The sequence below is a fragment of the Xenopus laevis genome, chromosome 7L, assembly GCF_017654675.1.
Source record: "Xenopus laevis strain J_2021 chromosome 7L, Xenopus_laevis_v10.1, whole genome shotgun sequence".
Classification (NCBI taxonomy): domain Eukaryota; kingdom Metazoa; phylum Chordata; class Amphibia; order Anura; family Pipidae; genus Xenopus; species Xenopus laevis.
The window spans coordinates 135,003,742-135,255,994 of NC_054383.1; the positions used below are offsets into that span (position 1 = coordinate 135,003,742).

At 43.2% G+C, this 252,253-nt stretch overlaps 10 protein-coding genes across 17 annotated transcripts; 3 read left to right on the forward strand and 7 right to left on the reverse strand.

The window, feature by feature from the left end:
• Nucleotides 1–1,357: 1,357 nt before the first annotated feature.
• kirrel2.L (kirre like nephrin family adhesion molecule 2 L homeolog) lies at nt 1,358–19,141 on the forward strand (the record flags this gene model as incomplete). The annotated part of the gene is given in 15 exon segments (NM_001086488.1): nt 1,358–1,575; nt 12,791–12,940; nt 13,091–13,240; nt 13,408–13,565; nt 13,703–13,853; nt 14,010–14,115; nt 14,364–14,509; nt 14,735–14,862; nt 14,992–15,118; nt 15,239–15,339; nt 15,506–15,704; nt 16,116–16,220; nt 16,584–16,681; nt 16,935–17,000; nt 17,344–19,141. Coding segments are annotated over 15 exon segments (2,328 nt in total). The 3' UTR covers nt 17,932–19,141.
• A 5,583-nt stretch (nt 19,142–24,724) lies between these two features.
• On the forward strand, nt 24,725–58,441 carry aplp1.L (amyloid beta precursor like protein 1 L homeolog). Of its 2 annotated transcripts, NM_001095950.1 has the most exon segments (17): nt 24,805–25,040; nt 40,641–40,793; nt 41,376–41,505; nt 42,008–42,120; nt 42,910–43,082; nt 43,551–43,726; nt 47,153–47,274; nt 48,355–48,429; nt 49,218–49,376; nt 51,327–51,455; nt 52,106–52,205; nt 53,629–53,763; nt 53,956–53,979; nt 54,376–54,446; nt 54,890–54,949; nt 55,045–55,188; nt 56,050–58,437. In NM_001095950.1, coding segments are annotated over 17 exon segments (1,932 nt in total). In that variant the 5' UTR covers nt 24,805–24,971; the 3' UTR covers nt 56,149–58,437.
• Nucleotides 58,442–60,493: 2,052 nt separating this feature from the next.
• On the reverse strand, nt 60,494–70,422 carry upk1a.L (uroplakin 1A L homeolog). 3 transcript variants are annotated; one of them, XM_018224510.2, is made up of 8 exons: nt 69,973–70,422; nt 67,334–67,410; nt 65,127–65,327; nt 63,970–64,044; nt 63,502–63,609; nt 63,208–63,387; nt 61,690–61,773; nt 60,494–61,213 (listed from the first exon to the last, which is right to left on the reverse strand). In XM_018224510.2, exons 2-8 carry the CDS (start codon nt 67,394–67,396, stop codon nt 61,166–61,168), a joined length of 759 nt encoding a protein of 252 aa, XP_018079999.1. In that variant the 5' UTR covers nt 67,397–67,410; nt 69,973–70,422; the 3' UTR covers nt 60,494–61,165.
• Nucleotides 70,423–77,722: 7,300 nt separating this feature from the next.
• On the reverse strand, nt 77,723–129,547 carry arhgap33.L (Rho GTPase activating protein 33 L homeolog). 3 transcript variants are annotated; one of them, XM_041569834.1, is made up of 23 exons: nt 129,398–129,547; nt 124,235–124,307; nt 104,926–105,017; nt 104,192–104,270; nt 100,440–100,520; nt 97,109–97,246; nt 96,472–96,564; nt 96,076–96,198; nt 95,769–95,846; nt 95,524–95,590; nt 94,576–94,632; nt 94,025–94,174; nt 93,764–93,866; nt 92,662–92,806; nt 92,498–92,580; nt 91,487–91,594; nt 90,430–90,560; nt 85,878–86,055; nt 85,597–85,727; nt 85,450–85,518; nt 84,355–84,900; nt 83,141–83,499; nt 77,723–82,906 (listed from the first exon to the last, which is right to left on the reverse strand). In XM_041569834.1, exons 2-23 carry the CDS (start codon nt 124,298–124,300, stop codon nt 81,911–81,913), a joined length of 3,873 nt encoding a protein of 1,290 aa, XP_041425768.1. In that variant the 5' UTR covers nt 124,301–124,307; nt 129,398–129,547; the 3' UTR covers nt 77,723–81,910. The 3 variants fall into 3 exon arrangements, with proteins under 3 accessions (XP_041425768.1, XP_041425767.1, XP_041425769.1); XM_041569833.1 differs by having other exon boundaries at nt 124,235–124,421; nt 129,398–129,543; XM_041569835.1 differs by lacking the exons at nt 124,235–124,307; nt 129,398–129,547 and adding an exon at nt 121,615–122,104.
• A 5,279-nt stretch (nt 129,548–134,826) lies between these two features.
• LOC108696882 (proline and serine-rich protein 3) lies at nt 134,827–150,576 on the reverse strand. Of its 2 annotated transcripts, none has more exons than XM_041569836.1 (13): nt 150,239–150,576; nt 149,845–149,927; nt 146,338–146,446; nt 145,117–145,382; nt 142,972–143,108; nt 142,367–142,425; nt 142,188–142,276; nt 140,908–141,032; nt 138,250–138,440; nt 136,657–137,178; nt 135,342–135,522; nt 135,137–135,218; nt 134,827–135,008 (listed from the first exon to the last, which is right to left on the reverse strand). In XM_041569836.1, exons 2-13 carry the CDS (start codon nt 149,853–149,855, stop codon nt 134,942–134,944), a joined length of 1,839 nt encoding a protein of 612 aa, XP_041425770.1. In that variant the 5' UTR covers nt 149,856–149,927; nt 150,239–150,576; the 3' UTR covers nt 134,827–134,941. The 2 variants fall into 2 exon arrangements, with proteins under 2 accessions (XP_041425770.1, XP_018082062.1); XM_018226573.2 differs by having other exon boundaries at nt 150,235–150,576.
• An 85-nt stretch (nt 150,577–150,661) lies between these two features.
• Nucleotides 150,662–160,047, forward strand: LOC108695961 (protein lin-37 homolog). 2 transcript variants are annotated; one of them, XM_041569837.1, is made up of 11 exons: nt 150,662–150,797; nt 153,561–153,651; nt 153,829–153,935; nt 154,132–154,207; nt 154,497–154,547; nt 155,338–155,391; nt 155,542–155,624; nt 156,803–156,960; nt 158,973–159,116; nt 159,206–159,279; nt 159,394–160,047. In XM_041569837.1, exons 3-11 carry the CDS (start codon nt 153,902–153,904, stop codon nt 159,473–159,475), a joined length of 756 nt encoding a protein of 251 aa, XP_041425771.1. In that variant the 5' UTR covers nt 150,662–150,797; nt 153,561–153,651; nt 153,829–153,901; the 3' UTR covers nt 159,476–160,047. The 2 variants fall into 2 exon arrangements, with proteins under 2 accessions (XP_041425771.1, XP_041425772.1); XM_041569838.1 differs by having other exon boundaries at nt 155,338–155,367; nt 159,394–160,045.
• Nucleotides 160,048–162,382: 2,335 nt separating this feature from the next.
• Nucleotides 162,383–165,597, reverse strand: hspb6.L (heat shock protein family B (small) member 6 L homeolog; the record flags this gene model as incomplete). The annotated part of the gene is given in 3 exon segments (NM_001093010.1): nt 162,383–162,897; nt 163,804–163,926; nt 165,374–165,597. Coding segments are annotated over 3 exon segments (507 nt in total). The 3' UTR covers nt 162,383–162,717.
• A 6,389-nt stretch (nt 165,598–171,986) lies between these two features.
• On the reverse strand, nt 171,987–179,839 carry psenen.L (presenilin enhancer, gamma-secretase subunit L homeolog; the record flags this gene model as incomplete). Its single annotated transcript, NM_001095205.1, is given in 5 exon segments — nt 171,987–172,411; nt 173,573–173,677; nt 175,098–175,222; nt 177,583–177,594; nt 179,798–179,839. Coding segments are annotated over 3 exon segments (306 nt in total).
• An 8,375-nt stretch (nt 179,840–188,214) lies between these two features.
• On the reverse strand, nt 188,215–232,397 carry LOC108696880 (histone-lysine N-methyltransferase 2B). Its single transcript, XM_018226570.2, has 36 exons — nt 231,923–232,397; nt 222,622–222,697; nt 218,414–220,869; nt 216,944–217,112; nt 216,577–216,793; nt 215,015–215,070; nt 207,861–208,094; nt 207,642–207,733; nt 207,464–207,538; nt 207,255–207,368; nt 206,715–206,861; nt 206,539–206,634; nt 206,267–206,384; nt 206,072–206,185; nt 205,790–205,974; nt 204,511–204,606; nt 204,265–204,369; nt 202,245–202,321; nt 201,947–202,068; nt 201,778–201,866; nt 201,476–201,613; nt 200,317–200,475; nt 199,635–199,752; nt 199,431–199,509; nt 198,335–198,495; nt 197,461–197,655; nt 194,836–196,405; nt 193,705–193,785; nt 193,498–193,586; nt 193,287–193,421; nt 193,093–193,167; nt 192,637–192,817; nt 190,881–190,988; nt 190,695–190,778; nt 190,443–190,572; nt 188,215–188,978 (listed from the first exon to the last, which is right to left on the reverse strand). Exons 1-36 carry the CDS (start codon nt 232,163–232,165, stop codon nt 188,703–188,705), a joined length of 8,460 nt encoding a protein of 2,819 aa, XP_018082059.1. The 5' UTR covers nt 232,166–232,397; the 3' UTR covers nt 188,215–188,702.
• Nucleotides 232,398–233,408: 1,011 nt separating this feature from the next.
• Nucleotides 233,409–241,500, reverse strand: LOC108696881 (zinc finger protein 22). Its single transcript, XM_041569839.1, has 5 exons — nt 240,907–241,500; nt 236,770–236,813; nt 236,585–236,656; nt 235,712–235,879; nt 233,409–233,840 (listed from the first exon to the last, which is right to left on the reverse strand). The coding sequence occupies exons 1-5, from the start codon at nt 241,344–241,346 to the stop codon at nt 233,611–233,613; spliced, it is 954 nt and encodes a 317-aa protein (XP_041425773.1). The 5' UTR covers nt 241,347–241,500; the 3' UTR covers nt 233,409–233,610.
• Between the last annotated feature and the right edge of the window lie 10,753 nt (nt 241,501–252,253).

Consider the following 252,253-nt stretch of genomic DNA (forward strand, 5'->3'; position numbering starts at 1 on the left):
AACGGCTTCGCAGGCAGCGCAACACTTCGCCAGGCGAAAATTCGGTCAGACAACGCTAATTCACTAACGTGCGAAGTTGCATCCAGGGCACCGAACGCTGGCGAAGTTTCTCCAGCGTTAATTCGGCAAACAGAGCGAAAGGGCAGTTCACCTTTAAGTTAACTTTTAGTATGTTATAGAATGGTTGATTCTTAGCAACTTTTCAATTGGTCTTCTTTATTTTTTATAATTTTTCTTAAAAATTTAGCCTTTTTATTCTGATTCTTTCCAGCTTTCAAATGGGGGTCGCTGACCCCATCTAAAAACAAATACTCTGTAAGGGCAGAGACACACGCTAAAATTGGGGAGATTTAGTCGTCCGGCGGCAAATCGCCTCTTCTTCGGGCGAGTAATCTCCCTGAACTGCCTTCCCGCCGGCTAGAATCTAAATTACCGGGGGATGGCACTTGGAGCGCTTTGATTTCTGAAGGCGCCCGAAGTTGCTTCACGAGGAAACTTCGGGCGACTTCGGAAAACGAAGCCCTCCAAGTGCCATACCAATGGCGATTTAGATTCTAGTCGGTGGGAAGGCTAGATTAGAAGAGGTGATTTGTTGCTGGGTGACTAATCTCCCCGAATCTGAGTGTGTGTCTCTGCCCTAAAAATGTATTGTTATGACTAATTATTACTCATCTTTCTATTCAGGCCTCTCTTATTCATATTCCAGTCTCTTATTCAAATCAGTGCATGGTTGCTAGGGGAATTTGGATCCTAGCAACCAGATGGCTGAAATTACAAACTGGAGAACTGCTGAATAAAAAGCTAAATAACTCAAAAACCAGAAATCATTAAAAAATAAAAACCAACCGCAGATTGTCTCAGAATATCCCTCTCTGTTTCATACTAACAGTTCATTTAAAGGTGAACAACCCCTTTAGGTGCATTACAAGAGGAGGGCTGGTGCAGCATTAAAGGGTTGCCCACATCAAATAAAGAGGAAGTCAATGCAATAATTGGTATTTCTATAGACACACTGATATGCACACATTACATGGAAATTCTGCTGTTTGCACCTTGATAAATACAAATCACCAGTCAGGTCTGCTCCCACAGAGCTTACAATCTATATACCTAAAAAAAAAAGCAAATTGCAGTGTATTTATGGCAGGGGCTGATGTGTATCTTTCCTCTGTTTGCTCATGATGAGATAAGTTTGTAAAAGAGATAAAAGGAGGGGGGTGAGACAGGGGAGGGAGGAGACTCTTTCTTTCATTCTCTAACAGGGTGAACTTTTTGTCCAATGGGGAGAGAGCAGAGGAGGGACAGGGACTCGCTAAACCCACTGCAGAGAGGGAATTGGAGGCAGAGAGAGAGCAGCAGGCAGGGGAGGCGGTGGAGAAGAGGAAAGCGCAGCAGAGAAGGCGTATTGAGTGCAGCAAAATCTATCGGGGACACTTACCTCCATCACTGGGCATCCCATCCCTGCCCTGACTACCCCACACCTCTGCTACAAACCCACTCAGGAGAGGAGACAAGTGGAAATGAAGAATCTCTGGCTGTTACTTTGTATCCATGTGGGGCTCCTGCTGGGCAAAAGTAAGTGACTCTGTCATTGTCTGCTGTCAGTCTGTGGGGCCCCATCTGAGCAGGAATTGTCTGGGACTGACATTCTGTCTATTGGGGGCTTCTTGAGCTGTAGGAGTAAATGTGGATATAATATGTGGAATTTATGTGCAGTGGATTCTGTGGATTTATTATCCCCCCCTGCACTGGAAATGGCTTCCAGTTGGGGGGTGTCTTTGGGGGGACACCAGTCACCTGTTTATCATGTTTCATAAAGAATCTGCAGCATGAGCAGAATAGCACCCCCTCCGCTGAGAATGGCTTATTCCCGGACCCACTGTGGATCTGAGATGCAGCGAGGGTCTGTTTGACTGGTGGGGGGGGGGATCCTATTGTGATGTGTGTGTTGCATTAATAGTGTTGTAACCCCCCTCCGTGGGGAATGAGATGATCTGGGAAACTGTGTCGGGTGGGGGGATTAGGGGCATTTTGGGGCAAATGTGAATTTTTATTTATTTGGGGTACCTGCTATAGAATGATTCACTGTCTGTGGTCTGGGTAGAGTCTGAGTAATGTTTAGTAATACCCCACACCCCCTTACTTAATAATCTGGAACCCCCATCTATTATATCTACAAAGGGGAAGTAAAATCAAGAAATATACATTTTACCATATGGTGAGAGTCACTTCGTTTTTATGAAGATATAAGTTGGGCTGTTACTTTTTGTGGAGCGTGTAAGTACCAATTTGCACTTATGTCCCCCTCCACCACCACCGCCCCCCCTCTCTCAGGAGCTTGGTAACATTGTAGCAATGAGGGAGCTTGATGGACAGGGGTGACCAAACAGCTCAATCCCATTACTAATGACTTTAATGTTCCGCTGCCAAGTTTTACTGCAGTAATTAAAGCATGTGTCGGAGTATTGCAGCATGTGCACTTTAATTCTTCGGTTATCGACTGGGGCTCTCGCAAGAGGTTGTGGGTCCCAGGTAAAAAAAAAAAAAAACCTGGTGGGGGGTTTAGTATTCACATGCTGATGCTGGGAGTTGCAGTTTACCCACAACCATAGGCTCCATATTGTACAGCCCTGATGAATGAATACTGACAGATTGTTGACTTGCTGTACTTGCTGGTCTGCAGTCCCCTGACACTTGAAACACTATATTACAGTCTCATTATATCAAAATTTTCAACTGGGCCCCCTCCAACAAAATGTGTTCTGCTAGACTGCACCATGGTGCTAGGGCCTTTAGGGTGGTAGGCCAGAGAGCAGGCTACCCCACATTTACACCACCCCTTATTATACACACACTCCCTCCCACATTTACACCAAACTTACAATACACCCACTCCCCTCCCAAATTTACACCACACTTACTATACACACACTCCCTCCCACATTTACACCTCACTTAGAATACACACATTCCCCTCCCACATTTACACCACTCTTACTATACACCCACTCCCCTCCCACATTTACACCACACTTACTATACACACACTCCCCTCCAACATTTACACCACACTTACTATACACACACTCCCCTCCAACATTTACACCACACTTACTATACACCCACTCCCCTCCCACATTTACACCACACTTACTATACACACACACTCCCCTTCCGCATTTACACCACACTTACTATACACACACTCCCCTCCCACATTTACACCACACTTACTATACACCCACTCCCCTCCCACATTTACACCACACTTGCTATATACCCACTCCCCTCTCACATTTACACCACACTTGCTATACACACACTCCCCTCCCACATTTACACCACACTTACTACACACACACACTCCCCTCCCTCATTTACACCACACTTACTATACACATACCCCTCCCACATTTACACCACACTTACTATACACACACTCCCCTCCCACATTTACACCACACTTACTATACACACACACCCCTCCCACATTTACACCACTCTTACTATACACCCACTCCCCTCCCACATGTACACCACACTTACTATACACACACACTCCCCTCCCGCATTTACACCACACTTACTATACACACACTCCCCTCCCACATTTACACCACACTTACTATACACACACTCCCCTCCCACATTTACACCACACTTACTATACACACACACCCCTCCCACATTTACACCACACTTACAATACACACACTCCCCTCCTTGGCCCCCTGTTCTGCATAGAATTAAACAAAGGCCTCTCTGTATTTCATCATGTTGGGGGCTTGTGCTGCACTGGGGGTGCAGCGTTGAATGTTGGGGTTCAGTTCATAGAGATACAGGATCAGTTTGTCACTTGGTATTTATAAAGTTGCCACAATTGTCATGGGGGCAGTTATTTCAACTGTCATCTGGGGGATAGTGTTGGTTCTGTGTAATTTCCGTCAGCGAGAATAATAATAGCGGGGAGCTGTTTATGGAACGCAGACGCGCAGAGCACCCAGTTACGTATTTGGAAAATTACGGATAGAGTTTCTATTAAAGTTCTATCCCTAGCTGCTGTCACTCTGAATATTTCCTATATATGCCCCAATTATAGTTTACTCTTATTGTTGGGCTATAATCGACCCCATGTACTTAATTGCTGGGTAGTTGATATGTGTTTCATTTTGATGGTGTGGCTGTTGGAGCATGCTGGGAGTTGTAGTGCAGCAATAGAGAACTACAGGCAGAGAGGAGAGATCCATATCCCTTTCTAGAGTGAAAGTTATTGTGTTCACCCGCAGGCATTGTGCTGTTACTCTATAGCCCTATGGAGATGTGTTAGTACTAACCCCTCATTGATCCTCAGTAATGGGCCAAAAAACGCCCAGTTTCAATGTAAATATGGGGGGGGGCCACCTCCTCACCGCCTTGAAACCAGTCGCATGAAATCCACATCCTACACGGCTGATTTGCAATTAATTTCACAACGCCTGCTGCACAGAAACCAGTGCAGTCTGCAGCGTGCCTCTACATTGACTGCTAATTAGCCATGCGAGAGGCTGGTATTGTTTGTGCCGCCCAACAGATACTGATGTGGGAAAGGTGTTAAGCCCTGTCACTCAAAGGGTGTGTTAGTGGGACAGCCAGGTTGAACTATAGGCCCATGTTATTATGGCTTTGGTCATTGAGGGACCACAATTTGGACAGAAATGATGGTGTGTTGTATTGGTGTAGGACCTAAACTGAGGACTCCAGAGTGCTAGTGTTTGTTATAAGGCTCAGGGTCTCCATAGAATGACTGATACATGGGTCCTGTCCTTATATTGCGGTATAAATCTCCCCACAGTGGACCAGAACCTCCTATCACTGAAGAAGAGAGAACCTTCTCCAGCTTGTTGGCCAATGTTCTTCTCCTTTCTGAACATTCTAGAACACACTGGGCATCACTGGAGACTATTGCTATGGCAGCCATGGGTCCAGGGTGGGAGCATATCGTTTCGGAAATGGCTGACACCCCCCCCCCCCCCATCTCCTTTACAAATGATGTGCTAATGTTTGCTGGGTCAACTCAATTTGAAGATAAAATAAGGACTTTATGGATCCCTGTCAGTCCCTATCTCCCTCTGGCTGGAGATTTCCTTGTGCCGTTGGCAGTGATGAATTGCTCTGTCTAATTGCAGCTTTTAATTTAGTGCCCACGCATTGCTGGCATCTCATCTCAAAGGAGAATTGATGGGTAGAGCCAAGAGGTCACATAGCACGAATTGATGTCTGTCATCTTGGCATGGACATCTCAGGAGGAGATAACCAGGTCTCACTGCTTGGCCAACTGAGGTGATGATGTCTTTATCTCAGGGGAGCGAGAGGAAGGGGGTGGGTGGCATTGTACAGGGCGGGGTTGCTAATATTAGACGGGTCAGGTGGGTGTGCGCTGATAGGACAAGGTCTGGATGGAGACAACAGGTATGTGAGACAAAGAACAGGCCACACTTATCACCTCGGCTCCCACCAGACTAAGGTGGCACCAACAATGAGCCTGTTGTACTCGGACAGTTTGGGACCATGAGAAAAGTCCTTGTCACTCGCAGACCTGGAGCCCAACTGCACCCCATTGTCCTCCCTGTGGAACTCTCTGAAATATGAGCCCACCAGCTGCCATTCTGAGCATAACAACCTGTTTTGTAGAATTTTATGCTCATATACATATAAGAAATATCATTTTATGGAACCATCTCCCACCATTTATGCTTACCCCCCCCCCCCCAAAGATCTAAATATAAAATCACCTGGAACAGCAGTAGAACTTGGACAGTAGAGACCATAAGGGTTATTATATACATGAAATTAAAGAGTAGGATTAGGGGGGCTGTACAGAAGAGCTTACAGTCTAAAATGGAATTTTAGGGAACCTGCCCATTTATGCTTGGCCCTTGAACATCCAAATACGAATTCACCTGGCACAGCAGTGTCACTTGGTTAGTTCAGATCATAAGGGTTTTTATATACAAGGAATATGGAATGAAAGAGTAGGGTTAGGGGAGCTGTACAGAAGAGCTTACGGTCTAAAATGTTATTTTAGGTAACCCTCCTATTTATTCTTGGCCCTTTAACATCCAAATATGAATTTACATGGCACAGCAGTATAACTTGGCTAGTCAAAATCATAAGGGTTGTTATATAAAAGGAATATGGAATGAAAGAGTAGGGTTAGAGGGCTGCACAGAAGAGCTTACAATCTAAAGGCAAGCCCACCTTTAATTATTAGAATTGATTTATGAAGAACGTCCATGTCTGGAAAGGTTGGGTGCCTGGGGAGGGATCAAACAAGGATCTAGCAGTTCGGTGACACTGGGGTTCCAGTTTTATAGAAATTCTATATTTCAGCATTTGCAGTTGCTATTGGGGTGCAAGTCTGGACTCTGTGGTACGTTCCCAGGACTGGACTGGGATTTAAAATAGGCCCTGCCAATTCCTAGTACACAGAGGCCCAAACAGCCCACTAAATAGTCACTTTCTATGGCAATTTACAGCAGCCCCTCTGGCATTTGCCAGAACCCACAGATTGCCAGTCCGGGCCTGTATGTTCCCCCAAACACATTATGTAGGAGTTTCTTTTCTTAGGTCCTTCCAAAGTCAATCTACCAGCGCTCTGGATAAACCTGACCGTGGCGGTGTCAGTAGCAGCCATGTAGATTGCAAGCTCCTCTGCACCGGCAATATAAATAGACTACCCCAATACCAGAGAGCTTACACTCTAGACACCCGGAGAGTAATGCTTTTTGGAATGCCGGTCACACACAACAATATATAAAACATACTCCAATACTAGTAATCGCAAGCTCTGTGGGGCGTCGAGCATTGAAATGAAACATGTTGGAGGTGTCAGATGGGGGAGAAGCAATTACACACAGGAGCCGAGTATCTCTCTGGTATATTCACAGGACTGTGGATGTGAACAGAAAAATCTCCCCTTTATTACTGTTAATGAGGGGATTGTTCCACTGAAGGGCCAGGACGGGGGTCTCGGGCTCAGCATAGGCCCCTAAAATCCCATTGAGCCGGTGCAATAATTTCAGGCTCTCTTCATTCCTCTTCTCTTCAAGTGTAACCACTCAGCTCCACATTGAGCAAACAGCTAATCCCCTGACAGGATCACAGCTCTGAGTGGAATGATAAGGATGAAAGCGAAGGGGGGGGGTGCATCTCTCGGTGCCGCAGTCCTAATGAGAGGCTCAGCCACAGACACAACTGCAGCCTTTCTGCTGCACTCCCAACACTGAGGATGCTGGGAAATGTTGTTTTTGGGGAAGAAGTTGTCATTTTTAGCATTATGTTGTGTGTGTGTATATATATATATATATATATATATATATATATATATATATATAGTGGTTTTGTTTGCTCTGTCTCTTGCCTAGCTTTCATATCTCCCCACGCTTTTCATTCAACAGAGGTGTAAACAATAGACACCTCGAGTAATCCAACTGCATGACTAATAAACTTCCGGCAGGCTTTTATCAGAGATAATCAGGAGGTCTCTGTGCATCATGGGTAAAAAAGCAAAGTTTAAAGGGATACTGTCATGGAAAAACATGTTTTTTTTTCAAAATGAATCAGTTAATAGAGCTGCTCCAGCAGAAATCTGAACTGAAATCCAGTTCTCAAAAGAGCAAACAGATTTTTTTATATTCAATTTTGAAATCTGACATGGGGCTAGACATATTGTCAGTTTCCCAGCTGCCCCCAGTCATGTGACTTGTGCCTGAACTTTAGGATGGAACTACTTTCTGGTTTCTCCTACTCAATGTAACTGAAGAAGTTGCAGTGGGACCTGTATTTTACTATTGAGTGCTGTTCTTAGGTCTACCAGGCAGCTGTTATCTTGTGTTAGGGAGCTGCTATCTGGTTACCTTCCCATTGCTCTGTTGTTAGGCTGCTGGGGGGGGGGGGGGTGATATCAATCCAACTTGCAGTACAGCAGTAAAGAGTGACTGAAGTTTATCAGAGCACAAGTCATATGACTGGGGGCAGCTGGGAAACTGACAATAATGTCTAGCCCCATGTCAGATTTCAAAATTAAATATAAAAAAATCTGTTTGCTCTTTTGAGAATTGGATTTCAGTGCAGAATTCTGCTGGAGCAGCACTATTAACTGGTGCATTTTGAAAAAAATATGTTCTCCCATGACAGTTTCCCTTTAAGCATGATGTTTTATTTATATATATATATATATATATATATATATATATATATATATATATATATATATATATATATATATATATATATATATATATATATATATATATATATATATATAGTGTGTGTGGTTTTGTTTGCTCATATCTCCCCACGCTTTTCATTCAACAGAGGTGTAAACTATAGATACCTCGAGTAATCCAACTGCATGACTAATATACTTCCGGCAGGCTTTAATCAGAGACAACCAGGGGTCTCAGTGCATCATGGGTAAAAAAAATCAAAGTTTTAATTCCTTATCTGCACTAGCCCAGGAGTCGGAATCTGAACTGGAGGCAGCATGTGGGGAATGGGCAGGGGATTATAGAGGGCAATGGGAAGATAATGTGAGCCCCTATTATTTTCAGTCTATCATTCCATTCTCACAGAGCCTTTCTTTTATTTGTCCGTCCCGGACTGTGAGCACTGAAAGAACGTGCATGACCCCAGCAGAATTCGGCTGAATAGAAGGCACCACGCTCCAATAAACGGCCACAAAGAGCACAAGCAGAAAACAAGGCAAACTGTCTCTTAAACACACCATATGGCGCATTAACTTCCACTTAACACTCTTCAGCCCCCTACAGGCGGGAATGGGGGGGTGGGAACAATGGCATTCATGAAAAGTGCTGAAGAGCTTGCACTCTACTGCAGCTCAGTGGGCTGGGGGATCATTAGGTCGCTGACTTTGGAGTTAAATCCGTGAGATAATGGACATCGGAACTTTGCAACCAGGGGTCGGCAGGTCTGTACTTTCAGCACAATTAGGGACAGATCTAACAAGTAGGGACTGGTTTTTGGACAAGAGCTGACAATCAGAGACTGGCACATAAAAGGGAGTAGGTGGGGGCAGACAGAGGCACAGTCGGGGGGGGAGTTATCAACAGCTGCTGCAGTAGGGCCCCCTGAGTGTAGAGGTAGGGGTTGTAATAATGCTCATCATTATTGGGGAGTCGCATATAGCAGTGCATCATGGGGCAAAGTAAGACCTTGTTTACAAATGACATCATCAGCAGCAGCAGCACCTGTAGCTCCTAAAGGGTTAAAACCTGCTCTTTTTCCCCCTTGTGTTTTTAAAACAATTGTTTGCCTTTCCCTCCAGTGCAGTTTGTTTCACCCCCTTTCTGTGCCCCCCCCCCATGGGTCCTTTCTTTTGCATCTATAAGATTAGGGCCCCTCGTTACCTCTCTCAGTAGAAGACCCCCTTCATCACTGCTTATTCTCCCCCACGGAGTTTCGCGCTGTCAGTTTACACAATGGCACAGAAAGCATGAAAAGGGGGAAAGTGGATTAACTGCAGAAAAACAGCTTTTAAAAATCTGTTAAAGCCACTCAGGGGAGAGGAAGGGACTTAACAGACAGTCAGCGACACAATGGGGGAGAGACTCACACAAAGGGCCCCGGAGCTGCACAAAGGCACATTCTTTCCATAGACACATGAGCCACTGCAACATTAATCACATGGGGACATATGGTTTTTGATGACCCTTTAGATTTCCGTGTAAATCCCCAAACTTTCCCTTATTATCCTGAAACTGTCAGATATTGGGAACAGGCAGCAAGTTTCTTCCTTTCTGGGTTCCACTCCGGCACCGGGGAATCCGCACTTTATTTATAAACTTGTTATCTTATGTGAGTGCATGGAGTATAATAACCAGGAGACCTGGATACTGTGTATTGAAATCAGTGCCATAGAATTAAAGGATAAGCAAACCTTAAAAATAAGTGAATGTAAAATGGATGAGGGGAGCTATTCTAAGCACTTTTGTAATTTACATTCATTATTTATTTATTTTTAATTCCAAGATATTAAGGGATACATGTACTGTTAATATGAATGAAGTTTGTTACAACAGCGCCACCTGCTGGTCATTTTCCCACCAGTCTGACCAGCAAGTAGTCAAGGAAGTTGTCAGGAGAAAGAAAGAGGCTGATGTTCTTCTGCTTAGGAAAGATGTGAGAAAGGTTTCTAATTTTATTCCTAAGCAGAAGAACATCAGCCTCTTTCTTTCTCCTAACAACTTCCTTGACTACTTGCTGGTCAGACTGGTGGGAAAATGACCAGCAGGTGGCGCTGTTGTAACAAAATTCATTCATAGTAACAGTACATGTATCCCTTAATACCTTGGAATAAAAACAAAATAAATAACGAATGTAAATTACAAAAGGTTACTTATCCTTTAAACACATGGCAAAATATTGGCTATATTTTGTACACAGTCATGTCACTCGGGGTCAGTGTGTAGCAATGTCAGCACCCATCTGTCGGCAGGATGACTTACCCTTTATTCACATTAACAGCACATCCAGCAGAAGATGCCTAGTGATCAATAGAACAGGGAGGATAAGAAAGCTAAGCTGGGGTAGAACAACCAAAACCACTCGACTTTTGGATATAAACATATCAGAGATAACTTCTATATGGCGGCACTTATAGGAGCAGGATTCTTGGCTCACACTGAATCATGGGAAACTTGATGGGAAGGGGATAATAATAATTAAAACAAATTTGGGAATATATATCGGCCTGTCACATGGTTTGGTTGAGCCTGCAGTGTGTCCCCTTTTCAATCTCGAATACAAAGGCCTTTCCCTTTAACAGATTGTGCAAACACCATTATGCAAATGGGGCTTCCAAGAGAGAAATGGAATCATTGTGTATGATGCTCTGCACCCACAATACCAGCTCTGGTTTCACACGGCCTGTTTATTTGGGGGGCCTCCCGAAAACCCAAGTCAGTGTCGCAGAAGTCATCCTGGAATACTTCTTTGTTTTTACTACATTGTTTCAGGAGTCAGAACCAGCAGAGAGCAGACACAACCAGGCACATTGCATAACACTGATTGTATATTGGGGAAGTTTCATTTCCCTTCATTTGACAACATTGTGTTTGTGGGTTTACATCCCCTTTAACAATGACTTTTGTAGAAACTGTCAGCTTTCAGATCTTTAGGGCAGAATGTAAACAGCCCAAAACCTTGACTGAATCTAATGGCCTTTATTATGTACCTGTGCAGCCGCCCGAAACTGTTTCCCAGACATTTCATTGTTTTCCCTTTCCCCTCAGTCTCCAGATTTTCCTCTAATGATGGTTTCCTGGTTCCTGGCACCTGACTGCTAACGGCTGCTCAATGGCTCTGCAAACAGAGTAAAATGCCCCCCTCCTCCTCATCCACATACAATACATTAGATACAGTCAAAAGAAAAAATAAACTCCCCCCCGTTGAGTTAATTTGGAGTCATATTTGGACCCATTGCCTTGAGTTTATCTCGGGGGTCCTGTTTGGGCTCAATGCAGAGATATTATCTAGGGGTCCTGCTTGAACCCATTGCAGAGAGTTTATCTTGAGGTCCAGTTTGATTTCAGTGTAGAAATATTATCTAGGGGTCCTGCTTGAACCTGTTATAATGATATGATCTTGGGGGTCCTGTTTGGTCTCAATGCAGAGATATTATCTAGGGGTTCTGCTTTAACCCATTGTAATGATTTGATCTTGGAGTCTTTTCTGACCCTTCCTTTATTTTTACCCCATTTCAGAGATATTATCTAGGGATCCTGCTTGAACCCATTGTAATGATTTGATATTGGGGTTCTGCTTGGTCTCCATGCAGAGATATGATCTAGGGGTCCTGCTTGAACCAATTGTAATGATTAGATCTTGGAGTCTTTTCTGACCCCATTGCACCAATTTTATTTTGGGGTCCTTTACTTTTACCCCATTTCAGAGATATTATCTAGGGGTCCTGCTTGAACCCATTGTAATGATTTGATCTTGGAGTCTTTTCTGACCCCTTCGCACCAATTTTATCTTGGGGTCCTTTATTTTTACCCCATTTCAGAGATATCTAGGGGTCCTACTTGAACCCATTGCAGTGAGTTTATCTTGGGGTTGAGTTTGGTTTCAGTGCAGAGATATTATCTAGGGGTCCTTTTTTAACCCCATTTCAGAGATTTTATCTTGGGGTCCTGTTTGTATCTATTGCAGTGACATTTTCATGGGTTCCAGCTTGACCCTGATCTTGGGGGGGTCCTGTTTGACCCCCATTGCAAATATTTTATCCATAGGGCTTTTGCCGACATAAGTTTGTGTGATCCTCCTTTTTATTAGCTGATAGGAGATAATGACGTCCGCCATTGTCCCCCAAACCTGGTTCTGACAAGGGAACCAAGGCCCACATCTGGGTGGAACCAATCTGGGGGGGAGTTGTTACTGTTCTAACCTGACTGTGCATCACCAAATCTACTTGCAATTCATCCATTGATAATGATTTATAAATATGTTTCTATAGTGCATTAAATATAGAGACTTTATTTCACGCCGTCCACAGAAATCCGTAATCCCCTAAATCCGCATGATGGGAGCAGATAAGAGCGCGGCATTAACGTAATTATGGTATAGAGGAGCAGACAATGGATTAGCAGGGGGTTTCAGGCAATATGCATTAAGCAACCGCCTAGTGATGGGAGAATCCTGGTGTTTGACTCCCAAGTGTCTCCTTCAACCATTGACCTCCATGTACCTCCAATGGGAGCCATGCTCAATATGCCCCTTCCTTTTTTGACAGGTTTTGGGGCCCATTTCTCTCAGCAACCCTCAGACAAGGTCATAGTTGCTGGCAAATCGGTGACTCTTCCCTGCGTAGTGATTGGCTACAGAGGCGTGGTCCAATGGACGATGGACGGGCTGGCACTGGGAGCAGAAAGAGACCTTCCAGGTTAGTGGAACAATGTCTTGAAGAAAAGGGAATGACCATTTGAGTGTCAGTTGTGTCATTGTTCAATTGTGACATCAGTTTTGCTCAGTGCTAAAGATCTGAAGAAGATATTTTTGAAAAAAGATACTCATTTTTGGTGTTATTTTGTAGGTTGGTCCCGTTATTCTGTTGTTGGAGACCCTTCTTTAGGAGAACATAACCTGCACATTGAAGGGGTTGAGCTTAGTGATGATGCCATCTACGAGTGCCAAGCAACACAGGCAGCACTGAGGTCACAGCGGGCACGTCTCACGGTGCTACGTAAGTACCAGTCCTGGGATCAACCCATCAAGTCATCCTTTCCTCCTTTCTTCTGCTCTTCAAGTGGTGGGACCTATAAAGGTCACCTTCTCACCCTACCTCTTCTCCCTCTCTGTATCAGGAGTATGTAGTAGCAGAATATACAGCTGACTCCATCTCTTTTACAGTTCCCCCAGGAGACCCAATGATACCAGGATCCCCAGTCGCCAATGTCCTGCTTGATGTACCCTACAATCTCACCTGTCTTGCTTCCGTCGCTAAGCCTGCTGCAGAGATTACCTGGTTCCGTGATGGAAAGAAGCTGGATTGGGCCATCTACACCAAGGTGAGGCCCTGAATTTAGAATTTGCCACATACGGGTGCCATGTTGTTTCCTTCAAACAGTAGGCGATGCTTAATGTGTTCCCAGACCATTCCCAGCCTTGTCTAATTCCTCACGTGTCTCTTTTGGGTCTATTGTAGGAACTGCTGTCCGATGGCAAGAGTGAGGGTTCGGCGAGCAGTCTGTTAATCACCCCTAGTCTGGCGGATACAGGATCCAGTTACACCTGCCGAGTGAGGAATGAGGCCCTGCCAGAGGGCAGAGAGAAGTCTGTGACATTGAGTGTGCAGTGTGAGTATCCCCCACTTTGGCTAAACTATGAGTAAACTATGACCCACCACACCCTGCAGCCTTGCAATGCACCCCAAAATTATATTCCATGATAAATGACTTTCTGTTAGTATCACCCCAAGCTTCATCTAACCCTCTCTTTCTCAACTCCCTCAGATCCCCCCAAAGTAACGCTGTCGGTAGAACCCCCTACTATCACCGAGGGTGGCTCCGTCACATTTTTGTGCAGTGCAGTTTCCAACCCAGAAGTAACTGGGTACAGGTAAGAATTAGGGGTTCATCTGGAAACACTGGGTGTATGGCACCTGTCCTGTCGCTTGCATTTAACTGTGCAGTTGCAATAGCTCTTTATGACCACTAGGGGTTCTTTTGAGACTGTGCTGATAATATCAACTGGGCGATTTGCTATATGGCAGCTTCCAGCAACCCATATTTGTACATAGAAGTATACGATGCTGATTACCATTACATTTCCTTGACTATTTACCTCTCCTGTTCATGGTACTGTAGGTGGGCAAAGGGGGGTGTCCCTCTGGCCGTGTCAGGAGACAAATACACTGTGGAGGTGGATCACACTTTCTTCACCGCTCCAGTCTCGTGCGAGGTGTCCAACAGCGTGGGAGCCAGTAACGTCAGCACGGCCGTCAATGTGCTATGTGAGTATTTGCCACTGGCCCTTACCCCTTTCTGCTTTGGAGTTAAATTGCTGTGATCCTACTGAAAAAAATTAGAAATTTAGCAACAGCGCCCCCTTATAAATGAAAGGCCATTAAAAACATTGCAGGTAATATCCTAAAGTAACAATGGCCACTCATCAAATTTTTCAAAATTTATACAGTTTTATTAAAACACTCTGATCTGTGAATTTTAATCTGTTATAGTTGGGCCACGCCTTCTCACTGAGCCACGCCCTATGACAGTGGACATTGGCGATGACGCCTCTTTCTTTTGTGGCTGGACTGGAAATCCAACGCCTACGCAATTTTGGAGCAAGAAAGGAACGGGAGAGGTGAGCTTGTTGGGATAAATGGGACCTTAATGGGACCAAGGATGACCTCATAGCCGTATGTCATCTCTTGTCTTGATGTCATAAGTTTACCTGCCAGAAAACTCAATGGCCACCTTTTTTGCACCCTAGGTTCTCAGCAATGGAAACACACTGTTACTGACAAAAGTAACCCGCGAAGATGCCGGAGTATATGTCTGTAAAGCCATTGTGCCGCGCATGGGGACTACAGAGAAAGAAGTGACCCTCATGGTGAGAGGTAAGCATAACAGTCAGCCAATAACACATAGTACTCTCACACTAAGGAAACCAGTATTAGGGCACATGGGGGGGGGTCAAGGTCTCCAAAACACTCAACCAAACCTGTTGTCTTTTTTAGGGCCACCCATCATCACTAGTGAAGCTCACTATGAGAGCATACTGGGAGAAAAGGCACGGATGGAGTGTGTCATTGAGTCCACCCCTACCCCGGACAGAATTGTAAGTCTTTAAGGTGTATACAAATCTCATTTATTGGTATGGTCCATAATAACCTCCATACTCTTATTTGCTCATTTACCACATCCCTCTCTCTATCTCCCTCTCTACTTTACTCATTGTATTGTATCTCTTGGCTCTTTGCTAACACCTGATGATCTCCTTGTAGGTCTGGGCGTGGGATAAGCAAAGCCTGGAAGAAGGTTCATGGGGCCGTTTCTCAGTGGAGACACAAGTCACTGAAGTGGGGGCTGTCTCCTTCCTGGTCATTGATGGAACGGAGAGGTCGGATTTCCACACTGAGTTCAACTGCAGTGCTATCAATCAGTATGGGGAGGATTCAGTTATCGTGTCTCTGCGGCAGCAAGGTAGGATCATTGGTAGATCATCTTTGGGTCATTAAGTCTAGAGCAGGGTGGTTTGGCGTGGGTAATATGATGAAGAGATGATGAAGAAGACACCAGCTCTTCAATATCTCACTGGGACCTTCCTCTGTTAGGAGCATAGTCTTCCCCTAGAACAGTGATTCTTTGGTTAAAACTGTGGGGTTACCTAGAGCTGTGATAGAGCGGTTCAGCCTGAAGACCAGTTAGGGTGGAATTGGAGAAGTCTTCTTAACCTAAAAGTCCATCTTGAAGGTTACGTAGAGTCACGGGTGTATTGCTGTCCTAGATTTTATAACTATGTCATGAGTTAAATGGAGCCCTGACCAAAGGTTGGCCCTCCATGGAGATCTTGAATCAAAAAAGACATCTCATCTGTTACTCTCTCTCTTGCAGCTACTCTTCCTCTGACATTCTTGCTGATTGCCGTTGGCTTGGGGACCCTGTGCATCTTTGTACTCGTCATCACCTCCATCCTATGTTGCCGACGACCAAAAAAAGGTCAGTGTAGGATCCATCATCTGGTGGCTCCATATATCAGTGGTTCTACTAGAACTTTGGTTCTACTATTTTGGCTAACTCGCTGGTAGTTTTTGACCTGCTCTTCCACTATATTCTGTTGAGGCATTTCCTTGTTTCAGTGCTGATAAACTTGAATTATAAAGGTATCACCCTATTTTAGTGAGTGTTACTCATTCAGTCACAAATAAATAGTGGTTTCAGAATCAATCGCGCCTTGAAGAAGTGCTAACGCTCTCAATATTTGTACTGTTACATCCTCTTTGTCAAGGATATTTTTGGTTGGCATTCACACTTTCTTCTTGAGAGCCGCCTACTTATCACTCTCGTTGTATCTCTATCTAGCCGTGAAGGACACGCAGATTCTAGCCGTAGACATGTCGGGGAGCGAGCCCAGCGAGAGGCACCCCAGTGACTCTGAGGAGGATCTCAAGGAGCCATTGGTAAGGGCCTACAATGGAGATAGAAGGGTAGCATGTGGTAGAGGGGGAGGGGCAGAGGAGATGGCATTTTGGCATTAAGAGGGGGGCATTGTGTTGTGTAAGGAATAATAAAGATGTGACCCGTGGGACAGACTTATTTGGGAATTAGAAGAAAAAGCTGCAAAGAGCAAGAAGCAGGACACAGAACTGGGGTACTGGTGCATATAAAAATATGGTAAAGTAATACAATCAAATTTATGTGTTTGCTCCACAGCACACAGACACGGAATCCCAGAGAACATCCCAGACGGAGCACAGTGACATCCCAGACGAACCCCAGGTACAACGATTGTCTCTGTGCATGGAGTGTATCTTCATTACTTGTTTGTATTGATGTGGAAGAGTCACGGCTGCCATACTGCTTGCACTGGCCTTGCTGTGCCTTATGGATGACTCACCAGCTCCATCTAGTGGGATAACACATTCTCAAACTTACTCTGCAAGACCAGTTGCTTTAGACTGATCGCTACTCGATACTGTGATTGTACACTTAGATATTGCAGTTGGTCTCCTTTTGGAGATCTTATGTCCCAACTAAATCGATGACTGTTCAGTGCACCCATAAATATATATCTGTCTCTAAATGTCCCCAGATCTAATTGTCATGTTGTGTTTATTTTCAGGACCCAACCAACGGTTATTATAAAGTCCGAGCTCATGAAGACACCAGGCCTACAACCATAATGTACCCGGAGTTCTCCTCTCCGCCACGCCCCCTCTACTCCACCACTTCCTCTCTTTCGCCGTTGTGCCCCACCCCTTCTGGGCCCCCTAAAATCTACGATTATGCTCATCGGTATGCCACCACTCCCAGATCTGGAGGTGAGCGCCATCACATGCCACAGGGGTCATCATCTCATTTGCCGCAAGGCCCCACGCATTTCCCACCTGGCCCAAGTCATGTGTCTCAAGGTCCCACTTATTTGCCACAAGGCCCAACTCATTTACCACAAGGCCCAACTCATTTACCGCAAGGCCCAACTCATTTACCGCAAGGTCCAACTCATTTACAGCAAGGACTCACTCACCTACCACCGGGCCCCAGTCAGCACCCAGCACCTTACGCCAGGGCTTTCTGTAGCTACGTCCGCCCGGACAGGTTCGACTCAATGGACCAAGGCCCCACTCTGTCTCGGCTCTCCTATGCCTCCCTAACCAGCCACAGTGATTTTGGCCGGCCTTCACAGCAACGGATGCAGACCCATGTGTGACCTCATTGCCCATCAGATGACCTCATACCAGACTGTGATACTATGGATTCTATGGTATAGGAAACTAGAGACTTTGACATGGCAGAGATTGCCAGGCTGGTGGTCAAAAGTGGCCCAGATAAGGCCATGACCTGCTTCTTCATGAAGACAAGCACCTACCACATCATGGCCCCAAAATGTGAGGCACATACAATACCCAATCAACCGGCAGCACAAAATAATGAAAGGGAACTATTTGGATTTTATTTATTGGTGGAATTGGGCCCTAATGGGGGTGGCGTTACCTCCCCGGTGGATATAAAATATAGTATTATTACAACTCCTCTCTAGGATCTTTCTGGAAATTCTGGAATCACTTGCTGCCACCTACTGGCCAAACAGAATGGCATCACTTTGTAAGTGGAGGGGAAACGCTGCCCCTAGTGGAAACCAGATGAACTGCAATATAATTTATATTGAACCAGACTTCTATAATAATATAAATGATCAAACGTCGCGATCTGAAAAAAATATATGGAAAAGGATTACATGGGACGTAGCATGGACATTTTATTTTCATTATTTGAGTAAAATCAGGGGCATTTGTTTCAATCCCCGAGATATAGTTTCACGGTTCCCTCCAGAGCAGTTGCGCTGTTATTTATTACTTCCCCTTTGCACTTCACAGCCGCAGGAATTACAGGCCCCTGAGCGCTCGCAAGCACTGGAGTTACACTCTGTATTTGTGTTTATTGAAATAAATAGTTAATGGCGTGAGTACGTTTATTGCTAATAAAATCCTGTGGAATTCTATGTAGAGCCCTGGGGCAGCTCTCACCGCTGGAAAGTCGGCAGCTTATATGGATTGTTTCAACTTTCCCTTTTATTTTCTTTTTGGTTTCATGCCTGCGGTTTCCCTACAATTTTATATTTTATTTCATTGTTCCGGAGGCTAAAATCCTTTGCTTCCCACCTGACTCCGTTCCGCACAATAACTCGTCACTTTTCCACGTTTTTATGTTCCTGCCTTAATTGTCTGCGCTCCTGTATTTGTATAGGGAGAAATCCAGGCTGCAACTGTCACATTATATATCTTTATATATATTTTATTTCTGCATCCTCTCATACTGTCCTATGCCTGGATTTGTAAGGCACAGACAATATAATTTGTTTTTTTTTTAATTTGTAAAGAATCTGAGAATATTTATATTTAATTAAAAAAATGTAAAAACATGTGATTTCTGTGTGAGTCAATCAGTGCATGAAATATCTGTTCAGAAAGTACAGAGAAGAGCGACTAAGCTGATAAAGGGAATGGAAGGGATCAGTTATGGGGAAAGACAAGTTGGGATTGGTTACACTGGAGAAGAGACAGTTAAGGCGGATATGATCACTATATATAAATATATAAGGGGGATATGATCACTATATATAAATATATAAGGGGATATGATCACTATATATAAATATATAAGGGGATATGATCACTATATATAAATATATAAGGGGATATGATCACTATATATAAATATATAAGGGGATATGATCACTATATATAAACATATAAGGGGGATATGATCACTATATATAAATATATAAGGGGATATGATCACTATATATAAATATATAAGGGGATATGATCACTATATATAAACATATAAGGGGGATATGATCACTATATATAAATATATAAGGGGATATGATCACTATATATAAATATATAAGGGGGATATGATCACTATATATAAACATATAAGGGGGATATGATCACTATATATAAATATATAAGGGGATATGATCACTATATATAAATATATAAGGGGGATATGATCACTATATATAAATATATAAGGGGGATATGATCACTATATATAAATATATAAGGGGGATATGATCACTATATATAAATATATAAGGGGATATGATCACTATATATAAATATATAAGGGGATATGATCACTATATATAAATACTGTATATAAGGGGGATATGATCACTTTATACAAGGAACACACCAATATGCATCTGTTAGGGTTTGAGTGAGTTGTAGTTCAGTGCAAATCTGAAAACCTTCCATCCTTAGTATTTGTTCTTGCCCACCAATCAGAATGCTGCCTGAAAGCCGTTCAGCAACCACTAATATGATGATGGGGGCCGCTGGGCTGAGGCTCTGTGTGATGCTGATCAGCTCGGCCCATAATGCTCTGGAATAAAGCTGCCGCATGAGATAATGATGGAGCTGCCCATTAGTCACTCATTGGCCTGGCTGATACACATCTCCAAATGGCATCCCCCCTCCTGCCTGTCACTTAGCCTGGCCCACAATCATTAGGAACAAATCCCTCCTCACTCCCCCCATGTAATCCAGACATCAGTACTGTCATACACATCCGTCCAGGCTGTGCCACAGAGCTTACAATCTCTCAGACACCAAACAACTTGGCTTTGAAACTAATACGGACTTGAAAGAGGGATCCCCTCTCAGCGGGAGAGTTAGAGGATCATTATATCACCCCATGTCTACTGCTCTCATGGAAATGCTTGGAAAGAAAAAGCACATGTTCTACTATATTTGTCCAGCAGAGGTCACTGTTCCATTAGAATCTTTGAATGTGTCTTACTCACAAGAGCAATCACGGCAGCTCTGAATCAAAACAAACACAAATATCTAGATAAAAAAAGTGATAAAATGATTCCCAGTCACTCCCTGGAGCGGTTCAGTATGGCAGCTCTGGGTTCAATCACCGACAGGGAGTCTCCTCATTCTGATTGAATTTCGTCCGGATAATTCTGTTCTCTCACACACCCCAAATACATACAGACAGGTTCAATGGCTCCTAATAAATCTGCCCCTAATGAATGTGACTGTGCCCTTAGATTGTAAGCTCCACGGCATATGTCAGCACATCCTGGGTAAATAAAGTCATTTGGGTCCTACAGAATCTCACTCTTAGGGCTAATCTGAATCTGGGATCAGTCCCTTTATTAAGTGTCCACCACGTGAGTGTGAATGGGGTTGGGATGTTAGATTGTAAGCTCCTCCGTGGCAGGGACTGATGTATAATCTCTATACAGCTCTGCAGAAATGTGTTGCACTATATAAATAAAGAACCATAATGGTAAATATCTTTTTGCCCTTTGGGAATCTGATTTACAGACCAATGGTAACATAAGCGCTACACAGATACCCCTGTTATGTCCTATTTCCCCTTTAATTCCAGCCCATCCTCCCTGTATTAACAGGTTTCCTTGACATCATCTATCAGTTTATGATCAAAGAGGTTTCAGCGAGTCCCGCCGCTGCCTGCATCTCATTAATCCCGTGACACATTGTTTCAGCGTTGCTAGGATTATGCACTGGCATAGTAACACTATGGATCTGTGCTGCATCTGGCGCTGGGAAACAGCTTCCTAATGAAACATATACACTCAGTTTATGTTATTTAACTCACATAGCCAGGGATCAGCCTTCATTGATAAAATCATCACTTGAAATTGTACAGAAAGAAATGTCACTGCTATTGAAAGCAATATGTGCCTGGCTTTTTATATTATCTGCACTGCTGGTTCTGCTTCCTGGATGAATGTAGCAGAAGCCAATTGATTAACAGACCCGGAGGGGAACTGAGAGGCCATTTATAATGTGTGGCCTACCAGTCCTGATTTCTGTAGGGAAATGAGAGTAGAGTGGTACTTGCCATAGAGGAGAGCTCTGAGAGAGGGTTTGGCCATGCTCTGGGTAGAGGACAAGATATTATACATTTACTTCCATATACATCACCATGGAACTCTGGGGGGGGGGGAGATCCTGGTCACATTTTGCAAGGACATGGCCACCAAATTATGGCTGTCAACAGTGGCCATCTTGCAGGTGGCAAGCAGGAAAGGCCTACTGGCAGCCATCTTGGTGCTCCCAAGTCGGGAGATGACCACCTTGATACTCCCAAGTTAGGAAATGGTTGTCTTGATGCCCCCAAGTGGGAAAATGGAATCTTGGTGCTTCCAAGTCAGGAGATGACCATCTTGATGCTCCCAAAGCAGGATGTGGTCACCTTGGTGCTTCCAAGTCAGTAGGTGACCATATTGATGCTCCCAAAGCAGGAGGTGGTCACCTTGATGCTCCCAAGTCGGGAAATGGGTATCTTGTTGCTCCCAAGTCAGGAAATGGCCATCGTGGTGCTCCCAAGTCAGGAGGTGGCCATCTCGATGCTCCCAAGTCAGGAGGTGTCCGTCGTGATGCTCCCAAGTCGGGAAACAGCCACCTTGGGGTGCTCCCATGTTGGGAGGTGACCATCTTGATGCTCCCAAGTTGGGGAAATGGCCATATTGGTGCTCCTAAGTCAGGAGATGGCCACCTTAATGCTCCCAAGTCAGGAGATGGCCATCTTGATGCTCCCAAGTTGGGAGGTGGCCATATTGGTGGTCCCAGCCTCAGTGACTCTGAAATTTACTTACATGATTGGGACAATATTAACAGTGACCAGCCAGCCAATAAGACTGAAGGATGAATTAGAAACACAAAGAAAAAAAAACAAATATTGACCTCAAGGCTGCCTTTAATTGGTGCTCTCTTGCAAAGTAGGTGCTCATAATAGGAGACTCTTTCAAACATCTACAAAATCCTGAATGGGCCATTAGCGTGCAGATCTCCTGAGTACGTTTCATCAGGAAGTGACCAGGAGGGGAAAAAGCCAGGAACACTGTTGTAGCCCAATTATATGACTCAGATTTTGTCTTTACCAAGGAGTTAAGTAGGAGTAATTAGGCACCTGGAAAGGAAGATGAAGAAGGGCAACCTGCCGTTCATAGAATGAGAGGATGATTGCAGAATCATTTCCATGGTGAAGAGAAACCCCTTCACAACAGCCAAACAAGTGAACAACAGTCTCCAGGAGGTAGAGTATCCATATCCAAGTCTACATAAAGAGAAGACTGCATGAAAGTAAATACAGAGGCTGCACTGCAAGGTACAAGCCACTCATAAGCATCAAGACTAGAAAGGCTACATTGGACTAAAAAACATCTAAAAAAACCAGCACAGTTCTGGAAAAACATTCTTTGGACAGATGAAACCAAGATCAACCTCTACCAGAATGATGGCAAGAAAAAAGTCTGGAGAAGGTGTGGAACAACTCATGATCCAAAGCATAGCACAGTTGTGTATAAAACATTTGGGAGGCAGTGTGATGGCTTGGGGTGCATGGCTGCCAGTGGCACTGGGACACTAGTGTTTATCCATCATGTGACACAGGACAGAAGCACAAGAATGAATTGTGAGCTCTTCAGAGACACTGTCTGCTCAAATCCAGCTAAATGCACTCACATTGATTGGGAGGTGTTTCATAATGACCCAAAAGATACAGCCAAAGCAACCCGGGAGTTTATTAAAGCAAAGAAGTGGAATATTGTTGAATGGCCAAGTCACCTGATCTGAACCCAATTGAGCTGCATTTCACATGTTGAAGACTGAACTTGGGACAGAAAGGCCACAAACAAACAGCAAGTGAAAGTCACTGCAGTTAAGGCCTGGCAGAGCATTAAACAGGAGCAAACCCAGAATCTGGTGATGTCCATGAGTTCAAGACTTCAGCCTGTCATTGGCAGCAAAGGCTTTTCAACCACATTTTATTTTCACTTTTTTAATTTGTCCAATTGCTTTTGAGCCCCAGAAATGAAGGGATTGTGTTAAAAAAAAGGCTTTAGTTCCTCACATTTTCATGCAATCTTTTTGTTCAACCCACTGAATTAAAGCTGAACGTCTGCAGTTCAACTGCATCTGACTTGTTTTATTTAAAATTCATTTTGGTTACGTACAGAACCAAAATTAGACAAAAGTTGTCTCTGTCCAAAGATTTATGGGCCTAACTGTATATTAGGCAACCTGGACAGGGCCGGACTGAGAATTAAAATAGGCCCTGCCATTTCAGGTACACAGGGGCCCAAACAGCCCCCACCAGCCCACTAAATACTGACTTTGTATTGGACCTTATAGCAGCCCCTCTGGCATTTGCCAGAACCCACAGATTGCCAGTCCGGGCCTGGGCACCCATATAATACTACCAATCCCTATTTCTGTAGGGAAATGAGAGAGAGCAGACAGTAACCCTTCCAACACTTTCCTCTTGTCTCTATATATTAGGTACCTATCTAGTGTTACCAATCCCTATTTCTGTAGGGAAAAGAGAGAGAGCAGACAGTAACCCTTCCAACACTTTCCTCTTGTCTCTATATATTAGGTACCTATCTAGTGCTACCAATCCCTATTTCTGTAGGGAAATGAGAGAGAGAGCAGACAGTAACCCTTCCAACACTTTCCTCTTGTCTCTATATATTAGGTACCTATCTAGTGTTACCAATCCCTATTTCTGTAGGGAAATGAGAGAGAGCAGACAGTAACCCTTCCAACACTTTCCTCTTGTCTCTATATATTAGGTACCTATCTAGTGCTACCAATCCCTATTTCTGGCTGCTTGCACAGATGTGTTATTGTCAGGAATCAATAGGAAGGAAACTGTGGAGGGGTCTCCAACAGCCGCACAATAAATATTTTTGCTTTTCCTTAATCTGCCTTCTTATTTGTGCCCCACTTTTGCATTTTAGGGGTCAGCCTCCAGAGCAGAACCCAGGATGAGGCTTCGTCTGTCACTCGGCTCCTGAATATTTCATGCCATTTCCTCCTGGTTTGGTGGAGAATGATAGAAATGTCCGTAGAAGGAGATTGGGTGCTGGGAGGAGAGGGAGGAGGAGAAAGGGATAGAGAGACAGAGGGGAGGAGAGATAGAAAAAGACAGAGGGGAGGAGAGAGAGAGAGAGAAAGAGAGACAGATGAGGAGGGGGATGGGACACGTCTTTGTATAGCAGAACGAGGCTTGTGCAGGAACAGACCCAATATCTGTACCACTGGCAGCCGCACACACACATGTACCCACAGCATCTGTGACACAGAGAGAAAGAGGCTGAGATTCCCAAAAACAGGGTGACCCACCCAAGGGTGCCACAGGCACAAGACGCTGGTCCTCCCTGCTCCATCAGCATCACTCAGCACCCCCGGGAGAAGGAACATGGGTGCATCGGAGAGATTAAAGACCAGCCTTCTGCATGTCAGCTGTCTCCTTCTGTTGGGTGCACAGGTGAGGGGGGTACTGGTAACGCCACATCTGGGGGTGGAGGGTGGGCGGCTTCGCCTAAAAGCAAGGGCAGGGGTGAAAAGAAAGGTGCAGACAGTGGGCACAGCTGGACTGGGTGGAGCCCCTCTCTATAGTTGCAGGGGGGACGCAGCATGGAACGATCCAGGGCATGTTTTTATTAGCTTGTATTTATGGGTGGGCACCAGTGGGGGCTTTTATCTTCATGCATTACCCCCGCACTCAACCTAACACGGCAACAGAGGGGTTAATTCGCTTGTGATGGGTGCGCAGGGAGTCGATATTGATCTGGTAGAAGGGGTGGAGGGGACACGGATCATCAGCAGGGACAGAAATACTACGGCAGGGGCAACTAATCTAATTAGTAATCTAGTCTAATGTGTCCTGCACTGATTACTGTTGTCTCCTTTATATGACACCAATCTATTCCATAGTGTTGTACAGCAGGCTTCTAGCCATACAAGCTACATTCAGAAGAATTGTCTCATGAGCTTACAGCCTAGAGGAACACCCTGTCTTAGTGAGTGGTGTTCAGTATTCAGATCCCCTGCCAAGAAATGATTGTTTATATATTCTGTAGTCATGTATGTAGTGTATAGGCTACAATAAAAGCCACATGCCAAGTACTTGACTCAGGAGCTTACAATCCAGACTGCCATGGCAGTAAAATATATATTTAGAGACCCCCCAATGTGGGAATTGAAATCTTAAATTAAGGAAAATCAATGAGTGGCCCTTCTGCTGCTGCACTAACAGTGGCATACATATATATATATATATATATATATATGTATATATATATATATATATATATGTATATATATATATATATCAAATAATACATGGCGGGGGCAAAACTGCACCAATGCAGTAACCCATAGCAACCAATTAGAGATGTCAGCCTGCAGTAGACAGAAAAAATACAAATTGCTGATTGGTTGGTACAGGTTGCTGCAGGGGTGCCAATTTACCTGTTGATCCCCATATTGTATGAACAATGATCTAGTGAGGGGCCCCTTTCTAAAGCTAAGGGTGAGGGGTCAGTATCGACACTGGCACAAAAGAGGGCACAGGCATGAGGTTGATGCACTGGGGGTGTCGGGGTGTCAGGTTCTACTGCACAATCGATCTCCCCTATTTTTTATATACAGTAAGACTGTCCAACCTTGGGCTCATCCGCTGATGTTGAACTACAAGGCTGTTGGTGGGTGTTGCAACTTTAACAACAACTGAAGGGCTACAGGTTGGAATAACAACTGCTGTTACACAGTGTGGCTGCCCCCATCTTGCCCTACAGTTACTACTATCATTTCTCCATTCTTCTATTCTTTTGCCATCTTGTCCTACTACTTCCTTCCTCTCCTACTGTCTCCATCTTGTTCTACTGTCTCCATCTTGCCCTACTGTCCTTATCTTACCTTACTGTCTCCATTTTGTCCTACTGTCACCAACATGCTCTTGTGTCTCCATCTTGCCATTATATCTCCATCTTATCCTACTTTCTCCATCTTGTCCTACTGTATCCATCTTGCCCTGCCATCTCCATCTTGCGCTACTGTTTCCATCTTGCCCTACTGTCTTGACTTACTGTCTCTATCTTGCCCTACTGTCTCCATCTTGACCTACTGTATCCATCTTGTCCTATTGCCTCCATCTTGCCCTGCCATCTCCATCTTGCCCTACTGTCTCCATCTTGACCTACTGTCTCCATCTTGCCCTACTGTCTCCATCTTGTCATATTGTCTACATCTTATCCTACTGTCTCCATCTTGTCCTACTGTCTCCATCTTGTCCTACTGTCTCCATCTTGCCCTACTGTCTCCATCTTGTCCTACTGTCTCCATCTTGTCCTACTGTCTCCATCTTGTCATACTGTCTCCATCTTATCCTACTGTCTCCATCTTGCCATACTGTCTCCATCTTGCCCTGCTATCTCCATTTTGTCCTACCATTTTCATCTCGGCCCTCAGTCTAAATAATTCCAACCTGTCTCTGTCTTGTCCTACTTTCTCCATCCTCTCATAGTGTCTAAATTCTCCCCATATGTATCCATCTTGCCTAACTAACCCATCTTACCATACTATCTCAATCTTGCCCTTCCAGCAGTATGTTGCTTTATGGTGACCACTTTGCTCAGTTGTCTCCATGTCCTGCCACTATCCCTGGTTTTACTCCCTTCAGTCGCTGCTCTACTGAGCTCCACTATAAATTCAGTAGCCTGTGCAACTGCCCCTATTGGGAACCGCTAAAGATATTGCTGGCCTGGGGCATTTTGATGGCATTTCTGGCAGGAGGACTTTCATTCTAGTCATGGTTAATAACAGGAGGAGCAGCAGAGAATGGTGCAGTGACACATGCCGGGACTGAGATTAATGGCACAGCTAATTGTAAGTAATGGACATGGAGCTGGTTGGTGCGACAGGGCGGTGTTTGGTTCTGCACTGCTGCTCTTGACCCCGAGTGATAGAGAAGCTGAATACAGAGGCTGCACTGCTCTGCTTAAATATAGCAGGGGGCCTGTATGGGAAGACATATATATATATATAGTCCATTATTTACAATACCTGCAGTGGGGGGATAAAATGATTCAGGGATGCCAAGCTCGCTGTCAGAAGATGCTGGAAGATGTAGTTCAACTATAGTATGTTGGAGATTCCTGACAGATTTAATAAGAATCTTGCAAGAATGATGGGGGACCTAAAAAGATTTTTAGTGTGTGGCCCCAGGGACCTTCTGAAATGATCTCAAGTGAGGGACGAGGCAGATTTATCATCTTATGGATTCTTGTGTGTTAGTGACAGATATACGGTAGCACACAGTGCCGCAAAATATGTTGTAGCTATATAAATACATGTTATTATTATTAATAATAATAATAATAATATGGAGGTGGAGCAGTGTTATTGCTTGCTCCACCTCTGCCACTATTTGCTTTAACTGTTCCATTTGTTGCTTCACTTGTCTTTGCTCCACCTGTTCTACTGATTGTTCCTTGTGTGCTGCTGCCTGTTCCACCTGTGCTACAGATTATTTTATCTGCGCTATGGACTGCTCCACCTGTGCTGATGATTATACCACTCGTGTAATAACACCGACACGCCACCTGTTCCAGTGGCACATAATAATAATCATCATAATAATAATAATATATACTGTCATGGGAAAATATGCTTTTTTTTTCACAATGCATCAGCTAATAGAGCTGCTGCAGAATTCTGCACTGAAATCCATACAGATTTTTTTATATTTAATTTTGAAATCTTACATGGGGCTAAAAATATTGTCAGTTTCCCAGCTGCCCCCAGTCATGGCACTTTGCTCTGATAAACTTCAATCACTCTTTACTGCTGTACTGCAAGTTGGAGTGATTTCACCCCTCCCTTTCCCCCCAGCAGCCAAACAACAGAACAATGGGAAGGTAACCAGATAGCAGCTCCCTAACACAAGATAACAGCTGCCTGGTAGATCTAAGAACAGCGCTCAATAGTAAAATCCAGGTCCCACTGAGACACATTCAGTTACATTGAGTAGGAGAAACAACAGCCTGCCAGAAAGCAGTTCCATCCTAAAGTGCTGGCTCTTTCTGAAATCACATGACCAGGCAAAATGACCTGAGATGCACCTACACACCAATATTACAACTAAATACACTTGCTGGTTCAGGAATGACATTTTATATTGTAGAGTGAATTATTTGCAGTGTAAACAGTGTCATTTAGAAACAAAAACAATATCATAAAAATAATGGCAGAATCCCTTTAATAATAATAAAATGGTGAGCCCATAAAATGTAATATGAGGCCCTTGAGAGGGCTCTGGAGCCACATGGAGTGAAGCACTTTGATTGGTGCCTTATAGACAGACGCTGGTTCTGGGGACGTGAGTGTAAATGGAAGGAATTGTAACGGGGGCAGTTACACAGGGAAGTGAAGGGCATGTGGGCCAGGTGGCCGGCTATTGTTTTGCCACATCCCAGGGAACATCTTCTGTCTCCCCCTGGCACTGCCCTTCTCTCTCTGCTCAGCACACAGGGGCACTGTTATACACGAACAAGAGGGCACTGTCCCAGCTGTCATGTGAAACTGTCACTCACACTAACAATAGCCATATAGGGGTCACCAGCTACATCTCTGATTGGTTCTCATCTCATTCTCTTAGTGACATAATCACCCTATCTGCTCCCCCTATCTGCTATACTGTCCATGTATCTGTCTGTCTGTCCAACTGTCCCTCTTTTATCTGTACCTTTTGGTTCAAATCTATCTGTCCATGTATCTGTCTCTCTGTCCATCTATTATCCATCTATCTATATACCTATTTATCAATCAATCGTTTCTCTATCTCTCTATCCAACCATCTGTCTGTTTATCTATCATCTATCTATCTATCGATGTCTATGTATCTATCCTATTATCTATCTATCTATCTATCTGTCTGTCTGTCTGTCTGTCTGTCTGTCTGTCTATCTATCTATCTATCTATCTATCTCTCTATCGATGTCTATGAATCTATGCTATTATCTATCTATCTATCTATCTATCCATCTATCTATCTATCTATCTATCTATCATCTATCTATCTATCTATCATCTACTGTATCTATCTATCTATCTATCTATCTATCTATCTATCTATCTATCTATCTATCTATCATCTATCTATCTACCATCTATCTATCTATCTATCTATCTATCCATCTATCTATCTATCTATCATCTATCTATCTATCTATCTATCTATCTATCTATCTATCTATCTATTATCTATCTATCTATCTATCATCTATCTATCTACCATCTATCTATCTATCTGTCTGTCTGTCTGTCTGTCTGTCTGTCTGTCTATCTATCTATCTATCTATCTCTCTATCGATGTCTATGAATCTATGCTATTATCTATCTATCTATCTATCTATCCATCTATCTATCTATCTATCTATCTATCTATCATCTATCTATCTATCTATCTATCATCTACTGTATCTATCTATCTATCTATCATCTATCTATCTACCATCTATCTATCTATCTATCTATCTATCTATCTATCTATCTATCATCTATCTACCATCTATCTATCTATCTATCTATCTATCTATCTATCTATCTATCTATCTATCTATCTATCATCTATCTATCTACCATCTATCTATCTATCTATCTATCTATCTATCTATCTATCTATCTATCTATCTATCTATCTATCTATCATCTATCTATCTACCATCTATCTATCTATCTATCTATCTATCATCTATCTATCTATCTATCTATCTATCATCTACTGTATCTATCTATCTATCTATCTATCTATCTATCTATCTATCTATCTATCTATCTATCTATCATCTATCTATCTATCTATCTATCTATCTATCTATCTATCTATCTATCATCTATCTATCTACCATCTATCTATCTATCTATCTATCTATCATCTATCTATCTATCTATCTATCTATCTATCTATCTATCTATCTATCTATCTATCATCTATCTATCTATCTATCTATCTATCTATCTATCTATCTATCTATCTATCTATCTATCTATCTATCTATTATCTATCTATCATCTATCTATCTATCATCTATCTATCTATCTATCTATCTATCTATCTATCTATCTATCTATCTATCTATCTATCTATCTATCTATCTATGAATCATCTCTCTATGTATGTATTCTATCATCTATATACCTGTCTTTCTATCTATTGACCGAATCGATATATATATATATATATATATAGATACATCTCGTTACCATCTCTTTCTGCCGTTCTATCCAATCAGATCTATTTGCTACAGAGAGTGTGTGTGTGTGTTTGTCTGTATGTGTGTGTGTTAGTGTGTGTGCGAGTCACATGTGTAACATAGAGCTGTAACAAACCTTTATAGAGCCTCATATAATAAACCTACAATCAATAGACCACACTCCTTAACTTGAATACGACCAGACATTCCCTTCAGTCCCATAAACTCCCCTAATAGCAAAAAATCCGGAGGCAAGAGCCGTTCTAAATACTGATGTGTCCGTGTGGCTTCTCTGTCCGTAGGTCTGTCTGTCCTTACAGACTAATACCCATCATTGTATTTGTATGTGTCACATGGTATAACTGAATCAGTGAAAGTAAACACACACCTGGATAGAAGGGACAACTCACTTACCCTACTTGTTACAGGCTCCGCCCTCTTACCCATCATTCTCTGTGATTATTTTAAATAAGACCCCAATTTGTTTCTTCATACAGACACAGGTACTTATAGTTACTGTAGCGTCTGAAAGACACAGCATGGCAGCTCCTACTTCCAAACACAAAAGCACAGGGAGCTTCACCCTCATACTGTACCGATTAAGGGGAAACAAATGATAATCCTGCATATAATCAGGGGGCATATTCCTCTAGATATGAAGACACATTTATCTGACAATGTAACATATGGTTTGATCCACTGATACACACGTGATACTCGCTCTCTACTCAAGGTATTTGGTGAGTCATAGGGGCTTGTGATAATGCAGTGAAATCATATACTGGAGTGTGAATATAAAGGGAAGCTGTACCCTCACATGTCCTGCTGAACATTTCCTATTGTAAATATAATGTACCCCCTACTGTAAATGATAAGGATATTAGAAGTTACTGAGGGGTTGTTCTGTGACCATATAAAGGCACAAGGCTGCAGGCTGAGTTATACAGGGAACTCTGAGTATCACTCATATTATAAGGGATAATGTACCCCCTACTGTAAATGATAAGGATATTAGAAGTCACTGAGGGGTTGTTCTGTGACCATATAAAGGTACAAGGCTGCAGGCTGAGTTATACAGGGAACTCTGAGTATCACTCATGTATTATAAGGGATAATGTACCCCCTACTGTAAATGATAAGGATATTAGAAGTCACTGAGGGGTTGTTCTGTGACCATATAAAGGCACAAGGCTGCAGGCTGAGTTATACAGGGAACTCTGAGTATCACTCATGTATTATAAGGGATAATGTACCCCCTACTGTAAATGATAAGGATATTAGAAGTCACTGAGGGGTTGTTCTGTGACCATATAAAGGCACAAGGCTGCAGGCTGAGTTATACAGGGAACTCTGAGTATCACTCATGTATTATAAGGGTTAATTTAAAGGGTCATGTGATTTAGCTGAGATTACAGCATGAATTATAATTGATGACATCACTAGTAGGCTATATATAGTGAATAATATATCTCCTATTGTAAATTATTACAAAATAAGTCAAAGAGGACTTCTATGACCTGTAAGTTTTTATACAGGTCATGGAACTCCGAGGTGACTTCTAATATCCTTATATTTTGCAACAGGGGGTACTTTATTTATTATGATGCACAAGTTTCAGTGAGTCATGTGACATCACTGAGCACCTTTTTAGGGATGTAACTTACAGGATATTTATGATTCTTGTGTATAATATATATATATATATATATATATATATATATATTAAATGCTATTCAGGTGTATGTACTATACAATGTATAAAATAAATATATGTGGTTCCTGCTGCTCAGACGCATTTCCCACAGATGCCAAAAACGCATTAGAATTTCAGGTCTGAGACTGTGAAAAAACTGATTGTTTTTCCATCATATGATATAATTTTATCAATTCTGGCAATCGCTACTTTCCATTTTAAATAATTTTCTCCCCACTGGGGAGTTGCACATAAACTTGAATCTAGACAGATATATTGGCCCAATTTATTTTCAGATCCATATATTTATTTTGGGTTTAATCCGACTGAATCATGTTTTATCATTACTTTCATATTTAAAGTGACCCCGGGGCCTCGGGAAACAATGAGGTTACAGATATGTCTCACTCAACTTTTATTTTGACAGAGGACAGCGGAATTCCTATGCTGCCATAGTTTTATGGGATCTCTCTGTACAGACTATGAGCAAACTTAGGGACTGTTCCTGCTGAATTGTGCTTAGTACAGGGAATACCTATGTACCATAGTTTTATGGGATCTCTCTGTACAGACTATGAGCAAACTTAGGGACTGTTCCTGCTGAATTGTGCTTAGTACAGGGAATACCTATGCTGCCATAGTTTTATGGGATCTCTCTGTACAGACTATGAGCAAACTTAAGGTGGCCATACACGGGCCGATAAAAGCTGCCGACAGACTGTGTCGGCAGCTTATTGGCCCGTGTATGGGGGCCCCCGACGGGCTTCCCCGATCGAGATCTGGCCGAAAGTCGGCCAGATCTCGATCGGATGGGATTAAAAATCCCGTCGGATCGCGGCCGCATCTGTTAGTTGATGCGGTCCCGCGATCCGACTGCCCGTTTGGCGAACGCTAGGATCCGATCGTTGGGCCCTAGGGCCCACGATCGGATCAGCCCGATATTGCCCACCTCAAGGTGGGCATATTGGAGGGAGATCCGCTCGTTTGGCGACATCGCCAAACGAGCGGATCTATCCGTGTATGGCCACCTTTAGGGACTGTTCCTGCTGAATTGTGCTTAGTACAGGGAATACCTATGCTGCCATAGTTTTATGGGATCTCTCTGTACAGACTATGAGCAAACTTAGGGACTGTTCCTGCTGAATTGTGCTTAGTACAGGGGAATACCTATGCTGCCATAGTTTTATGGGATCTCTCTGTACAGACTATGAGCAAACTTAGGGACTGTTCCTGCTGAATTGTGCTTAGTACAGGGGAATACCTATGCTGCCATAGTTTTATGGGATCTCTCTGTACAGACTATGAGCAAACTTTGGGTCTGTTCCTGCTGAATTGTGCTTAGTACAGGGAATACCTATGCTGCCATAGTTTTATGGGATCTCTCTGTACAGACTATGAGCAAACTTAGCGGCTGTTCCTGCTAAATAGTGCATGCTCTAATATTAGCAAATTCTGGAAATGTTTTTTTTTTGTTCACCTTTATTCGTCACGTACTTTCAACAGGCCATGACCCAAATGGTGTCACAGGAGATATCGGGCCAGGCCCAAACTGTAGCCTTGTGCCAGGGCCTGTCAGCAGGGGGAGGTTGGAATGAGTGAATAAGGAGATGGGGACGAGGAAGAGAACAATGGTGCTGCTCATACAAAGCAGAATCTTCAAGCAGAACTAGAGCTTCTTTTCTATTTAGAAAATGAAGGTTTAGTGATTTTTTTAAATCTCAGTTGAATCTGCGCACGGCTGGGTCTTTATTGTCTGAGGGTCGGGCTGCGCTGCAGAAAGTGTTGAGACCCTTAAATAATAGATACGGACATGACAGAACAACAGACGCTTCTCCTGTATAATTCATCAGGTACAGTGGGGGGCACTGAATAAAGGGATCGATCCGAGATTCTGCTCAGCCCCAAGATTCTGTAGGAGCCAAATGACTTTATTACCCACGATGAGCTGACATATTCTGTGGAGCTTGCACTTTAAGGGCCCAGTCACACTCACTCGGGGCAGATTTATCAGCCAATGAATGAGCCTGTTTATATTTGGGGTAGGGGCGGGACTAGAGGAAACCCACCTAGATATTTTGTAGGGAATAACATTTAAATAAACAAACTGAGATACAATGTTGCACTGTTGCTTCCTATTCACCAATATAAGGTTTCCACCTTAATAACTAATACCAGCATCGGACCTGCTTGGCTTTCTGGATAAGGGGTCTCACGCTAATGTGGATCCTGATATCATAAGGCTTATTAAAACTCAGTAAAGGGCCATCGTCAGAGGTTAAAAGGCACCGTATTATTATCATAGAGCCAGACGTTTACCAGCAAAGGATTAAGCGCGTAAATAGGAGCCTACGGGAAACTGCACCTTTGTAGTTGAGAGTTTACTGGATAACGGATCTTATAGGCTGTATATATGTAACAAAATACAAGGCAGACGAGGGCTCAGAGATGTATCAGCTGCTCAGTGGACGTCAGTTGCAGAATTATCAGGCACATTAATCCATCGTCCCGGGTGGAATATGACCCAAATCCCATGCTCTTAAAGTGCCTTATGTAACAAACCTTACAATATATTATTTATAAATCCATGTGACCCTTCTTCTTCTTTCCCATCTTTTCCCTGACACTTTACCTTTGCTTTTAATTCCCTGCGTATTTGCCAAATGAATGTTTAATATCTGCCCCCTGGCTTTGTTATTCTGATGGAAAGGTGTTTGTGACTCTGTTACCAACAATTCTTGTTCATCATTTGAGTCTAGTTTAAAGGAAAAGTAAACCTTAAAAATAAGCGAATGTAAAACTGATGAGGGGGGCTATTCTTTTGCAATGTACATTCATTATTTATTTATTTATTTTTAATTCCAAGATATTAAGGGATACATGTGCTGTTACTATGAATGAATGTTGTTACAACAGCGCCACCTGCTGGTCATTTTCCCACCAGTCTGACCAGCAAGTAGTCAAGGAAGTTGTCAGGAGAAAGAAAGAGGCTGATGTTCTTCTGCTTAGGAATAAAATTAGAAACCTTTCTCACATCTTTCCTAAGCAGAAGAACATCAGCCTCTTTCTTTCTCCTGACAACTTCCTTGACTACTTGCTGGTCAGACTGGTGGGAAAATGACCAGCAGGTGGTGCTGTTGTAACAAAATTCATTCATAGTAACAGTACGGGGCACATTTACTAAGGGTTGAAGTGAATTCGAAGTGAATTTTCTAATTTAAAAACTTCAAATTTCAAAGTAATTTTTGGGTACTTCGACCATCGAATAGGCCAAATTCGACTTTGATTCGAATTGAAAATACTTCGAATATCTGACCATTCAAAAATCAAAGTACTGTCTCTTTAAAAACGTCGACTTCGACACTTCGCCACCTTAAACCTGCCGAATTGCAATGTTAGCCTATATGGACCGCCTACCACCTATAGCCAACATTTGCCTAAGTTTTTAGAAGTCAAAGGTTTTTTTTGAAAATCGTTCGATCGATCGATTAAAATGTTCGAATCTTTCGATTCAAACGATTTCTACGATCAATCGAACAATTTTAATTCGATCGAAAACACCTAAATTTAAACAAAAAAAACCATTGACTATCAAATTTTTCAATTCGATGGTCGAATTTCGAAGTTTTAGCACTTCGAAATTCGACCCTTAGTAAATGTGCCCCTAAATGTATCCTTTAGGGTAAGTCCACACAGGGCTTTTGGGGAGATTTGGTGACTAATCGGCTGGTTTATGCAGCGACCAATCTCCCCAAACGCTTTCCCTCACTCTCTGCCGGCTAAAATGAAAAAACGCCGGCGCTAATCACACGTGGCAAATAGTTTTCCAAAGTCACCCGAAGATGCCTCACAAAAAAACTCCGGGCGACTTTGGAAAACGAATCGCCACATGTGATTAGCGCCGGCGTTTTTTTAATTTTAACCGGCGCAGAGTGAGGGAAAGCGTTTGGGTAGATTGGTCGCCGCAAAAACGAGGCTATTAGTCGCCAGACGACCAAATCTCCCCAAAACGCCCAGTGTGGCCTGACCCTTAATATCTTGGAAATAAAAACAAAATAAATAATGAAAGTACATTACAAAAGTGCTTGGAATAGCCCCCTTGTCAATTTCACATTCACTTATTTTTAAGGCTTACTTATCCTTTAAAGGGGTTGTTCACCTTCAAATGAACTGTTAGTATGATGTAGAGAGGGATATTCTGAGACTATTTCTAATTGGTTTTCATTTTTTATTTTTTGTCGTTTTTGAGTTATTTATGTTTTTATTCAGCAGCTCTCCTATTTGCAATTTCAGCCATATGGTTGCTAGGTCCAAATTCCCCTAGCAACCTTGCACTGATGTGAATAAGAGACTGGAATATGAATAGGAGAGGCCTGAATAGAAAGATTCAGTATAGATTTTGGTTTACTACATCAAGGCTAATGACCCTTTTTAAGTGAACAGATAATTTGGTCTTGGGTTTTCATCGTTTTTTTCATTCTTCTTCTTTGCCTTTTGCTTGTTCCCAGAGGTCGCTGACCCTGGCATCCAAAAGCATTGCTCTAACATGCAATGTTATTGTTACCTTCTATTTCTTATCTTTGCATTCAGACCTCTTCTGTTCATCTCCAGTGGCTCTACCTGCCTGGTTGCTATGGTAAATTGGACCCTAGCAACCAGATAGCGTCTGAAATTCTAAACTGGAGATCTGTTCAACCAAAAGCTAAATAAATAAAAATAAAACACTGCTGTGAGACACTCTGCAACGCTCGCTATGACTGATTGGATGATACAGATCTGGGTTCCCTGGGGGTTGTAGCTTTAAGCAGAGATACAAAGTAGTAGCCAATGGCATTTGCCACTGTCTCTGATATGAAGCCAAGTTACTGGTGTGAGTTTGGCCTCTTTGGCCTCTGTAGTGTAAGAGGGGAACCTGCCTCGGGTGCAACAATGGGGGGTGCTGGGCAGGGACCTTTTGTAGGGTCTCCCTCTTGGGAGGGGCACGGTGGTTGGCTGGGTTGTCTAGATCACCCAATTGGCTTGTCCTACCCCTGTCCTACATACACTATAAATACTTACACTCTAAATACTTGCACTCTAAATACTTACACTCTAAATACATACACTATAAATACTTACACTCTAAATACTTACACCATAAATACTTACACCATAAATACTTACACTCTAGTGATGTTCTGTTCAGGCTTTACACTCTGGAATATGTTGGCCCATCTAATTAAATAAATGCTGAATGACAGTACGGGGGCTCTGCCAGGAGGGAAAGGGTTAATGTGCGGAGGAAGGAGAGAGAGAGGGAGAAACAGAGAGAGAGGAAATGAGCGGATTAGAGAATTGAGTTAGAGGGAAGATGGTACATATGATAAAGCCATAAAATGATAATGGATCGGGGCACATGGGACACAGGACAGAGAAGGAGTCAGGGAAATGAGAAGAGTGGGGGGGGGGGTATATTATATGTCAGAGGTCCTGTAACCCAAGAGGCTAGAGGTGACACAGGGAGCCAGGGTCTATATGGGGAATAAGGTGCAGATGGGGAATATATGGGGAATATATGGGGAATAAGGTGCAGATGGGGAATATATGGGGAATATATGGGGAATATATGGGGAATAAGGTGCAGATGGGGAATATATGGGGAATATATGGGGAATAAGGTGCAGATGGGGAATATATGGGGAATATATGGGGAATAAGGTGCAGATGGGGAATATATGGGGAATATATGGGGAATATATGGGGAATATATGGGGAATATATGGGGAATAAAGTGCAGATGGGGAATATATGGGGAATATATGGGGAATAAGGTGCAGATGGGGAATATATGGGGAATATATTGGGAATAAGGTGCAGATGGGGAATATATGGGGAATATATGGGGAATAAGGTGCAGATGGGGAATATATGGGGAATATATGGGGAATATATGGGGAATAAGGTGCAGATGGAGAATATATGGGGAATAAGATGCAGATAGGGAATATATGGGGAATATATGGGAAATATATGGGGAATAAGGTGCAGATAGGGGATATATGGGGAATATATGGGGAATAAGGTGCAGATGGGGAATATATGGGGAATATATGGGGAATATATGGGGAATAAGGTGCAGATGGGGAATATATGGGGAATATATGGGGAATATATGGGGAATAAGGTGCAGATGGGGAATATATGGGGAATATATGGGGAATAAGGTGCAGATGGGGAATATATGGGGAATATATGGGGAATAAGGTGCAGATGGGGAATATATGGGGAACATATGGGGAATATATGGGGAACAGAGAAAGCCAAGTGCAGGGGCTGAGCTACAACAAGGAGAGAGAGGTGAGGGGGTGAGAGATGGATCACAGGGAAGATAAGAGAGAGCCGCTGTTGCATTCTTTTGGGAAACTGTCGTCATGGCAACAGAGAAAGATAGAACATCTCCATCGGGAGCGGTTACCATAGCAACCCATCTCAGAGAGCGAGAGAGAGGGGAGAATAAACAGAGGCAGAGGGGCTTTAAGCGAAATAACAGGCGGAAAAAGTTATTTGAGAAATATGAGACAAACAGGAGTAGAGAAGCGATAATTAGGCCCAGAGAGGGTCGGGTGGCCATGTGTAGCCAGCTCAGGTCTCGGAGGAGTCTGGGGAGTGCGGTGCCGGCTGCTGTCAACCTTGATCTGGTCCTTTCTGAAGGCGCCCCCCCCCCCAGCATCAGAATTGACTTATTAACTGCTCAGCCCTCATGTCTGACTTTTGTCTTTTAAAGGGGTTGTTCACCTTAATATTAACTGTTAGTATGATGTAGAGAGGGATATTCTGAGACAATTTGCAATTGGTTTTCATTTTTTATTATTTGTGGTTTTTTAGTTATTTAGCTTTTTATTCAGCAGCTCTCCAGTTTGTAATTTCAGCCATCTGGTTGCTAGGGTCCAAATTACCATAACAACCATACACTGATTTGAATAAGAGACTGGAATATGAATAGGAGAGGCCTTAATAGAAAGAGGAGTAATAAAAAGTAACAATAACAATACATTTGTAGCCTTACAGAGTATTTGTTTTTTAGATGGGGTCAGTGAGTCCCATTTGAAAGCTGGAAAGAGTCAGAAGAAGAAGGCGAATAATTAAAAAGCTATAATAAAAATAAATAGAAAATGAAGACAAACTGAAAAGTTGCTTCGATTTGGCCATTCTATAACATACTAAATGTTGTAGTAAATAATAAGTAAAGCTTAAAAATAAGTGAATGTAAAATGGATGAGGGGGCTATTCTAAGCACTTTTGTAATGTACATTCATTATTTATTTATTTTTAATTCCAAGATATTAAGGGATACATGTGCTGTTACTATGAATGAATTTTGTTATAACAGCGCCACCTGCTGGTCATTTTCCCACCAGTCTGACCAGCAAGTAGTCAAGGAAGTTGTCAGGAGAAAGAAAGAGACTGATTTTCTTCTGCTCTTCAATTTGCATTTTAAGCAATCTGGTAACTAGGGTCCAAATCCCCCTAGCAACCATGCATTGATTTGAATAAGAGACTGGAATATGAATAGGAGAGAGTCTGAAGAGAAGGATCAAGAATAAAAAGTAGCAATCACAATACATTTGTAGCCTTACAGAGCATTTGTTTTTTTTAGAAGGGGTCAGCGACGCCCATTTGAAAGCTGCAAAGAGTCAGAAGAAAAAGACAAATAACTGTAAAACTATAAAAAAGAAATAATGAAACCCAATTGAAAAGTTGCTTAGAATTGGTCGTTCTATGACATACTAAAAGTATGCCCACAATTTATCTAGGAGGCAGGAGGGGTAAAGGGAACGTCTGACCTATGGGTACACCATTTAGAAATCTGTGGCTGCCTATACACAGTGATGGGCGAATTTGTCCCGCTTCGCCCGCGTCAATCCGAATGATGTTGATGTGCGACGGTTTTGACGCGAGCGACTATTCCGATGCGTGTCCAAATTTTTCGACGCAGTTTCAGGAAGTCTGGCAAATTTATTCGCCCATCACTACCTATACAGCTATATGGGGGGTCACTATGCAGACGTATCTATATGGTGATGCTCTGTACAGGCTTTCTGCACTTTCATTCAAAAATATATTTCTATCTGCCTGATGTTCACTATTCTCCTTCTTACAGTGTCTCTCAGCATGGCGACCCCAGCTGGCTTTATTCTGTGGCCGAGTTCCACTTCATATGGATCTGACCAACGGGCAGTGGCTGTCGGACTCCCGGGGGATTCCCAGCTGTATTGGGAGCAGCAAAGATGAGATTCTCAAATACTGCCGAGAGGTAAGGGCTGAATTTATTTGTCTTATCCTGTGTGCCGGGACTTTATACCAATTCCAATCTGTGTGGGGTGTAGTGAGGGGAAGTATCACTCATGTATTATAAGGGATAATGTACCCCCTACTGTAAATGATAAGGATATTAGAAGTCACTGAGGGGTTGTTCTGTGACCATATAAAGGCACAAGGCTGCAGGCTGAGTTATACAGGGAACTCTGAGTATCACTCATGTATTATAAGGGATAATGTACCCCCTACTGTAAATGATAAGGATATTAGAAGTCACTGAGGGGTTGTTCTGTGACTATATAAAGGCACAAGACATGTTGAGTTATTGTGCTTCTATAATACATCAGTTTGTTGGTGTAGAATTGCCACCTTTTCTGGGAAAACATACTGACTTCTCTATCTTTATGATCTATTTCCCCTATGAATACAATGAGTATCGGGTATCATTGTTACAGTGAGTGTATAATGAAGTCAAGTCACGAGCATCAGGGATTGGCTGGAGTGCACAATGTGGATTATTGCAGTCGCGCTACAAAATATTTCCCAGCGTCACCATTGGGTTTTTTCTCTCCCTCAGATTTACCCTGAGCTACAAATCACAGGAGTCGCTGAAGCTGCTCAACCGGTGACAGTGACAAACTGGTGTCAGAACCAGAGGTCGGAGTGCAAAGGTCACCAGCATATAGTGGTTCCGTATCACTGCCTGGGTGAGTGTCTAAATGGATTCCTGTCTCTAGCGGCCTATTGAGTCAGCACCAGAGCATAATGATGATGTATGGGGCCAATTACTATGGTGTCCAAATCTATGATGGACATTTTATCAGGTTCATTGGCTCCTGCTAAAACTGACCCTAGTGTGAATGTTATAGGGACCTTAGATTGCAAGCTCCACTGGGCACTGATGGGAATCATGAACAATCGCTGTAAAGCTCTATAGAGTATGTCAGCTTTATATAAAAATGGATAATAAATAACTAGTTTATCTAGAGGGGAGTGACAAGAACGACGAGAAGGTTGGTTTCCTTCATGCCTGAAACGTTTGCAGCAGTGCCATATTCCAAGGATCCAGAGAGTTTTTACTGCTCGTTGCACCACCTAGTGGCTGAGGAAAGAATCTATTACTAAATGAAATAAACAGTAAGGCGTCCTGTTTACAGTTGGTCCTTATGGGCTGTTATTGTTTTCTATTAGTCTCCATTATTGTTGCAGTGGGGGAGTTCATTAGCGATGCCCTCCTGGTGCCCGACAAATGCCGCTTCCTTCACCGCGAGCAGATGGATGTGTGTGAGAGTTACCAGCACTGGCATGAGACTGCCCGAACGGTAAGGAATCCTATTTACAGTGTCGGGGGGTGATACTGCAGGTGGGGTGCTCCTCTCCCAATGTCACTTGGGGGCCCCTAACCTTCTGGGCATTACACTCTTTATTCTGCCACCTTGTCTTCATGACTGGTTTTAAGGCTGGGCAGAGAGGGCACTGCCCCCGATCCGAGTAATCAAGAGCTCCCCGTGGAGGGATGGGATGTAGATTTAAAGGATAAGTAAACCTTAAAAATAAGTGAATGTGAAATTGACGAGGGGGCTATTCTAAGCACTTTTGCAATGTACATTCATTATTTATTTATTTTTAATTAAGATATTAAAGGATACATGTACTGTTACTATGAATGAATTGTTGTGTTACAACAGCGCCACCTGCTGGTCAGTTTCCCACCAGTCTGACCAGCAAGTAGTCAAGGAAGTTGTCAGGAGAAAGAAAGAGGCTGATGTTCTTCTGCTTAGGAAAGATGTGAGAAAGGTTTCTAATTATATTCCTAAGCAGAAGAACATCAGACTACTTGACTACTTGGTGGTCAGACTGGTGGGAAAATGACCAGCAGGTGGCGCTGTTTTAACAAAATTAATTCATAATAATCACAGTACATGTATCCCTTAATATCTTGGAATTAAAAACAAAATAAATAATGAATGTACATTGCAAAATTGTTTAGAATAGCCCCCACATCAAGTTTACATTCACTTATTTTTAAGGTTTACTTATCCTTTAATTGTCCACCAATGTCCCAAGTGTTGTGGCCTGTAATAACAAAGTGCTTATCTGCCCTTATACAGGCATGTGCGGCCGAGGACTTAGATCTGCACAGTTATGGAATGCTGCTCCCATGCCGTCTTGACCGTTTCCGAGGGGTGGAATATGTATGCTGCCCCACCCGCAACCCCCCGCAGGTGGAACCTACCCAAGTCCTCCCCAGCTCCACACCTGAAACAGAAGAACTAGAGAAAGAGTAAGTGTTCTTCTAAGTGGTCCATGTTTGGAGTGAGGTGTTACACTATGGTGGCTTTCAGTTAAGGGTAGGATGGCATGTTACTACAGGTACAGAGGGATAAGGCACCACATAAACCAGTGATCCCCAACCAGTAGCTCGTGAGGAACATGTTACTCACCATCCCCTTGAATGTTGCTCTCAGTGGCCTTAAACCAGGTGTTTTTTTTAATTCTAGGCTTGGAAGCAAGTTTTAATTGCATAAAAACTAAGTATACTGCCAAGTAGAGTCTCCTGTAGGCTGTCAGTCCACATAGGGGCCACCAGATGGCCAATTACAGCCCTTATTTGGCTTTTCCATGCTTGTGTTGCTCCCCAACTCTTTTTACATTTGAATGTGACTCATGGGTAAAAAAAGGTTGGGGACCTATGATGTAAACAAAGGGTTATGCTGGAGTAAGGTCTGAGTCTATGTCCCCTCTGTGCCAGGGATGAAGTGGAGATTGAAGAGGACAATGTGGAAGTGGTGGAGGAAGGTGAAGAAGACATCGCTGGGGTGGAGACTGACGAGCACACTCCCGCCATATGGGATGACTATTTTGTGGGACCTGGAGATGAGGAGGAGACTACGAGTGCTGCCCCCACTGTACCCCCTGAGGTTAAAGGTCTGTCACCCCCTATACATAGCTGTACATACCTGTGCCCGGATCCCTTTCAAATAATTTATCAAAGAGTGAAGTTAGAGATCACCACCATCCTCCAGTGAAATTCCGACACTCTCCATTTATTTCTATTGGATTTTTAAAAGAGTATTTATCAATGGGTGAAAGTGAAAGTTCATCCTTTGATAAATGCGCCTTTCAAAATGCCATAGAAATGAATGGAGAGTGGCGGAGTTTCACTCTAGAGGACGGTGGCGACCTCTTACTTCACTCTTTGATAAATATACCCCTTAAGGTGGCCATAAACTAAACAGAGAATATGGTACAAAACTCATTTTCGTACGATATTCGGTGCGTGTATGGTGGGAAACGTGCCGACTAATATCGGCAGAAGACTTTGATATCGGTCGATCGGAAAATTTTGATCGGGTGCCTTTGAAGGGACCCAAACATCGGCCATTGTTAGCGCTGAATCATCAGATATATAGTGAATAAAGTACCCCCTTTTGTAAAATATAGGGATATTATAAGTTACCGAGGAGTTTCATGACCATATAAAGACACGAGGCCGAAGGTAACTTCTAATATCCTCATATTTTACAACTGGGGGTACTTTATTTATTATAATACACAAATTTCAATGAGTCATGTGACAGAAATGACATCAGAACTCACCGTTTATAACTGATGACATCAGAACTCACCGTTTATAAGGATATAATTTACAGGATATTCATGGCTTTTGTGTATTATATGTTTCTATATGTATATGTATGTTTGACTGTTACCTTCAAACCTACTAGCAGGGTATTTAGGTTTTTAGCCAGAATTCTTGTGTTGCACCTCCGCCGCGGATGCTGGAGTAGTATCCAAAATATTAAAGTTCCCAAGAAAAGTCAATGCTGCAGGATTAACCGCTCAAACTTCTGGGTTTATTGCCAACACAACATGTTTCGAGACCTGTGAGGCTCTTTGTCAAGACAAGGTCACACTTGCCTCACAGGGCTTGAAACATGTTGTGTTGGCAATAAACCCAGAAGTTTGAGCGGTTAATCCTGCAGCATTGACTTTTCTTGGGAACTTTATTATTTTGGATGTTTCTATAATGTATATCTGACGATTCAGCTCCACACGTGTGTATTGAAACGAATGATCTTTTTTGGAAACATCTTTTCCAAGAAAGATCGTAATTGTTACGTCTATGGCCAGATTTAGACTCTCCTCGGGGTTGTGTGCTGAGTCCCCTCCTGTTTATTCTACTAACGCATGACTGTGTGGCTCCGTATAGTTCAAAGCACATAGTAAGGTTTGCAGATGATACAACGGTGTTAGGTCTCATTAATGATAGTGAGGAGTCTCTATACACGAAGGAGGTTGAAGAATTGGCGAAATGGTGCCAGAATAACAACTTCATTTTAAATTGTGGGAAAGACCAAAGACATGGTGATTGATTTTAGGAAGAAAAACAGAGAGAAGGATGGTTGAGATAGTCAGGAAAATGTGACGTTTTTCGGAGTAAACCTGGCGGATGATCTCTCATGGGATTTGAATACTGCCTCGATTACTAAGAAAGGTAATCAACGGTTATACTTTTTACAGGAGTTAAAGGGATACTGTCATGGGGAAAAAAAAATTTTTTCAAAATGAATCAGTTAATAGTGCTGCTCCAGCAGAATTCTGCACTGAAATCCATTTCTCAAAGGAGCAAACAGATTTTTTTATATTCAATTTTGAAATCTGACATGGGGCTAGACATATTGTCAATTTCCCAGCTGCCCCAAGTCATGTGACTTGTGCTCTGATAAACTTCAATCACTCTTTACTGCTGTACTGCAAGTTGGAGTGATATCACCCCCTCCCTCCCCCCCCAGCAGCCAAACAAAAGCACAATGGGAAGGTAACCAGATAGCAGCTCCCTAACACAAGATAACAGCTGCCTGGTAGATCTAAGAACAACACTCAATAGTAAAAACCCATGTCTCACTGAGACACATTCAGTTACATTGAGAAGGAAAAACAGCAGCCTGCCATAAAGCATTTCTCTACTAAAGTGAAGGCACAAGTCACATGACTGGGGGCAGCTGGGAAATTGACAATATGTCTAGCCCCATGTCAGATTTCAAAATTGAATATAAAAAGATTTGTTTGCTCTTTTGAGAAATGGATTTCAGTGCAGAATTCTGTTGGAGCAGCACTATTAACTGATGTGTTTTGGGAAAAAAATGTTTTCCCATGACAGTATCCCTTTAAGGAAAGCAAATCTTCCTCCTTCCATTTTTGCTTTTTTTTTTTTTTTATCATGGCACTACCGAGAGTCTTTTATGCTGTTATATTACATATTACACAGTTGCAAAGCAAAAATCTTTGCGGAGAATAATAAGAACAGCAGAGGGAATCAAAGGCAATTCTCTTCTGTCAATCTCACAACTGTAGAAATAACATGTTATTCGACGTGCAAAGGGTATAGTCAGGGATATTTTTTATCCATCCCATGCACAGTTCCCTCTCTTACCATCTGCTAGAAGATTTGGTGGTATTACAGGTATAGGACCTGTTATCCACAATGCTCAGGATCTAGGGTTTTCCAGATAAAGGATCTTTCCATAATTTGGATCTTCATACCTTAAAGGAGAAGGAAAGTTCTGAAGCAGTTTATTGGCAATAGATTAGCCACAATAGTGCAAGCTATAACACTATATTTATTCTGCGGAATGCTTTACCATACCTGAGTAAACAGCTCTAGAAGCTCTTTCTGTTTGTTTAGGATAGCAGCTGCCATATTAGCTTGGTGTGACATCACTTCCAGCCTGTCTCTCCCTGCTCACTCATAGCTCTGGGCTCAGATTACAGCAGGAAGGGGAGGAGGGAGGGGGGAAAAGAGAGGGGAGGAGGGAGAGAGGAACAAACTGAGCATGCTCAAGCCCTAGCCCTGGAGGTTTAGTCTGATACAGAAGCCCATGAGTACACAATAGAAGGAAAGAAATGTGCTGTTTCTTTTGACAGAGGACTCAGAGAAACATTACTTTGAGGGTTTACTGGTGTATTTATATAGACCTTTCTGATAAAACTTACTTAGTTCTAAACTTTCCTTCTCCTTTAAGTCTACTAGAAAATCATATAAGCATTAAATAAAGCCAATAGGCTGGTTTTGCTTCCAATAAGGATTAATTATATCTTAGTTGGGATCAAGTACAAGCGACTGTTTTATTATTACACAGAAAAAGGAATTCAGTTTTAAAAATATAGATTATTTGTATAAAATGGAGTCTGTGGGAAGCTACCATCCAGTAATTCTGAGCTTTCTGTATAATGGGTTTCCGTATAATGGATCCCATACCTGTATACAAACTGCAACATTCAGACACCATAAAAATTGACTATAAAGCTTTATTGAACCTTATGTATCATCCCTCTCTCTCTCATCCCCAGTCTCCCGCCCCACAGACGGAGTGGATATCTACTTTGAGTCACCCCGGGAGGGATCAGAACACGCCAATTTCCTCCGAGCCAAAATGGAGCTGGAAGAACGTCGCATGAAGCAAATCAATGAGGTGACTGGTGGGCGGCCATGTCCTTGGGAGGGGGGCAAGCGGGTACCTTTCGTGTGATTGTGGGTGGTGTGGGCCATTACTAATCCTCCTGGCTACGTCCCGGCATTGAACAAAAACAACCATTAGTCAGAGAGAGAAAATAAATACATCACTATGGCTTCTCAGGATGATTCAATAGCTTTTGTCTGAATATTCAATGGGAAATGGAACCTGGTGCTCCTAAAATCCTTCTCCCTCCATCCAGGTTTGATGCCCAGTTTTCAGCCACCAATAGGGCACCGGGCACTGCCAGTTTGGCATCTTTAGCCTAAACAATTAAAGGAAAACTATACCCCCAAAATGAACACTTAAGCAACAGCAAAAGAAACAACTCTGTCGGTTAATTGGCTCATGTGACCTAACATGTATGGTTTGTTGGTATGTTTGTGAGTACAGTGAATCCTACGATCCCAGGGGGCGGCCCTTATTTTTTAAAATGGCAATTTTCTATTTATGATTACCCAATGGCACATACTACTAGAAAAGTATATTATTATGAAAATGGTTTATTTACATGAAGCAGGATTTTACATATGAGCTGTTTTATGCAATATCTTTTTATAGAGACCTACATTGTTTGGGGGGTATAGTTTTCCTTTAATAGCGATTGGCTACTATTCAGCTTTAAATCCCCACAACAATAATATTTATGAATTCAGTTGACTAAGCAAATAATTCCTCTAGGGAAAGTTTTTTCTGAACTCCATAACCACACCCCTATGGATATCCCCACCCATGCTCCCCACCCATGCTCAAAAACCCCCACCCATGCTCATAACCACACCCATGCTCATAGAATCAATGGCATTGTTCAGCCACTCAATCTGTCCCAGTCACTAAGACAGGTCCAACTTCTTCCATGTTGCGGGTCCATAATGAAGGTAGAGACGACTGTACTGGATAATGGAGGAGCCACAGACTGGTGTGTTTATTGGCTTGGCTTCTGGGTACAATTAGTCACTTTATTGCCCCTTTTGGAACCACAGATTGGACCGAACCATCATACCGTGAGGGGAGACTGATGGATCTTTTCTTTTGCAGGTGATGAAGGAATGGGCTGAGGCAGATTATCAAGCAAAAAATCTTCCCAAATCTGATCGGCAGGCAATAAATGAGGTAAGTATGGGGGAAAAACTTAACATGAGATCTCCCAAAGGGCCAAAGCTTTTGTTGGTTCCCTAGTCTACTGGATTCAACCAGCTCCAGGATTCTCCTCCCATAGTTGTGTACTGACCAATCATGGCATCGGGTGCTCCTGTCCAATCAACTAATGTGCTGTTATAGTGTTATAGTGTCCAAATGCAGCACAGCATTCTCTACTAGTGTTGTCTTATCCAGTCTCAGCTTAGGTGGGGGTTAGGGAGTAGAGAGACAAATGGGGGAGAGGAGAAATATAGAAGGGGAGAGAAGAGGGAGGATGGGGGAGAGTAAGGCCAAACAGTTGGGGAGAAAAGGAAAGGAGAGGGGATGAGAGACAGAAGGAGAGAAGGGAAAGGGTGTTAGGGAGTAGAGAGATAAATGGGGAAGAGGAGAAATATAGAAGGGGAGAGAAGAGGGAGGATGGGGGAGAGTAAGGCCAAACAGTTGGGGGAGGAAAGAAGATGATTTGGGATAGAAAAGGAAAGGGAGAGAGAAGAGGAGGCATAAAATGAGCAGTAACAAGAAGATAAAATTATAGCACAACAATGAAAGTAAAAAGTAAAAGAAGAGAAGAGAAGAAAGGAGAGATTAGAGATCTGATTGTAAGGTTTGCTGGAGGGCCCCTCTCGCCAGTCTCTCATCTAATAACCTTCACTCTTGTGTCTAATACTCACTCCATGCCGCTGCCCAGACTTAATTACCACATCACATTAATTACACCCCTTGTTCATAACCAGCCAATGGCTTCTCTCCCTTCACTGTAGCACTTTCAGACCATCCTGCAGACCCTGGAGGGACAAATCTCTGCTCAGCGACAGCGACTGGTTGAGACCCATCTGGGCCGTGTTGTTGCCTCTTTAAATGACAACCGCCGGGGGGCTCTGGAGAATTACCTGGCCAGTGTTCAGGCTACACCCCTAGATGTGAGTAACTGCTGTTGGACTACAGCTCCCATATTTCTTAGCCAGAGAGAATGTGAGTGTGGAATCAGCCAATCTGAGGCCTCATTGGTTCAGCAGTAACTGTCAGTTTATAGGTGGGGTCTCCCTGATGTGCTTATTCCTGACAGTCTAAATAAGAAGGATCATTTACAGCCACAGTCGCAATTGAGCAAAAGTCGCATTGTGTGCTCTGACTCCTCCCATTACTTGCATTTCTGCATAGTTGCATCTTGTGCCTCCATCCCACCTCCTGTTCCAAACTGAACCCAAATGCGCCTATGGACGCAGGGAACTCTGGAATTATGGGAGATAAAACTGCCGTCCTGTCTAAATGAATCGTCAGTGTATAACTTTTTGTGGTCCAAGATGTTCCAGTATTTGTTCTTTGGCATGCTCTTGCACCCCCATACTGCTCTTGCACCCCTTACTGCTCTTGCACCCCCTTACTGCTCTTGCACCCCCTTACTGCTCTTGCACCCCCTTACTAATCTTGCACCCCCTTACTGCTCTTGTACCCCCTCTTGTACCCCCTTACTGCTCTTGCACCCCCTTACTGCTCTTGTATCCCCTGACTGCTCTTGCACCCCCTTACTGCTCTTGCACCCCCTTACTGCTCTTGCACCCCCTTACTGCTTTTGCACCCCTTTACTGCTCTTGTATCCACTTACTGCTCTTGTATCCCCTGACTGCTCTTGCACCCCCTTACTGCTCTTGTATCCCCTGACTGCTCTTGCCCCCCCTTACTGCTCTTGTATCCCCTGACTGCTCTTGCACCCCTTACTAATCTTGCACCCCCTTACTGCTCTTGTATCCCCTGACTGCTCTTGCACCCCTTACTAATCTTGCACCCCCTTACTGCTCTTGTACCCCCTTACTGCTCTTGTACCCCCTTACTGCTCTTGCATCCCCTTACTGCTCTTGCACCCCTTACTGATCTTGCACCCCCTTACTGCTCTTGCACCCCTTTACTGCTCTTGTATCCACTTACTGCTCTTGTACCCCCTTACTGCTCTTGTACCCCCTTACTGCTATTGCACCCCTTTCTAATCTTGCACCCCTTACTGATCTTGCACCACCTTACTGCTCTTGCACCCCCTTACTGCTCTTGTACCCCCTTACTGATCCTGTATCCACCTAACTGCTCTTGCACCCCTTACTGCTCTTGCACCCCCTTACTGCTCTTGCACCCCCTTACTGCTCTTGCACCCCCATTACTGCTCTTGTATCCCCTTACTGCTCTTGTACCCCCTTACTGATCTTGTATCCACGTGACTGCTCTTGCACCCCTTACTGATCTTGTACCCCCTTACTGCTCTTGCACTTCTGCCTGGGAACATTATAATAAGCCCTATTGAGTGTAGCAGATAGAAGTCCTACTGTGCCATCTGCTGGTTAAATGTGGCTTTGCATCATATTCACACTCCATGATTTTTAATGAGGGTCATTAACTTCCACAAGTACAAAGTGCAATCTGATTGTAATTTGCCATATTTTTTTTACCCAGAATGCACCTCATGGAGATATAGAAAAGCAGCTTCTTTGGAAACAAGTACCTTCAATTACCCGTGTCCATTGAATTCCCTGTGTCCCCCCTTAGAATTGGGGAGAAGGAGATTTATTTCTATACTGCAGTTTCGCGTGGCCGTTCCTGTTCTCAGAATAATTAAATTACATGAAATGATCCATCAGCAGCTCCAGCCCTGACACTGCAATTAAAGTGATTCATAATAATGCACCAAGCGCAGCTGTAAATATCCTGCATGGAGGTGCAGGGGGGGGGTATATTCATGAGGCTGATAAATACAATATGTGTGTATGTAGATATAGATTTATTAAAACAATGCAGCAAAAGTCTGTTTGGGTGAAGTTCCCCTTTAATTGAGATCACTATATTGGGGTACACTGAGATAAAGGACACTCTTTCTTTTGCAGCCGGAGCGAGTTCTGCTGGCGTTGAAGCGATACATCCGGGCCGAGCAGCGAGACCAGCGACACACGGTCAGACACTACCAACATGTGAGCAGCGCCGAGCCCGACCGAGCAGAGACCATTCAGTTCCAGGTACTGGAAATTATTGTATGTAATATTCTACCTTTAGTCTTATCATCCCCCACCAAACTGCAAATTAAAAGGCAACTACCAACTTAGGGGCTGTTCCTGCTGAATTGTGCTTAGTACAGGGAATACCTATGCTGCCATAGTTTTATGGGATCTCTCTGTACAGACTATGAGCAAAATTAGGGACTGTTCCTGCTGAATTGTGCTTAGTACAGGGAATACCTATGCTGCCATAGTTTTATGGGATCTCTCTGTACAGACTATGAGCAAAATTAGGGGACTGTTCCTGCTGAATTGTGCTTAGTACAGGGAATACCTATGCTGCCATAGTTTTATGGGATCTCTCTGTACAGACAATGAGCAAACTTAGGGACTGTTCCTGCTGAATTGTGCTTAGTACAGGGGAATACCTATGCTGCCATAGTTTTATGGGATCTCTCTGTACAGACTATGAGCAAACTTAGGGGCTGTTCCTGCTGAATTGTGCTTAGTACAGAGGAATACCTATGTGCCATAGTTTTATGGGATCTCTCTGTACAGACTATGAGCAAACTTAGGGACTGTTCCTGCTGAATTGTGCTTAGTACACACTAACACTGTAACTCTCTCTGTCTCAGATTTAACTGAATGTTCTCCCCTTCCTCCTCATTCAGGTTCTCACTCACCTGAGGGTCATTGAGGAACGAGTCAACCAATCTTTGTCTCTTCTGTACCGAAACCCCCAACTGACTCCTGAGCTCCGGGATCAGATCGGTTTGTATCTTCTCCTATCACAAGACTGTTATTGAAATTAAAACTGGAAGGTTGTTATAGCCAGAAGTCATAGCAACTAGTAATCAGTTTAAATACCATACCAGTGAGCAGTAGAAAAAGCTTAAGGGGAACTCAACCCAAATTAATAATGTAACATATATAAAAATGTAATTCTAAGAAAACTGTACTGAAAGCAGTAAATGCCTAACTGTTTATATTCTCTGCACTGCTGGTTTTGACTCCAAGCATCTGTGAGTTATACCAGTGAGCATTGCTAGCAGCTCATGTATAGAAAGTAATCAGTCATTTAGATTTGACCCCATTATTATGTGGTTCCATAACATATCAGTGAGTCTGTGCCTAACTGTCAGACAGAGCACTCAGTGCCGCCCTCTCTCATTTAATAACAGCAGCTAATCCCTCTGCACTCAGCAAATTGCTTTGTGTCCCTGTATCTCTGCATGAGGCTCTTAGTCTCTGTGCCCAGGCTTTTCTGACATTTTCTGCCCACTCTCTGTCCACTATCCACCCATTCTCTGCCCACTCTCTGCCCATTCTCTTTCCATTCTCTGTCCACTATCCACCCATTCTCTGCCCACTCTCTGCCCATTCTCTTTCCATTCTCTGTCCACTTTCTGCCCACTCTCTGTCCATTCTCTGCCCATTTTCTGCCCATTCTCTGCCTACTTTCTTCCCACTCTCTGCCCACTCTATGCCCATTATCCGCCCACTCTCTGCCCATTCCCATTCTCTGCCCACTCTCTTCCCACACTCTGCCCATTCTCTGCCCACTCTCCTCCCACTCACTGCCCACTCTCTGCCCACTCTCCTCCCACTCTCTGCCCACTCTCTGCCCACTCTCCTCCTACTCACTGCCCAGTCTCTGCTCATTCTCTGCCCACTCTCTGTCCATTCTCTTCCCACTCTCCTCCTACTCACTGCCCATTCTCTGCCCATTCTCTGCCCACTCTCTGCCCATACTCTGCCCACTCTCCTCACACTCACTGCCCACTCTCTGCCCATTCTCTGCCCACTCTCTGCCCATTCTCTGCCCACTCTCCTCCTACTCACTGCCCACTCTCTGCTCACTCTCTGCCCACTCTCTGCCCATTCTCTGCCCACTCTCTGCCCATTCTCTGCCCACTCTCCTCCCACTCACTGCCCACTCTCTGCTCATTCTCTGCCCACTCTCTGCCCACTCCCCTGGTTTCCATTATCCTGTACAGACCTGACCGCTGTGCCCATTAATGCCAGGGAATGAGCAGCATTACTGGTGCCCAGTGTTCAGATTATTATTATTATTATTATTATTATTATTATTATTATTTATGTTGGTTTACTATATAAAGCCCTTAGTGCCAATATCTTTCATTGGCATCACCCCTGCACCTCTCCCTAAAATCCTGTCGCCCCCTCCTGGCAGAGAGTTGGCTGCGCACAGAGTGGATGGGGGCAGGAGATCTCCTCAGTTCGACGCAGAAGAAGATGAATGAGGACAGTGACTACCCTGAGATTCGAGTGCCCCCCCAGAACTCGGCAGAGTCATCGCAGGGAGAGGGTGAGTGTCCCCCCGTACCCCCCCCCCCCGGTTACTTGGTTCCCTCCTGCCCCTCTCAGTTCTCCCTTCTCTGTTATTTCGGTTTGTTCCTATCTGTGCTCTCTCTCTGATTGGTCCCTTTTTACTCTCTCTCTCTCCCTGTCCCCCTTTCCTTGTCCTTCACTCGCCGCTGACACTCGGATCCCTGAGCAGATTCGCAGCAGATCGAGAGGAAAGGTCAGTGTGTGGGTTTGGGGCACTGAATGGCCTGAAATAATCTTTCCTTCTACTTTCCCTCATCAGTGTCTCATGTAGATCTGGAAACAACGTGGGGCTCATTTATAAATGGGGAGTCAGGGGTGCAGGGAGTTGCGCTTCAAAAACCGCTGATATAATGACCTATATATATATTAGACCTTATCTACTGGGGGGGGAAGAATCTGATTAAATCTGATTAAATATCCTCCCTCCAGGAAGTAATAAAGCAACAAAATCCAAGTGAAGGGGTCACAGTTTTGTGTTTCACTCGCCCTCATAAATGAGCCTCACTGTCTCATAAACTACTGATGTCTCTACTGATGTCTCTACTGATGTCTCTTCTCTTTTCCCTGTTCCATTCTGTGCCCCCCACAGGCTCTGCAGTTTGGGATCTCTACTCAGATTTCCCCCCAAGTGAGCGAACACTCACTTTCCCTGGACCCAAGGTAAGAAGGACAAGGTGCAAGTAGGAGATTTTATACACCCACATATGCAGAGTGCTATATAAAGAGAGAGAGTATGCAGAGTACTACAGAAAGCATGGTATTCAGCATACTAGAGAGAGAGTACAATATGCAGAGTACAATAGAGATAGAGAGACTGTACAGTATTTAGCATACTAGAGAGAGAGAGTACAATATGTAAAGTGTGAGGGAGAGAGAGAGAGAGAGAGAGAGAGATATGCAGAGTGATAGAGCGTGAGAGAGGGTACAGTATGCAGAGAGAACTACAGTGAGAGTACAGAGTTCAGAATATAAAGAGAGTACATAGAGTACAGTATACAGAGAACTATAGAATAGAGAATAGAATATAGAAGTAAATCTCATACATTGTTGTACTGACATTACTGGGGGAATATTTCCTATAGAATCAATGTTTCTGTTCCCAGGATAATGGATCCGTGAAGCAAGTTCACTACCAGTCTGAGGATATTCAGAGAGACCAGCTGGTAAGTGTTACCCCAGTGTTGCCCCAGTGTTACCCCAGTGTTACCCCCTGCTCGTCACTCAGAATTACCCCTAATTATTCTCATTCACTTGGCAGGAGCCAGATACGCTGGTCACGTTCAACCGCGGCGCTTTGATTGGTCTGTTGGTGGTGGCAGTGGCCGTGGCTATGGTGATCATTATTAGCCTTCTCCTGATACGACGCAAGCCCTACGGCACCATAAGCCACGGAATCATCGAGGTGAAGCCCTGTCTTATACACAGACAACTGCTATCAGCACAGACGCAGGCTACACTCATATCTAAGCAGCCATGCAGCATTGGCATTTTATATAAAGTGGCAGCACTATTCTTAGTATGTTACAGAATGGCTCTGTCCAGCTTTCACATGGGGGTCACTGACCCCATCTAAAATGCTCTGTAAGGCTACACATTTATTGTTATTGCTACTTTTTATTACTCATCTTTCTATTCAGGCCTCTCCTATTCATATTCCAGTCTCTCATTCAGATCAATACATTGTTGCTAGGGTAATTTGGACCCTAGCAACCAGATGGCTGAAATTACAAACTGGAGAGCTGCTGAATAAAAAGCTAAATAAGTCAAAAACCCCAAATAATAAAAAATGAAAACCAATTGCAAATTGTCTCGGAATATCCCTCTCTACATCATACTAAAAGTTCATTTAAAGGTGAACACACCCTTTAAGTGTAAAGCTGTAGTTGTATAAATTCGGGATTCACTGAATTCAGGATTCGGTTCGACATTCGGCCTCTTTCAGTAGGGTTCGGATTCGGCCACATCCTTCTGCCCAGCCGAACCGAATCCGAATTTGCATATGCAAATTAGGGGTGGGAGGGAAATTGTGTGACCTTTTTGTCAGAAAACAAGGAAGTAAATGATTTCCCCTTCCCATCCCTAATTTGCATATGCAAATTAGGGTTCGGATTTGGTTCAATATTTGCCCGAATCTTTTGTGAAGGATTCAGGGGCTTGGCCGAATCCAAAATAGTGGATTTGGTGCATCCCTAGTATAAATCCCCATGAGCGCTAACAGACAGTTTTGTTCTATTGATCAAATGAATCCCCCCTATTTTTGCAGGTGGAAGCTTCCAGGAGCCCCGAGGACAAGCACTTGAGTAAGATGCAGAACCAGGGCTACGAGAACCCAACCTACAGATACCTGGAGGAGAATAACTGAGCATGAGTGTGGGGGGGTGGGCTGGGTTATACTATCTGGGGCACAGGGGTGGGACTTAACTTTGGGGGAGGTGCGGTGGGAGGGGTTTGTGGGACTACAGGGATATTTTAATATTAGGGGAGTGGCCACATGAATTTATGTCGCCGTTACGAGGCAGAGTTTTGCCCCCTTTTGAGGATAAATGATGGGGGCTTTAGGACCGAGGGGGCGACGGAGTGGGTTAAAGTGTTAGTCTCTCTCCCCTGTAAATGCACTTAAATTATTTATAACTCAGAGGGGAAGAGAATGACCACATGGTAACCTTCTGCTGTGACCCGACCCCCAGGTTCTGACCAGCGACGCCATAGAAACCAGCATCGCAGAGCCAAAAAAACGCCAGTTCCCGTATCATCCGATCTCTGCACCGAATCATCAGTCCTATATATATTAATGGCCTTAGGCCTAGATTTACTAAATAGTGACCAAAAAATTCCCTTTTTTTATTTTTTTCAGCTCCCCACCCTATGAGTTCAGCTGCGGCACTTTAGTCTCAGTCATTACGTATGTAGTCGCCCCGAAAACGCTGACCGCCACCTGGGGCTCTAGGAACGATTCGATTGGGTTGTATATAAGTGTACAGAAGTGCTGTAGTACCCTGTAGTCCAGAGAACGTCTTACGCTTCTCCAGATTTCCTAAGATACAACTCCCAGCATCCCTTTATAGCTGCGTGTTGTAGTTCACGTCCGTTTGTAGGGTTGTCACCTTTGCTGATGGCTAAACCCAAACATGTGAGGCGGGGCAGATAACATGGGGGGTGGGGCAGTGATGTAGGAACAGGCATGATGACATCAGAGGTGGGCACAATGATGTTATTGCATCACTTAGATACGACTGGCTGGATTTTTTTGTCTGTGTAATAATAAGAAATGAAACTGTACTTGATGGGTATCTTAGTATTTAAATGCTTTTCATGTATTGGCCAGTAGTGATGGGCGAATTTTGTCCCGAAATATTAGCGAAAGAGCATCCAAAAAACGCTGATGCCGACGTCAAAACTTTTTCGACGCCGGTGAAATTTCGCAGCAAATTCGCGATTCGCCGCCGGCAAATAAATTCGCGGATTTGCAGCTAAAATTCACAGGCATCGAAAAAGACCTGAAAAAACTGAACTGTTCAGGTCAAAATCAAACAGGTGACAACCCTACATAAGCATCGTTCCTATGTAATAACTACCTTATTTTTTTTTTTTTTGATCCAAAGAAAATACCTCCCCTCAGGTCAGATTTCCACAACACTCCCTTATGATCAGTGCAGCGCAATGGCCCCGATTTAGAGGGGGGCAATTAAAACTTACAGGGGCCCCTCTCAGCCAATGAATGTTGCCTTATCCAGGCATAGAACTAAGAATGTTCCCATGACAACATGTGTATCCTTTGCCTGTGGATACTTTTGGCCCCTGTTTGTAGAAACTAGAAGGCACCAGGAAGGAAGCCATTTTTGAAGCCTGACAGAGCAGTGGGCGGAGCTCAGCTCCAAACAGGAAGCTGTGCAGAGCTGATAATGGAAACTTCTGAAGCCAGGATTTTTTTTTTTAATTCTCCATAAGAATATTTTTTCAGCTAACGATAATTATAGTAAGATTTCCCAACCTCGCATTATCATGTCATACCCCTTTAATGGCACCCTTTAAGTCATAGAAATTTTATAGGGACACATTTCCTCTTGGATTTCAATTGGCCATCTAATAAGTTTGGCTTAATAAAAACACCATCCTGTAACTATCTTTAACTTCCGGCCATTCCATTTTTTTTTTCTTTTGCAGAGGCCACATCTCCCCTTTAAAACAGGATACCTGTGATATTAAAATGCTGAACGACTAATTAGCAATTAACCAAGATTCAAACCGCTTGGCAGTACAACATCCAGTACAGCCTGCATCAGAATACATTTTTCTAACAAGCCATAAATGATGTGGATTTCATCTCTGCACCAGTTTTAAAGGGGCGTGGCTTCACATTTGTGCTCAGAGCAGCTCCGTGACTCAGTTGGGATATTGGTGCAATTGTTTGATCTCAAGCTCTTGGCTGATTGTAACAAAACCGCAATTATTTTGTTTTCCTTCATAATTTGCAGTGAACAAAAAACCATTTGATATCGGTGCGCAGGGCGGGGAAACGCCACATTGGTTACTGTACATTTTGTACTTGTAATGAAATGAGTTTCCTTCCCTCGTGTTTGTTTCACTCCCACCTCCTAATGACTGAAATGTAACGTTTTATTCAGCGATCAATAAAGAGATATCAAGCGGGTAAATGTGGCCTTGTCATTGAGTAGCTATGTCCCCGAGTCTACTATCCCCAATGTTACTATAGCGACCATCTCTCCCTACTATACCTGCTATCTCACAGTCCCACTCCCTTCCCAGAGACTATTATCCACTGTTACTATAGACACAATCTCTCCCTACTATACCTGCTATCCCACAGTCACACTCCCTTCCCAGAGACTATTATCCACTGTTACTATAGACACCATCTCTCCCTACTATACCTGCTATCCCACAGTCACACTCCCTTCCCAGAGACTATTATCCACTGTTACTATAGACACCATCTCTCCCTACTATACCTGTTATCCCACAGTCACACTCCCTTCCCAGAGACTATTATCCACTGTTACTATAGGCACCATCTCTCCCTACTATACCTGCTATCCCACAGTCACACTCCCTTCCCAGAGATTATTATCCACTGTTACTATAGGCACCATCTCTCCCTACTATACCTGCTATCCCACAGTCACACTCCCTTCCCAGAGACTATTATCCACTGTTACTATAGGCACCATCTCTCCCTACTATACCTGCTATCCCACAGTCACACTCCCTTCCCAGAGACTATTATCCACGGTTACTATAGACACCATCTCTCCCTACTATACCTGCTATCCCACAGTCACACTCCCTTCCCAGAGACTATTATCCCACTGTTACTATAGACACCATCTCTCCCTACTATACCTGCTATCCCACAGTCACACTCCCTTCCCAGAGACTATTATCCACTGTTACTATAGGCACCATCTCTCCCTACTATACCTGCTATCCCACAGTCACACTCCCTTCCCAGAGACTATTATCCACTGTTACTATAGACACCATCTCTCCCTACTATACCTGCTATCCCACAGTCACACTCCCTTCCCAGAGACTATTATCCCACTGTTACTATAGACACCATCTCTCCCTACTATACCTGCTATCCCACAGTCACACTCCCTTCCCAGAGACTATTATCCACTGTTACTATAGACACCATCTCTCCCTACTATACCTGCTATCCCACAGTCACACTCCCTTCCCAGAGACTATTATCCACTGTTACTATAGGCACCATCTCTCCCTACTATACCTGCTATCCCACAGTCACACTCCCTTCCCAGAGACTATTATCCCACTGTTACTATAGGCACCATCTCTCCCTACTATACCTGCTATCCCACAGTCACACTCCCTTCCCAGAGACTATTATCCACTGTTACTATAGACACCATCTCTCACTACTATACCTGCTATCCCAGTCACACTCCCTTCCCAGAAACTATTATCCACTGTTACTATAGACACCACCTATCCCTACTATACCTGCTATCCCACAGTCACACTCCCTTCCCAGAGACTATTATCCCACTGTTACTATAGACACCATCTCTCCCTACTATACCTGCTATCCCAGTCACACTCCCTTCCCAGAGACTATTATCCACTGTTACTATAGGCACCATCTCTCCCTACTATACCTGCTATCCCACAGTCACACTCCCTTCCCAGAGACTATTATCCACTGTTACTATAGGCACCATCTCTCCCTACTATACCTGCTATCCCACAGTCACACTCCCTTCCCAGAGACTATTATCCCACTGTTACTATAGGCACCATCTCTCCCTACTATACCTGCTATCCCACAGTCACACTCCCTTCCCAGAGACTATTATCCACTGTTACTATAGACACCATCTCTCCCTACTATACCTGCTATCCCACAGTCACACTCCCTTCCCAGAGACTATTATCCACTGTTACTATAGGCACCATCTCTCCCTACTATACCTGCTATCCCACAGTCACACTCCCTTCCCAGAGACTATTATCCACTGTTACTATAGACACCATCTCTCCCTACTATACCTGCTATCCCACAGTCACACTCCCTTCCCAGAGACTATTATCCACTGTTACTATAGACACCATCTCTCCCTACTATACCTGCTATCCCACAGTCACACTCCCTTCCCAGAGACTATTATCCCACTGTTACTATAGGAACCTTACAATATATAGATATAAATCTGACACTTATTCAGTTTAAGAAACACATAATACCTTTATTTTTTCCATAAGGCAAAACACTGTACTATACAAATGGAAATATCTATATATTCTACATGGAAGTTTAAAGTGAGGGTATAAATGGCTTGTGGCTTCATTGAAGCAAATGCTCTCAGCCAGTTATAAAAAAAAAAAAAAAAAAAAAAAAACTATCTTTGGAATCAAAGGCTATAGCCACAGCCACTGAACTAGGACTCCCAGCAGCCCCTGTTAGACATGAGAATGTAAAAGAAGCTGCAGTTCAGGCTTACAGAGCTCACCAATGGTACTAATCATCAAATCATTTTGTAACAGAAATAACTGAGTGGAAGAACACGTGTCTCTGGGGAATTAGAGCGTCACAGTCACAATGATCAAGTAAAATACATACATGGCATTAGGAATAGACATACAATTCTCTCTGGCTGCTCTAATGTACAGTAACCCTGCTCTATAGAAGGGGGTGCAGGGGAGGCCGGGGGTTCTTTTCTCATATCCCCAGAGAATGAAGTGATATTATTTGAGTGACAGCGCCCCCAGGAGGTGACAAAGGAAACAGCCGGCAGTTCATCTCATCAGAAAAAAGAAAGTCGATTCCAGTTTGAGTTCTGGGGAGGCTTGAGGCTCTCTGATTGGGCCTCCCCTGGCAACCAATGGGAGACGTGGTGTCAGTTCATCTTGGTGTAATTATACATCGTTACCAACATGACAATCATCTGTGGGGAGGAGAGGATCAGGCATTAGAATAATCATCCATTCCTTAGACTAAACAGAGGATCCCAAGAGCTCACAATCACCAACGTACTTCTTACAGTGTGCTTTGCTGGGGTGCAACACCTATGTATCCCCAGGACAAGCTTCTCTAGGCAACAAATATATATATTAGGGATGCACCAAATCCACTATTTTGGATTCGGCTGAACCCCCTGAATCCTTCACGAAAGATTAGTCCGAATACCGAACCCAGATCCTAATTTGCATATGCAAATTAGGGGTGGGGAGGGGAAAACATTTACTTCCCTGTTTTGTGACAAAAAGTCACGCGATTTCCCTTCCCGCCCCTAATTTGCATATGCAAATTAGGATTTGCTTTGGTCAGGCAGAAGGATTCGGCTGAATCCTAAACCAAATCCTGGATTCGGTGCACCCCTCCCAGTACAGATAGACGGCTCCCAGGCTCCAGGTAACTCACCGTCCACATAAGGATGGCAAATCCAAACCAGGAGATGCCCCAGGTGTAGCTGTTGATGGCATTGGATATGTGATCAAAGCAGCCCTGTAACATGGAACAAAAAGAGATCAGTTTTACTAAAGGTAAGTGAATCTCATCTCCCCTATGTCCAAAGCTGCTCTCTTCCCCATGGGCACGCAGAGGGGCGAGACATTGACCAATCATGATGTCCCACCCATAACCACTGGAGAGAAAGCAGCCCAGAAGCAGGTAGTACATAATATAAGCAGTCTGTACCTGGCTAAATACTGGGGAATTACTTACCTTGAGGAAGGTTCCTGTCTGACCATGGGAAGAGAACAACCCAGAAGCAGGAAGTACATTAGAATAAACATTTTGGGTAAAGTACTGGGGAATAGTTTACATAGAGGAAAGTTCCTGTCTGACCATGGGAAGAGAACAACTCAGGAGTAGTCACAACAACTAATTGAAAAGAGTAGTACAGTTTTAAATTAATTTTTAGTATGTTATAGAAAAGCCAGTTAGCAACTTTTCAGTTGGACTTTATTTTTTTTTATTCATATTGTTTTTTAATTAATCGTCCGACTCGGCTTTCAAACGGGGAAGGGGGTCACTGGCCAAAAAGATCTATTGCTTTGTGACATTACAGTGTTATGGTGATTGTAACTTTTTATTACTGATCAACCAGACTAGGTGCTGAAACTCCAGACTGGAGGAACTAAAAGCTAAATCATTTAAAGGGAGACTTTGTTGGGAAAATGTGTTTTGCTCCAGCTCCAGCAGAATTCTGCGCTGAAATCAGTTTCTCAAAAAAGCAAACAGTTTTTTTAGATTTCATTTTGAAATCTGACATAGGGCTAGACATATTGTCAGTTTCCCAGGTGCCCCCAGACATGTGAATTGTGCTCTGATAAACTTCAGTCACTCTTTACTGCTGTACTGCAAGTTGGAGTGATATCACCCCCTCCCTTTTCCCCCCAGCAGCCTAACAACAGAACAATGGGAAGGTAACCAGATAGCAGCTCCCTAACACAAGATAACAGCTGCCTGGTAGATCTAAGAACAACACTCAATAGTAAAATCCAGGTCCCACTGAGACACATTCAGTTACATTGAGTAGGAGAAACAACAGCCTGCCAGAAAGCAGTTCCATCCTAAAGTGCTGGCCCTTTCTGAAATCACATGACCAGGCAAAATGACCTGAGATGCACCTACACACCAATATTACAACTAAATACACTTGTTGGTTCAGGAATGACATTTTATATTGTAGAGTGAATTAAACAGTCTAATTTAGAAATAAAAACTACATCATAAAATCATGACATGAACCCCTTAATGAAGACCAATTGCAAATAATCTCAGAATGTCACTCTCTGAATCATTTTAAAAGTAAATTTGAAGGTGAAAAATCCCCTTAACTGGTTAAGAAGAGATGGAACCCCAATGGTTCCTAATAGGGCTTTGTACTGACCAATGTAACCACACAAAGAAAACCCATAGCAGTGTGTCCCTTACCTGCTGATAAACATAAGACTTGAGTCCAACTACACATCCCTGCTGATTGATGATCTGGAAGTTACTGTCTCTCTGGCAGCACCACAAGGGCCAGGGGGCCGTCGTTTCATTGTACGACTTGCGGAAAGTGGAGTAATAATCCACCCAATCCAGCGGCCCGTCCACACCGCAGCAGTTTTTCTATCAAAAGAAAAAAAAAAACCTATAAATCCAATTTTTTTGTTCCTTGTTACCCTTTAAACTGTGCAGGAGAATGGCTCCCCTTATTGTGATACAGATTCGAACCCTAATTACCTCCAGCATCATCCTGAGCCACACGCCGGTGATGTCCCGACCCTGCGGGGTGCTGCTGTCCGAGTAGTAAGTCAACATCTGACCCTTAATCACATTGGAGTTTATCATCTGAAAGGGACAGAGGGGAAGCGTTAAAATACAGAATTCTGAGGGGAGTCTCCATCCCAATACAGGGGTGTTATTTAGTCAGGGATGTCCAATCTGTTGCTCCTTCAGGTTGAACATCCCTGACATGATATAAAACTGTTACAATTAGGGATGTACCGAATTCACTATTTTGGATTCGGCAGAATCCTTGAATCCTTCATGAAAGATTCGGCCGAATACTGAACCAAATCGGAATCCTAATTTGCATATGCAAATGAGCGGTGGGAAGGGGAAAACATTTTTTACCTTGTTTTTTTTGCATCCCTAGTTACAATACATCCCCGGACCCCAAAAGGAACCCCAACATCTTCAGCTACTTACATAGTCTCTGTGTGTGAAGGAAGTGATACAGGAGGCGCATTCAAATATATACACGATCATCATCAGCACCAAGTACTGCAACAGAGGGGAGATCAAGTCAGTGCCCATAATTAAGGGAAACAACATGGCAGCTCCCACCCATATGCATTAAAGGGGCGATTCACCCTTGAGTTAACTTTTAGTATGTTATAGAATAGCTAACTATTCAATTGGTATTTATTTTTATTTATTTTTTTTAATTATTTGCCTTTTACTTCTGACTCTTTCCAGCTTTTCAATGGGGGTCACTGACCCCATCTAAAAAAACAAGTGCTCTGTAAGGCTACAAATGTAATTGTATTGCTATTTTTTTACTCATCTTTCTATTCAGTCCCTATCCGGCTAATATTCCAGTCTCTTATTCAAATGAGGATTACCGGAGTTTGACACTTACAATGAATCACTCAGGCCAAAAGTAAATCATTAAACGGCAACTAAAGCCAGTGAGAAACTATGTTTATTCCACTAAGATGGGAGCCCTTTGAAACAGAGTATAGAATTTGGAGGAGAGCAGGTACGGGGGAAATTAGAGGCAAATAATAGATTAGGTTGTTGGCCATGATCCACAGCCGGAAACTTAATATTCAGGTTCCTTTGGACCAGCTCTCATCCAATGCTCTTTTATCTTAAAGGGGAACCCCCCTTTAATACTTTTAGTATTTTATAGAATGGCTAATTTTAAGCAACTTTACAATTAGTCTTTATTATTTTTTTTATTTTTTTTTTATTTTTTTTTTAATTGCCTTTCACGTCTGACTCTTTCCAGCTTTCAAATGGGGGTCACTGACCCCATCTAAAAAAAAAAAAAAAAAAGCTCTGTAAGGCAACAAATGTATTGTTATTGCTACTTTTTATTACTCGTCTTTCTATTGAGGCCTCCCCTATTCATATTCCATTCTTTTGTTCAAATCAATGCATGGTTGCTAGGGTAATTTGGACCCTAGCTACAAGACTGCTGAATGAAAATTGAAATAATTCAAAAACCACGAATAATAAAAAATGAAAACCAATTGCAAATTGTCTCAGAATATCACCATCTACAGCATACTAATAGTTAATTTAAAGGGGAGCAACCCCTTTAATACAGAGAAGTTGGTGCATTTCGAGAGATATCTCACCGTCAGAACCATAGTGCGACTCCCTCTCTGCACTGCGAGGATGCCATAGATTCCCAGTATAAAGAATGAAAAACCACAGAATATGGCAATCCAGCCGCCGGCAAAAACATCATCTTTCCCAGTCACCCCCAGAATTGGATAAACCTTGTAGGGGTCGGTGGTCGCCCAGATCGTCTCCGCAAACAACGCAAGGCCAGAGAGCTGCAATGAAACAAAACCAAGTAAGAACACAGAACCACTTCCCAACCTGGATCCTTTGTCACCGGCAGTACCACCCGTCGCCTCTAGGCGCTAGTCAGCTATAGAACAGAGCCACCAACTCTGATGGGCACAAATGGTTTCTGTTTTCATAAATGGTTTCATTGGAAAAATTAAGATTGATTGCATACATGCCCCACAGAGCTTGCAATCTAATGCTGACCCTAAGGCAAAGGAGTATTATGTGCACCGGTGGGTTATGACTGCCCAGTAGGTCAGAGCGCAGGATCAATTCATTTGTATGGTGGCTGACAAAAGTACAAAGATTCCTATGGATACCAGCCAATCAGTAATGAGATCTGATCAGTCAACTGCAATAAAGCTAATGAAAGTAAAATTGTGATTGGTTGATCTATGGGGGAGACAGATGAGAAATTGGAAGAACCCTCTTCTCATTGGTTGGCCTGAACATGCCCCGTGCCATTGTGATGAGTTCATTGGCTTGGCTGGGATGGTAGGATCGTACAAACAGTGGTGTAACTAGATATTTCTGGGCGCCACAGCAAATTAATGTTAGGGCCCCAACATATCCAGAGATAGTTTTATCAATATGTGTTGAAATTGCTCATTAATTAGGGCCTCATGGGGCCCCCTTATACGTCCTGGGCCCCCCTGCAGCCACAGGGTCTGCTTCCTATGCCCCTGTTATTTACCCTGCAGTGGGTTCAACCTGATTTATGAATTCAAAGCAAAGGGCCAGTCCTGGGGGATAGGGGTTTGTGTTGTTATGGCGAGTTCCCCTAGTGTATCTTCCATTATTCCCATGGCTACAACATGAGCAGGATCTATTTGGGGGTCCTGTCCTTCCTCGACCCCCGCGTCTAGTACCAACACCCAAGTTTCTCCGTTCCTGCACTTGGCATGCAAGGAATCGGATTCTGCTCATTATCACCTAAGGGGAACTTACCCATCAACAGGCTCCTCAGTCAAAAATAACAAACAGACAACATCAGCAGTGTTTCCAGTCGGACCAGAAAATCCACATTCCTCCAGCCGCTGGGGCCTTTGGACCCATATTGAGCTCGGAGGGTGTGACTATTATACACAATACCCAACAAGGTGGGCACCAGGGGTAGCGTCTTATAAGAGGGCCCAATTATTTCTCTATATAGAATTAGAACTATCAGCCTATGGGCCTTGGGTTTATTGTCTCCATCTTGCTCCATTCTCTACAACTCATGGACCAACATATGTAGGACAAGAGAATGTCCACCCCAGTGCATTATGGGTGGAACAATAAAAGTCTTGCCAGGGGATGATGGTAGGACTGGTGGAATGCCAAAGGTTGCCTATCTATGTGCAAGACCTTCAATGCAGAACATGGCGACCCTATCAATAAAGACTCTATAAGGAGACTCAGTACCAGATCCACGGTTATACCAGGTCCAACATGAAGGATTATAATTAAAGGATAAGTAAACCTTAAAAATAAGTGAATGCAAAATTGATGAGGGGGCTATTCTAAGCACTTTTGCAATGTAGATTCATTATTAATTTATTTTTAATTCCAAGATATTAAAGGATACATGTACTGTTACTATGAATGAATTTTGTTACAACAGCGCCACCTGCTGGTCAGTTTCCCACCAAGTAGTCAAGGAAGTTGTCAGGAGAAAGAAAGAGGCTGATGTTCTTCTGCTTAGGAAAGATGTGAGAAATGTTTCTCATTTTATTCCTAAGCAGAAGAAAATCAGAGCAGCCTCTTTCTTTCTCCTGACAATTTCCTTGACTACTTGCTGGTCAGACTGGTGGGAAAATGACCAGCAGGTGGCGCTGTTGTAACAAAATTCATTCATATTAACAGTACATGTATCCTTTAATATCTTGGAATTAAAAATAAATAATGAATGAATGTACATTGCAAAAGAATAGCCCCCTCATCAGTTTTACATTCACTCATTGTTAAGGTTTACTTATCCTTTAATAATAAACAAAATGCTTATACTCACCGATATAATGACATTCCCAAACACAATGAAGGCCACCATGCCCGAAGACCCTTTTTCTGCCATCTTGTCTGTGCAACCTGCTCAGGGAAGAAAGGGGCAAAATTTAAGCTCATTCCGCCCTTAATTACAGCTGCCAATGTCATTAATTTCATCCCAAGCAACTTCCCAATGTACATTCTTTATACATGTCCTGTAGCTTTAAAGCTATGCAATTGCTGTTGGAATTCATGACTTTCCTGGTTCTGACTACTGATGTAGCTGAAGCCAGCTGATTAACAGACCAATAGGAGAACTGATTTCTCAGTGATAAACAGTAATAATAATACTAACGGAGAACTATAAACCCAGTGAGAATGAGGAAACAAATGGATATTGGAGGTTGAGCTGGGAAGTGTTTGGGTAGCGTTCCCCTTTAAAAATGATAGTTCCACTTTACTTTGGGGTGCAGGGAGTATTGTGAGCCTCACACACACATGAATTACATACATAGAACATACAGAGTTATACACATGACCAGTACCAGTACAAAAGGTGAGGAAGGCTCTGTGCAAAAGAGCTTACAATCTAAAGGGGAAGGGAATGAGACAATAGGAGTAAGACAAGAATTAAACACACTTATTAGGACTGTGACCCATGGGGGTGATACCAAGTGTCTAGTAGCCACAATCTCAGGGGTCAGAACCCTTGATATCTCCCCCTACTGATTTAAATAGCATTGCCCCGTATACCCCACAACCAATTAGATCTTCAGCCCTGGAGAATTTACCTGAAGCCCAGATGCACCACTAGCAGATTGTTCAGTCAAACAGCGACCGCAGCAGGTAGCGAGTATCTCACCCAAGCAAACCTGAGAAGCAGCAGTAATGTGACTCTGAGAATGTAGGAAAGTTGCAGATTTTGTGTTGTTCCCTCTCAGGCACCTGCTACACCCATCAAACAACTGGGAGACTGCTCTGAAGCTCCGCCCACCTACAGGCAGTTTCTGTCTATAGTCCCACCCCCCAAAACTGTCCTAAACCTGAGCTTCCCGTTCTACAGCTGCACCCCCCCCCACCTCAGAAATTCTTTTGTTCTTCCCACCCAACACATAAAGATGATCAAGGTCTCTGGGCAGACCCCAATCCCTTGTATCTACACAGCAGTGGTGCAACTACAGGTCACTGGGCCCAGAGCAAATTCATACCCAGAGGTTCTCCTGTTTCACCAATAGATATTGAAATTGCTCATTTATTAGAGCTTCCCTATACCTCCTGGGCCCCAGCTTCCTTTGTAGTTACACCCTTGATAAATACCAATCTCTGTATTACATCCCCCCCCCCCACATACACATTATTCCATTCTCTACCCCCCACCAAAGAAACAAAGACTTATGGTAACTGCACCCCAGTGGCCCTTCTCTCCCATAATGCCTCGTTCTTTACTATTTAGGGGACCATCTTGCCTTACTATACACATTGTCCCACAATTACAGCCCCTTCCACTCTCCTTACTATACACACTAAAGGTGGCCATACACGGGCCCCCTGTCAGATCTGTTCGTCGATGCTGTCCCGCAATCCTACCGCCGTTACCATTTGTTAGGATCCGATCATTGGGCCCTAGGGCCCACGATTGGATCAGCCCGATATTGCCCACCTCAAGGTGGGCATATCGGGGAGAGATCCACTTTCTTGGCGACATCGCCAACCGAGCGGATCACTCTGTGTATGGCCACCTTAAGTTACAGTTCCTTCCCAGGAATTCTTATTGCCAGACAACATACACTACACAACAGTTACATCCTCATTTCACCAACACCTTCCTACACTCTGTGCCAACCTTACTACACTCTGTGCCAACCTTACTACACTCTGTGCCACCCTCCCTACTCCTTTCCCAAATACAGTGATGTCCCTTTCTGTAAACACAAGGCCACAATTACAGCCCATTCCTCAGGCACGAAATACACACAATTATATTTCTGCCACTGTCTTACTTATACACATTGTAACACAATTACAGCCACTTTCCCATACCCCACCTTGCCTTACTATAAGCAATCCAATTCCCATAAATGAGAAACCCAGTCTGTATACAAATGATGCATTGGGAGCCCCAGAGCAGCCCCCCTCCAGCCCCTACTAACACCCCCTCCCATTCGTACTAACACCAGAGTAGCAGATCGGCCCATTAATTAGGCGCATAAGAATAAAACAGTACTGGTATCTGCACTGCTAGTTCTGACTCCTACAACAATGTATGAATTAGACACCTGGATGAGAACTGACTTGTGCTACAATGTTTCAAGAGTCAGAACTAAAGAACAGAAAGTTCCCATTTAAACCATGAAGCTACAAGATAGTTTTCTGTGCCGCTTTTGAGCTAAATTAGTGTTTGGGGGGGGGGGTACACTTGGAAAAACTTGCAATTTAAAGGGCCACAGCCACTAAAATCAACAATGCTGGAAATCTTGTTGGGGGCCCAGAGAGTCGAAACTGATGAGGTTATGAAAAGGCTCCTGCCCATCAAACTGTGCCCCAGCTGAGTCAGGGCCAGGCCAGGTTTAGAGCAGATAAAGTCAATCAAGTCAATAGCAAAAAGCCCCTCCCCCATTAGAAAGCCCCTCTCCCACCCCACACACCTGTGCACCTGTTACTCACCTGAGCCCAACTAGTCTGGCAGCTCCCGCCCCTCTCACTGTTACTTGTAGACTCTGCCTGAAACTCCGGAGAGGTGGATTTATGGGGAGTGGGGCTGGTGATCTTTTTGGTTTTCTGCTGTTTCCTTTGGTACCTTGAAATGAACAGGGCGGGGGTGGGGGGTACCTGTACCTGTTCCCTTCAGTCAGATAAATAGAGTTGCCTATTTAGCAGAGGGGCCACACTGATACGGACACTGCTGGTGGGCCCCATCCACTCCCTAATGATATGCACATAATCACCCGGCCCTTCTCCCCTTTACTTACACTGCCCCTCCTGGAGTCTGAATTATATAAAGTACAACTGTTCTACCTATTGTCCTTCTGCTCTTGTTGTACTACAACTCCCAGCCACCCTCACAGCCTATTCCAACATCTCCCATAATTACTGCAGTTTCATCACTGACTCTCCCCCTGCCTCCAACTCACTTGGGGCTTTCCAGGCTTCTCTTTTAAAAGGGCAGGTGCTTGTCTCACCATGTAAATTAGGCTTTGTTATTACCAAGCAGAGCATGCTGGGTAAAAAAACAAGTGCGCTCCCAATACGACTCACAGGAGAACTTACCTGCCTAGATACTTCCAAAGTGTTTATACCACCCCTGGTAAAGTACCACCAAATGACATGCTTTATTATAGAAGTGCCATTAATATATAGATTAATATATAGAGACAGAGACAAGAGGAAAGTGTTGGAAGGGTTACTGTCTGCTCTCATTTCCCTACAGAAATAGGGATTGGTAGCACTAGATAGGTACCTAATATATAGAGACAAGAGGAAAGTGTTGGAAGGGTTACTGTCTGCTCTCTCTCATTTCCCTACAGAAATAGGGATTGGTAACACTAGATAGGTACCTAATATATAGAGACAAGAGGAAAGTGTTGGAAGGGTTACTGTCTGCTCTCTCTCATTTCCCTACAGAAATAGGGATTGGTAACACTAGATAGGTACCTAATATATAGAGACAAGAGGAAAGTGTTGGAAGGGTTACTGTCTGCTCTGCTCTCATTTCCCTACAGAAATAGGGATTGGTAGCACTAGATAGGTACCTAATATATAGAGACAAGAGGAAAGTGTTGGAAGGGTTACTGTCTGCTCTCTCTCATTTCCCTACAGAAATAGGGATTGGTAACACTAGATAGGTACCTAATATATAGAGACAAGAGGAAAGTGTTGGAAGGGTTACTGTCTGCTCTGCTCTCATTTCCCTACAGAAATAGGGATTGGTAACACTAGATAGGTACCTAATATATAGAGACAAGAGGAAAGTGTTGGAAGGGTTACTGTCTGCTCTCTCTCATTTCCCTACAGAAATAGGGATTGGTAGCACTAGATAGGTACCTAATATATAGAGACAAGAGGAAAGTGTTGGAAGGGTTACTGTCTGCTCTGCTCTCATTTCCCTACAGAAATAGGGATTGGTAACACTAGATAGGTACCTAATATATAGAGACAAGAGGAAAGTGTTGGAAGGGTTACTGTCTGCTCTCTCTCATTTCCCTACAGAAATAGGGATTGGTAGCACTAGATAGGTACCTAATATATAGAGACAAGAGGAAAGTGTTGGAAGGGTTACTGTCTGCTCTCTCTCATTTCCCTACAGAAATAGGGATTGGTAACACTAGATAGGTACCTAATATATAGAGACAAGAGGAAAGTGTTGGAAGGGTTACTGTCTGCTCTCTCTCATTTCCCTACAGAAATAGGGATTGGTAACACTAGATAGGTACCTAATATATAGAGACAAGAGGAAAGTGTTGGAAGGGTTACTGTCTGCTCTCTCTCATTTCCCTACATAAATAGGGATTGGTAGCACTAGATAGGTACCTAATATATAGAGACAAGAGGAAAGTGTTGGAAGGGTTACTGTCTGCTCTGCTCTCATTTCCCTACAGAAATAGGGATTGGTAACACTAGATAGGTACCTAATATATAGAGACAAGAGGAAAGTGTTATAGGAATGGAATATATATATATATATTATATATATATATAATATATATATATATATATATATAAATGTGATTAGAAGATGACTGGGCTCAGGGCCACATGACCAGGGGAAGGGATCTGATATTAGAGTAAATATAAGAACATATTACATTAGGGAGGTGCCGCAATGTATAGGTATCAGTACAGCCAATCGCTGCCCACCTTGATTTTACATTAGATTTTTGGTTGGTTGGAAACAAAACATTTTTCTCAGTCAGTTAAAGTGAAAGGTCTCTGATTTGTTTAAAGAGCAACACGGCACAGAGGGGGTTAAAGTAAGTTTAAGAAATGCCCCCAAACCAGTCCGACGGCTCCCACATTCTTTCTCATTTTTGTTTCGGAATGAGAACAATGTAGGAATCTGTATCTGTATCTGTATAACTGCACTGAGCCTCCTGCACCCCAAATGTCACTCACACCCACTGCCCATCTCATTTCAAGGGCCCCAAATATCATGTGGTTTTAGCACCCACATTATAACAGAAACTCTTACATGTAAAGTGATGAGCTAAGGGGGCCCAGTCTGAAGGTCAGTTAGGGGGAGATTTGGGGTGAGTGTTTATTTGTGCCCTGGGTACCCCTGGAACTATAGCAGGGTGACTGTTACCCCAATGTTTCTATATATCTGTAACCTTGTTATGAACTAAGGGGGCCCAGTCTGAAGGTCAGTTAGGAGGAGATTTGGGGTGAGTGTTTATTTGTACCCTGGGTACCCTTGGAACTATAGCAGGGTGACTGTTACCCCAATGATTCTATATATCTGTAACCTTGTTATGAGCTAAGGGGGCCCAGTCTGAAGGTCAGTTAGGGGGAGATTTGGGGTGAGTGCTTATTTGTACCCTGGGTACCCCTGGAACTATAGCAGGGTGACTGTTACCCCAATGTTTCTATATATCTGTAACCTTGTTATGAGCTAAGGGGGCCCAGTCTGAAGGTCAGTTAGGGGGAGATTTGGGGTGAGTGTTTATTTGCTTTGGGGATAATAAAACCCTTTTGTGACACAATGCGACAAATTGTTTACCTGCCTCCCATTCTGTGATTCTGTTCTTACAAATATCTCACTGGGGTAACACAACAGGCAGCACAGGTAGAGGAGGGAATTGATAAGAATGGAGTTGCACCACATTCCTTGAGTTCCTCATATAGAAGAGAAGGGTGAAACTCTCATGGGGGGGGTGAACTTTGCTTCCCAATGACATAGTAATTATTCTGATCGGCAGATATCAGCAGGTTTATCATAGAATATAATAATAATTAAGGCTACGTGTGTAGAGCAGCGGGTGGGAAATGTATTTATATTTGTGCTCCACTCATGTTTCTGCGCATGGGGCCACACCCTAGAGCCAATAGGGATCTCCATTACAAACACAGCCTCACGGGATTGGCTAAACTCTCGCTCCGTGTACAACTGAGGATTATGGGAGTTTGGCACTTACAATGAATCACTCAGGCCAAAAGTTCATCATTAAAGGGCAACTAAAGCCAGTGAGAAGCCATGTTTATTCCACTAAGGTGGGAGTGCTATGAAGCCGAGTAGAGTATTTGGAGAAGGAGAGCTGGTATTGAGGTGGAGCAACCGAATATTCCAGGTTCCTTTGGACCAGCTCTCATCCTATGCTCTTTCTTGAAGGGGTGGTTCTCTTTTACGTTAACTTTTAGTATGTTATTAAAAGGCTAATGCTAAGCTTCTTTTCAATTGGCCTTCATTTTTCTTTTCTTTTTTATAGTTTTTTTTATAGTTTTTGAATTATTTGCCTTCTTCCTTTGACGCTTTCCAGCTTTCAAATAAGGGTCACTGACCCCATCTGAAACACAAATGCTCTATAAAGCCAAACATTTATAGTTATTGCTACTTTTTACTCCTATTCATATTCCAGTCTCTTATTCAAAGCAGTGCATGGTTGCTAGGGGGATTTGGATCCTAGCAACCAGATGGCAAACTGGAGAGTTGCTGAATAAAAAGTTGAATAAGTCAAAAACCACAAATAATAATAAAAAAAAGAAAACTGATTCCAAGTTGTCTCGGGATATCACTCTCTGCATTGTGATAAAAGTTAAGGGGTTCTTGGAGTTAAAGAAAAAAACAGACACCTGTAGTTCTGGTCTGACCTCTGCAGAACATATAATTATTAATTATAAATACAAGTAGCCTCAAATCAGGGTCTGGTAAATACTCTTAATAGTATAACGTAAATGAATTAGTGAGAAAACAGAAAGGATCCTTAAAGCTGGTGATTAGGCCCTGTACTAAGCACAATTCAGCAGGAACAGTCCCTAACTTTGCTCATAGTCTGTACAGAGAGATCCCATAAAACTATGGCAGCATAGGTATTCCCTGTACTAAGCACAATTCAGCAGGAACGGTCCCCTAAGTTTGCTCATAGTCTGTACAGAGAGATCCCATAAAACTATGACAGCATAGGTATTCCCTGTACTAAGCACAATTCAGCAGGAACAGTCCCCTAAGTTTGCTCATAGTCTGTACAGAGAGATCCCATAAACTATGGCAGCATAGGTATTCCCTGTACTAAGCACAATTCAGCAGGAACAGTCCCTAAGTTTGCTCATAGTCTGTACAGAGAGATCCCATAAACTATGGCAGCATAGGTATTCCCTGTACTAAGCACAATTCAGCAGGAACAGCCCCTAAGTTTGCTCATAGTCTGTACAGAGAGATCCCATAAAACTATGGCAGCATAGGTATTCCCTGTACTAAGCACAATTCAGCAGGAACAGCCCATAAGTTTGCTCATAGTCTGTACAGAGAGATCCCATAAAACTATGGCAGCATAGTTATCCCCTGTACTAAGCACAATTCAGCAGGAACAGTCCCTGTTTGATCATAGTCTGTATATGCTGGTTTAACATATTGAACTTTTTTCTATTATACAGGAATATCTAAGTAAAGTGTATCATTATGGCTTTTCTAATTCCGTCTTAAATATGGGCGCCATCTGGGAATCTGGTTGGAGCAGGATATGTTTTCATGTTGCAACATTTGAAGCTATTTATGATGTTGTTAATATGTTATTTATTAATGGCTGCAGTGTTATCGGCTAATCAGGCAACTGGGGCCTCTACAAACCACGACAGCTTTTGTCTTTTGCCTAAGGCTTTGAACCAGCTTTATTTGGTCATGTGATATTCGCATGTGTCACATGGTATAACTGAATCAGCGAAGGCACCACCCACCTATATATTCTATGCACCGCCTGTAATAGTAACATGTATTTACTGTGCCGGAGACTTCGCTTTCCCCACACACACATCTGTTTCCCACTTGCCCAGGAGCTTTTAATAACAACCCCCCCCCCTCCTTTCCCAGCCAGGGCTGAAATGTTGAAAAACCTGTTTTACAAAAACGTGTTAAATAAAAGGGAATGTTGTAACCCCGGCAGATGGATCTATAAAAGTTTCCATACATTAGAGCAGAAGTGATATGACATCTCCTGAGGTACATTAGTAAATAGGGGGCCTGGGTGCCATGTTGTACCCACCATGTAGAAGCAAGCAAAAACATGGCCACGCTTTTTCTAAGAGGAGGCGTTGGTTTGCTCTTACTACAATGCCCAGCATCCCTGGCCAAGGATACATTAAAGAGATACACTCTCCACTGATGTTTCTTAGTTCATCTTTCCACCCAGGATCACTTTTGGGGATGAAACAAGAAGCTTGATCTAATGGAACAGCTGTGATCTACTGGTCTTCGGATCTCTTAATGGACTACATTCTACCATGTTGAGCAACCATTGTCTACCCTTTTACTTTTCTGATGCTCTGATTGGCTACAGGTTGATCTACTCAAGTGAAAGTTATGCTTTGCTTGGCTACAGGTTGGTCTACTCAAGTGAAGGTCCTAATGCTCTACTTGCCTACAGGTTGGTCTACTCAAGTGCAGGTTCTAATGCTCTTTTCCGCTAAAGGTTGGTCTACTTAAGTGAATGTTATAATGATCTTCTTGACTACAGATCGGTCTACTCAAGTGAAGGTTCTAATATTCTACTTGACTACAGATCGTTCTACTCAAGTGAATGTTATTATGCTCTACTTCGCTACAGGTTGGTCTACTCAAGTGAATGTTATAATGCTCTTCTTGGCTACATGTTGGTCTACTCAAGTGAAGGGAGTAATGTTCTACTTGGCTACAGGTTGGTCTACTCAAGTGAATGTTCTAATGTTCTTCTTGGTTACAGGTTGGTCTACTCAAGTGAATGTTATAATGCTCTTCTTGGCTACAGGTTGGTCCACTCAAGTAAAGGTTCTAATGCTCTTATTGGCTACAGTTTGGTCTACTCAAGTGAATTTTCTGCTTGGCTACAGGTTGTTCTACTCAAGTTAAGGTTCTAATGTTGTACTTGGCTACAGGTTGGTCTACTCAAGTGAAAGTTATAATATGCTGCTTGGCTACAGGTCTACTCAAGTAAAGGTTCTAATGCTCTGACTATAGGTTTGTCTACTCAAGGGAAGGTTCTAATGCTCTTCTTGGCTACAGGTTGGTCTACTCAAGTGAAGGTTCCAATGTTATACTTGGCTACAGGTTTGTCTACTCAAGTGAATGTTTTAATGCTCTGCTTGGTTACAGGTTGGTCTACTCAAGTGCAGGTTCTAATGCTCTTTTCCGCTAAAGGTTGGTCTACTTAAGTGAATGTTATAATGCTCTTCTTGACTACAGATCGGTCTACTCAAGTGAAGGTTCTAATATTCTACTTGGCTACAGGTTGGTCTACTCAAGTGAATGTTATTATGCTCTACTTGGCTACAGGTTGGTCTACTCAAGTGAATGTTATAATGCTCTTCTTGGCTACATGTTGGTCTACTCAAGTGAAGGGTGTAATGTTCTACTTGGCTACAGGTTGGTCTACTCAAGTGAATGTTCTAATGTTCTTCTTGGTTACAGGTTGGTCTACTCAAGTGAATGTTATAATGCTCTTCTTGGCTACAGGTTGGTCCACTCAAGTAAAGGTTCTAATGCTCTGATTGGCTACAGTTTGGTCTACTCAAGTGAATGTTCTGCTTGGCTACAGGTTGGTCTACTCAAGTTAAGGTTCTAATGTTGTACTTGGCTACAGGTTGGTCTACTCAAGTGAAAGTTATAATGTGCTGCTTGGCTACAGTCTACTCAAGTAAAGGTTCTAATGCTCTGACTATAGGTTTGTCTACTCAAGGGAAGGTTCTAATGCTCTTCTTGGCTACAGGTTGGTCTACTCAAGTGAAGGTTCCAATGTTATACTTGGCTACAGGGTTGTCTACTCAAGTGAAAGTTTTAATGCTCTGCTTGGTTACAGGTTGGTCTACTCAAGGGAAGGTTCTAATGCTCTTCTTGGCTACAGGTTTGTCTACTCAAGTGAAAGTTCCAATGTTATACTTGGCTACCAGTTGCTCTACTAAATTGTAGGTTCTAATGCTTTTAATGCCTTGCTTTGCTACAGGTTGGTCTACTCAAGTGAAGTTTCTAATGCTCTGGCTATAGGTTGGTCTACTCAAGTAGCCACAAAGACGGAAAAGTGACTATGCAAACCTTGTGAAACTGGGTTGGATTATACAGGAAGTTGACAATACACTAAGTAATTGTGTGAGGTGCATACAACTTATAAACTCCCCCCTTCTACAATGGGACACACAGTTGGATGCCTGGATATTGCTTATAGACTTATTGCCCTTCTAACCCCCTCTCATCGCTTGCGGCCCTTTCCCAAGCAACCAATAAACACAGCGCATTACATCTTTTAATAAGACGTTTTATTACATCATAGAATGTTACCACAATGTGTGTTAATCAGATTCCAACAGAACCAACAAAGCCAGTTTGAGGGTACAAAGACAAAAATAAACCAAGAAGGACCTGGACCTCCTTATAAATAAACCATGTTGTGCACCCCTCTGGCATGAAGGGAGTTAATTTATAAAAGAAAATTACAATATTTACATTACTGCATTCCCTTTACTATTCCACTGCCTTCCCAAGAATCCCATCAGAAAGATTTTGGAGTTTAGCCTTCCCGCTAACTTCAGCATGAGAAACGTTATCACCAGGATTGTGTCACATGGTGTGGAGAAAGGGGGTCCCTTGGGTGCTGTCTGCCAGCCCTGAATTTATACTATTTTACACTTGAATTCAAGGCAAGTATCCTCCTAGAATCCTCAGGGAGTTCAGCCTCATCCACCAAGCTAGTTCTTGACCATAGTGGTATTTGTGGTTCCTGGTTTGATGTTACAGTTCCTATCAGTCATATAGTAGATTATACTGACTGCAGACTGGTGGAATAGTTCCCCTTTAAAAGTAATGTATTCCTTTCTCATGCATTCTGATCCCTTGGGTACCCACATTGCCAACGGTACAGTAAAACATCCACAGTTAAGTTTAAACAATGAATAAAACCAATAGGAACAGGAAACTCCAATTCCATGTGCTACAATTACCAAATATTCACAATATTTACAGCTGCTACTGAAGCCCATAATCCCCGTTGAGATGTCTGAGACTCCCTGCAGGGTCACAATTATCAATCTACAGGTATATGATTATCCATATAGGCGATTGACAAAAACATTAGTGCCTGTTTGCCTATACTGCCATTCAATTTAAAGGGATGTAAACCCAAACATAAAATTTTGACAAATGGACAAAAAATGTAATTCTAAGTAACTTCCCAATATACATTCATTACAAAAGTTAATTGGTTATAAAGTTATTTGTAAACGTGATTGCCATTGAAAGCAGTGCGTGTTCATCCCTTTTCACACTCCTTTGAAACAATGTAGCAGAAATCAGCCTGGTCATGTGACCAGCTGGCACTTGATACAATGTTTCAAGAGACTGTAAAAAAAGGATGAACACACACAACTGTCAACAGCAATGATATTTACACATAACTTTAAAACAAATGGATTTTTTTAATGAATGTATATTGAGAAGTTACTTAGAATTACACGTCCTTTCATTAGACAAACTTTTATTTTTTTGGAGCTGCATGTCCTTTAAGTACAAAACGCCAAAAACTTATGTAAAGGAAAAAAAAAGGATAAAGGAAATAAAATATGAAGTGTTGCAGGCAGTAACACACAAGGAGCACGGCCTTTATAGACACTGACAGATTGTGAGCTTCAGGGATGAAAGACGAGCTTGCGGAACTGGTCTTGCTAAACGATTTCCTGAAAACCGGAGGGTTCACATTGCATCCGATATGTGAAAACATCTGTTCTAAAGGTGGTGGAATCAAAGGCTAAAACCTCACTCTCTTGTTTATAAGGGATGTGTCGACGCAACTGCTATACAAGTGCTATTAATTTGTCCCCCTTAGCTGTCCAACTATACCTGGGCCCCTATACTTTCTGGGGCCCCCAGGAGCTACAGGGCCTACTTCTTCTACAGCTACTCAACTGGCTGTGAATTTCTGACAATATACCCGAAAATGATATTTTCCAGCAATGACACGTCTATTTTCTAATTAGGAACAATCTGTGAGTACTTAATAAGGTTTGAACACTTGGATACTGCAGCCAATCAGACTGAATCCACCCACTCACACAATGTCTCAGCAAATATGTTGCTCAGACGTTGTTGCAGGAATTGAAAAAAAATAAATAAAATACCAACTATGATTTTAATTGCCGTATTTTTTTTTTTTTTTTTTGGAGTTTTCAAATGAAATTCTAAGTAGACCAGAAAGTTATTCCCTGTAAGCAGAAATTAATTTTTTTTTTCATAGTTTTTAGTAATAAATGTCATATTATGGGTTTTTTATGACTCTATTGATTATATTCTACCTTGTCAAAAATGAAGGGGTAATTTTTATTTAAGGAACTCAAAGGGTCATGGCCAGTAGAACAGGAAGTACTTTGTGCAAACAGAAAAAAAAAAATTATTTTTTTACATTATGATCTGTAGGCTTGAGTAAATACTATATATATGTATAATATATGTATAGGGGGAAAACTCCCATGGCAGGGGTTGGAATATGGGATTCGGTGCACTTATTCCAAATACTGTTAATGGGTCTGCAGTTCAACTGTTTAGAACTAATGGGATTTGTGGACGTCTCGTCTCTGTCTGGCACTAATGGGTTTATTCATTAAGTCCTATTAAGCTGCAATCAGTATTCGCCTAAGTGGTCGGCAATTACGCGTCTGTGATAAAGGACCATGTGCCCTTCACAATATAATAATGCACGGATTTCTGAGATGAGCAGGACTGCACCCTATGTATACGAATGACCTTTATTTCTTTACACAATATATTTTACATATTAAAAGCCACTGACTGGGGTTCAGGCGGTGCCCATGGCCGTTCTCTTAAGAGTTGTGGGTTTTGAGTCCCTTTTATGTATTAAATACAAATGATATAAAAGGGTTGGTTGGTGAAAACACCAATATTCTCTATCCTTTTGCACAAATTCAACTGTTTCCAGTGTCTCCTTCTATGCAGTTTTGGGCACGGGGCATAAATGGTTCCTCCAAAAACTGCCACTGCCTGCCCAATACTGCCCCCTGTAAGGCTTTAGGAATTACTGACCAGTAAGAAGAAGGAGAAGTGTAAGTGCTTTGCTTGCTGCATGCAGAGACCGGTCCTTCTTTTATATATACAGACGGGAGCTGCCATGTTGTTTTCTTTAGTACTGTATGAGGCACCTCCCTGGGAAGCGGTATGGCAGATTTTGCAATAAGCTACAATTTCATACTCCCCTTTTAATGTTGGGAAAGTCATAGAAGAAACCCTTCTGCTTCTGAATTTTAAGGCATGTCCCTTTATGCGGGTGCTGAATCATGCCCAGTGGTTGTCTCTGTTTAACTTCAGCACCAAGTATTTTTTTTTCTTATGTAAGACTTTCAGCCGCCACTGAGGTTTTGTCTCTGCATTTCACTCTGAGCAATTAGACACATTAAGTGGCATCTCCAACTGCCAGCAATGCTCTTCCTAATGTCATTGAAGAACAATAATTCAACATCAAGAGCCGAATAGCAAGAGCGCAATCTCATTAAGCTACAGAGTGCACTTAAAGGCAATAGAAGGAGTGGGGTAAAGGGATGTTATGTTGCGTGAAGGCCAGATAATAGTTTGATATAAGTGCTGGGTATCAGTTGCAGAAGCCATGGTCTTGCTCAAGGCTCTTTACTGCTGTGCAACACAGCCCTCTGTCCAAATGATATGGTAAGATTATACATTGAGCTCTAAGAACGGGGCATGCCAGTTTCCTATAAACAGTATTGGCCAACAAAGACCAGTTTATGGTAGGCCACCACCCTGGGTCCAAGTATTATTGGTGCCAAATTGGAGGAAAACAGCATTTTTCCCCCTTCCCGCTAAGGTTTATGTCTGAGACCTTCTGGGAATCCCTGCCTATAGATTTTTGTTCTCTAATTTCTTTCCTGATGTGCAGGTGGGCACCTCTAGCCAAGTTCTGGGAAGCACCCATAAGTGGACAACGTACTCCTTCTGGGCACCAACACTAGGATAACCCCCCACCTCACTTGCCATGACATGACCAATAAAGCTTCCTGGTGGGATCAGGAAGTCAGGATGATATTTCCAGACCTGGTGAATGTCTCATTCATAGTGCTCTAGTCTCATAGTGGTAATTGCCTATTCCAATACCCCCTGGCTTTTATTTTATTTTAGCACCACTAGTAAGGACACTATCTTATTTTTAGACCATTAATCGGCAGCCACTAATGCCCGGCAAGTTAAAGACTCTTGGAAGCATACCAGACAGGGAATACATAGATGGTTGTAATGCCTCGGAGTACATGCTTCTCACCAAACCACCATTTGATTGAGCACAAAGCCCATCAGCGCCCCTTATCAATAAGGAGGAGCACCGGTTACCCTTATATCCACCACTTCTGAGGTGGATAACTCTTGGTGACCTACAAGTGATCAATTTCACTCATTCCTGTAAAATCTCAACCCTTCTCAGCAATAACTTCGCGTCTGTCCCTCTGAATGAACTGTCCATGGGGCTCTGAGGAACCCAGGTGGCCCCACTGGAGTGGCTGACCGGTGTTGGACCCCTCTTTGTTCCAGGTTCCCATATAACATCCCCTCCTCTGAAAGTAGGCAATGAGGGTGCACATGTCCCATCCTCTGTCCTGCTCCTGTTGAAGCCTCATAAGCAAAGATGGGGTTTTCTCTACCCTCTGGAAATTTAGGCTGTGTCCCCCACATTGCTTTGTGAGATGAAGGAGGGCGGAAGTAGCTAAGTGACGCTTCCCTCCGAAGTAAATGTGGGTGTCTCACTTGCCATTGTGTATGTGTTACCCCTCTGGCACTCTCATGATATCCCATGTTAGATGGATTGGTAGGGTGCTGTTTCTGGGGCAACTCTGGTTTCAATGCAGCAACATCATTAGTTCCATCATGTTGCTCCCTTCGTTCCACCTTGAGTGGAAGGTTGACGTATATTGGTTCCTCTCTTTTCCCCAACGGAAGAACATGGGAACCACTTTCTGGTGTCCTCACATATTGATAGTGGACTCCTGCTCCAACCATGTAAGGACGAAGCTGCGGGTGGAGACCCCTGTCCCACCGTGAATAGGCCACAACTTCTGGATTAGTACCATGACTTCCACCATACCAGTTCCCAAACCCTGGATGGGGTTGTGATGAGCTCCCATGAGGCCAAGGTGGCTGGATTAGGCCATATGATGTATTAAGAGGAGCCATATGTGGAGGATCTCCGACAATCTCATAGTACAGACCTTCTGGTTCTGTCCAAGGCGGGGCTGAACATTGATGAGGCAGCCTGGGTCCATCTTCTGGGAATCGGTATGGGGGAGGGCGAACTCTGGGTGGGCAAAGGTTCGGAGGAACGGGGAGGCTTCCTGAACGTGTGTGAAGACGAGGAGCATGAGTAGGAGGGATTCCTGTAGGTGTGGGCTTCCTGACATCAGCTGGAGAGGAACTGGTGGCCTGTTACAGAGAGATACATAGAGGTCTATGTTAAGTGGAGACTGTTATACTGCTGAAAGGACAACGAAACATGAAATCAATGGAGGTGCCAATTTGTTAGGCAGAAATGCTAACCTCTTGCCTTGGACTAGTGTGGCTCTTCACACTGATTTAAGCAATAATATGTGCTCTCAAATGCCAATATAAAAGATTTAGCCCTGCCTGGGACAGTCTGACTCTATAGGAAGTGCTCACCAGAGTGTTGTGGGCGGGCAGTTTCAAAGGCCGATGCTGTCCAATGCTTTTCTCATTGGTGTTCAGTTCAGGGGGGCGGAGATCAGAGAACAAAATGCCCTCCCGTGGCACCGTGGTTTCACTGCACTCCATGGACAGAGAGCGCCGGAATGCCGAGGAGGGCGGGTTAATGGGCACAGGTCGCTGGGAAGTCTTTGCTGGAATTGTGCCGGTTGATGTGGAGGCCTGCAGGGCACGCTGGGCACTCTCTGCCAACTTCAGAGCCATGAGCCGTGCCGGATCTTTAGGAGGAGGGGGTGGGGGGATCTGACGCAAAAGAGACATCGGAGGAGGCTGCGTAGACTGCTGGGGAGACACATCTGAAGAAGAGGCACAGGGATCAGTTCAAAAAAGTGCAATTGATGTTTACTAGATAGTTGATTAGAATTACTATTACTTTACAGAGTGGGGGGCACAGGAGCGGATACATAGAGTGGGGGAAGCAGGAGCAGATACATAGAGTGGGGGGAGCAGGAGTGGATACATAGAGTGGGGGAACAGGAGCGGATACACAGATTTGGGGGAACAGGAGCGGATACATAGAGTGGGGGGAGCAGGAGCGGATACATAGAGTGGGGGACAGGAGCGGATACACAGATTTGGGGGAGCAGGAGCGAATACATAGAGTGGGGGGAGCAGGAGTGGATACACAGAGTGGGGGGCACTGGAGTGGATACATAGAGTGGGGGAACAGGAGCGGATACACAGATTTGGGGGAACAGGAGCGGATACATAGAGTGGGGGGAGCAGGAGCGGATACATAGAGTGGGGGGAACAGGAGCGGATACACAGAGTGGGGGCACTGGAGTGGATACATAGAGTGGGGGAACAGGAGCGGCTACATAGAGTGGGGGGAGCAGGAGCGGATATATAGAGTGGGGGGGGAACAGGAGCGGATACACAGATTTGGGGGAACAGAAGCGGATACATAGAGTGGGGGGAGCAGGAGCGGATACACAGATTTGGGGGAGCAGGAGCGAAAACATAGAGTGGGGGAAGTGGATACACAGAGTGGGGGGCACTGGAGTGGATAAACAGAGTGGGGGGACAGGAGTGGATGTATAGATATTTATATCTAGAGGGAGGCACAGAAATGAGCAATAACAGAAGTAAATGGACTTGAAAAAGAGAAATACAAATGGCGACTCACACAGGCACTAAGGTTTTGCACTCACTATTGTGCGGCTCTTCCTGGCCAGGGGCCCCAGTCAGTTTTCCTTTCACCTCTCGCACACTGTTATCACTGAGATGCTGCTGGCAGGACTGGAGCAACAGGGACAACATCTGGGGTGGGGGGGACAGGCCACGGGGCCCCTGGCTTTGCCCATCTACAACCAGTCTCTCTGGGGGGCTGTGTGTAGGAGAAGGGGAGCACCCAGCTGTTGGGGACAGGCTCACCCCTCGGGGGAGGGCTTTAGCCACCGCTGGACTTGTTATCTCTGCCCGGACTATAACTGGGGACTTGACTTCTTCATGGTCAGAGAAAGAGAGGCGAAAGGATAGAGGGTCAAAGCCCAAACCATCTGCGTCAGGGAGAGGAGGGGAGAGGTCAAGGTCTTCCTCAATCCAGGCAGACTGGGGCCGGGCTGAAGCTGGGGGAGACGGCACATGGGGAGGGGAAGAAGGCCCCAGGCTCTCCACAGAACGAAAATGTGGCAGTCGGGTGGTGAGACCCTCACTTGTGGATCTGGGGCGTCGGAGACGTGAGGATCTCTGCAATCCTGCAATGACAAGAGAACATTACTAGCACAGTGCCACAAAGTCAGCTCAGCCTTGTAACCAATAGCAACCAATTAGACTTTTCCCCTGTAACCAACAGCAACCAATCAGATCTTCAGTACCTTTATTCTACCTGAATTAGACCTCTTAAAGACAACAGATTATTGTCTGATATGTTTACAGAACCAAAAGTAATCTTCGCCTGTGTTTGAATTAGCCCCAATTATTATTATTAAAAATAGAATACAACAATGCATTCTGAAAACAAAAAAGTGGAGACACACAAAGGGAGGATGGAGACAGGTAGTCTGAAGCACAGCTCCCCCTACTGGAAGTCTGGAGACTGCAGGGTGTTCGCTGTACTTTAAATGCTGCGTCACTGTCTGTTACCTTTGTGCTTGAGACCAGATTCTTAAGAAAGACGGAAGAAAACTTTTTTTTACCCTGAGTTAAAAAATAGCAAATTAATGTGGTTTAAACTGTTGCCCGACGATGGCTGCACCCCACCCATGCTTTCATTGACATTGCCTCCAAATCCCCAGAATGCTCACCGGTTCCACTGGTGTGAGAGCACAGAGACTCCTCACTTTTAGCCGAGCGCAACGTGACCGTGTCTGAGACTGTTGGGAGAAAGGAGACGTATCATCAGGGAAGAGTCATTACAAGTGGAAAACACAACCATGAAGCCCCTGTCTCACCTCTTTGGTGGACCACCCTGTTCTCCATACCACCGAGACGAGACTTCTTGTGCGAAGAGTTTTTTCCAATTGCAAAGAACGTTCTCCAGCTGGTGCCGCCTCCTGATTTCTTTCTGCCACGTCCAGCCTTCCTGCATGCAAGATAGCAAAAAGATGGTATTTTTGGGAGATACATGATAGCACAGGCCGGTGAGGCTGCTTTCATCTGGTGGGTCTGTACCCCACATACCTTGAAAAGTTCTTAATACCTCCTCTGACACAAGTCCCTGACTCATAATTACCTTTCCTCGCTGTTCTCCAGCCCCCTCTCAGCCTTGGTTGGAGATGACTTCTCTGTGCCCAACTTCTCAGCAGCTTCTCTTTGGCTCTGGCTCCGTGCCTGAGCTTCCTGCAAACTTACAAGACGCCCTGATGGGCAGACACCCAACAGGGAGCGAGGCCTAATCGGGCCGCAACGACCTGCAAGAATAAATATTGGATTTCATTAGGGAATGTTGCAAGGAATTCACTGTGAGGACAAAGCAAGCTTTGCAGGTTCTCCAGGAGGCCACCAGAATGACCATCTCGATTGAAATCAGAACAGAAGAAGTTTGGGCACAAGTGTTGGGCAGTTGAGTGCCCGGCTTGGGAAAGACAGAAATGAAATTGATAATAAAGCCTGCGGGGAGCACATTGGCATGACCAGAGACACATCACACATATGTGTAGTAGAAGCAGGGCCACATTAGACAAGCCATTACCTCTTTAGTAACATATGAAACCTGTATTGGGGGGGTAAGGATCCTCATCTCTAAACCATCACATGTTGGTACGGTGCGGGTATCAGCCTAAACTGCATGACTTCTGTTATCCTGAGAGCAGTTTGGAAAAAGTTAGTCTTGTTTCTTATAGGCCAGTAGGTCAACACCATGGCGGAGTCAGAATTGGGTCATTTAGGTGCTGACTCAACAACAGGAAAAGTTATTTAGCCAAAAGTTGCTTCTCTTAAATTGGAAAATAACAGAAAATGCCATTTAAATCCAAAATTGCACCATGTGTCTGTTCTAATGTTAGTACATAGGCCCCTTGATATTTAAATATTTTTGCCGGACTGGCAATCTTTGAGTTCTGGCAAATGCCAGAGGAGCTGCTATAAGATGCCATAGAAAGTCAGTATTTAGTGAGCTGGTGGGGGCTGTTTGGGCCTCTGTATACCTGAAATGCCAGTGATGTGCAGGTTTACCCACAGCTCGGGCGGGTTCGTGCCAACCACACACTCCTCTTCGCAGGCCACCTTCAAATGCCAGCTTCCGGCTTTATAGCTACGCCTGCTCGCCCCGCCCCTTTTGTGACATCATCGCTGGGGCGGGCGGCTTGGGTCTATCAAAGGAACCCGGAAGTTGGATGCGGGCGGCCGCGGGTTGTGGGAGGGCGGGTCGGGTCGGTTGCAAGTCGGTAGATCACTAGCCAGGGCCTATTTTGATTCTCAGTCCAGACCTGATTTAGGTCAAGGATCTATTCTGTAGGCCTCCAGCTAAAGCAAGTTATAGATCAACAATAGCCTGTTTTCTTAACCTATGCTTATGGGTAACCGATTACAATGTGTGCGCCTAATGCATCCGTTGCCATACTTAAAGGGGAACTATACATCCTGCAAGGAAACTTACCCAGCAGATGATTTATATCCTTACAAGCCATCTATCAAACGGTTTTATGAAATTAGCATGCATGTAGATAAATATTTACATTTCACATTATCACACTGAGCCACCATTGTGTGCTGTGTGTGTGTGTCACCCTGATCACCTGACAGGAAACAATGCAGGATTAAAAGGAAGCAGTGTGGGAGTAAAAGACCCGCCTCTGTCCATGGCTGACAGAACCTAGCATGTATGTGTGCCCTTGGTTTGTGTGTGAGCACAGTGGTTCTTGATGATCAGTGGGAAGGATTTAGTACATACAATGGCAAAGGCGCATATTATCAGAGGGAACCCCCCTATCCAATAAGGAAGGATTCAGCCAAGCACACTTTATCTCTAGAATTGCTACTATAAAGAGAAATATCCCTGCAGGCAGCTGAGACTAAGTTCTTATACTCACTTACTTTGAGTCTGATACGTGGAAGTGCGAGGAAAATTGCAGTTGAGAAATTATTTGACACAATTATTGACAGTTACACCCAAGAAGCCCCAGTGCCACACCCTCAATAATGTATTAGTGCTTTATCTTTGTCTGTCTTTTTCCTCAGTTAATTATTTTTCACTAAAAACACGCAATGATGAATCTCCAGAAAGAAAACACTCATAAGAGGGCTAAGACCACCCAAAACCTGCCACTAATTGTTTTGTGAGCTCAGAAAATATATGGAATGCTATCCCTGTTCTCAAAGCCTACCTGACTCCTCCCTTGACATTTTTATGGAGTATAGAGGATCTGGGGGATACAGTGGGCAGAATGTGTAGCTGAATGGCAAGCACCATATATGATGGTGGGATAAAATGGCTATAATGCGTAAGATAGAATGGCTACAATTTCAAAGACAGCATGGCTATCATGTATGGAATAGATTGGTGAGACTGTGTGAATAGAATGGCAGCAAGGTCAGAATGCGTGGTGGCAGGATAATCAGAATGCGTGGGGGAAGCATGGTCAGAATGAGTGGGATAACATTAAGGGACAGAATATTCTGATGGAAAATTCATATAATTACCTAAACTCAATCAGCCTGAGGCTGAACATAAACATACAGTATATGACTGTTGGGAGCAATTTGTCTACAAGACAGACATCACATTTCTGGTTTTATTGGCATTTTAAATGGTTCTCTCCCCACCAAAAGCTGAAGATTTACTTTTAAGACATTAAAAGTAGGCATCATACGTTTAGAAGAAAAGCCCCATTCTGGATCGTGAGAAGAACTGTCCCATCCTGGATCATGAGAAGAACTGTCCCATCCTGAATCGTGAGAAGAACTGTCCCATCCTGGATCATGAGAAGAACTGTCCCATCCTGGATCATGAGAAGAACTGTCCCATCCTAGATCATGAGATGAACTGTCCTATCCTGGATCGTGAGAAGAACTGTCCCTTCCTGGATCATGAGAAGAACTGTCCCATCCTGGATCATGAGAGGAACTGTCCCATCCTGGATCATGAGAGGAACTGTCCCATCCTGGATCATGAGAGGAACTGTCCCATCCTGGATCATGAGAGGAACTGATCCATCCTGGATCATGAGCGGAACTGTCCCATCCTAGATCATAAGCGGAACTGTCCCATCCTGGATCATGAGAAGAACTGTCCCAACCTGGATCATGAGAAAAACTGTCCCATCCTGGATCATGAGAAGAACTGTCCCATCCTGGATCATGAGAAGAACTGTCCCAACCTGGATCATGAGAAAAACTGTCCCATCCTGGATCATGAGAAGAACTGTCCCATCCTGGATCATGAGCGGAACAGATCCATCCTGGATCATGAGCGGAACTGTCCCATTCTGGATCATGAGAGGAATTGTCCCATCCTGAATCATGAGAGGAATTGGAGTTAGAGGAGAATTGTTCCATCATGCCGAACATCATCCTTCTCATCACAGGCTCTAGTTTGGAACAAAATGACTTCAATCGAGTCAATGGGCAAGGCTGGATTGTCCTTTTCTAAAGAGACTATTTCTGTGTTGTGCTGCCTGCCCCATCTGTCGGGTTCTTGAGCTCACACATTCTCTTCTGGATGAGGTACCAAGCTTCGGGTAGCGTGAGCAGGCGAGGTCTGAGGGACATGATGGACGATCGGCGGAAGCCGGATGCTTTTGCTGGCAGAAAAGAGGAGAGAGGGGAGCAAAGAAGAACATAGTTTGGACAAATATAGGTCGAAAAAATAAAGTCTTCCCTTCGCTCTTCAAACTCCAAAGCCAAGCAAGAGCAACAAGCCATGAAGAATTAGGAGAAGAAGCAGTAGCCATGATGAGGGACGTGGACCCACTTTGCAGAGATTTTAGTGGGCAAACAAGAAGAGCAGAGGAAAAGCAAGATTAGCCAGCGATTAAAGACAAAGGTCCATCACCCATCTTCTTCCAGTTGGGTCATTCAGGTCCATTCCAACTCCAAACCAATGACATTGGTGCAGGTGAACTTAGCAAGCAGCAGCCACAGGTTTAAAGTGCAGAACAAGAGCATAGTAGTATAATATAATGTGCAGATACGGTCCCGTCATACAGAAGAATATAGGACCAAAAAAAAAATTAACTGTCATTTTACTAGGTACCGTATGTTTATGTATCAAAATTGCTGGGAAATAGACACCAGTAAATTTCTAATAGCATGCTGGGTCCTCTAGTGACCAAACAGAGGTATAGCCTCAAAAATTCTGAAAAAATTCCATACGGTACTAGGTACCATATGTAATGCTATGTTGGTTACTGCAGTCCGATTATAAACTAGAGGTGGTTTGCCTATGACCCTCCAACAGCAGACTTAAGGGATGAAAAGCAGAAGATCCCTGATCCAAGAACCTTGGAGTCTTTGAGAAAGGGTTCAAGGAAAAACTAAAGAGCCAAAGAATAACAACAGTTGACATAGCAACAGCTGAACTGAACCAAAATGCAGAAGAAGAAGAAGGTGGAAGCGAGTGCATGCCAGCAGCAAAGGTACCACGGAGGCCATAATTACACAGTAGGGGAGGGGGGGAAACTGTATTAAGATAAATATATGGTAAAAATGTGCCTTTAGGGGTAAGAGGATCTACAGAGAAGGGGCAATGCATTGTGGTCCTATACTGACCAGGGCACATAAAAGCTGTGTGTAAGGGGCAAGTTAAGCAGGAGGTGCTGGATGTGGGGCTTCATGTCTTTCCTTACCAATAGAAGTAAAGGTGTCACTGAAGAGGGTCTCCACGTGGCACAGCAGAAACTCCACCAGCACTGACTGCACACGGACCTCGCGAAATGCGTCTGCACCTGGCAGCCCCACTGACTCCATATCCCGTGACCTGAATAGTTCCAAATAATTAGGATCTTTCTGAACCCGTCTTTTTATCGCACACATTGTTTATTGGCACACAAAGACAAAGAATCCCAAATGAGAAGAATCTCTCCACCATCCCCAGAGTCTTTCTCCAGAATCCATGCTCTCTCCACCTCTTTGCCTCGCCTTCCCCATCTACCTCATACCTGTTCCTTTCCCCATCTCTGTGTTCTCTCTACCTCATTACTTCCTCATCTCTGTGGCCTCTACACCTTTCCCTGATCTCCATGTCCTTTGTGGTTCTGCTGCTTTTCCCATCTCTGTGCCCTCTAGTCTTCCTCTCCATTCCTTCTTCATATCCTCTCTGCTTTGTCTCTTCCTCTTTCCCCTTCTCCATGCCCTCTTCAACTCCTCCTCACTCCTTCCCTAATCTTTCTGTTTAGCTTATTTCTTCTTCATCTCCCTCATTCCTTCCTCATCTCCCTAGTTCCTTTCTCATAACCTTAGTTCCTTCCTTCCTCACCTCCAACCTTTCTTCCTCATCTCCCTCATTTCCATCATTATTTCCTCAACTCACTCATTCCTTCCTCATCTCCCTCGTATCTGCCTCATCTCCCCCGTTCCTTCCTCGTCTCCCCCGTTCCTTCGTCACCCCCGTTCCTTCCTCATCTCCCCCGTTCCTTCCTCATCTCTGAGTCCTCTCCACTTCATTACTTGATCTCAATGTTCTCTCTGGCCTTTCCTGCTCCATCTCCCATCTCTGTGCCTTCTAGACCTTTGGAACAAAACCTACTATAACTCTGTCCCAAAGCTTTTCCCTACCACTGAATCTGGTGCCTACTGCTAGAAAATTTCAACAGGGTTTTCACTACACATTTGAACAAATATGCTTCATATTATTTGATTTTAGGGGCTGCTAAAAGTTGTAATTCTGTGCTACATTTTACTCACCGCAGCAGGTTAGGAGCCCAAATGATGGCCAGATTGCGAGCATGCATCCCTGTACGGTCACTGTGGGAGCTTAATTGGGACAGATGTTTCATCAAGTACTCGAGTGTCCTGTAGGGAATGGTAGAAACAAAATACACATAATTTTCTATAAAAGAATCAGTGTTGGATGGATTTTTTTTATAGACCATTGTTCTCAGCATTCCAGATTTATTGTACAATGAATATAGTGACATCAGAACTGGGGGCCATGGGGGAACTAGTAGTGAGTTCTGTGCCCATATAAAGGCACAAGGCTGATTATTACAATCAGTATTAGATTAGTATCACTCATGTATTATAAGGGATAATGTACCCCCTACTGTAAATTATAAGGATATTAGAAGTCACTGAGGGGTTGTTCTGTGACCATATACAGGCACAAGGCTGCAGGCTGAGTTATACAGGGAACTCTGAGTATCACTCATGTATTATAAGGGATAATGTACCCCCTACTGTAAATGATAAGGATATTAGAAGTCACTGAGGGGTTGTTCTGTGACCATATAAAGGCACAAGGCTGCAGGCTGAGTTATACAGGGAACTCTGAGTATCACTCATGTATTATAAGGGATAATGTACCCCCTACTGTAAATGATAAGGATATTAGAAGTCACTGAGGGGTTGTTCTGTGACCATATAAAGGCACAAGGCTGCAGGCTGAGTTATACAGGGAACTCTGAGTATCACTCATGTATTATAAGGGATAATGTGCCCCCCCCTACTGTAAATGATAAGGATATTAGAAGTCACTGAGGGGTTGTTCTGTGACCATATAAAGGCACAAGGCTGCAGGTTAAACAGGGCAAGGAACTCAGAGGTGACCTGTAATATCCTCATATTTAAGAACAGGTGTAACATTATTTTTATAATTCACAAGTTGCAGTGAGTTGTGAAACCAAGTAATATCACTTGGCACTGATAATAAGGATTTATTTAGGATATCATTAATTATATATGAAGCAAGTTAGTTACCGGTAGTGAGGGGGTGGAAGTTGCTGGATAAGGTCATGAACACGGATCAGTTTGTCCTCCTCAGTGACTGCTGACATGGCTTCCTGCAGGTAAGAGAGGACATACATTATAATGGGAATATTGTTGTTATTGCACAAGTGCCAGAGCCAGCGAGTGAAACTCACAGTGAAGGGCTGGTACAGACGGTAGGTGAGCAGCGGGTTCGGGAGCTCACGGAAGTATAATTTGCACAGAGAGCTGACACAATGCACGTCCTGCAGGAATGTATCCCGAGACAGATCTGGGGTCCTCTCACTATCGAACTCATGCCTGGGACAGAAAGAAAGAGAGGGTCACAACTGCCATATACACGAATAGGAAGGGATGCAACTGCCAACTTGCTGCACTGCTCTGTAATTGCAGAGCAATACAACATGTCGGCAGTTACCATATCCGGCCTCAACATATCTGGTGCCCAGGACCAAACTGACTTCCATTGCGCTTACTACAGCTTGGCCAGGGAACTTGTGATGTAGGTAGTCATGGCCAGCTCCTCATTTATGGACCTGGTAGAGGGAAGGGGTGGCTTTTGGGGAGTAGTTCTTAAAGGATAAGTAAACCTTAAAAAAAAGTGAATGTAAAATTGATGAGGGGGCTATTCTAGGCACTTTTGTAATTTACATTCATTATTTATTTTTAATTCCAAGATATTAAGGGATACATGTACTGTTACTATGAATGAATTGTGTTACAACAGCGCCACCTGCTGGTCATTTTCCCACCAGTCTGACCAGCAAGTAGTCAAGGAAGTTGTCAGGAGAAAGAAAGAGGCTGATGTTCTTCTGCTTAGGAATAAAATAAGAAACCTTTCTCACATCTTTCCTAAGCAGAAGAACATTAGAGCAGCCTCTTTCTCCTGACAACTTCCTTGACTACTTGCTGGTCAGACTGGTGGGAAACTGATCAGCAGGTGGCGCTGTTGTAACTAAATTCATTCATAGTAACAGGACATGTATCCTTTAATATCTTGGAATAAAAATAAATAAATAATGAATGTACATTACAAAAGTGCTTAGAATAGCCCCCTCATCAATTTTACATTCACCTATTTTTAAAGTTTACTTATCCTTTAATGTTTAAGGGGAGTCCGGGAGGAGAGAATTTATGCTACATTGTTTCAAGAGAGAGGCGAGAAAGGGAACAGACAGACTGTTTTCACCCCAAAATCAGTTTTAGTTTTCCCAAAGATTATTTCACTAGAGAGAAAAGGCGGATCAGGAGACTCACCTGAGTTTCTGGATGTTGGAAGAGACGCCAGACAAGCGATAAATCCCATCCACAACCCCGTACTTCTCTATGAACTGGGTACAGCACAGCAGCACCCTGGGAACTGAGAGACCGAGACAGAGGGGTTGGAAATGCTGCAGGGGGTTATGTCATGTCCCAATAACCGTTATTATGTTGTGTTAGGACCATAAAGCTGCTGTATGGGAGGGAGTATACAGCAGTCTTACAGTACTGGTACTGGGGAAACTCTATTGTTCTCACCTTCCTCTCCAGAATTCAGCAGGTGCTCCCCCAGGTCGGTGCCGAACACCCTCTCTCTCAGAATTCCACGTTGCCTTAAGCGCTGCTTGCTGGGCCGAGACGCCATGAAACTGCGCAATAGCCCGGCCAGCTTTCCGTGCCGCCTGCAGACTGCAAAGTGACAGGAGCCAATGAGACGGGGAGAGGGAACATGAGAGACAGAGAGAGAGAGAAAGACAGTGTCGGACTGGCCCACCGGGATACCAGGAAAACTCCCGGTGGGCCAAGGTGTTAGTGGGCCTCTTGCTTCTAAACATTTGGCCTATTTCATGGTCATTTCCTATTTCTTTATGGGAAAAATGCTTAATAATGGGAGAATATTGTAAGTAGATATAAACGACTAGGAGAATAAAGAGGTTGAGTGAGTAGAGGAGGAATAATAGTTTGGAAAGTTCCAAGGTCTAAGGTTTTCTGGTGGGCCCCTGGCACCCCAGTCCGACACTGGAGAGAGAGGTAACAGAGAGCAGGACTAAGAAGCTGGAATGTGGGAGATGGATGGGAAGAGATCTCACCTGGTCTGGGAGAGTTGGAGCCATGGGGTGGTGTGATTGTCAACTTTACATCCCCCTCTGTGAACAGACAGACAGGTAACAAAGGTACAAGACAGTTCAGCAAGCCGTACATAGAGACAACTCAATGAGCCCCTGCAGGAGAGAACTGCTCAGTGATAACCAATGAGAAGCAAGTGTATAACATCACACAGACAGCCAATGCACACGGGCACAGCAGGACGGCCAATGAATGATGAGTACTGGCTGCTACACGCACATACATAGGAGCCCACTGCCTGCCGAGTGTACATAGGAGCCCACTGCCTGCCGAGTGTCAGCTCTGTGGCCAAGCAAAGAAGCAGGCTGGGCTCATGCTCACAGAGAAAGTCTGGCATCACCATTGTACAGTGTAATTGTGGCAGAAAAAGAAATCAGTGATCACGCATTCACAGGGACAGTAACAGGTCAGCCACCCCCCCAGTGAGTCAGGGATCAGCCAGCATCAAGAACTGTAAAGGGTGAGCCCACCTGAAGGGCCAGTATAGAGCCAGATACCCCAGGGGAAAAGTCAGGGATCAGCTATCCCCAAAAGCCAGTAAAGGGTCAGCCCACTCCCGAAGGACAGCAGCGGGTCAGATATCTCAGGGGCACAGTTAAGGGCCAGCCACCTAAGAGGGCCAGGAAATGGCCACCCAACACCAAGGAACAATAAAGGTTTAACCACCCCATAGTGGAATGTAAAGGGTCAGCCACCCAATGGAGAAGGTAAAGGGGTCAGCCACCCAATGGAGACAGTAAAGGATCAGCCACCCCAGGGGGGACAGTAAAGGGTCAGTCAGATGAGCAGCCACTGTTCCCTGCAAATCAACATTTGAGGAAGAACGATCACACAACGGTATCACAGAGAGTTAACTGGAAACCCACCCTGTCAGACCCCAGAACCTTCCAGAGACCCCACCCTGTGCTTACCTCCTGTGGGAGAGGGGCTCTTACTGTCTGTGATCAGCTGCACACACTCGCTGGGAAAGAAACCCACCTGGGGGAAAGCAAAGCAAAAAGACTTATTCCACATAGAAGTATTTATCAGATGTCTCTCAGGTTACACTGAACTCCCTGCCCTAGTGGGTTAATCCATGAACCGGACAAACAGCAGATGGAGCCCAAGTCCAGAACCACAGACAGAAGTAAAACAACAGAACCAGTCGAGGCCTCACCTGAAAGCTGTGTTTTCCTCTCCACCAGCTGGTGTCCTCCCTGGGGGGCATGTCAATCACCGACACAATATCCCCAACCTGCAGCCAGAGAAACCAGAAACCCAATGAGATCCAGTGACCCGGCACAGAGTAAAAAGAAAGTGCAATTAGAGACTCAGATGCACTGCTTAGGTTACAGCCTCGTGCTTTAATCCCCAGTGCCCTCTACTCATTCCACATGCACTGCTGCCACCTGACTCATGCACCTACATACACCAACGACCTCTACAAAACAGACCCAGCCACAAACAACATATTGGTCTCGTACCTCAAACGACAGCTCGTCGGGGGCCTGGGCCGTGTAGCGCTTGATAACGTGGGCAGCGGCGATGGCAGGGACATTGATAGACGCTTCTTCATTTACCAACAGTCGGTTGCCATGGTTATCAATCTAGGACACAGGAATTAGCAAATTTATGTAGGAACAGTCGGTCTGTCTCGCCAGCCAAGAGACATCGTGGATGAGAAGCAGTCAGGGTTCAGCCCACAAGCAAGGAAGTATTGCATAAGGGAGAGATGTACCAACCAAATGAAATATAAAATAATACATTGTGTTGAATAGAGTCAGTAGGTACACAGGCTGCACATGTATTCAGCTCAGACCCTGGCAACACATTGCCCTTTAATTATTTGCTCTATTCCAAATGGGTGGCCCTTCCCTTACCTCCATCCAGTTCAGTATGGGGCCACAGTTGATGTTACTGTCAACAATTCCAGTGAGGCCTTTCACATAGCGAGAGAGCAGAGGGGCCAGGAGCTGCAACAGAGAGGGGTAACAACTCATCATCATCATTATTATTATTCGTTTATTTTGGTGATAGATTATTATTTTTATTACTCGATTATCAACTCTCACATACTCAAGAATTACATTTTCTTTCATACAGGCAGTCTATAGCTGTAGGGCCCCCATCTGGGACAAGTAGACTCCTACAGCTGCAGGGACCCTCCATATGTCACAGGCAGTCTCTTATAGCTGCAGGGACTCTCTGTATGTCACAGGCAGTCTCTTATAGCTGCAGGGACTCTCTGTATGTCACAGATAGTCTCTTATAGCTGCAGGGATCATCTGTTCTGTTACAGGCAGTCTCTTATAGCTGCAGAGACCCTCTGTATGTCACAGGGAGTCTCTTATATCTGCAGGGACTCTCTGTATGTCACAGGCAGTCTCCTATAGCTGCAGGGACTCTCCATATGTCACAGGCAGTCTCCTATAGCTGCAGGGACTATCCATATGTGCACTCTCTATTATTTGGGGGCATATTCAGATAAGGGGCAGTTTTAGAGTTACCGATTCTCACCTGTCCTTGGGTGGGCAGCTCAGTGCGGGGGGGCAGCTCAAGCAGTTGTGAGAAGCGCCGGTCGAAGATACAACGATGAAGGTTGGAGTCCAACACCCGGAAATCCTCATAACTGCGCAACACGGACCAGGAACGACCCTAAAGGAGACTGAGACAGTCAGGAACAATTGGGGAAACAACGGGTTCTGTACAGGTAAAAATGGAAAAATCCTAATAAATATGGATTCAAATCAAATCAGAGCTGAGCCCCTAAATATCACTGCCCAGTCCCAAATAACTTACTGCAGCACCGGGGCATCTAATTATACCTTCTGCCCCACTTTACATTTAATGAAATATCACAACGGACAGTTCTAATAACATTTCTACCTGCGAATGACACTCACACCAGGGGGAACGTAGGGACAATCTCTGGCTAATTAGTATTTATATGGGTCATGGAACTCTGCCCTGATGGAGGGTTGGGAGGGGGCAGAGGGTTGTCCATTGGCATCACAAATACAATTAGGCCCCTGTGAGCTGCAAGAAGATTATACTGTGTACAGGGAAAACTCTATGGCAGCACTGAAAGGAAACGGTCACATGACCATTCATGCTCTTAATCGAAAGAAAATAGTTTGGTTCCCACTGTGGATAAGTACAGACTGGGCTTATTAACCTCATAATAATCATATCAAGTTTTGGGGGGGGTTACTTTTTAGTTAACACACTTTAACCTCTATATCATTTAAAATCACATACAGTATATATAGGAAGGGAGTGTGACTGTGGGATAGCAGGTATAGTAGGGAGAGATGGTGCCTATAGTAACAGTGGATAATAGTCTCTGGGAAGGGAGTGTGACTGTGGGATAGCAGGTATAGTAGGGAGAGATGGTGTCTATAGTAACAGTGGATAATAGTCTCTGGGAAGGGAGTGTGACTGTGGGATAGCAGGTATAGTAGGGAGAGATGGTGTCTATAGTAACAGTGGGATAATAGTCTCTGGGAAGGGAGTGTGACTGTGGGATGGCAGGTATAGTAGGGAGAGATGGTGCCTATAGTAACAGTGGGATAATAGTCTCTGGGAAGGGAGTGTGACTGTGGGATAGCAGGTATAGTAGGGAGAGATGGTGCCTATAGTAACAGTGGGATAATAGTCTCTGGGAAGGGAGTGTGACTGTGGGATAGCAGGTATAGTAGGGAGAGATGGTGCCTATAGTAACAGTAGATAATAGTCTCTGGGAAGTGAGTGTGACTGTGGGATAGCAGGTATAGTAGGGAGAGATGGTGCCTATAGTAACAGTGGATAATAGTCTTTGGGAAGGGAGTGTGACTGTGGGATAGCAGGTATAGTAGGGAGAGATGGTGCCTATAGTAGCAGTGGATAATAGTCTCTGGGAAGGGAGTGTGACTGTGGGATAGCAGGTATAGTAGGGAGAGATGGTGCCTATAGTAACAGTGGATAATAGTCTCTGGGAAGGGAGTGTGACTGTGGGATAGCAGATATAGTAGGGAGAGATGGTGTCTATAGTAACAGTGGATAATAGTCTCTGGGAAGGGAGTGTGACTGTGGGATAGCAGATATAGTAGGGAGAGATGGTGTCTATAGTAACAGTGGATAATAGTCTCTGGGAAGGGAGTGTGACTGTGGGATAGCAGGTATAGTAGGGAGAGATGGTGTCTATAGTAACAGTGGATAATAGTCTCTGGGAAGGGAGTGTGACTGTGGGATAGCAGGTATAGTAGGGAGAGATGGTGCCTATAGTAACAGTGGATAATAGTCTCTGGGAAGGGAGTGTGACTGTGGGATAGCAGGTATAGTAGGGAGAGATGGTGCCTATAGTAACAGTGGATAATAGTCTCTGGGAAGGGAGTGTGACTGTGGGATAGCAGGTATAGTAGGGAGAGATGGTGCCTATAGTAACAGTGGGATAATAGTCTCTGGGAAGGGAGTGTGACTGTGGGATAGCAGGTATAGTAGGGAGAGATGGTGTCTATAGTAACAGTGGGATAATAGTCTCTGAGAAGGGAGTGTGACTGTGGGATAGCAGGTATAGTAGGGAGAGATGGTGTCTATAGTAACAGTGGATAATAGTCTCTGGGAAGGGAGTGTGACTGTGGGATAGCAGGTATAGTAGGGAGAGATGGTGTCTATAGTAACAGTGGATAATAGTCTCTGGGAAGGGAGTGTGACTGTGGATAGCAGGTATAGTAGGGAGAGATGGTGTCTATAGTAACAGTGGGATAATAGTCTCTGGGAAGGGAGTGTGACTGTGGGATAGCAGGTATAGTAGGGAGAGATGGTGTCTATAGTAACAGTGGCATAATAGTCTCTGGGAAGGGAGTGTGACTGTGGGATAGCAGGTATAGTAGGGAGAGATGGTGTCTATAGTAACAGTGGATAATAGTCTCTGGGAAGGGAGTGTGACTGTGGGATAGCAGGTATAGTAGGGAGAGATGGTGTCTATAGTAACAGTGGATAATAGTCTCTGGGAAGGGAGTGTGACTGTGGGATAGCAGGTATAGTAGGGAGAGATGGTGTCTATAGTAACAGTGGGATAATAGTCTCTGGGAAGGGAGTGTGACTGTGGGATAGCAGGTATAGTAGGGAGAGATGGTGTCTATAGTAACAGTGGATAATAGTCTCTGGGAAGGGAGTGTGACTGTGGGATAGCAGGTATAGTAGGGAGAGATGGTGTCTATAGTAACAGTGGGATAATAGTCTCTGGGAAGGGAGTGTGACTGTGGGATAGCAGGTATAGTAGGGAGAGATGGTGTCTATAGTAACAGTGGATAATAGTCTCTGGGAAGGGAGTGTGACTGTGGGATAGCAGGTATAGTAGGGAGAGATGGTGTCTATAGTAACAGTGGATAATAGTCTCTGGGAAGGGAGTGTGACTGTGGGATAGCAGGTATAGTAGGGAGAGATGGTGCCTATAGTAACAGTGGATAATAGTCTCTGGGAAGGGAGTGTGACTGTGGGATAGCAGGTATAGCAGGGAGAGATGTGTCTATAGTAACAGTGGATAATAGTCTCTGGGAAGGGAGTGTGACTGCGGGATAGCAGGTATAGTAGGGAGAGATGGTGCCTATAGTAACAGTGGATAATAGTCTCTGGGAAGTGAGTGTGACTGAGGGATAGCAGGTATAGTAGGGAGAGATGGTGCCTATAGTAACAGTGGGATAATAGTCTCTGGGAAGGGAGTGTGACTGTGGGATAGCAGGTATAGTAGGGAGAGATGGTGTCTATAGTAACAGTGGATAATAGTCTCTGGGAAGGGAGTGTGACTGTGGGATAGCAGGTATAGTAGGGAGAGATGGTGCCTATAGTAGGCTGACACTGCACTGACCTGGCATGTGACCTGTACAATGTAGAGAACATCCCCTTCTGTACAACCGGCTTCCTCAGTGCGTGAATCTGACAAGGTGAGCTGGAAATATAAAAGAAACATTAGGTGTCGGAGGATACAGAGTTGCACCCACTCAGCAATGAGTCACCAGGGGAGACAAGAGATAATACACAGATAATATACATTCCCTATAAAAGGAAAGTGGCAGATTTAGATCCAGGGGATTTTTAACAGACCAGAATTGAAAGTTGCCTTCCTTTGGGGGCACTGGTGCTTGTACTGGTTACACTGCAGAGACTAATGGCTCCATAGAGACACACAGAGCAGCGTCACCCTTAATGGAATGAGCTTGGATAAGTAATTATCATTAGAGCTAACTTGTAAATCACACAACCATCAGAGCATAATGACTATAAATAACAGATAGTCTGATGAGCACAGACATTCTAGGTCTATTCATATTCTATGAATAAAACGCAATTCGTCAGGAACAGTCCCTTAAGTTTGCTCATAGTCTGTACAGAGAGATCCCATTCAACTATGGCAGCATAGGTATTCCCTGTACTAAGCACAATTCAGCAGGAACAGTCCCTAAGTTTGCTCATAGTCTGTACAGAGAGATCCCATAAAACTATGGCAGCATAGGTATTCCCTAAGCACAATTCTGCAGGAACAGTCCCCTAAAGGTGGCCATACATGGAGAGATCTGCTCGTTTGGCGATGTCGCCAAACGAGCGGATCTCCCTCCGATATGCCCACCTTGAGGTGGGCAATATCGGGCTGATCCGATCGTGGGCCCTAGGGCCCAACGATCGGATCCTAACGATGCCGAACAGGCGGTCGGATCGCGGGACCGCATCAACGAATAGATGCGGCCGCGATCCGACGGGATTTTCTGTCCCATCCGATCGAGATCTGGCCGACTTTCGGCCAGATCTCGATCGGTGAAGCCCGTCGGGGCCCATACACGGGCCAATAAGCTGCCGACACGGTCTGTCGGCAGCTTTTATCGGCCCGTGTATGGCCACCTTTAGTTTGCTCATAGTCTGTACAGAGAGATCCCATAAAACTATGGCAGCATAGGTATTCCCTGTACTAAGCACAATTCAGCAGGAACAGTCCCTAAATTTGCTCAGTCTGTACAGAGAGATCCCATAAAACTATGGCAGCATAGGTATTCCCTGTACTAAGCACAATTCAGCAGGAACTGTCCCTTACGTTCGCTCATAGTCTGTACAGAGAGATCCCATAAAACTATGGCAGCATAGGTATTCCCTGTACTAAGCACAATTCAGCAGGAACAGTTAGGGATGTAGCGAACGTCGGAAAAAAAGTTCGCGAACATATTCGCGAACTTGCGCAAAAACGCGAGCGGTTCGCGAACGGTTCGCGAACCCCATAGACTTCAATGGGAAGGCGAACTTTAACATCTAGAAAAGACATTTCTGGCCAGAAAAATTATTTTAAAGTTGTTTAAAGGGTGCAACGACCTGGACAGTGGCATGCCAGAGGGGGATCAAGGGCAAAAATGTATCTGAAAAATCTGCCTGTGTGTGCTTGGAAGAGATAGTGTAGGGGGAGAGCTGTTAGTGATTTCAGGGACAGATGATAGTAAGTTTGCTGGCTAGTAATCTGCTTGATACTGCTCTGTATTGGAGGGACAGAAGTCTGCAGGGATTTGAGGGACATTTTAGCTTAGGTAGCTTTGCTGGCTAGTAATCTACTGTTCTCTTTAAACAACTGCCATACGTTGACCTTGTAGGCATTGTTTGCCCAGTTTTTTTGGACGCAGCCACTGAAACACAGTTGCCATAAAAAATATGCCATATAAATGCTGAAAATAGTCATTTTTCGCCATACGTTGACCTTGTAGACATTGTTTGCCCAGTTTTTTTGGTTGCAGCCACTGAAGCACAGTTGCCAGAAAAAATATGCCATATAAATGCTGAAAATAGTCATTTTTTGCCATACGTTGACCTTGTAGGCATTGTTTGCCCAGTTTTTTTGGTCGCAGCCACTGAAGCACAGTTGCCAGAAAAAATATGCCATATAAATGCTGAAAATAGTCATTTTTTGCCATATACGTTGAGTCAACGTAGGGCAAAAAATGACTATTTTCAGCATTTATGTGGCATATTTTTTCTGGCCTCTGTGCTTCAGTGGCTGCGGCCAAAAAAACTGGGCAAATAATGCCTACAAGGTCAACGTATACACTACTACAGCGGTGGATACGGATTACGTAAAATATATGAATGCTGCTTGAAAAAAAGTAACTCAAGTGGTTTTTCTAGAGACGATAATATTATCAATATTTAGACAAAATGTGAACAAGCTCACACAGCTAGATGGCGGGTTGAAGAAAACACTGTGCAAATAATGCCTACAAGGTCAACGTATACACTACTACAGCGGTGGATACGGATTACGTAAAATATATTATGGCTGCTTGAAAAAAGTCACTCCGGTGTTTTTTCTGGAGACGGTAATATTATGGATATTTAGACAGAATGTGAACAAGGTCACACAGCTAGATGGCGGGTTGAAGAAAACAGTGTGCAAATAATGCCTACAGGGCAAATAATGCCTAAAAGGTCAACTTATACACTACTACAGCGGTAGTAAAATAAAAAAAAGTAAAATAAAAAAAAAATGAATATTAAAAAAAAAAAATTAAAGTTGGTGCTGCTGAACTACTAGGAGCAGCAGATTAGCACACCAGTCCCACTCCCCAACACTGCTAGACTAATAGCACTGGGCTCTTATAGTAGTAGTAGTAGTAGTAGTAAAACAACAAAAAAATAAATAAAAGCAGTCCTTACAAGGACTACTGTTATTGCAGCAGTCAGCAGATGAGATCAGAAGCAGGACAGCTGCCCACTGCAGCTACATACAGAGCACTGCAGTAGAAGGTAGATTACTAGCCAGCAAAGCTACCTAAGCTTAAATGTCCCTCAAACCCCTGCAGACTTCTGTCCCTCCAATAACAGAGCAGTATCAAAACGATTACTAGCCAGCAAACTTTCAACTGTCCCTGAAATCACTAACAGGCAGCAGCTCTCTCCCTACACTATCTCTTCAGCACACACAGGCAGAGTGAAAAAACGCTGCAGGGCTTCGGTTTTTATAGGGAAGGGGAGTGGTCCAGGGGAGAGCTTCCTGATTGGCTGCCATGTACCTGCTGGTCTGGGGTAAGAGGGCAAAAAAAAGCGCCAACAATGGCGAACCCAAAATGGCGAACGTCGCGCGACGTTCACGAACTTCCGGCGAGCGCGAACACCCGATGTTCGCGCGAACAAGTTCGCCGGCGAACAGTTCGCGACATCTCTAGGAACAGTCCCCTAAATTTGCTCATAATCTGTACAGAGAGATCCCATAAAACTATGGCAGCATAGGTATTCCCTGTACTAAGCACAATTCAGCAGGAACAGTCCCCTAAATTTGCTCATAGTCTGTACAGAGAGATCCCATAAAACTATGGCAGCATAGGTATTCCCTGTACTAAGCACAATTCAGCAGGAACAGTCCCCTAAGTTTGCTCATAGTCTGTACAGAGAGATCCCATAAAACAATGGCAGCATAGGTATTCCTCTGTACTAAGCACAATTCAGCAGGAACAGTCCCTAAGTTTGCTCATAGTTTGTACAACGAAATCCCATAAAACTATGATAGCATAGGTATTCCCCTCTACTAAGCACAATTCAGCAGGAACAACCCAGGAACAGTAGCCTCAATATATTCTCAAGGTAACTCACCTGAATTGGTCCATAGTTGACATTCTCATAGTGATAATGAGCACAATCCGCCAGTTTTACGAAGGGACCTCGGGTGATCCTGGAATTGTGGCAAGAAAAGGGAGGAGTTAATAGAAGCACAGAGTCAATATGGCTGAAAAACTAAGTGGTAGGTCTAGTCGAATATTAATTAAGGATTTTGCCCCCTCCTTATTCCAAATGCACAACTGTACTAAAGGAAAGTGTGAATGATTATATATATATATATATATATATATATATATATATATATATATATATATATATATATATATATATATATATATATATATATATATAGCAATCCTAGTCAGGTGCACTCTTTTCCAAAAAACATCCGCCTGGGTGCTGGTAAAATAATTCTATCAAACCCTCTCACTTTCCTGAAGACGGCTCACGAGTGAGAGCCGAAACGTTGAAATAAAGGCATTTTGATTTTTGACACCTTACAAGTTCTTGGAGTGCGGTTTGTGAGAGGGTTTTATATATATATATATATATATACACACACACACACACACACACACACACACATATATATATATATATATATATATATATATATATATATACACACACACACACACATATGCAGTCCTGGTACATAGGAAACTGTAGTGGCTTCTGCTGCATTGTTTCAGTAGTAAGAACCAGCAGCTCAGGCAAACACTATGATCTCTGCTGTAACCCTCTGTTTTGCCCTAAATCACACGTACCTTTTGCTTGGTCTTCCTTTAACACTGGGGTTGGCTGCGGAGGAAAGGAGGTGACTTTCATTGGCTGAATCCAGAGTGTCAGTTCCACGTGCCTGCGAGTAACAAAAACGTATCAACGCGAGGCACAAAATCTGTCACTAGAATTCACCTGTGGATCTCATGGAATTCTGGGAGCTGTAGTTTAGAGACAGCTGCAATTCTGCAGTAAACGATGGGTGTTATTTACATGGTATTTACACTAATCTGCTAATCCCTAATCCTTTGCCTGTTCAGAACAATCTGAGCTGTAGGTGCTGGGAAGGTTCCCTTTGCCCCACGTCACTTGGAAGGTAAATCAGTTGATAAGAGTCTGCCAACAGCAATGAGACCAGGACATTGTATGAGGAGAAATGTCATCTGTGCTGATTAAAGAACAAAGCCTTTCTGGAAATGTTACTTGCAAATAAAAGTGCCTTTAATTTCATTAGCACACTCCCTTCCCAGAGACTATTATCCCTAATATTACTATAGACACCATCTCTCCCTACTATACCTGCTATCCCACAGTCACACTCTCTTCCCAGAGACTATTATCCACTGTTACTATAGACACCATCTCTCCCTACTATACCTGCTATCCCACAGTCACACTCCCTTCCCAGAGACTATTATCCACTGTTACTATAGGCACCATCTCTCCTTACTATACCTGCTATCCCACAGTCACACTCCCTTCCCAGAGACTATTATCCACTGTTACTATAGACAACATCTCTCCCTACTATACCTGCTATCCCACAGTCATACTCCCTTCCCAGAGACTATTATCCACTGTTACTATAGGCACCATCTCTCCCTACTATACCTGCTATCCCACAGTCACACTCCCTTCCCAGAGACTATTATCCACTGTTACTATAGGCACCATCTCTCCCTACTATACCTGCTATCCCACAGTCACACTCCCTTCCCAGAGACTATTATCCACTGTTACTATAGACAACATCTCTCCCTACTATACCTGCTATCCCACAGTCACACTCCCTTCCCAGAGACTATTATCCCACTGTTACTATAGGCACATCTCTCCCTACTATACCTGCTATCCCACAGTCACACTCCCTTCCCAGAGACTATTATCCACTGTTACTATAGGCACCATCTCTCCCTACTATACCTGCTATCCCACAGTCACACTCCCTTCCCAGAGACTATTATCCCTAATATTACTATAGGCACCATCTCTCCCTACTATACCTGCTATCCCACAGTCACACTCCCTTCCCAGAGACTATTATCCCTAATATTACTATAGGCACCATCTCTCCCTACTATACCTGCTATCCCACAGTCACACTCCGTTCCCAGAGACTATTATCCCACTGTTACTATAGGCACCATCTCTTCCTACTATACCTGCTATCCCACAGTCACACTCCCTTCCCAGAGACTATTATCCGCTTTTACTATAGGCACCTACTCTCTCCCTACTATACCTGCTATCCCACAGTCACACTCCCTTCCCAGAGACTATTGTCCACTGTTACTATAGACACATCTCTCCCTACTATACCCGCTATCCCACAGTCACACTCCCTTCCTAGAGACTATTATCCACTGTTACTATAGGCACCATCTCTCCCTACTATACCTGCTATCCCACAGTCACACTCCGTTCCCAGAGACTATTATCCCACTGTTACTATAGGCACCATCTCTCCCTACTATACCTGCTATCCCACAGTCACACTCCCTTCCCAGAGACTATTATCCCTAATATTACTATAGGCACCATCTCTCCCTACTATACCTGCTATCCCACAGTCACACTCCGTTCCCAGAGACTATTATCCCACTGTTACTATAGGCACCATCTCTCCCTACTATACCTGCTATCCCACAGTCACACTCCCTTCCCAGAGACTATTATCCACTGTTACTATAGGCACCTACTCTCTCCCTACTATACCTACTATCCCACAGTCACAGTTCCAGTCTGTTAAAGTGAACCTTTAGTCTTGTCTTTTCCATGCTGAGGGCATTGTTTTCCCCTTCTTTGAGAGGTTGGTCTGAAACATGTTTTCCTACTTATGTTACTATGTTGATATGTGCTAAATAAATGAGTGTTGCTATGAACGTTGCATTGTTACAGTGTATGTATTTACTAATGCTTCAATGCATGACACGTGTGCAAGAGATCGTGGCAGCTCCAAACTGATCACTATTCATACCTCGCCCACTCACTAATCTGTTTATCACTCGCTCACAATGATCCAATGATGTAACGTTGTCATTGTTATTAAGAAAAACAAATTGATTTTATACATGAGGCAGGTTTCTAACTAATTCCCTTCTGGTCTGAGTACCCGAAACTTGGGGAATGGAACCCAGAGCCATAAGCAATGGAGCCAAGAATCCAAAGGGGAAGCCCCCATATTCTCTACATAAATACAAGCATTATATTATGCTTCAGACAGTGCTGACATAACACATACACAGTATAGCAGATATTTATTCATCAGACTGTAAGCTCTAGGGGACAGGGACCTCCTTCCTACTGTGTCTCTTACCACATTTAAGCTCCATGTCCTTATATAAGCTCTGTGTATTGTATTTTATTTATTGTGTGACTTGTCCTCCCCGTGAGTTGTGCTGCAGCGGGTCGGGTACCCGCGGGATACCCGCAAAAACCTGCGGGTTGTGGGTAAAAGTTCTGGGTGCAGGTATAGACGTGGGTTGGCAGTTCTGCGAGTTTGCGGGTCGGGCCGCGGGTCTTCTCAATAGCGATTTTTACTACTTTTTTCTGATCACGCCTACTTCCAATGATGTCACTTCCGGTTTACAATGACAGCACTTCCTGATTCTTGATGGTCAGCGGGTCACGGGGCCGGGTTGCTGATAAAGTACTTGCGGGTCGGGTTGCGGGTCCAAGTTGCAGATTGCAGGTACGGGTTCCAAAAAATGGACCCGTGCAGGACTCTGATGTGTGTACTTTTTGTATATTGCAGTTTTATATATTGTACTTTTATTTATATTGCACTTGTATCCATTGTACAGCTCCTTAACAGCACTATACAAATAAAGTTATACGTACATACATACATACATACATCAGTCCCTGAAGCAGTGAAGCTTACAATCTAATTTCCCCAGCTCACACCACACTAGGGTTATCTTTACAAGGAGCCAAATAACCCGCACATACATACAGTACATACACACACACACACGCATACACTTGTATACACACACACACATACACATACATACGCATACTGTACATACACACACATACATATACACACATACATACTGTACATACACACACATAAGCATACTGTACATACATACATATACATACATACATACACACACACACACACATACATACATATACATACATACACACTGTACATACACACACATACTGTACACACATACATACACACATACATACACACATACATGCATACACACATACATATACATACAAAAGCCTGAGGCTCCAGGGGAAGTATCAGGCTCATATGTGCCACACAAAAAAGTCACAAATTCATGAATTAACTGAATTAAATCCAATGTATGAAAGAAGTCATGGTGAGCGGTGTCCCAGGCAAGACTTCAGTTTGGGGGTGAAATAAAGCAGCGAGAGGGAAGTGTCAGCCTGTGGGGTTTCACCATACCTCCCAACATTTTGGAAGTAAAAAGAGGGACAAAATTTGTTTTCCCGCACGTAGCGCAGCAATTTTGACCACGCCCCTTTCTGTGGCCACACTCCCTAATTACCATGTTTGTTTTACAAAATTTGGCAGGTTATGAAAGTTTGAAAATATTTCTCCTTATCTAAACTGTGTTTTTGTGTCTCAAAATTGTTACAAAGTATCTTATTTGCACCTGTTAGCTGTTCTGGGCTCTCTGCTAAAAGCCAATTAAGTGAGAAACTTTGTTTCTTTTTCTGGCTATTCAGTGCAGAGAAAAGAGGGACTTTCCAGTACAAATGAGGGACTGCGGGTTGAGCTGTCAAAAAAGGGACTGTCGCTACGAAAAAGGGACAGTTGGGAGGTATGGTTTCACATCTGAGAGGAAATGAAGTCGGGGCAAGATCTTATTATAGAGAAAAGAAATGTAAAAAGGTGCGAGTGTTGTGGGACATGAAATGCTTAAAAAGCGCAGCATTCTATAGTCACATGTCTTGGAACAGATACAGTGATGACCAATTAGATGCTGGATAAGAGCCACTAACCCTTACCCCCCCCCAGCTCCCTCAGTCCTATAATTATCCGTTATATAGTCCTGCCCCAGTGGCGCCTACGGTCTCGGCTCCCCATTACATTCACACACACAACAGGGTAAATAAACACATGTAGAACATCCATGAACATTAGTCACACACGTATGAGAAGCTGTAACAGCCACGCCAGCACCAGTAGGACAGACAATGCTCCAGTCCAATGGCACATTCAGTGGTTGCCCCCCCCAGAGAAATGCCCAGCACCACTTGCCCCTCCTGACTGGTCCAACCTTATTAATGGCAGGAGTTTTACCCCCAGTGGAGCAAATACTATGGGGCACATTCACTAAGCTCGGGTGAATGAATAGAGGAAAAAAAGAGTTTTTTGTGCTCCTCGACTATCGAATTGGCGTAAATTCACCTGAGTAGAATGATTCGAATAGATCGAGCAAAAAAACGCTGCGACTATTCGGCCATTCGATAGTCAAAGTACTGTCTCTTTTAAAAATCATTCGACTGCCTTCTTCGCCAGATTAAACCTACCAAATTCCTTTAAAAGCCTATGGGAATGTCCCATAGGCTTTTTTTCTACGTTTTTGATCGAATAAAAAGGCATTCGATCAATCATTCGATTGAACTAAAATCCTGCGATCAAATATTCGATCGGGCGACTATTCGCCGGGTGAATATTCGCCTATTCGCCAGCCCGTAAATTCGCCCAAATTCCCTATTCGATTCTATTCCCCAGTCGAATTTTGAGGGATTTAACCCCTCGAAATTCGACCCTTGATATCTGCCCCTTTGTGTTTTATAGACTTTGGCTATTTACTCATCTCCTCCAGCCACAATACAGTACATAGAATCTCACTATAAGTATTATCTATATAGTTTACAACAGCTTATCCCCAGCCAACATCCATTACAGTATCAGCCTACCCCCAGCCAACCATACAATCAATGACCCTCCAGGGATGATCTATAAACAGCCCAACCAGTATAAATCATTGATGATAGTGGAACTGGGAGCATTAACCCACTCCCTGGCAGGATACAGAATAAACCTCGTGTGTAAAAGCTGACAGTCGGCATACAATACAATACAGGAGCTGGCAGTGGGATATCACTATTACAGTGACCTACAATGGGCTTTTGCACAGCAGCTTTATGTCCATCAGAACAGGTGACTGGCAGAACCCAGACAAAAGCCAATTGCCTTTATTAAAATAATAATAAAATGCTCGTGACATGGTGAGAACCAAGACAAGGTCCAGTGGGCCACTGAGGCTTCAGACAAGTGGCCACTTGGAATGACAGGGGGGCAATACAGGGGAGGGAAGATAAAGATTTTTTTGCAGCCTTTAATTCCCTTTTGACACAGTAATTCCTAAACCGAAACCTGGGAAACGTGAAGTTGTCGGCACACTGTTCTCTAACACGTATATATTAACATAGTGGTGGGTTTCAATTTCCTTACAAGGGGAAGTGCAACTAAATAACTAAATAACCCTTCTACTCTGAAGCCACTCAAACAACTGGACAATTGGTCTTTTTATGGTACGTGGAACAGTTTGAAAATTAACATTATTCTCAGTTGTTAGGGACAGAAACCCGGCAAACAAAATAGATGAACTATAGGGTTAAATGTTACATTCCTTATTCTTCTATTCAGCCTCCCCTATTCATTGTCCATGCTACCATTCAAACCACTATATATTTATATATATATATATATATATATATATATATATATATATATATATATATATTTATATATATATATATATATATATATATATATATATATATATACATACACACACACACAGTCGTGTGAAAAATTTGGGAACCCCTCTTAATTCTTTGGTGTTTTGTTTATCATTGGCTGAGCTTTCAAAGTAGCAACTTCCTTTTAATATATAACTTGCCTTATGGAAATTAGACAGGTGCATACATTTGGGCACCCCAACAGAGATATTACATCAATACTTAGTTACAAATGTAACAGCCTCTAGACGCCTCCTATAGACTTTGATGAGTGTCTGGATTCTGGATGTGGCTATTTGTGACCATTGGTCCATACAAAATCTCTCCAGTTCAATTAAATTTGATGGCTGCCGAGCATGGACAGTCTGCTTCAAATCATCCCATAGATTTTCCATGATATTCAAGTCGGGGGACTCCAGAATATTGTACTTGTCCCTCTGCATAAATGTCTTTGTAGATTTCCAAGTGTGTTTAGGGTCATTGTCTTGTTGGAATGTCCAACCCCTGCAGGGTAACTTCAACTTTGTGACTGATGCTTGAACATTATCCTGAAGAATTTGTTGATATTGGGTTGAATTCATCTAACCCTGGACTTTAACAAGGGCCCCAGTAGTCCCTGAACTAGCCACACAGCCCCTGAACTAGCCACACAGCCCCACAGCATGATGGGACCTCCACCAAATGTGACAGTCGGTAGCAGGTGTTTTTCTTGGAATGTGATGTTCTTCTTCCGCCATGCAAAGTGCTTTTTGTTATGAGCAAATAACTCAATTTTTTTTCTCATCAGACCAAAGCACTTTGTTCCAAAATGACTGTGGCTTGTCTAAACAGTGTCGGACTGGGCCGGCAGGAAACCGGGAAAATACGCGGTGGGCCCCGACCTTCATGGACTCTGCCGGCCCAGACCTGCTACCCCTGCACCGGATGTGCCATTAAGAAATGAGCATATGCGCCATTTTTACACATGCGCGAGCTGTGCATTCAGGAGCAGTGTGACGCGTCCGTGCGTGTGCGAACAGTGCGCAAACAGTATGCGGCAGGCCAGGGAGTTGGAGCTCAGGAGGGGGCCCCCGGGGACTGCCAGGAGGGCCTTTCATTTGCAGCCCCAGTGGGCCCCCAAGGCTCCGACCCTGTGTCTAAATGAGCTTTTCCATACAACAAGCGAGTGTGTTTGTGTGAGTGCAGAAAGGGCTTCTCATCCCCCTGCCATACACATGTTCTTTGTGCAAATTGTGTTGAATTGTAGAACGATGTACAGATACACCTGCATCTGCAGCAAGATGTTCTTGCAGGTCTTTGGAGATGATCTTTGGGTTGTCTGTAACATTCTCACAATCCCCTGCATTTGCCCCTCCTGTATTTTTCTTGGCCTGTCAGACCTGAGTTTTACAGCAACTGTGCCTGTGGCCTTCCATTTCCTCATTACATTCCTTACAGCTGAAACTGACAGTTTAAACTTCTGAGATAACTTTTAGTAGCCTTTCCCTAAACCATGATACTGAACAATCTTTGTTTTCAGATCTTTTGAGATTTGCTTTGAGGATCCCATGCTGTCACTCTTCAGAGGAGAGTCAAACAGAAGCACAACTTGCAATTGGTCACCTTAAATACCTTTTCTCATGATTGGACACACCTGCCTATGAAGTTCAAGGCTTAACGAGCTGATCCAACCAATTTGGTATTGAGCAGTAACATGCATTCAAATTAGCAAAACTACAAGGGTACCCACATTTTTGCACAGCCAGTTTTTCACATTTGATTTAATTCCATACAACTTAATACTGCTTCACTAAAAAAAAATCTTTGTTCAGAAAACACCCCAGTACTCCGATGTTCCTGGGAAATGAAAGACTTACCACTGTTATCTTTTTTGTTCAAAGTGGAGTAAATCTTTAATGCAGGCTGAGAGGGGATACCAAACCTTTTCAATATAAGGATATAAGTCACAAAGTAGTTCCATGACCATATAAAAACACAACGCATTGTGTTTTTATACAGGTCATGGAACTCTGAGGTGACATATCTTCTATTCTATTACCGTGTATACTCGAGTATAAGCCGTCCCGAGTATAAGCCGAGGTACCTAATTTTACCTCCAAAAGCTGGGAAAGTTTATTGACTCGAGTATAAGCCCAGTATAAGCCGAGGGTGAGAAATGCAGCAGCTTCTGGTAAGTTTCAATCAAAAAATTGACGGTTTCTGCTCCCATTGGAGGTGCCGGCGTCTCGTTTTTGGACGCCGACAACCATTCTTGGATGTCTGCGACTATTCTTGGAGACTATTCTTGGACGCCGGCAATTATTCTTGGACGCCATCAACTATTCTTGGACGCCGGCGACTATTGTTGGACGCCATCAACTATTCTTGGACGCCAGCGACTATTCTTAGATGCCGGCGACCGTTTTTGCGCTTGACCCGAGTATAAGCCGAGGTAGAGTTTTTCAGCATATTTTGGGGGCTGAAAAACTCGGCTTATACTCGAGTATATACGGTATATCCAGATCTAGACCTGCAAATTGAATCTTCATGGCCAGTGCATCCTTGCTCTGTGTTCCCATTCCCTAGATCAGTGATCCCCAACCAGTAGTTCGTGAGTAACATGTTGCTCTCCAACCCCTTGTATGTTGCTCCCACTGGCCTCAAAGCATGAGCTTATTTTTGAATTCCAGGCTTGGAGACAAGTTTTGGTTACATAAAAACCAGATGTACTGCCAAACAGAGCCTCAAAGTACTGTAGGTTGACAATCCACATAGGGGCTACTAAATGGCCAATTACAGCCCTTATTTGGCACCCCGATAACATTTTTCATGCTTGTGTTGCTCTCCAACTCCTTTTTCTTCTGAATGTTGCTCACGGGTTTAAAAGGTTGGGGATCCCTGCCCTAGATGATATGACTAATAGCATTTTACTAAACATTATATTATGATCCCCTTGTAAAGCTAAGGTCGGTGACCCTGGCAACCAGAGTGTTGAACGATTATTTGTGTTTATTGGGGCTTCTCCAATAAGCAGACTATTTAAATTGCAGAGATGAAGAAGAAAATGGCTAAATAATTCCCAAACTATATTAAATAAATAAGTAAAAACCAACTGGGCCAATTATACTAAAAACAAATGGAAATAGTTTCCCTTTAACTGTGTATATCGTCAACCGCTCAAACCTAACTAGAGAAAAGTATTTCCAGATACTGAATCTACAGGAGGCTCCAAATGAGCGACGTTCTGTGTTATTCTTAGATCTGCCTTCTGCTTCCCAACGTTCCTGAGTCAATAATGTTCTGTTTCCCCGGCTTTATTGGCTCTGCCCAGGGACAGATTGGCTCTAGTCAAACAGGCACAACAAAGGCTGGAAACAAGGAGCTCAACACTCCAGTACTAGTGCTTAAAGGGGTGGTTTCCCATGTTATAGAATTGCCAATTCTAAGCAACTTAGAATGGTCTTCATTATTTGTTTTTTAATTATTTGCCTTTTTTCTCTGACTCTCTTGAGCAGGCTGAGCGCGCGCAAGAGTGAGTTGGCGCATGCGCGGCAGTTGGCGCTCTCGCACGCGCGGCAGTTGGCGCTCTCGCACCCTGCTCTTGAACTTTCAAATGTGGGTCACTGACCCCATCTAAAAACAAATGCTCTGTAAGGCTACAAATGTATTGTTATTGCTACTCATATTCCAGTCTCTTATTCAAATCAATGCATGGTTGCTAGGGTAATTTGGACCCTAGCAACCAGAGTGCTGAAACTGCAAACTGGCTAAATAAGTCAAAAACCACAAATAAAAAATTAAAACCAACTGCAAATTGTCTAAGAATATCCCTCTCTACATCATACTAACAGTTAATTTGAAGAGGAAAAACCCCTTTAATAAGCCTGTGGGGCCAGTTAATGGTCAGGCTGGTACCTGGGGAGAGGCTACAGCAGAGTAGAAGTTGCCAGTTATAGTATCATTTGCATTTTAGGCTCCTATTTTTGTATATCTCCAATATCTCAGAGAATCACATGGATATTTTCCATAGAGCATTAATAAAACAGTATCTAGATAAGAGCCCAATCCAACCTGATCTCCGTGTATCCGGACTAATGTGATACTTTGTAACAGAGAAACTCTATTGTTTGGCTGCATTGTCTGTACCCACTCATGTCACAAACACCCACACAGTCTCCTGAATCAGGATTCTCATTACTAACATCTACCTGCACTGTTTAACACTCATATTCATCGGATTAAAGAACAACTCTGTATAAAAACTATTTTGTTTTTTTTGTTTTATAAAAGAAAAATATAATTCCAAGCGACTTCCCAATATACCATCATACCACATCAGTCACTGGTAAATGCAATTGCTATAGTTATGCACTGGCTGGTTACATTCTCTGCATGGCTGGTTCTGACTCCTGAAATAATGTTGCAGACACCAGCTGATTAACAGGGTTCTACTGTAGATAGTCTGCTTTTACTATTTCCATAAGGAAACCCCTCAAGACAAAACAAAAAAAGGAATGAATAGTTGGCCTTAAAGGAAAATTCTACCACCAAAATGAACACTTAAGCAACTTATATCATATTAAGTGGCATATTAAAGAATCTTACCAAACTGGAATATATATATTTAAGTAAATATTGTCCTTTTACATCTCTTGCCTTGAACCACCATTTCGTGATGGTCTGTGTGCTGCCTCAGAGATCACCTGACCAGAAATACTGCAGCTCTAACTGTAACAGTAAGAGATCACCTGACCAGAAATACTGCAGCTCTAACTGTAACAGGAAGAGATCACCTGACCAGAAATACTTCAGCTCTAACTGTAACAGGAAGAGATCACCTGACCAGAAATACTGCAGCTCTAACTGTAACAGGAAGAGATCACCTGACCAGAAATACTGCAGCTCTAGCTGTAACAGGAAGAGATCACCTGACCAGAAATACTGCAGCTCTAACTGTAACAGGAAGAGATCACCTGACCAGAAATACTGCAGCTCTAGCTGTAACAGGAAGAGATCACCTGACCAGAAATACTGCAGCTCTAACAGGAAGAAGTGTTGAAGCAAAAGACAGAACTGTCTGTTAATTTGAAAAAAACAAAGGCCACCACTCAAAATCTCATGCTCCCTTTTAACTGTTCACCCACGAAGGTCTGGGTGCTCTGTCCACAGCGTCCCCACTGTGCATACAATTTCCAAAACCAAGAAAGGACGACACTCCGAAGTAAAGCAGGTTTATTGCAGAATCGCCTTACGCGTTTGGGAACAAATCCCTTAGTCATACAATTGTTGTCCGCAGGATTCTGCAATAAACCTGCTTTACTTCGGAGTGCCGTCCTTTCTTAGTTTTGGAAATTGTCTTGTTAATTGGCTTATGTGACCTAACATGTTTGGTATGTTTGTGTGCACAGTGAATCGTATGATCCCAGGGGGCGGCCCTTATTTTTTAAAATGGCAATTTTCTTTTTATGATTACCCAATGACACATACTACTAGAAAAGTATATTATTATGAAAATGGTTTATTTACATGAAGCAGGATTTTACATATGAGCTGTTTTATGCAGTATCTTTTTATACAGACCTACATTGTTCAGGGGGTATAGTTTTCCTTTAAAATGTGCACTTGCCCTTTATTTTTATTATTGGTCACAAACCCCGCCTCCAGAATGTCTTGTTCCGCTCTCTCTCTCTGTGTGGCCTGAGTCAGAAAGAAACTAAATAGAGATAAGTGCTCTGTGTGCGGATTAATAATTCATATTAACCTGAATAAAACCTCTCTGTGTTCAGAGCAAGACTTTATGTAATTTCTACTGCTATAAAGGCATTTGCAACTCGGTTTTATGCTTAAGTTTTTATAGCTTTCAAAAGGTCAAGCATTTGGTTTAGTGTGGTTGCTAGTGTCCTGAATACCCTAGAAACCAGGGAAGCCAACCAGTTAAAGGGATTCTGTCATGATTTTTAAGATGTAGTTTTTATTTCTATTTTACACTGTTTACACTGCGAATAATTCACTGTACAATATAAAATGTCATTCCTGAACCAGCAAGTGTATTTAGTTGTAATATTGGTGTGTAGGTGCATCTCAGCTCATTTTGCCTGGTCATGTGATTTCAGAAAGAGCCAGCACTTTAGGATGGAACTGCTTTCTGGCAGACTGTTGTTTCTCCTACTCAATGTAACTGAATGTGTCTCAGTGGGACCTGGATTTTACTATTGAGTGCTGTTCTTAGATCTACCAGGCAGCTGTTATCTTGTGTTAGGGAGCTGCTATCTGGTTAACTTCCCATTGTTCTGCTGGGGAAAGGGGATGAGGGAGGGGGGATATCACTCCAACTTGCAGTACAGCAGTAAAGAGTGACTGAAGTTTATCAGAGCACAAGTCACATGACTGGGGGCAGCTGGGAAACTGACAACTGCAGCAGCTCTATTAACTGATGCGCTTTGAAAAAAACATTTTTTCCCATTACATTATCCCTTTAATAACTCAATTGCAAACTGTATATGAATATCAAAGTCGGTATCGTACCAGTACGAACTTGCCCTTTAATGGCATCCTCCAGTTTGAAATGCCAACTGTGTTGCTAGGGTGCCATTTTCCCTAGCAACAAACAACTGTTTGAATATGGGAAGAAGAATTGACCCGAAAGGCTCTGAGACAGAGACAAGCACGAATATTAGAAATGAGGTCTTTAAATGAGAATGAATGTCTATTTTGGGTTGGGGGTAAGGTCACATGATAGAAAGGAAAGTTACTGGCATTCTACTAAAAGTGGATTTTTAGATGAACTTGCCCTTTAATATGCCCTGTTCCTAATACATGTCCCAGTAGTATGCACAAAGGAACAAGGTGACCCAGTGGCGGGTTCCGCTGAGACTTGTTATTTATAGTGCCGGTACTAACAAGGACACACTGCTCCCCAATACTAACAAGGATATGTCTCCCCATTAGAGAAACTGCTGCTTGTGTGCGATTGTGTGCGGCAGCCACGAGTCTCTCTACTGCCCCCCCCCTCCATTCAGCTTCACATGGGAACATCTGTAACCATAGTAACAACAACCTCCTTCTTCCTCACAAGCCCCCCACCCACCCCTAGAGCCCAGGGACGGGAGTTGAGGGAAAAGTGCAAGGTTACGGGGAGGCAAAGAATTCTCAGCTTTTGTGATGTTAATGAGGGAGTGAAACAGAGACCCAGTGTCAGTATCACTGCAGTACCGACTATATTATTATTATTAGTCTTTATTTGTCAGGGCTTTCATTAGAGGGGTGCAAATAGTGACTCCCACTGAGCAGGGCAGGACTGCTGCTTACACTGGGGATCAGATAGGATCTGTGCAGCCACTGGGACAGAATGTTCTGTTATACAGATAGCTAGAATCTCAGCTGCCATAAAGCAGGACAGGACTGCTGCTTACAATGGGGATCAGATAGGATCTGTGCAGCCACTGGGACAGAATGTTCTGTTATACAGATAGCTAGAATCTCAGCTGCCATAAAGCAGGACAGGACTGCTGCTTACAATGGGGATCAGATAGGATCTGTGCAGCCACTGGGACAGAATGTTCTGTTATACAGATAGCTAGAATCTCAGCTGCCATAAAGCAGGACAGGACTGTTGCTTACAATGGGGATCAGATAGGATGTGTGCAGCCACTGGGACAGAATGTTCTGTTATACAGATAGCTAGAATCTCAGCTGCCATAAAGCAGGACAGGACTGCTGCTTACAATGGGGATCAGATAGGATCTGTGCAGCCACTGGGACAGAATGTTCTGTTATACAGATAGCTAGAATCTCAGCTGCCATAAAGCAGGACAGGACTGCTGCTTACAATGGGGATCAGATAGGATCTGTGCAGCCACTGGGACAGAATGTTCTGTTATACAGATAGCTAGAATCTCAACATGTTAAAATGTATTTGAAGGTGAACTTACCCTTTACCAAGCAATAAACCTCTGACATGGAGAAGATGCAGATTTTACTGAACGGTCAGACAATGGAGGAATTATTGTGTCAGTGAATGACAGGTCAATGCAATGAGACTGTGAGGCGTTAGTTCCACGTGTCAGACTGTATCTGCCCCCTCTACTCACACTGGGGTTCATGCAAAATACCTGCACTTTCCTATACTGATGGCTCTGCAGAAAAAGCCTCATCCAATCAGACAGTGATGCTGAAATCAATACTCAGGGCCCCTGAGAGTCTGGCTGGGTGAATTATTTCTCAGACAAAGAGCATCATGTCAGTCTGTCCCGGGGACTGGGAACAAAACAGCACCAAATGTCTGTCTGCCTCCAGGCCTAATTGTGATACAGCCAATCAGCAGTCGCACAAATACCAGAGCACCTGCCTCATTGGCTGCGGTTCTGATCCACTCCCACGGGCCGTGATGGGAGTCTGTGCCCAGTGTTTGTGCTCTTGCCCACAGCCGGCGCCAGCCCATCTGCCCCCTAATAGGATTCTGTAAGATTGGTCTGGAACCCAAATGTTTATAGGTGCTGGGAGTTGTAGTCACTTTAGTCATGGGTTATAAAGAGTAACTTATAGATAGAAAATCTAGCTGTGCACTGCTTCTGGTTGCCATGGTCACTGACCCTAGAAACAAAATCAGCAACACCAAAAGGAAATTAGTAACAGCCACTGACCTGTTTGCTGAGATTTACTACTCCCACAAATCCAAGGAAGGTCCACTCTGTATTACTGTGTTTATTTCACTGCCAGGGGCAGAGTAGCAGTTACACAGAAAGGGAAAGTAAAGGAACTAGAGGAACTATTAGTGGTAGTAACAGTCTCTCTTTATAGCAGTCCAATAAATATAAGCTACAACTCCCAAGGTACAACTTCTGGTTCACTTTGATAGTGTCAAAAAACCCCACTGTTACTATAGGCACCATCTCTCCCTACTATACCTGCTATCCCACAGTCACACTCCCTTCCCAGAGACTATTATCCACTGTTACTATAGACACCATCTCTCCCTACTATACCTGCTATCCCACAGTCACACTCCCTTCCCAGAGACTATTATCCCCACTGTTACTATAGACACCATCTCTCCCTACTATACCTGCTATCCCACAGTCACACTCCCTTCCCAGAGACTATTATCCACTGTTACTATAGACACCATCTCTCCCTACTATACCTGCTATCCCACAGTCACACTCCCTTCCCAGAGACTATTATCCACTGTTACTATAGGCACCATCTCTCCCTACTATACCTGCTATCCCACAGTCACACTCCCTTCCCAGAGACTATTATCCACTGTTACTATAGACACCATCTCTCCCTACTATACCTGCTATCCCACAGTCACACTCCCTTCCCAGAGACTATTATCCACTGTTACTATAGACACCATCTCTCCCTACTATACCTGCTATCCCACAGTCACACTCCCTTCCCAGAGACTATTATCCACTGTTACTATAGGCACCATCTCTCCCTACTATACCTGCTATCCCACAGTCACACTCCCTTCCCAGAGACTATTATCCACTGTTACTATAGGCACCATCTCTCCCTACTATACCTGCTATCCCACAGTCACACTCCCTTCCCAGAGACTATTATCCCACTGTTACTATAGGCACCATCTCTCCTTACTATACCTGCTATCCCACAGTCACACTCCCTTCCCAGAGACTATTATCCCACTGTTACTATAGGGACCATCTCTCTCTACTATACCTGCTATCCCACAGTCACACTCCCTTCCCAGAGACTTTTATCCCACTGTTACTATAGACACATCTCTCCCTACTATACCTGCTATCCCACAGTCACACTCCCTTCCCAGAGACTATTATCCCACTGTTACTATAGACACCATCTCTCCCTACTATACCTGCTATCCCACAGTCACACTCCCTTCCCAGAGACTATTATCCACTGTTACTATAGGCACCATCTCTCCCTACTATACCTGCTATCCCACAGTCACACTCCCTTCCCAGAGACTATTATCCACTGTTACTATAGACACCATCTCTCCCTACTATACCTGCTATCCCACAGTCACACTCCCTTCCCAGAGACTATTATCCACTGTTACTATAGACACCATCTCTCCCTACTATACCTGCTATCCCACAGTCACACTCCCTTCCCAGAGACTATTATCCACTGTTACTATAGACACATCTCTCCCTACTATACCCGCTATCCTACAGTCACACTCCCTTCCCAGAGACTATTATCCACTGTTACTATAGACACCATCTCTCCCTACTATACCTGCTATCCCACAGTCACACTCCCTTCCCAGAGACTATTATCCACTGTTACTATAGGCACATCTCTCCCTACTATACCTGCTATCCCACAGTCACACTCCCTTCCCAGAGACTATTATCCACTGTTACTATAGGCACATCTCTCCCTACTATACCTGCTATCCCACAGTCAGGTCCAGTTGAACTGCACACATAACCAAGGGGTGAATACAGTGCTACCTAAACATGCTGCTCTGGGAGGGACCTGGGGAGACATCCATCACTTGGATAATCCTAAAAACAGCTCTGACATAGCACTGGGTATATTTGCAGCCTGGTGGGTAAAAGTCATTATTGATAACAATGTTATTTATAGGGTAGAAAGCAGAAAACATTAGAAGCCTGATATATTTTTCCAGATAAGATGCCCTCCCTTTACACACAGCATGCCGCGTGGTGCCACCCTACTTGCCCCTTACTCAACCTATTTTGCCCTCCCTTATTTACCCCAAGGCTACTTACCACCATTTTGTTGCCTCACATTGAGGTAAAATTATCCCTCACTGGACTCCATGTCCCATGATCTTGAAAGTCGTCAAAAAGACACAATTTATAGATCCCGAGTCTCGTGCCAATAACTGCCTTTGTGTAGCCTCCCGGGTGTCTGTGGCCCCTAGGTGCCCCTAATTTTGCCCCCAGCCACAGTCCCCTGTCCACATTGCTTTCCCATAATGCTCAGCCAGGCGTCTCCCTGTAACGGTTTCCCAGGCGCTCTCTGTATGTCTCTTTCCCTGACAGCCTGTCTCAGTACATTGTCCCAATTCAGACAGTGGTTAGCAGGATTCCTGTGTCACTGGGGTGGGAGAATTCACTCGCATCCTTCTGCCTGGCAAATTAGCCGGACCAAACCTCCTTATCCAGCACTACTCTTTCCATCTCTTCGTCTTGTCAGTGCTTACAGGGGTATTACCCTTCCCCCATCCCTGCAACACACATGTCCTAATCCCTTTTTCCCCACCGCCCTCCCCCATATCAGGGAATGGAACAATCCATTCAGGTGCAAAGACAATGGTAGTATGGGAGAGAGAGCTAAGCCAATAGGGAGAGGCGGGCCTGGGCTCTGTATACAGCATGTGAGCAAGGGGTGCAGCCCTGTATCAGGGCCCCGGGGCCCCGCTTCCCACTGTGAAGTTATTTCACAGACCAGAGACATAAAAAATACTTTGATTGTTACAAAAAGAATGTTTCTTGTATCTCTGAGTGTAACAAAGTATCAGTGGGCTCCTTAGAGCGACAACTTGCATTTATTTATACATTTTCATGGAAATAAAATCCTACAATAAAGGGGGCAGCTTTTCCCCAGTATCCCGGCAGCCCAGTCCAACACTGCCTATCCAGGAGGGGGCACAATATGCACCCCAATGTAATGTGGTGGACACAGGGTAGCTTTAACCATGTATTTATATGGGGCCCTAAGGTTTCTGGGGGGTCAGAGAGTTTTTGTTGGTGTGCATTTCATGTTCTCCGGGGGTTTGGGGTGACCCAGTAGTGTTTAGTAGAATTTAGTTACAACCTGGAGCAAAGACATGATGACAGTGGTCATCATCATCATTAGAGGGTACAAGTGGTATTTAAGTTAGGGACAAAATGGGACCCCAATAAAATTAAAGGAAGTAGGACCTACTGGAGTAGACGGGGTTGGATGTATAATGGGTGGGGTTTTGTTATAATAAGACATGGCTGGGTAGTTTCTAGGGTTGCCACCTGGCCAGTATTTTACCTGCCTGGCCAGTAAAAATGTCGCATGATCGCAAAGTATAGAGAAAAACCATAAAAACATATGATGGCCGGTATTTTTTTCTAGAAAAGGCAACCCTATTAGTTTCAGGGGCTTGGCTTTTTTTTTTTTTTGCATTGGGGCCTCATTCTACTTGATGGCAGGTCCTACCTCTCGGGGGCCCGGTTGACTGGTGGACTAATAACTGGGGACCAGGCTGGGCTGTGGGTTCTGGCAAATGGCAGAGGAGCTGCTGTAAAATGCCATAGACACTCACTATTTATTGGGCTGGTGGGGGGCAGTTTGGGTCTCTGTATACTTGGAATTCCAGGGCCTATTTTGACTCCCAGTCCAGATCTTCTAGGGACCCCTATGGGGAGGGTCCTGTAATGATTTCTAATGGTGGCCCTGCCTCCCTTGGGGAAAAGGCACCCAGCCCTTACTTGAAGCTTAGAAATACAGCACCAGGATAGATATATTAGCCAATACAGCTTCACATGGGGTCCTCAGCTTACAAGTCATGTTCTGTTTTTATAGGGACATTATACCCTTTTTTTTCAACATTAAAGGGGTTGTTCATCTTCAATTTAACTGTTAGTATGATGTAGAGAGGGATATTCTGAGACAGTTTGCAATTGGTTTTAATTTTTTATGGTTTTTGACTTATTTAGCTTTTTATTCAGCAGCTCTCCAAAGTCCAAATCACCCTAGCAACCTTGCATTGATTTAAATAAGAGACTGGAATATGAATAGGAGAGGCCTGAATAGAAAGATGAGTAAAAAAAGATGGCAATAACAATACTTTTGTAGCTTTACAGTGCATTTGTTTTTTAGATGGGGTCAGTGACCCCTCATTTGAAAGCTGGAAAGATTCAGAAGAAGAAGGCAAATAATTAAAAAAATAATAATGAAGACCAGCTGAAAAGTTGCTTAGAATTGTCCATTCTATAACATACTAAAAGTTAACTTTAAGGCCGAAAGCATTTATGCAGAACATGCCTGTTGGAAACTGTCACTTTCTAACGTCCTGTCACTTCCTGGTTTTGCCGAGCAAAGGAGAAGCTGATGGTACAAATTAACTAAACACAGATAAAACTTGAGAATGACTTCTCAAAGCCCAAAAAAGATTCACAAAATACATAATATAAAAAAATCTCGCTGTAACCTGTACCAACCAATCAGCTGCACTAGATCAGTCCCAGCTAATTGGTTGCTAATTGGTTGCTATAGATAATCTATAGTTAATCTTGCCCCATGTTACACACATTGGAGGATCAGCTCCCTCATTGCGGATCAGTCGTATTTATAATAAAATAAAATATGTTATTTGTGGAACAAGGAAATGCAAGTGATGTATATCTGTACCTTGTGCTCAGTATCCTGAGGAGATTCCTGAGCACCCGATGAGCTGCAGGGTGCTGGCACCTCCATGGGAATTCTGGGAGAGGAAGAAAAATGATGATGGGGTGGTACAATAATAATAAACCCCTGTAGCAGCTACGGCATCTTATTGCTCAGGGGAGCAGTGTATAGGCCAATGGTGGGAATGAATCTGCAGGGAGAATTAAAGTATAACCTGTAACAGGTGTTTAAACATTGTTTACAGAAAAAAGGATTAAGTGAGAGGAGTTAGAGTTGCCACCTCCCTCCTCACCTCACAGTCATCTGCTAATTAGACATGTAGGATGTGGATTTTATATGTCTCAGAGCAAAATAAGTCCTCGTTGACTTCTAATATCCTTATCATTTACAGTAGGGGGTACATTATCCCTTATAATACATGAGTGATACTCAGAGTTCCCTGTATAACTCAGCCTGCAGCCTTGTGCCTTTATATGGTCACAGAACAACCCCTCAGTGACTTCTAATATCCTTATCATTTACAGTAGGGGGTACATTATCCCTTATAATACATGAGTGATACTCAGAGTTCCCTGTATAACTCAGCCTGCAGCCTTGTGCCTTTATATGGTCACAGAACAACCCCTCAGTGACTTCTAATATCCTTATCATTTACAGTAGGGGGTACATTATCCCTTATAATACATGAGTGATACTAAAATGGCAGCAAGTAGGTGTCAGTATCCAGGCAGCAGTATGGGGCAGTAGGGTTTATAGGGAGGAAGTGTATAGGAAACAACATGATGTAAAGCTTGTGTAGCAATAAGAGAGTAAATGTGTCATTGATTTTGTGTTGAGGTTAATGAGGCAGGAAATGCTGAGCAGCCGTGAAACACATAGATCAATGTAGGGGATTTAGGTAGAGACACATATCCCTGTCTGTGGAATAAGCATAAGTCCCAGATGTCACTAATTACCCAAATAATACACAAACAAGGAAAGCTACAAACACCAGAAATCCTAAGAAATGACACAGCGATTAGTAGCTTTCCAGTTACAGACCTGTGACTGCTTGCAAATCTTAAAGGGAAACACACCTGATTTATAAGAACAATCTCCATTGACTTAATTTCCCCTACAAATGATCAGTAGAAACATACATTATGCTGCACAATGTTACAATCAAGGGGCGATGTCACAATGCGGGGGTAATGTCACAACCGCCTGCTGAAAAATAACAGTTTTTTTAAACAGGAAATAGGATTCCTTTCCAAAGGTGCCTATTGGGCACTGCCTACATTCTGCAAATTGTCCCTACAATTACAAAAACAATTGTGAACTTCCCCTTTAATTGAGTGTGTGTGAATTTGGGGTTTTAGAGAGGGGGTTGATATTGGTTTCTATGCACTGTCCCTATCTATGTGCAGAATTAATGAGACGGGTGCTTGTAGCATTGCATGCAGAATTGGAGTGTTTGACTCATTACACACATCCTGCCCACAGCTTCCCTCGCTCATCTAACCAGAGGGGGGTCCTACCGTCCCCCAGACTTGCGATCCCAGCGATGGAAGTTGAAAACAAAGGCCTCATTCAGTGGAGCTGGTGCCCAGGCTGCCCAATAGTTTCTCTGTAGCAAAGGAGACAAAACCCTGGATGTATAGTGAAAGTCTCCAGCATAGCAGGGGTTAACCAGGAAATTTACATTAAAATCACCCAATTTACATTCAAGTCTATGGGGAGTGATTCTGGCTGTTTTTGTTCTACTAAAAAATCTTTTCAAGCCTATAAATAATGAAGCCAAACTGCAATCAGACTTTAGAATTACAGGTATGGGATCCGTTATCCGGAAACCCGTTATCCAGAGAGCCAACTCCCAACGACTGCATTTAAATCAAATCATTTAAGTGTTTAAAATGATTTCCTTTTTCTGTGTAATAATAAAACAGTCGCTTGTACTTGATCCCAACTAAGATATAATTAATCCTTATTGGAGGCAAAACCAGTCTATTGGGCTTATTTAATATTCATTTTAGTAAAGATCCAAAATAAGGAAAGACCTCTTATCTGGAAACCTCAGGTCCTGAGCATTTTAGATAACAGGTCCCTCATCTGTATTCTGCTTTCATTATACTAAAAGTCAGTGCTAAGGGCAACTACTCAGATACAAGTGGTAATTGATCCCTAACTATAGAAGGAATTTCTGCCATAAAGCAAGACAGCCCTACTGCTGGAAAGGAAGCAGGGACAGACATGCTAGTACCAACATATATATTCTCCCAGAAAGTGAGGCTGCAGAACTTGAGAGACAGGCTTTGCAGCATTAGAAAGCTTAGGGGTAGTTCACCTTTAACTTAACTGTTAGTATGTTATAAAATGGCTAATTCTAAGCAACTTTTCAATTTGCCTTCATTTTTTCTTTTTTCATAGTGAATTATTTGTCTTCTTCTTTCAAGCTCTCAAATTGGGGTCACTGACCCCATCTAAAAACAAAAGTTATTTTTTTATTACTCATTATCTTTCTATTCAGGCCTCTCCTATTCATATTCCAGTCTCTTGTTCAAATCTGTGCATGGTTGCTAGGGTTGTTTGGACCCTAGCAACCAGACGGCTGAAATTGCAAACTGGAGAGCTGCTGAATAAAAAGCTAAATAACTCAAAAACCACAAATAATAAAAAATGAAAACCAATTGCAAATTGTCTCAGACTATCACTCTCTAGATCATACTAAGAGTTAATTTAAAGGGGAACTACTCGCTTTATTGTAACCCCCAGCAGTGCACTTGGTTACACACCTACCCATGTCCGAGTGTGTGTGACTAGTAGGGATGTAGCGAACTGTTCGCCGGCGAACTAGTTCGCGCGAACTTCGACTGTTCGCGTCCGCCGCAAGTTCGCGAACGTCGCGCGACGTTCGCCAATAGGCGTTCGCGTCAAAATCGGTCGCCCATTCGACCATTCGATCGCTAAAATCGAACGATTTTCGTTCGATTCGAACGAAAATCGTTCGATCGAACGATTAAAATCCTTCGATCGTTCGAATCGAACGATTTTCGGATGATCGAAGTTCGCGAACAGTTCGCGAACAGTTCGCAAATTATGCCGGTGTTCGCGAACGGCGTTCGCGAACACATCGGCGGCGGTTCGCTACATCCCTAGTGACTAGTGAGGACCTTTCAAACAAGGAAATGGGAACTTAGGTTACTTGAAATGTGTATATTTTCTGGATCAGGGTGAGAAAGTTTTGGGGGGCAACCCTCCCTGTCCCCCAATAAGAATCATTATATATAAAAAGAGATTCCAGGCTGGGACACTCCCAGTTCTGCTTTCACTGCCAAAATGGATATAAACACAATAGAGGAAGCTCTCAGTAACCGAGCAGCAGAGACAGTTACAGCCTTTCCCTGAATTTCACCCGGAAATAACACGGCACCTTCCATGATGATAAACAGGGACATTCAGACCAATGTGCAGTGCACCCTATTAGTTTGGGGCAATTTACCTCAAATTATGTGAAGTTTGTTTGGCAGATCTACAGGAGAACATCAACTTGAAAACTCCCAAATACATCAACGCTAAAGCCATTTCTTCCCAAAAGTGATGTCACAATGGGTGCCGCCAGAGAGAAATTAGTGCAGTTGCTAAACTTAAACAGTGATTTAGGGAGTGAACCAATATCTTTTGAGACTGGCAGGGATAGTGCAGGTAATGTTTCTCATAAAGGAAATTATTCTCCTGAATTTCAGCTGGAAATAACACGGCATCTTCCATTATGCTAAACACGGACATTTAGACCAGTTTGCAGTGCACCCTATTGGTTTGGGGCAATTTACCTCAGATTATGTGAAGTTTGTTTGGCAGATCTACAGGAGAACATCAACTCGAAAACTGCCAAATACGTCAACGCTACAGCCATTTCTTCCCAAAAGTGATATCACAATGGGTGCCGCCGGAGAGAAATGAGGGCAATTGCTAAATTTAAACAGTGATTTAGGGAGTGAATCACTATCTTTTGAGACTGGCAGGGATAGTGCAGGTAATGTTTCTCATAAAGGAAATTATTCTCCTGATCTCTGATCGCTGATCTCTTCTAGTGGTGAGATGACTGGGTGTTTCTGTGCTTCCCTTATTATTAACCCAAAAACATTCTCCTTATCACTGGTTTCTGGGGAACAACATGGAAACACTTTCGACTGCAGCTTCCCTATTTGTGGCCTGTAAGTTATTGGGCTGGAATCGGACAATGTCAGCACTTTATTCTCTGGGGATCAGAGCAGAACATGGAGACGCTTTAGACTAGAGCATTAAACAAGACGAAAGGAAAAAAACAAACAGAAAAAATACAAAGGACTTTGTTTATGGTAATGCAAATTGTTATCAACTGGAAATGCACATGCAAAGTATCACTTTCTATCAATGTCTCTTCCCGTTTTACCTTTGATACAAATAGTCATTATACAGGGAACTCGGAGTATCACTCATGTATTATAAGGGATAATGTACCCCCTACTGTAAATGATAAGGATATTAGAAGTCACTGAGGGGTTGTTCTGTGACCATATAAAGGCACAAGGCTGCAGGCTGAGTTATACAGGGAACTCTGAGTATCACTCATGTATTATAAGGGATAATGTACCCCTACTGTAAATGATAAGGATATTAGAAGTCACTGAGGGGTTGTTCTGTGATCATATATAGACACAAGGCTGCAGGCTGAGTTATACAGGGAACTCTGAGTATCACTCATGTATTATAAGGGATAATGTACCCCCTACTGTAAATGATAAGGATATTAGAAGTCACTGAGGGGTTGTTCTGTGACCATATAAAGGCACAAGGCTGCAGGCTGAGTTATATAGGGAACTCTGAGTATCACTCATGTATTATAAGGGATAATGTACCCCCTACTGTAAATGATAAGGATATTAGAAGTCACTGAGGGGTTCTGTTTATGATGAAATTCTCATTTAGGAATATATATATAACTGAGGACACCTTCACCATAACAATCTCTGCAGCTGATGAAGACTCATCACAGAAGAAATGAAAAGAGGAATTTCGGAGCATTTCTGACAGCAAAGAACGAGAGGAGGGAAACAAATGGCTGCAGAGATTGAGAATGCAACAGCAGTAACATAAAGCAATGCCCTGCTGTGCAGCTGGTGTATTATATAGGAGGAGTGCACCTACCTGTGAATCCGCTGGATGCAGAGCGGAGGTGCTGAGGCCCCACTGTAGGATACAGATGTAGCTCTCCAGCTGAGCGGGAGTTAATGTTACTACACAAATGTGGAACTTACTATGATGCTTCTCTCTCTTTACTAGAGGAAACGTGTCCAGCAGCTTAAAGGGGGAAGCGCTTGGTTAACCCTTTTTCCTGCTAGATGTGCAGAGGTGAGCGGTTAATAGTGATGCAGATAGTCTCCAGGAGGGAAGTGGTTAACGCAAAGTGGGTTCCTTATCACTAAGTGCAGAGAAACATTCTTTACATTTTGTAGCTGGAGCAACAGGTTTTGGGTTTTGCAGTGGGAGTCTAGACACCTCCAACTTGTTTCACTTGATTTCTAGGGGGGCTTTATAGGTATTCAGCTTGCTCTCAGGCTAGGGTTTAGTGCAACGGGTTCTTCAAGGCTGCACGACCCCTATCCAAAACAGGACAGGTCTGGTTCTTTCTTGTATATTAGAGCCATTGTGTTTTATAGATCCAGTCCTACTCATCCCTTTAAAGGGGTTGCTCACCTTTAGTATGATGTAGAGAGTGATATTCTGAGACAGTTTGCAATTGGTTTTCATTTTATATTAAATGTGGTTTTTGACTTATTTAGCTTTTTATTCAGCAGCTCTCCAGTTTGCTATTTTAACAGTCTGGTTGCTAGGGTAGAGATTACCCTAGCAACCATGCATTAATTTGAATAAGAGACTGGAATATGAATAGGAGAGGCCTGAATAGAACGAGGAGTAATAAAAAGTAACAATAATAATAAATGTGTAGCCTTACAGAGCTTTTGCTTTTTAGATGGGCCCCCATTTGAAAGCTGTAGAGTAAAAAAAAAAAAAAACTATTAAAAAGAAAAAATTAAGGCCAATTGAAAGGTTGCCTAGAATTGGCCATTCTATGACATATAAAAAGTTAACGTAAATGTGAAGCACGCCTTTAAAGGGGTGGTTCACCTTGAAATTAACTGTTAGTATGATGTAGAGAGGGATATTCTCAGACAATTTGCAATTGGTTTTCATTTTTTTTTTATTTGTAGTTTTTGACTTATTTAGCTTATTATTCAGCAGCTCTTCAATTTGCAATCTCAGCCACCTGGTTGCTAGGGTTCAAATTCCCCTAGCAACCATGCATTGATTCGAATAAGAGACTGGAATATGAATAGGAGAGGCCTGAATAGAAAGACAAATAATAAAAAGTAACAATAACAATACATTTGTAGCCTTACAGAGCTTTTTTTTTTTTTTTAAGATGGGGTCAGTGACCCCTATTTGAAAGCTGGAAAAAGTAAAAAAAAACTATGAAAAAGAAAAAATGAAGGCCAATTGAAAAGTTGCCTAGAATTAGCCATAACATATAAAAAGTTATCTTAAAGGTGAAGCTCCCCTTTAAGGTGTGTTAGTTAGAGACTCCACGGAGAGCAGCAGTGCATTATGGGCCAATCATGTTGTGGTCAGGCAGCTGACAGTAGGACATGTTGGAAGCCAAGTGCTGTTCCTCTTTTTATTAATAAATGTTTCAGGGAAGGAACGAGGAACATGTTTCGGTAGGTTTGGAGGCACATACACTGGTACATCAAATCCTACTGACCCATGTGTGGAGTCTAATGTAAATAAAGGTGGGCTCATTCACTGGGGGTCATTTATCAAAACTGGGCAAATTTGCACATGGGCAGTAACCCATGGCAACCAATCAAATTGCTGCATTCATTGTTCTGCTTGCAGCTGGCTATAAAAAGCTAATCACTGATTGGTTGCTATAGGTAACTGCCCATGGGCAAATTTGCCCTGTGTTGATAAATGAGCCCCACTGAAAGCAGAAGGATCCAACATCTGTATTGATTTCAGTAGTAAAGGTATAGGATCCATTATCCAGAAAGCTCCAAATTACGGAAAGGCCGTCTCCCCTAGACTCATTGTTTAAAAAAAGATTTCCTTTTTCTGTGTAATAATAAAACAGTCGCTTGTACTTGATCCCAACTAAGATATAATTAATCCTTATTGGAAGCAAAACCAACCTATTGGGTTTATTTCATGTTTATATGATTTTCTAGTAGAAATACATTATCCAGAAAGCTCCAAATTACAGAAAGGCTGTCTTCAATAGACTCTATTTTATCCAAATCATTCAAATTTTTAAAGATGATTTCCTTTTTCTGTGTAATATTAAAACAGCAGCTTGTACTTGATCCCAACTAAGATATAATTAATCCTTATTGGAGGCAAAACCAGTCTATTGGGTTTATTTATGGGCAGATTTATCATGGGTCGAATTGAAAATTAGAATGTTCATCTTTTTTTTTTGGCAAAACGGTCAAATTCCATTGGGAATTATTAAAATTCAATTCAAGATTTTTTTAAAAAATTCTAATTTGAGATTTATCATACACTGGCCCTTTAAGAACTCAAATTCAACTATTCGCCCCTAAAATAGCTGTTTTAGTCAACGGAAGACATCCTGGAAGTTGGAGTTTTTTTGCCGCCTTCCCGCCTTCCTTCTCCTTTGGAGAAAAAACATGAATCAATTTTTTAAAACTCAAATTGAATTGAATTCACATTTTCAGGTCGATCCTATTCACCCCAGTTTTGAAAATTTGATTTTTTAAATACATTTCGATTAGTCGAATTTCGAGTTCATGGGAGTTTTAAAAAAACTATCATGAATTCGGAATTCAACCCCTTAATGTTTACACAACTTTCTCGTATGGACATCCAAATTAAGGAAAGATCCCTTATCCGGAAACCCCCAGGTCCTGATCATTGTGGATAACAGGTCCCGTACGTGTAGCAGCTTTGCCCATATAGAAGAAGCGTGGGAGCCTCGTCACATTTCATTGGATGGAGGTGAAGCCAGAAGAAGGGATATTATTTGCTACGACCCCTGGGATGAATTTCGGGCTTTATGACAGAGAAGCAGCAGCCGCCTGGAGAAACAAAACTCTCAATACAAATAGAAACGTTACATTCTATTTGCCGGTATGACATCACATGTATAATTTATCTCACTGCAAACACCAAGGCTTTCTGTTGCCATGGCGACCACCTCGTTGTGCTGATATTAATTGTGCCGTCAGCAGGAAGCAGATTTGTGGTTGAAGAATGAACAACGCACAAGATAAAAGGCTGACACAGTAACGACTTTGTTGTGTCGAGGCCCAGGGCAGACACCAATGAAAGCCAGGCAGGAAGATGCATTGAAACTGAACTGTTTAGGCCCGTGGCCCTCAGAGAATGCTGGGACTTGTAGTTCAGTGAGGTTGGAGTGGCTAAAGCTCATTGGTTCATTGTTAAATAGATAGATCCCCATTGCACAAACCCCCTGCAAAAGGCACAGCTTATTTGTAAGTCAAAGGGTTGTAGGGAGGGGGTTGTTTACACAGATTGACTCAGCTAACTGCAGACAAGACAGTAAGTATGAAAGCAAAACAATTCTGTTTTATAAAGCAGTACTTACAGGCCTGCAGGCTGCCATCATGCTCATGAGCTTGCACTCTACAATATACAGTCACTGTAGTTTTCTGCAATTCTTTCCTAGAACAAAATATACTGCACAGAAAACCCTAATTCCCTATTTCTAGTTATATATAACTAGGGAGCAACCATAAGGGAGGGGTGTCATTTATTAACGGGGTGGTTCACCTTTGAGTTAACTTTTAGTATGTTATAGAACGGCTAATTCTAAGCAATGTTTCAATTGGCCTTCATTTTTTTCGCCTTCTTCTGAGTCTGTCCAGCTTTCAAACAGGGGTCACTGACCCCATCTAAAAACCAATGCTCTGTAAGACTACAAATGTATTGTAATTGCTACTTTTTATTACTCTTTCTATTCAGGCCTCTCCTATTCAAATCAGTGCATGGTTGTTAGGGTAATTTGGATCCTAGCAACCAGATCGCTGAAGTTGCAAACTGGAGAGCTGCTGAACAAAAAGCTAAATAACTCAAAAACCACAAATAATAAAAAAAATAAGAATAACTACAAATTGTCTCAGAATATCACTCTCTACATCATAATAAAAGTTAACTCAAAAGGTGCACAACCCCATTTAAAGGTGAACAACCCCTTTAAAGGAGAACTAGACCCTAAAAATGAATGTGGCTAAAAATGGCATGTTTTATATACTGAATTTATTGCACCAGCCTAAAGTTTCAGCTTGTCAATAGCAGCAATGATCCAGGACTTCAAACTTGTCACAGGGGGTCACCATCTTGGAAAGTGTCTGTGACACTCACATGCTCAGTGGGCTCTGATTGGCTGTTGAGAAGCTAAGCTTAGGGTTCGTCACTAATTATCCAGCAGAAAATGAGCTTCCCTGGCTGTAATATAAGCTGATGCTACAGGTTTGCTGATTATTAAATTCTGATGCTAATTGCACTGGTTTCTGTGCTGCCATGTAGTAATTATGTGTATTAATTACTAATCAGCCTTATATTGTGACATTTCTATTCTATGTGTACTGTATATTGTGAGTGGCTCCCTAAGCTCAGTAAGTGACAGCAGCACAGAGCATGTGCAGTGAATCAGCAGAAAAGAAGATGGGGAGCTACTGGGGCATCTTTGGATCTTTACTGCTAAAGGGCTGTGGTTGCCTTGGGCTGGTACAGAAGCACAAAACATCATGTACAACATTTCTACCTACTTCTTTAGTTAAACATTGCTTGTCCTTTAAAGGAGAAGGAAAGCCCCAGGGCGCAAAACCCCTCCCCCCCTCCCGTGTATTGCCCCCCCTCCCTCCTCCCCCCTGGCCTACCCCTCCCGCTGGGCAAATGCCCCTAACTTGTTACTCACCCCTCTGCGCAGGTCCTGTCCACGGAGTTCACAGTCGCCATCTTCTCCCATGCGCGTCTTCTTCCTGCTCTGACCGGCGTCTTCTGGCGCATGCGCAGTAGGAGCAGGTACCGGTACAGCTCTATTGCGCATGCGCCGAATGTCACGAAGTTTTCCGATTTCACTTCATGACATTCGGCGCAGAGGGGTGACAGGACCTGCGCAGAGGGGTGAGTAACAAGTTAGGGGCATTTGCCCAGCGGGAGGGGGGAGGGGTTTTGCGCCCTGGGGCTTTCCTTCTCCTTTAACATTAGTTACATTTGCCCCAGTGCAATAACCAATAGCAACCAATCAGGGATATAGATTTATCATCCTTCCTGCTATTGCTGATTGGCTGCTATTGATCACAGCACCGGGATATATTTGCCCACTGTTTCCTATCAGAGCAGCTCATTGATATACTAGCAGCAGGTGTAGGCTCGTGCATAGGCATGGACCTACCTTGACAGGGTTAATGGCAGTGATGTAAGTAGAGTTGATCACAATACTTATCCCTAGGGAATCTGCATTCTAAGAATTTCAGAGGAAAAGTGACATCAATCAACAGCCCCTGATGGATTTAAAAGGAAACAAGACGATCTGTGCAAATGTACATTTTATTCACGGAACAAGGAACCCGTCGTTCTACTGGTCACATACAAAAAGATATAAATAGAGAGACTTACACATATATAAAAAGGTAAGGAAGGGATGCATCATGGGAGGGGTGATGGAGCAGCTCTGTTTTCCGCCTCCAGTTCAGAAAGCCTTTCATTCACAGCCCTGCGAAGAGAAGAGAGTCGGGCATTAGTGATGTTACTGGATCTTCACTGCAATAACCACAAAGTTGGGTAATAAGGGATTAATACATGATTTATGTTAATATTAGATAAAATAAATGGTGTCATTACAGGAGTCTCCTTCGCAGAGCCTTCCGATGTTCTCGCAGAACGTGCAGCAATGGGTCATCTTCGAAGTCTGTTCCATCAGAGTCTGAAGGGAAAAAGAACCAGAAGAGGAGATTGTCATTGCTGCAAGATGATGTTGGATGCTCAGTGAATGAAAATTAGTTAACAAAAAAAAAAAAATAACGTGTTTGAGTGGCGAGGAATGTACCTTCTGCTTCTTCCAGTAGCTGTGCAGCGATTTCCAGTGGCTGCAGCTGATTGGATGGAGGTGAAGGGGGAGGAGCTTGCTTCTCAGGTGGAGGTGAAGGCGGAGGAGTTTGCTTCTCATTTCTATTTTCAGCCTTGGGTTGTGGAGTTGGGGATGGTGAAAACAGCCTCTCTGAGATAACCTTGGGAGGAAAGGGAACCTATTTGAGTATTATGGAGGTTCAGTACATAGCAGATCAATAGTGCAATGGCATACAATAAACTGCACTACTAGCTGATTTTATTTCAGAGAGTCTGAGCAGCTAACTTAATATAATTATCTGTACAGTAAGTAATCTAACGGTGGCCATAAACGGGCAGATAGAGCTGCTGATTGGGCTCTTCCAGTCCTAGTCAACATCTTATCTGCCCATGTATGGGGCACTCAGACGGCCCTACCCAACCAATATCATAAAAATCTTAGTGGGACAATCAAAGCATCAGCTTGTTGATGTGGCTTCACCCCAATGGCCTGTATCCCCATCTTTGTAATCCGATCATTTGGCCATAGGGCCAAACAATTGAATCAGCCAATCTCACCCTCTTCAAGGTGTGCATATTGGGCAAAGATCCTATCCAAATGAGCTTTCAATGTAGGATACATGCCCTGCAAGCTCCATGTCAGTGGAGTATAACACAATAGGAGGGCTATGTATTGATAAGATCTGGTCTGGCATCATTGCTCACTCACTAAAAGCACAGGTATCAGAATTGAAACTGCACAAAGTACATGTTTCATTTTACAGCGCTGTGGAATATTTTGGCACATAATAATTAATTGTTGTTACTAATAATGTTTACAGATCAGCACATTATCTGCAGATCAAAATAAACAGCCGCTCCAAACTCGCCCCTCGCGGTTTTCCTCCTCCACTAGTTCCACCTTAGTACCGGGTGCTCAGCCACCATCGCCCCAACTATGCCTTATAGTGGTAGAAAAGAGATAGGTGGCACTCTGGAAAAAAATGAATATAGAAAATTTATTCCAACAGGAGATGGGTCCACATGGCCTTACGCGTTTCGGGAAAGAAATCCCTTAATCATAGCCTATGATTAAGGGAATAAATTTTCTTTTTCCGGAGTGCCACCTATCTCTTTTCTACCACTATAAGGCATGGTTGGGGCGCTGGTGGCTGATCCATCTCCTGTTGGAATAAATTTCTATATTAATTTTTTTCCGGAGTGCCGCCTATCTCTTTTCTACCATTATCTGCAGCTGTTACATGAAGATCACTGGTGAAACATGACTAAGTTGCTGAAGAGTGACACGTTCTCACCTCCCCGACAGCACGATTAAATGAGGGTCCCAAGGGCACGTGCTCTGCCATTTTTTCTTTTCTTTCTGCCAGTCCCAATTTTGTTTGTTTCTGCTTCTCTTTCTTGCGCTCCACCTGCTTGGGCTCTTGTTGCTCTGCCAGCTTCAGGTCTGGCTGAGGACAGGGCATTTTTTTGGGCTTCCTGGTTGGTAAGAGTTTCTGGTGATGCTTAGCTAGATCATTGGAATCTGGAGGGAGAGGGTGGGGATCACCAGGTTTAACCCTTTCCTTCTCCTGTGTGTGCGTGATACAGGACAATGAGGGATGACCGTGTACATAAGGAAGGATATCGCACTGAAGGTGAAAGTGGGGAGGGACAGTGCAAGTCTGAATGCTTAGAGATGGACTAGCAATGGGTATGTTGTCAAGGCAAGAACTAGGAATACAATCCTGCCTATCAGAAATGGCATCACTTGGGTCAGTGGTGACTTTCTGGGACTCTCTGAAGTGCTCTGAAATAGTAGAATCCATAGCGACCGGCACCTACAAAGAGGAAAGCAAAATAAGGGACAAAAATGTAAGTGACAGTAAAAAATACTGGGGCATGTAGTTCAGCAACACTAGGAATAGGTGGTTAGATCTCCTTCCTTGCTCACACAAAAGTCCTGAGACTGGCTGAGATTCTAGCTATCTGTATAACAGAACATTCTGTTCTATTGGCTGCACAGATCCTATCTGATCCCCATTGTAAGCAGCAGTCCTGTCCTGCTTTATGGCAGCTGAGATTCTAGCTATCTGTATAACAGAACATTCTGTCCCAGTGGCTGCACAGATCCTATCTGATCCCCATTGGAAGCAGCAGTCCTGCCCTGCTTTATGGCAGCTGAGATTCTAGCTATCTGTATAACAGAACATTCTGTCCCAGTGGCTGCACAGATCCTATCTGATCCCCATTGGAAGCAGCAGTCCTGCCCTGCTTTATGGCAGCTGAGATTCTAGCTATCTGTATAACAAAACATTCTTTCCCAGTGGCTGCACAGATCCTATCTGATCCCCATTGTAAGCAGCAGTCCTGTCCTGCTTTATGGCAGCTGAGATTCTAGCTATCTGTATAACAGAGCATTCTGTCCCAGTGGCTGCACAGATCCTATCTGATCCCCATTGTAAGCAGCAGTCCTGTCCTGCTTTATGGCAGCTGAGATTCTAGCTATCTGTATAACAGAGCATTCTGTCCCAGTGGCTGCACAGATCCTATCTGATCCCCATTGTAAGCAGCAGTCCTGTCCTGCTTTATGGGGGCTGAGATTCTAGCTATCTGTATAACAGAGCATTCTGTCCCAGTGGCTGCACAGATCCTATCTGATCCCCATTGTAGGCAGCAGTCCTGTCCTGCTTTATGGCAGCTGAGATTCTAGCTATCTGTATAACAGAGCATTCTACATTACAGGATGAGAGTATCCTCAAAATCAGCCTATGAACATTATTTCCACAGATTTCTTTTAGTGTAGGCTTGTGTATCATGATCGTCCATAGTAACTGAAAATGGAAAAGTATTGCACTGTGTTTATTGTTATGATTGAATAGAAAGTGAGGAACAACAAGAGCCTTAGACACCTGTTTGGGGATTCTGACTGGAGGAGAGAAGGTCCGTTTCTGGGTTGGAGGTGCCAGGGTTCCTTCCCTTGCCTGTTCCATTTTCCTCCGCAGACGCCACTGATACAGAATGTCATTCTCTGGTGCTAATGCAGAAAATCTTCCTACGGCTGCAGGGGTCAGAGCTGGAATGCGCCTCTCAGTGGATGGAACTATGAGCAATATCAACAGTATACTAGTTAAATCAATGTGAAACAATACAAGATTCTGCATGCAAGTCAATGTGGTGCTCTATCTGGAAACTCTGCTGCATCCAAAAGTTTCAACAATCCATGTATTATAATAAAAATCAGATGGCACACACTCTGGCAACTGTGCTAAGTAATTCCTTGTGGTTATTTGAGATCTCCATGCGTGTGTGAAGATTTCAAATAAACCACAAGAATTACTAAGCACAGTTGCCAGAGCGTGTGCCATCTGATTTTTATTCTAATACTAGTTAAATCAGCTCAGTATTTTTATACTGCATACATAGCTTTAAAATACCATGTTTAAACTATAACTAGTTAGATGAATACAGAGAAACCTTATTTTTTACATCACCTTATTTTAAGTTTTCCCTCATTTTACACATTGCATAAATTTATTTCCCTGAATTTACAACATTTTTTGTTCCCCCTGGAATAATGTCAAATCTAGATACAATTCATGGTGTGCAGAAAAGAAATAATTGATAGACAAAGAGTGCACTTTAAAAAATGTATTGGGGCAGAAACTTATTTTGATATTCTGATACCCTAAACTAACATCAAATAAATGTGTAAAAAATGTGTTCACCCTAAACCTCTCTCTAAATGACTTAGAAGCCAGCCCTTAGTAGGAGTCCCCAACTTTTTTTGTACCGTGAGCCATATTCAAATATAAAAAGAGTTGGGGAGCAGCACAAGTATGAAAAACGTTTCTGGGGATGCCAAATAAGGGCTGTAATTTGCTATCGGCAGCCCCTTTGTGGACTAGCAGCCTACAGGAGACTCTGTTTGGCAGTGCACCTGTTTTTTATGCAACTAAAACTTGCCTCCAAGCCTGGAATTAAAAAATAAGAACCTGCTTTGAGGCCACTGAGAGCAACATCTAAGGGGATGGTGAGCAAAATTTTGCTCATGAGCCACTGGCTGCGGATTACTGCCTTAAAGGAACAGTTTGGTGTAAAACAAAAAATACTATGTGCAAAATAAATAAATGTATCTAATATAGTTAGTTAGCCAAAAATGTAATGTATAAAGGCTGGAGTGAGTGGATTTCTAACATAACAGAACACTACTTCCTGCTTTTCAGCTCTCTTGGTTTCCACTAATTGGTTACCAGACAGTAACCAATCAGTGACTTGAGGGGGGCCACATGGGTCATAACTGTTGCTTTTGAATCTGAGCTGAATGCTGAGGATCAATAACAAACTCACTGAACAGTTATGTCCCATGTGGCCCCCCTTATAGTCACTGACTAACTCAGAGTTAGAGAGCTGAAAAGCAGGAAGTAGTGTTCTGGCTATTATGTTACAAATCCAGTCACTCCAGCCTTTATACATTACATTTTTGCCTAACTAACTATATTAGATACATTTTTTATTTTGCACAGCCTCTTTGCACAGCCTATTTACCCAGTTTTTATTTTTACACTGAACGGTTCCTTTAAACAGTATATGGGAAAGCAAAAAAAATAACCACCCAAAACATCACCCTGACAGGCGTTTAGTCTCGGACCTCACACCCAAACACATCCTACACATACATAGTTACATAGGGTTGAAAAAGACAAAGTCCATCAAGTTCAACCCCTCCAAATGAAAACCCAGCCCCATACACACACCCCTCCCTACTTTTAATTAAATTCTATATACCCATATCTATACTAACTATAGAGTTTAGTATCACAATAGCCTTTGATATTATGTCTGTCCAAGAAATCATCCAAGTCCCTCTTATAGTCATTAACTGAATCAGCATCACAATATCACCCGGCAGTGCATTCCCCAACCTCACTGTCCTCACTGTGATGAACCCCCTACTCTGTTCCTTTAAATGAAACTTCTTTTCCTCTAGTCTGAAGGGGAGGCCTCTGTACGTGATTCTCTTTATGGGTAAAAAGTTCCCCTGTTATTTGTCTATAATGTCCTCTAATGTACTTGTAAAGTCTAATCATGTCCCCTCACAAGCGCCTTTTTTCCCCAGAGAAAACAACCCCAACCTTGTCAGTCTCCCCTCATAATTTAACTCTTCCCTCCCTCTAACCAGTTTAGTTGCACTTAGTCTCTGCACTCTCTCCAGCTCATTTATATCCCTCTTAAGGCCTGGAGTCCAAAACTGCCCCCATACTCCAGATGAGGCCTCACCAGGGACCTATAAAGAGGCAGAATTATGTTTTCATCCCTTGAAAAACAAAATAAATTACTTCTTGTTGCTCCCCAAACATTTAATTTACGTTTAGCTTTCAAAGTCACATCGCTGTCCCTTATTTACATGGTCTGATGCATTCAGATTTAATAAGCAAGCAGAAACCTACAGGGAGCATCCTAAACTGATGTTTAAGGGAGAGAAAGTTGCCATTCTGTTGTATTTATGTCCAGTATAAAACACAAATGGCTCCTCACCAATGTGCGTGTGTTGCATTCTTATTAACTACCTGGCTGACTTGGTACAGCGAAACTTTGTCTGCTTTGGTCAGAACCTGTGCTTGAGACGTTGGATGATGGAGAGGATCCAATGCCTTCAGAACTCACGGCGCCCACGCTGCTAAGAGATGATTCACTGGGGGAGAGGTGAGATAAAAAGTGAGAAATGAATTTAAAGGATAAGTAAACCTTAAAAATAAGTGAATGTAAAATTGTTGAGGGTGCTCAGATATTAAAGGAAAACTATGCCCCAAACATATGTAGGTCTCTATAAAAAGATATTGCATAAAACAGCTCATATGTAAAACCCTGGTTTGTGTAAATAAACCATTTTCATAATAATATACTTTTCTAGTAGTATGTGCCATTGGGTAATCATAAATAGAAAATTGCTATTTTAAAAAATAAGGGCCGCCCCATGGGATCTTATGATTCACTGTGCACACATACATACCAACAAACTATACGTGTATTTCAGGTGATCTCTGAGGCAGCACACAGACCATCACGAAATGGTGGCTCAAGACAAGAGATGTAAAAGGGCAAGATTTACTTAAATAAATATTCCAGTTTGTTAAGATTCTTTTTTATGCCACTTAATATGATGTAAACTATCTGTTGCTTATGTGTTCATTTTGGGGGTATAGTTTTCCTTTAAGGGATACATGTAGTGTTACTATGAATGAATTTTGTTACAACAGCGCCACCTGCTGGTCATTTTCCCACCAGTCTGACCAGCAAGTAGTCAAGGAAGTTGTCAGGAGAAAGAAAGAGACTGCTCTGATGTTCTTGCTTAGGAAACAAACTAGAAACAATTCTCAAATCTTTCCTAAGCAGAAGAACATCAGAGCAGTTTCTTTCTTTCTCCTGACAACTTCTTTGACTGGTGGGAAAATGACCAGCAGGTGGCGATGTTGTAACAAAATTCATTCATAGTAACAGTACATGTATCCCTTAATATCTTGGAATAAAAAATAAATAAATAATGAATGTACATTGCAAAAATGCTTAGAATACCCCCCTCATCAGTTTTAAATTCACTTAATTTTAAGGTTTACTTATCCTTTAAAAAGAAAGTAATAATCTTTATATTTTCCAGCATGCACAATCGGGCCTGAACTAGGATTTAAAATAAGACCTGCCATTTCAATTACTCAGAAGCTCAAACGGCTGTCTATGGCACCATACAGCAGCCCACAGATTGTCAGTCCAGGCCTGCCCACAATGTTGAGAGACTAATCACTAGGAGAGACAAAGGATACCCCTACAACTAAAATAACCCTTTACTCACCTCTGGAGTATAAGCTTTCCTGCTTTCTCCTGAAGGCTCAGGATGTCCACATGATTAGAATACAACTTGGAATCACTTAGAGACATATCCTTAGAGCCAAAAAAATAAGCAAACTGTAAAAGCTGCTCAATTTATTGTCCCTTTAAATAATATATATACATCAGAAATGTACAATATACCTGACAGGGTGGGCTCATCTCAAGTTTATGCGGGGAGAATCTTGTAGAAGACTTGACTCCTAAGAATAAATAAATATAATGAATGCTCAGGACCTGGGGTTTTACGGATTACGGATCTTTCCGTAATTTGGGTATTCGTGCCTTAAATCTACTAGAAATCATTTAAACATTAAATAAACCCAATAGGCTGGTTTTGGTTCCAATAAGGATTAACTATATCTTAGTTTGGCTCAAGTACAAGCTACGGTTTTATTACTACAGAAAAAAAAGGATATCATTTTTCTTTCTCCTGACAACTTCCTTGACTACTTGCTGGTCAGACTGGTGGGAAAATGACCAGCAGGTGGCGCTGTTGTAACAAAATTCATTCATAGTAACAGTACATGTATCCCTTAATATCGTGGAATTAAAAAAAATATATATAATGAATGTACATTGCAAAAGTGCTTAGAATAACACCCTCATCAATTTTACATTCACTTATTTTAAAGTTTACTTATCCTATTATTTGTGAATCAGACCTGATGGGAGTTTATGGCATGAGAATGCCTGGGGTCCTTGATGCACCCTTCTTAAATCTTTGCTTAACAATGCTTTAGCATTACCTGTAACAGAGTGATTCCTGACTACATCAAGGCTGTCAGGAGATGTCTGTAGCCACCAGAAATCTTTCATTCCAACACTGGGAGGAGAGCGATCCAGTCGGCTGGTAGGACGTCCACTTCGAAACCTTTCCAAGTACCTAGATGTAAAAAAATAAAGAAACCTCTATAAGACATTTCTCTTCTTAGTTAAAACATTTACGGTAGTTACAGCTGAGAATGATGCATTGGCAGTTGAATGGGCAGATACAAAATATATGGGGTTTATGTCACTGAAGGTCTTGTCCCCTAAATATTAGCCAGTGTGTAAACCTTGGGAGTTTCTTTCCCCCTGTAACAGTGTTTCTAAATCTCCTTTGTACCCGAATGTACCCGCCAAACACTGCATTTTTCCAATACAATACCATCCAGTGGGTTTAAATCAAACAGACTTTTGTGCTGGGGTGTGATGTATATTCCGCGTACAGGCCCATAAACCTTTGGACAGAAACAACCTTTTTCTAATTTTGGTTCTTTACATGACCACAATGAATTTTAAATAAAACAAGTCAGATGCAGTTGAACTGCAGACTTTCAGCTTTAATTCAGTGGGTTGAACAAAAAGCTTGCATAAAAATGTGAGGAACTAAAACCTTTTTTTAACACAATCAGGGGCTCAAAGGTAATTGGACAAATTAAAAAAGTGAAAATAAAATGTTCATTTCTAATACTTGGTTGAAAACCCCTTGCTGGCAATGACAGGCTGAAGTGTTGAACTCATGGACATCACCAGATTATGGGTTTGCTCCTGTTTAATGCTCTGCCAGGCCTTTACTGCAGTGACTTTCAGTTGCTGTTTGTTTGTGGCCTTTCTGTCCCAAGTTTAGTCTTCAACAAGTGAAATGCAGCTCAATTGGGTTCAGATCAGATGACTTGGCCATTCAACAATATTCCACTTCTTTGCTTTAATAAACTCCCGGGTTGCTTTGGCTGTATCTTTTGGGTCATTATGAAACACCTCCCAATCAATGTGAGTGCATTTAGCTGGATTTGAGCAGACAGTGTCTCTGAATAGCTCACAATTCATTCTTGTGCTTCTGTCCTGTGTCACATGATGGATAAACACTAGTGTCCCAGTGCCACTGGCAGCCATGCACCCCAAGCCATCACACTGCCTCCCAAATGTTTTATACACAACTGTGCTATGCTTTGGATCATGAGTTGTTCCACACCTTCTCCAGACTTTTTTCTTGCCATCATTCTCCTAGAGGTTGATCTTGGTTTCATCTGTCCAAAGAATGTTTTTCCAGAACTGTGCTGGCTTTTTTGAGATGTTTTTTTTTTTTAGCAAAGTCCAATGTAGCCTTTCTAGTCTTGATGACTTGCACCTTGCAGTGCAGCCTCTGTATTTACTTTCATGCAGTCTTCTCTTTATGTAGACTTGGATATCGATACCCCGACTTCCTGGAGAGTGTTGGTCACTTGTTTGGCTGTTGTGAAGGGGTTTCTATTCAGCATAGAAATGATTCTGAGATCATCCACCAAGGTTGTCTTGCGTGGACGTCCAGGTCTTTTTGCGTTACTGAGTTCACCGGTACTTTCTTTCTTTCTTTCTCAGAATGTACTAAACTGTAGATTTTAGATCACTAATATTGTAGCAATTTTTCGGATGGGTTTTATCTGTTTTTGCAGCTTAAGGATGGCATGTTTCACCTGCATGGAGAGCACATTTGACCGCATGTTGTCTGTTCACAGTAAAATCTTCCACATACAAGCACCCCCCCCCCTCAAACCAACTCCTGGGCTTTTATCTGCTTCATTAATAATGACATAACGAAAGAATTGCCCACACCTGCCCATGAGATAGCCTTTGAGTCAATGGTCCAATTACTTTTGAGCCCCTGAAATGAAGAGATTGTGTTAAAAAAAAAAAAGGCTTTAGTTCCTCACATTTTTAAGCAATCTTTTTGCTCAACCCACTGAATTAAAGCTGAAAGTGTGCCGTTCAAGTTGTTTCATTTAAAATGTATTGTGGTAATGTACAGAACCAAAATTAGAAAAAAGTTGTCTCTGTCCAAAGATTTATGGGCCTAACTGTATATTAGACAGATAACACCTAATCCAATACAACAGGGTAAGAAAACAGGACAGGAGTGCGCTGCTAGTTACCTAGCAATGACGGAGTCCTGAGATGATGGCTCAGTAGAGTAAGGTACCTGCCCAGTACCAGGTACAGTCAGTCGCTCATCTCTTTCCGGCGTCTTAGAAGAGCTCCCATCAGTGGAAGGCCAGGATTCATCAAACGGCCCAGAAGAATCAGACTCAGGGGCCCCAGACACCAACCGCTGGATACCTCCCAGAAAACTAAGGTCCGGTGGACTCAATGAATCAGAGAGATGAGGTGACAGGGAATAAAGCCGACTTGGGCTGAGAACCTAAAAAATAAGAAATATAAGAAATACAGGTGTGAGACCGGTTAGAATGCTCGGTTATCCATAATATGGATCTTCATACCATGTGTAATAAACCCAATGGGCTGGATTTGCTTCCAATAAGGATTAATTATATCTTAGTTGGGATCAAATACAAGCTACCGTTTAATTAATATTCAACTTCAGCTGTTTTGTGGCTTCGGGTCTTTTCGCCATTTCGGAACTTTGGCTGTTCGGCTTTTCGGCACTTCTGCGTTCGAGACTTCGGGTTTTCGGCACTTCCGCGTTCGAGACTTCGGGTTTTCGGCACTTCCGCGTTCGAGACTTCGGCTTTTCTGCACTTCCGCGTTCGAGACTTCGGCTTTTCGGCACTTGCGTGTTCGAGACTTCACTTTTCGGCACTTCCGCGTTCGATACCTCAGATTTTCAGCACTTCCGCTTTCCAGATTTTCAGCACTTCCGCTTTTCCATGGCTTTTCGGCACTTCCGCTTTTGAGACATCGAAATGAGGCGGCGCGGCTTTGGCACTGTCAAGGGGGGCCTGGCTCTTTCAAAAGTTCAGCACTGTCAGGCCCCCCTTCAGGCCTGGGCCCGGTACATTTGTACCCCCTGTGCCCCCCTGATGGCGGCCCTGATTATGTATTTGGATTATTCGATTTTAATGGAGTCTATGGGAGACAGGTGTCCAGTAATTCAGAACTTTCTGGATTACATGTTTCTGGATAATGGATCCCATACCTGTATAACTGCTCTACTCAGATCATACAAGTAAACTACACTACACTTACAGACAGTGGTTTTATGGCTAAAGTCAATCTTTGGAATTTCAGGAAAACTTGGGTTCAGACAAGCTGTGTCCAACTCTTAGGTGTTTATCTCTTATTATAGAGAATCAGTCAATGTTGATATCAAAGATATATAATGTGCCCAAATGATATCCCTGCTCCCCTAAACTTACAGATTGCTTTTGGTCTTCTGTTAGAGGCTTTGTCTTTGATGGGCAATAGTGGGTCCTGCCTCTTACTGGAGATGGGAATGGATCCCCCTGACTGGAGAATACAGGTTCACTGTGGAGGAGGGGTACAAAGAACAGATTCAATTCTTGCAGTTTACATCAACATACCTGTAATTGAATCTGAAAAAGAATGCTTGATAGAAACCTGAAACCACTCAAGGATGCCTGGACAGTGGAAGTATTAAAGCGCTGCTGGGGGAGAGTGGGTATCAGTGACAGGCTCTGGAAATGGAATAACATTGGATGAATTATTTAGTGATAAAGCAGTGGCTCAGTTTCCAGCAGGTACCTTGCTCTGAGCAATGCAATTCATGGACAGAGGATAAAATGCAGTAAGTGTGGGTGAAATTTAGGTTCATTTAATAATCGTTACACTATTTTATGCCAAAGTTCTATCCCTGTACTACATTAAGGGCCCACATCTCCCAGTGACCCACAGTTGGAAATCCTGGATTTATAATGCTCTCAGAATACACTCAATTGGCAAATAAGTGTTAACGAATTCCCACTGAACATATAGTTGTTTTAGGTACACAAACAACAAAATCAGCACAGCTTGCGAGACTTTACTTCCCCTTTAATAAATAATTTCTTCTCTTTACTTCTAGGAGGAGCAGAAAATGTATTGCTTGAAATCCTTAAAATTTGGCGGTGCTGCAAAGACTCTAGATATTCTTAAAACCGGCAGTTCTATCTTTCTTATCGGGGCCCTCTAGATAAAGTTCATCACTTCAAAGCAATCTAATTGCCTTCATAACTTTCTTAAAGGAGAAGGCAGTTTATTGTCAATAAATTAGACACAATAGGGCGAGCTAAAACACTATATTTATTCTGCAGAATGCTTTACCATACCTGAGTAAACCACTCTAGAAGCTCTCTCTGTTTGTTTAGGATAGCAGCTGCCATATTAGCTTGCTGTGACATCACTGCCTGCCCAAGTCTCTCCCTGCTCACTCATAGCTCTGGACTCAGATTAAAGCAGGGAGGGGGAAGAGGAGCAAACTGAGCATGCTCAAGCCCTAGCCCTGGAGGTTTAAGCTGAAAACAGGAAGTCTGATACAGAAGCCCATGAGTACACAATAGAAGGAAAGAAATGTGCTGTTTCTTTTGACAGAGGACTCAGGGCAGCATTACTTTGGGGATGTACTGGTTTATTTATATGGACCTTCTGATAAAGCTTACTTACTTTAGCCTTTCCTTCTCCTTTCCTGCAGGAAACGAGTGTGATCTCGGGCTGCTGAGAAACGCAGGCCAAGAATCTGCTCCTCTGCTAGCACCCAAATACATTACCTCTGCTCGGGTGCAGACAAATGTGGCAGATGTTGGTGCAAAATGCTAAATCGTTATGCTTAATGTCAACAAGCACACAGCCAGTGTGAGTGACCCCAAAACATCACAGTTTGATTAAACACAAAGGGTTAAAGTGGACCTGACATCCAGGCATAAAAAGATGTATAATAAAAGTCCTTTTCAAATTAAACATGAAATCCACATTCTTTTTTTTTTTTTTTTATTAAAGTGTTCATAGCTGTTATAAACGCATTTAAAAAATCTCAAATGTCAATCAAATATTGTCTGCCCCTCCTCTATGCCTTAGGCAATTACTTTCACTTTCCATTCAGCACTTCCTACATGTCACTGCTCTCCCCACATTCCCCCGTTCTCTTCACCATTTAATTGTGTAACCAGGACATGGGGATGGACATCAGGTCCCCCATTCTGCTGCACAAACAAGATTCTGAGATGATACAAGACTTGTCTTAATAACAGTGTCCACAAAGTGGCTCCTGCCTGCTTGTTATAATTATGAATTCCCAGACTGATGGAAACAAGATTCAAATAACTTATGCAGTGTAATTAAAGTTAATTTTGCTTGACTAACATGATTAATAGGATTTGGAATGCAGCTGCTTTCTATATTTAATTTTTTACCTTGTTTCCAAAATTGAAGTTGACATGTTAATGTTTCAGTCTGGCAGTTCAGTAATTCAGGTGCAGATTCTGTTACAATTTTACAACATTTAGTGGACACATTTCTCAGCAGCATCTCTGGAGTATTAGTAACTATTGTATCAAGTCTAAAAGCTGCCTGTAATGAAACTCAGGGATTCTGCTCAGCAGGGACAAAGATAAGAAATGTATCAACTAAATGTATCAATTTAGAACAGTTTGGCTACCACCCCCCTTCGCCCTGCAAGAGCTTCTTCAAGGAGACATTCTGTGTAAAAAATAAGAATGTACCAGTGCATTATACTCAATTAGATAGAGAAGAATTGTACTTAAAAGAGTAATGTTTCAGGCTGATTTATTGAATATTTCTGCAAAAACCCTAATAATCGCTTCTCTTCCACTTCCTGCTCCCAGAATTCCCAGGCTGTGCACTCAGCTCACTGCACTGTAGGACAGGAACCAATCAGCAGCTAGCAGGACCTAATAGGGAACTGAAGCCTGTCTGTGCTTGTGTGATTGCAGGGCTGTGATTGGCTGTCCCCCGCCTACTGTGCTCCTGGCAGGGACTGATAGGACACACCCACCCCGCATTTAAAACACAGACAGGGACCAGAGAACATCAATAGGGAGCTCCAATAAAGGGGCTATTTTTAAAAGCAACTAAATATATTACTCATAATTGCCTACAAAATTTGTTTTTTTAAAATGTCTCCTTTTCAGAAAGACATAAGAAGGGGGGAAAAAAAATAACATTTTAAACTTCAATATTAGACTTTTTTTCAGTTGCTTTTTATTTTCTGTTTATGACTGTTTTTCTATGTCTGGTGAACCAGGCCGGTTGTGTCGGTTCTTTCCGTATGCCCTAAATAGATGCACCGATAAGATCATACAAAATTAATTTTCATATGATATTTGGTGCGTGTATGGTGGAAACTGAGCCGACCAATGTCAGCAGAAGACTTGGATATCGATCGGGCTGGCTGGAAAATTTTGATCGGGGGCCTCTGAAGGCACCTGAACATCAGCCATTGATAGTACTGAATCTTCAGATACAGGTAGAATCAGGGGCGCTCCGTCAATGAGGCGAGTTGAGAAACTTACCTCAGACGGCAGCGCCCCTGGTTGCCAGGGGCAACAAAAATGCCTGTACTTGTAACTAAGAGCAGAATTTCAGTGTTTGCAACCCGTAAATTTGGCTTTTCTAGTGCAAACAGCATAATAGCGCTCTCTGCACTAGCGACGTGGATGCCTCCGACCCCCTCCGGCAATGAAAATATGAGTACCGTGGGGAGGGCGGGGGCAGAATAAAGGAACCCTCGGGCGGCAAAATGGCCAGGATCGCCCCTGGTTAGAATTCTATTGTTTCTATCTTTATATCTTAACATTAACATCTACATGTGTGTATTGAAACCAACAATCTTGCCAGGAAAGATCTTAATTGTAAAGTCTATGGCCTAAGCCATTCAACCAGCCCATGCACAGCCCTAAGCACCCACCTACCTGCTGCTCATCCTCACGGTCGGTAGAACTGTACTTTGTGCACCGGCTGCTTCACTTTGCCTTCTCCAACTGCAGGATTAGCCCTTAAATGAACACAATGGCACCTATATAAATTGCATGAGTACAATGCTTTGTCTGTTATGTATGTAGTGTGTGTGTGTGTGTGTGTGTGTGTGTGTGTGTGTGTGTGTGTGTGTGTGTGTGTGTGTGTGTGTGTGTGTGTGTGTGTGTGTGTGTGTGTGTGTGTGTGTGTGTGTGTGTGTGTGTGTGTGTGTGTGTGTGTGTGTGTGTGTGTGTGTGTGTGTGTGTGTGTGTGTGTGTGTGTGTATATCATATGGCTAATGGGCTAATGTGTCTAGGGCCCATAATTTCAGACATACACCTACTTACCTACTAGCAACTGCTGTTTCGCACTAAAGGCCTCCCCTTGTTGCCAAAACTTTCAGGGGATTATGGGAATTGTAGTTCAGTCTGAGCTAATTCAAGGAAAGGATGTGGACAGTAGAAATGACAGTAGTAATGCCAGTGCCCAGCTCGGATGTAACTACAGCAGGCTCTTCAGCCACATAACAGCAGGGTCAAGCCAGTCTGTCATTCCATATACTTCCTCCCCATCCCTGGAGTCAAACCTCCCGCGCTTCCGGCCGCTGGTCTCCTAGCAACTGTCAACGCGCAAAGCACGACGGGAGCCGCCTATCTTACTGCTTCCGGCACCCACGATTCCCGTCGTGCTTTGCGGTGGACTGCCCATCAAAGGTATCAGCCGAACGGAGGGTGAACAAGGCGGCTCAACAAATCGGGAGAGAGAAGAAGCAGAATGCTTTGCTGTGATTGGCCGCTACTCGATGACGAGCGTATCGGAGAGAAGCGCATTGGTCAAATCGCGAGATTATTCATCCAATGGCAAAGGGGCGGGGCGGAGATTTGAGCGGAGCGCGGACGGTTCGGAGTCGGTAAGTTCAGTCAGTAACAGCGGTCCTGGTGGGCTGCCACTTAACGTGGTTTTCAGATTTAGCGGAACGGTATAGAATAGAACAGCAACTAGCGGCCCTTCAGCAGCTGCACTACCACTCCCAGCAGCCACTGCGAACCAATACCTACAAAATGGCAGTTCTTAGAGTCTCCTGAAAGGAAGTATTTGCTTACAGTATTTAACGCCCACGCCCAGTATCCCCTTTATGAAAATAATTTGAGAGATGAACTACAACTCCCAGCGTCCCCTACTTGTCATATGTTCTTCTCCTAGCGCCTGAACTAACACTAAAGGGCCTTCAGCTTCCCTATTGCAGTAGCGGGAGAGCTGAGCTGTAACAGCCGCTCCTAAATGGCAGTAACTGGGGAGATCATGGACTACAGCTCCCAGCATCCCCTGTACAGAGAAACCATTGCTCCCTGTGTCCCAATCATATAAATATAGAGTGTTATACTCTAAAGGGCACTGGCACCCAAGGGAATTATGAGCACTGTGTGCCCCTCTAGTGCAAAATCTCTTCCTCTGCTGAAATGAGACAAATCACTGGGTAATGTTACCCCTGATACTGCCCACCCCCTGCACCCGACCCCTGATACTGCCTGACCCCCTGCACCGACCACTTATACTGCCCACCCCCTGCACCGACCACTTATACTGCCCACCCCCTGCACCCGACCCCTGATACTGCCTGACCCCCTGCACCGACCACTTATACTGCCCACCCCCTGCACCCGACCCCTGATACTGCCTGACCCACTGCACCGACCCCTGATACTGCCTGACCCCATGCACCCGACCCCTGATACTACCCACCCCCTGCACCCGACCCCTGATACTGCCGACCCCCTGCACACGACCCCTGATACTGCCTGCACCCGACCCCTGATGCTGCCCACCCCCTGCACCCGACCCCTGATACTGCCTGCACCCGACCCCTGATGCTGCCCACCCCATGCACCCAACCCCTTATACTGCCTGACCCCCTGCACTCGACCCCTAATACTGTCCACCCCCTGCACCCGACCCCTGATACTGTCCACCCCCTGCACCCGACCCCTGATACTGTCCACCCCCTGCACCCGACCCCTGATACTGTCCACCCCCTGCACCCGACCCCTGATACTGTCCACCCCCTGCACCCGGGACCCCTTATACTGCCCACCCCCTGCACCCGACTCCTGATACTGCCTGACCCCCTGCACTCGACCCCTGATACTGACCACCCAACTGGATGACACCAAGCATGGCTAGTGGGTGTTAGATAATTAATGTAGAGCGAGCAGTTGGGGGAGTGAGGGTTTAGGGTTGCACCCCTCTTATTCTAGTGTAGCAGAGATAAAAATTGCCCCAGGTCAATGCATTTTTGGAAGAAGAGGAGGAGGAGCGTCAGTGGTACTATGTGTGTGTGTGTGTGTATATATGTGTGTATATATGTGTGTATATATATATATATGTGTGTGTGTCAGTGTGTGTGATGTGACGCACAGCTTGGATTTGTTTCAGGTCACTTGCTACATGAATTATGCGACACTTATACATTACCCAGGACTCACGATCCAAACATATAATCATATAAAAGTGCTTTTATTGCCTCTTTGGGGGGGGGGGGCAAAGCAAATGCTGCAGGGAGTTCTAATAACATGAGGCTAAGTTAAGAGCATAGGTGCTCCGTTAGTTGTGATCCAGTTGCTACAGGGTGGAAAATAAAAAACAAAGACTGACACAGTGGCCAATGACTAGTACTGCTAACCTGTAGCTCCCAGAGCTGAGTTCCATTCTGATTAGGGCTCTAACTGTAGTGAGTATGAAGGGTCCCCTCCTCTCTGCATTGGTTTCCTCCAGCCTTCAGCAACCTACAGGCATGTTAATTGGCTACTGATCATTATTACAATAGTTCAGCGTTCTACATCAATCCCTGTCCCAGTGAGCTTACAATCTAAGGTCCCTATCACATTCCCAGCAGTCTCTGCCCCAGTGAGTTTACAACCCAAGGTCCCTATCCCATATACACACACACCATGAGCCAATGAGTCCCTGCCCTAGTGAGCTAACAATCTAAGGTCCCCATCATATTCCCATCAGCCCCTGCCCCAGTAAGCTTCCAATCTAAGTGCCCTATTACATTCCCATCAGTCCCTGCCTCAGTGAGCTTACAATCTAAGGTCCCTATCACATTCCCAGCAGTCCCTGCCCCAGTGAGCTTACAATCTAAGGTCCCTATCACATTCCTATTAGTCCCTGTCCAGTGATTTTACAATCTATGGTCCCTATCACATTCCCAGCAGTCTCTGCCCCAGTGAGCTTACAATCTAAGGTCCCTATCACATTCCTATCAGTCCCTGCCCAGTGAACTTACAATCTAAGGTCCATATCCCATTCACACACACACACAATATGGTCTATTTAATCATAAGCCCATGAGCCTATTATTGTGTTTGGGGTGTGGGAGGGGTACCCAGAGGAACCCACACAGCAACAGGGAGAATGTACAAACACCTTGTAAATATTTTTCTGGCTGTGATTGAACCCAGGACCCCAGCGCTGCAGAACTTGACCATTTGTGCATGGGTAGGTACATTAAATTGTGATTTGCCCTGGTGCAGGGACTGATGTGAATGATATAGATAGATAGATAGATAGAGTCTGATGATAAGAACAATACACATTATACATATTCAGGGTAAGTGATAGTGGCATTGTACAGTAATTATTGCGGGAGAGGTAACTTGTCCTTTACTCACAGCCTGGGACTCCCGATTATCTGAAAGACATGGATTAAGAGAGATCCTGCAAGACTGATGCTGGGAGAGCAAGGGCAAGTCTGCCTATAGCCGGTAAGTGGTCAATATTATACCTTTTATTTACAGATACTCTATCTCATTTACCATAAGCACCGGGCGGTGAGAGTGTATAAATATAAAGCTTTTCTGTCCATAACATTGTATTTTCCAGGCGTCACAGTGTTTATGCTTTAATTCTACTCATTTCACTTCTCATGTTTTATCTGTTAGGGTCTCTGGGAGTTGCACTGGGCAGCCCTTATACACTGCAGCGCCCCCTGCTGGAGTCTCCATTGAAGCAGCCATGTCTCTTGCAAAAGTGAAAGTGGAAAAAACAGGTAAAGCAAAAGGTGGGACTGCCTGCCGTCTCTCTGTCTGGCTCTTACAATTGATTGCAAGCTCTGAAGTTCTTCTTTCTGTTGCTTCTGTTATTTACATTGTTGTGGTTACAGTCCCATTTAGCAATAAATACTATAAAATACTGTCCCTTATATGTCTATTGTGTCTTCTTCTCTTCCATCTCTTCTGTATCAGACCTGGAGGCAGGGATCGCCCGCAGCCGATTGGACGCTGTACTGCAGGGTCTCCTGGATAAAAGTGATGTGGACAGGTGAGTCAGGCTTCTGTACCTGTGGGTGCTGCTGAAGGATTGGCCTGAGTGGGAGCCACTATCTGTATATTTATAGGCAGGAGGGGGTGTCAGTGAGAGTTACCCACTGATTCCTGATATGTTACATGGAATGGGGTTGCTATGGGAGAGGGAGGAAGTATTAAACACAATACAGTCTGAGTACAACACAAATGACCCATCTGTAAATGCCCTGGTACCCTATGTATTCCGGCTAAAAGTTCAGTGTGTTCACAGCCGTGTAATAAATGTGCACTTCTTTTCCGTGCAGGGATCAGATGGAAGATGAGACTGGAAAAGCTTCTACCGATCTGCACTGCAAGTAAGGGGAGATTTCTGACAATGCTTCTAGGAATAAGTGTCTTTACCCTTAAAGGGTTTGTTCACCTTTAAATTAACTGTTAGTATGATGTAGAGAGTGATATTCTGAGACAATTTGCAATTGGTTTTCATTTTCTATTATTTGGGGTTTTTGAGTTATTTAGCTTTTTATTCAGCTCTTCAGTTTGCAATTTCAGCAAGGGTTGCTGGGGTCCAAATTACCCCAGCAACCATGCATTGATTTGATTAAGAGACTGGAATATGAATAGGAGAGGCCTGAATAGAAAGATGAGTAATAAAAAGTAACAATAACAATACATTTGTAGCCTTATAGAATATTTGTGTTTAAGATGGGGTCAGTGACCCCCATTTGAAAGCTTGAAAGAGTCAGAAAAAGAAGAATTCAAGTAATACAAAAACTAAAAAGAAAGAATGAAGGCCAACTGAAAAGTTGCTTAAGTAGTTAAAGGTGAACCACTCATTTTAAATAATTAGAAGGTTCTGCTATGAGGGAGGTGGGACTGCTGGAGGGCAGCAAATAGCTCCCAATAATCATGTGTAACTACAGCTCCCAGCATTGTTCAGCATATACTCAAGGCTTAAAGCATGCTGGGATTTGTAGTACACATCTCAGGAACTAAGGTTATACATGTTTTCATTGACATTTCCCTGGTAGTTAAACGTCCACCCGTTTTTGGCAGATACTTTAGTGAGTGATATTTCCCCTTTAGGGGCAGCTGATAGTATAGTTTGTGTTGCTGGTACTTTATGCTGTGTTTTCTTTCCTCCAGGGATTCATCCCCTTCTGCTGCTGGAAAAAGGTATCACTATAGTTTCTCTTTACTGTAAGTGTTGCAAAGGAGGCAGGAGCTTTACGGCTATGCTTTCTATCCAAGTTATATCTGTTCCTCCATTGGACAGCTGTGCTTAGAGCTAAGTTAGTGTGTGCAGAATCCTTGCTGAAATTCCGCTCTTGCTCTCCCTGTCCCCACTAGGCCCTCGGCTCGACTCTCTCACCATCGGAGGAAGAAGAGAAAGGAGGAAGATGGAATCACAGAGAGTAGCCAGCCTAAAGCAAGTAAGAGCATTGGGCAACACCAACTGCAGGGGGCTGGGGGAGGAAGGAGACTCAAGTTTCCAAAATCTTAGGAGCAATGGGGTAAGAAGGCAAATTATAAGACAGGTGCAGGTAATGAGAAGGTGCATTTACACATCTGGGGGAGGAGCTTTACCCACAGACAGGTTATAAGGAGACCGTTCCATCAGCTGGGGATTTATGGGTGGGGAGTATTGCACAAGGGGGCGGGAGCTAAGGAGGCATGTCACTCACAATTACACTTATCTAGGGAACTGTATCATCAATTTCCCCCGGAGTTGCAGCTACACTTTCCCCATGTGGGGTGACCAGTGACTTGCAAGCATGCAGTAGGTGCAGCCAATCAGAGTGAGCCTTCCTTTGGCATCAGCACTAATGTTACTGGGGCTCAACCCCCTTTTCAAAGCAGAGGAGTGGGTGATAGCACTAACTGGAACTAACCCCTAGCTTTAGATGAGTAGTATCATAGCAGCCCTGTCACTTCCTGTAGCATAAATTCTGTTTAAAGGATAAGTAACCCTTTAAAAAAGGTAATGTAAAACTGACGAGGGGGCTATTCTAAGTACTTTTGCAATGTACATTCATTATTTATTTATTTTTAATTCCAAGATATTAAGGGATACATGTACTGTTACTATGAATGAATTTTGTTACATCATCGCCACCTGCTGGTCATTTTCCCACCAGTCTGACCAGCAAGTAGTCAAGGAAGTTGTCAGGAGAAAGAAAGAGGCTGCTCTGATGTTCTTCTGCTTAGGAAAGATTTTCGAAAGGTTTCTAATTTTATTCCTAAGCAGAAGAACATCAGCCTCTTTCTTTCTCCTGACAACTTCCTTGACTACTTGCTGGTCAGACTGGTGGGAAAATCACCAGCAGGTGGCGCTGTTGTAACAAAATTCATTCATAGTAACAGTACATGTATCCCTTAATATCTTGGAATTAAAAATAAATAAATAATGAATGTACATTGCAAAAGTGCTTAGAAAAGCCCCCTCATCATTTACTTATTTTTAAGGTTTACTTAGCCTTTAAAAAGGTTTTCATGTTTCTTAGTCGCCATTGGCTGCCATTTCCATATACACTTATATACAGAGCAGCCTAAGAGCCACAGTGCAAATCCATGGGTCACATTTTAACCTCTCCCCCCCCTCCCCCAACAGACACCTTCATCATCCGCCTGTTTGATAGGAGTGTGGACCTGGCACAGTTCTCAGAAGAAACCCCTCTGTATCCCGTGTGTAGAGCATGGCTCCGAAACGCTCCCACAGCAAGACCCCCTGAACAGCCCCAGACTCCACCACCAACAGATGAAGTGTTGGTAAGAAGAGCAGTACTTATGCCTTGTCCCACATAGGAACCACTCTGATAATAGTGCCATCCCCTGAACTGCTGAAATATTGAAGCTGGAATTAGTGTCAGGAGCCCTTTAAGGGGCTGAAACTGTCCAGCTCTACAGTACGTATACTGACTTAGAGCACACTTATGGGACTGTTCCTGCTGAATTGTGCTTAGTACAGGGAATACTTATGCTGCCATAGTTTTATAGGATCTCTCTGTACAGACTATTAGCAAACTTAGGGACTGTTCCTGCTGAATTGTGCTTAGTACAGGGGAATACCTATGCTGCCATAGTTTTATGGGATCTCTCTGTACAGACTATGAGCAAACTTAGGGGATTGTTCCTGCTGAATTGTGCTTAGTACAGGGGAATACCTATGCTGCCATAGTTTTATGGGATCTCTCTGTACAGACTATGAGCAAACTTAGGGACTGTTCCTGCTGAATTGTGCTTAGTACAGGGAATACCTATGCTGCCATAGTTTTATGGGATCTCTCTGTACAGACTATGAGCAAACTTAGGGACTGTTCCTGCTGAATTGTGCTTAGTACAGGGAATACCTATGCTGCCATAGTTTTATAGGATCTCTCTGTACAGACTATTAGCAAACTTAGGGACTGTTCCTGCTGAATTGTGCTTAGTACAGAGAATACCTATGCTGCCATAGTTTTATAGGATCTCTCTGTACAGACTATTAGCAAACTTAGGGGACTGTTCCTGCTGAATTGTGCTTAGTACAGAGAATACCTATGCTGCCATAGTTTTATAGGATCTCTCTGTACAGACTATTAACAAACTTAGGGATTGTTCCTGCTGAATTGTGCTTAGTACAGGGAATACCTATGCTGCCATAATTTTATGGGATCTCTCTGTACAGACTATGAGCAAATTTAGGGGATTGTTCCTGCTGAATTGTGCTTAGTACAGGGGAATACCTATGCTGCTATAGTTTTATGGGATCTCGCTGTACAAACTATGAGCAAACTTAGGGACTGTTCCTGCTGAATTGTGCTTAGTACAGGGGAATACCTATGCTGCCATAGTTTTATGGGATCTCACTGTACAGACTATGAGCAAACTTAGGGACTGTTCCTGCTGAATTGTGCTTAGTACAGGGAATACCTATGCTGCCGTAGTTTTATGGGATCTCTCTGTACAGACTATGAGCAAACTTAGGGACTGTTCCTGCTGAATTGTGCTTAGTAAAGGGAATACCTATGCTGCCATAGTTTTATGGGATCTCACTGTACAGACTATGAGCAAACTTAAGGTGGCCATAGACACACAGATCCTATCGTACGAATCGAGGATTCATGCGATTTTCGGATCATGTGCCGACATCTTTCGTCCGGCGGAGATCGGTCGTTGGGTCGATCGGTCAGGTTTGATTTTGACCCGACCGATCCCGTCGGAGCCCACGGCACATTCGGCCGTACGGCCGAACAATCAGATTACCCCCGATATAGCCATGTTTGTTAATGGCATATCGGGGAAAGATCCGCTCGTTTGGCGATGTGGCCAAACGAACGGATCTTTGCATCTATGGCCACCTTTAGGGACTGTTCCTGCTGAATTGTGCTTAGTACAGGGAATACCTATGCTGCCATAGTTTTATGGGATCTCTCTGTACAGACTATGAGCAAACTTAGGGACTGTTCCTGCTGAATTGTGCTTAGTACAGGGAATACCTATGCTGTCATAGTTTTATGGGATCTCCCTGTACAGACTATGAGCAAATTTAGGGGACTGTTCCTGCTGAATTGTGCTTAGTACAGGGAATACCTATGCTGTCATAGTTTTATGGGATCTCTCTGTACAGACTACAAACAAACTTAGGGACTGTTCCTGCTGAATTGTGCTTAGTACAGGGGAATACCTATGCTGCCATAATTTTGTGGGATCTCTTTGTACAGACTATGAGCAAACTAAATGAAGATGTGGCTCATTTATACTAGAACCAACTGTATTTATTATCATTGTCATTTGTACAGGGTGATGGAGTGAACGGGAACATTCAGAATATTTACAATATGCCCCTGCCATTAGCCGGCCCTGTAAGTGAGTCAGGAGAGCCGGTCAACCTGAGGATCCCTTCTCCCCTGCCCAATGAGGAAGAGCCGCTGAATCTGAACACAGTAAGAACAACTTGATTGATCCTTGTCATCTACAAAGAGCCAATGGCTGTGGGTAATTAATGGATTTTTTTTTTAACCCCCTGTAACAGCCGCCTGAGTTAACCCCCAGTATGTCCAACCTCATTTATAAGAACATGCATCGGTGGAAGAAGATCCGGCAAAGGTATCCATGACTTTTGATTGGCTGATATGCTCTGTGTGCTAGCGGTATGATATATCAATATTAGTATAAGAGCGGGTAGAACTGCAACTCTCAGGCTATGTGTGTTTTCTGCAGGTGGAAAGATGCTTCTTACCGTAACCAGCAGCGCTATGCTCAGAGCATGAAAATCCTAAAGGAGATGTATGAGCGCCAGTAATGGGATCCCAATCACAGGAGTGCTGGATTCTCTGTAGGGATGCACTCAATCCACTATTTTGGATTCGGCCGAATACGTTGTGAAAGATTTGGCCGAATACAGAACTGAATCCTCTGATTTACATATGCAAATCAGGGAGGGAAAAATATTTTTTCACTTCCTTGTTTTGTCACATGATTGTCACATGATTTCCTGTTGAAAAAGGCCGAATCCTGAACTATTTCCTGGATTCACTGCATCCCTAATCCTCTGTGACCCGACTTTCTCAGTGAGGATGAGGCAAATGATTTTAAGAAGATTGGGGTGTTGCTACACCCTCTTACTTTCATTTTTTTAGAGTTTCTTGTTTTATGTGTGTTCAGTTATGGATATTTCCAAGTTTTTCTTTCTCTTAATGGAGAAGTAAACCCCTTGTTAAAAAAAACCCCATACCCTCCTACCCTGGGCAAAAAACCCCTAACGTTTTACTTACCCCTCGGTGCAGATTCACACCATAGGAGTAGGTTTTTTTTTTTAATATGGGGTTTACTTCTCCTTTAAAGGGCAACTATCGCGAAAATAAAATATAAGCTTCGTCATACTGAAATAAGAAACTTTATAAATACAATCAAATAAATATTCTATATTGTTTCTGAAATAATCAAGTTCCTCTTCACTATTCCTCTCTCAGCATCTGTTTCTCTTCATTCTCTCTTCATGCAGCAGTTGGGTGTCAGATATTCATTGACAGTTAGATCCAATATATCTTATAGGGGGGCTCCTTTTGCCTAGAAGATGTATCAGAACTCACTCTATTAAACTCACCAGACATCATGTCTCTCTACATGCAGGATTTGTGCAAACGGCAGTTATTTTGTTAGATTGTGTTTGTACTGGAATCAGTTATTTGAGTGAGCTCTAATACATCTGCTAGGAAAGGAGCCCCCCTATAAGATATATTGGATCTAACTGTCAGTGAATATCTGACACCCAACTGCTGCATGAAGACAGAATGAAGAGAAACAGATGCCGACAGAGGAATAGTGAAGATAAACTTGATTAGTTCAGAAACAATACAGAATATTTTATTGATTGTATTTAGAAACTTTCTTATTTCAGTGTGATGAAGCTTATATTAAATTAACATTTTCTCAATAGTTCCGCTTTAAAGTGGTAACGTACCTATAGTGAAACAGTTAAATATGAACGCATAACCTATTGCATTCCTGTTCTGCATGTTTGCGGGAGCTGCCATATTACTTGCCTCTGCTCCCACAAGTGCGGCCCTGAATAGCCGAGACAAGTATTCTGGCAGTGCCCCTCACTACTTCATTTTAATGCCCCTCTTTGTACCCAGTTATTTTATCAAGAATGATTTTATTAGTCAAGTTGAAATCTTATTATAAATCTGTGTTGGTTGTTTTTATGACAATAAAATGTTATTTCCTTCATAGCACCGTTGCTTTTTGTTAAAGGACCAGTAACACCAAAGAGAGGAAATATTTACTTATTATATTGTGTGTATTAATGTAATATCTATGCAAGTGTGTGAGTTTTCTAAAAAAACAAGGGATTTTAGTTACAAAATTATGATCATATAATGCAGCAGTATCACCCCCACTCCCTCCCTATAATGGGGGCTGTATGCCTTTAAAAACTGGTGTTGGTCTGGGCAATCACACTCTTTTATAAACCATATGAGTGGGGGTGGGCTATAGTGTATCTAAAGCCTGGGTGGTACAGGAACTAGTAGTAATTGGGTGCTATAGTGTATGTGGATTGTGGGAAGTAATTGGGTGCTATAGTGTATGTGAATCCTGGACAGTAATTGGGTGCTATAGTGTATCTAAAGCCTGAGTGGTACAGGAGCTAGCATAATTGGGTGCTATAGTGTATGTGAATCCTGGACATTAAGTGGGTGCTGTAATATATGTGAATCCTGGGCAGTAAGTGGGTGCTATAGTGTATCTAAAGCCTGGGTGGGATAGGAGCTAGCAGTAATTGGGTGCTATAGTGTATGTGAATTATTGGCAGTAAGTGGGTGCTATAGTGTATGTGAATCCTGGGCAGTAAGTGGGTGCTATAGTGTATGTGAATTATTGGCAGTAAGTGGGTGCTATGGTGTATATAAAGTCTGGGTGGTACAGGAGCTAGCAGTAATTGGGTGCTGTAGTGTATGTGAATCCTGGGCAGTAAGTGGGTGCTATAGTGTATCTAAAGCCTGGGTGGGATAGGAGCTAGAATTAATTGGGTGCTATAGCGTATGTGAATTATTAGCAGTAAGTGGGTGCTATAGTGTATCTAAAGCCTGAGTGGTACAGGAGCTAGCAGTAATTGGGTGCTATAGTGTATGTGAATCCTGGACAGTAATTGGGTGCTATAGGGTATCTAAAGCCTGAGTGGAACAGGAGCTAGCATAATTGGGTGCTATAGTGTATGTGAATCCTGGGCATTAAGTTGGTGCTGAAGTGTATCTAAAGCCTGGGTGGTATAGGAGCTAGCAGTAATTGGGTGCTATAACGTATGTGAATCCTGGGCAGTAAGTGGGTGCTATAGTGTATGTGAATTATTGGCAGTAAGTGGGTGCTATGGTGTAAATGAAGCCTGGGTGGTACAGGAGCTAGCAGTAATTGGGTGTTGCAGTGTATGTGAATTATTGGCAGTAAGTGGGTGCTATAGTGTATGTGAATCCTGGGCAGTAATTGGGTGCTGGAGTGTATGTGAATTATTGGCAGTAAGTGGGTGCTGTAGTGTATGTGAATTATTGGCAGTAAGTGGGTGCTGTTGTATATCTAAAGCCTGAGTGGTACAGGAGCTAGCAATAATTGGGTGCTGTAGTGTATGTGGATCCTGGGCAGTAATTGGGTGCTGTAGTGTAGGTAAATAATGCCATAGCATATCTGTAGTGTGTGGAATCAAGTCATTGGGTGATACCAGACTATTTTTATTAGAAAGGAATTTATTGCAAACATCATGAAAGAGAAGATTCAGATCCAGGGGAGTCTCTGGGTGCTGCTTATTTAGGGCAGATGCACTGGCTGATACACACAGAAGCCTCCAGGTGCTGCACGTAGTCTGGGGGTGCCCTATATTGGGGTGTGGGTGCTGTTAGTGGACAGTTGCATTGGGTGGGTCCTGTGGGTGTATAAGTGACCCATAAGCCAGACAAGGGAGTTGGGAGATCCTGGTGGTGGAGCCGCTGGGGTAGGTCCCATGTGTGGGTGTTGGTGTCAGTAGGAGGGACACACTGGGTGGCTTTGGCTTTACTTGTCCTTTCTGGCTATGGGGATGCTCCTCTCTTCTTGTTTCCCACTGGCAGTGACGGGGGCCTGGATAGACAGAAGCCCCTCTGCAGACAGAGCTGAGGATATGGCCCCGGGGTTCACTGTCGGGGGGATCTTGTACCTTCTGTGGAACTCTCGGGATATAAATCCATGTTCATCCTATGGGAGGAGGGACAGAACAGGACATTAACCTTGATCCCACCCCGAGCAGATAAAAGCTGCATTCCTGCTGCCCTCGCCCCACACTGGGTGTCTTCCTACATCAGGTGCCCTATTAAAGGGACACCACCCTAATATAAAGTATGTGCTTATATAAGTGTATATATTTATATATAATACCCAAAAGCCATGAATATCCTGTAAATTATATCCTTATAAAAGGTGAGTTCTGATGTCATCAGTTATAAACGGTGAGTTCTGATGTCATTTCTGTCACATGACTCCCTAAAACTTGTGTATTATAATAAATAAAGTACCCCCAGTTGCAAAATATGAGGATATTAGAAGTTACCTCGGACTTCCATGACCTGTATAAAAACACTCGGCCTTCGGCCTCGTGTTTTTATATGGTCATGAAACTCCTCGGTAACTTATAATATCCTTATATTTTACAAGAGGGGGTACTTTATTCACTATATATTTATATATAATACACAAAAGCCATGAATATCCTGTAAATGATATCCTTATAAACGGTGAGTTCTGATGTCATCAGTTATAAACGGTGAGTTCTGATGTCATCAGTTATAAACGGTGAGTTCTGATGTCATTTCTGTCACATGACTCACTGAAACTTGTGTATTATAATAAATAAAGTACCCCCAGTTGCAAAATATGAGGATATTAGAAGTTACCTTGGAGTTTCATGACCTGTATAAAACACTCGCCCTTCGGCCTCATGTTTTTATGAGGTCATGAAACTCCTCGGTAACTTATAATATCCTTATAATTTACAAGAGGGGGTACTTTATTCACTATATAAACTACTGCTGTTTGGCTACAAGCTGCACAGGAATGATAAGGGCAAAGGCTGGAACTAGTGATGTGGAATGGGGGTACAGTTACCGGGCGCTCCTCGTGCTTGGCATGGACTTCCACGGAATCTCCCACAACCTTGACGTTCAACTCCTCCGGAGAGAAATGTTTCACATCCAGGAGAACCGAGAACTGATCCTTATCCAACTTCACCTGCAACCAGGGGACAGGGGGTATAAAGCACGGGCACAGCAGGAAGGACAAGGCACTGCCACCTAGTGGTACCACAATGAATCGCATTGAGACTGCACTGCCATAAAGCAAAACAGCTGAACATATAGGGGCAGATTTACCAAAGGTCGAGTTGAATTTTCAAATGTAAAAAATTCAAATTCCGAGCTATTTTTTGTGTACTTCGACAAGGGACTAGTCCAAATGCGATTCGAATTTGAAAAAAAAATGTAAAAAATTCAAATTTCGAGCTATTTTTTGTGTACTTCGACTAGGGACTAGTCCAAATGCGATTCGAATTTGAAAAAAAATTTAAATATAGAAATTTATCATGTACTGTCTCTTTAAAAATTCGACTTCCGCCATTCGCCATCTAAAACCTGCCGAATTGCTGTTTTAGCCTATGGGGGACCTCCTAGAACCTATTTGGAGTCAATTGGCGGACTTTGAAAAATTAAGTATTTTTTTTTTGGGGAAAAACTTCGATTCGAATTTGATCTAATGCGCTGTTACTTTCATTCGTACGATTCAAATTCGGCCGAATATGGACCTATTCGATCGAAAACCAATCTATTCGGCCAAGAAAAACCTTCGACTTAATTTCGGTTGGTCTATTTGAATGTTGAAGTTTTTCAAATTCGACCCTTGATAAATATGCCCCATAATACACACTATAACTGCCATATAGAGACATAGCCCTGATCACATCATTAAATCAGGCCCTGGGTGTCAGGTGGATCCTTACAGCCCTTTCTGGTCTCTTCTAAGGGGTTAATAGCACAGTAGGAAGGTATATCCATACACAGCATCAGATTTAGTGGTTAGACTGGGAGAGATAAGAGCTCTGGCTGATACACAGCAAATCATTTTTTTATTATTTGTGGTTTTTGAGTTATTTAGCTTTTTATTCAGCAGCCCTCCAGTTTGTAATTTCAGCCATCTGGTTGCTAGGGACCAAATTCCCATAGCAACCATGCATTGATTTGAATAAGTGGCTGGAATATGAATAGGAGAGGCCTGAATAGAAAGAGGAGTAATAAAAAGTACCAATAACAATACATTTGTAGCCTTACAGAGCATTTGTTTTTTTAGATGGGGTCAGTGACCCCATTTGAAAGCTGCAAAGACTCAAAAGAAGAAGTTAAATAATTCAAAAACTATAAAAAATAAATAGATAACGAAGACCAATTGAAAAGTTGCCCATAATCGGCCATTCTATAACATGCTAAAAGTTATCTTAAAGGTAAAGCACCCCTTTACTTCTGAGTTCTATGAGGGGGATAACAAGGCAGCAGTATTACTTTAAATGGGAACTCCACTCAAAAGTTTTAATTCTAAGCAATAGAAATTCATTAATAATGGTCATTGGTTTTGGCCAAGGCCACCCACCCAAAAAGTACCCAAAGCCAAACCCCCTAATGTCTCTGACCTCTGACAGTCCGACTTCGCTCGGCTGTGGGATGCTGGGAGAACTATAGTAGTACGGGCTAAGGGTCATCGGCATGGGCATGGCAGGGAATAGATCCGACTCCAGGACCCCTTCTCCGAACCTCTGTCCTAGAATTCGGCTAGGGAAAAACGAGGGAGACAGTGGGGGTCGGCGCATCCAGGGGTGATGAATTGTAACATCCATTGTGTGAGTGCAAAGCTGAAGCTGCAGATAGTGACGCCGTCTGACTCCTGTAGCCTTTATATACAAGTCTCCTGGAGCCCCCCCCCCCAACAGATCTGGAAAGCACTAGAGAGGGGGGCGCAGGCTGCCAGGAGGAGTGTGGAGAAGATCCAAAACATTTGAAGGGAGAAAGAACAGGGCCAGGCAAAAATAGACACACGTTAAACCACTGGGAGAAATTTAAAGGGGAACTCCCCTACTTTTTCCCATAATGAAAGTGATCTGTACTTGCTGGTACTGCTGATTCTGACTCCTGAAGCAATGTAGCAGAAGCCAATCTGATTAACAGACCAGCAGCTACAATTGACAATATGTGAATATTTATATCTAGGGGAACTATCGCAAAAATGAAAAATTTTATACAAGCTTCAGCATACGGAAGTAAGAAACTTTCTAAATACAATCAATTGAATATTCTGCAATGTTTCTGAAATAATCAAGTTTATCCTATATACTAACCGAAGGCCTATCTATGTCCCGAGTGGAGGGGAGGCAGATGCGCACGCAACTTCGGTTAGGATCTATGAGATGCGCGCGCAACTTCAGCCGAAAGACATAGATGCGGCCTTCGATTAGCAGATGTGCTGGAAGGTTAGGATCAGAACAGGTTAGGATCGGGGAGGCAGATGCGCTGGAAGGTTAGGATCTAGGGAGGCAGATGCGCTCACCGTCTCCTTCTGCCTCCCGCCGCCTCTTCTTTCCTGCTCACTCAGGCGGCGACCGCTGGAAGGTTAGGATCTAGGGAGGCAGATGCGCTCACCGTCACACTAGGGGAACCGGTTGCGTACCTGCACGAAAGTCTGTATAAGCGTCGGCCATCTTGCTACTCCTCTGCGACTTTGTCATCCGCCCACTGCCAAATCCGCCCACTAAAGTCTGTATAAGCGTCGGCCATCTTGCTACTCCTCTGCGCGTTTGTCATCCGCCCACTAAAGTCTGTATAAGCATCGGCCATCTTGCTACTCCTTTGCAAGTTTGTCTAATGGCGGCGCTAGCGTCACTCTAGGAGGGGAACCGGTTGCGTACCTGCACGAAAGTCTGTATAAGCGTCGGCCATCTTGCTACTCCTCTGCGAGTTTGTCATCCGCCCACTGCCAAATCCGCCCACTAAAGTCTGTATAAGCGTCGGCCATCTTGCTACTCCTCTGCGAGTTTGTCATCCGCCCACTAAAGTCTGTATAAGCGTCGGCCATCTTGCTACTCCTTTGCAAGTTTGTCTAATGGCGGCGCTAGCGTCACTCTAGGAGGGGAACCGGTTGCGTACCTGCGTGGGTGGCCATTTTTAGCAAAACGGGCTATATTATCTCCAAAAAATATTGATGTTGACATGATAAACAACCAAGTGATTGCATTACTTCCTGGACAAAGCTGTGTCTTTCTGAGTACTGACTGTATTGATTCTGAAGACGAAAGTGAGAAACTTAACTTCCCATTAGAATATTTAAACACTATCAACAATGCTGGATTACCACAACACAATCTTATACTCAAAGTAGGAACAATAGTCATGCTGTTAAGAAACCTTAAGGGTAGGGGCACACGGCGCGATTTCGCCGCGATTCTGCGCTAAGCGAGTTGTCGCTGCGTTTTTTAAGCCGAAATAGCTTTGCTAACTTTGGCGCTGGCGTCAATGCAAATCGCGGCAAAATCGCTGCGCTAATTCACACGCGGCGATTCGTTTTCTATTGTCGTCCGAAGTTGCCTCGCTGAGCGTTTCCGGGCGACAGTAGAAAAAGAATCGCCGCGTGTGAATTAGCGCAGCGATTTCGCCGCGATTTGCATTGACGCCAGCGCCAAAGTTAGCAAAGCTATTTCGGCTTAAAAAACGCAGCGACAACTCGCCCAGCGCAGAATCGCGGCGAAATCGCGCCGTGTGCCCCTACCCTAACACTAAGCAAGGTTTATGTAACGGTACACGGTTGGTTGTGAAGAGCATGAGACAAAATGTTATCAAGGCAGAAGTGCTTACAGGATCCCATAGCGGTGATACTGTTTTGATTCCCAGAATTGACCTTACCAGTTCTGACCAGGAATTACCTTTTAAACTTAAACGACGACAATTCCCCATTAAGGCTGCATTTGCCATGACAATCAACAAATCACAAGGACAAACATTGGATAAAGTCGGCATTTACCTATCTGAGCCTGTGTTGGTCATGGTCAACTTTATGTTGCATTTTCAAGAGTGCAGCGTTCATCTGATGTTAAAGTCAAGATTTTAAGTACAGCTCACCAGGGAGAACTCATTCAAGGACAGGAGAACATTTTCACAAAAAATGTTGTTTATAAAGAAATTTTTCAGTAACACTTTACTACCAATAAACTCAAAATTTAAGAATTCTAATAGCAGATAGGTAATAACAAGCAATAGGCACAGATTCACTCTACATCCCCACAAATTAGCGTCGCCAGTTGCTGCCTGGGGATGCCGAGTGAATCAGCACCCATCGCATTTTGCTGCCTCACTGTTGTTACCATTCTTTCATTAACGATTCTTTAGAGAATCGGGGGTTTACTGGTATTCACTATTCCTCTCTCAGCATCTGTATCTCTTCATTCTGTCTTCATTCAGCAGTTGGGTGTCAGATATTCACTGACAGTTAGATCCAATATATCTTATAGGGGGGCTCCTTTCCTAGCAGATGAATTAGAGCTCACTCAAATAACTGATTCCAATACAAACAAAATCTAACAAAATAACTGCCTTTTGCACAAATCCTGCATGTAGAGAGACATGATGTCTGGTGAGTTTAATAGAGTGAGCTCTAATACATCTGCTAGGAAAGGAGCCCCCCTATAAGATATATTGGATCTAACTGTCAGTGAATATCTGACACCCAACTGCTGCATGAAGACAGAATGAAGAGAAACAGATGCTGAGAGAGGGATAGTGAATATAAACTTGATTATTTCAGAAACAGCACAGAATATTGAATTGATTGTATTTAGAAAGTTTCTTATTTCACTATGAGGAAGCTTATATTAGGGCTCTAACACGGCTGTTTTTTCCTGCGTTCCCGAGTTGCGATTTCTTCCATTCAGCCGCAGGGGAGTGCAGGAGTAGACGCAGTCCATTATTATAAAGGGGGCTGTACTCACACAGACGCATGTAAACGGCAGGTGGGACACAGAATGTTGCATTTCACCTGCGTTCGGTGCATTCATGTGTCTGTGTGAGTACAGCCCCCTTCACAATAATTGACTGCGTCTACTCCTGCGCTCCCCTGCGGCTCAACGGAAGAAAGCGCAATGCAGGGGAACGCAGGAAAAAACAGTCGTGTGTTAGAGCCCTTATTCGTGATAGTTCCCCTTTAACAGCTACAATTGGCTGTATCTATCACATACATGACCAGGGTGTATTTTGTCAGACTCTGCAACAAGCAAAGGGTTAAGGTTGGCAGAGGGCACCCAGAATTCCACTATGGGACAGAGCCAGTGAGTCAGATACTATTTATTCCTTGTCTACGGATTATCTCTATCTGCCCCCCCAGCCGTGGCCTTTTCACAAAAGCATTTCCCTATATCTGATGCACCACTAATACTAATAACATGATTATTGCAGCTATTAATAAGCTACAGGGATACTGGGGCACCTGCTGTCTGTCATGAGACTGCACTAAGCAAAGCCCCTGTCTTTTATTATGGGGGGTTTTATTATGGGGGGCTAGAGACAGCTGATGTGTTAACCCCTACATGTCCAAGAATCTGATCTCCACCTGGATTAAGTTACAGATCTTACAACTATTTAGGAAATTTCTGGTTGCTAGAGTCAAAATTCCCCTAGCAACCATGCACTGATTTGAATAAGAGACAGGAATATGAATAGAACAGACCTGAATAGAAAGAGGAGTAATAAAAAGTAGCAAAAATAAATGACAGAGCATTTGTGTTTTTAGATGGGGTCAGTGACCCCCATTTGAAAGCTGGAAAAAGAAGGCAAATAATCAGAGGAAGCAGAGCCTGCAGCTACAGGGGGGGCCCAGGAGATATAGGGGCTCCATGATTTTATGGTAATAAAAGGACAACCTCTGCTCATGTCGGGGGCCCTAAAATTAATTTGCTGTGGGGCCCAGTAACATCTAGTTACACCACTGCAAATAATTAAAAAACTTAAAGAAAACAAAAGAAAAATGAAAACCATTTAGTACTGACCCTTCTATATGATACTAAATGTAAACTTAAAGGGGCGGTTCACCTTCAAACAACTAGTTGTTTTCAGACGGATCACCAGAAATAACGACTTTTTCCAATTACTTTCTATTTTCTATGTAGGACTGTTTTTTTTATATTGAAGTGTAAAATGTAATTTTTTACCTTCTGAAGCAGCTCTGGGAGGGGAGGTCGCCGACCCTGTAAATTGTTCTAAATTGATACATTTAGTTGATACATTTCTTACCTTTTTCTAAAAACAACTGAATTGAAAAAAGTGTTTGGAAGGTGAACAACCCCTTTAAAGGAGAACTAAAACCTAAAAATTAATATTTATCATTTATATAGTGAACTTATTGCACGAGGCTAAAGTTTGAGCTTGTCAATAGCAGCAATGATCCAGGACTTCAAACTTGTCACAGGGGGTCACCATCTTGGAAAGTGTCTGTGACACTCACATGCTCAGTGGGCTCTGATTGGCTGTTGAGAAGCTAAGCTTAGGGCTCGTCACTAATTATCCAGCAGAAAATGAGCTTCCCTGGCTGTAATATAAGCTGATGCTACAGGTTTGCTGATTATTCAATTCTGATGCTAATTGCACTGGTTTCTGTGCTGCCATGTAGTAATTATGTGTATTAATTACTAATCAGCCTTATATTGTGACATTTCTATTCTATGTGTACTGTATATTGTGAGTGGCTCCCTAAGCTCAGTAAGTGACAGCAGCACAGAGCATGTGAATCAGTGAATCAGCAGAAAAGAAGATGGGGAGCTACTGGGGCATCTTTGGAGACACAGATCTTTACTGCTAAAGGGCTGTGGTTGCCTTGGGCTGGTACAGAAGCACAAAACATAATGTAGAACATTTCTACCTACTTCTTTGGTTAGGCTTAAGTTCTCCTTTAAAGGTGAGCCGCCCCTTTAAAGGTATGATGTTATCAAAATAAAGTGTTATAAAGGGTGGTCTTTCCCTGCTAACAAAAACCTGCAGCCTTGTCTTGCTCTACTGCTGGGATTTTCAATAAACTCGCACCATAGGATGAGTTACCCTTAATTACAGCACTGCTGACTGGAGACACCTGTGCAGGAGACGCCACTTGTTTACTGGCAGAAAGCTCAGCACTGCACAGTTATGTATCTACAAGCAGCAGCAGTGGAGGTGACTCTGCAGATCACATGACTGTGTAACAGGAGCTGCACCCAAATCCCCGGCTATGACTCAGTACAACAGGATTATAAACCCCCAGAATAGACCAGAAGGTTCCAATGCAGAGTCATTACAGACGGGGGAGCAAATGCTCTCAGGGGCTTAAAGGGGTGGTTCACATTTAAGTTAACTTTTAGTATGTTATAAAATGGATAATTCTAAGCAACTTTTCAATTGGTCTTCATTTTTTTTAAATATAGATTTTGAATGATTTACCAGAATGAGTCCTGCAGCGGGTCAGGTACCCGTGGATTACCTGCCAAAACCTGCGGGTTGCGGATAGAAGTTCCGGGTACGGGTATAGACGCGGGTCAGTGGTTCTGCAGGTTTGCGGGTCGGGCCATGAGTCTTCCCAATTGCGATTTTTACTCCTTTTTTCTGATCACGCCTACTTCCGATGATGTCACTTCCGGGTTACAGTGACAACACTTCCTGATTCTTGATGGTCAGCGGGTCCGGGTTGCGGATAAGGTACGTGCGGGTCGGGTAGCGGGTCCAAATGCGGGTACGTGTTCCAAAAAATGGACCCGCGCAGGACTGTAAGGCTACAAATGTATTGTTATTGCTACTTTTTCTTACTCATCTTTCTATTCAGGCCTCTCCTATTCATATTCCAGTCTCTTAAGTCAAAATCAATACATGGTTGCTAGGGTCATTTGGGCCCTAGTAACCGTATGGCTGAAATTGCAAACTGGAGAGCTGCTGAATAAAAAGCTAAACAACTCAGAAACCCCAAATAGTAAAAAATGAAAACCAATTGCAAATTGTCAGTTTTCACGAGTAAACTTCAGGCGACTTTGGAGAACCAAGTGCCATCCTGCTGGCGATTTTTCATTATAGTCGGTGGGAAGGCAGGAGAAAGCAATTTGGGGAATTGTCGCCCAGAAGAAGAGGCGATTAGTCGCCAGGCGACAATCTCCCAGAGTGACCGTACCTTTTAAAGGCATAGCTTGCATTGCCCAGAAGTTCATCAAATAAGAACAGTAAAGGCAAAATAAAACAGGAGGAAAGAGATTAAACAAGAATCATTTTATTTCTAGGCAGAATTAACAAGTGACAGAGCTCGTGTCTTTATCCAGGAAAAACGTCTCTAGTCATGACCAGACCAGGAGGCTCATCAGGGAAAAACGTTTTTAATGCACACGGAAGGGATGGGCACATGAGTGTTATGAGGGGTTAATACAGAGAGATGAGGGGTTAATACAGAGAGATGAGGGGCAGGGCAGTGCATTTCTGGCAGTGGATAAGGACAGGTGGTCCCAGTTCTTTCCAGCTTTGGGGGGATGAAAGAAGGACACATCAAGGGATGCCCAGCGGTATTGTGAATGATAAGTAGTCTCCAGTTGCCCCCCAGCTGGCTCGGTGTGTCTGGTAGACGCTGATCCACGTTGTGAGAATCACGACCCAGACAAAGAGTCCGAACGCAGAGCGCTTAACATCTATAGGAAAAGAGTGAAATAAAGGTTACATTGTTCTGTTATACAGATAACTAGAATCTCAGCTGCCATAAAGCAGTACAGGACTGCTGCTTACAATGGGGATCAGATAGGATCTGTGCAGCCACTGGGACAGAATGTTCTGTTATACAGATAGCTAGAATCTCAGCTGCCATAAAGCAGGACAGGACTGCTGCTTACAATGGGGATCAGATAGGATCTGTGCAGCCACTGGGACAGAATGTTCTGTTATACAGATAGCTAGAATCTCAGCTGCCATAAAGCAGGACAGGACTGCTGCTTACAATGGGGATCAGATAGGATCTGTGCAGCCACTGGGACAGAATGCTCTGTTATACAGATAGCTAGAATCTCAGCTGCCATAAAGCAGGACAGGACTGCTGCTTACAATAGTGATCAGATAGGATGTGTGCAGCCACTGGGACAGAATGTTCTGTTATACAGATAGCTAGAATCTCAGCTGCCATAAAGCAGGACAGGACTGCTGCTTACAATGGGGATCAGATAGGATCTGTGCAGCCACTGGGACAGAATGTTCTGTTATACAGATTTTGCTTCACAAGACACTTGTTGTCTGGACTTTGTGAAATATATATGTGTATATACATATAATACACAAAAGCCATGAATATCCTGTAAATTATATCCTTATAAACGGTGAGTTCTGATGTCATCAGTTATAAACGGTGAGTTCTGATGTCATTTCTGTCACATGACTCATTGAAACTTGTGTATTATAATAAATAAAGTACCCCCAGTTGTAAAATATGAGGATATTAGAAGTTACCTCGGAGTTCCATGACCTGTATAAAAACACTCGGCCTTCGGCCTCGTGTTTTTATATGGTCATGAAACTCCTCGGTGACTTATAATATCCTTATATTTTACAAGAGGGGGTACTTTATTCACTATATAATATATGAGCCCGGGATTCTCGTACTGAATCAGAATGGAAGATACAGCCCAGCAGTGGAGCAGAGAGGGAAACTGGAGAGACAAATTCTGTTTTACTAATAATCACATTTTGTAGAAAATACACAAATCCCCCTCCCTTCCCCTCAAAATAAAGCTTCATGATCTGCATCTCCATGACTACACACAGCTGCCATACTGAGAGATACAGACTGTATTGTGGACACTCACAGCTCTGGATGAGGGGCTGCTCTGTGTAGGTGGGTTTGAAGAAAGCCTCCTTAAAGAACCAGACCACATTCACCAGCCACAGGAACGGCAGCAGCGCAAATCCCCCTGTAGGAAACAATATATTTCTGTTAATCGCTTGGAAGATCATTTTAGGGTTGCACAGAATCCAGGATTCGGTTTGGGATTCGCCCTTTTTCAGTAGGAATCGGATGAATTCTTCTGCCCGGCCAAACCAAATGTACATATGCAAATTAAGGGTGGGGAGGGAAATCCCGTGACTTTTTGTCACATAACAAGGAAGTAATAAATGTTTCCCCTTCCCACCCCTAATTTGCATATGCAAATTATAGGGATGCACCAAATCCAGGATTCGTTCGGGATTCAGCCTTTTTCAGCAGGATTCAGCCGAATCATTCTGCCCGGCCGAACTGAATCGTGAGACTTTTTGTCAGAATATTTCTGACATATTTGCATATGCAAATTAGGGTTTGGATTTGGTTTGGTATTCGGCCGAATCTTTCGAGAAGGATTCGGGGGTTCGGCTGAATCCAAAATAGTGAATTCGGCGCATCCCTAGCAAATTAGGATTCGGTTTGGTATTCGACCGAATCTTTCGTGAAGGATTTGGGGGTTCAGCTAGGGTTGCCACCTTATCTGGAAAAAAATACCGGCCTTCATATATTCTTGCCGTTTTTTTCCTATTAATAACATTGGCCTCAGCATTATTTTCACTGGCCAGGTGGCAACTCTAGGTTCAGCTGAATCCAAAATAGTGGATTTGGTGGATCCCTAGTTCATTTGCACTGGTGAACAGCATCTACTGTGGATCTGATTCGCCAGTAACACCCACTATAACCCAATAGGATTGTGGTTTTACCTGCCTGACCCAATATCCTGGTCACTAGAGGGTCGGTGGCACCAATCACTCCCATCTCTGGGGGGCAAAGACACAAACCTACCTGCTTCTTGTACCTGCTACTACTACACCTGTGGGGTTTATAATTGAAACCGATCTTCCCTTGTCCCATGTATATTGGACTATTGTTTTTTACTGAACAAGGACAGGCCAAAAGATGCAATCTCCTTGAACTCTGATCACATTAATCACCCAGATAGACTTATGGATTCATTGGACTCAATTAACTAAAAAGTTTTTTGTAAAATGTTTTTTTGAAAAAAGTTGTGTTAATTTCACACTGTCACTTTAAGTGGGGGGAGGTGGTTTGTTCCATAAGAAGGTATTTAACTCCCATAATGCCTGGTTTTGTTAAACTTGATAAAGGGCCTTGCCCGAAACATGTAGTGTGGCTACACTGCTAATAAAAACACATTGCAGTTTAAAAATACTGCCTGGAGCTGTTTGATCGATCTATTTTCCTGAATATTGGAACACAGGAAAATAAGTAATCGAAAATTGGTGCCTGAACCAAGAACTTTTTACTATTAACCCCTAAAAGTCCAATAAAGTATAGATGAAAAGGGTGGGTAGATGCTGCCCAAAGTATCTGTTACCCCCCACTCTCACCCAGGTAATATTTCCTGCACAGTTGCAGTTTATCCTCATTGGGAACCCGTTCCAGATTCATCCTGGCGCAGGAGAGAAGTTCCGGGTGCAGCACTAATGGATCAATTCAGCTCCAGCCTGGGGAGACATGATAGACATGGGAAGTGCATGTTATTATTAGGGATGCATGAATCCGGGATTCTGCCTTTTTCAGCAGGATTCGGCCGAATCCTTCTGCCCGAACGGAATCCAAATTTGCATATGCAAATTAGGGACACAGAGGGAAATCACATGACTTTTGTCACAAAACAAGGAAGTAACATTTTTCCCCCCTTCCCAGCCCTACTTTGCATATGCAAATTAGGATTCGGTATTCGGCTGAATCTTTTGTGAAGGATTTGGGGGTTCAGCCGAATCCAAAATAGTGGATTTGGTGCATCCCGAGTTATTATAAAATCATACCTGCCAACATTTTGGAAGTAAAAAGGGGACAAAAAATGTTTTCGCACGTAGAACAGTGAAATCTTTTGACCATGCCCCTTTCTGTGGCCACACCCCCTAATTACCATGTTCATTTTACAAAATTTGGCAGGTTATGAAAGTTTGAAAATATTTCTAATTATCTAAACTGTTTTTTTTGTATCTCAAAATTGTTACAAAGTATCTTATTTGCACTGTTCTATGCTCTCTGCTAAAAGCCAATTAAGTGAGAAACTTTGTTTCTTTTTCTGGCTGTTCAGTGCAGAGAAAACAGGGATTTTCCAGTACAAACGAGGGACTGCGGGTTGAGCTGTCAAAAGAGGGACTGTCCCTCCTAAAGAGGGACAGTTGGGAGGTAAAATGCTTTTATTGCTCACGGGAAACAAGTTAAACATTTAAACACTCATTGGGCAAAAGGCAAGGGAAGAGTTAAACACCGCAACGCCAGGAATGCGTCCGAGAGCAGTAACTTGTAAAGTCCAGACACTGCCGTCTAAACGTTTCACATAAACTGTTAAACACTTATTCAGAGTCTTCCCATTTAAATTCCCCCTACCCCAACTCGTCTTCCCTATCCCTCCCAGGAGAGTCGGCTCAGTACACCCGTATTTGGTCATGATTGGGATCCAGCGTTTCTGACTAGTCACAACCCAAAGAGCATTATTAGAATTTATACACTGTCCGCTCTGATCATTAACCCTCTCTAGCCTAACTCCCACCATCCTCTAAAATCCCAAATTTGCCAAATAGTTGTGTTTCTGTGTAAGGAAAGTATGGCAGCGCCAACCCTATCCTGTAAATCTAAATATACACCGGCTGAAAGTTCTGTTTGCTCAGTTCTACAATACTGCATCATCATCATCTTTTATTCATATAGCGGCGACAAGATACGCAGAGCTTTAAGTATGATGTAGAGAGTGATATTCTGAGACAATTTGCAATTGGTTTTTATTTTTTATTATTTGTGGTTTTTGACTTATTTAGCTTTTTATTCAGCAGCTCTCCAGTTTGCAATTTCAGCCATCTGGTTGCTAGGGCCCAAATTCCCCTAGCAACCATGCACTGATTTGAATAAGAGACTGAAATATGAATAGGAGAGGCCTGAATAGAAAGAGGAATAATAAAAAGTAGCAATAAATAAATTTGTAGCCATACAGAGCATTTGCTTTTTTTAGATGGGGTCACTGACCCCCATTTCAGAGCTAGAAAGAGTCAGCAAATAATCCAAAAACTATAATAGAGAAAAAATGAAGGCCAATTGAAAAGTTGCTTAAAATTAGCCATTCTATAACATATTAATAGTTAACTTAAAGGGCCAGTAACATAATTTTTTTTTTTGAAAAATTTGTTTTAACTTTTAAATAGCAAAGCTTTTATTAAGAAATTACTTACCGATTCTCTGCATGCGCTCCTCTCCAGAAACAGTGACAGGGCGATGATCCATTGTGCGGTGCTTGATTTCTCCTCCCTCTCCTATAGAAGGCAGGGAGGAGAAATCGAGCTCCGCACAATGGATCATCGCCCTCTTGCTGTTTCTGAAAAAGAGCGCATTCAGAGAATCGGTAAGTATTTTCTTAATAAAAGCTTTGCGAATTTAAAGTTTCATTTGTCTTGGTGTTTTTTTTTTTCCAATGTATACTAACAAATTATTTGTTACAAATTTTGATGTTACTGGTCCTTTAAGTTAACTTTTAGTATGTTGTAGAGTGGCCAATTCTTTTCAACTTTTCAATTGGTCTTTATTATTATTTTATATTATTATTTGCCTTCTTCTGACACGGTCCAGCTTTCAAATGGGGGTCACTGACCCCATCTAAAAACAAATGCTCTGAAAGGCTACATATGTATTGTTATTGTTACTTTTTATTACTCACCTTTCTATTCAGGCCTCTCCTATTCATATTCCGATATCTTATTCAAATTAATGCATGGTAGCTATGGTAATTTAGACCCTAGCAACCAAATTACTGAAACTGGAGAGCTGATGAATAAAAAGCTAAATAAGTCAAAAACCACAAATAATAAAAAATGAAAACCAAATGCAATTTGTCTCAGAATATCCCTCTCTACATCATACTTAAAGCTCTGTGTATCTTGTCACTGCTATATAAAAGATGATGAAGATTTATTAACATATTAACAGTTCATTTAAAGGTGAACAACCCCTTTAAGGGGGCAGAGAAGCTGAATAACAAGGGCAAACAGGGCCTAAACCACAAAAAATGACTGGATGTAAATAGGGTGGCCACCTGGCCGGTATTTTACCGGCCTGGCAAGTAAAAATGATGGTTGATCCCAATGTTATTAACAGGGAAAAAAGATAAATATATAGGAAGGTCAGTGATCCCAATGTTATTAACAGGGAAAAAAGATAAATATATAGGAAGGTCAGTGATCCCAATGTTATTAATAGGGAATAAAGATAAATATATAGGAAGGTCAGTGATCCCAATGTTATTAATAGGGAATAAAGATAAATATATAGGAAGGTCAGTGATCCCAATGTTATTAATAGGGAATAAAGATAAATATATAGGAAGGTCAGTGATCCCAATGATATTAATAGGGAATAAAGATAAATATATAGGAAGACCAGTGATCCCAATGTTATTAATAGGGAATAAAGATAAATATATAGGAAGGTCAGTGATCCCAATGTTATTAATAGGGAATAAAGATAAATATATAGGAAGGTCAGTGATCCCAATGGTATTAATAGGGAATAAAGATAAATATATAGGAAGATCAGTGATCCCAATGTTATTAATAGGAAATAAAGATAAATATATAGTAAGGTCAGTGATCCCAATGTTATTAATAGGGAATAAAGATAAATATATAGGAAGGTCAGTGATCCCAATGTTATTAATAGGGAATAAAGATAAATATATAGGAAGGTCAGTGATCCCAATGTTATTAATAGGGAATAAAGATAAATGTATAGGAAGGCCAGTGATCCCAATGTTATTAATAGGGAATAAAGATAAATATATATATATATATAGGAAGGCCAGTGATATGATCCCAATGTTATTAATAGGGAATAAAGATAAATATATAGGAAGGCCAGTGATCCCAATGTTATTAATAGGGAATAAAGATAAATATATAGGAAGGTCAGTGATCCCAATGTTATTAATAGGGAATAAAGATAAATATATAGGAAGGCTGTGTATTTTTTTTCCAGAAAAGTAGGCAACCCTAGATACAAATGATAATCTTCACTACAGAATTCATTATAGGAACAGCCGCCAGTGGGATTACTCCCCCCAAGTACCATTTTTCCTAATGAAAGAGAATGAGTAACTGTCATTGTGTCTGCCTGTCTGTTCCTTTGTGCTCTCAGGTTGTGACTTTTGGTTTTCCAGACAAATTGGGCTACTAATTTAAAGCCCAGGTGGGTTTTGAAAGTTCAAACTAGCCAAGGTACGGATTTGGGCTACTTTTTGGGTCTTTGGCTGGTTTGTAGTTTGGAAACCAGCCAAAGTTTTTTCTTGCTCGAATATGCCGAGCCTGCGTCTCCCAGTGCATGTTGGGTAATGTAGTTTTTGTTTGACAATTTGCCAACTGCCACGTTTAATGGAAGACTACAATCCCCAGCATGCAACGGGACTGACTTGTGTTGAAGTCGCCAGTTACCAGATTTTGGGCTCTGTACTCGCGTCTCTCTTTAGCATTCTCACGTTTTCTGGTGACTTTCCTAAGACAATTTTGGGGGCAAAAATCTGCTGGCCACCAAAATGTCTAGAAGTTGAGCCGTTTTAGCAATGTTTATTGAAATTGTATTTGTATTTGGGCCCCTATACCTCCTGGCCCCCTCTGTAGTAGTTACACCCCTGGTGACGGGCGAATCTGTCGCATTTTATTTTGTAAATATTTGCAAAACAGTGAAAAATTTGAAAAAAGGCGTATTTTCACATATATCCATTTATTTTTTAGACTTTTTTTTACTGCACATATTGGCCTGTTTTTGGGCTGGTTTTGTAGCCAACTTTAACTGGTTTAGGCAAATGAGACCTGATAACTCTGGCTTAGAGACACGTGACATGGTTCCTTGTTGTATCCAAGACAGTTGTATTACTATATCCCACCCCCAGCAAAGCTGCCGCTGCCTATCCCTTATATCTGACTGAGTTGAGTAGTGAATCCCCGCTAGACACACTACAAACAATGCACCAGCCCGAGATAAGGATAAATCCTACTAATTTCATACTCTTATTGTTGCTATTATTATTATTGTATCACTGCGCTGCAGCCTACCTTTAGCCGGCACTTCCGCTTCCTGACTCGATGCTCAGCGCATGCGCCCTGCCGTTGCGCTCCGGGGAGGAATTGCCCAGCCATTCCAAGACCACTGCGCATGCGTCTCCAGCCGATAATTTTAGAAACAATGCGTTGTTTTCACTAGTTTCTGCATTTTGACCTTGGAAGTAACTTTATTGTACCCACAAGCCGCGCTTCCAACTGTAATCCATTTAGTTTAATGAGCTACAACGGATCGTAGATGGCCGCTGAGGGGCCGGAAACGGAAGTATGGTGTTGCCATGGAGAGCGGTGTCTCCTGACTATTTTCAGGCTGGTGAATGAGTGTAATTAGTAAACGAGGTAAATGTGAGCGGCTAAAAGGAAACGAATCCTGAAATCAAATGATACTGAGTGTGCGTTTTGTTCTACAATTTTATATAAAATACCTCAAAACGGTTTTTGCCTGATGAGAGAGAATGTAATTCTCATACAAAATACAACTTCTCATGAACCTTTTTATTCCTCTTTCTCTCACTGGGTTTATAGTTGGGAGGCACCGAATCTGCTATTTTGGATTAGGCCGAACTCCCGAATCCTTCACAAAAGATTTGAATCTGAATTTAATTTGCATATGTAAATTAGAGGTGGGAAGGGAAAACTATTTTTACCTCCTTGTTTTGTGACAAAAAGTCACAAGATTTACCTCCCCGACACTATAATTTGGATATGCAAATTCGGTTCGGCCGAGCAGAAGGATTCGGCCGAATCCTGCTGAAAAAGGCCGAATCCCGAACCGAATCCTGGATTCGGTCCGTCCCTAGTTTGTAGTTATATATAGTGAATAAAGTACCCCCTCTTGTAAAATATAAGGATATTATAAGTTACCGAGGAGTTTCATGACCATATAAAAACACAAGGCCGAAGGCCGAGTGTTTTTATACAGGTCATGGAACTCCGAGGTAGCCATTCAAGCACAGGATACACAGTAGATAACAGATAAGTACTACTATAGTTTATATAAACAAGCTGCTGTGTAGCCATGGGGGCAGCCATTCAAGCACAGGATACACAGTAGATAACAGATAAGTACTACTATAGTTTATATAAACAAGCTGCTGTGTAGCCATGGGGGCAGCCATTCAAGCACAGGATACACAGTAGATAACAGATAAGTACTACTATAGTTTATATAAACAAGCTGCTGTGTAGCCATGGGGGCAGCCATTCAAGCACAGGATACACAGTAGATAACAGATAAGTACTACTATAGTCTATATAAACAAGCTGCTGTGTAGCCATGGGGGCAGCCATTCAAGCACAGGACACACAGTAGATAACAGATAAGTACTACTATAGTTTATATAAACAAGCTGCTGTGTAGCCATGGGGGCAGCCATTCAAGCACAGGATACACAGTAGATAACAGATAAGTACTACTATAGTTTATATAAACAAGCTGCTGTGTAGCCATGGGGGCAGCCATTCAAGCACAGGATACACAGTAGATAACAGATAAGTACTACTATAGTCTATATAAACAAGCTGCTGTGTAGCCATGGGGGCAGCCATTCAAGCACAGGATACACAGTAGATAACAGATAAGTACTACTATAGTTTATATAAACAAGCTGCTGTGTAGCCATGGGGGCAGCCATTCAAGCACAGGATACACAGTAGATAACAGATAAGTACTACTATAGTCTATATAAACAAGCTGCTGTGTAGCCATGGGGGCAGCCATTCAAGCACAGGATACACAGTAGATAACAGATAAGTACTACTATAGTTTATATAAACAAGATGCTGTGTAGCCATGGGGGCAGCCATTCAAGCACAGGATACACAGTAGATAACAGATAAGTACTACTATAGTTTATATAAACAAGCTGCTGTGTAGCCATGGGGGCAGCCATTCAAGCACAGGATACACAGTAGATAACAGATAAGTACTACTATAGTTTATATAAACAAGCTGCTGTGTAGCCATGGGGGCAGCCATTCAAGCACAGGATACACAGTAGATAACAGATAAGTACTACTATAGTTTATATAAACAAGCTGCTGTGTAGCCATGGGGGCAGCCATTCAAGCACAGCATACACAGTAGATAACAGATAAGTACTACTATAGTTTATATAAACAAGCTGCTGTGGAGCCATGGGGGCAGCCATTCACAGCTGAAAAAGGAGAAAAGGCACAGGATACACAGCAGATAACAGATAAGCTCTGTAGTAAACAAGGGGATTCTTCAGAACATAGCTGTTATCTACTGTGTAGATAGATATTTTATCTGCACAGTAGATATTGAATAAGAGACTGGAATATGAATAGGAGAGGCCTGAATAGAGAGATGAATAATAAAAAGTAACAATACATTTGTAGCCTTACAGAGCATTTGTTTTTTAGATGGGGTCAGTGACCCCCTTCCCATTTGAAAGCTGGAAAGAATCAGAGGAAGAAGGCAAATAATTAAATAGCTATACAATTAAATAAATAATGAAGAGCAGTTCAAAAGTAGCTTTTTAGCCATTGTATACCATAATAAAAGTTAACTAAAAGGTGAACCGCCCCTTTAAGGAATTCTATCTTTTTTTAGGGACCAACGGTTCCTTCCACTTCAAGACTGGAGCCTATGAACAGACCGATGCTCCAGGTTTTACCCAAGTACTCCAGTCAGGTAACCGCGCTTCCTATTTACAACTCAGGATCAGGCCTTGGAAACTGTTACAGACCCACAATGATATAACATTTCTGTTAGCTGTTTTCCCAGTAAATATGACTTTCCTTGTCCTCTAAGAGGAAATAAAATCTGTGCTGGACAGGTTTGCAATATATTTGGCCAGTGGGCTACACAATCCAGGGCTGCCGTTAGAAATCACGTGGTAGAGTCCTGCGCAGGTCCATTTTTCGGGACCCGTACCCGCAACCTGGAATCCGCAACCCGGACCCGTAACCCGCATTCTTACCCACTTGGAGCCGCTACCCGACCCTAACCGCAAGTACCTTATCCGCAACCCGGACCCACGACCCGCTGACCATCAAGAATCAGGAAGTGCTGTCATTGTAAACCGGAAGTGACATCATTGGAAGTAGACGTGAACAGAAAAAAAGGAGTAAAACAGAAGGTGCTGTCATTGTAAACCGGAAGTGACATCATTGGAAGTAGCCGTGACAAGAAAAAAGTAGTAAATATCGCTATTGAGAAGACCCGCGGCCCGTCCCGCAGAACTGCCGACCCGCGTCTTTACCCGCACCCAGAACTTCTCCCCTCAACCCGTAAGGTACCGCAGGTTTTCTTGACTTCGGGTCTTTTCGCCTCTTCAGGACTTCAATTTCGACTGATTTCATGACTTTGGTCTTTTCGCCGCTTCAGGACTTCAATTTCGACTGATTTTGTGACTTCGGGTCTTTTCGGCTCTTCAGGACTTCAATTTCGACATTTATGCTGGCAGTGTCTTTTCACTACCCCCCCTAATTCAGTGGTTTCTGGACTTTTTTGGTTCAGGTTCCATTTTGAGGTTCATCATTTTGTTAAAACCCTTAAAGGATAAGTAAACCTTAAAAATAAAAAAAAAAGTCAAAATATTGACTGCCAGAAGTCAATACAACAAGACTAATTAATAATCAGAATATACAGACTGCACTGGGTCCTGTGTTGTCATGTAATCTAATGTGGATTTTATAGTTTTTGTATTGTTTAATACAAACTTTCTCCAACTCTGCAGAACCAGTGGCTGCAGCAAAATAATCCTCCAAATAGAATCCCAGTTTATCTGTTTAAATCTGGCTCCATGATCTTTGTCCCTGCAGCTGGAGTTGGAAACAGTAAAGGGGATTTAAAGGCAAAAATAAAATCCAATACAAATCTCTACACAGTCGCCAACTGCTCTACAGGGAAACAAACAAAGCTGCTTGAGTTCTGCATGGCTGGGAAGTAAGGTGGGGGCTCCCCCTGCTGTACATAAGTATGATTGTTTCCCTGCAGAGCAGTTAGGGACCGTCTGACAATTCCTATCCACAGCAGTAAATGAAGGGAGAATTTCACTGCATACAGTCAGGTTTCTTATAAAAACGGTACACATTTTTAATTAAAGTATATTGGAGATAGGTTTCTTATTCATTAAAGAAAGCAAAAATGGGGTTTTACCTTTTTGCCCCTACATGCCCTTTAATGTGCAATACAGTATGTGATTTACTAATTCATTTTGAATTTTTTGGGTGAATTTTTGAATTGATGAATTGGGTGATCTCAAATTAATTAATTTATAAAGGTTAACAAATTGAAGTAAAATTACCGAGTGCGGACTAAGAGATACTTTTGTTTATAACTTCACAAAAATGAGTGTGACCAAGTTTCAGACATGGATTATCTGCAGGTTAGTATTCATTATTGTTTGGATACTTTTGTTTATAGTAATAAATAAAAGAACCTCAACTAGGCTTGAGGCTGATTTGTTATCCTGCAGCGCCACCTGCTGGTAATGTGGTGACAAGGAATGGAGAATGGGGCTGGAGTTTGTGGAGAAATTGCCAGTTGAGTGTTTAGTATGCTATAGAATGGCTAATTCTAAAAAAGTCTCCATTAAAGGGGAACTCCGGCTTCCAAACCAAAATTTGATAAAGAGGCCCACATAACACAGAAACCCCTAATATACCCATCACAGTTACCTGTTTCTTCAAAAAGTTTTTTTTTTTTTTCTATGCTGAAATCCAGCTGTTTAACAGTTCTTCTCTTTCTGCATCATTTGAAATCCTGGCAGGGAAGGAGGGACTAAACAAAATTGTAACAACTTCTCCACAGCTTACAGACAGCATGCAGGAACTACATAACCCACAATGCGTTGCACTGGGATGTTCCTTTCCTTATTGATATCACACGTGCAGGGAATTGTGGGGTTTGGAGGATGCAGGCTAAGTAACAGTAGTCAGTCAGCTCAGCAAAGTAGTCAGACAGATCAGCAGGAGAGCAGGGGGCTGGGCTTAGGGAACTGTCAGAAACCATTAAATGTCATGAAAAGTCTGCATATTTTTTAATTGATGTATATTGCAAAGTTGCTTGAAATTATGTTTACTTTTTAAAAAGCTTAAGTTATGTTTGTGTGGAGTTCCCCTTTAATTATAATTTTTAATAATTTGCCTTCTTCTCTTTCCAGTTTTCAAATGGGGATCACGGACCCCATCTAAAAACTAAATATCTCTGTAAGGCTACAAATGTATTGTTATTACTACTTTTTATTACTCCTCTTTCTATTCAGGCCTCTCCTATTTATATTCCAGTCTCTTATTCAAATCAATGCATGGTTGCTAGGGGAATATGGACCCTAGCAACCAGATTGGTGAAACTGGAGAGCTGCTGAATAAGTAGCTAAATAAGTAAAAAAAAAAATAATAAAAAATGAAAAACCAATTGCAAATTGTCTCAGAATATCCTGCTCTACATCAGACCGACAGTTAATTTAAAGGTGAACAACCCCTTTAACTTCAACCAACTTAATTGTGCCGGCTGGTTATACTGATCCTTTACTGTACAGGCAGATCAGACTCTTATATTAGAGCGTTGCTACGGCAATCACATTGGGGCCAACCTGATCCAATCAGATTACAATCTGAACCTAATGGCACATCTAGCATCTCTCTGTATTCCAGCTGTTGGCAAAACAACAAACACCCACCTCACACCTCCTTTTACTGATAAGAATGGACCGGTGGTTTTTGGCTTGAAAATACTCGTGTGGTTTTTTGGACCAAAAATCACCTGCCCCCATTCATGTCAATAACAGGAAGCGCTGGGTGTAACACAAACATCTAAAATGCCCTGGAGCACAATAATACTAAGGTGGCTTCTGACTTCCGCTTTGATAGGCAGCTGCTGCCCGCCCCTTTTGTGATGTCATCTGCAGCACAGGTCAGGGCTATAAAAGGAGGAGGGAAGCTGGGGGGGGGGGGGAGCTTTTCTCAACCCACACATACATGTGTCAGCCTAGGGGACTGTTCCTGCTGAATTGTGCTTAGTACAGGGGAATACCTATGCTGCCATAGTTTTATGGGATCTCTCTGTACAGACTATGAGCAAACTTAGGGGACTGTTCCTGCTGAATTGTGCTTAGTGCAGGGAATACCTATACTGCCATAGTTTTATGGGATCTCTCTGTACAGACTATGAGCAAACTTAGGGGACTGTTCCTGCTGAATTGTGCTTAGTACAGGGGATACCTATGCTGCCATAGTTTTATGGGATCTCTCTGTACAGACTATGAGCAAACTTAGGGGACTGTTCCTGCTGAATTGTGCTTAGTACAGGGGAATACCTATGCTGCCATAGTTTTATGGGATCTCTCTGTACAGACTATGAGCAAACTTAGGGGACTGTTCCTGCTGAATTGTGCTTAGTACAGGGAATACCTATACTGCCATAGTTTTATGGGATCTCTCTGTACAGACTATGAGCAAACTTAGGGACTGTTCCTGCTGAATTGTGCTTAGTACAGGGAATACCTATGCTGCCATAGTTTTATGTGATCTCTCTGTACAGACTATGAGCAAACTTAGGGGACTGTTCCTGCTGAATTGTGCTTAGTACAGGGGAATACCTATGCTGCCATAGTTTAATGGGATCTCTCTGTACAGACTATGAGCAAACTTAGGGACTGTTCCTGCTGAATTGTGCTTAGTACAGGGAATACCTATGCTGTCATAGTTTTATGGGATCTCTCTGTACAGACTATAAGCAAACTTAGGGACTGTTCCTGCTGAATTGTGCTTAGTACAGGGAATACCTATGCTGTCATAGTTTTATGGGATCTCTCTGTACAGACTATAAGCAAACTTAGGGGACTGTTCCTGCTGAATTGTGCTTAGTACAGGGAATACCTATGCTGCCATAGTTTTATGGGATCTCTCTGTACAGACTATGAACAAACTTAGGGACTGTTCCTGCTGAATTGTGCTTAGTACAGGGAATACATATGCTGCCATAGTTTTATGGGATCTCTCTGTACAGACTATGAGCAAACGTGAATTGTGAAGAATCCCTTTAGGACAAGCACAAAGGAAAGGATTGCAAGCTCCCCAGAATATAACATTAAAACTTGGCAAAATGTTCATTTTTATTTAAAATGCTAAAGACAAGGTGAAACAATGAAACATTATTATTCACCAGGAAAAGTCCTTAAATAAAAAAAGTGCATAGAAAAACCAACGTCGTTACAAATCTTTGTACAGATATTTACACCCTGCGCACGACCCGGCAGTTCTTTCAGTCTCGCACTGGATTCTCACTCGTTTCCTCAGGAGAAGACAAATCTAAAGGGCAGAAAACATGAAGATATGGGGGGGGGGGGGAGAGAAATGATGGGGGCAAAGAGGAGGGTGTGTGTTATGTCTAATGGGTCGCTGGGTGGTCTCAGTGACTGTGTATTGGGGGGAGGGTGATTAAAGGGGAACTATCTTGAAAATGAAAATTTAATACAAGCTTACTCATACTGAAATAAGAAACTTACTAAATACAATCAATTAAAAAAAAATTACATTGTTTGTGAAATAATCAAGTTTATCTTCACTATTCCTCTCTCAGCATCTGTTTCTCTTCATTCTGTCTTAATGCAGCAATTGGGTGTCAGATATTCATTGACAGTTAGATCCAATATATCTTATAGGGGGGCTCCTTTCCTAGCATATGTATTAGAGGTCACTCAAATAACTGATTCCAGTACAAACACAATCTAACAAAATAACTGACTTTTGCACAAATCCTGCATGTAGAGAGACATGATGTCTGTGATTTTAATAGAGTGAGCTCTAATACATCATGTCTCTCTTCATTCAGGAGTTGGATGTCAGATATTGACAGTTAGATCCAATATCTTATAGGAGGGCTCCTTTCCTAGCAGATGTATTAGAACTCACTCAAATAACTTATTCCAGAACAAACAAAATAACTGCCGTTTGCACAAATTCTGCATGTAGAGAGACATGATGTCTGGTGATTTTAATAGAGTGAGCTCTAATACATCTTCTAGGCAAAAGGAGCCCCCCTATAAGATACATTGGATCTAACTGTCAATGAATATCTGACACCCAACTGCTGCATGAAGACAGAATATAGAGAAACAGATGCTGAGAGAGGAATAGTGAAGATAAACTTGATTATTTCAGAAACAGTACAGAATATTTAATTGATTGTGTTTACAAAGTTTCTTATTTCAGTATGAGGAAGCTTATATTAAATTTCCCCCTTTAAACATTAGCTGGAATCAAACCTGGTTGGAAGCAGTTAGGGCAGGGCAAACCGCAGCTCTCCATAGGTTGCTGAACTACAGGTTGAAGGTCGCCCCCTAGTGAATGATGGGGAATATTACGACTAGAAATGATTGTCATCCCCAAGTTGAGCTTGCTCCTCCTCCTCCCAAATAAGGGGGGTCTTTTCTCCATAATAAAAAGGGGGAAGACTGTACTGATCCCCCAGAAGCCAAGGATTATTTGATGTCCTTGCTGTTTGGCCTTGGAGAGCTCCGTTGCTACCCTACTCTAACAGACACTTGGAACATAACGAAAGTAGCAGCAAAGTCGAAGCTGAATCCAGAGCACAAACTAGAGAATACCCTGAGAGGAAGGAGAAGAGACCCCCCTAAATTGCCATGTACCCCGATTGAAGGGACAGTCAGAACAGAGGGTAAAGTGCGTTTTTTCCTTTAATACGCCCCCCCGATCCCCTCTAGAAATGCGAGTTAAGATTCATGACATAAAAAGTCACAGCCAGCTGCACAATGAGAGACCCCCCCCCCCCCCGACGTCCATCTGCAGTGGGGTCTCCCGAGGCGGGGCTAATTATAAGGAAGTGCCAGCACCTCCGCTCTGACTCCTGCACCCACCCAGGGGGCGTGGCTTGTTGCACAGCAAGGCTCAGTTGAGGAATCGCCTGCACTTCTTGGCGCCGCAGTTGCAGGGCAGCTTGTTGCTGGCGTCCTCAATGGGGAACTTGTAGTCGTAAGTCAGCTCCTCCCCGCAGTAAATGCTGCGAAGCGCAAAGATGACAATGTGTTTCTGTCCCTCCACGTGGATGACCCGGGAGTAGCAGTTCGGCTCACACGAGTGGTTAATGAAACGCGCCGCATTCCCGTGCATCGTCGCATCCACCACGTCAAAGTCGTCAATGCGGAACATGTAGCACCCGATGCCCTGGGTAGAACAAACAGACATTAGCAAATGTTCTGGATCAGCATCATAACTCCCTGTATGGGAAATTGCAGAACCCTTAGCCTTAAATCTGATTCATTGCTCTTTATGGTTCTCTGCAGAAAAGTGTCCTGATTAAAGGGGTTGTTCACCTTTAAATTAACTTTTAGTATGATGTAGAGAGGGATATTCTGAGACAATTTGCAATTGGTTTTCATTTATTATTATTTGAGTTATTTAGCTTTTTATTCAGCAGCTCTCCAGTTTGTAATTTTAGCAATCTGGTTGCTAGGGTCCAGATTCCCCTAGCAACCATGCACTGATTTGAATAAGAGACTGGAATATGAATAGGAGATGAAATGAAGACCAACTGAAAAAGTTGCTTAAAATAAGCCATTCTATAACATACTAAAAGTTAACTTAAAGGAGAACTCAAGCTTAAAAAAGGACTGTACCATCTCAGAGGTTCAGCAGCCCATAACAGTAATATTGCCCCCAGCAGCTCCCCATCTTGGATCTTGTTACGCAATGTTTTGTGTGCCAGTGACTCTGCACATGCTCAGTGTCCTCTGGGCGGCTGCAGAGAACAGAAAGTGATATATCTGTCATAGAAGCTGATGCTACAGGGCTGATCATGAAACACACACACACATATATATATACACACACATATATACACACACCCACACATTATATTGTGAATTGGTCCCTAATATAAGGTGAGTGACAGCAGCTGAGAATCAGCAGAAAAAGAGAATGGGGAGGGGGGGCTACTCTGAGACACACACATCTTCTCTGCTAAAGGGCTGCAGTGGACTTTGGCTTGTACAGAACCCCAAAACAAAGTACAGATATGGGACCTGTTGTCCAGAATGCTCAGGCCTGGGGATTTCCCAGATATTTCCGTAATTTGGATCTTCATACCTTAAGTCTACTAGAAAATTATGTAAACATGAAATAAACCCAATAGGCTGGTTTTGCCTCCAATAAGGATTAATTATATCTCAGTTGGGATCAAGTACAAGCGACTGTTTTATTATTACTGAGAAATCATTTTTAAACTTTTGGATTATTTGGATAAAATGCAATCTATTAGAGCCAAACTTTTTGTAGTGCAGAACTTTCTGGATAACGGGTTTCCGGATAACGGAAGTTGTTAGGTGAAAGAAAGAGGCTGATGTTCTTCTGAAAGATGTGAGAAAGGTTTCTAATTTTATTCCTAAGCAGAAGAACATCAGCCTCTTTCTTTCTCCTGACAACTTCCTTGACTACTTGCTGGTCAGACTGGTGGGGAAATGACCAGCAGGTGGCGATGTTGTAACAAAATTCATTCATATTAACAGTACATGTGTCCCTTAATATCTGGGAATTAAAAATAAATAAATAATGAATGTACACTGCAAAAGTGCTTAGAATAGCCCCCTCATCAATTTTACATCAGGGATCAGTGTGAGCAAGAATCATTACCTTGCTGTCATAAAACTTCTCTCTTTTGTCAGTCAGTACAGAACGGATAACGATGCCGGAATATTCTATCACCATTTCTCCTGCGTCTATGTTTCTCTTGCAGAACAAACCCCTGCCGTGGATTGCAGACCTGTGCAGCACAAAACACATTAGGGAAATCAATTAGGGAACATATATAGTAATCCATCAACTCCCAGCATCCTCAGATGAGCAACGGCAGCAGGGCTGAACGCCATTCACCCTCAAACGCACCTGTACGCTCCAACTGCCTCTTTAGAGGTTTTCTTCAGATGGCGGAATCGCATTGCCATTGGCAGATCCAGACTGGTGGCGCGCCTAAACACAGACACCGTGGTTACTTACGATCGCCGTAAAGCACAGGAGAAATAGTGTAAATCACTAGTGAGTGTGGGCAACAGGAGAGGCACAATACTTTACCTGGTGGATTTTAACTGCACCTCCTCCTCTTCCTCCTCGCAGGGACCTATCTCTGGCAGCGTGCGATGCTGAGAAGCCAGGAAGTTGAACATGTCGAATGTGGATTTCCTAATGGGAATTGGGTTACAAAACAAAACATATGGTTAGCATTGCTGCATGACGGTGCTGGGTTCAATTCCAGCCAGGAATCTGTTCTTCCACATTACATACACAAGCAGGCAGGTTCATTGGCTCCATATAGAATTGGCCCCAGTGTGTGTCAATGTGTAGGGCCCTTAGATAGTTACATATTTAAATTGGGTTTAAAAAAGACAAAGCCCATCAAGTTCAATCCCTCCAAATGAAAACCCAGCATCCATACACACTCCCTTCCATACACTCACATAAATTCTATATACCCATACCTATACTAACTATAGAGTTTTATATCACAATAGCCTTTGTATTATGTCTGTCCAAGAAATCATCCAAGTCCCTCTTATAGTCATTAACTGAATCAGCATCACAATATCACCCGGCAGTGCATTCCCCAACCTCACTGTCCTCACTGTGATGAACCCCCTACTCTGTTCCTTTAAATGAAACTTCTTTTCTTCTAGTCTGAAGGGGAGGCCTCTGGTATGTGATTCTCTTTATAGGATAAGTAAACCTTAAAAATAAGTGAACATAAAACCGATGAGGGGACTATTCTAAGCAGTTTTGCAATGTACATTCATTATTTATTTATTTTTAATTCCAAGATATTAAGGAATACATCCACTGTTACTATGAATGAATTGTGTTACAACAGCGCCACCTGCTGGTCGCTTTTGTTCTGATGTTCTGCTTAGGAATAAAATTAGAAACCTTTCTTACATCTTTCCTCACATCAGAGCAGCCTCTTTCTTTCTCCTGACTTCCTTGACTATTTGTTGTTGTAACAAAATTCATTCATATTAACAGTACATGTATAGAAAAATGAATAATGAATGTAAATTACAAACGCGCTTAGAACAGACCCCTCATCAATTTTACACTTATTTTTAAGGTTTACTTATCCTTTAAGGGTAAAAAGGTCCCCTGCTATTTGTCTATAATGTCCTCTAATGTACTTGTAAAGTCTAATCATGTCCCCTCACAAGCGCCTTTTTTCCCCCAGAGAAAACAACCCCAACCTTGTCAGTCTCCCCTCATAATTTAACTCTTCCCTCCCTCTAACCAGTTTAGTTGCACTTAGTCTCTGCACTCTCTCCAGCTCATTTATATCCCTCTTAAGGCCTGGAGTCCAAAACTGCCCCCATACTCCAGATGAGGCCTCACCAGGGACCTATAAAGAGGCAGAATTAAGTTTTCATCCCTTGAGTTAATGACCTTTTTTATACAAGACAGAACTTTATTTGCTTTAGTAGCCACAGAATGACACTGCCCAGAACAGGTTGAAAAGCAAGGGACCTAGTACAGAGCCCTGCGGTACTCCACTAACAACACTGGTCCAATTAGAAAATGTTCCATTTAGCACCACTCTTTGTAGTCTATCTTTTAGCCAGTTCTCTATCCAGGTACAAATACTATGTTCCAGGCCAACATTCCTTCATTTAACCAGTAACCTTCTGTGTGGCACTGTATCAAATGCTTTAGCAAAGTCTAAGTAAATCACATCCACTGCCATCCCAGAATCAAGGTCCCTGCTCACCTTCTCATAAAAAGAAATTAAGTTAGTTGCAATGGCAATGCAATGGGGCTGGATAGAAAGACACTAAAAGGCGATACTTCATACCTGACATAGACCTCACTGCGGGCACAACCAGAGGGGTTAATAGAAATTTGTCCTTCTTCTACCTCTTGAGGATGAAAGAGGAATTTGTAGCCACGACATCTCTCGGCGCCAGTCAGCTGCTCCAGGAGGAAAAGCACGGCGTCGTGCTGGACTCCAAACATGCGGGTCCCGATCATACTAGCTGCAGAAACACACGTAGGTTCAATTATGGACACAGAATTGTAGGCATGAACTCTAGGAAGCAAGGGCAGGATGTGATGTCACTGCTGGCACTGAAGCTAAACAGGAAGTCTCTGCATTAGTGTCTGCCCATACATTGGCGTAGTTATAAGAGATGCACAGTTACGGTTTTATCTGCCCCAATAAGAAATTTAAGGGGCACCAAATGGACAACCAGGCGCCATCTTTGGAGTTTCTTTCATCCACTTATCTTTTATAACTCTATAGCGCTCTTACCTGAAAGGGACAAGTGTTGTAGCTTCCCCACACCGCGAGCCTCTTGTACCTTCTCCACAACAGCTTTCCAAGCATCTAAGACACATGAAGGTGTGAGCAGGGTACAGCGTATATCATGCACAAACCAGGACTTCTCTGTACATTTGTATTGATACATATAAATCATATAAAAAAGCAGCCAATGAAAAGCTCACCTTCTGCGCTGTCAGCCTGGATGCAGAATCCATCTTCACTGGTGATTTCAAAGCGCAGATAGGGTCCATCTCTCCTCGGCAGAGAACTCTTCTTCTCTTCCTGGCATTTTACGTTCTCAAAATCTGGAATGTATTCTGAAAGAGAACAGCATTGGTGTAAAGGGCTGACACATCATCATGGATCGGAGTCCAGGAGGGGTGATTCTGTTACCTAGAGGTGGCGTAGAGGAAGGAGAATCCACCGGGGTTTCCTCTTGGGAGTTTTCATCTTTCACGGCAAGCGTAAGATCAATAAATAGCCTACAGGAGAACAGAATAGGACATTTATAAATATATTATAAGAGAAGGGCGTTTCATTCATTCGGTGGAAGAAACAGAACTGAATGTTTCCTAAACAATAACATCAGGCCATTCTCACCCGTCATTCAGACTCGGCTCCTCTTCTTTCAGAGAGGGGACTTCCAGCATCATGGGAGCCTTGACTCTGGCCCGTTTTAGTCTGCACATGGGAATAGACAATTATTTCTTTCTTCTAGAAAAATCCGCCTTTCAAAACTACGTGTTCAACAATATAAAGCTTGTGTCATTCTTCAAACACATCTCTGTCTTCTAAAGCTTCCTTTACTACACAAATACAATGACTACTTGTCCAATGCTTGAATTGGAGTGAAAAAAAGTGTTTGGTGAGTGTAGCGCGGCGTGCTAAATCAAGGCCCTCCCACAACCATAAGCCACACCCATTGTTATAAAAAGCCACACGCACCAATGCTTTCTGATTTCACCCCTATTTCTATTTTGGTATTTCCTTCTAATGCTTCTTGATGCCCAGTATGTATAGATTTACCTAAGTATTTGACCTGTAGGGACCCCAAAATGAAAATTGTGCATAGGACTTTTGTTGGCTGCCAGTTCAGCTTCTGCAAACACAGTACCTTTTCTGTGTATTGTGTATCATAACATAGCTCAACCCCATCATATTCTATATTACCCAAGATATATTTATTATATATCATTCTCTCACTATTACTTACGCTGCTGCTGTTGTTTAATACCTTCATTTCTCTTCTTCTCTCCTTTTCTATATAACCCTCTCTGATGCCTCCACCTCCTTTATCTTTTTAACACTTATCTATTTCTTCTCTACCGGCAATCTTTTCGCTCCATTTTTAACTATATTATATTTTACCTCTTCATTTTATTTGCATGCAGAAGTGGAGAGGAGCAAAAGAAAGATCCGGGATTCAAAACTCTTGCGTTCTCCACTGAGGGGAAGCTATTTCACAGAAATTAAGAAGTGAAGGGATGCCATCCCTGTGTATCCCGCCCCAATTCCAGTACTGCTACTTTAACCCTATCCCCGTGGCATTTTATCCATTCCCCCTCACATCTCTTTTAGCCCTTCCCTCTCTTGCTCACTTTCCTTTCCCATCTCCCCTTTCTGTGCTTTTTCTTTCCCCACCCATTTTTCTGTTGCCCCCACTCACCCACGTGTCTGATCTAATGTTGGCTGAATAAAATGCACTTGTTGCAGAACGTAACAGACACATACCGTGTGCTGGCCACTGAGCTGGAAGCATGGTCAGCATTTAGCACCACTGAACTGCTCATCACATAAGTGTCCATTTTGTCTTCCACTTTGGGTCCATCTTGTTTCAGTTTTAGTTTCTTGACAGGGGAGCAACTGCTGTTGGGTAAGCGTTGTCTCTTGAGAGACAGGGAAGGGAGAGACACCACCCTAATGGGCGCAGGTTGGAGCACTGAAATCTGCGGCTGGACACGCACTTGGGATTGTGGGGCAGGTTTCAGCGGAGGCTGTTGCTGCACCGAGGAAGAGACACCCAAAACTCCACGATTTAAGGGTAGGTTTTGCAGTAGACAAGTCTGAGGGATTCCAGTGATTGCTGGGGTCATTAGTGCTTGAGTGCCCAGAGTAATTTGCCCTGTACCCTGCATTACATTTAGCATTGGCACAACACGCACCACCGGTGCACTCAGAGTCCATGACTGGCCTGGATTAATGGATGAGGCTGCAGTCGCTTGCAAGATAAGGGCGTTCATGGAAGGGGAAAGCGCTGGAGATTGAGGAAGACTGGGAAGAGGATTTTTGGCATTTTTTGGAGCGACTTTAACAGGTTTTACAGGAGGAAGCTTTGGGAGCGCAACTGCTCTGGAAGTGTCTTTCAGCAGCGGGAGATTACCCAGCGACTGCTCCGTGTTTCCATTCTCGACCTTCACCAGCATCTGACCCATCTTATTAATCAAAATAACCTTGGATGCCGGAGCATTCACTGTCACTGGAGGGGCATCAGGGGAGACGTAAGTGTTCTTTGTAGCAACAGAGATCAGCGGGTGACACACTCTTTGCACCTGTGGTGGGTCCCTAAGAGGCGGAGGGCCCCCTTGCTGGTGTGCTGCAGTGCTGGTGCCGTTGGAGAGCGGAGTGGCATCTCCATTTTGTGTGGAAGAGGAAGAAGAGGAGGCAATAGACGCTGGTGGACCAATATGATGCAGCTGTAGGTTAGATCCAGATTCAGAATTACCCGTGTTCTTAAGCACAAATTCCACAATCTCAGATTGAATGCGGGAAGGAGTTTTTCCTCCACCAACGGGGCCACAGGGACCTTGGGACCCATCCTCACTGTCTGTGCTATCATGGATTCCATCTAGCTGCTGGATATGAGCAGAGGATGCCAAAGAATGTATCTGATCACCAGAGACAACTGTTCGTGTTAACCCGTAGTATTGGTCATCAGCATCCTCCTCTGAACTGCCGTCACCCTCAGACTCATCAACTGGAGGTTCCGTCCCCACAATCAGTTGGGCGCCGCACTGTAAGGGTCCCGACACCAGGCCTCCATCCAGCGATGACATCACTTCCACCTCAATGTCCCCACCACATAAGGCCGGAGTTGGGACCTTGTTCTTAGAAGTAGTACGTTGCAGAGTCAGGGGACGAGCCAGGACTGTAGGTGGGTTGGTGGCTTCTTCAGGAGAGCGAGCTGACGATTGGGCGTTAAATCGAGAAGGAGGGATTGGCCTGCGAGTCCTACGAAGCGGAGTCACCTCTGGATCACTGACAGTGAGGATATGATGTGATAATGAAGAGGACGTTGGGCTCCCTGAAAAATATAGGAACATTTAGTTAGACGACCAACAGCGTAATCCTGCCCTGCTTTATGGCAGCTGAGATTCTAGCTATCTGTATAACAGAGCATTCTGTCCCAGTGGCTGCACAGATCCTATCTGATCCCCATTGTAAGCAGCAGTCCTGTCCTGCTTTATGGCAGCTGAGATTCTAGCTATCTGTATAACAGAGCATTCTGTCCCAGTGGCTGCACAGATCCTATCTGATCCCCATTGTCAGCAGCAGTCCTGTCCTGCTTTATGGCAGCTGAGATTCTAGCTATCTCTATAACAGAACATTCTGTCCCAGTGGCTGCACAGATCCTATCTGATCCCCATTGTAAGCAGCAGTCCTGTCCTGCTTTATGGCAGCTGAGATTCTAGCTATCTGTATAACAGAGCATTCTGTCCCAGTGGCTGCACAGATCATATCTGATCCCCATTGTAAGCAGCAGTCCTGTCCTGCTTTATGGCAGCTGAGATTCTAGCTATCTGTATAACAGAGCATTCTGTCCCAGTGGCTGCACAGATCCTATCTGATCCCCATTGTAAGCAGCAGTCCTGTCCTGCTTTATGGCAGCTGAGATTCTAGCTATCTGTATAACAGAGCATTCTGTCCCAGTGGCTGCACAGATCCTATCTGATCCCCATTGTAAGCAGCAGTCCTGTCCTGCTTTATGGCAGCTGAGATTCTAGCTATCTGTATAACAGAACATTCTGTCCCAGTGGCTGCACAGATCCTATCTGATCCCCATTGTAAGCAGCAGTCCTGTCCTGCTTTATGGCAGCTGAGATTCTAGCTATCTGTATAACAGAACATTCTGTCCCAGTGGCTGCACAGATCCTATCTGATCCCCATTGTAAGCAGCAGTCCTGTCCTGCTTTATGGCAGCTGAGATTCTAGCTATCTGTATAACAGAGCATTCTGTCCCAGTGGCATGGATTCTATCAGATATACATAATTTATTTCCCTGTAATAGTTGAACAATAAAACAAGCACCCTAAATGCGTCACTTTACTGGCTTTTGGCCCTGAATGTATTCGTTCTCACCTGGAGACGGTAGAGGTCGGGATGAACCCCCAAGAGGGCGTCGTGATGGAGAGTAGTTTGGAGTTTTTATACGTGCACCAATAAAAGAGCGAGGTGCCGTTGCACCGGTGTTTGGCTGAAGTGATGGCGGCTGCCCACAAGAGGATGAATCTGCGGGAAGAGGAGGGCTGAAAGCTGCTTCTGTCTCTAAGGGATCTGAAGAGAAAAAATGTTTTGGGATTTTACATGAAACTATCCTTTAGGTGTAATCCACAAACGTCTCCCTTTTGCAGAGTCCTTTTACTCTCTTCTGTATTTTAATTTGCTAGTCATTCACCTGTTACTCTATACATAGTGCCCAGCTGTATTTCTCCATCTGGTGTATTTCATATTTCAAATTTATCCCACTGCTGCCACCTCTTCTACCTCCTGTTCCCTCCTCCCACACAAATGCTATTTTTAAGGAACTAGCAGAAAGTCAGCCATATTAATCCTCCCATAAATGTATCTGCTCAACTGCCATCATTTGCATATCGTCTTCATCAGAATATTCCCTGCAACCCCTTCCCTCCCGAAAATACATATCACCCAGATTTTTCTTCTCTATCCTCTTTACCTCCTTCCTTGTCTATAGTCCATATGCCTATAATACAACAATAATAATAATAAAATAATCCAATTCCTTTTTGGATCAATAACAACGAACATCTTCAGTAGCCACCTCTCACCCAGCATCTAATTAATGTTCATCTTCTCTCCTCATTCAATTACCAACATATAAACTTTCTCTCTCTCTGACCAAAATCATCAAATCTAATTTGGATTTTTGTAATCCAGTTGCAGCAACCTGACGAAGAGAGAAGCAGGAATGTTACTGGGAAATGTATTTTCTTACCTGTTGAAGGCCCAGGATTATGAATAATGGTCTTGTTCTGTTCCTGTCCCTCCTCTCCCTCAGGATGGGTCTCACCAGACTTTGGACAGTGTTCAAGGACTCTGCATTTGTACCAGCATTGCCGCCGTGCATCCAGTGTGCTCCAATAGAGCCGAGAACATCTAAAAGATCAGATTAAAGTAAAGACAAGGCCAAGGGGAACTTACAGATCTGCCCCTTCTGAATTGTGCTTAGCATTGGGCAATACCTCTGCTGCGTATTTTTAAGGCATAAAGACCATTTTTGGCAGGCCAAGTGAAGTTATGCCAAATCCATGCTGGCTTCTTGCAACAGAGCGTCATTAAAGAAGGATTATTCCCAAATATCTCAATTGGACACATTTATAACTGTTAAATTAATCATGGTCTAAACCCTATGAGAACTAAACCCTATGAAAAAATATACTGTAGCTAAAAATGTCATATTTTATATAGTGAACTTATTGCACGAGGCTAAAGTTTGAGCTTGTCAATAGCAGCAATGATCCAGGACTTCAAACTTGTCACAGGGGGTCACCATCTTGGAAAGTGTCTGTGACACTCACATGCTCAGTGGGCTCTGATTGGCTGTTGAGAAGCTAAGCTTAGGGCTCGTCACTAATTATCCAGCAGAAAATGAGCTTCCCTGGCTGTAATATAAGCTGATGCTACAGGTTTGCTGATTATTCAATTCTGATGCTAATTGCACTGGTTTCTGTGCTGCCATGTAGTAATTAATTACTAATCAGCCTTATATTGTGACATTTCTATTCTATGTGTACTGTATATTGTGAGTGGCTCCCTAAGCTCAGTAAGTGACAGCAGCACAGAGCATGTGCAGTGAATCAGCAGAAAAGAAGATGGGGAGCTACTGGGGCATCTTTGGAGACACAGATCTTTACTGCTGAAGGGCTGTGGTTGCCTTGGGCTGGTACAGAAGCACAAAACATCATGTACAACATTTCTACCTACTTCTTTAGTTAGGCTTTAGCTCTAACTAAAGAGTGGAAAGAGTCAGTAGCAGTGAAAGTCAGCAGGCCAATGATTGGCTACAAGAGACAAGTTTCATATATACTCACTGATATCCCACGGGGTAAATCTTCCCTTCAGAGACAGACAGATCATTGAGCATTCCCAAACTGTCAATCTTCATGGAACCTGCAACACAAGGAAATCAGGAGATATATATATATACACACAAACACATTATATCTATCTATCTATATATATATTCATCAGGACAACGATATCCAGCATAAGCGTTAACCATTTCCCACACTTACCAATCATCATTTGGATATTCTCAGGCTCCAGTCCCTGAAGAAACTTCCTTCTAAAGCTGATCCCCTCGAAGTCCACATAGACCCTGCGCAATACATCGAAGCAATCCTCTTCTACGGGCTGCACAGGGGACAGGGAGTCACTTTTTTATTACTCTATTATTAATAAACCTCCATCTTTTAGAGAGATCTCTTCAGCTGTGGGTTAAACCCCCAAATATGCAATATATATAGCAAACTGCTTATTACTAGAAGAGGCTACATCATGAGATTAAAGTTTATCTCCTTTCCTTTTAAAACTTAATTTCCCTTCTTGAGCTCAGGTTTATAGCAGCTGTGGCATAGCCCTCTGGTGTATCTGTATAGAGCAGCCTCCCTTCCATGTTTATTATGGTTTTCTTAAAGAAATGTAAAATATCCATTTGCCTTAAAGGATAAGTAAACCTTAAAAATAAGTGAATGTAAAATTGATAAGGGGGGTATTCTAAGCACGTTTGCAATGTACATTTATTATTTATTTATTTTGAATTCCAAGACATTAAGGGATACGTGTACTGTTACTATGAATGAATTTTGTTACAACAGCGCCACCTGCTGGTCAGTTTCCCACCAGTCTGACCAGCAAGTAGTCAAGGAAGTTGTCAGGAGAAAGAAAGAGGCTGATGTTCTTCTGCTTTCTACTCACCGTGCCGTCTAGTAGCTTTGTGTGCTTTGAACAGAACATCTTTTTGTCATCCTGAAAGCAGCAGCGGCTCGCCCGGGCACACATGAAGTGGAAGTTACTATGGCAGGTGGATAAGCAGCAGCCGACGGTAGCACCAGTCTTTTGGCAATTATCACAGCGCTGTCGGTGAGGGAAGATTAATTAAGGACAAGAGGAATAGTGTGTTATCCAAAAACCGATCCAGCAAAATACTTTGTAGAGTAGCATCATCGACATTACAACTGGCCCTGAAAACATTTGGGCAAAACAATAGAAATACCTATGATGGTACAGCTTTATATTAGCTCTCTGTACAGACGAGCAAACATAGTTCATTTGTTCCTGCTGAATTGTGCTTAGTACAGGGAATACCTATGCTGCCATAGTTTTATGGGATCTCTCTGTACAGACTATGAGCAAACTTAGGGGACTGTTCCTGCTGAATTGTGCTTAGTACAGGGAATACCTATGCTGCCATAGTTTTATGGGATCTCTCTGTACAGACTATGAGCAAACTTAGGGGACTGTTCCTGCTGAATTGTGCTTAGTACAGGGAATACCTATGCTGCCATAGTTTTATGGGATCTCTCTGTACAGACTATGAGCAAACTTAGGGACTGTTCCTGCTGAATTGTGCTTAGTACAGGGAATACCTATGCTGCCATAGTTTTATGGGATCTCTCTGTACAGACTATGAGCAAACTTAGGGGATTGTTCCTGCTGAATTGTGCTTAGTACAGGGGAATACCTATGCTGCCATAGTTTTATGGGATCTCTCTGTACAGACTATGAGCAAACTTAGGGACTGTTCCTGCTGAATTGTGCTTAGAACAGGGAATACCTATGCTGCCATAGTTTTATGGTATCTCTCTGTACAGACTATGAGAAAACTTAGGGGCTGTTCCTGCTGAATTGTGCTTAGTACAAGGAATACCTATGCTGCCATAGTTTTATGAGATCTCTCTGTACAGACTATGAGCAAACTTAGGGGCTGTTCCTGCTGAATTGTGCTTAGTACAGGGAATACCTATGCTGCCATAGTTTTATGGGATCTCTCTGTACAGACTATGAGCAAACTTAGGGGACTGTTCCTGCTGAATTGTGCTTCGTACAGGGGAATACCTATGCTGCCATAACTTACTAACTGCCTCCCACGAGCCACAGCAGCATGAACATTTCTTAAAGAGCCATCATTCTCCTCAAAAACCTCAGCTGACCATATAGCGCAGTTGATGTGGGTCCAATCATTCTGGCCAATATACAACAGTCTTCCGGCATCCTGAAGAAGAGAAATAGGTTGACCTTCAATGCGTTTATCTAATAAAACACGACTAGAATTGTGCTAGAATGTCCCATGATTAATAAATCAGTCCTTAAAGGCAAAGTACCCTTATATATGGGAACCGCTCATATAAACTTCCCGCTAGGTACAAGGGGTCTCACCTTAGGATCATCATCTCCGTACTTGAGGCAGAGAGCACACTGACGTGTATCCGTCTCTCCAGCAGCTTCTGCATCACTTTCCAGTTTCACTAAAGGGAAAGGACAGATGGAATTAAAAGAGACGACCTATACACCCCACTAGAGTTCATGCACCCCGCAGTGCCGCTACCTTTAGCCGGTGAAGCAGTTTTCTGTAGGATTCCCTCGCTGGGCGGATCCTCTATCTTTATCCTCCAGTTGGCATAGTTATGATCAGAGGAAGGAGGCAGAACAGCGTTAGGAAGAATGCCTCTGAAACACAGACAGGAGTTTGGGGGTTCGCTTAATGTTCATGTGGGTACTTGGCTAGAGCATGCATTTAGCTTCTCCCACTCACAAGACAAATGAATGACAGGGACGATGGGTTGATTGAAGGGAAACCAACACACAAAACTAACGGATCTTTACCTAAATGCTCTGCCACTTACTTGCTCTCCGTTTTGCAGTTGCTCTGCCAGTGCTCCGACTCTTCAGCATTGAACCAGGTGAAGCTTTTCTCCATACTCTGCAGAGAGACAAGAAAGGGGTTCCAAATATTTTTTCAATTGAGTTGTTTTCAAATTGTTCCCCAAAAATAAAGACTTTTTCCATTTTTTATCTTTTACCATTTTTCCAAAATCTAAGTTTAAATTTTAAAGGGGGTTGTTCACCTTTAACTGTATTAGGGATGCACCAAATCCAATATTTTGGATTCGGCGAACCCCCGAATCCTTCGCGAAAGATTCGGCCGGATACCGAACTCAATCGGAATCCTAATTTGCATTTGCAAATTAAGGAAGGGAAAAATGTCTTTAAAATTCCTTGTTTTGTGACAAAAAGTCACGTGATTTCCCTCCCCGCCCCTAATTAGTATATGCAAATTAGAATTCGGCCTGGCAGAAGGATTCTGCCGAATCCGGAAGAAAAAGGCCGAATCCTGGATTCAACGCATCCCTAGGTGTTATGATGTAGAGAGGGATATTCGGAGACAACTTGCAATTTGTTTTATGGGATCTCTCTGTACAGACTATGAGCAAACTTAGGGGCTGTTCCTGCTGAATTGTGCTTAGTACAGGGGAATACCTATACTGCCATAGTTTTATAGGATCTCTCTGTACAGACTATGAGCAAACTTAGGGGCTGTTCCTGCTGAATTGTGCTTAGTACAGGGGATACCTATGCTGCCATAGTTTTATGGGATCTCTCTGTACAGACTATGAGCAAACTTAGGGGACTGTTCCTGCTGAATTGTGCTTAGTACAGGGGAATACCTATGCTGCCATAGTTTTATGGGATCTCTCTGTACAGACTATGAGCAAACTTAGGGGGCTGTTCCTGCTGAATTGTGCTTAGTACAGGGGATACCTATGCTGCCATAGTTTTATGGGATCTCTCTGTACAGACTATGAGCAAACTTAGGGGACTGTTCCTGCTGAATTGTGCTTAGTACAGGGAATACCTATGCTGCCATAGTTTTTGCAATTGGTTTTAATTTTTTTTATTATTTGTGGTTTTTGCGTTATTTAGCTTTTTATTCAGCAGCTCTCCAATTTGTAATATCAGCAATCTGGTTGCTAGGGTCCAAATTCCCCTAGCAACCATGCACTGATTTGAATAAGAGACTGGAATATGAATAGGAGAGGAAAGATGAGTGATAAAAAGTAGCAAACACAATACATTTGTAGCCTTACAGAGCATTTGTTTTTCAGATGAGGTCAGTGACCCCCATTTGAAGGCTTGAAAGAATCAGCAGGGACAAAGATAAGAAATGGATCAACTAAATGTATTAATTTAGAACAATTAAGGAGTCGGTATCCCGGCCCCTCCCAGAGCAGCTTCAGAAAGGTGAAAAATAAGACGGGGAGGCACATGTATCAAAGGTCGAATTTATGGGAGTTTTTAAAAACTCCCCTAAACTCGAAATTCAACCAATCGAAATATATTAATAAAATCAAAATGTTTAAACTTGGTTGAATTAAATCGACCGGAAATCTCAAATTGAATTTGATTTGAATTTTAAAAACTCTATGTCAGGAAGGCCGAAAACAACTCCAAATTGATCTCCCATTGACTCGAACAGCATTTTGGCAGGTTCTAGGTGGCGAATAGTTGAATTCGAGTTCTTAAAGGACCAGAGTATGCTAAATCTTGAAAATCTAATTTTTTAAAAAAAAACCTGAATTGAATTTTAACAACTCCCTAGTCGAATTTGACAGCTTTGACCATAAAATTCGAATTTTCAATTCTACCCTTGATAAATCAGCCCCACACTTCAATATTAGAAAAATGGTCACACATAGAAAACAGAAAGTAATTGGATAAAGTCTTTATTTCTGGTGATCGGTCTGAACTGAACTTAAAAAAAAAAAGTGTTGGAAGCTGAACAATCCCAACTGGCCCATCTCTCTGTGGCATAATGAAATCAGTGCAGACAAAACCTCGATATGTGGAAACGTAGCAGCCATTTACCTTTAAATACAAGCTCTTTAAAACATCTCCGTCTAATTCAGAGCCATAGCTCTCTTCCGTCACCCCCTTCCGTATGATATAGGCCACGCTGTCATTAAAAGCGCTCTAGAGATAGTGAGAGAGGGTGGTCTCAGTTTGGAACTGCGGCAACATCAGCGTTTCCCACTTGACGCTAACGTACAAACTGGCACTTAGTCCAAACTGGCACTTACTCCAAACTGGCACTTACTCCAAACTGCCACTTACTACAGAACTGTATTGACCATCTTCCAAGAGCTGCCGCAACGAGTGTAGGTCACATGGACTGTGCTGACACTTCCCACAGCGACTGCCATCTGAGCTCTAGAAGCAAAGGCGAGAAGGTATGACAAACATGCGCAGTTTACTTGTGGTCTTTCATCTGTCTCTGTGAAGTTATTATTTAAGAGCACTCATGCGTCATTAACTGACAAAGAGAGCCCGGACTGACTGCCAGATAGTATCACACGAGTGTAGGCGAGGCAAGTTTTTCATGGGACATGGATTAAACCGTGTACCAGCCTTGTAGCTAGTAGTATAGACATAGAGCAAGGCAGAAGAGAGAGAGAGAATTTCCCTAGGTAAGCATGGTTCTTAAAGGATAAGTAAACATTAAAAATAAGTGAATGTAAAATTGATGAGGGGGCTATTCTAAGCACTTTTGCAATGTACATTCATTATTTTTTTTTTTTTTTTTTAATTCCAAGATATTAAGCAATACATTTACAGTTACTATGAATGAATTGTGTTACAACAGCGCCACCTGCTGGTCATTTTCCCACCAGTCTGACCAGCAAGTAGTCAAGGAAGTTGTCAGGAGAAAGAAAGAGGCTGATGTTCTTCTGCTTAGGAAAGATGTGAGAAAGGTTTCTAATTTTATTCCTAAGCAGAAGAACATCAGCCTCTTTCTTTCTCCTGACAACTTCCTTGACTACTTGCTGGTCAGACTGGTGGGAAACTGACCAGCAGGTGGCGCTGTTGTAACAAAATTCATTCATAGTAACAGCACATGTATCCCTTAATATCTTGGAATTAAAAATTAATAAATAATGAATTTACATTGCAAAAGTACTTAGAATAGCCCCCTCATCAATTTTACATTCACTTATTTTTAAGGTTTACTTATGCTTTAAACACGTCCGTAGACAAACAAGAAAACCCTGATCCGAAGAGGACACAGAGTTACCTGCAGTTCTGTACTTTGTTTCAGAAGTCTGTGCTCTGCTTACAAGATGGCCCAGACCTTTAGCTATCCTACATTTTGGTAAGAACATTTCAGTATGAGCTAGGGGCTCACAAAAGAACCATCAGCCAATAAGAAGTGAGCAGAGAAGACACGGGAAGGGGTACGTCCAGTTAAAGAACAGTTCTTTCCTATTACATAAGGGCTGGCTAACGGTTACTGGGGCTCATGGGATGCATGCCGTAAGTCTGTGTACAGTTGGATAGTTATCCCATGGCTTCGTACCTCTGGGATACACTGGATTTAATACAGAATCATTCTCACCTGTGCACAATGTAGAAGAGAAGCAGCAAGTTCAGATGTCAGCAATCCCTGCAGAACCTCATGGAGCCCGGCAGTCAGTTCTGAAAGCATCGTTTCCCGCCATATTGGGCTGCCGTTGCCCAGACAAGGGGGGCACGTGTACACCACACTGTCAGATAGGTTAGATAATATCTCATAGCCTTCATCTGCAGAAAAAAAAACAATGGTGGATATGTGTGGGAGAGATGCAAAGTGGGAAAAAACAAAAGCATTTTTTGGGAGGTGGGATGCAGAAACACTCACCAGAAAGCCCCTCGCACTTGGAGTGAACCCATTTATCGCACTTTGCACACTGTATCATTTTGCTCTCGTACTCGCTCTCTTCGTAGCAATGGATACAAATGGGACAGAAGTTTCCTGCGGGGAGAGAAAGAGTGCGAGGGTCACATGATCTGCAGCGAGGTGATAAGAACTCCGAGAGGCAGAAGCCCGTCTCACCTTTGTCGTAGAGTGTGCTGCACTCCCCGCAGAGCTTGCCATCGTTGGAGAACTCCAGGTGGTCATCTTTCCCCGGGGCAATCCCACAACTTCTGCAGCGAACACAGGCTGAGCAGGTCTGCAGGAAAGAGATTTACATCAGGGACCAATCAAAACCTACACATGCCAATAAAATATCTGCCGTGAAAAACGAAACCAAGAAGTCGAGCATTTACGCATGCTAGGAGGATTGCTGTGAGCTCCAGGGTGCACACAGGGCCCACAGTACATACCCAGCCTTTTCCGCTACGAGGAGCTTTGAGAGGATAATTGGGTCCTAGGCAGTTGACATGGTAGTTTGTCTGGCACAGCTCACATTCCAGCAAGGGCTACAACATGGAGAGAGAAAGAGAACTGAAGAGCTTGCACTTTGTAACTAATGCACAACACACACTGGTGGTTCAGTCACCTTTTTTGCCTTTCCCTTCTGCCCACACACATTACAAAACTTGCAGCGTCTGCAGCACCACGTTCCTTCCTGATTGGGCAGCGGGCGCTCGGACTCCTCCAAACAGAAGTTGTGGAACGGCTCACAGCAGACCTGGCAGTACAGCAGCTGCGGGAGCAAACGGAACACTTGTTAAATCCAAAATTCTAAGAATGCCCCATATCTACTGAAAGGGGTAAAAAGAACTTCTCGCACATGCACAAGAGTAGATGTAGGAGAACAAACCTCGTGTTCTATCCCTTCTTTAGACCAGCATAGAGCTAAACTGTCATCTGTGAGGGGGGGTAATGTAACAAGTGCAAAATTTGCCCCAGGCATAGAAACTAACAGCTTCAAACCAATTTGCTCTCAGACAGTTAACCATGTTATCTGCTTCGTGGTTGCCAACTTTACTCCTTAGATCTCCCAGATGGTTGGGCATGAGAGTGGCAAAGCAGAAACTTGCCCTGGCTGCCACCCTCCATGGACAATGCTAAAACCACTCCAGCCATCAGTCAATACCTTGTGCTGCCCTCTGCTGGCACACAGTAGGCACATGAGTGATGGTTTGACAGGAACAGAAGTCAGGACACTCAGTCCTCCCATCAGCCACACGTTTTCCAAATCACAGTCTTCCTAATAGAAAAAAAAAAAACATGGAGACCCATCAGAAGAATCATTCTATATACAGAGTTTCCACTTCTAGAGAAGCCACAGTAGTCGGTCCTCACCTTAAAATCAACCCGCAACCGGTAAGTCCCATCCGCGGACTTCAATTTACCAGAGCCGCCATTCACAACGAATTCCTGGAGACAGAGGGAGCAATATAGATGCGAGTAAACAAGAATATTCTATGGTCAGCTGAGAAATAACTAGTGTATTCCCGCAGACAACCGTTTGCCTACTCACTTGCTCTGGGCCCTTGCGAGCTCGAAGAATCAGAGGCTGCTGGGGAGTTTTACGAGGTTTGCTCTGTTCCTCGGACTCTTGAGGGAGAAGCTCTGTAAATCAGAGAGGAAAGAAACCATATTTAATGTTCATCCTCTAATCAAGTCAAACCCCCCGCCGCTGTGCCGTATCCTTCAAACTCCCAGCTCGGCGACCTTCCGTTGCTTACAGCATTCTGACCTGACTCTTTGCGGGTTTTCTTGCGCGAGACACGGGGGGAAGGATCGTAGTCAGAGTCTTCGGATTCGGGGAAAAGATCATAGAACGGGCGCTGTCTCACGCAGCGTCGGGAGGACTTGCGTTGAGAGAGAGAATCTGGATCGTTGGTTTCAGTTTCTTCAGCCCTCCAGGTATCGGGGTAGGTGTCGTCAGAGTCTGGAAAATTGTCACGGGATAGCGCTGGTGCTTTACGACCTGGTGTTTGGGAAGAAATGTGGTTTAATCTAAATGTATTACCAAAGCACTGAAACATTTGTGGAATTGAACACTTTTGAATGGTTCAGGGGCCACCGCTGCTGCTGCTTCTCTTTCTTCTGCTTGCAAAGGGATTATACACACAATAGAATGTCTATGGCAGGTGGTAAGGAAAGTGGTTTTCTAGCAGCCTCAACGAGGGTGTCACGGGGGTTGGAACAGGGAAAATAATGGAAAAGGTCAAATGTGCCTCTTATTAGATGCATCAGATATATGCAAAGTAAGCATAGGGTATAGTGGCTCTTTAAAGGGGTAGTTTAACTTTCACTCACATCCGATGGAACACAGGAATGATGAGGTATAAGCCCCTCCAGTTGGGAGGCAGGACACCGATAACTTGGACCAACAGATCATCCCACTTGCCATTTAGCCTTTTGCCCTCCTTCAGGTTTTTCCAAGGTTGCTCTAACTGACTAGTAGTGAGACCCACATGTCTGGTCTTGTGTCAAACCCCAATGACCCTCCTACACTGGTGTCTGGATTAGTCCAGCAGACTGCATCCAACATAATAATTAGGGTCAGGGTGTGGCTGGTGTTGAAGGGCCCTTGAGGGCCAGAGACAAACGAGAACCAGAGTCCTCTTGGTTATGAATGTACATCACTGCACCTACTCTCTGTACCATCGGAAGCCTGGCCTTTAAATAGTTGCCTGGGAGGTAGTCATCTTTCCAGGTCTGGTGGGCTTGGAAATCTAAGCTCCTACCATTCCAAGTGCAATAGACTCCAGTACACCGCCAAAGCGTCTCAAAACTAGTGGTCAGTTTTACAGAAGGAAATGCTCTCTGCAAAGCCCATGTTGCAAAAGTTAGCAAAGAACGCAAGGCTGGGATACAAAACCAGACATCCCAGCACATAAGGTCTCCTGAAGAGTCCCAACTTATAAGGAATTTTCTGGAAGTCAGTGAAATTGTGTAGCGATAACCGCAAGGATTATCTATCAGAATCTATTTAATCAATGTTACAGTAGTAGCACATGTCAATCATCAAGGTGGGGGGACCTCAGTCTTGCAGCAGCCAAAGAGGTGAAAACATCTTCCCTTGGGCAGTAGGAAACATTCTCCAAATATCATCCATATAGTAATAAACTTGCAGGCAGATACCACCATCAAAATCAACTGGATCTGACGGAATGGAAGCAGAACCCAGAAGTTGAACACCAAAGTGATGGGACACACAACGCTCACAAATGTTCTTTGTGAATCAAGGATCCTATAGGTCAGTGTTCCCCAACCAGTAGCTCGTGAGCAACATGTTGCTCCCCAACCCCTTGGATGTTGCTCCCAGTGGCCTCAAAGCAGGTGATTATTTTTGAATTCCAGGCAAGTTTTAGTTGCATAAAACCAGGTGTACTGCCAAACAGAGGCTTCTGTAGGTTGCCAGTCCACATAGGGGCTACCAATAGTCAATCACAACCCTTATATGGCACCACCTAGGAACATTTTTCATGCTTGTGTTGCTCCCCAAATCTTTTTACATCTGAATGTTGCTCACGGGTGAAAAAAGGTTGGGGACCCCTGCTATAGGTCTTCAACCGAGCAAGGAGTGGTTACCCTGGAGTAGCCCAGGAAGTTTTGGTTTGCAGACTCCTACAGGATAACCTTTTTTTTTTTGCTTGAAGAATCCTTGGAAGCTGGTTCTTAAGACATTGATCTCAAAGATGCATGTGCTTGTCCGATAAGATAGTCCAAGCAATGCTTAGGCCAGGGAGCTGGTTTCTGTCTGCTACTGTTATACTGCCTGGAGTCCAAGGGCCTAAACTTGGCTTGAGGTGCAGGTATCTACTCTTACAGTCTCACTCCAGATGAGGTTACCCATGGAAGAAAATATCTGCAGTTTGACCTTAACACAGTATTATCTGCTTTGCTGGTTTTGTCAACATCAAGTTTTAACTTATCAGGAGAAGACCAGATTTTTTGCAGAGAAGGCAGTAATTTGTGCTGTCCTGCCCTTCTCCTCTAGGTAGCATCTTACTTTCACTTAAATAAAGAGACGGTCGCTGGGTTGCTACCCATACTTTGTATGAAAACGAGGTTCCCAATCAATTCAATTGTCACAGCCTAGATACAATCACTGGATTAAGTCCGTTGTGCATTGCCCTTAAGAAGCTTCCCCTGTTCTAGCTGATGGCCCATTACACCAGCGAACCTAGAGCTTCTTGGGCATGCCGGAACGTTGCCTTTGCAGGGCAGCAGTACAGGGTTATCGAATTCTATCATTTCTTTTCATTTGCAGATGCGGCCTTCTCACGTTAAGGTTCTGCGGCCGATGGCTCCTTTCACTCTGACTTGTGTCCCTTCTCTGGGTTTTTATACAGGTTCTTTCCATCCTGCCTTGGAGGACGTTTGGCTGCCTTCACAACATTCCTCTGTCCTCCTGAGAGAAAAGGAGGTTTTAGTTCTTTCAGTTACATCTTCTCTTCAGTCCAATGGAGGGACACAGGACTTCTCCTTAGCAAATTTCTCTCCTCTGGTCTTTTTTATTTTGGCTTTTAGTCATTGGGCCAGTTATCATCATAGTTTTGGAAGTTTCTGCTTTGTCTTGTTTAACTGAAGAGCCTTGAGAAGGGCAGGGGGATGAAAGGGGAGGTCAGAGGCTCTCCAGTTCTGCTTTAAAGTCTCTCCTTAGGAGAGGGCTTTTACCTCAATGTTCCTGTGTCCCCCATTGGACTAATAAACAGATTTAATAGTAAATGATAAAAAAAAATACACTTTTTAAAGGGGCATTAGTATCTCCCCTAGTGCAACATACGTGCAATGAATAGGGCTTGTGCTGACCAGGCTTTTTGGTTATTGCTTTAATCATGAAAAATTAGTATTTTCTAATTGGCAACCAGGGAAACTGAAGCATGGTTGGTCCTTGTGAGGTAAATAATTAGATTACCAGTATACACCCCCCTCTGGCCACTCATTTTTCGTATGTTTTGTTAGCATTATGCAGGGGGCTTATCTGTGCACTGGGAATCTAAGAACTTTCCAAACACGGAGCTCCAGTTTCCCTGGTTGGTCAATTTGGCCTTGGATGCAACCAAAACCATCGATTTTTCCTGATTAAAAAGAATAGTCAAAAAGTATGTCCAGCCCAATCCTTGCTGATTTAGACAGCAATAGTCTATTCTAAAACTGAAGCCATGCAGTCACATTTATTCCGTCAGGACACAGCTGCCCCCAACAACGAGATAGTATTTCCCGTTACAGGCAGTAGTACAGGAACCTAGTAATTCAAAACGGTAAAAAAATAATCAAGACCAACTGATGAGAGGAATCTAAATTTCTTTTGGGGTGCTTACTGCTCAAACCTTTTCTCTCCTGTCTCTTGGGGTTCACAGGAATGCCTGGGTATAGCTGTGCCCCTACAGGAGGCAGGACACATCATTCAGATAAGTTGGTCTTTATTGTGATCTTTCACAGGAAAATCTGTGATAACCTTATGTACAAAGCAAAGCAAGCAAGAACTTCCTTAAAAATCAAACACGTGATTGAATCATAGGGCACAAAGTTGGCCATGAAAATGGGCTACTGCAACAAATTATGGCCCTTTAAAAGAGAAGTCTGTGGCTCTTAAAATGCTTTATAGGGTGGCAAAGTGTTGATGCCAGTCAACCCCTTCTGGAAAAATGTCTCTGTGACCAATGTTTACTGTACACACAACACAGACACTTGTCTTTTTGACGACTCTGTTCCTTTAGAAGTGCTTCCTGGAAAAATTATGTGTGTGGTTTGGGGCAGACTCCCAAGTTCTCCTAGTAGATTTTGTAAACCTCAAAATTAGCTTTTTGTTTTCATATCAAGGTTCCAACAGCCATACCAGCATATGGAAGACCTGCGAATTGGTGTGTTGAACCAGCCCCTGCATCAGAAGTCCCTTCAATTTGGTGGAAGGTCTAAAGCCATGGCCTAAGAGACAGAGAGTGAGGCATCGCATCAGATGACTTGGTATTAAAGGTTGTTTGAAAAAAACAAACAAACTGGGAAGTCTAAGTTCAACAACTCCGACACTAGGTAAACGTTTTAAGTAATTCCATGGTCATCTTGAGACATTAGCAGAGGGGCTTTACCAACATCTGCAATGTTGTCATTGGTGTTCCATCACCTGGGCGATCAACCTTAGAGAGTCTTAAGAATTTCGAGTTTTGTGGAGCAGGTGTATCGCTTGAACCTTTTCAAAGTCAGAACCAAACACCAGGTTTGAACACGTCATAAGTGCAGCCTCTTCTAATTATCTTTGGACTGCGCACAAGAAGGTTATTTTGTTTGCTTGACTTGGACACTGTTTGCAGCATGAAACTGCATGGGGGTTTCAAGAGGTTAATTTCTATATGTTCTTTTTTGGAGACCACGTTCTTCATCAGCTCTTCCTGTATCCCCTTAAAGCATCGCAGGCAGGGGGAATGCAGTCATTTGGGTTCTAAAATGGTTATATGGACTGTGGTTTCTCCAACGTCTTCTACTACTTTTGGATTATTGGGTGAACTCAACTTCAGTCCAAGCTGCTTTTTCGATGATGTCAGACAGATCTTGGAATCTGAAGTGATGGCTACTGTGCCACATGGGGGGGAGGGGCTATAATTTATCCTGACGGATGCTTGATAAGCAACTTGTGGACCAATAGACATTGTTGGAGCACTCATGCTGGACAAGAGGTTAGTCTGCCCGACAGAAATTTTTCCCCCAGATACCTTTAGCAGTTTTGCCACTTCTTGAGAAGAGGAATTCCAAAAATGTAAGGGTTATGGCTCCTGCTCTTCTGTGTTGGCCTAGACAAGGAAAAAAACAGTACAATGCTCCCCACTCTTGTCAAACTGGAGAGTTGTGCTAGACAGTATCACACAGGTCTGACCAGAAGTTGTCTGAAACTGGACTGGAGCTGCCGGGTTTTCTTAATAGTGAACTAAAATATCAGTTTTGCTCTGGAAGTGCCAAGCTGATGGGTCCATCCAATCAGCGGAGACGATATAAGCAGGTCAGCATCGGAAACAAAGCGGGCCTTACAGGGAAGAACGAGGTCAGGGAAATGAAAGAATGATTGTTACTAGTGATGGAGGGACCAAAGTTTGCACCAAGAAGGCGGAGGTAAATAAGGGCTTAGGCCACACACTGTTCTAGACTCTGGTGGCCCTTTAGAACGGATATTGCTAGCCAGCCAAATAATTGTGTACCTTGGTAGATGGCCACAATTGTTGCATCAGCTTTCTACACCTAGAACTCATGATATGTCCAACTGAAGGCTCACAGGCCACATGTAGCTCCTTCAAATGAGGTTTAGGGTCTCCATCTTGCTGACGAGCTTTATAGTCTTCTCTGAATGAATCTCAAATATTCGGTATGACAAACCTGTCCACTGAATTGAAAAAGTTAGGAAGCGCTGCTCTAAATAGCTCACTTATGTGCTGACAGACTGTCTAGCAGGGTGGCATTCTATTTAGATACGAGATTAAACTGAAAGGTCAGTAGATATCTAGTCCAACTAGGAGGACACTTATAGAAAGGAGGTGACCTGAAGGGGTACAGAGAGTGGATCCATTGATATATCTATGCAACGTGTCCTGGCTCCAGGAGTGGAGCTATACGCAGGCATTTCTGTGTTCCCCAGATACAAGAGAAACGAAACAGGGTGAACCAATTAACCATTGAAGCATCTTTTTTTTTTTTTTAAAGTGGCTGCCTTCTCTAGCAATCACTGTCTTACTGGGTCACTGCAGCTACAGCAATGCAAGGAGCACTCACTGGAGCTCTCACCGGTGCCTCTGTCCATGGCGGTGTTCTTTCCAAGATGGCGGAGTTTGGACAACGGTGATGGCAATCTGGACGCCAGCGTCAAAAAGTGCAGAGTCAACACGCAACGTCAGCACAGGACGGATGAAGTCATCACGCACATTTTGGAGTGAAAATGCACCTATAAAATGATGCCAGAGGATTTCAGTCTTTGCCTGATTATACTGTCAGGGCCCAAAGGCGCAGTTTGCAGTTGCGGACCAAACAGGAAGCTTTGCAAATATAAACACAGTTCGGGGTCAAGAAGAAGAGTCGTCAATCCAGGCAAAAGGTCGGTGTAGGCAGCTTAGTTTCGTAATCAGGATACAGGCAAGGTCAAGACATCCTCTGGCGTCCTTAATTTTCACGCCAAAACGTGCGTGATGACGTCATCCACAGACGTTTTGGCGCTGGCGTCCAGATTGGCACGCTGGCGTCCAAACTTCACGTGGTTCCCCCTGGGCGCCGCCATCTTGGAAAGAATGCCGCCATGGACGGAGGCGCGAGTGAGTGCACCTCATTTTCAGAGGAACATTTCATCCGATCTCAGACTATCCAGTACCTTATAGAATGTGTTGGATAATGTAGAAAAATTCTGAAGTCCAGTGTCTGAGATAAGGCTCCAGTCCAATATGGTCCTATCACTGCTGGCACTTTAATGGCAGAGGAACCAGCCTGGGGCACTGTTGAAGTCTTACAAGAGGTACAAAGTAGGGCCCAATGACCTCCCACAAGTTTGGACTAAGAAATAAGTGGCTGTTCTACCAATATTCTTGACTGATACGGTTCTGGCCACACTGGGATCCCAGAACAACACTTTTTACAGCAGCACAGAGGGTTAGACCAAGTAAACTGCTCGTAGCATTTAACTACAACTACATGTTTGTAGTCCTTAATTCATGCAGATGCTCCTGAACGGACCAATTATACCACACAAAGGTGCCCAAGGACTTGTGCAGGATGTAACCTATTACTTATTAGGAGCACCCCCTTGTTCTTACACCATACCTGTATTCTCCTCTTGCCTTTGATGCATAAGCGTATCAGCTGGACTGGTCCCTATTTCTAAAAGCAACAGGGAAAGGGACAGAAAGTGAAATCGGGGCTCACCTTTCTTTCCTGCTCTCTCCAGCCTCCGTGCCAGAATAGCGTCACACTGCCGAAACCTGGCAAACACAAGAGATGATGGGAAATGGTTCTGCTTATGTAGTAGATAAGTACAAATCTTAATTGTGTTTATCTGTAGGCTATGCCTTCTGCTCTGCTGAAACAGATAAGGCAGGGCTACTGTATATAAAACAATGGGGCTCATTTATAAACCCTGGGCACATTTGCACCTGGGCAGTAACCCACAGCAACCAATCCTTGATTAACTTTTTTCAGACAGCTGTAGGTTAACCAGTGAAAGCAATCATCTGATAGGGTTGCCATGGGTTACTGCCCAGAAGCAAATTTGCACAGCGGTTATAAATGAGCCCCAATGTCTCCTGTGCTTCACAGAAAAAAAGAAAAAAAAGATGGGAAATGGTTTACCTGGAAATCTAATTACCTGCCTGTGTGGCCATACACTGACAGATTAAAGTATCTGATATTGGTCCTTTAGACAGATTTGGCAGTTTATCTGGGGTGTTCTGAAGGTTTTCCCTGATCGATAATCTGGGCAAAAACTGGGCAGAAATTGATCGGGCAGGTCTGGATCGAGGACTACATTGACTAGTTGATGCTGCCGTTGTCCCATCGGCGCCCATTGCCATAGTTGTAATCTGATTGTTTGGCCCTAGGGCCGAACAATTGGATTAACCCGATAGTGCCCTGCCTTTTGGGGGCATATGGGGTTAAGATCTGCTTGTACGGCAACCTCTACAAACGAGCAGATCTTATGGTCCACGACGATGTTGTGTGGGTTGCAATAATATTGCTCTATGGCAGTATCTACATTTGTCCTTTTTGTCCCTTACCTGTTCGACTATATGGTGTTTAAGACAGAGCACCAGTGGGACATATACAGCCACCTTAAGGATCCAACAAATCAAAGACATAAATTAAAAAATGGAGGGGGAAAGTAGGGTTGCCACCTTTTATAAAAAAATGTACCAGCTGATGGGGGTGGGGCCTAAAAGGGGCGGAATGTGATGTCAAAAGGGGCGTGGAGTCAAAAGGGGCGGGCCACATCACGGACACTAGAAGAGGCAAAAGAAAAGGTAAGTTGCAGGGGATTGGGGGCAGGCCGAGGGCTCCTTTTGATCGTATTACAAATTTACCGGCACTTACATTGCCGGTAAATTTGTAATACCGGCCCCGGTAGGTATTTTACCGGCTAGGCCGGTAAAATATCGGCCGGGTGGCAACCCTAGGGGAAAGCCACATCTCAGTAAGCAGTAACCTAGGTCAGAAGTATGGGCAAGGAAACCAGGAGGCCCTAAGTATCCGCTCCTATGTCTCCGCTCCTATGTCTATCTTTACTTTTGGCTTATGGTAGTGCCAAATCAACAATTTTAATTGAGTCGCCCCTTCTTCTCCAGCAAACATCTCCATGTAGCCAAAGAGAGTATCCAAGTGCTTCCCATGTGGATCTGATGCACTGAATATCAATACATGCAACCCCTGCTTGATCCCAGATTCGAGCAGGGTACTTGTAAGGATTACTCGGCAGACTGATAGTAAAAACTCACACACAGCACTGCTTCTTGGTGTTTGGGCCTCCAAACTTGGTCTTGTCCTTGCAGTTGACACACTTGCCACAATCATCCTGCACCAAGCAGCCTTTGCAAACGCCACATCGACCCATGCGCAGTCTTGCCTTCGTTGGGGGCCTCGGCTTGCTACGTACAGGGGCGGCTCTCTTCTGCTTTACGGTGCTGCTTTCTGTCTCAGAGGCGGAGGAAGTTTCTGAAAAGGAAGAGGAGACGACTCATTCTGGGTCAGTATTGTAACCCAACAGATATATAACAAGTACACTGCTCACAGACACTTATCTGAGCTGGGGATGACAGTTTAAAACTCGCATAATTCCGTTGAATGAGCAGACAGGGAGCTTACCTTCGTGCTGGTCTACAGGGCAGGGTTCAGTGGGCTCTCTCTCGTGCAATGGCAGAGCACTCAATCGAGGGATGTCCTCAGGAATCATGGCTCGTGGCTGTCCAAGGGCAACAGATGGGTGCCGGCAGACATGTTTAATCCGTGGACCCTGCACTGGTGAATCCTGACCCTAATAGAAGAAATATAAAATCCACAGGGATTATTACTTATAAAGATTTTTACTAACCCATAAAAATAAATATGGCTAAAAATGGCATATTTTATATAGTGAACTTTTTGCACGAGGCTAAAGTTTGAGCTTGGACTTCAAACTTGTCACAGGGGGTCACCATCTTGGAAAGTGTCTGTGACACTCACATGCTCAGTGGGCTCTGATTGGCTGTTGAGAAGCTAAGCTTAGGGCTCGTCACTAATTTTTTATATTGAAGTGTAAAATGTAATTTTTTACCTTCTGAAGCAGCTCTGGGAGGGGAGGTCGCCGACCCTGTAAATTGTTCTAAATTGATACATTTAGTTGATACATTTCTTACCTTTGTCTAAAAACAACTGAATTGAAAAAAAAGTGTTTGGAAGGTGAACAAACCCTTTAAAGGAGAACTAAAACCTAAAAATGAATATTTATCATTTATATAGTGAACTTATTGCACGAGGCTAAAGTTTGAGCTTGTCAATAGCAGCAATGATCCAGGACTTCAAACTTGTCACAGGGGGTCACCATCTTGGAAAGTGTCTGTGACACTCACATGCTCAGTGGGCTCTGATTGGCTGTTGAGAAGCTAAGCTTAGGGCTCGTCACTAATTATCCAGCAGAAAATGAGCTTCCCTGGCTGTAATATAAGCTGATGCTACAGGTTTGCTGATTATTCAATTCTGATGCTAATTGCACTGGTTTCTGTGCTGCCATGTAGTAATTATGTGTATTAATTACTAATCAGCATTATATTGTGACATTTCTATTCTATGTGTACTGTATATTGTGAGTGGGTCCCTAAGCTCAGTAAGTGACAGCAGCACAGAGCATGTGCAGTGTATCAGCAGAAAAGAAGATGGGGAGCTACTGGGGCATCTTTGGAGACACAGATCTTTACTGCTAAAGGGCTGTGGTTGCCTTGGGCTGGTACAGAAGCACAAAACATCATGTACAACATTTCTAACTACCCTATAGTTCTCCTTTAACTCAACACTGGTTTAAAAAGGGCATAACTACCTGGGTATGGGTAGAAGTGGCTGAAGAAGCATCAGCTGCAGCTTCAGATCCTATACACGTTGAATATGCGCCTGTGCCAATTGAGCCAGACAGTAAATCCGGCACAAGCTGCACTGTTAAATATTGGGTTCCCTTTTGCCATCTGGCTCTCCTACTATGTGTTTCCTGAATGGCAACCAGTGGGAGTGTGCCCACTTCTCAACAAAGAAAATGTTAGGTTGTTATTCACCATATTTGTTATCTAAAAGCTCAGAGGAACTCACCATTTCAGAATTCTTTTGCTTGTCAATCCGTATTAACTGCAACTTGGCTTTTTCTATCAAAGAAATTACTTTTTTGTCAGTGCCAGACAGTGTCTCATCGTTCACTGCAGAAGATATTCCTGTTTCGGCAAGGGTCTCCGTGGGCGATTTGATAGCCATTTTACATACCACCCCAGGGCCGTCCATATGTCCCAATTTAATGGCTCCCATCTTGCGCTTCCCCATCTTGGATGTGATACTTTTGTACCCCAAGCTTAGCGTCTCAGCTGGATCTGTGAGATTTTGATCAGAGGGTTTTAGTGTTGGTTCAGTGGCCAACAAAGCATCCCCTCTCTCAGACGTAGAGTCAAACATAGGTATGGAAAGATGGTTTGCCCGGCGACCTCCTACATTCACATCGCTCTGTTTGGCCACCAATGCAGTCATGGTTTCTGGTGCAGAGACATTGGCCGTTGTGCTTGAAGTGAAGTCTCCATAATGCTGCCGGTTAGAAACAAGAGGGGAAAATGATGCTTTGCTATCCAGGTCCTCGAAAGACACCGACTCGAAGATCTTCAGATGTGCTTCACTGGGAGTGAACTGCGCTGCCCGGAGAAGGGGAGACCTTTTAGGTTCTGATTTGGGAACTGGTTGAGGAGGTGGGGAGGATGGAGCAGACTGTGGAGAGTTTAGTTGTAACAGCTCTAGTGGAGAGGCAGGAGATTGCAGGCGAAAGAGAGGTCTAGAGGAGCACAGAGTAGATTGGGCTTCCTGGTCAGCAGTACCAACCGAATTCCAACAAAAGGTAGGTGCCCGAAGAATGTTTTTACGCTTGCTCTCCGAAAGAGATTGAGGAAGAGAAGTTGAAGTAGGAGAAGAAGCAGGAGAAGGGCAGGAGGGTGTGGATTCTGCCTCAGGTGAGAGGGGAGGTAGGAAACACAGATGATCTTCACTAAACAGATTCAAAAACGTTTCCGTAGGAGAAGGAAGTGGGTCGGATATTACTTCCGGCTCCGCCAAGCTGTTACTAAGGACCTCAGCATCAGGCAACACCGGGTTGGCCTTGGTTTGGTTTTCTGTAAAAGGAGATAACTCCGCCTCATCAAGAAACCGGCGAGGTGCTTTAATGACCCGTGAAGGGCGGGCACTAGCCACGGGCGCAACGATTCTCTGAATTCTCTTTGAGAGGTTGCGGTTCCTTGGTGCAGTCTCCTTGGAAGACCGAGCTTGCATACAGGGCTGGGCTTTCAGATTTGCCTCCTTTATTTTTGCCAGCAGTTTTTTAGCGGCCATTTGTTCAGCCTTCTTGGCACGCAGCAGTTTTGCTTTTTCGCCGTTGCTTAATTTCTTGACTTTGTTGTTGGGGTACGCGGATGTGGAATCTGGCAAGGCGGGAGACTCCATCGCCGAAACTAAACCAATTTTCTCATCTGTAGAAGTTAGGTCCGGCACAGACGTTTCCTGTGTTGCTACAGCAGAAAGAAAGGAGGCAGGAAAACTAGATCCATCTTCATGAGGAGGTAGCAACGTTCCCTCAGACCCACAGCCCATGTCTGCTTTATGCTCTTCCCCAGTACCACAGCCGTCTGACCGATATCTCTCCTCTGTTTTCAGAGATTCACTTGCCTCCAGGTTCTCCGCTTCTCCACAGGGGTGGCCATCGTTTATTTCAGAAGCTAGACCTTCTTTACATTGTAGTCCATCCTCCACATTGCCCACAGACATGGTCACATCTTCTTCTGAAGCATCAGCTTCCAGCTCATTCACTTGCCTGTAACCTACTCGAAGCTTCCATTTTACTCTAGGAACCTGGGTGTCCCTCTGTCCTTCTTTGAAAGCAGTACAAGCCTTGTTTGGTGAAGCAGATAAATCCTTCTCAGACACTTTGGTCTGGCTCGCATGCCTCTCTCTTCTACACCTTCCTACAGGAGAAGCCCCATCACGTTCAGAAGAGGCAACAACCTGACTAGTCAGAGTTCTTTTTCTATAAATTAACTCTTCCTGCTGGTCTGTTGTGTCAGTCACACTTTTCGTGTCTGCAGAAGGAGCATCACTGCAATCGGTTGTATTGCCATCAGCAGGAGATTTGGTTCCTTCTCGGCTGGGGTCTGTTTGGGAATGGCGTCGAAAATCCAAAGAGGCACTTGCCTTCCATGTACGAGTCCTTGCTCTCTGAGGTCTCACGTTCTGTTTTGGGGGTTCAGAGGCAGGTAGCTTATGTTCTGATACTGTGCTGGGATCTGCAGGTTTGTGCTGCTTTTCTGGGGTATCAGGGACCTCTTCCTGCTTGGGTCGGGTAATAATGGTTGAGTATTTTGCCATATTAAACAGTGATGGATCGAGTTGAGTGAGATGCACACGGATCTCCCTTTGAGGGATGAAAACATGCCTTAGATGCGGTGGAATGGAACATAGTGGCTTTTTGGGGGGTGCTGCGCTCGGCAATGAGCTTGTCGTTGCTGGTTCAGGCGTTTTATCTTGGTAGGAAAGAGAACACAGAGAAACAAATATGAGCATGGAGTAAGCGACAAACAGCAATTATCACGGAGGGTTTGTAACAACACAGCTTCAGTCTAGCTATGCCCATGGCTGTTTTTGGGTGCCCTTTTAAGTAAACCTTAAAATAAGTGAATGTAAAATTGATGAGGGAGCTATTCTACGCACTTTTGTAATTTACATTCATTATTTATTTTCTTTGTATTCCAAGATATTAAGGGATACATGTACTGTTACTATGAATGAATTTTGTTACAACAGCGCCACCTGCTGGTCATTTTCCCACCAGTCTGACCAGCAAGTAGTCAAGGAAGTTGTCAGGAGAAAGAAAGAGGCTGATGTTCTTCTGCTTAGGAAAGATGTGAGAAAGGTTTCTAATTTTATTCCTAAGCAGAAGAACATCAGCCTCTTTCTTTCTCCTGACAACTTCCTTGACTACTTGCTGGTCAGACTGGTGGGAAAATGCAGGTGGCGCTGTTTTAACACAATTCATTCATAGTAACAGTACATGTATCCCATAATATCTTGGAATTAAAAATAAATAAATCATGAATGTAAATTACAAAAGTGCTTAGAATAGCCCCCTCATCAATTTTACATTCGCTTATTTTAAATGTTTACTTATCCTTTAAAGGAGAAGGAAAGCTACCGAAGCAGTTTATTGCTCAGATTACAGCAGGGGGGGAGGAGGGAGAGAGGGAGAGAGGAGCAAACTGAGCATGCTCAAGCCCTGGAGGTTTAAGCTGAAAACAGGAAGTCTGATACAGAAGCCCATGAGTACACAATAGAAGGAAAGAAATGTGCTGTTTCTTTTGAAAGGGGACTCAGAACAGCATTACTTTGCGGGTTTACTGGTGTATTTATATAGACCGTTCTGATTAAGCTTACTTAGTTCTAAACTTTCCTTCTCCTTTAAAACTGAGACTTAATGGGTGTATGTTATAGAATGGCTAATTCAAAGCAAATTTTCAACTGGCCTTCATTTTTATAGTTTTTGAACTATTTGCCTTCTTTTTCGGACTCTTTCATACTTTCAAATGGGGGTCACTGACCCCATCTGAAGAAGAAATGCTCTGTAAGGCTACAACGTTAATCGTTATACCTAGTTTTTGATAATCCTTTTTCTATTCATGCCTCTCCTATTCATATTCCAGTCTCTTGTTCAAATCAGTTCATGGTTGGTGGGGTCATTTGATGAAATTGCAAACTGGAGAGCTGCTGAATAATAAGTCAAAAACCACAAATAATATAAAATGAAAACCAATTGCAAATCGTCTCAGAATATCCCTCTCTACATCATACTAAAAAGTTATTTTAAAGGTGACCAAGCCCTTTAATGGACAAGGAACGGTTTAATCATCGGGGGTGCCAGATTTTTGGGCCCCACTTGTGGTTATAATCACTAAACTCTGGGCTAGCGATTCTCTTCTCTGAAAAACGCACAAGCCCTGGGTACTAGCCATGCCGCCATCTTGTTCCCTGTCCCAGAGATCCCTTGTGGCTGCCTTGGGCTGTGTGAATGTAAAGTACAGTAAAATCGAAACTTGGACATTAAAATCCAATTTTTTTGTACCAATATACTAAAAAAAAGGGTACTTTTTATTTTAAAAGGCCAGCAAAACCCCTGTACATTGTGCTTTAGTAACATATAATGTGAATCAGGCAGTAAAGCCAACAGGCCTATAAGAGTGGCCTCTCCACGGAAGCCTCGAGTTCAGACGACTGCTCCGTACCTTTGTTTGATCTCAGAGCCAATCGGAGTGAGCTCCCAAGAGCACTTTCTTCAGCGGTGAAACCCGCAAAGTCTTCCTGCAAAACAAACAATCAGAATATTTTAGTAAGAAAATAAAATTGCCACCAAAGCCAGCCCCACCCAATATCTCAGAACTTCTATCAGAGCAGTTAAACCTGTGGTTTTGAGGCTGTGGAACTACAACTCTCATCATCTCACTCATAGTCGCTGAAGGTAAGTGTATGAGATTCAGGAGTGTCCCATGAAGAAAAGGGAGATGGAGGGGGGGGGGATAAAAAGGAAACAAGGGAAAGTCCGGCTCATACCAAGAGCTTTGGCAATGGAGCCTGAAATACAATGACAGGGTGTGGGAACCCCAGGAGGACACTGATAAGAAGAGTCTATCCCTGACACATTTAAGGGGGAACTACAATGAAAATGTAATATAACCTCCAGCCTACGAAAATAAGAAACTTTCTAAATACAATCAATTAAATAATCTGCAATGTTTCTGAAATAATCAAGTTTATCTTCACTATTCCTCTCTCAGCATCTGTTTCTCTTCATTCTCTCTTCATGCAGCAGTTGGGTGTCAGATAGTCATTGACAATTAGATCCAATATATCTTATAGGGGGTCTCCTTTTGCCTAGAAGATGTATTAGAGCTCACTCTATTAAACTCACCAGACATCATGTCTCTCTATATGCAGAATTTGTGCAAAAGGCAGTTATTTTGTTAGTTTTTGTTTGTACTGGAATCAGTTATTTGAGTGAGCTCTAATACATCTGCTAGGAAAGGAGCCCCCCTATAAGATATATTGGATCTAACTGTCAGTGAATATCTGACACCCAACTGCTGTATGAAGACAGAATGAAGAGAAACAGATGCTGAGAGAGGGATAGTGAATATAAACTTGATTATTTCAGAAACAGTACATTTACATGTTCACACAGTGTTTATTAAAGGGGAACTGTTGCAATCTCTATCTGCTCATGCACAGCCTGGGTCCATATAAACTGTCCTCACCCAATACCCGAGTCCAGCCATAAATCAATCACATAGAGAGTCCGAGATAGAGAGTCCGAGATAGAGAGTCCGAGATAGAGAGTCCGAGATAGAGAGTCCGAGATAGAGAGTCCGAGATAGAGAGTCCGAGATAGAGAGTCCGAGATAGAGAGTCCGAGATAGAGAGTCCGAGATAGAGAGTCCGAGATAGAGAGTCCGAGATAGAGAGTCCGAGATAGAGAGTCCGGAGTCCGAGATAGAGAGTCCGAGATAGAGAGTCCCGAGATAGAGAGTCCCGAGATAGAGAGTCCGAGATAGAGAGTCCGAGATAGAGAGTCCGAGATAGAGAGTCCGAGATAGAGAGTCCGAGATAGAGAGTCCGAGATAGAGAGTCCGAGATAGAGAGTCCGAGATAGAGAGTCCGAGATAGAGAGTCCAGAGAGTCCGAGATAGAGAATCCGAGATAGAGAATCCAGAGAATCCGAGATAGAGAATCCGAGATAGAGAATCTGAGCACAGCCTGGGTCCATAAAAACTGTCCTCACCCAATACCCGAGTCCAGCCATAAATCAATCACATAGAGAATCAGATATATAAAATCCGAGATAGGGATTCCGATAGAGAGATTCCGATAGAGAGATTCCGATAGAGAGATTCCGATAGAGAGATTCCGATAGAGAGATTCCGATAGAGAGATTCCGATAGAGAGATTCCGATAGAGAGATTCCGATAGAAGAGATTCCGATAGAGAGATTCCGATAGAGAGATTCCGATAGAGAGATTCCGATAGAGAGATTCCGATAGAGAGATTCCGATAGAGAGATTCCGATAGAGAGATTCCGATAGAGAGATTCCGATAGAGAGATTCCGATAGAGAGATTCCGATAGAGAGATTCCGATAGAGAGATTCCGATAGAGAGATTCCGATAGAGAGATTCCGATAAATCAGATAGAGAATCAGATACACAGTCTGTTTATGGACAGTAGGGGGCACATCTTAATGCAGGACTCCCAGTAGCAGCCGCACTGTAGCAACTACTCTCGCAGCAGGATACACAGTCAGTCCCAGCTTTTGTTATGGAACAAGGCACAATAACTAAATGATGCGCATTTAAGGGAAACTACGGTAGTTATAAAAAATGTCCCTTCCAGACTGAACCATATATTTGCCATTCAACCATTGTTGCACAATATACAGGAATGATAAACTTACACCAAGGCTACAACTCCCAGCACCCTAAGAGCTCAATGAAAAAGCTGCGGGAGTGTTGGGGGGAATCCATTCAGCCCCCCCAACGAGATCCCTGCACTTGCTCTGGGCCGTGTACTGAAGAGCTAGCACTTATCTGTGGCTCCTCCTACCACGGGTCGGTATCAGTTACCAGTTTGCAAATATCTGGCACCAGCCCCTGGGTATTTAACCTGGGAATTTCAAATTTTTTTAAACTCCCTTAAATTCTATTGAATTTGAAATTCAACTGGGGAGAAATTTATAAATAAAATCGCATTTAAAAATGACCCGAAGACTCGTATCGAATTCGAGTTTTTTTTCCTCAGAAAAAGCCTCAAATGTCAGGAAGGCTACAAACATCTCCAAATTGGTCACTGGACGTCTCCCATTGACTTATACAGGAATTCTGCAGGTTTTAGGCGGAAAATAATCAAATTCTTAAAGGGCCAGAGTATGATAAATCTCAGAAAATCATTTCTGTCACATGACTCACTGAAACTTGTGTATTATAATAAATAAAGTGCCCCCTGTTGCAAAATAGAATAATATTAGAAGTTACCTCGGCATTCCATGACCTGTATAAAAACACGAGGCTTAAGGTCAGGAAACTCCTCGGTAACTTATAATATCCTTATATTTTACAAGAGGGGCTACTTTATTCACTATATACTTTATATAATCCTTGACGGATCTGCACACTTGCCCTTTAAATTGACTTGCTGTAGGATTATCAATCATCACTGAATATTTAACGGCTTCTGTTAGGAATTCCCTGGCCCGGGGCACAAGCTGCACATGAAACCAAGGAATTTCCCTCCAGCTACAAATACACTCATTGCAGTTGGTCCTTTTCACACTTATTGTGGCGGCTGGAAACACCTGGGAACATTTGCAGGCCAAAAAGTGCTCCTACTTCCCAATTAAGGGACTACAACTCCCAGCATCCCCCAACATACTACCAAGATAATTGCATGTCTAGGTTAAAGGGCATATAAAGGCAAAAAAAACCAAAAAAAAACACATTTTTACTCTCTTTATTGAAAAAGAAACCTATCTCCAATATACTTTAATAAAAAAAAATTGCACCGTTTTTATAAGAAACCTGACTGTATGCAGTGAAATTCTCCCTTCATTTACTGCTGTGGATAGGAATTGTCAGACGGTCCCTAACTGCTCTGCAGGGAAACAATCATACTTATGAACAGCAGGGGGAGCCCCCGCCTTACTTCCCAGCCATGCAGAACTCAAGCAGCTTTGTTTGTTTCCCTGTAGAGCAGTCGGCGACTGTGTAGAGATTTATACTGGATTTTATTTTTGCCTTTACATCCCCTTTACTGTTTCCAACTCCAGCTGCAGGGACAAAGATCATGGAGCCAGATTTAAACAGATAAACTGGGATTCTATTTGGAGGATTATTTTGCTGCAGCCACTGGTTCTGCAGAGTTGGAGAAAGTTTGTATTAAACAATAGAAAACTATAAAATCCACATTAGATTACATGACAACACAGGACCCAGTGCAGTCTGTATATTCTGATTATTAATCAGTCTTGTTGTATCGGCTTCTGACAGATATTATTTGACTTGTGCTGTTTTGATCATTTATGACGATCCCTAAGCAGCTCAGACCCCACTGAGCATGTGCACAGTCTTGGTCTTGCAAAGATGTTTAACAAAGTTACAAGATGGCGACCCCCTGTGGCCAACTTTGAAATCATAAATCATTTGTTTGATTAGACTTGTGGTGCAGTAAGTTCATGTTTATGTTTAGTGTACAAAATACAGCATTTCTAGCCTTATTCTATTTTACACTTTACTTCCCCTTTAAGAAACGGGGGCCCCTTCTCTGCTGATTGGCTATTAGGTGTAAAAGCTGCCATGCTGCTTGCAATCACAGATTCAAACTCCATAGACATGCGCTGAGCAGTGCAATCCCTTAGGAAACCCTAGGGGTGCTGTGAGATTGCCTCAATATAGAGCACATCACTGGCACCTTAGTACTACTGCCTTGCACAACGGAGGTCCTGGGTTCAATTCCCCCAAATACATAATGACATGTCCATTGGCTCCTGAAACAACTATGTGTGTGTGACCCCTTAGATTGCAAGCTTACTGGGGTATGAACTGGTGTATAATGTCTGTACAGTGCTGCAGGATATAAATAATTACTAATAATAATGGATATAATGTGTATATATGTGGGTGTGAGACATACTAAATACATTTGCTCACTGTATACAGGTATGGGACTTGTTATCCAGAATGCTCAGTACCTGGGGTTGTCCGTATAATGGATCTTTCCTTATTTAGGATCTTCATACCTTAAAGGGGTTTTTCACCTTTGAGAAAAAGTTTGTAGGATGTAGAGAGTGATCTTCTGAGACAATTTGTTTTCATTTTTTATTATTGGAAGGTTTTTGAGTTATTTAGCCTTTTATTCGGCAGTTCCTCATTTTGCATCGTAAGCAATCTGGTAACTAGGGTCCAAATTCCCCTAGCAACCATGCATTGATTGGAATAAGAGACTGGAATACAATACATTTTTAGCCTTACAGAACATTTGTTTTTTAGAAGGGGTCAGTGACCCCCAAAGCTGGAAAGAAAAAGGCAAACAACTAGAAAACTATAACAAATAAATAATGAAAACCAATTGAAAAAGTTGCTTAGAATTGGCCGTTCTAGAATATAATAAAAGTTAACTTAAAGGTGAACCACCCATTTAAGTCTACTAGAAAATCATATAAACAATAAATAAACCCAATAGGCGGTTTTGCCTCCATTAAGGATTAATTATATCTTAGTTGGGATCAAGTACAAAGTACTGTTTTATTAATACAGAGAAAAGGGAAATTGTTTTTAAATATTTGGATTATTTTATTATAGTGGAGGCTATGGGAGCCGGCCCTTCCGTAATTCGGAGCTTTCTGGATAATGGGCTTTCCGGATAACGGATCCCATACCGGTTTGTGGCTGTTGTTCCTAGAGCACATGTGGTTGTGTCCTGGCACAGTTCTAGATTTCTGTTGGGTCGGTGCCAAGGGGAAGATCAGTATCTCGTGTTACTTCCATCTACACAAACAGCAGCAACGTGACTGCAGAACAAAACAAAGACGGGGGGATAGAAGTGGTAGCGCTAAATGCAAGCTCTCTGGCCCCACTCACACACAGTAAAGAAGGGCAGGGCTGCTTTAACATGACACCAGCAGTTCCCCCTCATGCTCCATTGTGACTGATAAGAAGCAAAGAGATTCCTGCAGTGTCAGTGCACTAATAGATTAGAGCTGGTTTGGCCGTTCCTGGGCGTGAGTTACAAGCAGAGAGGGAGGAGTTAATCATACAGGATCAGCACCACCAGCACGCAGTCACAAGAACAATCCTAATATGGTTACAAAGAATCAGCTTGGACTGGATAAAACACCGCCAGAAGTAATACCAGCAACAGGTCTATGCACTCAAGAGGGTCATGGGAGTTGTAGGCAGGATACGATCAGACAGCCAAGGAAAAAGCCTCTGTATACAACACACAGGCTTCAGAGAGAACAAGGCTTCTCCTTACAGAGCCCCATAAGCTCCATTAAAGGGGCTGTTCACCTTTAAATTAACTTTTTGATGTAGAGTTCATTTTTTTTAACTTTATGATGTAGAGAGTGATATTCTGAGACAATTTGTAATTGGTTTTCATTTTTTATTATTTGTGGTTTTTGACTTATTTATCTTTTTATTCAGCAGCTCTCCAGTTTGCAATTTCAGGCATCTGGTTGCTAGGGCCCAAATGACCCTAACAACCATGTATTGATCTGAATAAGAGACTGGAATATGAATAGGAGAGGCCTGAATAGTAAGAGGAGTAATAAAAAGTAACAATAAAAGTGTAGCCTTACAGAGCATTTGGTTTGTAGATGGGGTCAGTGACCCCCTTTTGAAAGATGGAAAGAGTCAAGTAAAGGGCAAATAATTAAAATAAATTGTAAAAAAATTTAAAAAACGAAGACCAATTGAAAAGTTGCTTAGAATTAACCATTCTATACCATAAATATAATGGTGAACCACCCCTTTAATTAAGGGGCTTATTCTATTCTTTACCATTATTAGCGTCTTTGCCCTGCAGTGCTCAGTCTAGAAATTGAAACCTTTATGTGGTAGTTAAGGTTTATTACACTGGGGTCGGTGACCCTGACAACCAGACAGCATTTTCATCTGCATGCTGGCAAAAATAAGGCAACTGTTCAACTATAAAATATGCTAAATAAATGTAATTTTCTCGTGCGCAAAAGTTGACCTTAAAATTGACTGTCCTCATAGACACACGTAGCAGCATTCTAACAATCACAACTCATCTCCTTTTAAGACATTTTAGCTTTTTTTGTCAAGTCTCGGGCTTGGAATTTCTACTGCCATCTGGTTGCTATGGCTTTTTTTACCCTGGCAACACAACAACAGTTTGGAAGTCAGAATGGAAGATCATGAAAACATCTGCAAAATGCAAATGGCAATAAAAGGATTCACGGATGAAAACTTGCCCTTTATTTTCTTTAGCTCATGTCTGTGACCACAGAGAAAGCTGATGCCTTTTCAAGCCAACATTGGGGAATGCAAGGATGGCGGAGCATACAAAGAGGGAGCATAAAGATGATGGGGAATATAAAGATGATGGAGAATATAAAAAGGGAGCATATACAGATGACGGAGCATATACGGATGACGGAGCATATACGGATGACGGAGCATATACGGATGACGGAGCATATACGGATGACGGAGCATATACGGATGACGGAGCATATACGGATGACGGAGCATATACGGATGACGGAGCATATACGGATGACGGAGCATATACGGATGACGGAGCATATACGGATGACGGAGCATATACGGATGACGGAGCATATACGGATGACGGAGCATATACGGATGACGGAGCATATACGGATGACGGAGCATATACGGATGACGGAGCATATACGGATGACGGAGCATATACGGATGACGGAGCATATACGGATGACGGAGCATATAAGGATGACGGAGCATATAAGGATGACGGAGCATATAAGGATGACGGAGCATATAAGGATGACGGAGCATATAAAATAGGGATGCACAGAATCCAGGATTCGCCCGAATCCTTCTGCCCGGCCGAACCCGCATATATAAATTAGGGGCAGGACGGAAAATGTGTGACTTTTTCTCACAAAACAAGGAAGTAAAAAATGTTTTCCCCTTCCAACCCATAATTTGCATATGCAAATTAGGATTTGGTTCGGTATTCGGCCGAATCGTTCGCGGAGGATTCGGGGGTTTGGCTGAATCAAAAATAGTGGATTCGGTGCATCCCTAATATAAAGATAACTGGGAATATAAGGATGGCATAGACTATAAGGAGGGACCATAAAGATGATAGGGAATATAAAAACGGTGGAGAATATAAAGACAGTGGAGAATATTAACATGATGGGGAATAAAAAGAGGGAGCATATAAAGATGACAGGGACTAGAAAGATGATGGAGCATATAAGGATGACGGAGCATATAAAGATGACAGAGCATATAAAGAGTGAGCAAGCACAAGTCAATGGTGGGGAATATAGAGATGACGGAGAATATAGAGATGACGGAGAATATATAGAGAGAGAGATGACGGAGACCAGAGAGAGAGAGAGATGACGGAGACCAGAGAGAGAGAGAGAGAGAGAGAGATGACGGAGACCAGAGAGAGAGATGACGGAGACCAGAGAGAGAGAGAGAGAGAGAGAGAGAGAGATGACGGAGACGAGAGAGAGAGAGATGACGGAGACCAGAGAGAGAGAGATGACGGAGACCAGAGAGAGAGAGAGAGAGAGATGACGGAGACCAGAGAGAGAGAGAGAGAGAGAGATGACGGAGACCAGAGAGAGAGAGAGAGATGACGGAGACCAGAGAGAGAGAGAGAGAGAGATGACGGAGACCAGAGAGAGAGAGATGACGGAGACCAGAGAGAGAGAGAGAGAGAGAGATGACGGAGACCAGAGAGAGAGAGAGAGAGAGATGACGGAGACCAGAGAGAGAGAGAGATGACGGAGACCAGAGAGAGAGAGAGAGAGAGAGATGACGGAGACCAGAGAGAGAGAGAGAGAGAGATGACGGAGACCAGAGAGAGAGAGAGAGAGAGAGAGAGAGAGAGAGAGATGACGGAGACCAGAGAGAGAGAGAGAGAGATGACGGAGACCAGAGAGAGATGACGGAGACCAGAGAGAGAGAGAGAGATGACGGAGACCAGAGAGAGAGAGAGATGACGGAGACCAGAGAGAGAGAGAGATGACGGAGACCAGAGAGAGAGAGATGACGGAGACCAGAGAGAGAGAGATGACGGAGACCAGAGAGAGAGAGATGACGGAGACCAGAGAGAGAGAGAGATGACGGAGACCAGAGAGAGAGAGAGAGAGAGAGAGAGATGACGGAGACCAGAGAGAGAGAGAGAGATGATGGAGACCAGAGAGAGAGAGATGATGGAGACCAGAGAGAGAGATGATGGAGACCAGAGAGAGAGATGATGGAGACTAGAGAGAGAGATGATGGAGACTAGAGAGATGACGGAGACTAGAGAGATGACGGAGACTAGAGAGATGGGGCCTGTTTCATCCACAGCCTCGGGAACGTCCCTCCTGCAAGTCCCCAGCTGTGACTGAACTACAACTCCCATCATCCCCGCAGCCACAGAAGCAACAGGAGAAAGACACAGGATCAGCTGATCACATGATTTCCCTGCACCCCCAGTCATACAACCTGTGCCACTCAGGGGAGGGTGAATAGTGGGTTCCAGGGGCCCCTGTATGTGACACCAGAAGTGTGACCCCGCTGAGGATGCTGGGAGATGTAGTAGAGCGAGTTCTTATACCCACTGCTTGTCACAACTACAACTCCCATGATCCCCGATGAGTCAGATTAGCGGGGGGGTGTAGCTCTCGGCTGTGACCGATACAAGTGGGCGGCTCTTCTCCTGAGCTTTGACAGCTGCACTTTCCCACCCACAAAGAGCGATCCAGGGCCCCCGGTGGCCCCATGAGTCAGACACGCCCCCTCCTCACCTCTCCGCTGTCACTGTCTCGGCCACAGGCTCCTTTCAGCCGCTTCAGGTTCCGGTGCAGCCCGAGGATCTGCAGGTGAGTCGAGTCCGGGTTCTCAGCGGAGCCCACATCGGGCGACACTTGGAAAGTCACGCGAGTCCGCTCCACTCGACTGCCGCTCCTCCCAACCCACGGCCGGCCTGGAAAGCGGCCCCGCACCGAGCCCGAGGCTCCGGGACCAGCCGAGGCCGCAGCCGCCGCCATCTTTATCCGCTCTGGGAACTACAATAATAATCAAGCACGGCGCCGGCGCCAAAACCCACCAAGCTATTCTCGCGTGGAACGACGGGAAGCGTAGTCTCTTCGCACACTCCGAGGCGGTGCCCATGCTTCAATAAACTACATCTCCCAGCAGGCAACGCGCCGAAGGTGGAGCAGAACTGAGGCGTGGAGAGCGCGGGGAAACGCGGGAGATGTAGTCACGGTAGAGTCACTGCGGATGAAATAAACGACCGCGTTTACATGGCACAGGCTTTTTAGGCTGGCGGTCTGGCTCATAATTACAGCGCGGGGGCTCGACTACAGCTACTAAAAGCAAACAGTAGGAAGGAAAACCCGAAGCTGTCACCGGAGGGCTGAATAGACAGGTGGGGCGATAGGCATGATGGGATATGTAGTTTAAAAGTATAGTCGGATCATAACAATAAGGAGTATTTGAACCACAAGCCCCAGACGCCAGCTGGCTGCTGCCGCGTTGCATTTAGGACTGCGAAGTCCAGTGAGACCGCGTTAGTGATTGGGAAAGGCGTCACATGGGGACGCAAAGACTACAATTCCCAGGATTCTAGTTTCCAGGCAAACTCCGAATGAACTCCCACTGGGAGAGATTCTTGGAGCAGCCGGGTCATGTTTAGTGGATGTTGGGGAGCAAGATGCTCTTGTGTGTAACTTAGGCACCGGTTTAATATGGGAAGGGATATGACTGTGGGGCTGAGTGTATAGTAAGGCATTGGGATGTTACTGGGGGATAGTCGGTACATGAGGTTTTCCCTGTTGCCTTGAAATAGGCTGGACTCTCTATATGACTCCACTGGCTGGGATTCGGCAGCCAATCAGAGGAGAGTTTGTGCAGCGAGGCCGCTCCGCGTCATCTTTATCCAATATCTGTCATCCCTCTCCCCAAACGTCATCAGCCTCTTGACTTAAGCCCCGCCTCTAACAGCTGGAGGTGCCTTATTGTTTATTTCCCCTTTATTTCCGCTATTTATTGCTTATTCTGCTTTTCCTTCCCTGCAGATTTGTATTCATTAAAGGAGTGGTTCACTGTAAGCTGTTAGTATGTTATAGACCTGCTTATTCTAGAGGTCGCTGTAATGAAGAATATGTTATAAACAAGTGACCAATGATGGGCGCTAAAGCCAAGCCGACATCTGGCCAATAGACTGACACTTGGGCACCCAGTGAGCGGCTCCAGCTGTCTGTCTCTCAATAAAGAAGTCAGGAAATATTGTAAATGTGTTTTATTAGAATATTGACCATCTGTAGCCAATCAGAGCAGTGGAACAGGCGGAGAGTTAAACCTCAGGTGCAGATTTTGCTTCAGGTCTTATAACCCCATAGTAACCAATCAGATGAGTTTATTGTTCTCTGCTTGGTGCTGCTCAGAGGGGGTAACCGGGGGTGAGCTGAGAAGATGGCAGTTAGGGGAGTCATTGCTTGGAGGAGTACAGGCAGGAGTCAGTGATGGTCCAGTTGGCCGGGATGTCAGTAGCCGGGTGGCTATCCATGTGCTGGTGCATGCTGGATCTACTGGAGCAAAACTCACTGCAGAGGGTGCAGCAATATGGAGAGGGGACCCCGTGGGTCCGGAGGTGCTTGATCATGGCCGAGTAATCCCTGGAGCGCTGGTTGCACAAAGTACAAGAGAATGGCTTCTCCCCTATGGAAATAAAATTAAAAAAAATACAAAACATGATGGCGCACTGAGGGGTGGGGTCTTATAGGAGAACCATCGTTGCTATGGAAATATCTACAGTGACATAAGACTTGCAAAGATTATGTATTTGCACCTACAACATTCATATCTCTCACTTCTTCATTGTTCCACAACCTTCTGCATCCTCTGATTGTAATGCTGCCCCCTAGAGGCCATTAGTACTAAGCACATGGGCAGAAGCAGGTGTGTGTATTCATATGAATGTAATGCTGCCCCCTAGAGGCCACTAGTATAATGCACATGGGCAGAAGCAGATGTGTGTATTCATATGAATGTAATGCTGCCCCCTAGAGGCCACTAGTATAATGCACATGGGCAGAAGCAAGTGTATCTATTCATATGAATGTAATGCTGCCCCCTAGAGGCCACTAGTATAATGCACATGGGCAGAAACAGGTGTGGTGTGTGTATTCAAATGAATGTAATGCTACCCCCTAGAGGCCATTAGTATAATGCACATGGGCAGAAGCAGGTGTGTGTATTCATATGAATGTAATGCTGCCCCCTAGAGGCCACTAGTATAATGCACATGGGCAGAAGCAGGTGTGTGTATTCATATGAATGTAATGCTGCCCCCTAGAGGCCATTAGTACTAAGCACATGGGCAGAAGCAGGTGTGTGTATTCATATGAATGTAATGCTGCCCCCTAGAGGCCACTAGTATAATGCACATGGGCAGAAGCAGGTGTGTGTATTCATATGAATGTAATGCTGCCCCCTAGAGGCCACTAGTATAATGCACATGGGCAGAAACAGGTGTGGTGTGTGTATTCAAATGAATGTAATGCTACCCCCTAGAGGCCATTAGTATAATGCACATGGGCAGAAGCAGGTGTGTGTATTCATATGAATGTAATGCTGCCCCCTAGAGGCCACTAGTATAATGCACATGGGCAGAAGCAGGTGTGTGTATTCATATGAATGTAATGCTGCCCCCTAGAGGCCATTAGTACTAAGCACATGGGCAGAAGCAGGTGTGTGTATTCATATGAATGTAATGCTGCCCCCTAGAGGCCATTAGTACTAAGCACATGGGCAGAAGCAGGTGTGTGTATTCATATGAATGTAATGCTGCCCCCTAGAGGCCACTAGTATAATGCACATGGGCAGAAGCAGGTGTATCTATTCATATGAATGTAATGCTGCCCCCTAGAGGCCACTAGTATAATGCACATGGGCAGAAACAGGTGTGGTGTGTGTATTCATATGAATGTAATGCTGCCCCCTAGAGGCCATTAGTACTAAGCACATGGGCAGAAGCAGGTGTGTGTATTCATATGAATGTAATGCTGCCCCCTAGAGGCCACTAGTATAATGCACATGGGCAGAAGCAAGTGTATCTATTCATATGAATGTAATGCTGCCCCCTAGAGGCCACTAGTATAATGCACATGGGCAGAAACAGGTGTGGTGTGTGTATTCAAATGAATGTAATGCTACCCCCTAGAGGCCATTAGTATAATGCACATGGGCAGAAGCAGGTGTGTGTATTCATATGAATGTAATGCTGCCCCCTAGAGGCCATTAGTACTAAGCACATGGGCAGAAGCAGGTGTGTGTATTCATATGAATGTAATGCTGCCCCCTAGAGGCCACAGGTAAATGCACATGGGCAGAAGTAGGGACAGCAGGCGTGCATGTATACAATAGCAATGCAGAAATAAAACGGTGGTTGCTAAGGAAGCATATCAGGGTATGAGTTAGAGGAACATTATGTATATGTATGTGTGTCTGTGTGCAGATCAGCCCCTGGGCCTCAGGAAACCTCCTCCCAAAGAAATAATACATCACTTAAGTTACCCTTTAATCAGTACCTGTGTGCACACGGAAGTGAGTGTCGAGCTGATGTTTCAGTCGGAATCTCTTCCCACAGTAACTGCACTCCAGTAGTTTTTCTACCACGTGAGACCTGCGCCGCCTCCTCATTGGCTGCCTCCTCTGTGTCGTCTGGCGTCCGAACTCCTGTTTAACCTCTGAGCCTCCTGCGTGAGCCAATCAGGGTGTCGGTTAGAATAGCAGGAGAATTACACTAAGGAAAGACTGGGGTGTCCATCATTCTCTGTGTATGTGTCACATGGTATAACTCAATTGGTGCAGGCAAAACCCACTTAAAGGGGTGGTTCATCTTTCACTTAATTTTTAGTATGTTACAGAATGGCCAATTCTAAGCAACTTCTCAATTGTTCTTCATTATATATTTTTTATAGTTTTTAAAATATTTGCCTTTTTCATCTGATTATTTCGAGCTTTCAGATAGGGGTCACTGACCCCATCTAAAAACAAATGCTCTGTAAGGCTACAAATGTATTTTTATTGCAACTTTTAATTACTCGTATTTCTATTCAGTCCCTCTCCTATTCATATTCCAGTATTTTATTCATATCAATGCATGGTTGCTAGGGGAATTTGGGCCCTAACAACCAGACAGCTAAAATGGCAAACTGGAGAGTTGCTGAATAAAAAGCTAAATAAGTCAAAAAACAGAGATAATAAAAAATGAAAATCAATTGCAAATTGTCTCAGAATATCCCTCTCTACATCTTACTAACAGTTAATTTAAAGGTAAACAACCCCTTTAACTATGAGGAAAGACCCCTATAAATAGTTTGTTACAGGCTCCTCCCACTTTCCCACAAATGGTAATGGATAATTAGTTGCTCGTTAGCAGTGTGTATAGGGGGATCTACCAGTCTCGTTCCTCTGGGGAATCCTTGGGAATGTTGTGCTTTGTATTTCTGCTTCATTTCTGATGCAAAACCCTAAGGAGGAAAGGGGCACAATCAGAACCAACAGGCACATCTCACCCTTAACCGAGAGCCCTCACTGCACAATCTCCCTGGTGCTACTGGATGGGGGGCAGATTCACTCTTACCTGGGAGTGAAAAGCCCAATCTTCCCTGTGAGAACTGCTGCAACCTGCAAGGGAAAGTAAAGACATATATAATAATGTCGTTTTTCTTTCATTAGGAACATAGTGTTTGGGTGGTTATTCCATTTAAGGACTCAAAATCCCGAACAATTCAGCAGGAACAGTCCCTAAGTTTGCTCATAGTCTGTACAGAGAGATCCCATAAAACTATGGCAGCATAGGTATTCCCTGTACTAAGCACAATTCAGTAGGAACAGTCCCCTAAGTTTGCTCATAGTCTGTACAGAGAGATCCCATAAAACTATGGCAGCATAGGTATTCCCTGTACTAAGCACAATTCAGCAGGAACAGTCCCTAAGTTTGTTCATAGTCTGTACAGAGAGATCACATAAAACTATGGCAGCATAGGTATTCCCTGTACTAAGCACAATTCAGCAGGAACAGCCCCCTAAGTTTGCTCATAGTCTGTACAGAGAGATCCCATAAAACTATGGCAGCATAGGTATTCCCTGTACTAAGCACAATTCAGCAGGAACAGCCCCCTAAGTTTGCTCATAGTCTGTACAGAGAGATCCCATAAAACTATGGCAGCATAGGTATTCCCTGTACTAAGCACAATTCAGCAGGAACAGCCCCTAAGTTTGCTCATAGTCTGTACAGAGAGATCCCATAAAACTATGACAGCATAGGTATTCCTCTGTACTAAGCACAATTCAGCAGGAACAGCCCGCTAAGTGTCCCTTTAAAGGAACAGTAACACCAAAAAAAGTGTTTTCAAGTAATTAAAATATAATGTAGTGTTGCCCTGCACTGGTAAAACTGATGTGTTTGCTTCAGAAACACTACTATAGTTTATATAAACAAGCTGCTGTGTAACCATGGGGGCAGCCATTCAAGCACAGGACACACAGTAGATAACAGATAAGTACTACTATAGTTTATATAAACAAGCTGCTGTGTAACCATGGGGGCAGCCATTCGAAAGAGAAAAGCCTCAGGTTACACAGCAAATAGCAGATAAGCTCTGTAGTACATAATGGTGTTATCTGTTATCCATTATTTAGCCTGTGCCATATAAACTTTTTTTTAATTTCCGACATGGCTACACAGCAGCTTGTTTATATAAACTATAGTAGTACTTATCTCATATCTACTGTGTATCCTGTGCTTGAATGGCTGCCCCCATGGCTACACAGCAGCTTGTTTATATAAACTATAGTAGTACTTATCTCATATCTACTGTGTATCCTGTGCTTGAATGGCTGCCCCCGTGGCTACACAGCAGCTTGTTTATATAAACTATAGTAGTACTTATCTGTTATCTACTGTGTATCCTGTGCTTGAATGGCTGCCCCCATGGCTACACAGCAGCTTGTTTATATAAACTATAGTAGTACTTATCTGTTATCTACTGTGTATCCTGTGCTTGAATGGCTGCCCCCATGGCTACACAGCAGCTTGTTTATATAAACTATAGTAGTACTTATCTGTTATCTACTGTGTATCCTGTGCTTGAATGGCTGCCCCCATGGTTACACAGGAGCTTGTTTATATAAACTATAGTAGTACTTGTCTGTTATCTACTGTGGTCTCCATTCCCCTCTCATCACTATGGGATCAATCTTGTCTTGGTTAATTATTTATATATTTGAATTAATGAGTAAAAAATCCATTGAGTTTGTTTCACACCTCAGTATCAGGTGTGACATCTCTTTGGGGTAAGATATTTTAGGACAATAACCACCGAGAGGCCACCAATGCTGACCAATCAGAAAGAAGCCTCATTTCTCACCTTCCATAGACATGTGAGTTCTCAGAAGGGGAGGAAGTGGAGTGAGATGAATAGAGACCAGTGACGGGGGTGTGAGTGTGTGGTCAGTAGATGGAGGGATACGAGGGGTGGGGGTTAATGTCGTTGATAAGGATAAATGAGGGGGGTCAGATCCTGCTGTCTGTACATTACTCACATCTGCAGTCACACCTGAGCCATTAATAGCCCCCCATCATCACCCGCACTGGCACCTACAGCAGAGATTATATGGTACATTCCAACCGGGGGGGGGGGGTACGGACATCACTTCATCTGACAAATACTCATTTAAGTAAAGACACCTTGATGTTAACTTTTAGTATGTTATAGAATGGCTAATTCTAAACAACTTTTCAATTGGTCTTCATTATTTATTTTCTATAATTCTTTAATTATTTGCCTTCTTCTGACACTTTCCAGCTTTCAAATGGGGGTCACTGACCCCATCTAAAAAACAAATGCTCTGTAAGGCTACAAATGTATTGTTATTGCTACTTTTTATTGCTCGTCTTTCAATTCAGGCCTCTCCTATTCATATTCCAGTCTCTTATTCAAATCAATGCATGGTTGCTAGGGGAATTTGGACCCTAGCAACCAGATGGCTGAAATTACAAACTGGAGAGCTGCTGAATAAAAAGCTAAATAACTCAAAAACCACAAATAAAAAAAATTAAAGGTGAACAACCCCTTTAATGTTAGACCATGATAATTGTGGGCAGCAGATGGCTAAGTTAAAGGGTATTGTTCACCTTTAAATTAACTGTTAGTATGATGTAGAGAGGGATATTCATTTTTTTTTATTTGTGTTTTTTGAGTTATTTAGCTTTTTATTCAGCAGCTCTCCAGTTTGTAATTTCAGCCATCTGGTTGCTAAGGTCCAAATTACCCTAGCAACCATGCATTGATTTGAATAAGAGAATAAAAAGTAGCAATAACAATACATTTGTAGCCTTACAGAGAATTTGTTTTTTTAGATGGGGTCAGTGACCCCCATTTGAAAGCTGGAAAGAGTCAGAAGAAGAAGGCAAATAATTAAAAACTATAAATAATGAATACCAATTAGAATTAGCCATTCTATAATATACTAAGGGGCAGATTTATCAAGGGTCGAAGTGAATTCGAGGGAATTTTCGAAGTAAAAAAATTCGAAATTCAAAGTATCTTTTGGATACTTCGACCATCGAATAGGACACTACGACTTCGAATTCATTTCAAAGTAAAAATCTTTTGAATATTCGACCATTCGATAATCGAAGTATTGTCTCTTTAAAAAAACGTTGACTTCAATAGTTCGCCAAATGAAACCTGCCGAAGTGCTATGTTAGCCTATGGGGACCTTCTAATGCATCTTTCTAAGGTTCTTGCAGTTGAAGTAAAATCGTTCGATCGTTGAAATCGTTCAAATCGAAAGATTTTACTTCGTCCGCAAAACGGTCAAATTCGGTAAAAAAAACTTAGACTTCGTTGAAGTATAGCTATTCGATGGTCGAATTTCGAAGTATATTTCACTTCCAAATTCGACCTTTGATAAATCTGCCCCTAAACGTTCAACTGGCAGTTTCTCCACCAGGTCCCACCCCGCTCTTGTTATTCCTTTGAGTTATTTAGCCTTTTATTTAGCAGCTCTCCAGTTTGCAATTTCAGCAATAATAAAAAAGATAAAAAGGAAGGCCAATTGAAAAGTTGCTTCTGGGGTTACACAGATCACTTCTACTTTGTGGTAGTGATGTCTCAAGTGGGAGGTGCCTGAGTGGCAAGATTGAGAGGCGCAGGCCTCACCCCTACATAATACCATGATACTAAAATAGTAGAGCCCCAAAGGGGTATCCATTGCCTGCTCTTTGCCACATAGGAGGTGGGCCCTGCTAAATAGTAGATTGGGGCCCCAGAGAAATGAGTAGGGAGTCACTGAATTCAGGATTAGGTTCGGGATTCGGCCTTTTTCAGCCAGGATCCTTTTGCCTGGCCAAATGGAACCTGAATCCTAATTTACATATGCAAATTAGGGGCGGGGAGTGAAATAGCGTGACTTTTTGTCACCAAACAAGGAAGTTAAAATTTGCATATGCAAATTAGTATTTGGTTCGGTATTCAGCCAAATCTTTCGGGAAAGGATTCAGGGGTTCGGGCCGAATCCAAAATTGTGGATTCGGTGCATCCCTAAAAATGAGACATGTTGACCACGCCCCATTATGCCAAAAAGTCCACTCAAAACCCGCCTACACAAAAAAAGCTCCGCCCACTTTGCAGCAGATGAATAGAACCTTTGCACCCCTGGCACCCCCTGTACCCCACTAATAGCGGCCCAGTATGATGCCCAGAGTCCTTACCAGCAGTCGTAAGCTCCAGTTCTTGTTCTTTCTTCTCCATCAAAACCATAACGTTGTCCGTGCATCATCTGATTGGGCAGCGGGTGAGGCACATGGTACCCCAATCTCGAGACCTGTGTGAGCCAATTGAATGAGTCTATAGGGGCGATAGGCTCTGAATTTGATAGGCCCGCCTCCCACAGTCTCTGCAATGGCCAAGCCCCTCCCACAGGTTCCAGGTGTGGAAGGCGGAGCTCACTGCTGCTCATTTGGATCTGATGAAGTTTGTGAGTTGAGCTCATGGAAGGTCCAAACAGGTCCCCACTATTGCTGGTTTGGGGTAAATACCTGGAGAATGGGAGCAGCACCTCTGGTTTCAAGGGAGACATGGAATTATATGGATCCAGGGGGGAATTCATGGGCTGCAACATTGTAACGACGGGTGGCTGATCTCCAGACATAGGGCCCTACAATTAAATGATAGTGGTCTCAGCAAACAGTCCCAGGTCAGAATCGAACTCAGCACCCATAACATCTCATCCTATGATATCTCTACTCTGTGCATCTCAGGGACATCCTTTGCTCTCCCCAACCCTACTTTTTAAATAAAATACTTCCCCAGCTGCCGCCAGAGACTACCTGTGTAGTTGGTGCGTTTAGGAGAAAATGATGTCATACATAGTCGAAGTGACATCAAGCCCAGCCATGTGTGTGACATCACTTCTGCAGGCTCGGGGCAAAGTTAGGGCTTAAATACATTGCTGACGCACGTTCCTCAGATATTTCCACCCCAAATATATCAGGGGGTCAATCGGGGTGTAACTTCAGGGGAGGGCTAGGAGGCCCTAATTAATGAAACATTTTAATATATATTGTTAAAACAGGTCAACCTGTTGAGGGCCCTAAAGTTAATTTGTTGTGGGGCCCAGTATCATCTACTTACACTACTGGGGTCAATTGTATACCCCCCGGCAATAAGAGCCAATCAGATTTGTTCAGGTCCTACTGTCTGGGGGGAACATCTAAAAGGACTTTAATAAGACAGGGACATGACACCAGAATGAGACCCAAATCAAAAAAGCTTTTTCCAGTATCAAGGGGCAGATTTATCAAAGGTCAAAGTGAATTTTCGAATTGAAAAAATTCAAATTTTGAGTTTTTTTTGTGTACCTTGACTAGGGAATAGTGAATTTGCATAAGATTAGAAAATTCGAATATTGAAATTTATCATGTACTGTCTCTTTAAAAATTCGAATTCGACCATTCGCCATCTAAAACCTGCCGAATTGCTGTTTTAGCCTATGGGGGACCTCCTAGAAGCTATTTGGAGTCAATTGGTGGACTTTGAAAAATCTAAGTCAAGTGTAATTCGAATCGAATTCGATCGAATGCGCTATTCTTTCGATTCGTACGATTAGCATACAATCGAATACGGACCTATTGGATCGAATGCGGACCTAATCGACCAAAAATAAACTTCAACTTAATTTCGGTTGGTCTTTTTGAATTCGAATTTTAACAATTTTTCAATTCGAAATTCAACCCTTGATAAATATGCCCCCAAGTGTGGGGGGAGCACTACTGCTACTGGGCGACTTTAAAACACAACAGGAGCGAAAGGAAAATTCAATACCCTACAGTTTGGCCTTTAAGGGGTTGTTCCCCGTTAAATTAACTGTTAGTATGATGCAGAGAGGGATATTCTGAGACAATTTGCAATTGGTTTTTATTATTTGTGGTTTTTGAGTTATTTCACTTTTTATTCAGCAGCTCTCCAGTTTGCAATTTCAGCCGTCTGGTTGCTAGGGCCCAAATTCCCCTAGTAACCATGCATTGATTTGAATAAGAGACTGGAATATGAATAGGAGAGGCCTGAATAGAAAGATGAATAATAAAAAGTAGCAATAACAATAAGGGGCTTATTTATCGAAATCCGAATTTATTTCATTATTTTTTTAAATATACTCTCCATGGGTTATCTCCCATTATTTATAAATAAATTTTACTGAAGAGTTCATGTATCCAGAATTTTTCTTTTAAAAAAACATGAAAAATCTGAATCGTATGATGTTTCACGATTTTCCACCCAAAACTCAGATTTTCTCGGATTTTTGCCTTTAAACCACAAAATCTTTCGATTATTGCACCAAACCCAGAACAGATCAGGATATCTTCGGAACTTCTCCCATTGACTTATATACAACCTCGGCAGGACTGAGATGTCGGATTTTTGAATTCTGACTTTTTCCATCCTCGGGGTATAATAAATCCCAAAAAATGCAAGTTTTTTTTTCACAAAAAATTTGGATTTCATAGTAAAAAAAAACGTTTTTTTTCTGGTTTTTGCCATTTGGACTCTAATAAATAACCCCCTAAATGTGTAGCCTTACAGAGAATTTGTTTTTTAGATGGGGTCAGTGACCCTCCATTTGATAGCTGTGAAGAGTCAGAAGAAAAAGGCAAATAATTTACAAACTATAAAATATGAATAATGAAGACCAATTGAAAAGTTGTTAGGAATTGGCTATTTCATAACACATTAAAAGTTACCTTAAAGGGATACTGTCATGGGGGAAAAGATTTTTTTCAAAATGAATCAGTTAATAGTGCTGCTCCAGCAGAATTCTGCACTGAAATCCATTTCTCAAAAGAGCAAACAGATTTTTTTATATTCAATTTTGAAATCTGACATGGGGCTAGACATATTGTCAGTTTCCCAGCTGCCCCAAGTCATGTGACTTGTGCTCTGATAAACTTCAGTCACTCTTTACTGCTGTACTGCAAGATGGAGTGATATCAACCCTCCCTTTTTCCCCCCAGCAGCCAAACAAAAGAACAATGGGAAGGTAACCAGATAGCAGCTCCCTAACACAAGATAACAGCTGCCTGGTAGATCTAAGAACAACACTCAATAGTAAAATCCAGGTCCCACTGAGACACATTCAGTTACATTTAGAAGGAAAAACAGCAGCCTGCCAGAAAGAATTTCTCTCCTAAAGTGCAGGCACAAGTCACGTGACCAGGGGCAGCTGGGAAATTTACAAAATGTCTAGCCCCATGTCAGATTTCAAAATTGAATATAAAAAAATCTGTTTGCTCTTTTGAGACATGGGTTTAAGTGCTGGAGTGGCACTATTAACTGATGCGTTTTGAAAAAAAACATGTTTTCTGATGACAGGATCCCTTTAAAGTTTGCACAACCCCTTTAACAGGGCCTGGAAGCTTTATGGGTGTGAGATCTGCACTTCTAGAGACTTTTTTTACACTTGACTCATCTTACAACTAGGTGTAAATTAGGTGTAAATGACGTGGATCACTATCTGTATCTGAATGATTGTTTTTACTTTGTATAACTGGTGCACGTCGCGTGTCTGAAATCGTGCATTTTATCTATTAAATTAGCCAATAAAAGGAATCGCCTACTCTATATTTTCTGCTGCTCCAGGGAATAATAATAATAATAGTAATAATAATAATGCTGATTAACCCCCTACGTGGGCAGGCACCAGGCAGCGGGGCACAGATGTTGCAGAGAAATAAAGTGCAGACGGGCGGATACCAAACTCGGGTGTGAGTGTGAGCTGTAAGGCGAGTGCAGGGGCAGATCAGAGACACAGACGACTCTTCACAAGGCCAAGTTGTTACTAAATAAATTCTTTCCATTTCCTGTGGGGGGTCGAGACCCCGAGCCTCTAATTTTAGCTTTTATGGTTTCACCTTTTTTCACAATCAGCTTTTTAAGTCGTATTGTGGCAGGGGGGCTGTATAGAGTGGTACCAAGCATCTATTGTGCTACAGACAGACCTGTCCTGAATAGACTCTCACACTGTACCAAAGATTAAACGCTAAGGGGGTTATTTATTAAGGTCTGAATGTCAAAAACTCGATATTTATTAAGGTCCGAACATCAAAAAAGTCAGAATCCGAAAATCCGGCATCTGAGACCTGCCGAGGTTGTACATAAGTCAATGGGAGAGGTCCCTGTCCTATTTGGAAGTTTCTATTGTCTGGAATTAGCCCAAAAATCTGACTATTCTGCCAAAATTTTGTAAAATACGGGAAAGAAACCAATAAAATGTGTGTTTCAGAAAAATGCAGAAAAAAACGCATGATTCGGGGTTTCACTCGATTGTTTCGGGATTGTCCCCGAACCGATTAATAAAACATTTTAAACAATAAATAAGCTCCAATCGTGGATTCTAGTTTGGTCCGACTCTTTGAATTAAAATAATCATAAAAATTTGGATTTTGATAATTACGGTCCTAAGTGCTAAGGGATACAAGAAGGAGCTACTGGCTCCATAGAGCTTGCAATCAAAGTGTCTAAGCTTGCAATCCCCCTTAACTGTCTCTTCTCCAGTGTAACCAATCCCAACTTGCCTTTCCCCATAACTGATCCCTCCCATTCCCTTTATCAGCTCTTCTCTGTACTTTCTCTATTTCATTACTGTCCCCTCCTATATTTATATATAGTGATCATATCCCCCTTATATATTTATATATAGTGATCATATTCCCTTATATATTTATATATAGTGATCATATCCCCCTTATATATTTATATATAGTGATCATATCCCCCTTATATATTTATATATAGTGATCATATCCCCCTTATATATTTATATATAGTGATCATATCCCCCTTATATATTTATATATAGTGATCATATCCCCTTATATATTTATATATAGTGATCATATCCCCCTTATTTATTTATATATATGATCATACCCCCCTTATATATTTATATATACTGATCATATCCCCTTTTATATTTATATATAGTGATCATATCCCCCTTATATATTTATATATAGTGATCATATCCCCCTTATATATTTATATATAGTGATCATATCCCCCTTATATATTTATATATAGTGATCATATCCCCTTATATATTTATATATAGTGATCATATCCCCTTATATATTTATATATAGTGATCATATCCCCCTTATATATTTATATATAGTGATCATATCCCCTTATATATTTATATATAGTGATCATATCCCCTTATATATTTATATATAGTGATCATATCCCCCTTATATATTTATATATAGTGATCATATCCCCTTATATATTTATATATAGTGATCAAGATGAAAACCCTGCAAGTGACAGGCAGTATTATTAGGGTATAATCACAGTTTTCAGTGGTTTTCTCCCACTGGAAAGGTTTGGGGCAAAAAAAAATAAAAAATGAAATAAACCCAAGTTCTGTGTGGTCAATAATTTATGTTTAAGGGAAAATAAATACAAAAAAAGGTAAAAGTACGTTTTCTGTTCCTTATTGGGTTTTAGGGATGAGCATGGGTGGGAGCTGCCATTGGACACATCAGTGCTACATTGTTCCCAGGCTCAGATATAAATGGAGCAGAAGATGAAAGGAAAAACAAAGATGCGACTCTGTAAATACAGTTACTGCCTATACTACTTACCACGTCTTCAAGCAGAGACCTGAGACTTGTGCTGTGTAAGTTCCTCTGTGTGAGTGGGTGACAATACCACAGTGTCTGGTTATTTCTCAGCCAGTCACCTGCACAGACAAGATTTAACCCCTCCACTGCCACAGGGGCAAAGTGATAATGCACGGGATGTTGTGGTCATGTGACAGAACGGGCAATATCCTTCATATATTCAAAGAACTCCTTGCCCTTGAATTTTCATATTTAATGCTATAAAAATAGATTTAAAGCAGGACAGGACTGCTGCTTACAATGGGGATCAGATAGGATCTGTGCAGCCACTGGGACAGAATGTTCTGTTATACAGATAGCTAGAATCTCAGCTGCCATAAAGCAGGACAGGACTGTTGCTTACAATGGGGATCAGATAGGATCTGTGCAGCCACTGGGACAGAATGTTCTGTTATACAGATAGCTAGAATCTCAGCTGCCATAAAGCAGGACAGGACTGCTGCTTACAATGGGGATCAGATAGGATCTGTGCAGTCACTGGGACAGAATGTTCTGTTATACAGATAGCTAGAATCTCAGCTGCCATAAAGCAGGACAGGACTGCTGCTTACAATGGGGATCAGATAGGATCTGTGCAGCCACTGGGATAGAATGTTCTGTTATACAGATAGCTAGAATCTCAGCTGCCATAAAGCAGGACAGGACTGTTGGTAATTGAGAGACATTTTAATGGTAAAAATCAAGAGACCTTTGATTATTCTGCCCTAAGTAGAAAATCTCCCCCAAGTTATTCTGCTTTAAACATATTTCAGGCACAAAAACAAAATCTATTATTTGATGCAAGTTTCTCATTAAATCAGTTGTTTTGGGGAGTGATATCTGTGGGATCCTGAACAGCAGCATCACTCACTCGACACTCTCTAAACACCCAAAATAAATGGAAGGGGTGAGTCACTTCTGTACAAGTAAGAACAATGCGGAGGTCACTTATCAAGGAGAAAGATTAGTAATTATCTCTTTTAGTTAAAGGGGTTGTTAATGAACTGTTATATAGAGAGGGATATTCTGAGATGATTTGCAATTGGTTTTCGTTTTTTATTATTTGTGGTTTTTGAATTATTTAGCTTTGTATTCAGCAGCTCTCCAGTTTGTGATTTTAGCCGTCTGGTTGCTAGGGTCCAATTTCCCCTAGCAACCACACATTGATTGCAATAAGAGACTGGAATATGAATAGGAGAGACTGAATAGAAAGATGAGAAATAAAAAGTAGCAATAACAATACATTTGTAACTTTTTTTTTAGATGGGGTCAGGGATCTCCATTTGAAAGCTGGAAAGAGTCAGAAGAAGAAAGCAAATAATTGAAAAAAAACTGCAAGTAATGAAGACCAATTGAAAGTTTCTTAGCATTATCCATTCTATAATATAATAGAAGTTCAACTGGCAGTTCCAGAGTCAGTGACCCCCATTTGAAAGCTGGAAAGAGCCAAACTAAGAAGGCAAAATGTTCCAAAACTATATTGAAGAAAGAAAGACCATCTGAAAAGTTGTTTAGAATTGACCATTCTATAACAAGCTAAAAGTTAACTTAAAGGTGAACCACCCCTTTCAACAATGAAAATAAAACTGGAGCCTCGCAGAGCAATAGCTTTTGGCAGATGGGGTCAATGACCCCTCCTGTAAAACTGGAAGGATTCAGAAGAAAAAGGCAAATTATTAAAACGATATATAAACAATAAGAAATGAAGGCCAAATAAAAAGTTGCTAAAAGTTAACCTGAAGGTGAACCACCCCTTTAAAGGGAAGGAAACCTCGTCGGCGCTAACCCCTCTCCCCCCTCCCGTGTATTGCCCCCCCTCCCTCCTCCCCCCTGGCCTACCCGTCCCGCTGGGCAAATGCCCCTAACTTGTTACTTACCCTTCTGCGCAGGTCCAGTCCAGGGAGTTCACAGGCGACATCTTCTTCCACGCGATCTTCTTCCTCCTTTGACCGGCGCATGCGCAGTAGGATCGTTTTGCCGGTACGATCTACTGCGCATGCGCGTGACTTTTGGCGCATGCGCAGTAGATCCGTACCGGCGAAACGATCCTACTGTGCATGCGCCAAAACGCCGGTCAACGGAGGAAGAAGATCGCGTGGAAGAAGATGTCGCCTGTGAACTCCCTGGACTGGACCTGCGCAGAAGGGTAAGTAACAAGTTAGGGGCATTTGCCCAGCGGGAGGGGTAGGCCAGGGGGGAGGAGGGAGGGGGGGCAATACACGGGAGGGGGGGAGGGGGGTTAGCGCCGACGAGGTTTCCTTCCCCTTTAAGCCAACCTGGCTCCTGGTTCTCCATCATAATTGGAGAGCCTCAGAAATACCTCCCAACTGTCCCGTTTTTAGAGGGACAGTCCCTCTTTTGACAGCTCAACCTGCAGTCCCTCGTTTGTACTGGAAAGTTCTCTGCACTGAACAGCCAGAAGAAAAAAAAACAAAGTTTCTAACTTAATTGCCTTTTGGCAGAGAGCCCACAGATACTTTTGTAACAATTTCTAGATAAGCAAATAAGTAATTGTAACAATATAAGATAACAGGTCCCTTGGGAAAAGTTCGACTCAATTCACCTTCATTAGCAAAACTGTAATAACTGGAAAAAAATAAACCCCGGAAATATGATCAAACTTTCAATACCTGCCAAATTTTGTAAAATGAACATGGTAATTAGGGGGTGTGGCCAAAAAATGGGTGTGGCCAAAAAAATTCACTGCGATATGCGTGGCAACTTTTTAGTCTTTCTTTTTATTTCCAAAATGTTGGGAGGTGTGTCTCAGACAGGGTGTGACCAAACAAGGCCCAACCCTACAGCACAGCTCTGCATTAGACCCTCATGTGTAGAGAAACAGGGCCTCCTTACAGAAGAATTTACTGTTTATTTTTTTTTAAAAAAAGACCAATTGAAAATGTTTAGACTGTTATCTACAGTGCAGTAAACAAATAATCTCAGGGAGAAGAGACCCAGTAGAAGGGTATATCATTAATATCCTACGTCTGTGCATTCGAAGCTCATAAACACCCTCCAGGCTGCAGCTGAGCAGTGAGAACACAGAGTAAGTGAGTGCAACACTTTAGTGAGAGAGCCTGTGGTTTCATTACAGTACAAAACTATAATTAGTCTGAAACCCACGGCCCTTCCCTTAGACCGTACAGATCAGCAGAACCTTCATCCCATGTAAAATATAGTGAATTTCAGTAACATTCGTGCAATGGAGAAATGTTCCAGTGCAAGAAGAAGGGGCATTTATTGGGCAGTGACTGGTCTTTGTTCTGGTTCCAGCCGGGGCTCTAACACCCTGTGTTTGGGTTTATTTGTTCAATATACTCTGGTTTCCACCCACAGCCCCAAAAATATACTAGAAGGTTAACTGGTGCCTCATGAGACTAAATCTAACCGCTCAGATATTATCTGTAAAGTGGTGGTACTGTATAAATATTGGGTAATATTTTCTCCCTGTGTCTGCGTGGGTTTAATCTGAGTAACCCAGTGACCCCCACACTCCAAAAACATACAGACTAGTTCACTGGCTCCTGATAACACTGACTCTAGTGTGTGTGTGTGTGTGAATGGGATATGGACCTTAGATTGTAAGCTCAATGGGACAGGGACTGATGGGAATGTGATAGGGACCTTAGATTGTAAACTCACTGGGGCAGGGACTGAGGGGAATGTGATAGAGACCTTAGATTGTAAGCTCACTGGGGCAGGGACTGATGGGAATGTGATAGGGACCTTAGATTGTAAACTCACCGGGGCAGGGACTGAGGGGAATGTGATAGGGACCTTAGATTGTAAGCTCACTGGGGCAGGGACTGAGGGGAATGTGATAGGGACCTTAGATTGTAAACTCAATGGGGCAGGGACTGAGGGGAATGTAATCGAGACATAGATTGTAAGCTCAATGGGGCAGGGACTGAGGTGAATGTGATTGGGACCTTAGATTGTAAGCTCACTGGGGCAGGGACTGAGGAGAATGTGATAGGGACCTTAGATTGTAAACTCACTGGGGCAGGGACTGATTTGAATGTGATCTGGACCTTAGATTGTAAGATCACTGTGGCAAGGACTGATGGGATTGTAATAGGGACCTTAGATTGTAAGCTCACTGGGGCAAGGAGTGATGGGAATGAAATATAATCTCTGTACAGTGCTGTGATATAGATCTGTACAGCAATAGTGTCAGGCAGCACAACTCAATATCGCACAGGAAGGAGCTGGTAACACTGAAGATTCAGCAACACATTCACCATATGAGAATCTCCAGTGCTGCTGAGACCTGGCACTTGAGTGTTATACACTGGCCTGCGGTTGTCTTGTCACTGCCTGAGCTGCTGCAACTGTACAAACTGGAAATCAAGTCCGGGAGGCTAATAAATCTACATAACTGCCTTTTACTAGTACTTATCTGTTATCTACTGTGTATCCTGTGCTTGAATGGCTGCCCCCATGGCTACACAGCAGTTTGTTTATATAAACTATAGTAGTACTTATCTGTTATCTACTGTGTATCCTGTGCTTGAATGGCTGCCCCCATGGCTACACAGCAGCTTGTTTATATAAACTATAGTAGAGTTTCTGAAGTAAACACACCAGTTTCACCAATGCAGAGCAACGCTACATTATATTGTGATTCCTTTAAATCACTTTAAAGGAAAACTATACCCCCCAAACAATGTAGGTCTCTATAAAAAGAGAAACAGCTCATATATAAAACCCTGCTTCATGTAAATAACCCATTTTCAAATAATATACTTTTCTAGTAGTATGTGTCATTGGGTAATCATAAATAGCAAATTGCCATTTTATAAAATAAGGGCCGCCCCCTGGGATTGTACAATTCACGGTGCACACAAACAAACCATACATGCTAGGTCACATGAGCCAATTAACAGAGAGTTGTGTCTTTTGCTTCCACACTTCTTCCTGTTACAGTTAGAGCTGCAGTATTTCTGGTCAGGTGATCTCTTCCTGTTACAGTTAGAGCTGCAGTATTTCTGGTCATGTGATCTCTTCCTGTTACAGTTAGAGCTGCAGTATTTCTGGTCAGGTGATCTCTTCCTGTTACAGTTAGAGCTGCAGTATTTCTGGTCAGGTGATCTCTTCCTGTTACAGTTAGAGCTGCAGTATTTCTGGTCAGGTGATCTCTTTGTGTTACAGTTAGAGCTGCAGTATTTCTGGTCAGGTGATCTCTGAGCCAGCACTCAGACCATCACGGAATGGTGGTTCTTGGCAAGAGATGTAAAAGGGCAATACTTAACTTAAAGCTGTTGCTTAAGCATACCTCCCAACATTTTGGAAGTAAAAAGAGGGACAAAAAATTTTTTCCCGCACGTAGCGCAGCAATATGTTTGACCACACCCCTTTCTGTGGCCACACCCCCTAATTACCATGTTTGGTTTACAAAATTTGGCAGGTTATGAAAGTTTGAAAATATTTCTCCTTATCTAAACTGTGTTTTTGTGTCTCAAAATTGTTACAAAGTATCTTATTTGCACCTGTTAGCTGTTCTGGGCTCTCTGCTAAAAGCCATTTAAGTGAGAAACTTTGTTTCTTTTTCTGGCTGTTCAGTGCAGAGAAAAGAGGGACTTTCCACTACAAATGAGGGACTGCGGGTTGAGCTGTCAAAAGAGGGACTGTCCCTCTGAAAAAGGGACAGTTGGGAGGTATGGCTTAAGAATTCATTTTGGGGGCATAATTTTCCTTTAATGTTTTGGTGTTACTAATCCTTTAAAGAGAATGTTGGGCGCTGTACACATTTTCACTTGACCTTCCCCCTGGACCCCCCATAAGAGGCAGACAGGCAGTGCTGGGACAGTCTATTTATTCAGCTGCTTGAGCTCAGGCCTCAGACCATCACCAGCATATCAAAATGAACTAAAACGTATATCTCCAAACTAACTCCTCG

Bases quoted from the DNA above. Each gene is read 5' to 3' on its own strand.
- aplp1.L (XM_018224616.2), top strand. From the start codon at position 24,972: ATGGGTGCATCGGAGAGATTAAAGACCAGCCTTCTGCATGTCAGCTGT. The intron at 40,794-41,375 runs GTAAGGGCTGAA...TCTCTCCCTCAG, and splicing joins TTCTCAAATACTGCCGAGAG to ATTTACCCTGAGCTACAAAT. The intron at 51,456-52,105 runs GTACTGGAAATT...CTCCTCATTCAG, and splicing joins CAGAGACCATTCAGTTCCAG to GTTCTCACTCACCTGAGGGT.
- LOC108696880 (XM_018226570.2), bottom strand. From the start codon at position 232,165: ATGGCGGCGGCTGCGGCCTCGGCTGGTCCCGGAGCCTCGGGCTCGGTG. The intron at 206,385-206,538 runs GTATGTACTGTG...TCTTTCCTGCAG, and splicing joins CTCGTAGCGGAAAAGGCTGG to ACCTGCTCAGCCTGTGTTCG. The intron at 198,496-199,430 runs GTGAGTATATAT...CTGATCTTTTAG, and splicing joins ATTTACCCCGTGGGATATCA to ATGTTCTCGGCTCTATTGGA.
- upk1a.L (XM_018224510.2), bottom strand. From the start codon at position 67,396: ATGGCAGAAAAAGGGTCTTCGGGCATGGTGGCCTTCATTGTGTTTGGG. The intron at 63,610-63,969 runs GTAAGTAGCTGA...TGTCCCTTTCAG, and splicing joins CCTTCACACACAGAGACTAT to ATGATAAACTCCAATGTGAT. The intron at 63,388-63,501 runs GTAATTAGGGTT...TTCTTTTGATAG, and splicing joins GGCTCAGGATGATGCTGGAG to AAAAACTGCTGCGGTGTGGA.
- LOC108696882 (XM_041569836.1), bottom strand. The intron at 143,109-145,116 runs GTAACTAGCAGC...TTTTACATCTAG, and splicing joins CAGGACTCCGTCATTGCTAG to GTACTTGGAAAGGTTTCGAA. The intron at 137,179-138,249 runs GTGTCTAAGGCT...TCCTCTTTGTAG, and splicing joins CAGTCAGAATCCCCAAACAG to GTGCCGGTCGCTATGGATTC.
- LOC108695961 (XM_041569837.1), top strand. From the start codon at position 153,902: ATGTCTCTTGCAAAAGTGAAAGTGGAAAAAACAG. The intron at 154,208-154,496 runs GTGAGTCAGGCT...TTTTCCGTGCAG, and splicing joins GATAAAAGTGATGTGGACAG to GGATCAGATGGAAGATGAGA. The intron at 155,392-155,541 runs GTAAGTGTTGCA...TGTCCCCACTAG, and splicing joins CACTATAGTTTCTCTTTACT to GCCCTCGGCTCGACTCTCTC.
- arhgap33.L (XM_041569834.1), bottom strand. From the start codon at position 124,300: ATGGAGGTGCCAGCACCCTGCAGCTCATCGGGTGCTCAGGAATCTCCT. The intron at 100,521-104,191 runs GTGAGTTACCTT...TTATATTTCCAG, and splicing joins TCAACTATGGACCAATTCAG to CTCACCTTGTCAGATTCACG. The intron at 86,056-90,429 runs GTAAGGAAAGAC...TTATTCTTGCAG, and splicing joins TGACACCTTTACTTCTATTG to GTCGTTGCGGCCCGATTAGG.
- LOC108696881 (XM_041569839.1), bottom strand. From the start codon at position 241,346: ATGTCTGGAGATCAGCCACCCGTCGTTACAATGTTGCAGCCCATGAAT. The intron at 236,657-236,769 runs GTAAGAGTGAAT...TTTCCTCCTTAG, and splicing joins ATTGGGCTTTTCACTCCCAG to GGTTTTGCATCAGAAATGAA. The intron at 233,841-235,711 runs GTACTGATTAAA...TTATTTCCATAG, and splicing joins TCACTTCCGTGTGCACACAG to GGGAGAAGCCATTCTCTTGT.